The following is a 253,551-nucleotide window of genomic DNA, read 5'->3' as shown; positions in this document are numbered from 1 at the left end:
CGTTCCACCATACCATCCGTTTGCGGGTGGTAGGGGGACGTCCGTATCTTTTTAGTTCCAAGAGCCGCACACACCTCCCCCAACAATTTGGACGAAAAGTTACGTCCTTGATCCGTAAGGAGCCTCTCCGGCGCCCCTTTGTCCATTACATACCCAAATAGAAAGGCGTCAGTGATAGACGCCGCTGACTGGTCAGGCAAAGGCCAGGCCATCGGCCAGCGAGAGAGGTACTCAACCCCCACCAGTAAATACTTATTTCCCTTAGCGGATGGCGGAAAGGGTCCCAAAATATCTAACGCCACCAGCTCATTAACCCGAGATACTTTAATCGATTGTATCGGCAGAACATATGGATGTTTAGGTGGTTTACGGCGGGCGCAATCGGGACACGCGCGAACGTGACCGACGACATCCGTCGTCATGCCGTGCCAATAATAGTCTCGTTGCAGCGTCAATAGGGTTTTCTGCACCCCCAGGTGTAAAAGTGTGTCACAGTGCAAAGATCTAATCAACTCATACCGCAATGACGCTGGCACAACGAGACGCCAGTGTTCCTGTATCCCTTCCCTCCACATCAGTAACCCATCTCGGAGAGCAGTTTCCGAAATACCACCCGCACCGACTTCCTTACCCGCCTTCTCCGTTCGTTTTCGCAACGACACCAAAGATTCGTCCAACATTTGCTCCCGAATCCACACAGACCTTGGAAGACGCAAAATCCCGTCAGCCGGTCCCCCATCAACCGGTCCCGGTGTAAGCGGAGTTTCGAGAACATCCACTGCCAGCGCGACAGGCTGAGGGGGGGGCTGAGTCGGTCCACACCTATGCGTCCCCGACGCACACGCACAAGGGGATCGTTGCGGCAACCTGGACAGTGCGTCCGCGTTAGCGTGACGCACACCCTTCCGATGGTGAATTTGGAAGGAGAATTCTTGCAACGTGTCCAGCCATCTCGCCAATTGTCCGGATGGCTGGTCCATTTTAAGAGCGTACTGCAAGGCCGCATGGTCCGTGCGGACAATAAACGACCGACCGTACAGATACGGTCGAAATTGTCGGAGAAAAAACACAATAGCCAAAAGTTCCCTGCGAGTGACGCAGTAACGGGTTTCCGCGGGAGATAAAACCCGACTCCCATACGCCACCACACGCTCAACACCACCTTTTGACTGGGACAACACCGCCCCAATACCAGTGTCACTCGCATCAGTATCCAGAATGAAGGGATGTTCAAAATCCGGATAATCCAACGTCGGCGCAGTAGCCAGTAAATCGCGCAGGCTCCGAAACGCCGCCTCCTCCGGCGGTCCCCACACAAATTTATGCCCCTTCCCAGTAAGGAGATGCAAAGGCCTGGCGATAGTAGCGAAATTCGGAACAAACCTCCGATAATATGAGGCGAACCCCAAAAACCGACGCACATCACCCACCGTGGCCGGGGTTGCCCAATCCCGGACACAAGCAGTTTTCTCAGGATCCGTGGCCACCCCGTCCGCACTAACAATATGTCCCAAGTATCGAACGGAGCGTTGCAGTAAATGACATTTCTTAGGCTTGAATTTCAAATTAGCAGAACGCATTCTGGCGAATACAGCCTCCAACCGCAGTAAATGCTCATCAAATGTGCGGCTGAAGACAATAATATCATCTAAATAAATGAGACATGTCTCCCACTGCAACCCCGTCAATACCAACTCCATCAACCTCTGAAAAGTGGCAGGGGCAGCATTCAACCCCATCGGAAGACAGTTAAATTGGAATAACCCCTGCGGCGTACGGAAAGCTGTCTTTTCTCGCGAGGGCTCGTCAAGGGGGAGCTGCCAGAAGCCCGAAGAGAGATCTAGCGTTGAAAAAAACTTAGCCCCTGACAAGGCGTCGAGAGAATCGTCCATACGCGGCAGGGGATACGCATCTGCCACCGACACTTTATTCAACTTCCGAAAATCCACACAAAATCGCAATTTACCATCCTTCTTTTTAACCAACACAACAGGCGCGCCCCATGGGCTATTAGACGGAGATATAATATCCGCTTTCAACATGTCTTCCACTGCCCCTCGAACATGCTCACGCTCAGCCGGACTCATCCGACGCGAGTTCAAACGGATAGGGGCAGCGTCCCCCGTCTCGATATGATGAGAGAGAAGCGAGGTGCGTCCCAAGTCCAAATCGTCCGAGCTAAACACATCGGAATAGCTCGATAATAATTTATGAATCGCACAACGCTGCTCGGTGGAAAGGGCCGAATTTTCCCCACATAATTCGGCGATCCAACGATCATCAACCCCTCCATCGTGTGAAACACCACCCACAAGCCCCCCGTCCGGCAGGTCACTCTGAGCCGTAAACGCCGTAGTGGCATGTGCCACAACGGTACCAGCCGGCACACACACGCTTTCAGCACTCGCATTTAACACCTGCAAAAACGGGCGCTGATCTGGACGGACAATAGTTTGCGCCCCTACCAGCGCTAAGCCGCCCGTAACCGCGGCGGACGGCGACAGCAAAATCCCAAAAGCACCCTGCCGACCCGGAACCGGCTTCCGGTATCGTAAGGGAATGAGCATCTGAGAGCCAGGTGGAATATCAACCGAAACTTCCGATAGCGCCTGCACCTGGGCGACAGGAGCCGGTCGCCCCCAGGCGGACTGTAAAAATTCCAATTTCCGGCCCCCCGGTAGTTCTATGCAATTTTCATTGATTCTAATTAGAATGGGCATCTTAGCCAAAAAATCCGTACCCAACAGGCAAGGAACCGCCAGGGACCTCGAAATCAATACAACGCCCGAGGCCGAGACACCCCCAATAGAAATGTTAGCGTCCACCTGTCCCACGATGCCCATACTACCTCCGTTCGCAGCGATGCAGGAAGCGTAAGCCGGCCTCACGGCCCCCGGTGGGATGTTCAAAAGATGGAATATCACATCCGAAATAATGGTCGCGGACGCACCGGAATCCACCAAAATACGTACGTCCACCCCTTGGATGGACCCAGGTACAGTGGACGAACCGGTAGCGGCCGCGACAACCCGCCGAGCCAGCTTACGCCACTGCGTTATCGAGCGACAAGGCTCAGATACTGGCCTCCCGTATTTTACAACATCCGCGTCGCATAACAACGGCGATGAGTGAGGTGTCAGGCCTTGCCGGGTGTCTGGTGCGCACCGACTTGCCTGTGCCGGAGGGTCTTTCTTTGGGGCGTCCGCTGTCGAGGCCTCCTGCTGGGGCGGCCCCGGAACCCGGGCCCAGCAGTCCCTGGCATAGTGGCCCCGACGGCCGCAGCGGAAGCAGTCGACGTCGGGGCGGCGCGCAGCGGGCACCCCGTCCCGACGCGGCCGCGCCGGCGGCGGAGCCCGCGGCCCTGGCCCGCTTCGAGCCGGCCACGGAGTGGAGGCGGCCGACAACTCCTTTGGGCCGGTCGCATCCGGCACGTACACGGCCTTCGTAGGGTCCCACCCTACGGCCCCCCCATCGACGACAGGACCGCCCGTCCACGCCGTCACCTGTTTCCAGCGGCGGAGATTGAACTGGGCGTCCAAACACTTGGCCGCGGTCCGGGACGTGAGTTTTTCGTGACCGCACGCCGGCATAGGAATGCCGAGATCTCGGGACAACTCCAACATCTTCCCCAAGATGAGTGGTTCCAGCAGGTCAGGCTCCGTCTCCGGGTAAGCGGCCATAGCGAGTTCCAACACGGCGCCCCTGTACGCTACAGGTGACTCCTCAGGTGCGCGTTGCCGCTGCACGAATCGGCGATGGGCGTCATCCGGTGGCTCGTACGCGTCCGCCATTTCCTCGAACACCCCTCGCAGAGTTTTCTTCTTCGCAGCTTTTATAGAGCGAAAAAAACGAACGGACTCATCATCAAGAAGAGTCGGGAGCACCTCCAGTGCCTCAGCGTCCGTCCACCTTGCCGTACGTACCGCCGCCAAAAATCTGCAGGCGAACGCACTCCAATCGCCCCCGATGGAGAACTCTTTGACGGTTGTAAGGTGACGACTGCGACTCCTTGGCTTGCTTCCGTCCGTCGCTGACTCTTCCGGCGGTAAGTTCAGCAAGGCGTCGCAACGCTGTGTCGCCAAAATGGCGGACGATCCTCGCGGCGGCCCCAAAATGGCGGCTTCCCGCCTTCCGTGGTGCGCCACGCCCAAGATGGCGTCTTCACGCCGCGTGGCCGATGGCGGCGCCATCGAAGACGACCCGGGCTCCTGCCGATCACCACCATCACCTTCCAACGCCGCCCTTGGCGTGACAAGGTCACACAACTCTGTGATGACGGTTTTTAGGGTTGCCAGTTGCTCCGCCATCCGGGTCCATCTTAAATCTTCGTCCTTCAACGCAGATGGGTCGGACGAAGGGGCCACCTCCTCGACGCCCGGGCCCCCACGGATCTCTCCCTCCGCCGAAGTGAAGCCGACCGCAGGAGGAAGATCGTCGTCGTCCGAAGATGAAGCCGACGCCGGGGATGGAATATTCTTTTTCCTCAGTTGTTTCGCCATGCCGTTTCACTTCTGACTCCAGTGTAATAAAAGGACTCGGACACTTCCTTCTGTCTTCGTGTCTTTTATTGGGTTCTCGTCTTCACCCACACGGCACTCTGTTATAACTCTGTATTTGTAGCCCCCGGCTATTCACTGCTATTATAGCTTCTTCTTCCCTCTGACTCTCTGCTTCATCTACTGTAACCTCCTCCCTGCAGACTCGCTGCTACCTCTATGCAGACTCCCGCTGCTACCCCTATGTGCAGACCCTCTGGCTGCTACCGTATGCAGACCCGCTGCTGACTCTGTATGCAGCCCCGCTGCTGACTCTCTGTGCAGCCCCGCTGCTGACTGCAGCCTCCTCGCTGCTTCGGGTCGGTCACCGCTGGCCAACGGTGCCGATCCTCGCTCCCCCGTGTTCGTGGCGATCTCGCCACCCTCCGCTTCGCCCTTCGTGGCCTCTCTCTGTTCCTGGTTCCCCGTCACTCCCGTCCTCTTCCGGTTCCCCTCCTTCTATAGCCTAACCCCTCACCCCCCCACGTGACCTAACTCCTCCCCTCCTGACGTCACCTCCGGAGGGCCGTTTACGCCCGCATTACACCTGCATTGTTTTCATTCCAGAACCAATTTAACTCTGAACTGTAAAAAAAATTCCGATTCTAATTTTATTTCATTAATATTTAATGTATGGTGATATTCTTGCTGTAACAGGATCTGTAACATTCAGTCAGATGTTGCCAAACGTGACAGATTCATTTAGCCACGCAGCTGTGGGTTTCAGAGGTATTGCACAACGCACGGTTACTGCTCGGGACTGTTCAGCTGCTCCGTGTTCTTTGTGTTGTTTACAGGGCACGCCTCCTGGGTCCTCCTGCTCATTCTAATTTCCCACATCTCGACCAATTACACAAACATTTCAGTACAATAATAACAAAATCGTATATATTACACGCTGTGACTTTTTGAGTTGTTAAGCGCTTGCTTAAAGTATTTTTTTAATTCCACATCTATCCTTTTGTATTATTTATACATTTGGATAAATGTATTAAATGTCGATTAATGGTCAATCCACGTCCTAGCGAGAGCTGAACGCAGACGTGCTTTCACGTGGGTTCTGAGTTAAGTCAAGAATAGATATGTTTAGAGTTAACAGTTAAGTATGAAGATGTGTTATTCATTTTAATATTCCGACTTATATTGTTAGGAATTCTGCTTCATATTCGTGTATCTATTCATTGAACTTGTTCAGCCCATCTGGGTCTCACTCTAAGTTGCGTCTGGAGTCATTCGTTCGATCGACAGCAAACTCGCAGGTTTCTGTTTGAGCCCAGCCTCCTAACTTTGTGCAAACACGTTTTGAGTAAAACGTGCGAATTTGCCCAACGTGGTATCTCAAGATTGCCTTGAAGAATCTGGTGGAGCCTTTCCAGATGAAGGTACACGTGGTTTTCACACGCAGCGGGAGCAGTATGGCTGTCACGCCCAATGTTATCCATAATAGAAGTTTTTTGGGTTTGATCGCGTAAATATAAATGTGTCGTTAAACCCGCCACCACCCGACGCAGCCAATTAGTAAGGTTTGTCACGTAAACACATCTACAATTCAAATACAAATGTTGTGGGTTGTATTCTCCAACACACCTGTGTGCTGAACTAGTAAATAATTGCCATGTTTAGTTTATGTGGCGGGTTTAACGACATTTATATTTACGCGATCAATCCCAAAAACCTCTATTACGGACACGCGATAAAAGCACGTTTCAATGTAAACAAGGTAATGACTGGCACGATATTTGCATTTTCACTTCGTAAATGAACATTGTGAGCATTTAGTACAAATAACTCAAAATAGTTGTGTGCGATGTTGTGTAATGCATGCATCACCGGTGGGAATCTGCTGTACAATCAATCTGCGAGATGTTAACTTCCTCGCCAGGTATTCAGGAGGTCGTGGGTTCGATCCCGATCCCGACCCTGACGCCTGTTGTATATTTGGAGTTTTGCGTGTCTCTCTCTCCGTGGTCGTGTGGATTTTCTCCGGGTCCTCCGGTTTTCCCGTTCACATTTTAGCAACGCGCGTTTAAGATTATTTGCCTGCAATAGATTTCCACGTGATAAGCCACTTCGTTGAGCTGCCACTTGTGGTCAGGTCGCTTCTGAAAAAGAGCTCTCCAGGTCAGTGAGCCTTACCTAGTAAAATAAAATAAAATAGTTTTAGTTTACATGCTCACCAGTTTCACTTGCCCCTAGAGAACAGCGGCTACTGCTCAGCACATCTCCATTTGAGTGTCTAATCTGTGCCGCCTCGAGTGGGTGCGGCTGCTGCTGCTGGTGGATTAAGAGCGCTGCCCATTGACAGACTTCACTCGGCGGGCAATTGAAGTCCCTCGCGGTGGCGTCAAAGCTGTAATTACCGTGGCCCACCTGGGGGACGTGGGGAGCGGAAGAGGGCAGCGTTGGGTGATCGGGAGTGGGGGAGGGCACCTCTGGTGGGAACAGCGACCCACGAAGTGGCTCCAGAGTTTGCCCGGGAGGCTCGCGGCGAAGTCCCGGCTTTCATGGCTCGCCGGTAATGACGGCAGCCGACGCAGCCGACGACCCCCCTGGCAGAGCTTGCCTACATCTTGTGCTGTTTGAGACTCAACGCGCTGACAGTCGCAATGCATCTGTAAGAAGCGCAACTAAGCTCATGTACAACAGTGCCACTCGGTATCGTCATCGGCGGCGGCGGTGGTAGCAGTATTTTGTACAACAGTTTGGGCGTTGCTGTGGTCAGAGCACTTGCATGGCAATTGGAAAGTTATGAGTTTAGCGGATCGTGCCTTTCGACGATGAGTGAACACGTGTTTTGTCAATGCGACGCAGGACGAAAGCCGCACACACCACGCCAGATTGATTGACAATACTTCAGTTCGCCACGTCGGTTCTTTTGGCGAATGCAATGTTTACCGCTTGTAGGACGTCAACATTGATCGTCTTATGGAAAACCCTGCTCCTGTCATAGGAATGTGGATATTCCCACCACTTTATCGAAACCGGCTATGAGTGCCTCCCACATTACTCAGGGACACTTTGATGATACTTTTGGAAAACGCAGCAAAATTTGACATCAGAATCAGAAATACTGGAGGAATCCGATGAGCTGTGAAGCTCTTTCCAGAGATGACACGAAGCTGGCTCCAACACGTGACGCTCGCATCACTTTACCCCACGGTGGTCTGAATGGCCACGTGGGGGGTGGGGGTGCATTTTTGTCTTTATAAAACACACGCACGCGCTGGTGAGTGAGGGTTGCCGAGGCCTCAACTCTGTTGGGCACCACTCCACCACCCACGTCCGTGTGGTGCTCACACACGCCCAGCACGGGCGGCAGTCGGGGTGACCACTGCCGCAGCGCCAGTGATCAAGACTGCGAGATGTGTGTGGTGGCCACGAGCGATCATCCACACAACGCATTCCTCCCTGGCCGCGTTCTACATTCAGACATCGCTCCCACTCGCTACATCAAACCGGATACACGATTCTACACACAACAACAACAACGACGACGATACTTTACCTGGAATAAATATTGTTCTTATAGCGTCCCCCTGGACAGAGCAGTGGTGCAGTGGTTCACGCTGCTCTCGTGCGAGTACGAACACCCGAGTTTGATTCCTGGTCGCGGCTGACATCAGTTGCGCGGCGTGGAGAGGTATGGACAACCTCCGTGCCCCCCCCCCCCCAGCGAGTGTGGGAGGCTTCGTCCAGGTGTGACGTGCCACGTGCATGGCAAGACCGTGGAGCTCTCTGTGTCGCAGGGCACTCAAGTGCCAAGTGACTCACAGATATGCAGTGTGTGTGTGTGTGCCAAGGACGGGAGGACATGGACCTTCCTGGCGGCTGAACCAGGACTCTCAAATACCTCTTGCGGGCAACCTCGCCACGCCTCTGTGCTGGGCGTGTGTGGCCACACGTACGGCGATGGACTGGTGCCCAACATAGTTGATGTCTCACCAACCAACACTTGGCAGTGGCAGTGAGGGATCAGTCAGTGTGTGTGTACGCGTGTGTGTGTCTGTGCGTGTGTGTGTACGTGTGTGTGTGTAACAGTGTGTGTACGCGTGTGTGTGTAACAGTGTGTGTGTGTCTGTGCGTGGGGGGCGATGACTGGTACCAGCGGTGTCAAGATCGGCCTCAGTGGAGGAGGCTCGTGAAGGACGCTACTGGGCAGTTGGAGGCAGTCGCCCTCCAACAACAACAGAGGGCGGAGGATTGACGCTCACAACAACGAGCGGAGCGCCGGGTGGCTAAAGCACAGCAAGTTGGCACAGTAGGGGGCACGGGTGGTGCATCAGCCAGTCATCTCGGTCATCTCAGTCAGTCGACCTGTGGCACCTGGGTCTGCCCCGTGACCTGCCAGCGGGCGATCGACACTTCACGTGGCCTCAAGGTGCACATGGCCTGGCACAAGCGTCGTGGTGACGTCACCGCCACTTAGTGGCGAATGGCGATTGTTGTGGGGAGCGGCAGTGTAGCGGTTCGCGCTACACTGCGCTATGAACTTGGCGTCCCGAGTTCGATTCCCGCTCACGGCCAACACCACTGACGATTATCTGAACCGGTCCTGGGCCTCCCCTAGGTCGACTCGGCCTCACATTAGTACCTAGTGCGGTGTGTAAACATCATCGCATCTAGGGAGACAAAGGCGGCCGGGCGTGCTGTTGGCCACCCACCCCCTCGTGTGCCGTGCCGGCCTTCATAGGTGCTCGTTAACAGCACTTGCCCCAACAGTTTGTTACAGCCTATACGGGGGATCTTTGTCTTGTGTTTGCATGCCTCTCATCTACCTCCTCATTGTGCCGGGACATGTGCTGGCAATGATTCTAATCATGTTGAATGTTGAATAATAATTCATGAACATCGCCTCGCCAGACACGCTGGGGAGAGGCTTCAGGTCGGGGCCGTCCTGTACGGACGCCATTTCCTCTGTCCGTAAGCTGCAGCAAAGATGTCGAGACTTTACGCAGCGCCTACATCTCTGCTTTATTGACGTGGTCGAGGCTTATGATGCCAGCAATAGGCTCGGGCTCCGGGTTATTCTTCAATCATCAAGCACCTTCAATGGTGTGCAGGCCCGGGTCAGAGTCTATTTCTGTTCACCTTTGGGTGCTCCAGGGATATCCTCTGGCCCCTACACTATATCACGTCTACTTGCCCATGCAGTTCGATAATGTTGTCATGGATGTACCGGTGGAATTCCTAGCTGGTATAAATACAATGGGGAGGTTGATCGATGCCTGGTTGCAGTGAAGGGATGGCTCCCCTATTGGTCAACCAAATTGTGTATGCGGATGATCTAGTAATTACTGCCCACTCTGATAAGGAGTTGGAGACGCTACTGCTGAAACTGGAGCATGCTACTAAGAGATGGGGCCTTACCATCAGCCTCACAAAAAACAAAGCACCTGCGTGGGTATTGTATGTCTCAAATGCTCCCCTCCCTTAACTCCCAATGAGTGATGGAGCAGTTGTGGAGAGAGTGGAGAAGAGTCCATAACTTGGGCAGTTTGGCAGCCGAGGTCTCACTCCGAATCAGTCGAGTAGCATTATCTTTTCATCAGCTGCATAACGCTGTGTGGAAGCTACCTGGCCTGTCGCTCTATACAAAGCTTCGGGTTTTCTCGGCCACAGTAATGCCCTCCATTCTCTGTGCTTGTAAAAGTGGAGCCCTCTATAGAAACATCTGCGCGGATATGAAACATTCAGGCTGGCTTGCCTACGATCCATCTCGGGTTTAACCTCACTGGATTGGAGGAGGAGACACGAGGCGACGCCAGGGTGACTGGCTTTGTTCTCGGTGTAAACGTCACCCATCACGTGACAGTGGGCCACGTGGCGGTTTGCGAACGTGACCGCTTCACGGCTCTCAACCTTGCCACACGCAGTGTCAAGGCGAGCGACATTTAAAAGTTAGAAAATGTATCCTCTACAGGTTTTACTTTGCTCCACTTGTTATTGGTCCCAGGCATCTGTTTTGTGTCACGGTTTAGCCATGGGGGGGGGGGTGCGCTTTTTTTATTTTATTCAGGAAGGGCATGGAGTGCAGCAGGAAACGTGTGGAGCGCTTGGTGATAGATCGAGGACTGCGATTAAAAGTGAAATAGGCCCTTTGGGTTTTCATTCGTCTGTTTCCCCCTTAACGTTCCCTTATCACGTTCAGTCACCTTTTACACGTTTATTTCTTCCCATCGTTCACGTTATTTGTACAGTATTTCTGTTTAAATTAACGGAGTGATTACTCTTCAAATACTTGACGTTGTGATGATATGCCTCTAATTGTCATCATGACTTATGACTTAAACAACATCCACTGCTGGATAAAGGCCTGCCCATGCCAACCCGCTCGTGAATGTTGATGAACCAACGTTCACCACAGTGGTCAGTGCGGCTTGTTGAAGGGGGCTTCTCAGGTGGTGGAGGCTCTGAGATGGGGGCAGCGTCACGTGCGCCGTGAGTCCACAGCCACCGCGCCCCTCTCCCGACTCACCCAGTTGTCTCTTCGCGAGCAATTTGACTGAACACGGAAATAACGTGGACATCCGGGAGGAGGGCAGAGCCTTCCCTTAAAGGGGATTTAGATGTTGTGAAGTTGCCGGTGCAGGATAACCACAGCGCCGTGACGGGACACAGCCCGGTGACGTTCTGGACGCTACGTGTGTAAACACAATCTCTGTATCTGTGTTATCTACCGATTCCTTATCCTAACTGCCGCTATTTGTTGCCCTGCCATGGAAATATATAACGAGATAAAGGCGCAGTTCCGTAAATTCCTCGCGCACGCCACTGCTGGCAGAAGAGCCTCCACTGCAGGGAGCTTCAGAGAGCCCCTCTCGAGGGTGTGGTACATGTTGTTTATGTCGTTTATTGTGAAATTTCGGTCAAAGTTCCTATGATCACTGTTACATTGCTTATGGCTTTATTTTGGTGATTTCGAAAAGTTTTTTGGGTTTGGCCATGTTTGTTTGTTGTAGTACGGAGTTAGAATGATGGCTTTAATCTAAGTTGTCTTGTGGTTGTTGTTGTTTGACTTGCATCCCACTGGGATTTTTGCACACAGCGTTGGTGTACGGTGCTTTTTTCTGTAAGACTTTGCAGTTTTTTCCTGGATTTTTCTGTTTGCGCATAGTCACTTTAAGATGTTTTCTTGTTCATGTTTTTGTTTTTTTTTTGTTGCGGTTGCACCCGATTCAAGAGCCGAATGGCTCACAGAACTATACCAAATAAATGAAACTGAAAACTCTTCCACAGGGGCCGTACCCGTACTTTACCCCACCACACGTGGATTCACCAAAGTGAGTCCACTGACAGTCGTGGTGAATCCCCTTACACTACTTGCACGGCTGGGTGGACAGAGGCGGCGGGGAGATTCAGGATGAAGGATAAAAGAGTCGCCCAGTTGTTCCAACTTCCACGCCGGGAGATGGAATCGAATCGGCGACATCCGGGTTCCAGGCCCAGTGCACCACGGCAGCCCCTTGAAACTACTGTACAGGGTGGTCCAGATGTCTCGTGACCTCCAATGAGTTGACCCCGTACATTTGTTACGTGCTTATTCATGAGAGAATGAAATGGGGGGGGGGGGGGTCACAAGACATCTGGACAATCCTGCACAGCATCTAAACTTGCCTTGACGTTTCTGTGGCTGTGTGAAAGCAAAGCCCGTCCTGCAGCAGCACGATGTTACTGTAACATCTCCCGTGTGTCAGCGCTGTGCCTGCCCCGCACCCATCACCCATCGCCATCATCATCTCCCTTCTGCCCCCTGGCTTGATTGCATCCCGTGCCAACCTTTGTTGAATGTCGAGGCTGGTTTCTCGGTGGCTTGTGAAGAGTGTGGGGGATGCCTGCGGACTGCCAACTCGGAGACGTTCGCCTTCAACACGGAGGCTCTCACGGAAACCCCGCGCGGGCTTTCGCCGTTTTGTGCCGCACGTCTCTCCGATGTTTCTCTGCGTTGCAGAAGCTCCCAGCACGCGCAGCGAAACGTAGGGCATCGTGCTGAACAAAAGCGCGGCGCAGCCTGCAAACTGAATTCGGTTCCTGAAGAAACTCCCAGCACAGAGTTGCCCGGGTTTGGCCTGGACGGATTGGGATTTGGCATCTGTGTTCAGGTGGCAGGAATTGATGCGTGCTGAGATCTGGCTTCTGTGATGTGTTGAACTTTATTACAGTTCACAGCACGGTTCTGATGATAGCTCTAGAGGCTGAGAAATGTCTCCGGCTCTGGTCTTTGGGAAAGGTGGCGACCCTGACCAGCACGTGGAGCGAGACGTGTCACGTCACGTCGAACGACACGAACCGAAGGGACTCCAGAGAGAGGCTCTCACTGCCTCCACAGTGGCCAGTTTGTGGTTGGGTACAAACCTGGAGAGAGACATGTGAGGGCCCACGGGAGTGAACAACATCACTGGTCGGGTTTGCCAATAGCCCTCAGCCGGTGTGAGCAGTCAAGGGGGTGTTTGTTTATTTCCCTCTCATCAATTACCTTATTACCAGTCACAGAACTAATATCCTCTGGCCTGTGAAAAATCACATTCGTAGCAATCCCTATTCCAATCATATATAATTATTACCTTTCACTACGGATAATTGGAGTAACATTTCGGATAATCCCGGATAACAGGATCCACGATATTGGTCCCCCCCACCCCCATTACCTCGGTAGGAGGAGTCCTGTTCAGTGGAACAACAGCCACCTACCGACGCCTTCAAATGTTGTCATGAGACACTTTACTTCACAGCACGCGACTGGCTCGTTCCGCGGGCAGCTCCGTGATTAGATCTGCAGCTGTGAACCCTGGACCCAGAAGAGAATGCGCTGACCACAGGCCACCTTTTAGCCACTGTAAAAAAAACCCATACACTTCTGCAATTGAGAACATCGGGTTCTTAAACTCCAGTACTAGGGGACTGCGTGCCATTGCTGGAAGCGCTGTGGAGAGACCACTGCAGTGGCAGCATGATGTCCGTCTCAGTGAAGACTTCTATTCAACCGGTCCGGCACCGCCACTCGTGTTGCCGATTGGACTTTGGAGAAGTGAATACTGTACTGCGTTTACAAAAAAAACATCACCTCGTTTAGTACATGCACTGTACAGCTCGCCCTTGTGTCAATCCACTGCTGGATGAAGATCTTCCGATATTGTGTGGGTTGTTGTTACGTACTATACTGTACGGAACTTTGTGAAATGCACTGCTCGATGAAGACTATCATGCCTGTTTGTCACGGGTTAACTCTACTTCACTACGCTGGTGTGGGTTGGTTCAGTGGGGGCCTAGAGCCGATTCATTTGTCACTCGTCACTGACGTAAGCCAAAGTTGAGGAATCGAACTCAGGTGGCTGAGTTCAGAGGTCAGCATGCTCACCAATGTTCAATCGCCACTCCCCGATGTGACCACAAGTGTGTATATGAGGAGGCCTATGTTTGACACATTCATAACATTGTTTAAAACAACTTGTAATTCGTAAAATTATATTTTATTTCAGTATGTGTATTCATGGCTGTAGACAAAATGCATGCCGAGAGCATGTATATCTACAGGCAGCACTCGAGTATGATTTTACTGTAAATGCATGCCCTGTGTACACATCGTTTGAATGGTCTGCAACTGGGGTTGTAATGGCATTCAAAACAACAATGGCTTGTGTTGTGAAAGTTGTGTTTTACAGAAAAACAAGCTTTTTATATATATAAAAATAACTGCATTTAACATTTTCTCAGGTCGTGAAATGTCATGTTTGCTGCTGGTAATTTTTTTTTTGCTACAACACTTTCCAAAATACGCCTTAGCCCAGTGCAAGTCACAGTGACTGCCATTGATCCAGAGGGCCCTAAACTCCGCGGTGCTTCACGGTCAAGGGTCAGCACCGGAGATGTTGACTCGCATGCCTCGGAAAACCTCGTCTGAGTCACCACCAGCCTCTTGTTCTGTGGCCACTGCCAGCATTGTTCAGGGCACGGGGGGAATGTGCTATCCCAAGCGACTTGCGTGGCTGGCCGATATCTTGCCACGACCACAAAACACTGGGAATAGTTATACGCTCATTTTTTGTTATCCAGGAAAAGCTGAGTCTCAAGAATAATTTTTGTTAGAGTTTTCAGGACTTTTATGCCAATTTTGTTCATGGCCAGAGGTACCCAAGAAATCCCACGCATCTATTTTATATATTGCTGTTTGCTGAGCACAGGTCGAAAGGCCAGCAACAAACAGAACTATGTGTTATATATGAGTTACCACATTTCTTGATTTGAGCAATGTTTTTAGAACCTGGGAAAAGGATCGATGGAATTCCAAAGTAGAGCAGTGCGAGGGAAAAAGCAGAATGAGCAGTGTTGTGGTGTGCAGTGTGGAGTGTGAATGATCGACTGTGCTCGTGAGTGGCTGCGTTGTTGTGGTGTGCAGTGTGGTGGTCGAGCAGTGTGTATGAGACAAAACAGGCAGTCTTGGTAGGTAGGGTCCTCAACATGGGTGTAAAAATCAACAAGTGAAGTTTCAAGGGAACAATAATCATGGTCGTAGCCATAGCAGTGATGCTGGAGTAAGTCGGCGAGTGTTGATATCAACAATAAACCTGACGGCTTTACGTTGAATTGCAGAAAAGAAAATGCTCAAAAATCGCAATGTCAGAAATTTTCTTCCTCCTGATGCAATTCTCCGGTTGCCCGAAATGTTGGCATCTCACACATTCTTCATCTCGACATTAGAGGCCGACCGAAACTGCATTTCTCGTTTCGGTCGAATACAATCCAGACCGAAAGTAAAAAAATTACTTTCGGCCGAAACCGAAAGTAAAACTAAAGTTAAAAATTTACCGAAAGTTAACTTTTTGGCTTCGGTCGAAACAGAAACGATGGCGAAAGAGGCCATTTGCCAACTTTCGGCGTCGAAACCGAAACCGAATTTCGGTCGGCCTCTAATTGTCAGACTTCGAATCTCGGTATCAACACGCGTGTAGACTGAAGCGAACGCAACACATAAGCCAAGGCGGGCAGGCGGCTGGGAACAGACAACAGAGGCACTTTGTTGTCGTACTGCCAAAGAGGCTCCACCCACGGATGGAGATGCAGGCTGCCGTCTGTTGACCGGTCGTATATACATTAGCAGACCATGGTTGCGACTGTAACCTCGCTCCCAAGCTGCTGCTGCTGACATGTGTGTGTGTGTTTGCAGCCTATCGCATAGGATTGCCTAGCCACCGACTGACCGGCCGATAGGCAGAGTGATAGACGTAGCACTAGCGTTATATTCTAAAAATAAATAATCGGTTGACGAATGACGGCCGAAAGTCAATATCAGTTTCGGCCGAAACCAAAACACGACCGAAAGTAAAAAAATGATTTTCGGCCGAAACCGAAAGTTAAAAATTTACTTTTGTCCGTAACCGAAAGTATGCCGAACGAGGCCATTTGCCAACTTTGGGCACCGAAACCGAATTTCTGTCGGCCTCTACTCTCCATGACCCACCAACCCCACGTGTTACTTGCTGAATCTACAGCTGTGCATTGCCAACATACCCAGCTCATCAACCCGTCATCAACCGTTAATGACCTCAAATATCTCAAAATAATGTCCTGTCTTCAACCAAACCACATGGCTCTTGTTAGGAGACACAACGTGCCATTGCAGTGGCTCTGTCGACTCGAATGCGTGACGAATTCAGGGTCGCGCGCTCGCCGCTTGGTGCAGAGAGAGGTTCACGGTCTGAATTTAGCGGCCGCCCTGATTATTACTGCGGGTGTAATAATCATGGCGACACCACCACGTGTCTGCTTGGACAGTGTGGATAGGGCTATAGAGTGGATAGGGCTATAGTGGATATGCTAGAGTGGATAGGGCTAGAGTGGATATGCTAGAGTGTATACGCTAGAGTGGGTAGGCTAGAGTGGATTTGCTAGAGTGGGTAGCAGGGGCGGTTTCTTCATTAGGGCGATTGGGCGACGCACCACCAATGTCATTCAACCACAGAGTCACGCGAGCCGTCACTGTGCCTCTGGATATAGTCCAATCAGCGTCATGCTACGTTCTGTGGAGTACCGCCTCTTTTTGGGCAATTTCCCTCCAGCTGAGAATCGCCCCGAGTGGCCCCATAGACTTACATTCAAAGATGTTTTTTTTCGAACGGGGGCGCTGCAATGCATTCTCTATGGCTTCCGGGAGGGCTCGCCCTAACGTGCTTACGTCATCATACGTGCTTACGTCATCATACGTAAGCACGTTTCATCCAACAATATAATTTGTTGCCACCTAGTGGAATCTTTAATAAAATAAACTTGAGTGGTTTGTTTTAATAGTGAGTATAGAAACAAACAAGATGTATTGTAAGAGTCACTTTATTTTTCATTAATATTAAAGAAGTGAAGTTGCGTTTACATGCTTAAGCTGTTAATTTATCCATTGCATGGGTGGACCTTATCCTTATCAATCATCCAGACATTTGCCCCCCCTGAGAGATTTTGCAGGAGCCGCCACTGGTGGGTAGGCTACAGTGGATATGCTAGAGTGGATAGGCTACAGTGGATAGGCTAGAGTGGATTTGCTAGAGTGGATAGGCTACAGTGGATATGCTAGAGTGGATAGGCTAGAGTGGATATTCTAGAGTGGATAGGCTAGAGTGGATATGCTAGAGTGGATATGCTAGAGTGGATAGGCTACAGTGGATATGCTAGATTGGATAGGCTACAGTGGATAGGCTAGAGTGGATTTGCTAGAGTAGATAGGCTACAGTGGATATGCTAGAGTGGATAGGCTAGAGTGGATATGCTACAGTGGATTTGCTAGAGTGGATAGGCGAGAGTGGATAGGCTCGAGTCTCCTCCCCACGGCAACGTCGTCTCTTCAGTGTTTACCTTTCAGGCCGGTTTAACCAGCCAATTAAAAACACCACCCACAGCTCAGGTCGCCCTGGTTTGGACCGATTGATATCGTCTGCGTGAAGGCACGCAGTTAATGCTGCGGTAAACCTATACGTAAAACAGTTAATCAAATACAACTCTTTGACTGCACCTTATTGATTACATCCTGTAAACACAGAGGTAACATCTGGAGGTAAAACAAAACCCTCTGGTCTGGCAATCCGGCCGCGTGGGATCGCACCGTCATCGCCTCGAGCACATTGCCTTATATGGGCATGGTGTTGTGACGTCACTCAAAACGCCGGAGGCGATGGTCTATGGGCGGGGCGTAGAATGGGCGGGGCTGAACGGGGCGGGGCTAAGGTGCAAAGGGGAGGGGCACTCTTGGAGGCGGGGCTCACGTCCGAGTGAGTGGGGGGGTTGGGCTGTGGCTGTAGCTAGAGGGTGTTGTAGCTAGGGGGTGCTGTAGCTAGGGGTGCTGTTGCTAGGGGTGCTGTAGCTAGGGGTGCTGTAGCTAGGGTTGCTGTTGCTAGGGGTGCTGTTGCTAGGGGTGCTGTAGCTAGGGTTGCTGTAGCTAGGGGGTGCTGTAGCTAGGGGTGCTGTTGCTAGGGGTGTTGTTGCTAGGGGTGCTGTAGCTAGGGCTGCTGTTGCTAGGGGTGCTGTAGCTAGGGGTGCTGTTGCTAGGGGTGTTGTAGCTAGGGGTGCTGTAGCTAGGGCTGCTGTAGCTAGGGTTGCTGTAGCTAGGGGGTGCTGTTGCTAGGGGTGCTGTAGCTAGGGGTGCTGTTGCTAGGGGTGTTGTTGCTAGGGGTGCTGTAGCTAGGGCTGCTGTTGCTAGGGGGCTGCTGTAGCTAGGGGTGCTGTTGCTAGGGGTGCTGTTGCTAGGGCTGCTGTTGCTAGGGGTGCTGTTGCTAGGGGTGCTGTAGCTAGCGTTGCTGTTGCTAGGGGTGCTGTAGATAGGGGTGCTGTAGCTAGGGCTGCTGTAGCTAGGGTTGCTGTTGCTAGGGGTGCTGTTGCTAGGGGTGCTGTTGCTAGGGGTGCTGTAGCTAGGGCTGCTGTTGCTAGGGGGCTGCTGTAGCTAGGGTTGCTGTTGCTAGGGGGTGCTGTTGCTAGGGGTGCTGTTGCTAGGGGTGCTGTAGCTAGCGTTGCTGTTGCTAGGGGTGCTGTAGATAGGGGTGTTGTAGCTAGGGGTGCTGCCGTTGGGGGGTGCTGTTTGCAGCTCTAGAGTGAAGCTATGCGACATTATGGGACCTTTGAGCATGCAGTGTGAGTCAAAGTATGAAAAACAAGAATAGATTGTACCATTTCAGGCAATAAAACGGGAGGTGTTAAGATGTTTAAACAGCAAATGGAAACCTTTTGCAAGGAATCTGGTTCCTGCATTAGCCACACACGGTACCGGTGGTGAACACGTTCACAAACCTGCTCTGAGCATATCTGCATCGTCTTCGAGACTGACTGCCCTACGCCAGATACAACAACCTCATTCGTGGCCTCGTCTCGCCAGCGGCAGAGCAGAGAACGACGACAAAAGTTGAACCCGACACAGACAATGGCACACGTGTGAGAGCGTGTGTACCTCGGGGTGAGGCAGCTATATCACGGGATCGTTTTGGCAGTATCAAAGTGTGAAACATAAGAATAGGTTTAAAGCTGTCGTGACTGCAGGGATTCATCTTCTTGGTTCTTTCGGTAAAGTCACGTAGAAGGGAAGTAATAAAATAATAAAAATAAAACATAATAAAATAATTATCACGACGTTTCGGCCACAACGCAAGCAGCCGTCCTCAGGTGAAGAACAGGTCTATCGGGGAGACAGCGTCTGAATGAAACACCACCACGCTTGGAGCGTATATTTAAGCTGGGTTGGAAGGGGGGAAGGGCGCATTGACAAAATAATTTGCATATCAAGAGGAATTTAGCATATTTATGGGAAATGAAGGTATGTGATTAGTACTACTTTTGAAATGCGTAGGAGGTGGGCGGGGGGTTTCAAAGTCATATTATGCCCGTGCATTATGCAGGATTAGCAGCATCAAAGGGAGGGGATAGGGGTAGCATTAATAAAGGGAAGGAATGTTAATAGGCAGCATATAGTACGGGATAGACCCGTGTGATGTAAGGGAAAAAAGTTTAGCTGGAAGCATATTATATTTTTTGCGACATAGAATTGTAATGTATTACTTACTGTTAGTACCTCAGCTTATTGGAGAGTATATTTAGTATACTGATGATACTATGTAGTTTTTACTTTAATTCTTTACGTGGTTGTTTAGTTACTGCAGCTCCTTACTATTAACATTCCTTACCTTTATTAATGCTACTCCTATCCCCTCCCTTTGATGCTGCTAATCCTGCATAATGCACGGGCATAATAGGACTTTGAAACCCCCCGGCCACCTACGCATTTCACAAGTAGTACTAATCACATACCTGCATTTCCCATAAATATGCTAAATTCCTATTGATATGCAAATTATTTTGTCAAGGTGTTGACGATGGTGCTGGTGGTGGTGAGGATGATGGTGGTGATGGTGTTGATGATGGGGAGGATGGTGCTGGTGGTGGTGAGGGTGCTGGTGGTGGTGAGGATGGTGGTGGTATTCTTTGGTTCTTTCGGTTAAGTCACGTCTAAAGATAAAATAATAAATTAAATAATAGCATATTACGACGTTTCGATTGCAACACAAGCAATCATCATCAGGCATAAAAGAAATAGCAACAAAAATCTAACTAGAAAACTATAGACAGACATACAAGCAGACAGACATCACAAGGACACGCACAGAGAGAACACATATATCTATAGTTTTCTAGTTAGATTGTTGTTGCTATTTCTTTTATGCCTGATGATGATTGCTTGTGTTGCAATCGAAACGTCGTAATATGCTATTATTTAATTTATTATTTTATCTTTAGACGTGACTTAACCGAAAGAACCAAAGAATAATTCTTGCAGTCACGAAAGCTCCAAAATTAAGATTGATGGTGGTGGTGTTGATGTTGGTGATGATGGTGCTGGTGATAGTGTTGATAAGCTCGGTCCACCCCACCACTCGACCACTTTCAACCTCTCGGCGTCCTCCAACCTCCCCGCGTGTTGAAGGCGGCTCCACTTTGGGCGCAGGCAGCGACCCCCCCCGGGGTCTCTCCCCGTGCCGTGCGCCACGTGGGGCCCACGAGGGAGGCGCGGCCGTGGGGGAGGAGCCAGAGTCGGGGGAGGAGTCGGAGTCGGGGGAGGGGGCGGTGACCACTCGCGGCCCCTCCCCCCCCCCCGCGCTTCTCCCCCCCCACGCGTCTCGCAGCGAGTCCCACTCGCAGGGAGCGCAGACGGCTCCCGGGGAGCGCGCGGACACGACGCACGCGCAGAGGAGCCGCCGCGTGCCACGGGACGGGGAGCCGGGATGGCTTCGGCCTCCCGAAGTGGAGGAGGAGACGGAGGAGGCTCCCGCCTCGAGGCGGACACACGCGGGCACGGTTCGGGACAGGGAGCTGGACACGGGCCGCTGGGACAAGCAGGAGGAGGAGGAGGGGGAGCGCACGGGGGAGCCGGGACACGGGGAGCCGCGCACGGCAGACCCTGCGTGGTTGGGGGAGCAGGAGGAGGCGTCCCCCCCGGGGCGGGCAGCCCGGGCGCGAGTCGCCCTCTCGACGTGATCCGTCGGCAGCTCCGCAAAGTCCACAGCGTGGACCTCGACTCGTCCGTGAGCAAGGTGGAGCCGGGGGAGCGAGGTGGAGCAACGGGCGGACGATGGGACAGCAACAGCGCCAGCAGCAGTAGCAGCATCCTCATCAACAACAACAACAGCAGCAGCATCCTCAACAACAGCAGCAGCAGCAGCGCCGTGACGGGCAACTCCAACAGCAGCATCCTCAACAACAGCAGGACTTCTACGGAGCCGGCTTCCAGGTCACTTGACAGCCACATGGATGAGTGTTGGGCCGCTGGTGGCGAGGGTGGTGTTGGTGGTGGTTTGATCACGGTGGTGGTGGTGTTACTGATAGTGCCGTTTGTGATTGTGATGGTAGTGAGATGTCGTGTTAGTGCCGGTGCTCGTAGTAGCGACACTGGTGATGGTTGTTCTGGTGTTGACGACTCTTGTGTCAGTGTTGACAACTCTCGTGTTAGTGTTGATAACTATTGTGTAGTGTTGAGAGTTGTCTTGAGAGTTCGTGGCAGGGTACGATGTTGGTGAGGATGGTGTTGGGTGGCACTGGTGCTGATATTTCTGCTTGTAACAATGGTCCTCGTGAGTGTAGTGATGATTTTGGTGCAGATAGTGATGGTTGGTGGTGGTGGTATTGGTGCTGGTGATATTTGTACTGGTTGATGCCAGTAGCTTGTGGTGTTGATGGTGGTGGTATTGGTGCTGGTGATATTTGTACGGGTGATGCCAGTAGCTTGCGGTGTTGATGGTGGTGGTATTGGTGCTGGTGATATTTGTACGGGTGATGCCAGTAGCTTGTGGTGTTGATGGTGTGGTATTGGTGCTGGTGATATTTGTACGGGTGATGCCAGTAGCTTGTGGTGTGGTGGGGATGGTATTGGTGCTGGTGATATTTGTACTGGTTGATGCCAGTAGCTTGTGGTGTTGATGGTGGTGGTATTGGTGCTGGTGATATTTGTACGGGTGATGCCAGTAACTTGTGGTGTTGATGGTGGTGGTATTGGTGCTGGTGATATTTGTACTGGTGATGCCAGTAACTTGCGGTGTTGATGGTGGTGGTATTGGTCGTGGTGATTTTTGTACGGGTGATGCCATTATCACTGGTGATGCTGACGTTTAGTGTGTGCCTTGGACGAGACGGCGAGCAGGACATTATTTGTCAATGTGGCGCAGCGAGGTTGAACTTTAGCCTGCAGGGGGAAGGGGCTTCTGGGATGGAGCCTCACACCTCTGTCGTTCTCCATTGCACACCGCTTGTGTACTGCATAAACAACGCCGTTTGTGCTCTGTGCGGAGCTACTGGTCTGCCCAGATAACAGGGTTCGAGAATGAGAGGAAAGCGGTTGAGTTTATTGTGCCGTGCTGGCCCTAGGTGGACAATTATTACTTTGCATGATCATGAGGATGTTCAGCTCATGGGGATCTTCATCAGCCAGCATTAGATCGACCATGGCTACTGATGATGATCAACATCACCATGACGATATTGTGTTCATGTGACCGTGGTTAGTTATTATGAAAATGTTTTATGAAGCACCACGTCTTGAAGTGCTACCCCAGTTATTGTCACGAAAAAATATTTTCATGTCCTAACCTTGTAAGTCTGTGTGTGTGCCCTCCAATTGTGTCCTTCATGTGTGCCCCTGTTCAGCTGTACGAGCTCGAGACATGTCTGGCCACTTAAAAATACTTTTAAAAGGCAATGGAGATTGACAACCGTTTTCAAAAGTCCTCCCCCATAGTGAAGAGGTCAAGACAGAGGTGCTGTGTTTTGGCGCCAGCTAATCCCTGTCAGTCAGGTATTGAGGGTTCGTTCATTCCTCCAGATGTGTTGACCAGATAGCGAAATACAGTCCATGTCTGTGTACAATGTATTGTGAATTTGAACAAAGGATTAGTGCCCTGAGAGAGAATAAAAACTTGGGAGCGGGTTGTTGTTGTGGACAGTACTTTCCTGGGTGCCTTTGCCCGATAACTTCCCACCCCACATCGCCAGATCTGGTGAGTGAGTTGACAAATTAGAAAACTGTAATTCAGATAGAATAATGCAGTTTGTAGGTAAATGTGTATCAGTGTACGTTGCGTTAATGCGCGGTAAATTGTATCGCAACATTGTTTATGTCGTCGTAAGGTCTTCCAGTATCATCTGTCGGCTTTTTGGTTGGGGTTCATTTGGCGACTTTCTGCTTGAAGAAGTTGCCAAAACTGGCTCTTCTGCGTGGATGACTACACAAGGGCACGCGGGGAGAATTGTCTCGGCGCCGGAGAGGCGAGTGGTGCCAGGCCTGATGCCATCGTTTTTCTTGTAATTCACATTTGGTAACGTGCACCGATTTCGTTCACACTCGGTATGTGTGTGTGTGAGAGAGAGGATGGTTCAGAGACGTGGGAAACAGCAGGCAAGCGAGAAGGTGGCCAGAACCGGTGCCCACACTTGCCCGAGCTCTGGGGTCCTAAGTTTGGATGTTTGACCAGCTCTGTTCCATGCTAAACGGGGCCTCAATGGGACAAACCATGGACGCAGTCATCACCGTTTGGCCTTGTGGACAATGAACTTATCAATCGGATGCAACGCAGCAATAGCTGTAAGTTGTAACGGCCGTGTCGTAAAGGACATGCTGGCAGTTGTGTCATGAAATGTGCACTCTGTGGTGTAAGCACAAACATTCTGTGAGTGTTCATGAAAAGTAAGACAATAATGCAAGCTCACTCACTTTTAAGTGTGCGCAATTACCCATAAATCTCCACAGACATCTGTGGTTAACTTACAGATTGTTCTGTATTAAGGTGGGCACAACATATGGGAGAGTGGTGTGGTTCGGAACACAATCAGCCATCACTGTCTCCACAATGCTGATGGGTACTAGTTAATACATCACATCACGTGCTCAAGCTCGAGTTGACCTGACGGGGGCCCAGTTCAGGCTCAGGCACACATGGCCTCTGGTAAACTTGGTAAAATCCCGCCGTCTCTACTCCCAGCAGTATAAGTACGGGTACTCCCACTTTCTTCAAGACGCCTGCATAGTGTGGGATAGTCGGCTCAATGATCTGCTAGAGGGGCTCTCTATAGAGCCCTCCCAAGTGGGAGGCCCTTTCACCAGCAGGGGAGTGAGCCAGTCATTGCAGGTCTGCACCTTTACGTGTTACGCTGGGTCAAGAAGTAAACATGGGCCTCTAAAATCATAGCACAGTTTTATAACCACTATGCCACCCCTCCCATTTGCAAATGTAAACTCATTCATGCACCAATGCACACACACACAGTGTCTGCACGTAGACTATCCTGGTTTGAGTGACAAGGTGGATGATGCGGGATTTGCTGAGTGTACGAGCGTTGCCAAACTGCCATCATATAAAACACCACCCATCGATTTGGGGAAAAAAATGAAATGAATCGATGACGCTACACTGTGAGTGTCAACTTGCGCAGTTGGCAGGTTGAGACTCGACTGCAGCGCCGCCTCCCACCATGCGAGTGTTTTGCTGGCGTGCGTTTCTTCACCCTGGGCACTGTTTTCCCAACATTCGTCTCTCCGCCCGCCTGGCCACCTGGATCGCCCAGGGAGCTGTAGTGGCGCCTGCCCCGCCGAGGCTCTGTTATGGTGCTGGTGGGATCCAGCGGGACCTTGCCTCGACGGGGAACCATCCGTTCGCGCTGTGCATGCGCTCGCATCAAGTGGCCCAACCTCACGTGCTCCCACCACCCTGACGCTTTTCACGCCTGCCACTCGGCGTTATCGAACCTGAGCCTGAGTGGCGACGCTTGTAAATTCAGCCGTGGGGTAGTGGATCGTTGGTGCGGGGCAGGTCGACGATTGTGCAAAAGTGGGGGGACTGCGGGGGCACAGGCACTTGAGCTAAAAACAACCTCGCATTAGCAGACTGGGCGGGGTGGACAGCAGCAGGGAGCGATGGGACCTGGCCATTGTGGACACGCCAGCAGTCTGCCCGGACTTGTCACAGCGCACCTTTGTGAGCCGGTACATCTATTGCGCAGGGCAGTGCTTTGCCTTTCGCTGCAGAATATCCAGTGCTGTTCAGAGACACCGTGCTGAGGTTGAGTGGTTTGCATAAATACGGAACCTCGTGCCAAAGACGTCTACAGTATGCGCATTCTTTTGTCATTAATTGGAGCTCTCTAAATAGTCATATATGGTAGTCTTCTTCGTCACGGTGGGCCTTGTACAAGTTTTGGCTGCGCGTTCAAGAAAATAATACGCTGACACTGGATATCCCGGTTTGTAAAGGCAAAAGTCCCCGTGGAGAAATGCACCCGTTCCCGGACTCCAGTCACACGCCCTCTCCCCATTCAGCGCTTCGTGTAGCAAATCGACAGATGCATTTCATGTACAGTCCATTGTTCAGTTTGCACACGAGTGGGGAAGAGTGGCTCGTGGAAACGTGGACTGGAGTCTGAAGCCCAGGCGTGGATTTTGACAAACAGAACTTGTTCCCACAGCCACGAAGTTTCCCAGTGTTTCAATTTCATTGCACGATATGCTGTAGTCCCCTTTACAGCAGTGTGGTGCCACTCATTCAGGATTGACATTGCCTCGTGTTTGCGCTGCGATCACGTCCGTACTGAGTGGTGTTCCCTGGTTGTCATCCCAGACTCTCCTTCTAACATTTGCCTCGAGATGCACTGCATGGAAGGTGCGGTATAAATAATTAATACGATGATGACCCGACATTTGTTAATGTTTCTAAGCACCACTTTCGTATACAAGCAGAACCCTTGTTGTCACAAGATCGTGGTATTGCAGTTGCATCCCCTCAAGGAAGAGAGAGCAACTGTGTTCACCATGGCAGGCGTCAGACACTACTGTATACGCATATTTGGCTGCTCGACATTTCCACGTGGTGATGAGCCACTTCGTTGAGCTATCATTTGTGGCCAGGTCACTTCTGAAAAAAATAACTAATAGCCCAGTGGGCTTTACCTGGTAAAATGAAAAGATATATAGTTTAGTTGTTTTTATAGTGATTTGCTTACCTTTCCTATAATTTGCAATCCTATAATTTGCTAACTGGACATCTGCGAAAAAGAGTTTCCTAGCTCATCGGATTTTTTTCCAGGATAAATAAACATTCTGATTCTGATATTCAAAGCAATGCTTCTCCACGGCATGTGTGGGTCTGTGACTTGGGCTGAGGCACCAAGGTGCAGTGTGGCGTGCACTGCTTCATTACGCCACGGGATCTCCACACTTCCGCTTTGTCGCAACAGGCGGAACAGACTTAGCGAGTGCTGAAGTTCACAAGGGCGGCAGTGATGGCCTGCTAAGGCGCTGTCTGTTCAGGAAGCAAATGAGACATTTCTTGTATCATTAACAATGCAGATTTGCTATGATTTTTTTCTCCAACAAACAAATCAATGATTCTTTTCCATAATATGATGCCAAATGTACACATTTCAAATGTCTTTGCGAACTAAGCAGACATCTTTTAAGCGTTAAATATAATTTCGTTAAAAAGTTTGGGACGAATATTTACCGTGAAATTACAACGGTGGGGTTTTGTTTTGCAAAAAGGTTTTAAATACGCTTGAATTTATTCATTTGGCCTTGAATGATAGTAATTTCGTTTTTATACTTTAAATAAGTGGACATTCAGTCCAATTGACCACGAACAATGCTGCTCAGGTAGCTCAACAATTTGCATACAAGCCGCTTCAAACTCCACATGTCTAGACACACGGTGCACTCTGGATGGGGCCTCCTGATATTGCGTACGGGGGCAGACACCGAGATGGACAAAGGACTCATGTTCCATATCCACACATCATGACAATATCTTCATCCAAGAAAACCACACCACTGATTCTCCAGGCTTTTTATGAGGATCCTGCATTGGGATCATTGGCCAGTTCCACAAATTAGGGATTGGCCTCCCTACAGCCCCGATTAGCACGGTTTGCAACGTACGGTGTGAAATAATACATATATATATTGGACTCTACTACCGTGTCTACTGTATGCCAGTTCTGTAAATTATATACGAGTGTTATTTTAATTGCAAGAATAAGGCAGTTAGGCTAAGTGAGAGAAGGGCGAAGCACTTCATGGCTAGTATTTTATACAGAGGTCAACATTGGCGATTCAAAATTGCTCAGTGTAAGCAGTAAGTGGCTAAGCTCGGCATTGTGGTCGATGTGGAATTCTCTGCAATCCAGTCAGCAGCGGCAATGCCTCTCTCCCTCTGTGCGAATGCTATCATGTGAATTGCTCGTGTGGCTGTGTGCGTTGAGGTTACCACTCCAGGATTTCACAAGTGTGGTTTTGTATGTGGCGCGTCAAATTGTGCATCAAAAGGCTTTGGGAATGTTACGAAAGTATGTGTATCGGTCCAACGTTGGGTTTTATTTTAAATTTAACTACATGGGAACATTCGGTGAGCAAAAGTAAAAATAGCTCGGAGACCGTTGGACCCAATGCTGCGAACAAGACGGTTCATGTTTAGAAAATGTAATTGTAAGCCGCCTAGTTGCTCTGCTGCATTTATTTTCTTTTCAGGGCACATGCTCATGTGAGCCCTCATTTTAAAGCAAGCTTCATGAGTGGTTCTAATTCAGTATCGACAAAACGGCGAACAGAGACACACGGGCAGCCACTGCGAGCTCCCTGAGGACAGAGGGCCGTGGCAAGTCTGTGCATCGTCTTGAACGGAGTTGCTCCGCTTGGAATGAAACGGTTCCTGCGTTGTAAGGCAACATCCACAGCATACCACGGGAGCAGCAGATGTCCATCGAGGTGCACGCAGGTTTAAGCAGCTTCTTGTTGAAACCCTCCATCGGTTTGTGCCAATTGCATGCTACAATGTGCATTGTTAAGCTTTAGGCCTACCGTGTAAAGAAAACAAAACTGCGGATACAATACATGTTGTAACCAGCCGTAAGGTCGGGGTGCGCACGTCGTCGTCGTTATATCGGAGCGGCGTTGCACGTTGCTGCACCCCGGTGTGCGGACAAATCGACGCACATGAAAGAGAGCGGCGGCGACTCGACGCTTAGGACACAGAATCTGGTTGTGCCCGAGCCATTGATTGTGCACGGCGGTTTGTGATGGATTTGGATGTTGCTGTTCGTCCGTGCAAGAAGAGCTCCTTTTGTGAGCGCCAAAATAATTGCTCCGTTTAGAAGGGGAGAGAGTTGCGCCCCTTGCAGCAATGGGCGGGGGGAGAGGGGAGAGGGCCCCCAGGCATTGTGGAAGGTGTGGGGGTTGGGCAGGAGGCGGATGGGAACAAGGCCTAGGTAGAAGACCACCAGGGAAGTGCTCAGGGTTTTTTTCTTTCACCCATCAAACACACCATCCCCTCTGTGGTCCCGCGGGGACGGTTGCCACCTGTCCCGGTTTGACGCAGGCGGTTCTGGGATTGGCACGGATCTGCCTTCGGGTGCCAGGGATGGATTCGTGCCGAGATTTGTTTCACGGACTTGTGTTGAACTTTATTGATTTGTACAGCACAGTTTGGATGGACTGAGAACTATGCCTGGGTTTGGTCTGCAGTGGAGAAGGTGGAAACCACAGCGTGGGGGACCTGCTACACTAACTATGGTGATGGATTGAGACTACGCACTATCTTGCTACCCACGTCTGCATTCGCAGAAAATAATATCTATATGTTTTTACGTGGTCTTAAAAATAAATGCTATCCTCGGCTGCATTTTCTCGCTTAAAGCTAAACTTCACATTCCCAGACTCGACTGGCAGGCGAGCAGCCTCGTAATTGGTTGACATCATCCTGGTGCGTGGCTTAAGACAACAAAACCAATCTGCATTGTGTACAAACTCATTAAGTGCTATTGTGGAGCCATATGGGTAATAAACAAATACACATACAGTACGTCCATTCATCCCTCTGCATATTTGTTTGCATTGCACAAGTCCCGGGACGTCACTGAGAGCGGCTCTTGCTAATTGTGTCTTGTTCCCGAGCAGTATTTGCTTAACAAGAACTTGTTCTGCTGATGAGACCCACAATGGTTGAAACTGGTCCAGCGCATGCCTGTTTAAACAAATGCTGCTTCATAGCAAATGCAGAAGGCCACTAGGCAAAAAAAAATATCTCGTTTTTAGGGAGAGTCGAACGGAAGTATATTTATGTAAACCAATAAACGGTTTTAGGGATTGCATTTCAACAGGATCTACAGATTAGAGTTACTGCTCCTTGCTGTGATTGCAGCCCGATGCCTTTCCTCTTGCAGCCGTGTATTGAACATCGCAACACAAATGCGTGTCTGTCTCGTACCAGGGAAACAAGCTTCCGGCTGCAAATGCGGACTTTATTGTGTCCACGGTTTTCGAGGCCTTAAGCAGCAGGCGTAGGCCCCAAGTCGCCGTGCCTCCCCGACCTTCGTTACCTTCCCAAAATCCCACCCATTTAGATCCGAGGCTTATCCGAAATGACAAGCTTTGGATGACCAACAAATTGCTCTACTCTTTTGACAGCACGCCACGGATGAATGCCTTTCACCGTTGGCCAACTTTATTCAGTGTAATTGCTTCAGGAAATGTCTGATTGGATGTGATTTAAAATACCGTGCGTATGGCACTTGAATTTTTTTTAAACGGACTTTGCAGTCTGAATTTGTAGTTTCGCGCTGGTTGGAGGTTTCGAGTGGACCAGACGACGGGGGCTGTCTTTCTCCTCGCTGCTTCCACTCTCACGAGTCCTTTCCCACAGTTGCTTGTTCCTAAAGTTCCACAACAGGCTGCAGAGGTTTTATGGCCAAGGCTTTGATCTTATCATCAGCTTACAGAGGAGGCAAGGTCATAATCATGCCAGCTCAATAGAGCTTTGGGTTTTATTTTAATGTACAGTATAGCCTTGAAGTGCGTGTATAAACGAGACAGAACAGCGTTGTCCAGAAGCGGACTTAAGCCTGCTGACAGAACAGGTACTAAATAATGGGTGCTGTTTTCAAGCGAGGCGTGTCCATGTAAACAGTTTCACTGCCACGTATAGTTCACACGAAGGGACGAACAGGTTTATTATTAGCGTGGTGCTCTTCCAAGGCGGTGGCAGAGTCGACCAGTTGACGCCAGTGGCGTGAGGAAGCGATTGCGGGCCTGCACTTTGAACTCCGTTCGCTCATTGCGGCAATCCCCGCCGTGACGGCAGCAAGTCGACAACAGCGACAATGTCAATGTGTATAGCATCGACATGCAATGGCATCCCCGACATTCGGGTAGAAGAGGGGTCAGGAGAGAGAGAGAGAGAGCAAGCAGGCCGGAACCCAGCACCAACTAAACTAAACGAGTTTTTACATGTTTACCAGGTAAGGCCCACTGAGCTGTATCGCTCTTCTTCAGACGCGACCTGGCCACAAATGATAGCCCACTGAAGTGTCTTATCGCGTGGACATTTATGGCAGCCAACAACTCTAAATGTAGAGGGAAAAACGGGAGGACGCGGAGAAAAATCCATGCCACCATGGGGATAGAGAGACATGCAAACTCCAAATATACAGCAGGCGTTAGGGTCGGGATCGAATCCACGAGCTCCTGAATACCAAGCGAGGTAGTTAACATCTCGCCACCGTAGCGTCCAACAACAGGGCAGCACCAATGAATCCTGAGGTATCTAAGGGGTGGACATTAAGAGGCGAAGATCCTCCATGTAGCCATGCAGAATGTTGCGTGCAAGTGTTGTTAGCGAGCACCTGCTGAGGCCTATACTGGCGCACGAGAGGATACTGAGGCCAGAACTACGCCCAGCCACCTTTGTCTTCCCATTGCTGATGTATATACACCATACCGGATACTCAATTAAGGCTGAGTTGACATAGGGAAGGCCTAGGAGAGGTTCTGATTCGACTGACCACCGACATTAGTATTGAGCGGGAATCAAACTCAGGTGCCCAAACCCCTGCCCTGCCGCTTTTCCCTCCGTGTAGAAGCACTGCCTGTCCACACGCCCACGTGCCCGCGTGCACACCTGTCCAGCCGCACGCCTGTGCGCGCGTGCGCGGTGCCTCTCGTGCACCCACGCACACGTGCGCACACGTGCGCACATTCTGCAGGCACAGGTGTGCGCGTGGCCGAAGACAAAGGTTTACTCTTTTGTAAACATTCACGGCGTGCGGCTCTGGCTGCTTTTGTGTCGTACGAGACTCATTCCTTCGGCTCGCGCGCTGCGTGGAACGCGCGACGCCCTACGAAAGGGCGCTAACAAGTGCCATCAATTCACGCGTAGCTGAAAACGTACACAATACGAGCACGCAGCGGTGGGGAGCGCTGTTAGAATGGTTAGTGTGCTGCGTTGCGAACCCGCAGGCCAAATTTTATGTCTCGGCCACGGCTAATATCGGTGGTGAGCGATATTGAAATCGGTTCTCCTCTCTCCATCCCTTGCCAAGATTCAATTCTTGGTTACTTTCATAACAATTTATTGAATCGCCACAATAACAAAAATGGGTAAACCCGTCGTAAGAGTCCTTTTAAACTGTTAAGCATTCCACATTTATAGATATCACCGGTTTGATTTTCCCCTTACAGATACATTTTTAGATATTCTTCGATTTTGTTGGAATAGAATTTTCAAATTAGGTTTCTTATGACCCGAATGTTTTCATTTTATATGATCGAGAACCCTCGATTGCGGCATCTGCTACGAAAACACGCCGGTGTGCCTCAAGCATTACATGTATTACCTTGCAGAGCGAGTCTCTCTCTCTCTGGGTAAAATCATTCTCCTGTGCTGAGCAAACCTGTTGCTGCTGACACGTCTCTACTGTCGCGTTAGATGCCGCTGGGATTGGATTAGCCCACATGGGTGGGGACCGCGATTCGAGTGCTCGGCTCCCAAGGGGAAGACTGCAGAGTTAAAATCCCGGCCGTCAAATTGTCTCCTGATTGAAGTTTCTTCTCGAGTGGCCAAAAGTTGAGAAGTATCTGCTCCTGTGGGAAGTCAACAGCGGTCAGTCAAATGGAGACAATGACCTCGTCCATGGGAATGTGGAGTTTCCACCACCGATTTGGAGCCACCAACTGACAGGGGCACCACCCTCGTGTTTGTTTGAGTCACTTCGACTGACATTTTATTTCACATTTCAGTAGAACTGAGGGGGTCCACGATCCCCTTTTCTGTAACTATTATTATCCGCAGGACCTAGAATTGTCTGCGAAAATTAAAAAGTTCCGCTCTCCGATCCTTCCCATCATCCGCAATGATCAGCAATTTTTCGCAGTCGAGTGAATTAACAGATTACTTTGCGAATAGTAGGATTCCTCAATGTGCGTCGCCCACATCACCACCGATTAGGGATGTTTTGTACCGTAATTAACTCTAAATTTAATCACAATTGTTAATTTGATGAAATTCAAAACGATGCCACATCCTGCTGTATGTACAGTGTACACTGGGCAGTACGCTAATGAGAGTGCCTGTGGGCCAACCCAAAGAAAACCTGTTTACTCCGATTCATATTTATATCAGAAATCCACTCCTCCTGGCCGCAGGCCACCCTCGTCTTCGCGTCGTGAGTTATGCCTGTCATCTGGCCCCACACCTGCCCGAAGACTTTTCACATGCCATTAAGAGGACACACACACAGATTAATGAAACTCGTAACAAGTTGCTACATGGCCCACAGTGAAATCTGCACGAGCCACGGGGGCTGTGCACAATTGAGCACCGACAGCCACGGAAAAAAACACCACACCGGGTTTTTTCCCCCTCCCCAACATTGCGCCAGAGCACCGCAGACGTGTTTACCTTTTACAGTGCGACACACACGCGGGCGTGTTTGTTGTGCGGTGCGACACGCGCGCACAGACCACATATTTGTGCGTGCCCCTTCTGAGAATTGAGCAGTCCCCACGGCGTCTCATGTTGGTCGGTCTTGAGCCACTCGTGGGACGTTCCGTGCGATGGAAACGGTCTCTCCGCAGGACCGCCCCTGTTGACTTTCCACCAAGCGGCGCCCAATTACTCCCGGAGCCGGAGGGGATGGTGGTGGGGTTGGACGTTCCTCGACGCCTGCGTGCCGAGCTGCTGCTGTTGTAGGGACGATGCCTCCTGCCAGTCCAGGGTGTGCGAGAGACGCCCGGCTCAGGGGGGAAAAACGTCATCCGTTGTGAGCGCCTCTGTGGATCCGTGCGTTACTGCTCAAAGGAGATCGTACTCCTGTACAGAAGGCTTTGCGCGATTGTTTACGTGAATAAAGTTACACGTGCAGTGCAAACCAACAAGCTCAGCAGGCGTTGGGACGGTTGGCCCCCTCGCGGTGTGATGAATTGTCACGATTCGGTGGCCGCGTTTTGATAGAAGATTGTCGTCGTAGAAATCAGCGACGCGTACAAAACAAACACGATGAATGTTCATCGCGAGCTTTGGGATCGATATTAATCGACGACTTGGTGCATCGCCACATGCCCACAGATTGGTGATGCTCTTCTCAAGTTAATGTCAAGCAGCGGTGACGAACCGTGATGGATTAATCTGATCACACAAATGTATAACTTCTCTGATGATGATGATGAACACGAGTCTCATTAAAATGGCTGCCGCAGACATCCGCTGTGCCACTGCAGCAGCTGACAGCACAAGTTGAAAATCTTCCCCAAAAGTTGTTTACCACCACCACCATCATGATTCACCATACGGAAGGAGCTCGAAAAATAACATGAAGGATATCACAATAGTGAAATATAATCCTACGTTTATTTTCTTAAACTCTTTAGAAACCGTTTTCTGCTACACCCAGCTGCAACTTTGTTTATTGTATTTATTCTTCTTCCTTTCTCTCTTTGTAACAATTTTTCCCTTCTTCTGCTATCTACAGTCTCCTTTTCATATCGTGCAGGGCTGTAGGGAGGCCGCCTGTCTCTTTTACAAGAGTCTTTGTTTGGCGAAGCGGAGTCGTGGCCGCTCTCCCGGCTGCGGAGGAAGCCTGTTGCCCCTCGGGGAGCAGATTAGAGTCACGTTTTCATGACGCGGGGGAAGTGGCGAGTTCCTGCTCTGGGCTCCGGCGGGGCCCGGTCCATCCATCCCCTCGTTTTCGTCGGCGGCGCTGGCACGCGTGGACATTCACGGAGGCGTCACCTACAGTTTGACAGCACTCGGCTTATTATTTCAGCCACCACCTGCCGCGTTTGCCAGATTTATTTGGTAAACATTCTCCCGCGGGAGTATTATTGTATTTATATTATTGTACGAGTGACCCATGGCAAACTTTGTGCCACGCTCTCCGTGAGCTTTAGCGTCACGCTTCACGGGATATTAATTACCTCGTCCGGTGATGATGATCGTATGTTTTTTTATGTTCAGGGCAAGATGTAAGCATTTTGAGACTTTACGATGACCCTGCCCCTGTAGGTGAAGCCAGTCGACCTATGAATCTGTCGGTGGAGATTTTTTTAGTTTTTGGGATTTTTGTTTTAAAAACACTCAATTAAATCTCGACCAAAGTTCAGCTTTTTGGCTTTTCTGGAACTTCATTCGAATTTACACGAATCGTTCGGTCACAATCGCCTGGACTTTTAGACGACTGCGGTATACGTAGGAGTGCGGTGGATGTGAGGAGCCGATAGTTGAATGTTCTTGAACTGGCTGCTTCAAGGGCATTGGACCGACGTCTTGTGATTGAAGTTGCCTGTGGCTCAGTGCCCTCTAGTTGGCTCCTCATAAAACTTCATGAACAGCGGCTAGAACACACACAAGGCAGGGCATCTGGTACATGGGTGGAATCAAGCAACATGTTCACTAGCTAAGCAACTGAATAGAGGGAAATTCGTTTTTTTTTACTATTTATGGACAGTTTTTAAAACTTTATATTTGAGTTTGCCAGTATTGTCCCACAATTGCCTTATCTTGTAAATAAGACTGACAGAGATTGTAACGTGTGATTTTTAGAATACTGGGCACCCTTTGGTAAACAGTTTATTCCATGTATACCACTCCAGTTTAGCCCAACTGACTTTTGGCTTTTTGGCCATCCAAGACATGATATGAACTGCTCCATATACCAGGGCATCTAAAGCCAAAGGGGCTATCCATGAAAACAGATGAAAGGATATCACAGGGCAATATAGGATTCAAACATAAGTGGAGGAGGGAATTTAGAAACGGGTATGAAATGGATGTTAAACGCATCCACCGTATGTTGTTTTCAACAATATTTAACTCATGAATGTGCTCTTGAAAGCTCTGTCCTCCTACTTCGTCTTCTCAGATGTTCAATAGTCGTGGAGTAGAGAGTCCACCGAGTTCACGTGGCCCCTTGGTTTGCAGAGGAAGGCTTCGGTTTGGTGAGCGATGGCTGTGCGAGGGACGTGGACTAGTGGCTGCTGCCTGGCAGTGGAGCCGGGCGTTCTGCTGCTGTGCCGCTGCTGGCAGCAGACGCGACACCAGCGGGCCTTTAATCTGTGGGTGGGGGTGGCGACCCAAGAATAACCTTCGCATTTGGGAAAGACTTTAATTAAGTAAATTGCAGCTTTTGCCGCTTTCAGGGGATGCACACGATGTGTCAAAACAACGGCTGTCAGCGTGAATGTGTTTAGGCCGTCCTGTATTACAGGACGCTGCTGGGTGGGTGTTTTTCTTAAATTAAGTTATAAGGAGGGAGGGTGAAGATGTTTGTGCTGTGTTCGCTCGGCCCATTACTGCGCGTTTGAGCGCAGCCTGCGTGCAACGCCACCGTTGCCGCGTCTGGTACCAGCAACAGCCACAAGCCAGTGACCAGTAGCCACGAGCCAGCAAGCAGCCACAAAGCCCGCGTCCCCCGGCACAGCCACCGCTCACTAAGCCACATCAGAACGCCTTCCTCTGCAACCAAGGGGCCACGTGAACTCGGTCTCCCAGACGAGGTTGTTCATCCACACTGTGGCCCACCACCACCATTCCTATCGTCTCTCACCCCCCCCCCCCAAAATTTTTTTTTTAACTGCCTATCTCGATTCAAGAACGGGTTTAAATCTCATCTAATACAACTCTGTTCGTGTTGTTTCTTGCTGACCACTCGACGATATGGACCTTTGGGCCCTGTGCTTTGTGACCGTGATTTAAAAAAAGACAGTGGCACCAACAAGTCACAAGCCACTTGGCAGTGTGTGCCAGTATCCAGTTATTCATTTCTATGTTTTGCCCGTGAGCAGATGAGGCCTCTTTTGAAACACAATGAGGGGTTTATTTCGCAAGAATGACCTGGTTATAGTATGCATCGGAATTTTTTTTTGGGCCAAGTAATCATCTACAGGTTGTAAAAGTGGATAAAAAGTTCACGATGTAACACGACTCCTTTGACATTTCACTGATTAGGGGACATTATTCGTTTCACACATTGCACCGCGCTATTATACGCTTTCCCAGATCAAGTTCATGGAACGTGTACCCAGGGAAACTAAATGTTTGCCGTGCAATGCGACGCGTGTATTTGTATCTACGCGTTATGCATGCAAATTATACGGTTGTCTTACATTTCCGCCAATGGAGGGAACAAAAGTCGACAATTGAGTTGGCAAAAATGATAAACAACACAAACAAGATGGTGAAAACGAGGGAAATATGTATTCCTGATTAGCATTGGGTGTGATGTGGTGAAGGTGAGGTGTGAAGTCCTGACAGAAGGTCTGCACTGGAACCCTGATGCGTCGAGGCATCACGTCGCTTCTACTCTATAATACTGTAATGGCCGGCGTAATGCCCTAATGGCTCGTTGTCTGTAATAGCCGGCGCGGTGCACTGAGTACGACGAGAGCCACATCATTGCTGTTGTGCTCATCGCAGGCTGCACAGACAGACCCCGGGGTGGGAGAGGAATGTGGTGGATGCAGGGAATGTTTATATCCCTGAGCATGGCTCGTGTTGAACCCAGGTCGGTGGCATCGTAGCAAAGTGCTGCACTTATTTATTCTAGATTTGAAGCTTTCGTGACTGCAAGGATTCATACTCTTAGTTTTTTCGGTGAAGTCACGTAGGTAAAAAAATTAAATTAAAATTTATAAAAATAAAATAATAAAAATCACGACGTTTCGGTGGCAACACAGCAAATCTGGCTGTGACGGTCCCACCTGATGACGGAGACTTGTGTTGCCTCCGAAACGTCGTGATTTTTATGATTTTATTTGTATTAATTTTTATTTAAATTTTTTCCTACGTGACTTTACCGAAAAAACTAAGAGTATGCTGCACGTATCACCGCCACCACCGCCCCACCGCTCCCACACAGCACAGTTGGCCCCTTTAACCTGCCTCTGAGTACTTTGCTCAGCCTATTGTCATGTCTTGTGTATTTGCTGTATCAAGACGAGACAATAGGAGACAGACTTGTTTTACTAATAGGGCTAAAGGTTATGTGTAACTCACCTTGGTAAAGTCACTGCAAATAATTAAAGAACGGAGAGGTAAAATATAAGTGGGGACCTTTTGCAAACTGCTTGTTTGGAGCCAAACGAAACTCCTACAAAGGCGATTTAATATGACGCGTGACCTCGTAAACAAGCGGCCTGCATCTAAATGGGGCCGGCCTCTACGAAGAGATACGATTACCGTCACGGCCTCCGTGTAAACCTCCTGTTGTCTACCCGGCGAGCATGTATTGTTCAACAAGCTCAGAGGCAGCCATAAAAATCTCGGTTAAACATTACCGTCAATAAACCGGGGATATCGTTTTAGGCCAAAGTTAGGCCTGCGACAAATGTTGTCGAATCTCAAAAGTCAAGCGGGCTTGAGTCTGGTGAGAACTTGAGTCGTCTGGTGGGAACTTGCAATGGGGGATTATAATCTGGGAGTACAAGGAGGTGGCCTCAAGAATGCTCGCACAGCGATGGATTATTGGATACGTCTGTGTGGAGATTTGAGTGTTATTCCCAGCTTTGTGTGGGTTTTCTACACGGGGTACTCTGATTTCCTCCCACGTGCCAAAACGTATAAATGGAATTGTCCAAACATCCCGGTGCTCCGTGAGGCTTTCCTGACTAAATAAAGGGCATCGTTATATTTTAAGATTGTGTGCATGGTCACCTCGTGAAACATTTACAAGTTGTTATTTCTCCCAATAATCGTCGTTATCAGACGCTCTCAGTCCGCCATTGGAATGCAGTGTTCCTATTGTGGATTTGTTGGGTCACGGTGATCATCATCATCACCATCAGCCATGATCAATCCACTGCTGGGTGAAGGGCTCCCTAAGCCGTCACCATCTCTCGTGGTTCTGCGATGTAGCAATCCGCGTGGCACCTGCACGCGAGCCGGTGTGCGACGGCGTGCAACGGCGTGAACCTGCGAAGTCGTTCGTGCAAAACGAGACGAGCCTCGTCTCGCGAGCTTCCGCCTGGTCAAACAAAAAAACAAAACAAACGTGAAACCGGACGTGGAGAGAGACGCATCGTTCCCGCACACCTGGGCGTTTCGTTCGTGGCACCGCGAAACCTTCACCTTGCCCGTGACACCGTGCGCCACACGGATGTGTGTGTAGCTGTGATGGACAACGGGAAGAAATCATGGAATGGCTGGGCCCTCGGGCTTACAGGATTTTCAGATTAGATGGCTGAGGATAAGGGGACTTCCAGTGGATTTCTTTTTCTTCTGCTGTTGTTGTTGTTCCCAGACCAGCTGTGGTGTGCATGGCCTCTCTGTACAGCCATGTCGAACTTTTGTAAACACGTGCAGACTCTGAATGCGGGAGATGTTCCTATAAATTGTTATTTGTGTCCGGTGTGGGTGTTAGCGGTCGTGCCGCACGCTGTTTGGCACGATGACCCTGGCGTTTCTCTCCACTTGCTGGGTGGGAGCTTCTCTTTTCCCGCATAAGCTCCTCGGCACGTGGAACGAAACGTCTGACAGCGCAGAACAACACGCTGTCCAACCCAAACGCACGTCATCGGATAGCAATCGTTGATGTGTTCGTCAGCCACAGAAGGAATGCTTCAATGTCAACCCTCCCGCATGTTGGCATTTTTCTTCTGCAGGCTGCATTTTTCACGGTTCCTATCTTTCGACGCGATGCAGGATTCCTCTCGTGTGATGGGCAACCGCTCTTATTATTGGCTGCTCGTGGTCACAGACTGTTGGTGGAATCCGGTCGTCTGTTGCTGTAAGGAGCCGCTTCCTGTTGTGCTTGTGGCCTCTCTCTCTCGTCCGCTACGCAAATGTGTTTTGCATCTCGCTCCATGTGCTGCCCGGCCATGCGGAAGGCAGCTCGCCCATCCTTCTTGCTGTCAGTGCCCTTGGACGGAGCACGGAATACCTTGACGCAGTAGAACTCTTCTTGTCAGCGGTGAAGAGGATGTATGCATGTTGAACTTCTTTCGCACCGTACGTAGCCAAGCGTGCTCATCGTAGGTACGATTGATGGGTGGGGGCGGGGAAAATATTACGTCGCCTATAATCCAAGATTTTATCTGCGATAGTACTCCACTTACCAATGATCACATTTGCAGATAATTGAGGACGATAGGAACAATAGAGACGTATATAATAATAATAGTTGTCTTGGGTCCTTTATCTCCCACAGTTAAGAGGAGTCGCGGTTAAGAGGAGTTATGACGTATTCAACTATTTTTTTTACTGCGGTTCACGTGCATTTCATGCGTTTATTTCCAATGTTGTCTTTTTGTTTAATGTCCGTCGTAATTGTAATAGTTTTGAACACTCTCGTCAGTTGCCGCGTCTCTTCAATAACGACAGATCGCCGCCTCGCGCGGCACGCGGGCGACGAGCCCGGCGTAACAGCGGCACGCGTTCATTGGCTGGGAGGCCACGTGACCCCCCGCCCCGCAAGCCTGTAGGGCTTGGGGTCACAATCGGCTCCACGTGTGAACTCGGCGTGACGGCGGCGGCGCGTATCTGCGAAGGAGCCAGCAAGCGGCAAGTGCGACGCGGCCGTGAAGCCGTGCTCGTCGCAGCAGCAAGCCGGACACGGACGGGCCGACAAAGTCCGAGTTGCCCAATCCAGTGCCACGAGTCCCCTTCAGGATGAGAAGAGCTGTTGATGGCCACGTGTGCACGATTAACGACTTCAACATTCTGCAGCCTGGTATCAGTCCACTTTAGCAGATCTGTGCGAGGTTGATTTGCCTAAGAGCAGCATCACGGGATGTGCCTGGCTTTGTCAGATACATTTCTGAGATTTATTTATATCCGTCCGGCTTCCAATCAACGGGTAGATCTGAGGTTAGATGAAAATATTGCTGCTATTTTGGCCCCGGAGATAAAAAAAAAAACACTCTTGGCTCTTCAAACATTGTGTTCTGTTGCTACGTTCTGATCGATATGGGCCATGTGACAGCCGAATGTAAATCTCTCTGTTTGTTTTTGCCCAGGGTAGGGCCATAAGTCTCAACTGCCATTCTTGGGCAATGGTGTGAAACAGGTTTTAAATTCATTTTTTTAGTCAACACAGTTGCTGTGTCTCTGCCGACTGTGTTCATGTATTTCTAAATGCACGTTCCTAAGTCAGTAAAAAAATAATATGTTACTAAGGTACAGGATATATGTAAAAAAGGCGGTGGTTTCTTCTAACACCGACTCATAAACACCCACTCGTAAACACTGGATTCACGCTCCCACGCCTTCAGTGGCCGAGCAGTTGAGGAATCGATAAAGCCGCTCGTTTGAGATGCTTGGGTAGGATGCTGCGACCGAGCAGTGTGCTGAGGATGCATTCGAAGTTGCATCTTCCTTGGCCTACACCGGAGTCACTGTTTTGTCCAGCAGCGGCTGTGACTTGCTTATAGATTTATTTAAAACAAGAAAAATGGCCACATAATAAAGAACAAAATCTGGAACAAACCAAGGGCTGGAGCACACTACTGGGTCGGTGTTTGCGATTGCGCTGTGTAGCTCCCTGTACCCGCATGTGGAATGAAACGTCGGACGTAGTGTCAAACGACGTGCTTTACACCACGAAAAAGACATCGGAGAGCTTTAAAAGATCAGAATCAGAATATGTATTTACCCTGCAGGAGGAATCCGATGAGCTATAAAGCTCTTTTTCACAGGTGTCCAGTCGGGGCGGGTGACAATGTTACCACAACAAACAGTACAACAACAGAATATGAGTGCAAAGTACTAGAAAGGTAAACACACAAACAAAAACAACACTAAACCATCTCCATCCTACCAGACAAAACCCCACTGAGGTTGCATCGCTTGTGCTCAACAGAGCCGGGAGGGTGATCCTAACAGCACTGCCACATCAAACCTCCAACCGCCCCAAGCTGCCCCGTATTTAATGGAGCTATAAAACATCTGCGTGGGCTGGCTTCGGGCTGTTTATTTGCACGTTGTCCACCAGACATCTGGGCTATAATATAAACCCATTCTGGCACAAACACGAGGTCAAGGCCAGGTCAAAAGATAACCTCTCTATCGTGAGAAACTACACACAGCCGGCAATATTTCCCAAAGTGCATTAAATTCGGATAGTCAAATATTTGCATATACATGCGGCAGGACGGAAAAAAGCACAGCACGAAGATAACCCTTTGTGATCTCCAAAATGAACCGGTGTTGTGAAAGGAATGCCACAACGCATTTTCATCGGCTCGATTTCTTTTTAGACGCCAATGGGTAACGTTCCCACGGGAAGCTGGGAGCTCATGGCCAGCCTGAACAGGCCCACGCACGCACCCACGGACGTCGCACACCTCGCTAGTCGCTCGTGTTTTTTTAATTGCTGAGATTTCTAAGCTCTGAAAAAACGCACACACACCGTGCTCTTCGGATTATGGTGCACTTTTTTCAACCGTGATTTAAAGCAAACGTTTGGGGTGCGTCCTTGAAACCGGTACGTGTGTGTGGCCAGAGTTATATGATTGTATTTACACTGGGTACACGTTTTGGGGTGTATCTGATAATATAAAGAATTTGGTATTTCATCCAATTGAATCACGAGCATTGCACACTGTCCAGCATGATGGAACATTATTGTCTCAAAGAGAAATTAATAAGGGCACTGAAACGTTCTGGTTTCATGATGTCAGGCATACATTTCAGACAGATTAAAGATGTGGATAATCATTAGTATAATCATGAAGTGGCTTTTTTACTCGGGCATAGCATGTCAAACAGAGATATATTTCACACATTTCTTGTTAAGTGCTGATAAAAAACCACGGCGAGGGGTGGATTCGGGCGAACGGACTTTCTCATCTGGGATTGTGATCGTGGATTCATAGTCCCGAACAGGACACGGTACTGCCTAAGTTAGAAAAACTTTTGTCTTACCGATGTGTATATATACTACCGAATAATACTAATAGATATTGCCAATAAGAGTTAAGTATTTGATAACTCCCTCATTTCGAACGGTTATCACGTAACGTCGCGTTACTGTCCACGTAGAGAAACGGGAACCACGAAGGTGATGCCACCTTTGGTGGTTCCGACGAGTGAGACGTCTGCTTTGGGCTCATGGACTCGGTTTCACGTACCTGTCAAACGGTTGAACTTTTTCCACGAATAAGCCATACTTCCAAACACTCATTAACCCCAACAGTGAGGCCCCACGTGTAATTGTATTGCAATGATTATTAAGTTTTGCCTACGAGGTTGCTCAATCCGTGGAATTGACCAACTGCAACATGGAATAATACTGTGGTTGGCGCTTGACTCAATGATGGTTTTCACTGTTACGACAAACGAAAGCATCTATTTGCAACGAACCGCGTGTGATGCTGCGCCAAACGTCACCGTCATCACTGACAGTATCCGTACAATGATACGAATCTCCACTTTGTCTGCAGCCTCCTCACTTGTGTGTGTGTGTGTGGTGTTGGCCACCCACCCCCTCGTGTGCCGTGCCGGCCTTCATTGGTTCTCGCTAACAGCACTTGCCCCAACAGCCTGTTAAGGCTATACGGGGGATCTTTGTCTTTGTTTGTCAGAAGGCAGTGTAGAATGTTACGACAATGAGAGAGAATGCTGCTTGGCAAACGTTGTCCCAGGCGCTGAGTGCGAGCGTCCGTCGCTTCTCCCCAAACACGACGCTCTCCTGTCTGCTTCGCTCTCCCGTCTGCTCCGCTCTCCCGTCTGCTCCGCTCTCCCGTCTGCTCCGCTCTCCCGTCTGCTCCGCTCTCCCGTCTGCTCCGCTCTCCCGTCTGCTCCGCTCTCCCGTCTGCTCCGCTCTCCCGTCTGCTCCGCTCTCCCGTCTGCTCCGCTCTCCCGTCTGCTCCGCTCTCCCAGGAGCGTCGTGGCGATATTCAGCGCGACTCGACGTTGAGGGGCGAGAGCTCGGGGCTCTCCCATCGGTTACGCAAACGATGACTCCACCGATTGTCGGTGCCACGACTCGATCGATGGCGTAACACGAATGTAGTCGGGGGGGGGGGGGGCGGGAAAAGTTTCACCTCTGTTCCCAAATGTGTCGCTGGACGGGAGGTGATGGTGGTATCACCCGCATCATCATCAGCTCTTGTAACGCTGGGCGTGGCTTGTAGGGGGTTTCCTGCATTTGGAATGGGATCGTTTTTAAAGGGGCCCTAGTAATCGATCGCAAGGAGGTAGTCGATTCCGATCTGTAATGGATCACAACCTGTAGTGGGATTATAGACCTCGATTGACGAACGGTCCCTGTTCTCTCGTCTGGTCTGTGTGCAAGGATGGTTGTGTGGAGATAGGGACTATAGAGTGGGCGAAACTCTCCTTGTTACCCAAAGTGTCTGCAGGGGTAGCTCTGGATGAATTAAGTGTTGAATGCTTTGTCCATCTAGAATGGGACATTTGTGTCTCATCCTGGCCCGTAGGCATGCTATAGATTTAAAGTAGATTATTATGCTGAATTATATACATCAAATAGTGCTCATAAGTAGAGATTTTACATTCGGTGAATGGGACAAAACTAAAATAGTACCAATTACAACTGCAAGTGAGAAAGGGTTAAAATGGGATGGTATAAACAAGAAGACTGAATCGTGCATGTGAATTGTGACAATTCCGGAGATGGGTGAAACATTCCATGGCCGCCAGCACCTTCAGCACGGAGACTCCGTCTCAGTGACTCCTTGGTGCGGAGTGTGAACGGCAGCGCTGCCAGCGGAGAGACGACCGTGAGTCCGGCCACACCGTCCCTCCGTGCGTTGCACTGAACTTGGTTCGTGAGCAGCGCAGGCTCCAACAGGCCTGGTGCGGCTCAAGGTAAAGGTGTAGCCCTGCTATCGCTGCCGGCGGAATCGTCTCCATAGAGCTCCCTCTAGAGAGTGTTTGGCCTACTCTTCCACAGTGCAACAGTGTGAACAGGATATGTAATGGATATAAACATTGGTTACATTTGACATCCTGTACGTTGTGAATCAAACTTTTTAACTCATAGTTATCCATTGTTGGATATAGGTCTACGGGCGACGGTATTATATGCGAAGTTAATTTAAGAAAACGATGAAAACGTTGCTTTCGTGAGGAAAGCCACGTTTGTGAGAGTGAACTGGCCGTGAGGGCGCTTTGTTGTAGCGTTTGGGCTGCCTCCAAAGTGGCGCGGACCCACGGTGGTGGAGAGGCACCTCTGGGAATCGACTCCAGCTTGTGCTAAAGAGGAAGCAATTAACTCCGCTCCGTCCCAGTGGGGTTTTTCCCAGAACTCTAGGAAACGAATAGAAATACAAAAAAACTGCCCATGAAAAGAACATGAACTTGTTGGAGATAAATCACCTCACGAAAATGTTCTACTCGGTCAGATATTAGCCGGCGGAGTTAATATTTAAATGAAACCCAATGCTGTACAAACAAGGGATACGGTAATAAAAACATTTTGGCAGCCCGTGACTTTTAATGGATTTTCCTCGCAGCACAGCGCTGTGGAGAGAGAGAGAGCTCTGCATGGCCGCATCGGACACTAATCAAAGCGCGGCAATCCTCGTTCCTTCTCTCAAGACGCCGCGTTTGTGAGCGTGCCCGCGTGTGCCTGGGGCCCGCGTGTGCCCACGAGGTCCGCGGCCACTTCTGCCTCCTCTGCCTCGAGTCTGTGCCCGCGAAATTACTCGCCCCCTACAGCCAAACACTTGGCAGGACTCTCCTGAGAAAGGGTCACGGTACTCGGCGAGGCTTTCCTCGCTAAATAAGTGAAATCATGGTTTCCCAGACGAGCTCGGCCTCTGCCACGATTGACGCCGATGAGCGGGCCCCCCCCCCCCCCTGCACGCCCGGGCCCCGCGCGCAAGGGGGGCCCAGGGAGGCCGGGCCGTGAGATCGCGAGGCCGGCGGTGGCTCGCGCCGACCCGCGAGGAATGTGGAAGTGCGGCACAGTGGCGGCAGCCCGGCCTCAGCTGTGGTGGGACGCGCCCCGCGGTGCTCCGCTGGGTGCGCGTGTCGCTCGCGATCAGCCCGGGCCCGGCTTGACGAGTTTAATAATAGCGCTCCCTCGCTCCATCGCTCGCTCGCTCGCTCGCTCGCTCGCTCCATCGCTCGCGCGCTCGAGGCGTAGCGCGTGCGGAATATCCGCTGCCCGCACTCCCAGGCGCAGTGCAACCAAGAAAAACAAAAAACCCCTCAAGCGCTGGGTATTTTCCACCCATAATTCTGTCGAGTGAGATTGTGAGATGTTTTTAATGGCTTGGCACATTAGAAGACTTTTTACAAGTAATTTTTCTCTGTCAGGACAGCCCCTCTCTGGGTTTCTTGAGACTTCTTCAGTGCTGCCTCGGAGTGTTTGCTCAATCCCTTTGCTTGTTTGTTATCCCGAGGAAACACACACATTTGAGGAATAACACTTCTCCTCCAGGTCAGTGACCTACTTGCTGTACTGCTTATTTATAGGCACCTTGTTTGCACATTCCCTCAATTACTCCTTCATATTGGAGAATTCTATGAATACAGGATTATTGGCTCAGGTTTTGAACGACAGTCAACCCACTTTAAATTTGAGAAAGTCCCAGTAATCTCAGAGATTGCTTTAAGTCCAGAGGACTCATTATAGTGACGAACAGGGTGAATTTACCATCGTTTGGGGTGTCTCTAGTTCTACACTCAACCAGCACGGCCCCTTAGAGGTCAGCAGACGAGGGCTGCGAGTCTAAACATTGAAGCAGTCTGTGTCTGTGGGTGCTTATCGTTCAAGTGAAAAGTGTAGGGCGTGACCCCACCGATTATCCCTTGATTCTATTTTCAATGTCTGCGATAATATTCCGTATTCTTCAGATTATAAGACGCTCCAGAAAGATAGAAGCAACCCCCCAGACATGTTGTGTCCGGTGTCAATATTTATATTTAAAATACGAGAGCGTAAAAAATTACTTCTCAAATAATTGTAACCATTCTTCACTGGACCCTTATTGGGCTTTTTTCATATAATACATTGATAACAAAGTGCATTAAGATGGATTAAAAGATTACAATGTATTAAACGACATCCGCCGGAGCTGATTTTAGGCAATATTTCACAAAACTTTCCCGGTCTGCCGCAGAATTCAACAACCCCGCCGTGGCAGCCCAGCTTGAGGGCAAGTGCCTCTCACAAGTGGCTCCAGTCAGCCACGAGCTGTAAACATTCACGCGTGCAGCCTCGTTGTGCAGCGCGGAGATCCAGTCGTCCACAAAGTCCATTATTTCTGCAGTCCGTCACGCAGTCATCTATGCAACCCGTGGCTCGAGACTTTCCGGTGCGCCTAGCGATAATGTAGATGTCTCCGAGTCACTCATCAAGGTGCCATTGGAAGGGTGGCCACATTGGCTGCAGAAATGAGTATTCGGGTGACGCACGTTCAATCTGAACGTGTTCATCTCAGCTGCTAAATGGCACCGAGGTTACGGTTTATGATCGTGCGTTGAGTTGACATTTTGTTGTTTTGTGCGGTCTCGTCTTGTGGTTTATCTTAAGGTTTGAATTTCTCAGTGCCAAAGTCCGTTCCGCTGTTGGCGCGTCGGTGCGTGTGGCAGCGCTGGGGTTGTGCAATATCAGTTTGCATCGGGTGACGCATTCATCGTCTTTTACCGGAAAATATGTCCAAGCCAAGTGTTGTTTTACACACTTCCTCTATATTCTCCTCCTTTAAAGGAGTTTTACAATCAGGCGTGATTGTTGTCCATCTGTTTGCTTGAGATCCGTATGATTTTTCAAACTTTATTAATTATGCTTGAGAGTGCTCAACTAAAACCATATTTTGCATTCTCCACTGCAACACATCAATACAATTTAGGTTTTTTTAGCATCCAACTACAAACTGCATCTCCAGACACTGTGCAAGACATTGTGGTGTACACACTGTGTGGATGGTAACGTAAGCAGAGTGAGTGTGTAAGCAGAGTGAGTGAGTAAGCAGAGTGAGTGTGTAAGCAGAGTGAGTGAGTGTGTAAGCAGAGTGAGTGTGTAAGTCGAGTGAGTGTAAGCAGAGTGAGTGTGTAAGTCGAGTGTGTGTGTATAAGATCTCGGGTAGCTCCGCGAGTGGTGTAACGGATCGCAAATTAGACAATCCATAGGCCGCCAGTTCGATTCCAGCTTCCACCGTGGGAGTTGAAATGACAGCGCGGGTTCCTTAAACCCCCCCCCCCCTCCATGCACCACCGCGGTACAGATAGGTTCACCGCAGCTGATCGATCCACATGTGGTGGTGGCGGCGGTGGCATGGGAGAGACGTTGGGTTTCTCGGAGAGATGGTCAGTCGGAGCGGGAGAGGGATGGTCAGTCGGAGCGGGAGAGAGATGGTCAGTCGGAGTGGGAGAGGGATGGTCAGTCGGAGCGGGAGAGAGATGGTCAGTCGGAGTGGGAGAGGTATGGTCAGTCGGAGCGGGAGAGAGATGGTCAGTCGGAGCAGGAGAGGGATGGTCAGTCGGAGCGGGAGAGGGATGGTCAGTCGGAGCGGGAGAGAGATGGTCAGTCGGAGCGGGAGAGGGATGGTCAGTCAGAGCGGGAGAGAGATGGTCAGTCGGAGCGGGAGAGAGATGGTCAGTCGGAGCGGGAGAGAGATGGTCAGTCGGAGCGGGAGAGGGATGGTCAGTCAGAGCGGGAGAGAGATGGTCAGTCAGAGCGGGAGAGAGATGGTCAGTCAGAGCGGGAGAGGGATGGTCAGTCGGAGCGGGAGAGAGATGGTCAGTCAGAGCGGGAGAGAGATGGTCAGTCGGAGCGGGAGAGGGATGGTCAGTCAGAGCGGGAGAGAGATGGTCAGTCGGAGCGGGAGAGAGATGGTCAGTCGGAGCGGGAGAGAGATGGTCAGTCGGAGCGGGAGAGAGATGGTCAGTCGGAGCGGGAGAGAGATGGTCAGTCGGAGCGGGAGAGAGATGGTCAGTCAGAGCGGGAGAGAGATGGTCAGTCGGAGCGGGAGAGAGATGGTCAGTCGGAGCGGGAGAGAGATGGTCAGTCGGAGCGGGAGGGGAAAGCATTGAGCTTTTACTCCAACAGGGGCAGGGAGTCGCCAGTACGGACGACTCCCGGGGGGAGGCGGTTCCGGTTTGTGGGGGCGGCAGAGGGGAATTAGCGACCTCTCACCTCTCCCATTGCTCATGGGGGAGCAGGTTGTGATAAAATGTCACCGCACTGTGCATAACACGGTGACTCGCGTATTATGGCGGTGGACCTTGAACCTGCGGCAAAACACTTAAGCCGGCGTGGGCTTGCGGCTGGGTGCAGATGATGCGTGCAAGACTCTCTGGTGCAGCTGACTGATAAGATGACAAAACACAGCAGCGTTGCAGGCTCCGCATGCCTGCGTGTTCCTGCGAGTGTGTCCGGTGCTCCTGCACACGTACGTGTGTGCGCGTGCCCGCGCGTGCGCGCCTCTCTGCGTGTGACGGTGAGGCGAGCCCTGTAGGTGTACACACCTTCTCGTGCGCACGAGCGAGCTTGCCTGCGGGGCGTCAGTGCCCTTGTAGCTGCGGATGGGTGCCTCTCGTCACAGTGGGGAGCACAGTTGGTGCATCTGCCAGCCATCTCAGTCATTCAACACGTGACACCTTAGACACTTCACGTGGCCTCAAATTGCACCTAGCATGGCACAAACGCCGTGACGACGTCACCGCCACTTTGTGGGGAACAGCAGTCGTTGTTGTTTTATATTTATGTGTGTGAAATGTGAATCCCCTAGGTCAACTCAGCCTCAAATTAGTACTTGGTGCGGTGTGTAAACATTGCCACTCCGGAGACAAAGGCGGCCGGGCGTTGTGTTGGCCACCCACCCCTTTGTGTGCCGTGCCGGCCTTCATAGGTGCTGCTCGCAAACAGCACTTGCCCCAACCGTCTGTTAAGGCTATACGGGGGACCTTTGTCTTTGTGTGCGTGCCTCTGAACGCCCACTGTCTGGTTTCCCAGACTCGTCTGGCTGGGCTGTCCTCACAGCTCCGTGGCTGTGTAAGCGCCACTGAGCCACTTTACCCGGTCTGCCCCGCACTAAACTCCGGATGTCGAAGAAGAAAAAAAAAGCGTCAAAGAAAAGGAAGACAGAAAAAACATGGGAGTTTTACAAAGCCCGACGTGTGTTATTTGAGAAAACGTTAAATTAGTGTAACTGCCACACACGTCCAAACGCTGATTTGATGTGCGTGGATTTTGTGAACCGAAATGTTTATTCAAATTTTTTTTACTCCACTCTTTATGAGGAATTGAGTTTCACTGTCCTTAACAGGGCCCTACACGTGCTAATTCTGGGCCGAGTGGATGCGGAATTTCAGTCATTCACGGCAGACTGGTTACTGGTTGCTGACTGCTGAGTGAGATGCGTGTTGGGGGGATGGAGATGACAGTAGCTGCTCTCTCGAGGACCTGGCGTGCAATGTGGCGTCCACTGCTGTTTTTTCTTAATCTTGCCAGAAAGAAACCGGTGGGTTTCCACATCACCTACCCAAAGCCAGCGCGGGGCCAGGGGAAAAGGGACACGAGAGCCATACACGTACCGCCGACCCGCTAACTAACTCGCCTGGTATGCAGGAGGTCGTGAGTTAAATCCCGACCCTGACGCCTTTATTTTTGGAGTTTGTCTGTTCTCCTCGTGGTTGTGCAGATTTCTTTCAGAGTCCTCCGGTTTATCACTCCTTGTTTAGAAACGTGCGTTTAGAGTATTTGGCCGCCATCAATATCCACATGGTGACAAGCCACTTGGTTGAGCTTTCATTCGTGGCCAGTTCGCTTCTGAAAAAAGAGCTAAATAGCTTAGTGGGCCTTATCCGGTAAAATATATTTTGTTGTTGTTTAAAACCGCCGTAATGCGCCCGTGCCAAAAGACCAAGTTCTCAAAGTGGCTGCGACTCACCACAGAGCCCGCTTGACAAAGTGGAAATTGTCTTTGTCATTCCAGTTATTTTTTTGGTTGCCCTAGACCTGTAACTCGTAGAAAGAGCCGAGTGGCCCGCGCGATGTCGCCTGCGTGAACACAGTGAAGACAGCTGCACACAGACACAGCAGTGGCCCCTTGAGCCCTGGTCACACTGGCGGGGGCTGTCTCCATCGGCTTGGACACGTGGCCACACTCGGGCGCCCCACAAAAATTCATCATAAATTATAAAAGCCCGATAAGGCACGATAAACCTCAAAAACAATGCGTTATCGGTTGTAGGTCCTTAAAAAATTGATAAAAAAACCAACAAAGTGCAGATTAAACGTGTTTTTAATATGAGCCCTTATCGGAGCTGTTGGGCCCGCGTTAGTCACTGCGGGTTGCGATAGTGTCTGTCTGTGGCGGTCCACGTGCACTCACAGCCACGGCCATGCCTCTCTTCTGATCAAAACAAAACAAAAAGCAAAATTAACTTGGCAAGCTCACAACAACAACATTAATACACCACTTAATATATTATAAAAAAAACTACTAAACTAGGCCTTCGCGTAGTACATTGTCCATTAAGCGAGGGTACAATTTGCTTGTTTTGATGCTATAATCGGTGAAACTAAATCTTTCTGCATTGTGTAATTGTTAAATGCGCATTTTTGTCGTAAAGGGTTTTCTCAATTTTATACTCCTGCAAAGTGGGATAAATGTCCGAATCTTTGTTTCTTGCAAAACTGACCAGCAGCAAACATGATGTGGGATATTCTTTTCTTCCAGGTGAGCTTAACTTAGTATTGTTTAAATGACCTTGTTTTTTTTTTTCTCATAATGTGACATAAATTGACGTCTGCAGGAGAGAGGAGTGAGTGCAGATGAATAGGAACGGGAAGAAAAATTGAGAGGCGCAGTAGAGATGGACGAGGTGCAGGATGAATAGACTCGTACATGGGAGAGATGTTGAATAGAGAGAGCAAAATAAAGTGATTGATGATGGTCCCTTGTGTCGTTGTTTCCGGCCCCCTTAATAACTAAAGTTTTGAATCCCAGCAGGTTTAAATTTTTAGTGAAACCTGGCAGGGAAGTTCTGACAGTCATGTGCAACCACATTGGTAAATATCGTGTCACGTGACTTGTCTCTAACTCTGCACAGCAAGGACCATGAGATGTGCAAAAATCGAATTCTGTTCATCAAGTAAAATTCAACAAAAAAACCATGCGCAGAAACTGGAATAGAAAATGAGTTATTGGGGTTTCGTAGAAGGAAATGAACGAATTGCTTTCATATCTCGCCACTGCACACGCTCTGGCGTTGTGACGACGTCCTACCAACGTTGGAGCCGTGCGCCCTACGCACACGGCTCAGGGAGGAGACGACATTTCCATGGCCCGCGCGATCCAGTGGATGCTCTTTTGGTAACGGGTATCAGTGGCCCTGGTCGCAGCATTGTACCGCGCAAGAGAAATTCAAACTAATTTGGGCATACGCAAGTAATTGGTGTCACCTTACGGCAGTAAACACACACACACACTCCGTTTTAAACACAAATCCTCATCAACCAATTCCATCCCACACTTGCTGTAATGTATGAGAATATTCCTCCGTGCGAATGATTCCTAATGAAGAAATTCGTAAACATTTGTCTCTTTGCACCGCTGCTGTCTACCGTGAAATGGTCCAAAATGTGATGACTTTCTGAGTTGGTGGCCTAAAACCAGGCTGTAGGTGATGGCATGTGACATGTCAGGCACAATGGAAGAACCAATTCTTCGGTCACAATCCCACCATTGCTGTCCAGAAAACAGTTCACATGTTCGTGGCAAAATTAAATCGATAATGGCGACGTAAATATTGAGAATATTAGGCATAAGCCGAATGGGAATTGTGTCCGCCGGTGTGCGTGTCCTGGTTTACATTGGGAAACCCTTCATGGCTTCCGCAGCGCTGTGAGCCACCAGCGAATTATCTCGTGTGAAATGTCTCCAGAGTGTAACCACCGTCCCTAGCTCATTCTCTGAGGCGCAGTGCCTACGCAACGCGTCTGCCGAAGGGGCCAACGGAGCAGAGGCTCGCAAGAAGATTGGTTTCGCCAGCTTGCTTCCTCGAGGTCTTGAGTTGTTGCAGTGGACGGGTGAAGTGTGGCGTGAGAGCGGCTTGCGCTGCCGTTGAAGTGCGTTTTGTTTTATTGTCGTACACACTGTTGAACTTTGAACCCCCGGAGGCTTTCCTGAGATAGAGTTCATGTCTTCCTGACAAACGGCAGTCGGGTGTCTTTTTTCGTGCTCGCGTTCCAACGGAAGTGACTCGGGACCACGTGGGGATCTTGGCTCTCCGAGCACAAAAGTGACAAGTTGTTGATGACAACCAAGTCATTAAACGCGTTTTCTTTGTTGCTGCCTTCGTCGAGGCGTTCGCGACGTGATCTTCGCGATTCCGCGGTGAGACGGAGGGGACTTGCTTATGGACCGCGATGCCACTCCAACAAATCGGCGCAGGTTTTAGAGTTTTTTTCCAACAGACTCCAGGGTTGCTCCCAAATCGCGTGTTGTTGGAGTGCGGGTTTTTGCAGTTTTGCGCAAACGATATTTAAATGTTAGATGTACGCTAACAGGGTGAACAAAGCTGTTGAACAAGACAACAAACTGACGAGCAATACAAACATGCCGGTAAAAACCAGATTTGTAAAATATAACAAACCATTGAATAAAATCCCTCCCCCCAAATCGTGGCGAATTATCGGATTTCTGAGGGTATCGATCTTCATGTGTCTTGGGAGACTCTCACGAGTAGAGTTAGAGCGTCTATCGCGTCCACAAGTTGGTGAATTCTTCACCACAGAGGCTGAAGTGGGCCACTCACCTGGGCCACTCACCTGGGCCACTCACCTGGGCCACTCACCTGGGCCACTCACCTGGGCCACTCACCTGGGCCACTCACTCTGGGCCACTCACCTGGGCCACTCACCTGGGCCACTCACCTGGGCCACTCACTCTGGGCCACTCACTCTGGGCCACTCACCTGGGCCACTCACCTGGGCCACTCACCTGGGCCACTCACTCTGGGCCACTCTGGGCCACTCACCTGGGCCACTCTGGGCCACTCTGGGCCACTCTGGGCCACTCACCTGGGCCACTCACCTGGGCCACTCACCTGGGCCACTCACCTGGGCCACTCACCTGGGCCACTCTGGGCCACTCTGGGCCACTCACCTGGGCCACTCACTCTGGGCCACTCACTCTGGGCCACTCACTCTGGGCCACTCACCTGGGCCACTCACCTGGGCCACTCACCTGGGCCACTCTGGGCCACTCACCTGGGCCACTCACCTGGGCCACTCACTCTGGCCGTGAGGGACGCACCTGCTGGACCGTGACCGCACCCAGCTGCCGATTTTCCTGCTCACGTTGAAACAGAGATGCCGCATCCGCTTCGTGTCGATGCCGCCGTATTTGCGCGTGTCTGGGGTGGCAGTAGCTGCGGCTGAGTAGCGCTCGTTTAGTGGCTCCCCTGAGAGAGTGGCGGGCCCGCAGGCACGAGGGCAAGGGTTCACATCCAGGTCAGCAATTTGGGAGGGGTATCCGTCGGGTTGAAAATGTGTGGCGCCTGCACATTGGTTAAACTTGGCTTCGGGAATAATGGTGAGAGTTGATGAGTGGCAGGTTCCGGTTTCACAGATAATTGTTGGGATTTTTGTGACCGTTGAGTTTGTTGCTTGAGTGCGGCTTTGTTTTTCACTTTTACATTTTATCATCATTTTTTCTTCGTCCCCCCAAGGCAATTATTGTCCAGTGCTCAGGAATGACGTGGACACTGTTTGCGTTTGCCCTTTGAGAGTTTGATGTTATTTGTGATTTAATTTAAAATAAAACATAAATCCGAGGCAGCATGTCCAACATCCCTCCCCGGCAAGGGTGGTCACAGCCCGGGTCGGAGTCGGCACAAGTTCTCTTAAGGGGAGGCCGGGCCCCACCATGGTCATGTGGAATGTACACCAGCAGCCCGGGACAGCCAGTCGAGTTCAACCATACCAACGCTGGATAGGTCATGGAAAGGCTTTAATTTTGAGTGACAATCAAAGTGTAATTGAAGCCTCCTCGCCGCATAGACACTCGGGGTCCAACTGAAAGCAAAGCCTTCATGAATAGCCCGGCTGACTTGCCAGATAATGTTTCCTGCCCACCCCCACCAGCAGGGTCACTCAGAGGGCAGCACTATGACAGTTGCCCTTTGACCCCGCGTGGCCTATAGGAGCCAGACAAATGCTGCCGTAGGACCACCAGTAGATGATTAAGTAACCCAAAGAGCTGGAGTGGTAATGTACAAATACAACTCAGAGTTGTTCGTGAAGTGATAACACCACTGCGATGGGGGGGGGGGAAGGGGGGATCCTTGAAGAGATTTTGACCCCAGTTAAGTTTCAGATCTGTGCAGGCCTCTCCTCCAGATTCCACACCGCAACACTGTGGCCTTGTGAGCCATCCGAGTTCCTCAACAGGGGTCGTGAGTGTCTTGTGCAACGTGACGACGGGTGCCCTCGCGTTTCCCGTTTGCGCCCAGCTGTTTTACTCTTCGGTCCCTGTGTTTATTTTAACTTCCTTTTTCGTGATACACCACGTATTGCGCTTACATTTTTCTTGGGGCCACATCGTCATAAGGACATTTGCCTAATGCTCGTTTGGGAGATCAGTTCCCATCGCGCGTGCGGTGGAAAAGCATTTAGCAAGTCGCCACAGACCCCCACAGGCCAAGCTGTTGTGAAGAGATATTTGGTACCAATACAGTAAATATTTTTTTTTATAATTCAACCGCACGTGAATTTGCGTAGCCTCAACCCCACACTCACATCGCTGACAGCACCATCCGTCCTCCCTCGTATCCGTCGCCTCTCAGCCTTCGCCTCCACCACCTGCCCTGTAAATCGCTTCGATTGACGCTGTTTCAATATTTGCCGTCACACTTTTCAGAAACGCATCCCCGATGCACGTCAGATTTCGCAAGCCAAGCAAGCCTGAGCCCGGTTAGCGCTGTGATGGGCGACCAACTTGGAGAAGATGCTAATTGTTTGGAAGTGGCCAGTCAATGCGTAACACAAGCATGTTGATGTCTTCCCACAAAGAGTTACACATTGTGAGACATGTCACTGACCCTGGAGGGTCACTGGGCCGTGGCTGACCCCGTGACCTTTTATTGAACTCGCAAACTTCTGACTTTGAACTCGCTCTAACCAACTCACCGGGAGAGAAAGCTGAAGCTTTCTTCACAATTTCTTTTTTACAGTTGGTGGTGTCCGTGGCAAAATCGCACGTATCAAACATACCCACGTCTTTATTTTTTCTTGGGCAGACTGCTATACACGTTACACAGGTTGCGTAGATATCCACCCGTGCTTTGTGGGTGGCCTGCAGTTGCTGCGAATATGACCTCGTTAGTCGGCAGCTACTCCGCGAAGTCTGCCCCACACACACACAGCCCCAGAGTGGGAGGCCAACTGGACGAGGGAGGGCATTCTACACAAGCCCCATAAAAGCCGGAACCGCCGTTTGTGCCGGAGCCCAAAAAACACTCGGCGGTGGTCCCCCGCCCGCGGTCGAGTTGCCTTCGTAAAACGAGCACCATTGACTCCACACCCTGCGTTGCGCTCAAAGGCAGAGGCGGGACAATAGATGTGGGATTTTTACCAGCGCTGCAAACTTAGAGAGAGCTGCCGCCGCAGCAGCAGCAGAACACGGCCAGATTACTGAAGTGGAAACAAAGAGGGGGTGGGAGGGGGGGAACGAACACGAAAAACTGGAGCGATAACAAAAGGTGACATGTGCGCCAACTGAAAAAACACAGAGAGGCTACAGCAGGGCTCCATCCAGAAAGTACTCCCATTGCTGGGCATCAAGGGAAGCGTGGGGAGCGGAGGGGGAGAGCAGGGGAGAGGGAGCGTGCGAGGAGGAGGAGGAGGCGGTGGGGCCGTGGGATCACAGGGCAGCTGTAGAAACAGGTCGCGTGTTGTTGTGGCCGCGTGTGGGGCGCGTGCTGGTTACACAGAGGCCTGGCGGACCGCCGGTGCCGCGGTGCGGTGCGGGGACAGGCCGTCGTGCGGCGCGAGACGCCCCGATTACACCAACGTGGGACGCCTTTCAGAGATCCCCTTTCGCGTGCTCTCGGACGCCGTGTTTGCCGTACCGCGTTGGCACGTGTATGGTGCTCGTGACGGACGGTCCAAGCGTTCTGAGGATGGTATTGTAAAAGATAGCCGCGCCGACTTATTTTGAGGTTCGTGTAAAGTATATTTTCACGGAATATACTTTCATCGAATGAATTCTTCGGCATCGTTTCAGACATTGATGTGCGGCTAAAAGTAGTCGCATTTGCTGCAGGTTTCTTCGTCAAGAACACTCAGCCCCTGGGGGACTTGGCTCACAACTTGAACGCCGCTTGCGACGGTGTGGCCGAGACGACGTTTTTACTCTCCTGCTCTCACCTCATCTGCACAGCCTCAAGTGCACGCCAAGAGGGCCACGAATTAGGTTGTTTGGCTGCCCCAGGTTGTGTTATACTAGGCCTGCATCAATTAACCTTTATTATACAATGTTCTTGGACACACCGTTCGACGCATCTATCGCACGTGTGAGAATTTAGTTTGTTCGATAAATGGGTGCATAGTCGAAGCGCCAAGGTGTACTTGCGTATGCCGTACACGCACCGGCGAGCATGTTCGATGCGGCCTGGGCACAATAGCGTAGGTGCACAGTGTCTCTTGAAATTCGATTTGTGTCCAAGCTTTCAGATTCACCACCGACATTCTAAATAAAACTACAAAGAGCGCCTCGTAGACGCTAAATATTAGTTTTCTATGAAGATATCTGAAACGCGTAATGTGGATTGTTTTCTTTACTCCTGCTGTAGCGATTAATCAAAATTCCAGCGGTGCAGTGACGTTCCATTTGCTGGTAAACACATTGCACACGAACAGGGGGGCCGTCTATTTTGGTGACAATTTAGAGGTCGTGACAGCTGGCAATGTGAGCACTATATTATCGCTATAAACACATGGCTGGTAACAGAGCTACTGACAAGCCAAGTCACCTCAAAGCTGCTCTGCGGTGGGCAGACTGAAAGCCAAAAGACCAAACCGAAGACAGCGGCTGAGCGAAGACAGCAGGTGACGCAGGCTGCCCTCTCACTTCTGCTCGAGCCGCTGCTCTCGTTCGCTTCCTGTGCGGGTCACAGACGGAGCGGCGCTCGGCATATTTCCGGACGGTGTCCGTGAGTGACAGTCAAGACTGCCGGACTCCGAGCCCCCCGCTTGCTCCAGGGCAACGCGCTGAGAGTCGCGAGGGGCCATCGGGCCCGCGCCAAGTCTGGACGCCCACAAAGCAGTGTGGACGCACTGTGGTCGTGGCCTGAAATAGCCCCACCATACCTTTGCCAATTATCATTCCTCGGCAGCGTGACTGCCTGGCTGCCGGGCGCCCTGCGCGCTCGCCTGCCGGATTCGACGGCGGGGTGTGCGTGCTGCGATTAAAGCGGAGCGAACAAAACACGATGCTGGCTCCAGCGAAGTTTTTTTTGGTTTTTCTATCAAGCTGCACTCTTGAACCGCCCGGGAGCTGCGTGTGGCTCGCGAGCGGCCGGTTTTGCCACCCCTGGTCTACGCCGCCATGCTTAATGAAACAAACGTCTTCCTTGAGTAAGAGGCTGCTGCTCTCAGTGGGCTTTACCTGGTTTTAAAGGTCATCTAGATATCTGTTCGTCTGTCTGCAGTTGAGGAATAGCGTTAGTCCCATGCCCAACTGGTTATTTAACCCTTGATGGAGCACTTCTCCTGTTGCTGCGCTGAAATGTTGAATGTCTGGTTTGTTCGTCGTTACTTGTCCCATCGGTGTGTTTGTGTTTGAGCTGCACTTCCTGAAACACACACGGGTTGTGCTGAGCTTGCAGTCTCGAACTATGTAGAGGCACCGATGTGTATTGCATAATTCCAACACTGCTCAAACATTCGGCTGCATCTTTCTTTTACCCTTCGGTCACCGGCGGTTGGCCCACATGACTGCTACGGCCGCAGCGATGCGTCCTACTGCACTTGGGAAGTGAGTGGGAAAGCCGGCAAGTGCGCCACTTTGTCCCTTTCAGTAGCATTTTACTCCCACGGGGAAACACTCGTCGGCCGGCTTGCAGCGAGATGCATGTTGAGCGGCCCACACGTCGTTGCTTTGTACTGCATCTGTTATGGGCTGCATGCGCTTGCCCGCTGGACGTCTGACCGATAAAATCTCGGACCATAAAATTCATGCCACGATCTTCTTGTAATGACCAAAATCTCAGTATTGTTTTGAAAATGTGTCTGATCTTTAAAAAAAATATCTAGACTTTTTAATTACATATTCGTGACACTACAGTAGAGTTCTGGCAGCCCCAAGGAATCATGCATTCGGCTGTGCTCATGGATAGTTGACGTGTGCGTGCCGCCACCCATGCACACGTAACAGACTCGCGAGGCAGGAGCTGGGGTGTTCTGTTTGTTTGTATCCTTTATTCAACCTAGAGAGGAACTAAACCTCTTTTGCAAGGGTGGCCTGGGCTAACTGAGGTCCCCGCAGCGTTGGAGCGTAATTATCGTAATGGAGATGACTTGAGCCTAATATGAGCTATCGGTGATGGTCACTGGCTCGAATAAGGTCGTGAGTTACAATGCTCATGGGGGATTGGCTTAGCCCATCATGCCACCGGGGTTGCTAAAACGAGTACCCCTTTGTGAGAAATTCAACAGCTGTTGTCCTAAGGAGTCTCAACCACCGATTCAGGAGACGATTGAGTCGGAAATCACGAAGTCTTTTTTGACTCTGCACGTACGTTACTCTGGGTCTTATGCTGTTGAGTTTCAGTGAAAGCATCAAAGCTTCTAAAATTCGAGGAAATACCTCCCCTGCCACTGAGAATGGCAGCCTTGTTTTTGTCAGTTGTAATCGTTCTCTTTTCTGAGGCATGGCCTCCGTGTGATTGTGCTCGCGCGAGCGTGGCGCAGCGGTTCGGTTTCCGCTCTGGGCCACCTCCGATTAGCACGGTTGGCTCTGTACGGTGCGAAAGGAGTTCAACCTACGTATGTGCGTAGCAGGGAAAGTGGGAAGCTGCACTTCTGAGCGTGTGCATAGGAACAATCGCTCGAAGGAATCTCAGATGCAGTTCTATGACATCTCCTTCTGCGGACCATTCTCAACCACTTTGTGATGTGAGAGTTATTTTTCCATACTTGATTCCGACACCACAATCACAGTAAAATTGCAAAATAGAAAGTAAACAAAAATACCATGGACGCCCTTGGAAGCAAGATGTTCCATCGCAAGAGATTATCCAAGTTAAATATTTTGCTAAATGAATAATTATGAAAATGACAATCTCAAAAAAAAGCATCACAAAAACATACCGACACAAATGCACCATTGTCTTCGTTTATTTCCTTCTACATGAAGGGGTCTCACAAACCAAGGCAGAGAAGTGCAGCCAGAGTCAGAGTGCCGATCCCTTGCTGGCCGGGAGCTCTCAAGATGGAAGTGGGCAGCGTGGAGACTGCGGGCAGACGTGGCTGGCCGGGGTCGTCACGGCACGCACCGCGTGGTCACCCTGCACCGGGGGCGAGCGAGGCGCGTGTCCGCTCTGGAGAAATGTAATCTCGCGTTAAATAACCCAGCGGCCAAAATAAGAGCGCTTTTTTTTCTTTTCTTACGGAGCTATTTTCCTCATTGTGCACTACAGTACAGTGCATTGATTTCAGATGCTTTCCAATGTGGCTCCGGCTGGTGAAACCCGCATCTCTGTGCCCGTGCGATCGTTGTGCATGTGCCCACGTTTAGCGTGCGTGTTGAGAGAGCGGTCGCGTAGCTGCGCTACAAACCCAGCGACCTGAGTTCGATTTTCGCTCACGACCACCAACACCAGTGACGGTTATCTGAACTGGTCCTGGGCCTCCCCTTGGTCGACTCAGCCTCAAATTAGTATCTGGTGTGTTAACACCGCCACTGGAGAGACAAAGGCGGCCAGGAGCAGTGCTGGACACCCACCCCCACGTGTTCTTTGCCGGCCTACATAGGTGCTGGCTAACAGCACCTGCCCTAAAAGTCTGTTCAGGCTACACGGGGGGTCTTTGTTTTTGTTGAGAGACGTGGCAGAAGGTGTTTGAATAACACAGCAGAACTCATCTCCATGAGCAGCCCTAATCCAACGGTGGAGACTCCACATCCCCGGTGCAGGGACCAGTCTACCTATAACTGATAACTTCGCACAAATTGGCCCTCATTTTATATTGAGAAGGAGGAGTGATGGGAAGAGTCCACGTTCAACGGGCATTTGAACGCTTGGCACCGATTGCGAGTTGATTGCTCTGCTGGCATTGCCACATTTGACCAGATTCGTCAGTGCCTAAATGTAACTGCTTATGAGTTTAGCGCTGTAGAAATGCAAGGAAGAAATAACCGTGTTGCTGTCGTGTTGTTGTGCCGCTTTGCTAAGGCTCTGCGGCCTTGATTGGTGGTTTTGATGGGGTCGTTGTCGGGGCTGTATCTGGCTCCAGAAATTTAATCTGGTGCCGCTACCGTAGCGTGTCACACCACGTGGCATAAACAGAAATTAATCGCTCATCTGAGACTTTCACTTTCTTTCAATGAAGCGTTCTATTGCATTAATTTGTAAGTTTTGTGTTTGTATCTTTTTCAAATTAGTTGAACAGAATAGTTTATTTTCTGCATATGTTTTAATTGTGTCAGTGAAGTAAAACAGCACGTTATGTTCCCAAAGCAACTTCACTTACTGCGTGGGGCATTGGACACTCCATGTTCCCCAAGAAGTGGTCCCATAAAAGGGAAGACACAACAGCCTCGGCTTTAAAATTAGCACGCACACACAGGATATTTTCTGACACCGCGGCTAAAGAGTATAAATGTCCATCTCAGGGGCGTGTTGGGGGCTGCGAGGTCGCGCTCAGAGTTAGTGACTCTGGGCCAAGGTGGCCCATCAATAACGTCCCTTTAAAGCGTGGGAAGCGCCGCGATGGTCGCGTTGACTCGGCCGCAGCAGCAGCAGCAGCAGTGTCTGCAGCTGCCGCTGCTGCTGCTGCGCTCCGTGCGAGGAGGCGCGAGCCCCAGAGCGAGCCGGTCCTCGGGGCCGGGCTGGGGGATTTGTGCCGCCCGCGGAGGAGACACGTGGAAGTCGCGTTTGTCACGCGCACCGCTGACATCCTGGTTCAAATCTGGGCAGCCGCATTATTGTCATTCAAACCGGGCTCTTGAGTTGAGCGATTTGATGGCTTGAGCCTGCTCTTCAGTAAATGGTTTTCACTTTGTTCAGCGTGCTGGCTTTTTAAGAAAAAAACACAGTTGCCGTCCGCTAGCCCACAGCCCAAAGTGTCATAATAAGACGTGGCCACAATAGAGAGCGCGAAGTGAATTGTCCGTGAAATACATGCGTGATAAAATCCTTATTTTTTCACGAGCCATTTAAAGAAACGTATTAAATAATTGTAATTTTTAATAGTGTGATGGGCTTATTTAACATGGGAAAAACTAGCTTAAGTAACAAAATACAGACTTTGCCCTTCAATCCACATCTTGCACGTTGCATATTTCACGTCTAACTCGGGCCTGCGTGGGAGCACCATGTTGACTGTACGACAATAAACGTTGCTCCCAACGTGAGGTCTGCTCAAAGAATTCACCGAGTGAAAGGTCTTTTTAAGGCCTTTAAGGGAGAACTGCGGCGCCCATAAAATCAAAACGGAGATGGAGAAATGTCTCCACAGGAAAGGGGGCCTGCCCTGAGCGGAGCAGCTGTGTATGGGCCCGAGAGCTGCGGCTTAATTGGGCCCTCTGATCAGGGCTCGTAAAAATCTGCGGAAGCACCAACTTCCTTTGTGAAGTTCATTTTAATTTCAAGAGCAAGAAGCATTTCTCCTTCTGCAAATTCATGCACGTGTTTTTGAACGTTTTTCTTGTTATGGTTTTTTTGTTGTTGCACAAACTTACCTCAACCAAGATGGGAAATTAATGACATTCGCTTGCACAAAAGGTCAGCCTGGATGATTCTGAAGGCCCGGTACAAAGCAGCGATCCCATCTTGGGCTGCTCCCTGACCCCAGCTGACCCTGGCTCTCAACGCAAGCCTCTTGTCTGCTTTATAGTGGCTGCTAAGGCCCTGTAAAAAAAACCTGGGTTGGAATCTCGCTTCACCGCGCACTCAGACTGCCCATTGGCACGCATCGATCGTTTCAAAACACTGCCCACGTGTCCCGCATGACTTACAATGATCGTGTGACTCCACGATGCAAACATTAGCAATTGCAACATTGCATTACATAACACGAGCGCAGGAAGTTGGACACTTGGTGCTCTGTGTACCAGAAAACACATTTTGGGGGTGAACAGCACAGCACTCGGCTCGGGTGTCAGAGGGCTTATCCAGCGCCGCGGACGTCCTGGGTTCCACTCTGGGTGGCCACGAGTGTCGCCACCTGCCCTGGATTTCCCAGGACGTCCTCTTTTCGAGGTAGCTGTCCCAGGAAATCTGTCAGTCGTCTTCCCCGGGACGCCGATTGGCATCGGCCGCCACGAGAGCCGGGCTTGGTGCGAGCACTACAGCCCTGCGCTTTCTTTTTGTTGTCGATTGAGTAATTTCACAGCACTCAAGAAGATGACGCGTTCGCATGAAGTTCTCCCCCGCTTGCTGCTACCGCGAGATATGTCCTGGTTGCTTTGTCACCTCGGGGATGGTAACCCTGAGTAGTCAACCGTGTTTGAGCCGCATTCTCACGTGGAGCGAGTTGGTGGTCTGGGCCTGTTCACGCTTGGGCGTGTTCGCCTGAGCTGCTTTGCCTCGAGCACAACGTTTGAGTGTCTACACTGCGTATGCTGTGTGCACGCCACTTGTTGTGGTCGTGTTTACGCACGCAACGCGTGGTCTAAATGTTTTGCGGAGGGATTATAAAAAGAAGCGTGTGCAGATTTAGATATATAAAATGTTCAGTAATTAGTATTCATTTATACATTGTGCTTTTCATGTTTTATTTAGCCTCTCTAAACATTTCCAGTTGCGGTGTACTTAAACTAGTTCTTCCCATGATGCATAACTGCAGGCACTGAACTGTGTGTGGTAGCAGCGGTGTTTTCAATCCATATTCCTTTTGTGCCCGTTAGGCATGGAACGATGCATCGGGTCATCGGTTCAAACCGATTATTTACCTCTCACGATACACGCATTGAATCATGCGTGCATGACAATTGATAATTGACAATTTATGCAAAGGACAGACTCACGATTTTGGCTGATGGAACGAACAATGATGTCCGAACAGGACAAAAATATGAAAAAAATGGGATAAAAGGACAAATGAGACGACATTAAAACATTTATTCTCAGATCACGACTCGCGACCCAAAATCACCTTGCTTCGTCAATCGCCAGGCAAGCGAATCGATCGATCCCCAGGCCTAGTCCCCCGTGCCAGCGCACCCGGGGTTCGCGAGGCCTTGCCGCAACGCCGTCCCTCGTTTCGTTCCCACAGGGCTGCGGCGGAGGGCGGAGGGGAGGGGCCTCGTGCGGGGGGCGAGGGGGGCCGCGACACCCCCCGCACACTGCCCAAGATGGAGGACCGGCCGGAGGAGCGCCTCATCCGCGAGAAGCTGAAGGCCACGTGCATGCCGGCCTGGAAGCACGAGTGGCTGGAGCGACAGAACCGCAAGGGTCCCATGGTGAGGCTTCGCTCGGCACGCGGCTCGGCCTGGGACCCTCCCCGCGCTTACAACCCGAGACCGCCTCGCACCGGGCAGGGCGGCACTCGTGACTCACGGCAAGAAGCGTCTGGCTTCGATTCACGACTCGGGTGCCTTTCTGTCTGGAATTTGTACGGTCTCCCCCTTTTCTGCATGGGTGTCCTCCTGCCTACTCCCATAGTTAATATACACGTCAAGTGTAACTGTTATTGGTCAAACGTCCCAACGCTCAAAATGTTCCTGGAAATCACTCAATTGAGATTCCTCGCGGCAGCAGCAGCAGCAACAACCTCGCAGCCACTACTGGGAACACTCGGCAGAAGCGTCCTGAAAAAGAGTTTTGAGACTGAGTGAGGCTCTCCTGGGTAAACTCGCGTCGTGTTCACAGTCGTAGCGATAAACACACGTGGCCCGAGCCATGAGCGTACCCGACGATGCGCGTGCGTGCGTGTGCGCGTCGTCGCAGGTTGTGAAGCCGCTGCCCCTCAAGCTGGACGTGGGCGAGGACGAGCGGGCCCTGTCGGAGGCGGTGGGCGAGACGGCGCGCACGTCGCCCCGCGCGGCCGCGCGGAGGCCCCGCAGCCCCTCCCAGCTGGGGGGCGGCGCGGGGGCCCCCGGGGACATGTCGCCACCGGGGACCCTGCCCAGGATCTCGGCGCAGAAGCCCGGCTCCCCGGGCGAGCGGAGACGCAGGGCCTCCCCCACGCTGGTACGACCCGCGCCCACGGGAGGAGCCGTGGTCACGTTCGTTTCTACGATTTGTACAGTTTTGGGTGCTGAAGCATCCGTGAGACTTGGAATCGAGTTCCCGAGTCAAGCAGTGTGACAAGTTAAGGCCACTACCGATTTGAGACAAATTCTAGGAACCACCAAAAGTTCAGCAGTCACCGATCTGAAAGTGTGACTAGGAGAATAATGTGTCGGCTTGAGTGCTCTTTGAATTGAGCAGTCTCAGTGATTTGTACAGCCACGTGAAACGTCCCAGCACGCGTGATGGGCGTCGTAGACCCTGACCTTTTGAACTCCTCCGTCACCGGCTGCGCGGGCTCACAGAGGCTTCTCTCCGCAACGGCTTTGCGGCCCGGAACGGCTACACCTCTGTAATCCCGCTGTCCTATAATTTGACACCTTTTCCCTAAGAGACTTTTCATTTGTACTCGCCATGGCGAAATAGCACCACCTACGTCCAGCGCTCTATAATCTGACGCATATTTGGCAGGAGCGATACGGTCAGACAGTACCGCCGCGCATTCCTTTCTCACGGCAAAAAAATAAATGAAAATAAATTGCCTCTCGGCATTTTATTTGAAAACTGGCACGCAAATTCTTAATGTAATTGAGCAGTAAAAGGCTCAAGAGCCTACGATGTGGACGCCTCGGTATGCAGACGCTTTTAGGAAACACTAGGAAGTCAGCTCAGCCGAGCGTTTAAGCAGCTTTAATCTCTCAACTTTGTGCCAGTGGCTTAATGTACATTTTTTCAGGGCAGGCCTTGCTCAATCTGATCCAGGAGTCTCCTGTGCTGAGATTCCTGGATTGAATGAGAGGCTGCGTGCCCCGCGGTTAATGGCCGTGTCTGGGCGCACTTCTGTTGGGTTTGATAGACTTGGCCTGCTTGCCATTGGCTGTGGAACAAACCATTAAAAAGTGATGAAAATTAGATAACCCACAAGAGGTCATTGTCCAGAAAGTAGGATTTTGTTGAGAGCGTGTGGGTTAAGTGTCGAAACGATACAATGAATGTTTCATTGTTGATGGCTCAAAAAGAATATCAGAAGCATTCCGCTCTGGAAATGGGAAGAGCCTCCCCGCTCCGCGCACTTCACCGCCGCCCGGAGAGAGCGGCGGGAGACGAGCGAGCCTCGGGCCTCCCGCGTCCGGCGTTAACCCCTCGCGTGCGGCGCGGCCGCCCCCTCGCACCCCCCCCTCCCCCCGCAGGGCGGCCGCGTGACCCCGCCGCGCCGCGCGCCGTCGCCCGACGGCTGCTCGCCCTACAGCCCCGAGGAGACGCAGCGGCGCGTGAGCAAGGTGATGCGCGCCCGCCTCTACCTGCTGCAGCAGATCGGGCCCAACTCGTTCCTCATCGGGGGAGACTCGCCCGACAACAAGTTCCGCGTCTTCATCGGACCCCAGGTGCGTCGCCCCGCGGGGGGGCTGGGGTTGGGGGGGTTGTGGTGGAGGGGGGGGCTGTGGAGTGGTGGGGAGTCTTTAGAGTGAACTGAGGGATATGGGACAAGGAATAGAATCAATGGTAGGCCATATTAATTGTCTCCACAGGTATATGTGTAATGTGTTTTGCGTGTGCGCACGTGTGTGCGCACGTGTGTGCGTGTGTGTGTGTGTGCATGCGCGTGTGTGTGCGCGTGTGTGTGCGTTATCCTCCGTACGCTGCCCTCCCCTACAGACGTGCAGCTGTGGGCGCGGCACGTTCTGCATCCACGTCATGTTCGTCATGCTGCGCGTCTTCCAGAACGAGCCCAGCGACCCCATGCTGTGGAGGAAAACCCTCAAGAACTTCGAGGTGCCTCCCCGCTGCTAACGTGGTCCAACGCAAACAACTTCGCCGCAGGGTGGAAGAGAGAATATTTATTTATATATCTGGATTAAAGTTCTCACTATTTTATACGTTAAACAGAGTTGCGCATTCTTCCCCTGACCCTTCGCTTAGAGGATTTGGCTGCTGTAAATTTTCACGTGATGAGAAGACACTTGGTGATTTGTGGCCAGGTGGCTTCTGGAAAAGAGCTGCGTAGCTCAGTGGGGCCTTACCTGGTAAAATTTAAAAAAGTTTTAAACAGTTTAAACTTTGCAGAGAAACAACCGGACTTTCCAGGCACTTGATTAGAGCACGCTGGTCACCTAATGCCTCCCCTGCGGACGATTGTTGTTGTGCGTCGTTTTCACTTAAATTTGTGGTCTTTAAAAATATCGCTGCCAAGATGAACGACCGTCTGCTCAGCATCCTGAGCCGGCGTCGTTCGGGACGTTTGCCGCACGTGGTTCTTGTTACCCGCGCCGTGCTGAGCGAACTCTGAGGGTCGCGTCGTACCACTCGATAGCCGCGGGCAGCCAGACGGCGACAGAGCTCACGGCGTGAACCCATCCTCCCCGCCTCGTCCCCCCCGCCTCGTCCCCCCCCACGGGGCAGTGAGCGCCGAGCTTGACGCACGAGCGCAGCGGCCGTGTCAGGTGAGGCAGCGCGCGAGCGCTCGCGGCATCGACGCTGCGGGACAGCTGCCGCCGAGCCTGCCGTAACTGGGCTTGCGGACGGCATGGGCCAGTTTGTGCGAGTGTGCGAGTGTGTGAGTGTGCGTGCGCGTACGTGGCCTCAAATCGCACCTGGCATGGCACAGGCGCCGTGGTTTGTGGTTAGTGCACTGGGCTATGTTCCCGGTGGCCTGGATTAAATTTCCAAGCCATGGAAAACATCAGTGGCAAGCGGTATCTGAGCCTGTCTGTGGCCTCCTGTTGGTTGCCTCAGCCTTAAATCAATACCTGATGTGGAGTGTAAATATCAGCACTGGGAACTGGGAAGGCAGAAATGATCAAGCATCGTACTACCCAACACCCACACCCCTTTAGAGGGCTCCATGTCCGCCTTGATAGGTGCTCGCCGCTCAGCGCTGCGTGGCTGAACGAGGGATCTGTGCGCGTGTGGTCTCCAGGTGGAGAGTCTCTTCCAAAAGTACCACACAAAGAGGAGCTCGCGCATCAAGGCTCCGTCACGCAGCACCATCACCAAGTTCGTGTCGCGCCTCTCCAACTCGCACCTCCCGGCCGCACAGAGCACCGCTTCCAGCCACCCCGAGCAAAGGTAGCGCCCGCGACGCACCGCTCACACCACACCGCACACTCACGCTGCACCACCCCGCTCACACCACACCGCTCACACCACACCGCTCACACCACACCGCTCACACCACACCACACACTCACGCTGCACCACCCCGCTCACACCGCACCGCTCACACCGCACCACTCACGCCACACCACACACTCACGCCGCACCACACCGCTCACACCATACCACTCACATCGCACCACTCACGCTGCACCACACCGCTCACACCACACCGCTCACACCACACCGCACACTCACGCCGCACCACACCGCTCACGCCGCACCACACCGCTCACACCACACCGCTCACGCCACACCGCACACTCACGCTGCACCACACCGCTCACACCACACCGCTCACGCCACACCGCACACTCACGCTGCACCACACCGCTCACGCCGCCCCGCTGACGCTGCACCACATGCTTGTGCCGTGCCGCACGCTCATGCCAGACCGCTCTACACACTTGCACCGCCATTATTTTCCCGCGGGTGTCTGCACCGTGCAATGCGGAATGCTGCCGCTCCGAAGAGTCGTGCCACTGCCAATCGGTGGCCCGAGCCCTGCATCCCGTCGCCACATTCTTTCCCCACGTGGTTACGTCACGTGACCAAGTTACGTCACGTGACCACGTTACGTCACGCAAATTACGCTCCCATTACCGCATACCGTGAGACCAAAAAACAGTTCTGAGTTTCTGTGTGCAAGCACCACAGCGGTAGACACGGTGTGAGTAGGCGCCGCTGGCGCTGCGTCGACGCTGATGGTGCCGTGTGCGGCGGTGCCGTGTGCAGTGGCAAGGATGAGGAGGAGCAGGTGTGCCCCATCTGCCTGCTCGGCATGCTGGACGAGGAGAGCCTCACCGTGTGCGAGGACGGCTGCCGCAACAAGCTGCACCACCACTGCATGTCCATCTGTGAGTCCACCGTCTCCGCGTGCCCGTCTCTCTCTCTCTCTCTCTCCCGGTCGGTCCGGGCACGGCCGCACAAAGCCACGGAACCCGTCCTCTCTCGGCGTGTGTCTGGGGTGCAGTGCGAGGTCGATCCGGCCGTCCCAGTCACTCGGGATCTCCGTGCTTTTGTTCGATGAAGATGATGAGTTCTCAATTGAATAAAAGTGTCACTACAATTCGAGGGTCGTAGGGCGAGCGTAGGAATCTCGTGCTGGGCCGATTGTGGTGAGCTTCGTGGTGCTGATTGTGGTGAGCTTCGTGGCGCTGATTGTGGTGAGTCTCGTGGTGAGTCTCGTGGTGCTGATTGTGGTGAGTCTCGTGGTGCTGATTGTGGTGAGTCTCGTGGTGCTGATTGTGGTGCGCTTCGTGGTGCTGATTGTGGTGAGCTTCGTGGTGCTGATTGTGGTGAGTCTCGTGGCGCTGATTGTGGTGAGTCTTGTGGCGCTGATTGTGGTGAGCTTCGTGGTGCTGATTGTGGTGAGTCTCGTGGCGCTGATTGTGGTGCGCTTCGTGGTGCTGCTTGTGGTGAGCTTCGTGGTGCTGCTTGTGGTGAGCTTCGTGGTGCTGATTGTGGTGAGCTTCGTGGTGCTGATTGTGGTGAGCTTCGTGGTGCTGATTGTGGTGAGCTTCGTGGTGCTGATTGTGGTGCGCTTCGTGGTGCTGATTGTGGTGCGCTTCGTGGTGCTGATTGTGGTGCGTCTCGTGGTGCTGATTGTGGTGAGTCTCGTGGTGCTGATTGTGGTGAGCTTCGTGGTGCTGATTGTGGTGTGTCTCGTGGTGCTGATTGTGGTGTGTCTCGTGGTGCTGATTGTGGTGAGCTTCGTGGTGCTGATTGTGGTGTGTCTCGTGGTGCTGATTGTGGTGAGTCTCGTGGTGCTGATTGTGGTGAGCTTCGTGGTGCTGGTTGTGGTGAGCTTCGTGGTACTGATTGTGGTGAGTCTCGTGGCACCGTCTGTGTCTCTCGCAGGGGCCGAGGAGTGCCGCAGGAACCGCGAGGCGCTCATCTGCCCGCTGTGCCGAGCCAAGTGGAAGAGCAACGAGTTTCCCTGGTGGGTTACCAGCATCGTCGTCATCGCCGTAGTAACTCGTCGTCGTGGTAACTCGTCGCCTTAGTGGTGGCGAGGCGGGGACCGGGGAAGAATCCTCCCTGCCCCACACGGTGACGATGCCTCACTTCCGCTCTTGCGTGCAACTCCAAAGAGGGCCGGCAGCGGAGCTGCATGTGTGTGTGTCAGGTCTTCAGCTTGCGTGTTTGTTAAATTTCACTCAACTCTGACCGAGATTCCGCACAGCATTTACCCCCCCACCCCCACCGCCGACCCCGAGCGATATCGCGTTGACATCGCAGGCGCACGTCCCCTGCGCACGCAGAGAATGACGACGACGACGCCGCGTTCACGCCTTCGCTGCTCGTCACGTTTCATTCAACAATCCTCCATCGCTCCCTCGCCCACCCCCGCTTCGCTCGGATGACCAGTTACAAACACACAAGGTCCCATCGCCGGCTCTTCAGCACGAGCGCTTCGGTCCACGCTCGCTAACGATCCGCTGCAATCGAGCATTGAAGCACTCCAGGCAGACATCGTTGGTATTTGCGAGTGCCGGTTGAGCTTATGTAAAAAAAAAACACTCTTGAGGTATAAATAGAATTTACCAGAACTGTCAGACAGGAATGCATACACTTAGCAAACAAGTGTGAGGGTTGTCACCTGCTGACAAAGGTCATTGATTGATTGACCGGCGACACACAAGAGAGGTCGCGTGTGTTCGAGGCTTTGCCTGAAACGTGGTGCTCATGAGGGTCAAGCAGGAGGCGGCCAGGTGCCAGGTTCGCTCCCCCTTAGACTTACAGATCGGGATGTATCACGGAAAGAAGAATATCTCACAATACCGCAAGGGAGGAGAACTACGTGGACGTGCATCATCTTGAGTGGGACATTATTCCACAATTGACCAAAAACTCGGACTGGTAATGTCCTGGGAATATTTACCGACTCGCTTATTTCCCGGAAACGTAGCAGAAAAAACGAACGGGTGGCTACCCCTACCAGCGCCGCACCCCTCCAGCATCCTCTTGCGTTGACGCACCGCGCGAAGGTGCTCGTTTTGGGGTTGAGTCAACCTAGGAGAGGCACGCATTTTTCCACGTGCTCACTCGGCCGCTCCACCCTCGACCACAAACGCAGAAGAAGCATGCCCCCTGCGAGCGGGGTCCGAAGTGGCGCCGCCCGAGCCGGAGGACGCGGAGGCCTCTCCCCAGACGCGTTCCCACGGCGGGGCCGCGCGGGCGGGCGGGCGGGCGGGTGGGCGGGTGCTCGCGGCTAAGTGGAGTTGCAGGACGGGGAGGGGCAGAAGGGGGGGGAGGTGCGGGGGAGGGAGGGGAGGCAGCAATCGGCGTCGCAGTGGAGACGCAGGTTCGCAGTCAAGCCCACACAGGCCTCCTCCTCGTCGCTGCGCGCGCTCAGGAATGCCGTTTGCGGGCGTTGACCTGCCCCTGGTTCTCACACTCGTTTATTTAAAACTGAAGGTGCCTAAAAAGCTGCCGCCCTTTGTCAGCGGAACGCTCCGTTCTTTGTCAGCGGGACGCTCCGTTTGGCTGAACGAGCAGAGAAGCGTTTTCAAGCACTGTGCTGCACCTTCTTTGTTACTTTTCTTTACTTCAGAACTACAGGGGTAATTCAATAATTATTTTTGTGCTTGTGTTTTGCTCTTTAGGCAGGCGGTACACCAGCTGCACAATTCGTCACTGAGCAAAGAAACACCGCACAACTATTTTCCCCCTCTAAACTCGTCTCCGACGATCCCACCATGTGCTCGTTTTCACGGGGTGGTTAGACCTGGCACTCTCCGGGAGAGGAGCGGAGTGAACCGGGCCGCTGTGGCCTCGCGCCAGCGTGCGTGCGTGCGTGCGTGCCACCGCTGTTTGCGCGTGCGAGCGCCGTGTGTGCGCGCACACGTTTGCAGTTTTGTCGCGTTGGGGCACGCGTGCGTGGCCCTACGTGCGCGCACGTTCGCAGGAAACAGCCGGGGCGAGGGCGGCTCGCTAAGCGAAGCGTCCGCCGCAATGGCTGGCGCGCGATCGCGTGCCAGCCATCGCGGTCGCGCTTGGGGCGTGCTTTCGGGTTGTGCCTTGCGGTTTGACACGATGCGCCTGAGTCCGCACCCTCGGTCTCTTCTTTCCTGAGCCGCTCAGCACCGTGCCCCGCCCGTGCCGGGACGCTACGGCAAACGTGGTGCGAAACATTTCACCAAAAAATGAAGCAAATATGACCAGAGCATCTCCGGTGAGAATTGGTAGCTCCTTGCCAAGATATCTGTTGTGTTTTTGTCATTCGAGCCATTTGCATATTTACGTCACAATTATGAACGCTGATTAGAAGTTATTCCCCCAGTGTGGGGGATGGGGTGTGTGGTATAAGTATGTTGGTCATCATTGATTTTTTTCTTCTCCCATTTACATTAAAAATTTGCGCGTAGTTTTATGTAACGAGAGTGAGATGCTTGCAGTGGCCAGCGCGCCCAGCTTTTGTCAGAGAACAGCCCCCACCCCGGAAGATGACGTCACGGAAATGTTCCGAAGTCACTTCAATGGATCCTTTCATCCACCCTGTAGACTCACCTTTTAGAAGCGCTGCCAACGGGTGTTGTGTCACATCTCGATTAAACCAACATTCTTCATTCTCAGAGCAGGAATTAAAACCAACATTTTTTTTATTTGTTCAGGCATTGGTCACTGATGGGCTCCACTCCCTAGGCCCCACCCGGTCCACCTGTCCGGTGACCTCCTCCGCTCACACGCGGCATGAAGTGCCGCCCGCTGCGGGCGCTGGGTCGTGGCATGTGGGGCCCGGCACTATCTGATGATGCAGCCTCGGACAAAGTAAAATTAAATGTCTTTCAAGTCAGTCGTCCACAATTATTTTTAATTGCACTCCCCAATGCAAGAGAGACTCTAGCTTGAGTTTTGGCCACGCGTGGAATTTCTGTAAACACGTCTGTCAATACTACTACCCCTACTACTACCCACGTAGGCTTTTCCGCTCAGATGTCGCACCAAACGACACGTGGCACGACCCTAAAACACATCAGCGTTGCCGATATTCGACGCCGCTGCTGCAGATGCAGACTGCCGCGACGAAGATCGGTCCGTGGCTTCATGTCTTTTTGTCTTCTCGTCCCTCCCGCGCGCGGTGCTCAGTTTCGAGGCCCCGCAGGCGGCGACGGCGCTGGCGGCGGTGGAGGCGGCCGCCCCCAACTCCTCCTCCTCGCCGGCGCCCGTGGCGCAGGCCGAGACGTCCAGGCGGCCGCTGCTCGATGGCGACGCGACGCAGCTCAACTTCCGCGTGCAGCCCATCCCCGTCGCGTACCGCGAGCTCGCGCAGCCCTGGATCCAGGTGCCGCTGCCTAGAGCCCACATCTCTCGCACCGCGTGGCGCCATCCCGTAGCTCGTTGTGACATTCTGGGCGAGGTCGCACAGTGATCTGGCCAAATGTACGTCGGCTCAGATCGTTACGTGGCCTCACCCAAGCACCTATTATGAATAACAATAATAAGGACTGTGAAAACCTACGTGTTTTAAGTTACCTGTTCTATGTATTTTCCATTTTTTAAGTCTGGCTGTATCTTTCTCACACCTTTCCTCTCCATGTATTCCATCCTGTCCTCACACTTCCCCTTAACTCCCAACTCACACCCTTGTGATTCGAAGCATTGTCACGATTCGGTGATTCGATTCACGAGAATATTAAATTAATAATGTATCCGCTGTGGCAGCCATGCCTCGAATGGTTGCCGAAATCACGCAACAAATTGAAAGTCCGATTTTCCCACGCACGAATCGATGTTGACGAATCGACGCATCATTGCACGGTCCTGGGCCTCCCGTAGGTCGATTCAACCTCAAACGAGTACCTGGCGCGGTGTGTAAACATCCCCGCTTGGGAGACAAAGGCGGCCGGGCGTGGTGTTGGCCACCCACCCCCTCGTGTGCCGTGCCGACCTTCGTAGGCGCCACTCGCTAACGGCGCTTGCCCCGACAGTCTGTTAATGGCTACGCGGGGGATCTTTGTCTTTGTGCGTGCGGGCCAGGTGTTTGGCATGGAGCTGGTGAGCTGCCTGTTCTCGCGCAACTGGAACGTGCGCGAGATGGCGCTGCGGCGGCTGTGGCACGACGTGAGCGGCGCGCTGCTCCTGGCCAACGGGGAGGTGCGCACGGGCGGCGCCGCCGCGGCATCGCCTGCGGGGGGGGCGGCCGTGGCCGCGGGGGGCCACGCCGACCGGCCCGGGGCCCGGGGGCCGGCGCCGGCGGCGACCGCGACGGCCGGCCCGGCGGGCGGCGGAGCCGGCGGGGAGATGTGCGGAGAGACGGTGGTGCGGTGCTGCTGCAGCGTCCTGGCGCTGGTGTGCGCCGACCCCGTGTACAAGGTGTACGTCGCCGCGCTGGTGAGTGCCGCGTGCGGATACAGGGGAGTCGCTCGCCCGCTCGGCGTGGTCGCGGACCGCTCGTGGGGGAATTGCGCGGCGCTTTGCGCGCGAAGACTCCGTGTGGCACGCCGTCGACTGTGGGAGCCGCGCCGTGCCAGGTGTCAACGCGTTGCGGGCGCGGAGCGGCGCGTGCGTTAAGCAGAGGGCACGTCCGGAAGGGTAACTTGACAGCGGCCCACGTCGAGACCGAGGGAAGGAGAGAGCCGTTCCCAGGCTCGTGCGGCGCAGCTGCCCAGGGCCCAGTTTGGGTTCGGAGCGTCATGGGGGGTGGGGGGGGGATGGAGGGGTGGGTACGAATGTCCACCTTGCTTGCAAGCGCCGAGCGGCGTAAAGGTTATTTTTGTTCCCACGCTTGCCGTGTTGCAGGAGGGTGAGCGAGGAGGCAATTATTGCCCTGTGTTGAGAGAGGCTTCAGGTGCCTTATTGTTACACCAATAAACTTGTCAACCCTTCTAATGCGGTAAAAACAAATTTTACAGCAGTGCCCTTTAATGTCCTTGCCAAGGGTGCAAGTTGCGTGGGTTGCGGTGCAGCTCGCGAGTGCTCGGGTCCCCGGACACGGTCGCTGTCATCGGATGGCTTCTGCATCGTTCCAACGCCTCGCCTATCGCCGTCGCGAAATCAAAATGATGCGGTTCTCGTCTACCAACCCAAATACGGGGTAGATGATGTCAAGGATGACATCGAGGCAAACCGAGCGACCAGGATAAAGATCGGGGGCTCCGTACGGTGGAGAACTACGTTTCTGGTGCTTTAATCTGCGATCGGAATCTCAGTTGCGCTGCTTCGAGCTGGGACGTCGTTCTCGTAGCCGTCTTGGCGGCCACCCGGCCACTTCTGTTCCTCGGCGTCTTCAAAAGCTGCGACGCTACCGTCGTGGGGCTCTCACGGTGGTGAGCAGTCACCGTAGGAATACTCGGAAACTGTTCCCCTTCACGTAACAAAAATGTGAAAGTAACTTTTACAGAACCCATCGGCCGCACGCGGCCTTCTGCGAGTGAATAACTTCAGCAGTCTTAGCTCAACACGAGAGAACTGTGGAACGGTTTTGACATTCGGTATCTGACCAGTAGAGTCATGTGACTGCCTGAACCAATGCATGTGAACTGCCAGACGTTGATGTGGAAGGACCCTCTCTGTTAGATAAAATCTCCGTAACACGTGACACAAATCATAATCATTAGCGTCGCTGCGGAAGTAACAAATACACAAGCGTATGCTTAGCGCAGGTAAAGACCCAGTCGGTGCACAATGACGAACTCGTGGATTTATCATTCCACGCATTGTTCGTCTTATCAGTGTCCGTAAAGGACAAATCTTAAAATAATCTTCCTTTGTTAAAGACCGGTTCCTGCTTGAGATTTGGCCAACGGAGCTCATGAAACCGTCTGTTGGTGTTTTTGATTCAGGGTGTAGATAAAGAGATCCCGCTGTTATTCTGCGTGAGATAATAATTAAATATAAACGATGACCTTTGCCAGGTTGGAATGGACACCATCGATGGTGCACATCATCTTAAAATAGAATTTTGCAGCGATGATCGCTGTTGCGTAAGATAATTTGTGTATGCACGATGCATTCCCCTTGCTGATACGTTTTTGGAAGCCTCCACAGTGCTGCCCCCATCTCAGTTTGCCGTGGGGAAATCGTTCGCCGACAGAATCACGCGATATAATGAGGGATTGGCTACAACGCGAAATTATAACTTGTCATCATAATTCGTCATCATCATCAACGCAAAACAGTGACGTTGAAGTAGTTGCTTTCTCATGTCTGCGAACATACCGCGGTTCTATAGCCCCTGCAGGAGTGATGGACACCCATGACACGCAACGTACATCACATTTTAAAACAAGAATTCTTTCACGGGGCTGTGCAGTGCTTGCGCGTGTCTCTTCAATGCGTGCACCACGAGCTTCAGAACCATTGTTGAGCGATGATGAGTCGAGCCCCGCTTGTTCACCGACTCGGTACTGATATCATTGTGCGACCGCCCAATTAGAACCCTCACTCCGATACAAACACACTCTGCGCTGATACTGCACTCGCAGCGGTGTGCAAGCAGTTAACGAGAATGACGCATTCGTCAATAACGCTTCTTCCTGAAAAGAACGCTTTATATAATTAGATGCCTTGTGTTGTCAAGCAATGGCTCTTATTTAAGGTCAGGTGGTGAATTTTTATTTCCTACATGACCGGTAACGACGCCAAATAATGGTACAAACCAGTTTACCGCACTTAGAAGAGTCTACAGCGTTAAACGTAACGTGCTTGAACTTCATCACTAAGAAACGTTACCAATATTCCACTGGAGTTGTTTACCGGTTCCTGACTTTTAGGAACCGGTCATGGATTCTGAACACAGTTAGCGCTCCTCCTTTAACGCCCCGAGTTTAAGGTGGTGCCAGCTCACTTGCCTCGCCTTGCAAGGGAACATGAATTATCTCTTCTCACTTGAGGTTTTTGTGATGTTTAAACACCAGGGATGTCTTGAAATGCCGCCCATCAATCAACGGCAGTTGTAAAAGAGTGCGGCAAAGATAACGCTCGGCGCTTGGCTGTGCGTGGGCGCAGCAACGTGGAGTCTGCCTCCCGGCGCTGCGAGGCGTGCGTGTCAAAGTGTGGGGACGCGGGGGCCGTCTGCGTTGCGTCTGCGCTGCTCACAGCCACGAGACGACGTCCAGGGAGGGAGGGTCTCGCAGAGTTCCCCGAGCGGTCCGCGAGGGCGCGATGTGGGAGGGCGCCGGGGGTGTGCGGTCCCCCCACTCACCCCCCCACTCACCTTCTTCACTCACCCCCCCAATCACCCCCCCAATCACCCCCCCACTCACCCCGGGCTGTCGGCTGTCTCGACACCGCGGGTTTTGCGTGGCTAAAACGGTGCCACGTGAGGAAGGCCCAAAGTGTTTGCAATGCGGCGTTACGTTTAGAAGGGCGAGGGGGGAGCCGCACGACGCGTGGACGGGGACGCGTGGGAGCGGTGTCGAGGCGGAATGGATCCTGACGCGTGCTGATGACAAGTCTGTCCAGAAGGAAAGTGGCGCATGCAGAGGCATAGCACGAGAGGCCCGGCTGATGCAGCTATGGACATGATTGTGCGGCGAGGAAATTGTTGGGGAAGGAGACGGGAGTCAGTGGATCCTCGTGGGCCGCGGGCAGGAGGAGGTGGACTTCCCAGGAGAGGCGCCGATGATCACAAGCGGCTTAGGGCGCCCGCCGTGGCCGCCGGCCCTCTCGGCCTCTGCGGTGGTGGAGCGCCGAGGCCCGGAGTCTCTCCCGCCATCGAGCCCCCCCCCCCTGTCAGTGGCAGCTCGTGGCTCCGGTGCAAATTGCCCCTTGGGTTTTCCGGTTGCAGGTGAATGCGTGCAGGTTGGTGATTGGCTGGAATGCGAAACTAGCACGCGGCTTCTCCGTTCGCGATGGAGTCCATCAATCCTCACCCCATGTTTCCACGACTTCTCTGAGAACCGTGGATAATGAGAAGATTTGTGGGTTCTTTGGCTGCAGTGCAGGGTGGAATTCCTGGGTGAAGAGCGATATTCTCCTTTTCTGCATAGCACATCGACTTTCATATTGTTTCAGTCGGGGCATGCTTTTAATCGCGATCATTATATAATCGGTGATTACTAGTCGCAAGCGATACAAATAGTACAAAACGTTCACAGACGAACAATAATAGTTCCTTCTGTGGAACTCGAGGTCGAGAAGACGACTGCAGACAAATGTACTTTGGCACGACGCGTCGCTTGGAGGAATTAAACAATTCACAGAATGGCGGGCACGAGTGTGAGCGTCTGGTAGTGGCTGACCGAGGAGACAGCACCAGAACTCGAGTGGTGTCCACGAACCTTGACTCCCATCCACGAACTGTCCCCCTGCGCCTTGCGCGAGCAAACTCGCCACGGACAACTTTCCGCGACGTCACACACTCGGCGCTCTCGACGTTGTATTATTTGTTGTTGAATTTCGCAGCCGACGCGAATCAATGAAAGTCTTGCAGATGTTCTCGGCTGTCGCCCGCACCGCCGCTGTTGCTGCTACTGCCGTGGGACTGGCAGTGGCAGCTGTGCACACACGCCGACCCCCCGCCCCTCTTAAACCCAGGGTGCAAACAGCTCCGCGGACAAATACTGCCACGCATGAAACTGAGGATACGTACGGGGCCGCTGGGACCGCCCAGAGTTTGAGCAAACAGAACGCGCCCCGAGGAGGTGCGGCGAGATGGTGGGACGCGTTGTATCGGTGCGTCCACGTGTGCGCCTGTGCGCCTGTGCGCGTGTGTGTGCGTGTGTGCGGGGAGCGGTGGTGCAGCGGTTAGCGCTACGCTGCGCTACGAACCTGACCACCCGGGTCACCCGGGTTCGATTCCCGCTCACGGCCAACACCAGTGACGATTATCTGAACCGGTCTTGGGCCTTCCCTAGGTCGACTCAGCCTCAAATGAGTCCCTGGTGGGTGTGTAAACATTGCCACGAGGGAGACAAAGGCGGCCGGGCATGGTGTTGGCCACCCACCCAACAGTCTCGTTACAGGCTACACGGGGGATCTTTGTCATTTGTGCGCATATGTGCCCGTGTGCGCCTGTGCGCCTGTGCGTGCGTGTGTGCACGGCTGACTTTGTGAGCTCCTTCCCACGATTGGCCTCCTTCCCACGGTGGGCTACGTATGGTGCAAAAGAAGTTCAACATACATACGCGCAATCCTGGCCTCCCTCTCCCTCTTGCGCTATGCTGGCCTTCAAAGGATCTCACCAAGAGAAGCGCTTGTCCTAACATCTGTTAAGGCTATACGAGGTGTGGGGGGGGGGGGGGGGGGTCTTTGGTGTAGTGTTAAGTCCACAGGGTTCAGGTCGTACAAGTGTCTGAACCTGTCCTGGAACCTCCGACGGGGTGAATCGCCACACCATGCTCTGACGCCGCTGTTGCGGCCGTAACAGGTGCTCACTAACAGGTGCTCACGAACAGCACAGGTATGTGTAGCTAGGTATGTGTAGCTAGGTATGTGTAGCTAGGTGTGTGTAGCTGGTGCAGCTATTGAAGCGGACTGGAATAACAACGGTGAACTACTACGGCGGACGAGAGTAGGGTGGAGCACTTTTGGGCGCTTGAACCCGATATTGAAAAGTACCGCAGCAGCGTGGCCGACAGAACATCGTGTTCAATCGGTGCACCGCGACCTGCTGTGACACGCTGCAGAAACACGGTCGATTTAATCAAGAATACGGCATAAACACTGAAGAGTGCACAAGCAAGCGTGGAGAGATGCCGAGAGACGTGGAGAGGACCGCGTGGGTTGGCGAACACACGGAGGTCAATGACCTCAAACTGTTAAGAAACACGAACGGCCCGGGGAGAGACGCGGCGTGGCGAGAGGGGCGATGACCGAGGGGCGATGACCGATGGTCAAGGATAGTGGCGCATTGGCAGCCAAGGAATGGAACGCGTCCGAGAGGGCGTCCCCCGAGGAGATGGAGCGCTGATATCAGCTCCTCGCGTGCAGGAGCTGGGCGGAGGATTACATCGCAGCATCGGGACGGCTTAGGTAGCCCTTCATCCAGCAGGGGATCGAGCTCTCCCCAAGTGTCCCGTGAGGCTTCACAGGGGCAGTCTTTGTGAGTGTCGTGAGTCAGCGTGGAGCTGGGGGAGTGAGTGGTCGGGCTCTGGGAAGGAGTGCGGTGTGAAGTGTGTGTGTGTGGTGTGTGTGTGAAGTGTGTGTGTGTGAAGTGTGTGTGTGGTGTGTGTGTGTGTGGTGTGTGTGTGGTGTGTGTGTGAAGTGCGTGTGTGTGGTGTGCGTGTGTGTGAAGTGTGTGTGTGTGGTGTGTGTGTGGTGTGTGTGTGTGTGAAGTGTGTGTGTATAACGTGTGTGTGTGTGGTGTGTGTGAAGTGTGTGTGTGACGTGTGTGTGATGGCGCACGGCGTGTGGCCAAAACAAACCCCACCACCAGAGTCGTGGTAACTCTCTCACCCCCCCCCTTATCGGGCCCTGAGAATGCATGAGAATTCTCAGTGAAATTTGAAATATTTGAAAACCTGTGGTAAACACAAGCGCCGTGTGTTTCCCCGCATCAAGGCAATCCAAATTAATAGAGACCGCAAAGTAATCATTTGCGTCTTTGAGGAGAATATAAGTAGAAATATTCGTTGGGTTCTTCACAACGACACAGATTAATGTTTTTTATTGTATGTAAGTTTGTGTTGAATTAGCATCCATATCTTACCCATACCCATAAGAGAGTGTCCTTGCCAATTAAATCTGGCAGTTCATCAGCATTGATTCAAGCAAGGCTCACTGCCGATGAGACACAGTTTGTCAAAACCGGTCCAGAGTTTACTTGTATTGGGACAGTGCTCTGAAACTACGCTCTCGTAGAAGGCTGTGGGAATCATATGGATTGTATAGAAACATGCTGAGATATGTTTTTTATGACGCAGCGACGGACATATGAAAGGGGCCATATTGTCTGCTCGTCTCTCCACTTGGGTAGCACGGCTACTCTCGTCTCTACACTTGGGTAGCACGGCTACTCTCCCGGCTGGTGTTACCCGGCTCAGCCGCACGGGTCGCAGTGGGCAGCAGGGGTCTGCACCTGTTTCGTGTTCTCTAAATGTTTCCCTCTTCTCAATTTCAAATTGAAGCTAAGAGTGCGGTGTTTGTCGAGTGACGACATTATCATTGCACCACAACTGCCATGGACTGTGGTGGTCAGTGGCGCACTGGGCCTGCAACCCCGACGTCGCCAGTTCAGTGTCCTAGTGCGGCAGTGGACACAACAACGGTGCAAGCTTCTTGAATGCCCTCCGCTGCTGTCCACCCGGCAGTATTCATGAGCTTACCACGGTAGCTCGGTCGGCAGGTCGCACGTGGCGGAGAAAAGTGTGGGCACTCCGACTTCGTCCAAGTCGTTTGGCCAGCGTGGAAGAGAAGGCCAATATCTCTCTCCTGGAGGGGACTTTGACGGCCTTCTGTCGGCAGTGGCGAGACCAAGCACTTGCAGGGAGGCACCTCTGGCATGCGTCACCTTTTGTTATCGCACGCCTCCCAAGTTAGAAGTCGCCCGTGGCTCACTGCACGAGTGCACTTCGGGTGGTGCTCAACACGGTTGGTGAACCTGAGCCAGCGGTGGAAATTCCACATTCCTATCAAGAGGAATAGTCTATTCTTAGTACAACCACTGTTTACTGGTGCGCAAAACTTTTTTTGGCGTTCGAAGAATGCGAGGTTATTTTTGCATTGATTTTAGTCCACAGCGAAGATTATTAAACAGCAATGCAGTATAACATTAACTAGGCCTGTAACAAGTAACTGATTAAGAAGTTGAAATCAATTCTTCTGCTCTTGATGCACATCGATTGGTGTGTGTGCATTTTAATAATCCAGTTCCATCGGTCCAACACGTTTTAATCATCTAGTTCCATAGGTTCAACACGGCAGGGTAACCGAGTGAGAACTTATGAGGCAATACAAGGCAAAGGTGGTGAGGGTGCAGGGAATGGACGTGGGAGCATACACGCTCAGCACAGCGATGGGTTTAGCGGCGCTGCCTTGTGCTAGCTACTCTCCGCTTGGCCCCACAGTGGCCTACCACAGCCGGGTTTAGCAATAAGCGGGGTAGATTAAAGCACATTGCAATTAAGTTAATTATTTACTCAAATAACTATTTTGGTAATTATTATTCGAAAACATGCCATTAAGCAAATATCCCGCATATTTCTCAGCAGCAATCTCTGTCTGTGCCCATTCCCTCATCGCCGTGGCGGCGCTGTGACCAGCACCCCGGGGTCGTGACCCCCGCCGCGCTGTTTGTTTGTGGGGTGCCGCCACAACCATCGGGCGGCATAACTCGGTGTGGCATTACCTCGCGTTGTGGGACAGTGGCGGCAACGTCGCATGGCACTGCGCTCTGTTCATCACAAAGAGCCCTCGTGACGTGCTTTGTATAGGAGCTGTGCAGTCACCGATGTCACAATCGGCAGATACAATAACACGTTGGCCTCTAGCCTTGTATTGCACTCTCTACGCGTGCATTGCATGCGTGTGGCAAGGGGGAAGATCGCGGAGATTTTTAAAACAACCGCGATGAGTGATTGTCGGTCACCATCCCCATGATAATTGCTATCAAGTTCCGTGCCCCCAATATAGAGGGTGCCTCAAAAAAATGTTGACACTTATATGGGACTATCGTTTTTCATGGAAAAAGAACGGATATTATACTGTAACACGATAACAAATGTCTCCACTTGTTCACCATTGCCTGAAATCTTCTCCAGGTAGTCTCCAGAGCCCGGAGGCACATTTATTGTGGTGGTGTTGCAAATTCTTGGAAGTGTTCACATTTTTTTTAAGCACTCTGTATGTCCTGATTGGTAGATTCTTTTTTTGACGTTCAACATATTCATATTCATGGTCAGGTGCATGCAACTGCACCGCTCCAGTCAACACAATGGCCATTGTCGTCACCACTCTCGATATTTCACACCTCCGACGAGCACGGCTGGCGACGTACGGTCGCGCAGACCTACATGGCCACCGTCGACTTAGTGACGGCGCTCAGTCGCAATAATCCATCGCAGTCACGCAAATGGGTTTTATCTGACGATCGTCGTGGATGCCCCGCCCCCCCGCCCCTGTGTAGAAGACGCTGCGGGCCATGCTGGTGTACACGCCGTGCCACAGCGAGGGGGAGCGCGCACTGCTGCAGCAGCTGCTGCGGCCCGTCGTGGAGACCATCCTCGTCAAGTGTGCCGACGCGCACAGGTGACGCGCGCGGAAATACGTACACGCGCACGCTGACACACGCACGCTGACACGCACACTGACACGCGCACGCTGACACACGCACTCTGACACGCACGCTGACACGCGCACGCTGACACACACACTGACACGCGCACGCTGACACGCGCACGCTGACACACGCACGCTGACACGCGCACGCTGACACGCGCACGCTGACACGCACATGCTGACACGCACGCTGACACACACACGCTGACACGCACACGACGGGGTGGGCGGTCAGCGCCTTGTTTCTCACACTAGGAGGTACTTATTTGAAGCTGAGTTGACCTAGGGAAGGGCCATGTGCGTCACATGAGGTGCTTGCCACTAGGGGGGGGGGGTCATGGGGGGGTCCCTTGGTCATAAAGAATCGGCGCATTGGAATAATTGAGACGAGACGAGAGGCGGCATAATTCACTTTGATTTGCCGTGGCATGTCAGTGTGCTGTCAATGCGAATCCCTGTCCTTGATTTCTTGTCGCCGACAGCCGCATGAGCCAGCTGTCCGTGTCGACGCTGCTGGAGCTGTGCAAGGGGCAGAGCGGCGAGCTGGCCGTGGGGAGAGAGATCCTCAACTCCGGTACGCGTGGCCCCCTCGCGCCCTCTGATGATTGGCGCTGAACCTATTCTAACGCTGTCTGTAAATGTCGAGAAAACTCTTTGGCACTTCGGCCTTCGCCGCCACTCGGGGATCTTCAGCCGAAGATTCTCGCGGTCGCACGTGGCGACAGCTTGAGAGAAGCAACATGAATGAGAAACTTGTCGCACACAGGAGAGCGTGTGGTGGCTGATGGGAGGACTGAGCCAATGGTCACCGTGACGCCTCTCGGTTGCATACAAATCACCTTCTCCGTAAATTTTTTATTATCTATCCAATGGATTATGTCTGCAGCGAGCGCTACACTTTTCCTGGTGGTGCAGTGCATTGTGGGCGTCTGTGCCCGGGCCACTTGTTGTGGCGTACGCGTGCATTTTCATCACTGCCCGACCATCGTCACCGATTTACCGGCTGGCAGGGCGAGACGCTGAACCTGCCCACGGCTGGTTCTCCAGGAAGTCGTGGGTTCTCCCCTTATCTCAGAAACGTCTGCCGGTGGTTGCCAAAGCACTCTGTGCTCTGCAGAGTAGATGTTTATTCGCCTCTTGTGTTGTTATCCTCTGCACTAGCTCAAAGTACAATTCAAAACATATATTTCTTGCAAATATTTTTCAAAAATGGTTATTAATATAACTAAATATAGAAAAATTCTGGTCATAAAATAGTTGAGTAAATAGAAATCTGACGAGTGAATCACCATCATAATAGCTTTTGTTTTTCTGAGTTTGTGGTTATACTTTTTTTGGTATTTCTGATTTGCATTGGGCTTGTGGTTAGAATTCCACCTCCACAGAGCCGGGTGACGATGTGTGGCATTGGCAGTGCTCTGTCTGCTGCAAATTGGGTATTAAACACTTGTTGCAAAGTTATTGTCCACATTTTGAAAGTTTGATAATCACCGACTATAAAATATAAATGCAAAATGGCACACTCTGGTTTCCATTGGTCGCTCAATGAGCCTCTCATTGAACTGGAGGCGATCCTCTATTGGCCCGACGTTTACAAGGCAGTGATATATTTTCAGCGAATAATGAATAGTGTGTTAATTTGTCACATAGGGTTTGTTTAAACAGGCTGACAGTTTTAGAGTTTATTGGGGGGACGGTTTTAGATCGATGTCGTGATAAAGTGTGTGTAGGGGTTGCCCCGACGCTCGGAATGAAATCTGTAAATTGTGGGAGAAGCTCGTCATGGCAGGAATTGCAGCGCAGGCCGTAAACCCTCGAACAACGCGCAGTGATGATGATGGCCGTGGCAGGTGACACACGAAGGTGTGAGACCTTGAGGCAGCAGCACATTCCAGGGTGTGAGGCCTTGAGGCAGCGCCGCACTGCGGGAGGCGCTCATCTCCCAGCGGCCCCCAACCTCCCGCCCCCACACGGTGCCCTTCCGAAGTAGCCGAGCGACCACCGCACACTCATTCTCATTTAAAATGCGGAAATGTGTGGCATTTCCAACGTTGTGTGTCCATGGCAACAGAGAGAATAACGTGCCGTGGCTTATGGAGGATTATGAACTGGGGGTGGGCGGTGGTGGCTCAGGAGGCCAGACAATAACTCGGCCTCGCCGCTCCCAGGAGGCACCTGGGGAGGGCATGGCAGAAACAGGAGCAGCAGTGTTCCTTGCGAACACTCCCAGGCGCAGCAGTAGGCATTGTTGTAGTAGGTGTTGTAGACGTTGTTGTAGATGTTATTGTAGACACTGGTAGACGTTGTTGTATAGGCGTTGTTGTAGATGTTGTTGTACAGGCGTTGTTGTAGACGTTCCTGTAGATGTTGTTGTACAGGCGTTGTAGACGTTGTTGTACAGGCATTGTTGTTGACGTTTTTGTGCAGACGTTGTTGTAGACACTGTTGTACACGTTGTTGTAGATGTTGTTGTACACGTTGTACACGTTGTTGTACAGGCGTTGTTGTAGACGTTCTTGTAGATGTTGTACAGACGTTGTTGCTGCCCTCGTGAGTTGGATCCCTGCAGATTCTCAACCATTTTGTGTCCGTTTTTATTTTACACATTTGCTGAGCACCAGCCTCAAAGGTTTCAAACAGCCAGCAACAGACAGAGCTATCAGAGTTGTTGTAGATAGGAATGAATACGGTTTGTTTTGTTTAATAGAACAATGTTATAATAATAATTTAGGGGAAAGAGGCGATAATGGGCACAGGGAATTACAAAGTGGAGCAGTGCGAGGGAGGAAGCGGAGAGAGAAGTGAGTTGACCTGCGGTGCGATGTTGGTGGTGGATGAGACGAAGCAGTGTGCATCTGTTGAAAATGTTTGGGATTGGATATTTACTGGAATGACAATGCTTCAGCTTGTTTATGGCTATGTGCAATATACACTGATTGCAGTGCTGACTTGGCATTACCCAGTTAAACATGTAAATACGTTTCTATTAAGTTCTCTTATTTTATTTGTTACTTTTTTTACAATCTCAGCGGAATACGTTTTGTCGCCATTTGTTCCTGAAGTGCCGTACAGTTTGTATGTTAAGTGGCGTCGACAGCGACACCCACGAACTGCTCCCCAAGAGGCCCTTGCCCGGTCACGGCCCAGATCTTCAAAACGTTCCAAAAGTCACGCTGCATCTGAAGGGCACTGCCGCCCGGCTCCACACAAAGACCAGTGCTTACGACTCTCCCAGGTCATCCTCTCAACAGCCTTTTACCTCCTCAATAAAGGAAACAGTTGCCCGGTCTCCCTGGTTGCTCGTGCGAAGAATGAATGGAATCTGCATTAATGAAGCGGGAACTGCCACTGGGTATTTCCATTCCTGGAGCCTGTCGTGCGATTACAGCCGTGCCGCCCCAGAGTGGCGCAATGCTTTCCCGGGGTTTATTGGCTGAGTGGGTGGACTTCACTTTGTTCCCGGTGACTCACGGCGCCCACAGGGCCTCCAGGCTGCCTGACTCCCGTGCGAGGCCACTCCGTGTTTGTTCACCTCCCCCGTACATACATCTCCTCCCTCTGCTGATGAGGCTCAGAAGGACAAAATTGGTCCAGAGTTTGCTTACTTAAACAAATGTTGCAGGGTTATATTGCTGTTTAGAGGCAGTAGGGTGTTGAATTTTTTGATAGAGATATGGAGACAAAACAGAGTTCTATTTATATGTGCTGTTCCCATAATGCTCCACATTAACACATAATGAGTTTGTGGTTTTGGGTTCAGGCTGACCGCAGACACACAAACATCACGAGGCAGACGCTGTGCTTCCTCCACACATCTGACCTGAGCGTGTGGACAAACCCATCAGCCACACGTACACACGCAACCATCTCTCTGGCAGAGCAGAGCGATTGTTCGTAAGTGATGATTGGCCGGCGAGTGCCAGCGTGCAAGCTGACCCACGTTCACATCGTGACATTGACGAGGTTGCACGGCCTAATTTATTTTGAACTTTTGTTGTTCGTCGCCTGCGCCGGCAGAGTGGAAGATTGATGGCGATAGGTGTCCTCTCGTGCTAACGCGAGGCGTATTTTTTACATTCCCGCCCATTCTTTGTGTGACGAAGCACGGGAAAGAATACCGTGCTCTCAACGTAGGCAAGTAACAATTCACAAATTTAAATCCTTCCTCCCGCACACGGTACATGTATCGAAGTGTGTGTGTGTGAGAATCAATTAGATTCATATGAGTTGTATGGAAATAGTTCGTGGAACACCTGCATCCTTGCTAGGCTTTACATTCACCACAATGCCAGAATAATATTTGGTTCTAAACTCGAACCGCAACGCCTAAATTACGCCAAGCATCAATCCGCGAAGAGTCGGCGGTCACAGAGGCCCATTGCACGCGGAAGTGCAGTGCTGTAATCCCAGCCTGACAAGTGGAGGTCTTGACAAGTCTGAGCCCTTTGATAAAGATCGACCCGTGTGACCAGTAGCTGTGGATGTTGACTTTTCCATTATGTGTGCAGGCAGGCGCTCTCGCCGCTGCCAGCGTGCGCAGTGGAGGAAATAGATGGTGGGCTTGTCATTGTGGCTGCAGCGCTCGCTCCTGTGTGCTGATCACTCGGCCGTACGCCACATTGTGCTGCTGGTCGATTTCAGTCTTGTGGAGTTTGAGCTGGCTTAAGTCCAACGCCGGCTTGGCGGGAAAATGCCCCAGTGGTCCGATGGCCTGGTTCAACCCCCGGTGCGGCATCCAATATTACACCCAGGCCTGTGGCAACTGATGACTGATTTCAGGAGCACAGATGCAGAGATTTTCACATATTTCATTTTATTCTTCGTATGGTTGATGCAGAGAAACCAACAGCTGTTACTTTATATTGAGGTGGTTCAGCCGGATAATCACGTCAAGAGTAGCAGGGTGTATCGCTATTGTGATGCCTGCTTCGTGTTTGTGAATTGGGAATGTAATTGCATAATCAATAAATAGAAATAAGCTGCCTTAGGGCCTTAATGACATTCGTCCACAGATAATGCTAATTTTCGCTGGTTTTGTACATTGTTGATTTAAAGATTATAGCTGGCTTAAACACTGAGATGTAGTTCATCTCAATGGATACGATCAATGATACTGAGAGTGCTATTTGTGCAAATCAAGTGGCATTTATGCCCCTGCTTGAATTTATGCCCCTGCTTGAATGCATCCAATTTTTGTCTTTTTCAATGCAAAATCAGGGTTGAATATGTAAAATCACTAACAACCACTTTCCAACAGACATCATTTATGACCTAAACACATCGGCAGAGAGCTATTTTAAACGTACATTTGCACGGTGACTCTTTTCTCTCTCTATTGGGAAAATCTAGTTGTTGTAGATTCTTTTTACGTCTAAACCAAATGGATTCTTGCTGCCCGCAAATTATGACCCACTTTTGTGAGGAGTAACTTCACGGTCAAGTTTAGAGCGCGAACGTGGCAGACCCGAGTTCAGAGGTCGTCACTCCGTCATCGCCGTCTTTGTCATCTCCTACTCTCGCGTCGCACATTGGCCCCGTCTGAAGCCATGCACACATCAAGTCCACAGGCAGACATCATTTGGCAGGGGACACGCACAAACATCCCCTTGCTCTCATGAAATTTTCGCATTTCGTTTTTAATTTGCAGGCACTTTAGAAACTTGTCCGTGATTGTCAGCACAAGTTGGTCTAATGGGGCATTGCCCGTAAGGCAAAGTGATCTCCAATGTTTGGCGTATTTAATCATTGCCAGATGTGGCACCTTCGAAATGGCCCGCGAAAATCCACAGAGGGCCTGGACTTTAAATCACCAAACGCTTGGTGACCTCTGGGCATTTCGGCCGTCCACTGCACGTCGCATGGCCTTGAGCTCACGTAGCGCAGCACGCTGCGTTAAGAAAACCCAGATGAGCTGTGATGAACAACCTCTGACTTTGTCGGCAAATACCGGAGGGCTGGGTTGCACCACGCCCTGCACAGTGTGTTTTAAAGTGAGCGTTGGAGTTCCTTACAATCAGTGTCCAAATTGGACACATCATAAATGACAATATTCTGACTTCTTTCTTTATTACACTTGTTATATATTCCCTCCCCCCCCCCCACTGACATTTTGCAGCAGAATAAAAGCTTCAGTGTGTTTTTGTGGTTTGGGAAATATTCGAGCGATCTCTCTCTCTCTCTCTTTTTCTTCTCCTGCCATTTTGGCAGATGTTCAGTTGGGCTTTATCTCCCCACCAAAGTTTATTAAATTTAGAAATGGCTGCCTCCCGGCGCCCCCCCCCCCGCTCGCGAGTGTTGTTCCGCGTCGCTATGGCACCGCCGTTCGATTCGAGGCTGCTTTCATGTGCTGGAGCACATTGCACGGTCTTGTTTTGGCCTCTGGCAAGTTTCTAATTAAATTCTCTGCAGCGTGGTCTGTGACCTTTGCTGCATAATGTTAATCTTTTGGAAGCTGTCAGCAGAAACAAGAATGCATTTGAAAAGTCTCATTTTTAATGCGTCTGAATTATCGCAAAGCAAAGTTCAGTTCAAGGTCGAAAGGTCATCGCCACCATTGCCATCGTTGGCCATATTGCGTTATCGCTGTCTGCACCTTCTGCATTGATTCTTAAACATGCCATTTGATGCCTGTATTGTGAGCCTATGAATTGATATGGATGCAATGTTCTATTCCACGTGATTACAACATTGCAACAGATATCATTTGCCACAGCTTAATCGGACCTTTCACTGCTGACCGCTAACAGCTTACCTTAACTCTTCCAACTTGAGTTGATATCAAATATAATACAAGGAACGTTTGAGAATTCCACCGTTATCAACAACCAACTGCTTTTGTTTCGGTTGTGCAAAGAGAGCGCTCATAGCGCATCGCGTGGTGCGCAGTGCGGAGACCACCGCTCAAACCCCGTCGTGTGTCTCTTGGCCCCCCGCCCTGCAGGCTCCCTGGGCATCGGCGGCGTGGACTACGCGCTCAGCTGCATCCTGGACTCCCCGCCCGACGCCTCCAACTGGCAGGGCACGCTGGGCCGCCTGTGCCTCATCGAGCGCATGCTGCTCGAGTTCCCCGCCGAGTTCTTCCCGCACATCCTGCTGGAGCGTGCCGCGCCCAGCAGCCCCGCCGCCGCCACTGCCGGGGGTTCGTCCGGGACGAGCGGCAACGTCGACGGCATCCAGGGGGACAGGTGAGGCCTGGCGCACGGGCGCCCGACGGTGCCACGCAGCTGGTTAGTTTGGCCGAAGTTGGATATCTGGGGCGAGGCACCCAGCTCTTGGCTTGCCGTACTTTCGAAGGTTACACGGAAAGCGGTCGGGTCGAGTGATGATCCGGCGCTCACCGAGTCGCTCCCTCGCCGGCGGTCAATCGCCCCCCTTGCCACTCTTACCATTAAGATCATGATGATGATGGCAGGGGCTGCAGGCGAAGGAGGCTTCTCTTAGCAACCTCTTGACGCCGGTTCAATTACGGACCGTCGTGACGCTTGCTCCCCTCGTCCCGTGTCCCCCCTGCCCCAGGTATGAGAAGCTGTTCTCCCTGCTGGCATTCGCGCTGCGCTCGGCGCCGCACTCGCACGCCGTCGTGGGGAAGCTGTCGCGCCGCGTCTTCCTGAGCGCCGCGCGCATGGTGGCGCCCGCGGGCCATGTCTTCCTGCGCATGGCGGCCATGCTGGAGGGCCCCGGCGCGGCCCACCACGCGCGCCTGCGTCGCCGGCTGCTGGCAGTCGCCGTCGAGATGGAAGTGCGCGAGGCGCTGGAGGCGCTGGGGGGCCCCGACTTCCCGGGGCCTGGGGGGGTGGCCGCGGCTCCCGCCGCGGCGTCAGGCGGGGGAGATGTCTCGCACCCAAGGATGAGCGGCGAAGAGTTCGGCAGACTCGCTTTGGCACAGCCAAGCACCATCTTGAGGCAAACGTCGCTCCCAGAACAGACGCAGCTCCAGCAGCAGCAGCAGCAGCAGCAGCAAAAGGAGTCCCCCAAGACCCGCTCACGCCCACTCGCGCAGTATTTCCCGGTATCGCCGCTCGCAAAGGCACAGCTGGTTTCCCCGTCACACACGGCCAACGCATTTGTCCCGTCCAGCACCGCGGGGACCTCGGCCGCCGCTCAGCCCACGCCGGGGCCTCCCGCCGTGCCGATCCTGGGGCCCGGCCTGCCTCCCGTCACGAGGCCCTCGACGCTGGCGCTGTCGTCGGCCGACATCGCCGCGCCATCCGCGTCGTCGCCCGCCGCGCAGACCCCGGGCTCGGGGGTCGGCGAGCGGCCCGGGACCAAGGCCCCCGCGCAAGCGGCGACCCCGCAGGCCGCGCCCGGGCCGCAGGCGTGCCGCGACACGCGGGACCTCGGCTTGGTCCCCGAGGACGGCAAGGAGCGAGAGCCGGAACCGGAACGGGAGCCGCCCCTGTTCACGCAGACGCGCCTGGCCTCCAACAACCAGGTGCACCGGCCCAAAGCGTCGCGGCCCGGGCAGCCCGCGAGCTCGCCGCTCGGCAGCCCGGCCCGCGGGCCCGGGGACGTCGCCGAGGCGGCGCACGTGCGGCCGGGCCAGCCGGAGAGGAAGTCGGCCGACTTCGAGCGCGTGCACGTGAAGCTGGACCTGCCGCAGCGCAAATCCACCGACCTGGACCTGAGGCAGGGCAGGCTGGAGCCGCCGTCGCACAGAGAAGCGGAGGCCCCCTTCGCCTCCCTCGCCGCCGCGGCCCCCGCCCCCGACGGGGCCGCGGGGGCCTCGAGCCAGGGCTTCGCCGAGCTGCTGGGGAAGTTGGAGAGACGACCTCGGGAGTCGGGCGCTGCCGCCGGCGGCGCCCCCAAGCCGAGCTCCTCCGACTTCTTGGAGAGGAAGCGCGGCTTGAAGTCGCCGAACAACGGAGCCCCCTGCGGAGTCGGGGAAGGGACGGCGGTGGGAGGACAGAGCCGGCCCCCGTTGCCGGGCCCGGAGGCGGAGGGCGAGCGTGGGGACGAGGCCGCGGGGCGGCGCCGCGGGGAGGGGGCCCCCGACCCCCCGAGGGAGGAGACGGCGCTCGAGTCGCGCGGCAGGGCAGGACGACGCGAGGACGGGCGGCGCCGGCGTGGCGCTGGCACCGGGGGATTCCGCTCGACCCGGCGCCAACGCTGGAGGCCGGGAGGCCGCGGCGGGCCCAGTCCGCCCTCCCATGAGCCTGGACCTCAAGCCGTGCGAGCGTCCGGCGCGCGGTGAGTGCCGGGCTGTGCGTGAGGGCGTGCGCTGCCAACTCTTCTGGATTGTCCCGTCTTAAGTTCAGTGTCCAGGGAAATGATGTGAGGCTTGCATTCAAATTCCTGGTTGATGTCATTTGTACCATAATGGCACCGCTCAAGACAACGCATTGACATGTAGGGCGTTCCTCTTTCGAAATTGTGAGATATTCTTGTTCCCATAATGTTTCCCAAATTTGAATTTTTACTTCAGAGGTGGCAACCCTGCCAAATTTCTATTGATATTTACCAGAGAAATTACACTGAATGTTATTCTATGCATGTAGGGCCCTATTTAAAGAGCTTGACATTTTGCGATCATCGCCCCGCCCCCGCCCTCTATTTGGAAGAAGTTTCTACTCGCTCGCCGCCGTTTGGTGTTACGAGGCGCTCCGGTTCTGGCGTGGCATCGCGTGCATCCCATCCGGCGACTGTTGTCGGTGACCGCGACTGGCCGCCGTTTCTCTTTGCCGCTCGCAGACGGTGCCGCGGCCGCGGCGGCGGCGCAGGACGAGGGGGCGGCCACGCCCATGGAGGACCGCTACCGGCGCCTCGAGGCCTCGGCCGACCTCAACTCGAGCACCGAGGACCTGCTGGAGACGCCGAGCGCGGCGGGGCCCGCGGGAGGCCGCCCCGGGGATCCCGCGGTCACCTTCGTCTCCGAGGTGGCCGTGAAGACGCCCGAGAGGCCCGGCGGCGGGGGCGGAGGAGGAGGAGGGGGGGGAGGAGGCGGGGGAGGAGGCGGCGGCGGCGGCGGGCTGGACCCGTCATACCGCGAGGACGTGCAGCGCAACCTGCACTGCAAGGAGAAGATGGAGGCGGAGGAGGAGGAGGCACTGCTGCTCGCCATGGCCGTGTCGGCCTCGCAGGACGCGTTGCCCACCATCCCGCAGCTCGCCCTGCAGCCGGAGGACGACGTCATCCTGTTGCAGTCCAACGTGCGTGCACGCATGTGTGCGCGCGTGTGCCTGTGTGCGCGCGTGTGCCTGTGTGCGCGCGTGTGCGAGCGTGTGCCTGTGTGGGCGCTTGTGTACCTGTGCACGTGCGCGACTCGTGAATACGTTGCGAACTTAAAAGGGATATCAATGGATGCGTCGTTGCCTCCAAAGTAGCCACACGCATGCACCTGCACACACACCTGCACACACACCTGCACACACACCTGCGCCGGGCTGACTGACCGAAGCCGCCCTCGTCGTTGCAGACGTCCGACGTGGGCCTGGAGCACACGCGTGCGCACCAGCCGTACCAGGAGGGGGCCGAGTGGCTGAGGGGCCAGCAAATTGGGCTCGGCGCTTTCTCCTCCTGCTTCCAGGCGCAGGACATCGGCACCGGCACGCTCATGGCCGTCAAGCAGGTGGGAGCGCCGGGCGCGTGATCGGAAAGACGTCGTCGGCTGTCGTCGTCGCCGTCATTACAATTGTACGGCGCATCTCGCCGAAGAGTGTCTTGAAAGTACAATAAACTTGTTTTGTCATCGCATGGCACTGAGCTATTAGTCATTCGGCGTTTGGCCGATAACCACACATCCGCCCCTCGTGACCCACCGCTCGTTTGTAAAAATTCTTTAGGAAAGAGCCACGTTTTGAGCCCCGATTTCAAACCATACAAAGTTGGCCATGACTGAAGTTCTCACTGAAGATGGTTTTGTGTTTTTGGAGCTCATTCTGCAAAATCTCTGTTACCGTTACGGGTAACTGGTGTGGTGTGTGAACACCACAGCTTTTTTTAAGTGCTCTCTAACAGCACTGCCCCAACAGTCTCTTAAAGTCTATCGGGGGATCTTTCTCTCTGTGTATACGTACACATCTCACTCAGCCAAGGGATAACACCTGGGTCTGTCCCGTGACCGCCTGCCAGCAAAGAGCCTTCCACACTTCACGAGATGAGCTCAAAGTGCACCCAGCCTGGCGTAAGCGCCGTGGCGACGGCTGCTCTCCCCCTCCTCCTCGTCGTCGTGTGTGCGTGTGTGCGTGTTGTGTGCGTGTGTGCGTGTTAACGTGTGCGTGTGTGCGTCCGTGCGTGTCAACGTGTGCCCGTGGCCCACGTGTCCACTCCAGGTGACGTACGTGCGGAACACGGCATCGGAGCAGGACGAGGTGGTGCAGACGCTGCGCGAGGAAATCCGCATGATGAGTCGCCTCGACCACCCCAACATCATCCGCATGCTGGGCGCCACCTGCGAGAAGAGCAACTACAACCTCTTCATCGAGTGGATGGCCGGTACGGCCCCAGCGTTCCGGCCTCGGTCTGTGTGCGAACTGTCCAGCCTGCGATATTAATTGTATGACTATTTTCCATTTATTTGTGGCTTTATGTTTGTTTTTTAAATCAACATTTGGGCGACGTCTGCCGAGCGAGCTCTGCGGGAGGTCGTTTACAGGAAGGGGGTGGAGTCAGAGTTTGATGTAAACAGAGTTTCCTGTGTAGTCCCTGGGACACCTACCCATCCCAAAATAAAGTTCCGTTCTGTTTTAAATATCTTTAACCAGTATGGCTCTCGGTCAAAAGTTAAAGGCTCTCCCTGCTCACATGCAACTGTGCTCATCTCCTGAGCCAGTTGTGGAAATTCCACATTCCTATGGCAGGGGATAGTTTCCCCATAAGATGCCACAATTGGCTTCCCACAAAGCAGTACCTATATTATTGGCCCCAGAACGATGGTGGATATGAACTCCCAAGCAAAGTGTGCCGATGCACGCCGAGGACATCCAAATAATCGTCAGAGTTTTGGATCGTGTTTTATTTACAAAATCCAATCTTTTTTGTTAATCTCATTTGTACTTTCTCTATTTTGTATTTCTTCTGGATTGTTCATTCGATGGCATTTAACTTACGTTAAAAGCATTCGGTCTGCATTTAATCCGTAGAACTCGATATTTGACGGCAAGTTGCGAGCGTAAGAATCAATAATATAGGTTTTCTGGGTTAGATCGCGTAAATATATAAATGTGTCGTTAAACCTGCCACCGCCCGACTCGATTTTAACCACCGGATCGTGACGCACCTCCTGCTCGTCGTCGCTCCTCCCGTCGTGGAGTCCGCCGAGCGTCGGGAATCCTGCGGCAGTTCCGGCCGCGCCTCCTGACGACGCTCTTTGCCGCGTGCGTCCTTTCCGCAGGAGGCTCCGTCGCAAACCTCCTCAACAAGTACGGGCCCTTCCACGAGCGCGTGGTCATCAGCTACGTGGAGCAGCTCCTGCGGGGCCTCGCCTACCTGCACTCCAACCAGCTGATCCACCGCGACATCAAGGGTCGGTCGCACACGCCGCACTCGCCGCACACGCCGCACTCGCCGCCCACGCAAACGGGAAGATGTCTGTTCAATCCCATAACATGACAGAGCAGATGCCACAATTTTAATTCCAAATACTTTGCCACTGACAGGGAAAAGCGTTTCTGTGTTCTCCAGATTATAAGACTCTTACCAAAAACTTTGAGTTCTATTCACTTGCATTAACGATCAGTTTTGATGATGTAGTTTACTGTAAATTCCAATTTCTGTCTCCCCATGGTAAGTCCAGTGGAATTCCACTGATCTGGTTATTAATGCAAGGAATTTCAGTTCCCCCCAAAGAAAGTTTAGCATCTCGTATGTGGCGGTGCCAGAAGGAGGTCGCGTTTTGCCCTCTGACCCCTGGCAGCTCGCACAATGGAGGCCTGTGCGGGACCCAGCGATGCGTGGCTGCCTCAGGTGCAGCGCGTTACCGATTAACCCGAGGAATAACCGCACGCCTCTCCGTAACGAGTACGCGTTGGCGCGCCGGCAAAATTACAGGCAGCTTCCAGACGTTTAAAAAAATTGCACTCGTTGCTCAGATGCGTTCCCACAAACCCCGGCGCTCCCCGTGAGGGCGGCGCTCGCGAGCGGAATGTGCGTAGGCAATCGCATTCCTCGTCCCAGGATGCGCACCGCCACCCAATGTCCATTCACGTCCTTGACGACCCACGCTGTGGTGGCGGCGGCGGCGCAGGGGAGCCTCGCCGCTGCGCCCGCTCACGTGTGACGAGGGCTGTGACGATTAGCACCCCGCACCTCCGATTAGCACGGTTACGTACGGTGCGAAAGAAGTTCGACATACACTTGTATTAACGAGGACTGTGACGAGTTAAAGGCAAAGGCGCATCACTGAAGCTTCTCGCTTGCGCCCCTGCTGGGGAAGGACCTCCACGAGAGTGAGCCCCTGAGAGAGCCTCTCCAGAGGGTGTTTTTGGCCTCCTCTTCAACTCTGGCCAGACGTCTTGGCAGAGGTTGGAGAACCCACACTTTACCCCACCGCACACAGCTGCTGGGTGGACACAGTCAGCCGTGGGGGAATTAAGAAACTTTGCCGTGCCAGGAGGTGGGCCCGGGGCCCTCTCGACGGCACGTCCGGTCTTCTAACCGCTACACCGCAGTGGCAGCGTTATGAAGGAGAGTAACGCGATTTTTTTTTTAAGTTTGCCAAAATACCAGATAAAAAAATAATTAAAAGGAAGCCATGAAAACATGTTTAAGGGCAGTTTTCATGGAAATGTCGTGTGCGGTGAGACTGTGGCCAAAGGATGTTGCAGATCCAGTGGCGATGTTTCGGGAAAAAGAGCGCTCCTGCTGTTGGACAAGGAGATGGAAAACCTCGGCATTTCATTTCACAAACGCAGTCAGCCGCTGCCTGCGTTTGTTAAATGAAATGCCGAGGTTTGTTGTTGTTCTAGTTTATATGTATACAGTATATCGTTTCTGGGGACAACAGTACGGAATGTAATTTATACAGCATACCATTTCTGGGTGTATTTGTCGATAATTAAGCAGAGTGCTCTGCACTTCCCCCACTGAAACGATTTTATCGTGGAAATCACGGCCTTAATTTCTCTATAATTTTTTCACATCACCGTGAAAATTGCAGACCTTGGTCCATCCACTGCTGGATGAAGGTCCTCCCACACAGTATCGAAGCTGGCCAGGCCAGGTTGGTTATGACGAGGGAGGAGGGGGTGGCCGGGAGTCCAATCCGAGGTCGCCGGCTTCACAGAGCGTGACGCCAACCCCTGCGCCACCGCTCCCCCCACCCCGCTATCGCTGTTTACTACGTGATAATCGTACGCCTCGAGTGGGGCTGTTTGCGGTCACAGGGTATTATTAAAGAGGGAAGGTTGTTGATGGCCACTGTCCTTGATCTGAGTTAAAATCAGAGACAGGAAGAGTGCAGCCGCAGACAGATATGCAGTCATCCCCACTGAGAAGAATGGGCGGGAGAGAGCCATAATGCACAGGATACCACACGCGACACACTGGGGCGCCTGATACCATTGTGAGTGTGTGGCCTTTTGGATATCTGTGGCAGACAATTGTAGAAAATGTTAAAGCAGCCATTTAACAATGGCTTGTTTCTAAATGTGTATTGGACGTATGCATTCTGTCTAGTTGAGTATTGACCGAGGTTTGGGCGTTCAGCCAATTACAATCCGGTGTTCTTGATGACACGGGCATACAAATGAAACCGGCACGTGTTTACGGTGCCCGCCGCCGGTTTGCGCTTGCGGCGCAGTCCGCCTTGCGTCGTGCACCACGTCGCAGTCGCCCCCCTCGCGGAATCAAAGCCTCTTGTTAGAGGGGGCAAGCCTTCGGGTGTTTATTTTTTGACTTGTTATCGGAGGGCTTGTTTATTTTTGCGTGACTTTAAAACGTCACCCGGGGACAGCGAGCGACGAGAATAGTCTCCCCGGTGGGCCCCTCGTGACGCGTCCTGTCATCGGCAGCGCCGAGACGTCTTCACCGCCCCCCGCCAGGGCTCGCAAGGCCACTCGGGGACGTGCGCCACGTTTGTGTTCGTCTCTTTAGCTCTCCTGGAAAATTAAACATGCTGCCTGGTTTCTGCCACCACTCGGGTGGTCGCTGCAATGATGAAATTCAAAGTCGGCCACCCAAAACGGAATGTGTGCTCATCGCGTTAAGCAGCTCATGATCCAATCGGCTGCACGCAGAAGAATAGAATGTGTGGAAGACACATGGTGATGGTTGTGACCGTACCGTCCATGAAGATGGTAATGGTAATTGCGATGTTAACGATGTTAACGGTAGAGAAGATGATGACTTGGCAGTACAGGGCAATAACAGTTTTGCTGATAACGTTGATGGTAGTCGAGTTCAATACCCTTTACTCTTTTGTAAAACCAATCATACCAACGGCCTTAATCACGCATTGGCAGAAAGGTAGTTTCCACCAGTATTTGGTGGAAACCTTTTCCAATTGTTTGTCATTCCACCCAGGATGAAGTGAATATGTTAATCGGCGTAAAGCAAAAGATGCCTGAGCACAGGAAGGATTGTTGCTGTTCATATTTTTGTGATTTACTTTGGTGCACTTTGATATTTTTAGTTTGAAGTTCTGCTTGACGGTGTGGGGATGATCGTCGTGACGAATGTAAATTGTGACAGGAGCAGACGTGGCACAAAGCGGCGATGGACCACTCTTGGAAGTGAGATACGGAATTGTTGCATGCGACAAGTGCAGCCTCTAGAGGCGCTGCATTCACCACAACTTGAAACAAGTATCCATTCTCGAGTCACCACCACCGAGAATTGTCACAATTTAAATCACCACGGGACAAATGTTGCCCACGAGACAATGCGGGCCAAGGGTGTGAATTGTGAACACGGTGACGCCGCGGGTCGCCGCTGTGATGGTTTTGGCACCGCAGCTCCTGCGTTGGCACCAAGTCTGAATGAATCCGCGCCACCCAAGTGTCACCAACAAGAGAAACGAAGTCGTCTAGCGCCACCTAGCCGTGCCGACGCCGCTTTGTGGACGGGATCTCGCTGGCGGCCCCAGATCGAGTGTGTTCCCTGTGTGCCGGAGCTTATCCCGTGTGTGTGTTCTCTGCGTGCAGGAGCTTATCCCGTGTGTGTGTTCTCTGCGTGCGTTCACTCTGTGCAGGAGCCAACTTGCTCGTGGACAGCATGGGCCAGAGGCTGCGGATCGCCGACTTTGGGGCGGCCGCTCGCCTCGCATCCAAGGGCACGGGCGCCGGCGAATTCCAGGGGCAGCTGCTGGGCACCATCGCCTTCATGGCCCCCGAGGTGAGCAGGGGGCGCAGCACCCCCCGCGTCGCGCTCCAGCCGTGAAACTGGCGCGACGATCGGGGGCCCGGGACTCGGCGGCGCGGGGGCGGCCGCTCGCCCGGTCCCTCGTGAAGCGACGGCAACCCGGCCCTGGCAGAGCCACGCGCGACGAGAAAGCGGAACGGAAACGGCGAGGCGCGCGAGGGAAGTCGGCAGTGCCGCTCGGACTCCGCCGTGCACACGGGGAGACGGCCGACATCTTTATCTGGTCCTCCCACATGATTTCTGAGCCGGAAAAAAATCATCGTTTGATGTGGTTTAGATGTGGTCCTGGTCCCACCTCCCATTTGTATCGTGTCAGTCTTAAAAATATAAACAAGAGGGAGTGGTCGTGTCGCGGTTTGCGCGCTACGCTACGAATCCGGTGACCCGAGTTTGATTCCCGGCTCACAGCCAACACCAGTGACGATTATCTGAACCGGTCATGGACCTCCCTTAAGTCGACTCAGCCTTAAATGAGTACTTGGTGCAATGTGTGAATGTCACCACTGGGGAGTCAAAGGCGGCTGGGTGTGGTGCTGGCCACCCACCCCCTCGAGTGCCGTGCCGGTCTTCATCGGTGCTCGCGAACAGCACTTGCCCCTACAGTATGTTAAGGCTACACGGGGGCTATTTGTTTTTGGTGCGTGTGTTTGTTCGTACGCCATCTCCTTGCTGATGGTGTCCATATCTAAACATCAAGTTTTGTTTTTGTGATTAAATTGGTTTTCGGCGTAGCCGGCAGTCGTGGAGTAACGATGCACCGATTCTTAATGTATAGCCATTCTTACGCTCACGATACACGCATCGAATCGTGCAGGTATGTAATCAGTTCACGTGACACCAGCAGACACTAAAGATGATCAGCGGTAGAGCGAGCAGCCCACAGTCGGAAGGTTGCGAGTTGACTCAACCCATCATCGCTCTGGGGACAATAAAATGCATACCACTTTGTGGAGAAATCAATAATGGTTCTCCCATGGAAGGCCTCTCCCCTGCCATAGGAATATGGAACTTCCACCACTGGCTCAAGGCTATAAACAGGTAGAGAACACCACCTCAGTGATCATTGAACAGTGAATCGCTTTGACCTTTAAACCCCCCGCCCCTCACCCACCCCTGTGGTGGGACCATCCATCAAGCTGAGTTGGTATTTGCCCATTAGGCCGCGAGAGCTTTGCGTGGTGCTTGTGTGTGGGTGGGCGTGTTTGCTCTGGGAGCTGCAGAATAACATTTGGTTCTGCCACAGTTATGCTGGACTTCAGTGGGTGTGGTATACTTGATATGTGGTCTGTACTTGGCTTGTTTAACTTTGACTCTGGACCTGAATAGACAGGGGAAGGTGGTGATATTTGTAGAGATATGTGTCCGTGTGTGTGCCCATTAACACTTCAGCTATGGAGTGCCCCATGCAGTGGTGCGCACCGTGACACGTTAGAGACTGTGATACCTGCATTCGCGAACTGAGCGTGGATACAAACGAGTCATCGTAATTATGATTGGTACAGTGCTGTATATTCACCCAATTTAAACGACAGCAATTATTCTTTCGTACCCTGCGTTGCACAGATAAAGCAACTTGTATTTTGGAGCTGTGACGAATGTTCTGGCCGACGTCTGGGTTCCTTAGCCACTTGATGGAACTGACGATGATCTTATCAGTTCCTCTGGTTCTGCCGCCGCCACTGCCGTTCAGCGGTCGGCCGTACGCTCCGTGGCCCACCAGGCAGGGTGGGACCGTCTCTGTAGCTTCCGCTCGGCCGGGCGATGTCCGTACGCGACGATTCACCACGGTGCAGTGTTTATCGGCCACCAAACCCCCGAGAGCAACGGGCACAAATCTACTGGGGCTTGCCACCACTCAGGTAGCCATGACCGTGCATCGCTCGCGTTTGCAATCGTGCTCCGATGGAGACAATGCACGTGTCGAGCTCCCGCCCCGCGCCAGACGAGACGCCGTCCACGAGGTTGACTTTGAAGGGTGGCGAGTTGTGAACTACCTCGCCTGGTATGAAGGAGGTCGTGGGTTCGATTCTCACCCTGACACCTGCTTTATATTTGGAGTTTGCATCTTCTCCCCGTGGTAGTGTGGATTTCGCTCTGGGTCCTCCGTTTTTTTCCTCCATATTTAGAAACGTGCATTTAGAGTATTTGGCTGCTATAAATTTCCATGTGATAAGTCTCTTTATTGAGCTATAGTTTGTGGCCCGGTCGCTTCTGAAAAAGAGCTATATAGCTCAGTGGACCTTACCTGGTAAAATAAAAATTGTTCAGTAATAGTTTAGAATCGGCAAAGTGTGGCCCGACATTTTCATTGAGTGCTCCGTGCTTTTCTCGGCCCGCTGTGCAGGTGCTCCGAGGCCTGCAGTACGGACGGAGCTGCGACATCTGGAGCGTCGGGTGCGTCATAATCGAGATGTCGTGCGCCAAGCCGCCGTGGAATGCAGAAAAACACTCCAACCACCTCGCCCTCATCTTTAAGGTGAGGGGTCGAGGCGCACCTCTGCAAACGGAGTACGCCCAGTCCTTCCACAGAAGCGAGGAGGTCGCCGCGGCCTCTGTGGGCCGTGTAAACACTTGCACTGTTTGCGTTCTCCTTCCTTTAGAAGCCCAGATTAACCGAGGGAGGGGTGCCCGGGGACTCTGTTTGGGCGGTTTAGTGGTGAGCGACCCACGCAATGAACCCGGCAGCCCAAGTTTAATTTACGGCCACAGCCACGGCGACCATTTTCGCTGATTATTATTCAAACCGATCTTGGGCCTTCCCTTGGTCGATTTGGCCTAAAAAGAGTAGCTGGCAAAGTATGGGAACATCAGCACTGCGGAGACAAAGGCAACCGGGCGGCGTTTACTCACCAGTTCCTGTGCCAGACGGCTCAGCGATAGAGAAACCCGCTATCAAAGGCTTGCGAGTTCAAATTCTGGTTGGGGGTTGGTTGACTCCGCCTATCATCCCTCTGGGATCGATGAAACGAGTACCACTTTCTGGGGAAGTCAACAATGGTCTTCCTATGGATGAACTGGCCCCTGCCATAGGAATGTTGAATTTCCACCACCGACTCGGGGCTGTGAATGGGAGGAGATGAGCTCTGAATTCTCGTGCGGTTCTGCCCGTCGTGTTGTCGTGAGGATTTCGCGGCGCGTTATTTGATGCCAGCGTGCCGCGAGCTCAAGGATCGTTTCCGCTGCCGCAGATTGCGAGCACCACGACGGCCCCGACCGTGCCGCCCACGCTGTGCCCGGGCCTGCGGGACGTGGCGCTGCGCTGCCTGGAGCTGCAGCCCTCCGACCGGCCGGTGGCGCGCGACCTCCTCAAGCACCCCGTGTTCCGCGCCTGGTAGCGGAGCGGGAAGGGGGCCGGGAGGCCAACAGCCGATCGCAACAACAGGTGGCATGCGGATTCAGTGGCACGACCGCACAGAGCTACGATCACTCCACGGTACAGCCACTCGGTGGGACGGCTACCCGCTTGTGCAGCCACCCACTGGTGCAGCTAACCAGTTGATGAGCCGCCCTGTGGTTCAATTGTCTGGCAGTTTAGCTACACAGTTGTGAGGTTTCTCAGTGGTACCGTGAGCCAGCTTGGCATGCAGCGCACGCATTAACTAGGCGGGTGACTATCAAATAACCCCATGGACTGACTCATTGAGCAGTCGGTAGAGTAGGTGAGACGACCAGAGAACCAAAGAGCAAGCCGAGCAAGCAGCTGTCGTATCATCTCACCAGCCCGTCAGCCACCAAACAGCAAAGCCACTTGGCAAGCTCGAGGAATCACCAAGCCAACGAGCCACCAGCACGACGACCAAACAGCACTGCAGTCAACGAGGAGAAAAGCGGCGGCGTAAACACGGCGGGCGGTCAGTCGCACCCCACGCGGTGCGCGCTCGCCCACGCCGCTTTGTCGCGCTCGGCGCGCCGTGCGCGGATTCCTCGGGCCTCTTGATCCTGGCCGAAGTGTAATTGTGCAGAGCTGGCGGTGGTGGTCTCTCCGCACTGCGAACGGGGTGCACTGCTCGTCTTCGCTGCTGCACGGTCGCCTGCGCGCGGTGCGGTGAGAGGGGGGGGCGCTCTGTGTTCACCCGGCCCAGCGCGTGGCGGTGGCCACCGTCTGTAGATCACAGTGCTGTCCAATGAAAAGAGCTTCCACAATGAGGTGGGCTGGGGTGGTATTTAAGCAATACTCACGTTGGTTACTTTATTTAGGCAGTGTCTGCCTCTCTCCGTAGGCAGAAAGCGCCACATTGAATGCCACCGTTTAGACCAGCGGTAGGCAGCGACGTCTCGTCTTGTCTCTATGCACGTGCTGTCGCCAGCGCCTGTACGGTTGGGTTGGGGGCGGTGTCGGGAAGCTGCGGCGAGCGGGCCGGTCGGGCTGGTGCTCTGTCCGGATTGTGTGTTCCCCTCCGGGCGACTGGGCTCGCTTGGTCCCAGACGTCCGCTGGTACATCCCCGTGCACGCTGGCAACATGGCCTCCCCGCGACGACATTACGGACGGTCCACAACTTGCAGTTGCCAGGTTCAGTTTTTTTTTATTTGAGACTCCTTGTAAGTCTTTCCTGTGACTGTAAATAGAAAATAAAGACCCCTTGGCAGCTGTTAACATTTTTAATTTAAACTGATGGGTTTTTTTATGTAAGTATTTTACTTATTATTTACTCGGTTCAGGATATGCACGTCCGTAGCTATTTTGAGTCTAGAACTTGCGAAGAGGTAATAACTACTGTGTGACAAATCAGGGGATCTTGCGGTGTTTGTGGCTCATTCTGCAGTCAGGGACAGTCCCTTGGTCGATCTTCTCCAACTCTTCTGACGCTTTGCTCCTTGGCTCCTTCCTGTCACAAATCCGTTTTCTTTCTCTTAGTCTGACCAGGTTGTTTTAAAACAAAAAAGGGATGTAAATGTAATTTATTTTCTTGGTTTTCATTACTTGAATAGTGGGTACATTTTCATGGGGGTTTTTGTTGTTTAGGGTACAGCATATTCTGTACTGAGCGTTGTAGATACTCCGTGCCTGCGCTGTGTGCCGCCTCCTCCGCACGCACCCTTTAGTATATGTTGACGTTTTTTGTGTTGTTGGGGATTAATTGGAAGTTATTGTGCGGAGGAGTTTCCGGGCAGCTGCCCAGCCGCCCGTCCGCCCGCCCGCCCGCCCGCCCGCCCGCCCGCCCGCACGGCGATGCTAAACAAGCAGAGCTCTCGCTGTGGATGAGAAACCGCAAACCGGCAAAAAGGGCCCCACTATCTCAGGACGGCTGCTCCGTGGCAAGCCGCCCAAATGTTTTAGCATTTCAACAACAACAACAACAACTTTATATTTAGTTTGAGCACACTTTTGAAAGGGCTCTCCGGTGACTAGATCAGTTGACTGGACATGTAAATGTGGAACGTTGCTATGCGGCCCACTTTTAAAATGAAACTCAATCCGTTGATTCCATCGCCATCGTCGTGATGTCTGCCGTTGTTACAACTGTCTCAAGTCCTTCTCTGCATAACGTCTTGCCCAGCAGAGGATACCTCCAAGCCGAATACAGAGGCATTTGGTTTCTGAATGCAATCAGGGAAAGAGGTGGTAAACTGGTAGCTGAAGGACATTGAATTAGCTGCAGTGGTTTGTAATAATGCGCCAAACTTTGGCTTCAGCCGTGTGGCACGGGCATTCATAATAATGATTCCTTGTTACCCTTGATACGGAGTAGCACCTGGAGTAGTTGAGCTGATATCGGTTCCCCCGGTGATACCTCTCGCCCTTGAGATTCGTTTCAAAAGGAATCCATGCCAGTGACCACGATGCTAACTTAATTATATTTCAAATTTGTTGTTATATTTTGGAAATCAGTTTCTATTTGTTTTATTTTAGTTCATGTTTGATGTAAACAAAATTCGTTCATAACGCAAAACTAAGCATGTATAAAGCTCAGTTTCATTGTAAGATTCATAAAACATTTCTTGCCGGGTTCTTGTAACTTTTCATTTATTGAAATTGTTCATCGAGTCAATTCACGTCATTTTCAATCAACACTGCCAAGATGCGCCCAGCTGACCTTGAGCGCTGCAACAAATCTCCCTCCTCCATTGCCAGCGCTGCATTGCTGCTATGCTCGCTGGAGCAGCGGTGCTGGTGCTTCGCGTGCGCTCCTGCCCTAGGGCACGGCGCCTTTCGCCAGCGCTCGCAGGCGCTGGCACGGTAACCGCCCTGCCGCACGCTCCGAACCTGCCGCTACCGATGCCGTCCTGCGTCTGTGCTCGTTGCAGGGTGGCCCTGACTCGATGTGCCCGCGCTTTGTGCGTGATGCATCGATGAAGATCCGACGCCCAGCGAGGCTGCAGGATGGTGTTTCACGCTAAAAGTTTGAGAAGGCCCCTTTGCTCTTTGTGATATTTTCTAGGAATGGAATACGAGCCTAAGACTTTCAGCCTAATGTTGTAGCAGATGCGTCAGTTTCCTTATGGAGTTGGACAGAGGACGTAAGTCTGCATTGCTTGTTGATAAACGATGTTGTTGCGTGGCTGTGGGTGCCGGTGTATGCCGTGGGCCCCTCTCCATCATGGTCTCGGTCCGTGACTCCATTACCTTCTCAGGGTCTGGTTCGCTAATTCATCTCCGTGCCCCATACTACCCCAGGTTAAGGTCTTACCATTTCCTCCTGGCAGCAGTGCAGAGGTTTTGCACCGGTTTACAACCAACAGCTGTGGGTGTTAAGTTCAGCTGCCAGATTTACAAAGTAAAAAAAGATGTGAATAACACATTTAAGAAAATGACCCTTTGTAAGCGTTAACTCTCTCCTCTGCTAAAGCACCACTACTCGTGTCTGATATATTCACTGTCCTTAGTCTCTCTGACGCGTGCTCTCGCTGTGCCGCGTGTTGTTGGGCGCGATGAGTTCCGCGTCTGAGAGCTTTACAGCACAACCGCGAAAACCAATGTCGTCAACTTAACCAGAGGAGAACCCAGCGAGGTTATCTGTAGCCAGGGGGAACCTGATTAGCAATAGCTGAGAAGTGACACTGTGATTAATGTTGGGATTTCGATGAAGACACCAGTCTACGATGAGACCCACGTTGTCTAACGATGCCACGGGCTCGTCGATGTCCAACGGTACCGCCCATCGTGCGCTCGAGTAACCTCCCGCAGGCGTCGCCGGGCACCGCACGGAGTCGGTCCGTAGGCCCCGTAGGCCCCGTACACGTGGACTGTCTGGCGAGGGTGATAACCGCCGGGCCTCCGTTGCCACGCGGGCTCCTGTTGGTCAGCAGTGCCACACGGGAGGAGAGCCGTGCGAGAGAGGAGAGCCGTGCGAGAGAGGCGAGCACTTAAACCTCGCAGTTGCTACCGTGTCTTGCACAATCTATCTGGCCCCACTATTCCAACATGGGTATAGCATTAAGATGTACTTTTTTAAGGATTTCAACATTTTTTATTTGATGTTATTGTTATTGGTTAACTTTCTGCACTTAAAAATCGTAATAATTTAACGCACATGTATTTTGAGGTGTAAACCCACCAATGTTGTACCCATACTTTCTGAATGGACATTTTTGGATGCTGGTTGACTTAACTTCACTATTAACAAACAGCTATTCTCTAACAAACATTGTCATTTGAATGAATAATTTGTATAATGTTGAATTGTTTTAATGTTAGGCATGACCATTTCAGACGTTTTACATAAATTATGTTTAACCTTTACAAGGAATGGTCATTTCAGAGATTGGAAATTCACGCCTGTGTACCAAAGATGAATCGATGTACATTCAGCTTCTCATTTACATGGCAGAGTTTGTCGGTGCGCTAATTGAAGCGAGCTCATAGTCAATGAACATATCTTTCCACAATAGAGGTTTTTTGGGTTAGATTGCGTAAATATGAATGTGTCGTTAAACCCGCCACCACCCGACACAGACAATTAGTAAGGTTTGTCACGTAAACAGAACGTGCCAATTCGTTACTAGTGCAGCACACCGCTGTGTTTACATGATAAACCTTACTAATTGTCGTCTGGTGGCGGGTTTAACGACACGTTTATATTTACACGAGCCTACCCCAAAAAAAACCTATTTTGGACATTGGTTGCGAAAACCTACGTGTTAAACGAACATATCTTTGTCAGAAATATTTCCGTAAGATCTGACAAGTATATTTACCAGCATGTATTAGGTTTCACCTTACACACATTGCATTTTATTAGAAAATGTAAATGTATTCAGCTTAAAAAGAAATTTCAGGGACTTAAAAAATTATTTCGCAACATTGGTGTTAATACCGTTTCAATATTTGCTAACTTGCTTTTATCATTTTCAACTGGTTATTTTCATTTTATTTCATCGTAAGGGAAAATACTACTGTTTTGCTTATTAAGACAATTGTTACCTTTTTAACGAAGCTTAATGTTTTAAGCTTAAGCTTTCGACTTGTTAATGTTGGACGTTGGATAATTTATAAAGCGTGTGCTACTATGCAGTTGGAGACACTGGAATCACACGTCGTCGTCGTCGTTGTTGTTCGGCAAACCACTATTGGAACTTCTCGGTGCTCCTCCAGACCACGGTGGGCACACCGCCCACATCACTGCCCGCAGCCGACACTGAGCCATTCGAAAAAGCGACAAACACGCGGCAGCCACGCACCGCGCCGTGCGCTGCCGTGATCACGATGGGTTTTGTTTGTTTCTCACCCCCCCCCCCCCCCCATCGGTGTTTTGAATCCTCGTCTGTAAATGGAACTTGACTGCCCTGTGGGGCCGTGCTTGTGGGCAACGGAGAGCGCGGCGCGAGGCGCAGCTCCCGGTGGCCTGCGCTGAGACACTGCGGGGTCCCCTGTGCTGAGACACCGCGGGGTCCCCTACGCTGATACACCGTGGGGTCCCCTGTGCTGAGACACCACGGGGTCCCCTGTGCTGAGACACCACGGGGTCCCCTGTGCTGAGACACCACGGGGTCCCCTGTGCTGAGACACCACGGGGTCTCCTGCGCTGAGACACCACGGGGTCCCCTGCGCTGAGACACCACGGGGTCTCCTGTGCTGAGACACCACGGGGTCTCCTGTGCTGAGACACCACGGGGTCTCCTGTGCTGAGACACCACGGGGTCCCCTGTGCTGAGACACCACGGGGTCCCCTGTGCTGAGACACCACGGGGTCCCCTGTGCTGAGACACCACGGGGTCCCCTGTGCTGAGACACCACGGGGTCTCCTGTGCTGAGACACCGCGGGGTCTCCTGTGCTGAGACACCACGGGGTCTCCTGTGCTGAGACACCGCGGGGTCTCCTGTGCTGAGACACCGCGGGGTCTCCTGTGCTGAGACACCGCGGGGTCTCCTGTGCTGAGACACCACGGGGTCTCCTGTGCTGAGACACCACGGGGTCTCCTGCGCTGAGACACCACGGGGTCTCCTGCGCTGAGACACCACGGGGTCTCCTGTGCTGAGACACCACGGGGTCTCCTGTGCTGAGACACCACGGGGTCTCCTGCGCTGAGACACCACGGGGTCTCCTGCGCTGAGACACCACGGGGTCTCCTGTGCTGAGACACCACGGGGTCCCCTGTGCTGAGACACCACGGGGTCCCCTGTGCTGAGACACCACGGGGTCCCCTGTGCTGAGACACCACGGGGTCTCCTGCGCTGAGACACCACGGGGTCCCCTGTGCTGAGACACCACGGGGTCTCCTGTGCTGAGACACCACGGGGTCTCCTGTGCTGAGACACCACGGGGTCTCCTGTGCTGAGACACCACGGGGTCTCCTGCGCTGAGACACCACGGGGTCTCCTGCGCTGAGACACCACGGGGTCCCCTGTGCTGAGACACCACGGGGTCTCCTGCGCTGAGACACCACGGGGTCCCCTGTGCTGAGACACCACGGGGTCTCCTGTGCTGAGACACCGCGGGGTCTCCTGCGCTGAGACACCACGGGGTCTCCTGTGCTGAGACACCACGGGGTCTCCTGTGCTGAGACACCACGGGGTCCCCTGTGCTGAGACGTCTTTAAAGGGAGCTGCGATTCACTCGAGAGCCGGAACCCCGTGCTCTTCTCTTGCTCGATATTTGCCTGAACAATCAAGATTATTGCGTGAAACTAAACAAGAAAAGAAAACGATCTAGAGACAAAATGCTGAACGAATACATTCAGCATAGCTGTTATTTCTTTCTTTGTAAAAAAAAAAAGTCACGAGAAATAAAAACGTGAGTCGCAAATTGCCGTTTGCGTTGAACGATGTCGGAGGCGCGATTGATGTATTTGACTTTTTGTGTTTTTTGTTCATGGAGTTTAGACGCAGTGCAGGCGAGAGCTGAACAACGGTGTCCGTTCAGCGTTGCATGTCGTAAATAAGAAGGCTTTAATTCACATTCGCTTTAAAACACGTTTTTTATTTAACTCGAGGGAACCTTTCAAAAGAAATTGAAGAGCAAATTTCCAAGCTTTTCAACTCCACGATCAGAGATACGAGGACACGCGCAGCGTTGCACTTTAAGAGCGTATGGCCGTGATGTCACTGTACATAACACAGCTATTATTCTAGGGCTATATTGTGACATATTCGGTTGTCCACTTTGGAGATAGAGGTTATTGTCAGTTTTGTTAGACTTTTCTTAGTTTTTTGTACAAATTACGTTGGTAAATAATTGTATATATTTCGTACGTGATAAAAAAAAATAAACAGCAGTGTTCTCAATGCACCATCGCATTTGCCAAACCAAATTAAGTTCACAACCGATAATGGACGATTATTTCTCTGATAGCTTATTACGAATGCTTTAAACGGAATGGATTTTTTGGGAAACAATTTTCCGTTAACGTATATATATTTTTGAGATTTGTTATTTCAAACACTGGAGTTGTGAGTTTTGGAGATTTGCTCATCATTGGTGGGAATGGTTTGTTGATGTTTTTAAGGAACGCCATTTAGACTTTTGTATGACAAGAAAGTTGTTCCCTGTGGGAAAGAAGAGGGCCTGGTCTCCTCAGTCGCTGAAACATTTCATTGGGAAAACAAAGATTGATGGGAATACGTGCGAGCACTTTGATCAGCAATTTGTTTTGTATTAATGTATAATCCATACGCGGATTATGGGGAGAATAATGACCCAGATTTTTGTAATTGCGTTCACACTTAATTCATCCTCAGTCTGCATCAATGCAACACATCGCTACTCGTTGTGCAACACGTGGCGATGTTGAATAAAAAAAACCCATTATATTTGAATTGCAGTGAATGTATATTCTTGGGTCTTTCGGTAAAGTCACGTAGATGGTTCAAAGAAAATAACAAAAAACTACGACGTTTCGATCACGACACAAGCGATCGCCATCGCTTGTGTTGTGATCGAAAGACGCAAGAATATGAATGCCTGCAGTCACGAAAGCTTTAAGTGAACATTTATAGTGAATGTGTAGAATTTTCCCCGTGCCATACAGGCGTTCTAACGCCCTGCGTGTCACCAGTCCGAGCTGGGGCACCTGGAATGGTAAAACCACAACCCCGCTTGCTTCTCCACTGACCTAATCACCAATGGGGCGAGCAATTGGGGTGTGCTTTATGAAAGTATTCAGAATGCAGAGTTTTCTCTTTGTTAAGTGTAAACATAGTTCAATACTGTAAATGCTGTTACATTGTGAGGTTGTTATGATGTCGCCCGCGGCTCGTCTGTTCGCGTCGATGTACAGTAGTCGTGAGGAGTCTGTCGGCTGTGATGAACTCCTTTCGTCCTCCTCCTCTTCCTCGTCGCCGCTTCTGCTCCCAGTTGGAATCCGACTACCTCAGTGCCTTCTCTGCTCCCGTCTCTGCCAAAGTTGCCCCCTTTTGATGTCGACGCTTGCAACGTTTATTTCCTTGACTTCCTCGTCACGTTTCCGAGAGAGACTTTAATTTTATTGCTTTTGGGGTTTCTAAGGGCTAACTTCTCTTAGCACCTTGTATTGAATACACCGCGGACACACACGTAAGTAAAATCAAACCATTCGTTTTGAACATGTTGATTGTATACTCTTAAATTGAGTGTTTCTGAACTGTTTTAAAATAAAGTTTGTTGCAAATGAACACAAAGGATGAATGTTTTACTTGCCGAGTGACTGAAATGCACGACGCGTGGTGAGGTCCGTCTGTGTGTGGCCAAGATGTGACGCAACGTTATTTGCTCTCACTGCCACGGACGTGATGAAAGTGGCTTTGAATCCAGAATTACCGCCGTTGTTTTAAGACCGCATTTGATTTCGCCTTAGGTAAAGGTGCGAGTTCCAATTCCAGTCGGGGTTCATCGCTCTCATTGTTTTCTGAATCATTTAAATAAACACGATGCTTCGTGCAAAGTCAACGGCTAGCACGTCTCGTGGAGAGACCTGAAACGGCCATATGAATGTAGAATTTCCACCACAGATGCGGGATGGCGAACGAGTCTATCCACGGCGCCCATTGAGTGTGGAGATGGCTCTGTCCGTGAAGGGAGCGACATTCCTGTTCTGCAGGAAATGTCGCTGGCGGTCTCGTGCCACAGCAAGCAGAGCCACCACATTCATCAGCGCGGGTTGGTGCCAATTTGGGGAATTTGACCAATTAGCATTCTCATTACAAAACACATCTATTAAATTACCGACAAACCTCTCTCGCTGGGCCTCAAGATTTCCGTGAGGGTTGTGTTGGTGGTAAGGGATGCCAACAGACTCTGGTGCGCGTGCAGGAGAAGAAGGGGGTTTTGCGAAAGTGTTTGGGCAACCCGAGAGCGGCTTCCGATACTGCAGTCCGCGCGATCCAACACCACCACCACCTCCACCACCACCGCCACCACCACCGCGCTCAGTCTTTCCGCGTTCACCAATGTACTCCTCCACAATCACATTAACTCGTGCCACGCTGCACGCGCCCCATGATTGTTCAACACGTGAGGCGCTCGGCAATTAACGCTGTCTGCACCAACACGTGAACACATGTGGGGGTCGCTAGCCCCCGAAATCCCTCCCTCGATAATGCTAACGGCCGGGCTAGCATCATCAATCGCCCCCCCGCTGCTAAGCGAACCGCTGCTAAGTTCCTCACCCATGGTGTGGGAGCCGTCGCCCGAGGGTTCCACTCCACCGCGGGTCCGCGTAGCAGGCATGGTTAATTACGTACGCGCACACCCACACACACAGCTCTGTACGGCACTCACTCTTGCGCTTCTCTGCGCCGCGCTGGCCGCTCACGTTACAATCGCGCACCTGGGGTACGCCGATTACGCACGCCGCGAGCTTACGCACACACAGTACCACACGCGTCCCCACACGCAACCCGCGCGCTCAGCTCCGCGCAGCGCTCACTCACGTGGCGAACCACTGTGCACACAGCGCCCCCACACGCTCACACTGCACGACAAGATCACGCGAGACCACGCTTCGCTATTAATGATTTATTATATGCCACCTGCGAATTGATGTTGAATCAGTGAGTCGACGAGGCTGGCCTATTCCACTAAACCTGTACCTATTCCCTATTTATCGGCTATGATTCTAATTCCCCTTCTTACTCACTGTTAAGTGTCCACGGCGGTCCGCTGATCCTTGTGTTAACCGCGTGCCTCGGTGCGTCGCACGGACGTTCGGGTCGCTGGCTCGAGCTGCGTCTGGTCGCCTGGCGCTGGAGTAAGAGAGCGATTTCCCCTCTGCGCTCCTCTATTTATCCTCCCTACCTCCAAAGGGGATGCTGCGCTGAACAATGGGCTCGTGCACCCCAAGCCCGCGCACGGCAGTCCCCAGGCGCTGTTGATATGCTAATCAGTGTGCTGCGTGCAAGGCGTAAATCCTAATTACTCCCTTACCCTTCCTAACAATGGGGCTTGCGCGCTCAAGCGCAATTATCCCAACCCTCCATGACTATGCGCAACAGCCCCTGTGACCCCGCTATTCATGCTGTCCCGTGCCTCCCCTGCTTGCCCCGTCGACTCGTGGGGGTGTGTGTGGGGGGAAATGCGCCTCAACCGCGGTGGCCGAATGCCCCACACCGCGACCATACCATATTAAGGCCGGCAGCAGCGCCGCGGTACCACGTAGCACGGGGGAGGTCATCCAATTCCCTGATCGCCGGAAACCGTGAGAATTAATCCCGATAAGGGTCTCTCGGATAAAAACCGGTCGATCGGGTAACCTTCCCTTCCAGCTCTATGGGGGGGGGGGGGGGGGGGGATGCGTGCGGGTGTGTGCTTATGTGGGGCGGGTGATTGGGGGCAGTGCGGTGGGGGAAGCCGGGCGGCTCCCTGGCTCGGCAGAGCGGCCCCGTCGCTGTGGCACCACATAGCCCCCCGGGGTGCCAGTCCCCGTCCCGGGTTGACTTGAGCACCTCGCCTGGGTTGCCCCCACGAGGTATCGCCGCGGGGTCCGCGGGATTCGCCCGGCCCTTGTGGTTGGCCTCGGGGGTGGCGGCTCCGTCTCCTGGGGCTCCGGCGGTGGTCTCCTCCTCCATTCCAACGGCTCCCCTCGGCCCCTGGCACCTGCGGGCTGGGGAACAAACTCAGAGGCGGTGGGGTTTAAGGGTCGCCGTCCTCGTCGCCCCCGGCCCCGCCCGGGGCCCCTCGGAGCCCGGGGCTCCGTGGGGCCCATGTACTGCGCGAGGCCCCCGGGCACGGGGGGTGGGGGGACCCCGGGGTTTCGGGGTACTTGGACGGCGGGGCTCCCCCCCTCGGGGGCTGCTCGCCACGGCTTCAGTCGGCGGATGTTGACCACCATCTCCCGGCCCCTCTCTCCTCCCTGAATCAGCACCGTCCATGGTGAGATCTGCCGTCTCACAATCCAGGGTCCTCGCCAGTAGGTGGTCAGCTTCCCCACCTGTCCGGCACCGACGCGGGGAGTGTACAGCCACACCTCGGAGCCCGCAGTGTAGAAGGGGGGCTCCATACGGGGTCGGGCGCCCTGCTCTTGCCGCTGGTGCGCGGCCTCTCCGTGCGGGCAGGCTCGGCCCCTGGCCCCTCGCAGGGTCTCCAGCAAGTACTCCACGGGGTGGCTCCCTTCCTCCCGTTGCGGCGGAGGAACACCGAACAGCAGATCTGCGGGCAGGCGAGACTCGCGACCAAACATCATTAGGAACGGGGTCTGTCCTGTAGAGGTGTGAACGGCGGTGGTGTAGGCGAACAGGGCATAGGGAAGGTGTTCGTCCCAGTCCTGTTGATTCGCGGCCGCCATGCGTTTAAGCTTCCCGGCCAGAGTCTGGTTCATCCTCTCTACCATCCCGTTCGCCTGGGGGTGATACGCCGTGGTTCGGTCCTTCTGGATCCCGAACTCTCGGCACAGCGCCTGAAATAGTTCGGCCTCGAATTCACTACCCTGGTCGGTAATGACTCGTTCGGGGATCCCGCACTTAAGTACGTAGTTTTCCACGAAGGCCCGGGCCACTACAAGGGCTGTTTTATCCGGGATAGCCACCGCCACGGGGTAGCGGGTGAAGTATTCCACCGCTACGAGAATATACCGGTTGCCCCGGTGGGATCGTGGAAAGGGCCCCTGCAGGTCGATTCCGACCAACTGATTCGTCCGACTGACTCGGAACGGCCTCAGGGGTACCTGGTACCTCGCCGGCTTTTGCCCACACTGCTGACAGGCCCGGCAGCCCTGCACCCAGGCGGCCACATCTTGTGCCAATTTGGGCCAGAGATACTGGCGACGCAGGGTCTCTCGAGTGCGTCGTTCCCCATCGTGGCCCCCGAGTGGGTGGTCATGCACCAGCCGTAGCAGCTGGGGTCGCACCTGGGCAGGAACACAGATGCACCCCGGCTGGCCGGCCTCGGTTAACTCCCGTACCACTCCGTTCCGCACACACAACCGGGCATACAAACCGCTCCAGGGTCCTGGTAGGGCGCTCTTTTCCTCCCGCAGTGCCACCTCCACTGCCGCCAGATCCGGATCTCGCTGCTGGGTCTGTCTCAGCTGCTCGTCGTTTAGGCCCGGGAAGGCGCAGCCGACGTCCTCCTGGATCCGTCCAATCGGGTCCCGAGCCGCGGGTCCCGCGCTTGCCGGGCGGTCGACGGGATCCTCAGTGCCACCTGTGAGGGTTTCCGTGGCGCACACTGCCCTCTCTCTCGCTGGGGGGGGGTCAGTGGCCGCGGCCTCTCGGGGGTCCGTTGCCTGCCGGCAGCGTCCCCCCGTGAAACACGGGCAGGCCTCCTCCGCCCTCGTCTCGGCGTACACCGTGGGTCGCCTCGACAAGGCGTCCGCGTTTGCATGCGTCCGGCCAGCCCGATACTCGATTTGCAGGTTGTACTCCTGCAACTGCGCCAACCACCGGGCCATCTGCCCCCGCGGCTCCTTGAATGTAAGAAGAAACTGCAGAGCATAATGGTCAGTGCGTACGCGACATCTCCTGCCGTACAAATACGGCCGGAACTGTTTGCATGCGAAAATCACGGCGTACAACTCTTGGCGGGTCACGCAATAGTTCAGTTCGGCCCCACTCAAGGTCCGGCTGGCGTACGCGATGACTCGTTCCGTCCCATCCTGTACCTGTGACAACACCGCGCCCAGCCCGCTGCTGCAGGCGTCGGTGTCCAAAATAAAATCGGTGGTAAAATCGGGGAAAGCGAGGGTGGGGGCGTGGGTGAGGTGGTCTTTGAGAGTGGTGAAGGCCGTCTGGCAGGCCCCCGTCCACTGATAGGGGTGCTTAGGGGAGGTGAGTTGGGTGAGGGGGCGTGCAATCTCGCTGAATCCCTTTACAAATCGACGATAATAGGTGGCGAGCCCCAAAAATGATCTGATCTCCGTCAGATTCCTTGGCCGTGGCCACTCCACTACGGCGCGTACCTTCTCCGGATCGGTGCGCACGCCTGCCTCGCTGACGCGATGCCCGAGGTACCCCACCTCGCGTTGTGCGATGTAACACTTACGTGGCTTGAGCTTGAGATGAGCCGCTCGCAGTCGCTGGAACACCTCTCGAAGCCTGGACCAATGCTCAGACAAAGATCTACTGAACACTATCACATCGTCCAAGTAAATCAGGCACTGTTCCCACTGCAAGCCCCGCATCACCAACTCCATCAACCGCTGGAACGTCGCGGGCGCGTTAGTGAGTCCGAACGGCAACACTCGAAACTCAAACAGGCCCATCGGGGTGGTGAATGCTGTTTTTGGCCGATCCTCCTCCGTCATCTCCACCTGCCAGTAACCGGACGCCAGATCGAGGGTGGAAAAATACCGCGCTCCTGCGAGACTGTCGAAGGTGTCGTCGATGCGAGGTATGGGGAAGGCATCGCCGAGCGTGACTGCGTTTAGTTTACGGTAATCGACGCAGAACCGGGTTGACCCATCCTTTTTCGTTACTAGTACCACCGGGGCTGACCAGGGGCTCGCCGAGGGCTGAATTATGTTATCGCGAAGCATGTCCCCAACTGCCTCTTTGATTTGGGCGCGTTCGGGTGCGCCCACTCGGTACGCAGGGAGTTTGATGGGTCGGGCTGCACCGGTGTCAATTTGATGCTTAACAAGGTCGGTCCGACCCACGTCCGAGTCGTGTTCGCTGAACACGTCGGCATACTCCCGCAGTAACTCGCGCAGCCGATCGGCCTCTCCCTTAGGTAAGTCCGCCCATGGTACATGTAACGCGTCGAGCAGGGGAACGACCTCGGCTCGGGGAGTCGGGCCGACTCGCCAGGCCAGGTCCTGCTCACCCTCAGGACGACCGGGGTCCTCAGCCCAGAGTGCGAACACCGAGTCGTTAGAGTGGCGTGCGTGCAGGGGGTGTACTGTGGCTATCGGGGTGCGCCGTCGCAGTATCGCGGGGGTATTGTGGGGGTTAAACATCCGCATAAACAATCGGTCCCCATCTGCGTTTACCAACGTGGCGGATCCCACAACCCCATACCGTTTTGCCAACTCCGGGTGAGGAGTTAGCATTACCTCCCCTGATGGTCGGAGCGCGGGGTCGGTGGGGGATGTTGCCACCGGCACCAGCATCTCGGTGAGCGGGCCGATGGTGACTGCCGTCGCCAGGATAGCGGCCACAGGTGCAAAGCGGCGGCGCGTTGGTTCTCGTCCCAGGAACGGTATCCGCTCGCCGTTGCTCTCCATGGTGGCGCATCGCTGGCGGGGTTGCACGTTGAGTCCCAACCGTTCTAGGAGGTCGGTGCCTGCGATACACTCGTGACACAACGCACTCGACACGTAGAACTCCTGCGTGCACACCTGGCTGCCTATGCGGACCTCTAGGGTGGCTTTCCCCAGCAGCCCCATTCCGGCTCCGCTCGCCGTGTGCAGCGCGCGGTCCGGTGCCTGCAGGTGACGCACGTCGACCCCGATCGCGCTGCAGTGCGCTGCGCTCACGAGCGAGGCCACCGCCCCCGTGTCCAGTAGGATGCGGGTACGCACTCCGTTTACCTCCCCTTCCACCAGTGACGTGGCCCCCGTGATCCCCGCCACCAGCTCCCGCAGCCAGTCGCCAGGAGTCGCCGTTTCCGTGGGCGTTGTTGCTGGAACCTGTGTGGAGATCACTCGCTCGCCATTATTCTCATTATCGTCTATCTGTATCGGGACCGCGTCGATTGCACCCCTAGTTGGTCCGCTCTCTAGGGGGCGTTGGAGTTTAACCCCCGTGTCTGTCTAGCTCGGGTGATTTCCGGACAATCCCTCACTAGATGCCCTCGGCGATCGCACATATAACATGCCCGGGGAGGGGGGGCGGCTCCGTAGCGGGTCCCCTGTCCGCTCCCTCTCCCAGTACGCAGTTGTCCCAAATCGGCCTCTAATTGGGACACCCTCCCGGCTAGTCCCCCTACTGTCGAGCGTAGTTCACCCATCTCAGACTGGAGGGTCTTCATATTTTTATTTGCGTCCTCGCGTACCTGGTTTACCTGGCCGGAGACATCCTTTATACCCGTTTGTATACCGGCAACCCATCCCGGGGTTGTCTCGCGGGACACTGGAGGCTCTCTTTCCCGGCCCCTTACCTTCCTCGCGAGCTCCTGTTCCTCCTCCTCGTCTTCCGAGAGCAGGCTCGCAATGGCGCGCTCTCGTCCCAGCCCCCGGAGCTGCGCGCGTTCGCTGTGAATTCTTTCACACTTACGTGCGCGCTCGACAAGGGTGTTAAAGGGAAGACGTGGGCAGCTCATGTCTGGCTGCCACCACGCCGTGCGAGACAGGTACCGCTGGATTTTCTCGGCGGCCAGTTCCTCAATAACATCAGTTGCGTACCCCGGGCGTGCGATCTTTATTAACTCGCGCACATCCTCGGCGTAATCACGTAGATCTTCGCCAGGTTGGCGCCGGCGCGCCTCTAAGGCCGATTTTGCTTCCTCCTCGTCACGCGTGCCAAAGCGCTGATCGAGTCGGTGCATCAGCTCCTCTAGCTGTGTCTGTGCGCTCGCGGGTAACGCTTCTACAAAATCGGCTGCCCGCCCATCAAGATTCATATTAAGTTGACGTACTGCCTGCGCGTCCGTCCATCCATTAATTTCCTTGGCCCCTAAGAGATTGCGGGCGAATGCCTTCCACGAAGGGGCCCCCCGGCCGGTAAATATTAGTCTTATTTTAGCGTGAGGTAACGCGGGGGTCCGTACCGCTTCCGACACCAATTTGTGGGGGTCGCTAGCCCCCGAAATCCCTCCCTCGATAATGCTAACGGCCGGGCTAGCATCATCAATCGCCCCCCCGCTGCTAAGCGAACCGCTGCTAAGTTCCTCACCCATGGTGTGGGAGCCGTCGCCCGAGGGTTCCACTCCACCGCGGGTCCGCGTAGCAGGCATGGTTAATTACGTACGCGCACACCCACACACACAGCTCTGTACGGCACTCACTCTTGCGCTTCTCTGCGCCGCGCTGGCCGCTCACGTTACAATCGCGCACCTGGGGTACGCCGATTACGCACGCCGCGAGCTTACGCACACACAGTACCACACGCGTCCCCACACGCAACCCGCGCGCTCAGCTCCGCGCAGCGCTCACTCACGTGGCGAACCACTGTGCACACAGCGCCCCCACACGCTCACACTGCACGACAAGATCACGCGAGACCACGCTTCGCTATTAATGATTTATTATATGCCACCTGCGAATTGATGTTGAATCAGTGAGTCGACGAGGCTGGCCTATTCCACTAAACCTGTACCTATTCCCTATTTATCGGCTATGATTCTAATTCCCCTTCTTACTCACTGTTAAGTGTCCACGGCGGTCCGCTGATCCTTGTGTTAACCGCGTGCCTCGGTGCGTCGCACGGACGTTCGGGTCGCTGGCTCGAGCTGCGTCTGGTCGCCTGGCGCTGGAGTAAGAGAGCGATTTCCCCTCTGCGCTCCTCTATTTATCCTCCCTACCTCCAAAGGGGATGCTGCGCTGAACAATGGGCTCGTGCACCCCAAGCCCGCGCACGGCAGTCCCCAGGCGCTGTTGATATGCTAATCAGTGTGCTGCGTGCAAGGCGTAAATCCTAATTACTCCCTTACCCTTCCTAACAATGGGGCTTGCGCGCTCAAGCGCAATTATCCCAACCCTCCATGACTATGCGCAACAGCCCCTGTGACCCCGCTATTCATGCTGTCCCGTGCCTCCCCTGCTTGCCCCGTCGACTCGTGGGGGTGTGTGTGGGGGGGAAATGCGCCTCAACCGCGGTGGCCGAATGCCCCACGCCGCGACCATACCATATTAAGGCCGGCAGCAGCGCCGCGGTACCACGTAGCACGGGGGAGGTCATCCAATTCCCTGATCGCCGGAAACCGTGAGAATTAATCCCGATAAGGGTCTCTCGGATAAAAACCGGTCGATCGGGTAACCTTCCCTTCCAGCTCTATGGGGGGGGGGGGGGGGGGGATGCGTGCGGGTGTGTGCTTATGTGGGGCGGGTGATTGGGGGCAGTGCGGTGGGGGAAGCCGGGCGGCTCCCTGGCTCGGCAGAGCGGCCCCGTCGCTGTGGCACCACACACACACGGAGAGCTCTTCATTTCAATGGGCTCTATGAAACGATCGTCACGTGGGACTTGTTTAACAATCATGGGGCGCGTGCAGCGTGGCACGAGTTGATTTGAATGGGGAGGAGAACTTGGTGGACGCGGAAAGACGTGGGGTGGTGGTGGTGGGTTGCGAGGACTGGAGTTTTGGGAGTCTGCAAGACACTTCAGTAGCTTTGGGAAATGCTGTGCCGCTGCGAAGGAGTCGAGGCTGATGGAGCACGCAAGTTCTGCCCAATGAAGGTAGCGTCTCGAGCAGTGTGTGGGTGGGGGGGGGGGCGTGGGGCACGTGAGACCAACTGGCTCCCTCCTTCCAAGCGAGTGAACCGCTTCGTGTGTGCTCGTTTGTTGTCCTTCCCCCGCACCTCCGACGCGCACGGTTCGCTACGTACGGTGCGAAAGAAGTTCGACACACGAGGGAATGGTCAATATTTTTCCCTGTCTTAACTTTAGTTCTAACTGGCATATATAATTACAGTTAGGCGCAACAATGTCGCTGTACTATCTACTGCCTACCACGCAGCCTACGCAGACGTGCGTTGTGCTTGGGGTGATCGCTCATCCAAGCGCTATCCAGGCTCCAGCCTGCTGAGCTGCCGAGATCGGGCGCCTCCGCTGTAGTTGTTTGCCAGGGTGGCCATCTGCCGGTCGGCTGCCAAACCGCGCCAGCAGCGCTCCACGCACGGAGCGGACTGCCCAGGGCGCCGCGAGCTGCCGCCTCCTCCTCCTCCTCCCCCTGGGGGTCCCCTCCACATTCAGAATCGACTTTGCCCGTTCCGAGTGTTTGGCTGCTATTCATGTTCCACACAATCCACTTAGTTGGGCTGTCATTTGTGGCTGGGTCGCTTCTGACAAAAAAGCAATTTTGCTCAGTGGGCCTTACCTGGTAAACTAAAAATACTCTTAGGTTTTTCGGTAAAGTCACGTAGGTAAAAAATAAATAATAAAAACAAATAATAAAATATTTTTTTTCTATAATTGTATTATTATTTATTATTATTTACTTTATTAGTTATTTTTCACCTACGTGACTTTACCGAAAAAACCTAAGTGTGAATTATTGCAGTCACGAAAGCTTAAAATCTAAAATTAAAATAGATGGAGTTTAGTTTGACATGCTTTGCACCTGCATGACCTGGCTTGTCAGTCCACTGCTGGACGAGGGTTTCCCCACACCTCGCTGGCCGTGAGGGGCATCCGACCATACTTCCCCACGCTGGTCGGTGCGGGTTGGTGATGGCGGGGCATTGCAAGACGATGGGTTCGCTGTGCTGCCCTCTGCTGCCCACACCGCGGACTCCGCCTCCCCGTCTCCACCACACCGAGCAGCTCCACCACACCAAGCAGCTCCACCACACCGAGCAGCTCCACCACACCGAGCACCGCTCACCACGACTCGGTGACGCTCGCCCGTTCGTGCCGCGGGTGGACGGATGCGGAGGGGATTTAAACAACCACGTGCCCCACTGTTGCACATGCCGCGCCGGGAGATCGAACCCGTCGCCCCCCCCCCGCTCCCCCGCTCTGCTAAGTGCAGCGCGCTCGCCGTGAGGCCACGGCGGCTTCCCAGGACCGGTGCAGACCATCGCTGTAGCTGGGGGGGGGGGGGGGGGTGGACTCCGTGGTGGACTTTGAGGTCGTGAGTGAGGGCTGCATCGGCCCGGGGCGTCGATTGTCCACCTGCAGACGTCATTGACGCTGCTGCTGTGTCGGGCGTTCTTTGCGGCGTTGTTGTTGTTTAGGGGAAAACGCCTCGCTTAAGACTGGAGACGATGTTTCATTTCGGACGGATCCTTGCGATGTTGTCGCTGTTGTCGTCCCAATTTGAGCAAGTGGCAAACACAATTGGCGTTGGGATGCCTGGGTCAGTACCAGCTGCATTGCTGCTGCTTGTTCTTGTGCCTGTGGGGAGAAAAGCGGAGATACGGGAAGAGCCTCATGCCAGGGCAATGGGAGGACGCACACTCTGCCACACCCCCCCCCCCCAACACACCATCACACACACACACACACCCCGCCACACGCACACACACACACACCCCCCCACACACACCATCACACACACACAGCACACACCCACACACACCCCGCCACACACACAGCCACACCCCACACACACACCCCACACACACACAGCAGGTGTCCCGCGTCTGTAATCCAACTCGGGCGCGTCTTGCTGCGCTGCGCGAGTGTGATGACGCCTTGGACGCACTTGTCTTGAGATAGTTTCTTTTACTCAGGCACCACGTGCTCGCCGAGACCCGGCGGAGACCCCCCCCCACCGCAACAGCCCCGAGTCTCCCGCGCATCTCCCTTTTATAGACGGTTCGTGGCCACGCCCCCATCCCCGAACCTTCTCGCTGGTTCTCGGCGCTCGCTCGACCAGCTGACTCCTCTTCCGTCACCTGGCCACCCTCCTATTCTCGATCATCCCCGGAGCCACCCGTCCATTCGTACTGCAGGCTGACTCCCCTGTCATTACCCCCCGAAGCCACTAGTCCCCTCACACCGTCGGTTGACTCTTACTGTCATTACACGAGCACCGAGCTACCCTGCCCGCCCTCGTAGCGAAACGCAGACCTGCGATGTTGTACATTCGTTGCGTTAAGCTCCGACTTGTCCATCGAACACAACCGAGGTCGTTGTTGAGGCCTATTGCGTCCCATCTTTGTCGCGCCAGCGGACACGCAGCGTTGAGCAGCGTCGTTTGTTTCGCTTTGGGGAGCCCCAGTGTGGCGTTTCCGTCTTGTCTTCGTTATTAGCCAACTGATGGATTCCGTGTGAAAACTTGGCGTAGCTGGAGACTCCTGCAACCTACATTGTCCCCAGCCACGGCCTCCGCGTGGCAGTGCCCTCGTCTCTGCCTCACGAGTGTGGCGAACCCCGCCACACACTGTCTAGACGCGCTCCATTTGGCTGTTTCAATTATCCATGAGAAATACCGTGCGTGGATAAAATAGGACAACATTTATGCGCATGCTTTTTCATTTACAAAGACACGTTCCAATTAAATTTATGTCTAAACATTGATTTTTGCATTAGGTAACTACATTTCCAGTGGTGAACATTCCACATGTTTCATTGGGGGGGGGGGGGGCGCAAGTCTCTCCATAACACAACCGCTGTTGACTTCCTCGATAAAGTGGTACTGCTTATCGACCTCCGGAAAGAGGGATGATGGGCCGAGTACCCCCCCCCCCCCCGCCGAGTCGCCGTGGAGGTGATGCACTGCGCCACTGGGCCCTGTGGACACCATTGTCGGGATTTTGCAAGTGTTGTACTGCAACATATTTTCATGAATATATTGGTGCGCGCGTGTATAACTTGTAGAATCTATTGCATTCGCCGCACGTATTTAGATGCGTTTATAGGATAAACGCCTCCAATGCCCATATCGCAAGGCAGATGATGATTAATGCTACACGTGTTTTTCATTTATTTTAAGTTTAAAGTGACGAGAGCGTTTTGGATGGTGTAACAGAGTTGCAGGGAATGAACCACTGGACGCAGCTGAGTAAGCAGACTTGCACCCCCTGCCTGCCCCACCAGAAATGAAGATGAAATGAATTGAAAAATTGATGACTTTGAGAGAGGACTTGGAGATGTTGGCAGGAGTTTTATGGCATCTCTTCCAGGGTCGTCCCCTTGAAAGGCCGAGGCGTTTTGTAACGTGAGCCTCTGTTTCCTGCAGTGATCACGTTCCCACTTTGTGATGAATACCCCAAACGTGTAAACGATGATGTGGGCTGCTGCCGAGTCCCATGGGCCTCTGTGGAAGTGAAATGCGGTGCTGCTACCAACCCTGCTCCACACACCACCGACCCGTGCCGGATTGAGCCACACACAAACACACAGCTCAAGCATGTAACACAATTTTAATGAAAAGGAAAAAAAATCACTTTTCAAAAACAGGCGACCGGTATGCAATTATAACTCCTGAAGAAAAAACCGTGATGGAATATTTGACTATTCACAACATTTGACAAACTATCTGCGAATGGGCTCTGTCTGCCGTCTAGTGGAGCAGTGATGTTGAATCACAACCCTGACCACATTTCTGACCCCAACCCTAACTCCGAATGGAGTAAGAATGCCATCCTATAGTTGCCTTACTCCAGGCAGTATAGTCGTCAATTGTTAGTTCCCATGAACACCGCAATAAGTAATTAAATGGATTGGCTAAGGGACGAGTGATACACGGCGTGTAAAATGTAAGTGCTTAATTAGAATACGTGTAATATTAATATAGCGCCTTACAAACACATTGTTACAGCATAAAACATTCGCCGTGTGACTGTAGCATCGCCTACAGACAGTCCTCGGGGCGGGCGAGTATTCGTGTCAACACGGCTTAGCCTCGGGCCACTGGACTCCACACAACTCGCGTATCAAAGCCCTCGCGTGCGTCCGCGCACCTCATTTGTTCACTCCGATTGTGCCCACAGCCATCACTGCACCGCTGAAGTGGCACAGGTGTTGTGTGTAGGCTTTTCTCGTGCTTGAAATCGTGCCAAACGTGTCGGCATTTTGAGTTTCCATCGCATCAACATCGGCCCTGGTCGAGCCGCTGCTGGATGAAGGCTTCGCCAAACCGTTACAAGTTCCCACGCTCCTGCGGTGGAACACTCCGTGGAGTAATCCATCGCAGGCCCGTGGGAAAGAGTCATGGCAGGTGATAGACAATGATTGACAACTTTAATCGGAATAGCATTTTGAGTTTAGATTACATTACACACCCTAACGCCAACCACCAGGGGAAGGTGCAGTGACCCTGTGTGTCCAGCTAGCTTTGCCCAATACCCGCGTGCGAGTTCTATTGCCATGGGACTTAATCGTCCGGCCCTTGGTAGCCACGCAGGGTAGAGCCTGGGGCAGTGGTCCTCATCGCAAGGCCCGCGGGGCCAACGGTGACCTTCAGTGCGGCCCCTCGCTCGTGTGCGGCCCCCGACAACACACAAAGTGAAACGCTCCATCGTGCCGTCAAACCCCAATGGTTTCAAATGTGCGGTGGCCATCGCACACCGATGTCTTATCGGCGAATATGCCCCCCCTCCTCCCTCTGGGAATTGGTGAAGAACAGTGGCCGGGAGGGCCCTTCCACGGATGCCCTCCACCACCATCAGACCCGCGCACGCGCGTGGGCAGCAGGGGGCAGCACAGAAAACCCCGATGCAATGTTCCCCGCACCAGCTCGGGCTGACCACAGTGGTGAAGTGTGGTCAATTGGCGCTCTCTGCACGGTGCGAGAAGGCCCTCGTCCAGCAGTGGACTGAACAAATGGCCTGCACCCGTGCATGTGGTGAATCTCCAACACGGGAACGTGGACTGCGTTGGGCCCCTGGGCCTGAAGTTGCTCGTGTGGTGGGTGGAGTTGCCGCCCGCCGTAGTTTTCCCAGAAGTCTTTACTTATTTGAAGTAACGGCCCTGAAAACATCCGTCTACGACGTCTTGCCAGGACCTACAACAATTCCCAGTTTGTTGCCTGTGCAACATTTCACCACTCCTCAAGGCAAGGCATTTGCATGCGGTCCTCTCTTCTGGACTGGCGAGATGACGTTTCTCGGCACGACGCGTCCCGGATTTGTTTGTTTCTCGGAGGTGGCAACCCGAGTGCAGCGGCGTTACGAGGGCTCCTCTGCACCTCTCCCCGTCTCCCGCGCAGCGCACACACGGGGCCACTCTCCTTGGATTATTGCCAACACTTTGTGCCGATTGGCAAGCCCGAAACGATTCCCGGCACTCGCTATTTCAGCGTTTTCAATTCTCCGGTCGCCAAAATCCATTCTTCTCAAAACACTGTGGTGGTTTTAGCGCCTCTGGTGGCTTCAAGGGTTTTGTCGACTCATTACGGAGTCCATCGATTCTCCCACGTACACCTCGATACGCAGTAACCAGTCTAAGATGTAGCTTTACCACAACACTGGGGGACTCATTTTCGTGACCCTAAGGGGATGATGGCTTGAGCCACAACCCCCAGCCAGGAGTTGAACTCGGAACCTCTCCCCATTTGTGAGCCGCTTGCTCTACCACTGTGCTACTCGTGGGCTCGCTCTGCCCGTGTTTGATCATCTCGTCAGTTCTGCAAGTATTTTGAGACCGCATACAACTTACACACTAAATAGAGCAGGAATGACTTTTTTTTTTACATACAGACGAGGGTCTATTATTGCGTCACCAAATAATGTATTTAATACATTTGTCAAGTAAACAATTCTAGTAATTCTCAAAGCTATGTCAGTGCGATATTGTGTAACCATTGTGTAGTGGCTGGGGAATGACCCTGTTCTTCACGTGCACTAACGTTGTCCCAGTCTTTGCGGCGAGATTGCATTCTCATCACGGGATCGAAGACTTAGGCACCCTTGCGCAACTGCACATGAGCAGCGGATGACTTGTTTTATTTTGCCATCTGACTTGCTCGGTCAATCCCATTCACAGCAGCGTCTCGTGTGGAATGAATGTGACTGTAGAGATTGCACTTGCTTAAGAGACTCGCACAGATGATGGGTTCACAACCCACTTGCGATCCTGTTATCTCCTAGGTTGGGAGTCTCACAATTCGACGTGACTTATTGGTTATTCTATGTGATGCATAAATCGGTGGCATCACACCCGGCAAGACTTTTCCATGTCTCCTGGACGCGAGTGAAGATTTGTCGATGTGAAATTGCTCGACCGTTGTGGAGCCACAAGTAACCTGAGTTGACGACTACTGAACTCGACCTTAGGCCCAGCCGTGGGGACGTGCAGCCGGCGTCGCGAGGAGGGCTGGCGATTTGACGCGGGAGCAAAGACCACGGCAAACACGCGTGCCGGCTGGGGGTGCCGTGTGGGGGGCGGGTGGGCGGGCGGGCGGAGGGGTGAGACGCCCTTGCGGCCCCGTCTCCGCCAACGGTCACTTTCCCCGCGAGGTTTGGCGGCGCGAGGAGAGCGACCAAGCGAGGAAGGGAGCGGCTCGTAAATCACAACCGTCCCCGAGGTGGCAGCCGCATCTGCTCCACCGCCGGTGGTCTCCACACGGCGTGGCGAGGCTGCGCCGGCAGCACTTTCAGCCACGGCCGGAGCGAGGGAGCCGCGAGAGGCGGTGCCTGGTTCCTGGTCCCTCGGATCGAGCGACGACTCCTACCCGGTGCCTCGGAGCCTCTCAACGCTGGAACGAATAGGGTTGCCACCCATCCCTGGGTTTTTCCCAGGACGGCTACCTCGATCCCAGGATTGTCTTCTTTTTGAGGTAGCCAACCTGGGAAATACGCGAGTCTTCGCTCGGACGAAAAAAGTTCCAGTTTTTGCCAGTTGTGGAATAACGCACCAGTCGTCAAGACGCCGCACTCACACGGAGTTCTCCCCTCCTCCGGCACTGTGACATCTCCTTCCCATTGATATGCCCTGGTGGTTTTTGTCGTGTACCTCGCGGGTGTCAACCCGAGTGACAGGCCCAACGTTAACGCGGGGGAAGGGCCCACAGGAAACGAGCACCAGAGGAAGGTTGACGGAGTGCGCCGCCTCGCCCACGCGTTGAGCTACCCGGTGTCGGGCCGTCACCGCCGCCGCCCCCTCCCCCAGGGCCGTGCAGGGACCCCGCGAGGTCACGGCTGCCCCGTGGCCTCCAGGCGCTTGGCGAGGGGGCTCGCGTACTCCCAGTGCTCCCCGTGCTTCTGGAAGAGCTGCCAGGGAGACGGGACGGAACAAGTCCCACGCGTGACATCGAACACGACGTGACCTCGACAAAACGTGTCCGTAACTATACTGTTGAGTGTGCATCATCAAATCGATGTCGCCACCTTAAACAATTAAATAGCCAGCATATACAATTTAAAGGTGCAGCCCTGCAATTGCTTGCTCGGGTCACTGTTAGCGGAAGCACCTCCACTTGTGCACTCTGGTACGAGTGTTCCATAAGAAGCCTTCTACAGATGAATTAAGTCCTAGAGATGTGACGAAGGCCTCGTAACATTTGGATACAAACCATTGCGCTTGCAGACAAACATTTTTGCAACAGACACTTGCAGCAAGCAATACAGAAGCCTTCGGCCCCTCTGCACGCCACCATGAGATGAGAGGCCGGCAAGAGATACGCTGTTCTGAGATACGATCACCATTTGTATTTTGACAGCACACTTAAGCAGGGATTGTAAATGCAGCAAAACGTTGCGAGTCGCAGCAGCTGACCCTGAAAAAATGAATATTGCTTTCCAACAACGGATGAATGGATTTATCGGTTAATGTATCACTCATGTTATATTTATAACGCAGATGTGTGCCTGTTTTCTACTCCCATCATAGACCAGGGGTTCAATTCGTGCAGCTATTACGGATTTTTTTGTTTAGTTTTATTATTCCAATTTGTTGGAATCGCTGCTTTTGTAGAAAAATCCTGAGTTTCCCATTTTTGGAAATTGTAGTTCATGCGTGGCTGATTTATCATTGTTTAGGGAGGCAAATTGACCAATTTGACTATCAGTTTATTTGTCCCATCACCAACCCTACTGAAAATCAAACTAGGTATCTAGTGATATTCCTGAAATATAAGAATTAAAGTAAAGTAACGTTTTCATCCCATGAATTTCAGAATTGCTGTGGCATCTCGCGGCTGTTTGTAAAACGTGGCAAGGAATCTACCCAGCCAAGTCCACTCCACAAGCAGCTCTGGGTCACGGTGGTGCTTGGCCTGGCTCCAGTAGAGCTAGAATGTGGGGGGCAGACCTACCAGTGGCAGTGACACGCGCCACTACGGGGAGAACTCGGGTGGGCCAAAGGGCCACTCGATGCTTGCAGGGCCCACCGCAGGACCCTCCTCGCGCTCGCTCTGGGCGAGTTCGTCATCGGTGCGACGGGAATGTGGCCCCTCTGATTAAGAAGGTCTGTGCTGGCCTCACACACTCGGGTTGGCCTGAATACAATTCATCCTGCGGTTATCTGGATTGGTTTTGCATGAGAAGCGCCAAGAAAATAGAACCGGAAGAATCTCAGTGGCGTTTTTTTTCGGCAGGCAAAGTTGCATTGGTCATGTCACGTGTGTGTGTGTGCATGCTTCATCGTGTGCGCGTTAATTTGCGTGTAAATGTACACGCGTGCTTGCCGTTCTTTGCGGGTGTTCATAGGTACGTGTAGCACGCGTTTTTTATTTTTGTGTACGTGAATGTATCTACGTGTGTAAGCGCATATGTTACCATGTCTATGTACGTGCGTTGACCTGTGGCCACTTTTGCGTGTGTATCTAGGCGAGCCTGTGGAAGTGGTGCCCTGTTTTCTACATTGTGCTACGAACCCAATGACCAGAGTTCAATTCTCAGCCACTGCTAACATCAGGTGGCAAATATCTGAACGGATAATGCCATAGGTCAACTAGCTCTTAAATTAATACCTGATGCGGTGTGAACACCTCAATGATGGGAAGACAAAGGCAGCCAGGCGTGGCACTGACCATGCGATATTGCTGGCTTTAGGTGCTCGATAAACGTACCTGTCCCAACATTCTATGCGGACTCAACAGGTGATCTTTGTGTGGTTTTTGTTTTACGAGCATGGGGAGCAGTAGCACAACGGTTGGTGCATTGGGCTACGGACCAAGTCATCGGATTCCAACAGCACTTGCGCCAACAGTCGATGTATGCTACATGGGCGATCTTTGTCTTTGTTCCATCGGCATTTAGCGCAGGAAGTTGGTGCGCGGGGCTACGAACCAGGCCATCTCGGTTCGATTCCAGGCTACGGGCTAACATTGGGTGCTCGTGAAAAGCAACTTGCCCCAACAGCATGCACAGACTACGTGGGAGAAGGGGATCTTTGTCCTCATGCCATGCGTGCGTGATAGGGCGAGGGGGGCCGGTGAGGTGGGGGCTGGTGGCCGGTGGGGTGGGGGCTGGTGGGGTGGTTTGCCGTACCCGCGTCTCCCAGGGGGCGCCGCTCGCCGCTCGCTCGCGCGCCTCTGCTCGCTGCCGCTCCTCCACGCGGTGCTTGGCCTGCGTGGCCGCCTCCAGGTCGCGCGCCCGCAGGCTCCGCGTCACCTCCCTCCACAGCCTGGCCACGAGCCGGCACGGGGGGGGGGGGGGGGACCCGTGGGGAGGTGGGTGTGCAAGGCGGAAGAGAGGAACAGCTGGTTGATGATGATAATGATCATGCTGACCATTTGTTATTTATGGGACGCCCTTCACACCGGGGCGACCGACCGCTGTACGCGCGATTTAAGTGAAGCGCATCTCACCGCAAATGTTTTGAAGGTCAACCCGAGTGGCAACTTGTCCCTGTGGCACAAGGTGACTCGGCACATGGCCTGCGAGTGGGCATGACTCTACCAGCAGGAGGCAACGGTTACTACTGCTGTGTGTAAGCTGGGTAATTTGAATTTGGGAAATTTGGCCCATTTGGCTTACAGTGGCCTGCTCTGGCAGGCGACGTCTGGGGATCTTCAAGCATTGTGCTAACGTCTTGTACTGGTAATACACTGCGCAGTATTAACCGGGGTGGCCTGTCGGATTTCAACCGCAATCGACTAAAGCAATCTGCGAATGCGCTACCGCCGCACTACGTGTCCCACCCCTTTGTTTGACGTGAAACGAGCTGTTTATTTTTTTCCCGCATCTCTAAATTTGATTATATTTGAATAGTTTTATAAACTTTGGTTATTTTTTGTATCCGTCATGTTTTTTTAAACACATGCGCTGTACAACCATAATGTTATCTCATAACAGTTTTTCGCTCGTTAAATGTCAGTCTCCTTCCATTCTGTGCAGTATTCAATGATGATTCACTTGATACCTTTTTGCTTGAAATCTTACAGGAAGAAAATGTTCCTTCCAGCAAATGTTAGCCTTTAGCTATTGACTTTGCAGAGGCTCGCAACTTGCTGCAGGCAGCTTGTTAACACACTTAATACATGATAAATAATAACGTAGGTCCCTCTCGCTGATGTTTGTTTATGAAGCCGTGTTGAGAAACGAGGCATTGCCAAAAAGTCTCTGCGTGCGTTGGTAGGCGGCACCACGAACGCCACGAGGACTCCATCGCACGTCAGCTGGGACCTGCCGTGGTGCCACGCGCACGCAGTGGCGCCCTCCCACTGCTCCACTCCCACGTGGCAGCCGTGCCAGCACGTGGCGGCTGCCCCCAGCACGTGGCGGCTGCCCCCAGCACGTGGCGGCTGCCCCCAGCACGTGGCGGCTGCCCCCAGCACGTGGCGGCTGCCCCCAGCACGTGGCGGCTGCCCCCAGCACGCGCACTCGCAGTGCAGCTCGGTGGAGACACGAGACGGTTGTGGGCGCTATCACCCGGGGTGGCAAATGCTCCCAGTGGCCACGGCGGGCAGTGTCCACCATGGGTAGAAAGCTTGGCGCCATATTTACCATCCGTTTTATAGACGACACACTCCTTTAGAAACAGCCACGGAATATTAAAATATTCACATTTGTTATGGGGGGTTTTTCCCACCCAAAATGGTTTTCTGTAATACTCTGGTTATCCTTCTTTAAAAAAAACACGTCTCATTAATTAAAGGCTACCAGAGGAGTGACCTTGCTTTCACACATTTGTGACCTAGAGATAAAATGGTTCTATCGTTATTATTAGCTTTCGCTACCCTGGGTGGTCAGTAGGGTTGCCACCTCCCTAATGTAGAAATAATTGGGACGTATCATTGGAAGAATCTCAATCCCGGCAAAGGGTTAGAACTACTACATGTAAAACGCATCACCTGCGTGGTTCGTTCTTATGCAGCTGTGATACAAACCAGGACTTTTAATGTCCTCAGAAACTGTTTCTCTGGATGGGCCATCTCGACAAGAGGACAATGCTGGGAAAACCAGGACCGTTGGCAACCGCAAGTCTGAGTGGCATCAAAGGGCATAAGTCACAGGGCCCCTCTATCCAACGGTGTGAGCCTCTACGGCAGCAAATTGTGAGACAAGCGCAGGCCTCTAATAGCGCCGGATATACGAGGACCTGGAGGCCACCACACAGCTGATGCAAGAGGAGGAAGGGCCGTGGCTTCCGATCTCCGATAGGCATCATACCAGCGCCGCAAAAAAACCTCAGATTGCTTTAAAAAGATTAACAATAATAATTAAATTACTCCTTTAATAGCGGCGTTAATTCTCAGCGGATGATGCAGTTCTGGCTACCGTCATCTGGCTGTGAAAATTCGGGGGGGGGGGGGGGGGGGGGGCGGCAAAGGAAGCTGGTGGCGAGGCTGAAAGTGTGGGAGTGGGCGACTGGGAGGGGCTCACGGGGCACGTGCACAGGCAGACCTATACGAGGTGTGACCTACGGGGTGTGACCTCCACAGAGATCCATCCGTGACCGCCGTGCCAGATGTTACGTGGTGGCAAATGGAGCCTCCAAACCTCCAAATGCCAACAGGGATACCAGAGAATCGCGTTAATTGTTATTTCATTTTTTGGTTTCTAAAAAATTTTCCATTGAAGTCAATTAAAAATGAATTATTTAACAACGTCCTCAGATTGTATTGATTCACACCCCCCCCCCCCCCCAACGATTACATGCATTTTACACGATCCAGGGCTGAGATTCATTTAAATTATTAATTATTGTTTCCGTTTTAACCTTCCAGTTCGTGTTATTTCAAATTGCAAGTTGCGTTTTGCTCCAGCCGCGATGCTCGAGTATTCTCGCTTGTAGAACACTACCCTGAGAACCAAGGCAAGGATCGCTCTGAACCCATGCACGTGTGCTGCCGCCGTCTATTCTGCCGAATCCCAGTGGCAGAACCATCGAGTACGTCGGCGGTGCAACTGCACTGGGAGGGGGGGGGATATTGGACAGTGATGACCCCATTTCACTCGTTGCACCGGGGCCTCTGCCACGCGCGCTTTACCGCTGGTGTACCGAGTTCAGTGCAACCGTCTTGTTCACAGCCCGTATCGCTGCAATGCCACCTGCTCGTGCACGCCGAGACTTCTGGCAATGCTGCGTCTCGACCCAGGCTCATTTTAAACGAGAGAGAAAATAAAATGGGTATAGTTACGGTGAAATGTGAGAGGTATCCAAATTTTAATTTTTTGTGAGCCTCTGCAAAATCGGTGACTAAACACCGACATTTCCCGGGAGGCTAATCAAGGCCAATAATAATTATTCAGCCGAAACCGCTAAAAAGCCTCAACGTCATTGCACGGGGGGGGGGGGGGGGGGCATGCTAGCCGCGACGCCACAGCCGCGGCGGCGTCCGCCCCTTGCACGGCGTTACCGTCGCGATTCGTTCCCCTGCTGCTCCTCCACCCGGCGCACTTTCTTCTTCGTCGTCGGGAGGCTCCGCGTGTCCATGAAGAGCGCGCCGCCGCCGTGGGGCTGGGCGGGCCCAGGGGACAATTAACGAGAGCACTTGTTTTAGATTTACATCGCCGCCGAGGCCTTAAACGACCCCGGCCACCGCTCCGCGTCGCGGGGCGCGCTGCCCGGCAAGGATGCCGCTTGTTCGCCCAGTTTGTGACGGACGTTCTCAAACCATACCCCACATTTGCATGATTGTAAATGCTGTATTTGGGAGGCGCAGAGGCGCAGTGGTTAGCGTACACTGCACTACGAACCCGATCACCCGAGTTTAATTTTCTGGCCGTGGCTAACACCAGTACCGTGTGATACATGAACCTGCTGGATCGTCCCAATTCACCAACTCTCACTGACCAGCGTGGTGAAGTATGATCAAACAACCCCTGTAATCGGAAGGCATGGAGGGCCGCCTTCCAGCAGTCGATGAATCAAGGGCTGTATTTTTCTTTAGTCTCCTCAAAACGATGGTAATGCTCGAAATCGGTGCATGTAAATATGAGGCACCGCATGCCTCCGATGTATCTGTGGTCAACATCAACTCGTGAGACGCACTTTCTCCTCCTCCAAATAATTAAACATCATGGATGGGCCTCGAATTCCATCTCGGGAGACACGAGTTGGGGAAAGGCTGCGGCTGACGGAGTTGCGTCCATCACAATGTAACATCCACATGACCGACGCTATATATAACTTGACATCATTATCACCTTCGAACAGGACTGCACCTAGCATCAGCATCTGGACAGCGCCTGGGGGAAGAGACTTGTTACGGCGTGGCGGGGAGTCGCTGCCTGTGTGTCGCGTCAACGCAAACCACAGTGGCGTCAGGATTCGTGTATCAAGCGGGAAGGAACGTCATTTTAAAATAATTTGTTTTCAAATTAAGTCGGTCTCTCTTCTAGAGTGAGCAAATGCTGTGCGCGTTACACGGAGTTATTTTTAAGTAACCGTGCATAATTTAAACCGTTGTGGTGAAAATATAATTATTGGTGCTTGCACAAATCAATAACATTGCATAAATAGTTTCACAGGCACCGTGTCAAATATGAATAACTGTTGCCATAATTTAGAGCCTTGGTCAATCCACTGCCGGATGACAGCCTCTCCACGCTGTGCAGGTTGTATGGGTTTGTTTGACCATACTTCACCATGCTGGTCGGTGCAGGCTTAGTGATGGAGGAGCCAATTAACGCTTCAGAAGTCACTCGCCACTGATGTTAGCCACAGGCAGGAGTCGAACTCATTTGCAGGTTCACAGTGCGGTGCGCTAACCACTGCGCCACTGACCCGCCACACCAATATGAAATGCAGCAATAACGAAAATGACTCCAGCGATAACAGTAAGAAAACATCCACCTTGCTGCGATGCTTTTGTACGGCATCGATGTTAAAGCAGCTGCCATTTATTTATTATTCCAAAGTATTTCTATCGTGAACGTGGGACGTCGGAAGGGGAAAACGCTCATTTTAAACTGGATGTAAAATTGCCAGCTCATGGCATTGGAGCCCCTCAAAATGTCTCATGGATCGATGCGGTTTTCTTACACACGTATTCATCACGCTCCTCCCAATGTATTGGCACGCCGCCATCTGGCCACAAGCAGGAGCCTCCTCGGTCAGCATGAAGGCTTCTCTAAGTGCAAACACTTGTCACAACCGAGCCAATTGTCGTGAAAACGAGTCTTGAGACTTGGCGAGACTCTCTTCGATAAGCAATGGATGTACTTACACGCGGTAGTTTCATGCAATATTGGGCGTGACATAGCTCTCCCTGCTGACGGTTGCAAATAAACATCACATTATACGTGTAGGCCACGTGTAATAATAAAAGCTTAGATGTAAAATACTTTTGTATGCTTATCGATAAAAACAAAGGCCGAGTGCCAAGGCATGCATTAATGATGTATTATGGTGTCCGATGGCGACAGTTACATGCTCGTTCACGTGACAGTGGGATGTACACAGGTGAACCGCGTGAACGTACCACGTTTGTCTCTTTCGTGAACAGCACCCCGTTCCACTCCCCTTCTATCGAGCAGAAGGGCTTCTTCTCCTTGGGTTCACTGCACACAACAACAACAGCAGTAGCAGCAGCGGCGGCGGCGTCTCAAACCAAGTACGTGACACGGCACAGGACTTAAATGTTTCTAAAACCAAACTGTTTTATTTTACCAGGTAAGTTCCACGGAGCTGTATACCTCTGTTTCAGAAGTGACCTGGCCACAAATGATAGCTCAACGAAGTGGCTTATTGCGGGGAAATTTATAGCGGCCGAATTCTCTAAACGCGTGATGTTGATTCTAAATGTGGAAGAGAAACTCCGGAGGACCTGGAGAAAAATCCACGCAACCACGAGGAGACCATGCAAACTCCAAATATACTGGCGTCAGCGTCCGGATTAAATCCACAACCGCCTGTATACCAGGTGAGGTAGTTAACATCTCACCACCACGATACCCTAACTTGGCGTCACGACCTGGGTAGAGTCTCAGAGGCTGTTTTGTAGCTTTCATCATGACCACCGCAGCCAAAGCAGGCCTTGGGTCACTCGTGTAAGCCCGCCCAGTCGGCATGGAACTATTCATTCATTGATTAATATTGATTCTTGAGCCGACACTCCTGCACCTCCACTCCCTGCACAATAATCACATGCATACTAACCCCAAATGGACTTGGAAATACAATCACACCGATATGCTCACAGGCGATTTTGATTTCAGGGGGTTTTTGCAATATGTAAAACGATTTTAAAAAAGTGACTGCCGGTCTGGATTACCATCTCACCCGTGTCTTTGCGAGGTCACGCCTAGAAAAGACCAAATTAATCATCGAAGCGCTTCTGCATTCTCATGCGCTCACGTTGGAGGGCCGCTTGTGCTGGGCGTGGGACACAGAGGGAGCCGCGAGCGTTGCGAGCGAGCTTGGTGTAAATTCTCATTCGATATTTTCCAGAACTGTGCCAGGCTGGCTTGGAGTGGGGATTATCAGGTAAGAGGCACTGCGACCGGAGTAACAATGTATTGTCTCTCCGTAATAATCCCTGTGATCCTAGGGACAGGAACAGCACATGAAGGCGAGATGGACGTGGCCTGCACAAACAGTAATTGCCGGAATGTGCTAGCTGATATTAAATCCGCGGTGTAAGAGCGACGTGCCCTGTGAAAGTCGTCCCAAGACGCGGCGTCAACATCGACGCGGCACTTGCACTGCTGCGTCTACACGCGGCGGTCCGTGCACACAGCACGAGGCCACGACACGGCTACAGGAGCATTCGTCTTCACTGAACTGTACACGGCATGGGGGGGGGGGGGTACCCCCTGCCCGTACAACAGCCCCATAGCAACGCTCCGTGTAACCCGAGCGCTGCGATTATGAACAAATCCAGATAACGGAGCAGAAACATAATTTGAACAGTGTTTTTTAAAGCTACCAATAAGTTCCACATTTTCCAACATGGCCTGGACAAAGAGTATTAAATGTGAAACATAATACTAAGTGTTCTGACCATTAACATCATTAAAATAACTAGAATGTAATGTACGAGGGTAGTAAAGCGTAGAAATGCATTTAACCCACATAGGACGAGGCATTATCGAGGACTAATTATGCAGAGGAGAACAGACAATAACTTACCCTAATTCATCATGTCATTAGGAAGCTGCATAGAGGGGCTTTTTTGATGAATGTGAACCGCGCCAAAGGTGGCTTCTATGCACTACGTCCAGAGGGATTGATGCCCGTGTGGGAGAATTTAAATTTGAACCAATTTTTGGTGAACATGTTTTGATGTCTTCATCATCAACGAGGGGGGGGGGGGCGTTTTGGGTATTTAATGAGACGAGCGTTGCCGTCACCGCTCCGTGTGGACCACGCGTCGCTGCCTGCACTAAGTGACGGTTCGCTTAGATTTCCAGTTTACGCTTAAGCGAACCCATTACAATGTAATCTGCTCTTCGTTCAAGATGTGTACATTCAGCCTTAATCATATATACAGTGCCATGCAATGTTAGATCCCATTTATTGCTTTACGTTGCTTTCAGAATTCTGTGTGCATCACGTCGTGAGATGAGAGGCCTGATCTCTGTAGCTATTTCGTGGAACATTCTCCCACTTTTTTGAAGAATAAAGGGGCCTTTTCACATAAAACCAGACTTGTTCCACAATTTTCTATTAATGTGCGGCCGATTCCACACAGAAACGGACCCAGTCCGCACTCTACTCACGCCGCAATTTTCTGAATGGCCCAAATACAGTGGGGGGGGGGGGGGGGGGGGGTTACAGTGACCTAAATTGGATTCCGGGCCGTGGCTACCATAATACTACATCTGAAGCTGTCCTGGACCCCTCCTCTCTCTCGCTCTCCCCATCACCGATCCGAATTCCAAGTGCGGTGCAGTATGGTGAAACAACCCCAATGGATAATAGCTGACACGGTGCATCACTAAGATAAACTATACATTGTTAAAGTACCTCTTTTTCCATTTAAAAAAAAGCTAGCGCGGTGCCTTTGCTCGCATAAACATTTGTAATCTGTGTAATTATTTTATTTCTAATGTCTTTAGGAGATTTTGCCACCCTGGGTGCCACTAAAAAGCAATTTTTGGGCCAAGGGCTTAAGGGCGACACGGCCACTTTTCCTGCCACGTGAACCCTTCCGCACGCAGACGCGAGGCCACGTGCCACTCACTAGATGTCGGCGGTCACGCGGTGACGCCGGCCCCCGTAGAAGGGCTTCGTGTGGAAGGTGACGCTGGCCTGGAAGCCCGAGCGCGCACAGCGCACGGAGCACTCGCCCCCCAGCTCCACCCACGGCACCGTCAGGATGGACCTGGGAACGCGCACCCACACACCCAACACGGTTGAGCCTCCCAGAAATCGGCCGCCACTTAAGTAACGCAACCAAGAATCCTGCTTTGGCCGGAACAGCCTCGCCTTGACAACGTCCTGTTCTCAGGAGAAGTCCCAAAGCATCGGCTAGAATTTGGGATTCTAGATTTGAAGCTTTCGTGACTGCAAGGATTTATACTCTTAGATTTTTTCGGTAAAGTCACGTAGGTAAAAAAAATAATGAATAAAAATAACTAAATTCAATCACGACGTTTTGGAAGCAACACAAGCCTCCGTCATCAGGTGTAACTGCTCCAGTAAAATCACTGTAGCTATTTTTTTTTTTACCTACGTGACTCCCAGAAATGTGGTCGCTTTACTAGCACGTGATAGAGATACCCGAGTGGTCCAGAGGTTGTGAATGGTCCACCGACATAGGGTTGTGTGCCTGCATGAACAAGGACATGTTTTGTGATGCTACGCATGAACACATGCGGTAAACAAGACAATCTCAGATTTGCTGATAGTAATTACAACAATCAATGCTCTAGGAAATTCCAGAAGGTCGCAAAGCTGGGCTCAAGAAAAATACAAGCAAAGTAAACCACAAGCCATGTACCACAGGTTTTATTACGATGACGACTGATGGGCTTTCACACGGACATTACAACTTGTGCCACGTGGGGCCTCAACATCCACGTCACGCCCCAGGGTGGCCACGTGGTACCCGTGAGCATCGACGTCACAACGTACCGACCGTATCCGCTGGGGAAGGTGAGGATGTAGTCCTCCTCCTGGCGGAGCAGAGACACGCAGCCTGCGACACGACAGCAGCTCTCAGCGCGTGGCCACGGCTCGTTCTTGGCCCACTCTTCTTGACCGTAGCCTCCGGATTATAAGACGCACTTTTTTTTTACCTTGTAACTTAAAGCACACGTTGGGGGATTGTGTGACGAGATTTGTATCGCTTCATCGACACTGGGCACAGGTTTGAGGTGTCTTCCTATCTGAAGCATCTTATCCAAAGAACGATGAATATTTAATTCCAGAAAATAAAATGAATATTACAAAAGCAGTATGGTAATTTTAAGCCGATTTTTTTTTTTTTGCAGTTCGACTCAGAGGGTGCGGAGATGATACACGCCATCGCTAAAAAATTTTCATCGAGCACAAATGGATGCCCATGAATGTTCTATGAAAACAAAACCGAACTTGAAGAATCCTAATTGCATTTGCCATACATACGCGACCTCAATCGATAGATGCGTGAGCTGACGTTTTGGGGCAATCGCCATTCAAATCAGGCAGCAGAAAAAAATATTTTAAACATTGAGGACTACCGATTGTCTTACAAATATACCTGGGTCATTACCAGTTATATTTAAAACCCCAATACAATAAACAGCCGCCACAATTAAATTACCTAAAAGTTGGTGTTGCGAGGGCAAAATAAATGCCACGTTCTCTGCAAGCACCTTTAGCAATCGTGGAAGCGGACGCGCATCGAGAGAGGTCAGCTGCGTGGCTACTGGGCTACATGGGGAGGTGCAGCACGTCACGGGAAGTGCCCTTGGGAACATGAAGATGACGTCTCAGCCAGTGCGCCCACATGCTTTTAAAGAAACTACAATTGAACACATGCATGACCTAGTTTGTATAAAGAGTTGACCTACTTTCACTTGTTTGCAACTTTCAATAAAGCATCGTTGCCTTGCCATGTACACGAACCACACATGTATGGTGCTGTTGCATGAGCGACCATGCACAGATCACAGCACGTTTAAATTATTTGAAAAAGAGGCTATATATTTTCGCACGGATTTAAGCAATCACATTGTACACCTTTACAAAAAAAAAAAATCACATTTCATTATTTAATATTCACTTAAACTAAAATGCAATGTTATGAACTGGTATTCCAAATGCCAAGGTAGTAGGTATGTAAACAATGTAATCTGCACATATATGCAGTTCTCACAAATATTGTGCAGCTAAAAAATTGACATGAATTTCAATTAATGCTGACATTTGACCACAGATTTTCAGCAGGAACTGCCCGTAAATCAATCAACACACAAATCGTGCTGCCGATCATCAAACGTGCCGTAGGATCTTTGAGATAAGCACGCGGCCTGCAACAATGCAACCATTCGTCGAGTAAAATAAATTATCACGCTCATGATACGCGCGTAACATTCTGGGCGGGAGAATCTTTTATTTATTTTTAGATCGTGTGTGTAACAATGGGATCATGTGACCCCAATAGAGCCACTAGAGGCTGCTGGGTGCTCCACATCTCGACGGAATCGTGACAGGTGATTGAATCGCCAAGGGAGGAGGGAAAAATCGCCATGTGCGCCGACATTTGAATCTCGTGGACGAGAAGGCATCAATGACGGACCTTCAAAAAGGAAGGCGGTTTGTGAGACTGCACCAACCCACCCCCCTTCTGGGGCTGCGCCTGAAATCAGGTCAACATCCATAGCCACATGCGGCCTCTTTACCTAGCTATGCCGAGACGCCACCACCAACGACCGTGTCTCCCTCTCGCTCTTCCAAATGAACAAGCAAGCTCCGAAACCCAAGCATGGCCAGGAGACTGAAGATGGCAAAGACTATAATTTTGACGGCGAGATGCCGGCCACGTGATGACGTATATCTGTTGTCATCCTGTCGGGGCTATCCCATGCTGCAAATATTTTGTTTCGGATGCTTTGGCTTCATTAACATTGCAGCGTCAGATCCTGTGCTCGGTGCCCGTCTCGGCCTGCGACGCTCCTGCGTGCATTATTGATTTTGCCGAGTGGGGTGGGGGGAGAAACCTTTCCATAGCCGTCTGTCCGCACCACCTGGCGTTCATTATTGATTTTGTGGAAAAAAAACAAAGGGCCCAGACGGCCCAACTTCTGAAAGTCAATCTCCCCTCCGCTGCAGCGTGCCGGTGAGCTGCACGTGGCCAACTGAGCAGGAGAGAAGCCTCCCTCTTATTCACTGCGGTTGTCACACTGCCCCGAGTAATATCTGAACCAGTCATTGGCACCCTCATTACCAATCGTTGTTGGCTACGCATGCCTGTAATCCCAGCACTGTGGAGGCGAGGGTTGATGGATCAAATGTTTCTAAAATCCCTTTCTGTGGGCGAAGGCGGCACAGCAAACGGCGGACTGATATAATCTGTCCCTTCTTTTTGGGATTGAGTGTTGCTCCCTCGCATGCGTGGGTTTTCTCTCCGGATGCTCCGGTTTCCTCCCACATGTCTACTCATTCATAGAATGGAAACATCTTAATATATAGATGGCACTAGAGCTTGGACACTTTTTGGTAGTACCGTCTCACCGCGCGGCCGCTGCCTTCCAGCTTGTCAACGGTTCCTCTACGATTGTCAGCTGCAATTTGTACGAACGACGCCGGGTTAAACAAAAACCAAAATGACACCCGCACTGGGACGCACGGTGAAGTATAGCCAAGCAACCCCCAAGACCAACGCGGCGCGGGGAGCACGACGTCCAACGGCGGATTGTGCCCCTCGTGGCGAGTGTCCTGCAGAGGGCCAGGGCAGGTGCCGGAGTTGTGATCGAGGCGGATGCTGGGTGGGAGAAGGCCAAGTGCTTGGGATGGGTGTGTGTACGTGTTTGTGTGTACGTTTGTGTGTACGTACGTGTGTGTACGTGTGTATGTGCGTGGTAGGGGAGTGGTAGTGTAGCGGTTAGCGTGCTGCACCATGAACACCGCGATTCTCGCTCACGGCCAACACCAGTGCCGATTATCTGAACCGGTCCAGGGCCTCACCTAGGTCGACTCAGCCACAAATGAGTACCTAGTGCGGTGTGTAAACATCGCCACTAGGGAGACAAAGGCGGCCGGGCGTGGTGTTGGCCACCCACCCCCTCGTGTGCCGTGCCGGCCTTCAAAAGGTGCTCGCTAACGGCACTTGCCCCAACAGTCTGTTAAAGGCTATACGGGGGATCTTTGTTTTTTTGCGTGGGGGGAGGGGGGCAAGCATCTGCGGTGATGGTGCGGGGGGGGGGGCTCCCACCTCGGCCAATGTTCTGCACTCCCACGGACACCCCCAGAAACTTGGACTTGGTCCAGATGTGAGCCATGAACTGAATCCTCCGGCTGTAGCACTCGGCGTAGAAGGCGGAGACTGCAAGGGGGCAGCGAGAGACACACAGCGGGTTCCTCTCCACGCGCACACTCCACGGCCAGGCCCGGGTGCAGCGAAATCTGGTCTCCCAATCTGGAGACCAGATTTTGATCGACCTGGCCATGTCTGACATCAGCGGCGAGTGACGTCTGAACCTGAACCGCCGACCCGAGCCGCAGCCGCGGCACGTCTCGTGTGGGATGCGAGTGGAAAGGCGGAGATGGGAAGCGAGGCGATGGTCAGGTGATCCCAAGCGAGGAGAAGGGAGAGGAAGTGTCGTCGTGAGAAGTGAATACGAGCAGGAGGGTCCCCGGTGGACGAGGCGCGGGGCGAGGTGGGAGCTGGAGCCGGGAGGCGCGGGGCGAGGTGGGAGCGAGGTGGGAGCTGGAGCCGGGAGGCGCGGGGCGAGGTGGGAGCGAGGTGGGAGCTGGAGCCGGGAGGCGAGGTGGGAGCGAGGTGGGAGCTGGAGCCGGGAGGCGAGGTGAGGAGCGAGGCGGGAGCTGGAGCCGGAAGGCGTGGGGCGAGGTGGGAGCGAGGTGGGAGCTGGAGCCGGGAGGCGAGGGGCACGTACTTGGCGGGTGGTGCGACACCTGCTCTGCGACGTACGCCACCTGGTCACGTGTGGCCCAGGGGACGGGGCCGTCCGGAACGACGACGGGCTGTGCACCAAACAAAGACAAAGGTTCCCCGTGAAGCGTTAGACTGGTGGGGCAAGTGCTGTTAGCGAGTAGCACCTGTGAAGGCTGGCACGGCATATGAGGGGTGGGTGGTCAGCATCACGCACGGGCGCCTTTGTCTCCCCAGTGGCGATGTTTACACACTACAGCACTCATTTGAGGCCGAGTAGACTTAGGGGAGGCCCAGTACCGGTTCAGATTTTCACCACTTGTTGTTGTTGGCCGTGAGCGGGAATCAAACCCGGGTAGCCAGGTTCGTAGCGCAGTGTGCTGACCGCTACACTACCACACACACACACAGAGATACACACACACACAGACACACACACACACAGAGACACACACACACAGGAGGCGACACGAGCGGAGGGTTCCATTCACTTCACAGCGCCCCCACAACTTCGCAGCCAAACGACGACTCTCCGGCTTCACGCTGCTGTCGCCAACACCTTGCACCGACTCGCAGAGTAAATATTTACTGCCGAGTTCTGCCACCTGGAATGATGATTTTTACGTGAATGGAGAAACACTTAAAATTAGCTGGAAGCGTCATCACGGATTAGCTTAAGTGGTTGGGACTTGAGCCCGCGTCGCAGACAGAGACGCTGAGTGACGAGCGAGAGCCCCCCTCTCTCTCTCTGCCGAGTAACCCAATAGCACTGGGCGAGAGAGATGGCTCCCCCCCCTTCCAGACGAATAAACGGTGCACGTGTGAACCCCTAATCCTAGCCCCAATCATGATGATAGATGATACGTCATAACTATACATATATAACGTCACGGGGTCGATAAGGTCTGCTGTGAGGCAGACGGCGTGTAATAATTAAGGTTCGTACCCCCGCGGTATTAACCAGGGCGGCCACAAGGGTCGAAGCGTGAACCCCGTGGCTGGTTGCAGGGTCAATGACGCAACGCTCCACTGCAGTCGTTTTCTGGATAAGCAAATTTAATGAAATCAAACATCTTGGCTTGGAATCCACACAAAGATCGAGGCCCCTAATTTCCGGTTGCCTCCTGCTGCGCCCTGGGTAATTCCAGTTGTTACACGAATTCGTATAATTATGTATTACAGTGTATATTGTTTAACAAAAATAAGCAGGAAATTGTAACAATTTGCATGCCTATGTTATCAGAAGATTAAGCCTATTGCAGTCCGTCTCTGCGAGACTCCATTTCTCTTTTATTTAACCTAATGTGGCAAGCTTGTCGAGCTTGCATCTGTTAGATCTCAGGTTCAAGCGCCAGGTCATTACTCAAGGCAACATCATGTTTACGTGAAACGACTGCCAGTTTTAACCAGGTCATTCAACAATGCACTGAGCGCAATGCATCGTGATGTTACCAGGAGTATACCGCGGGGAAGCGGCTCCTAATACCGATGACAATACAGAATCTTAAACAAGGGAAAGCGTCAACTCAGTATCTCGACTCTTTCAGAAGTGTCCTGCGTTGCGATATTCCCCAGTTCCATTAACGAGGAGTGCTTGGCTTGTGGCAGACCTTCACACGAGCGCGTGTCATCGTTCCAAGTATCACATGGAGATTTATAAATATATATAATTAATTTATTGTTATTTTTCAAAGGTTATATGGGGGCAGCGTGGGCTCTTTGTAAAGACCGTGCATTATTCTACCGATGAAAACGGTGAAATTATATTCAGAATACTCCATCGGGGAGGCCAGGCGTAGGAGAGACATTCACACACGCAAAGATACAAAATATCATAGTACTCGTCAAGAGGTATCGGCCAAACATGACAGTGCAGGATCCTCCTGGAGGGGAGTGTTGAGACTCATTGGAGACATTCTGAATGAATGACATTCACATTGATATTTGGCACGCTAGTTATTGCAGCAACAAAGCCACCCATTAATGATGTTTCAGCGCCTGCGAGAGGCACAGACACTCACACGGTTGGCTTTGATGAGCTCTGACAGATGCACGGCTATCTGGTGCAGATGCTCTCAGGGTAGCTCTCGCACATGTTGGCCATCTCAACCGCAATGCAAACGTCTGTTGCTTTGATCAGCGAGAAAGTTTATCGTGAGCAAAATAAAAAGAACTGCATCAGTGTCCCTACATGCAACCTCCTCACATCTCCCTATTATGCTTGGTCGGTGGCAGTACAGAAAGTAGTTTGAAGAGCAGCTGTGCAGAGTGGCACTTTAGGAAGGGGGGGGGGAGAAGCGTCAGGAAAGTGTGTCTTGATAGCAACCTGGCGTGACGACACATTTGTTGAATCAAAACAAATTTTCCCGAACCATCAAGCGACGTCATCTAAGCTGTCGACTCAAATGTTCCACAGAAAATCAGGAAGACAGCGCGACCGCCATGCGTGACGGGGTGGGTGCTCGAGCTCACGCTGCTGCTGCTGCCAGCGGGCGAGCGCGGCAGCTCCCAGCAGCAGCGGAACGTCTCGCCCAGCACCGGGTTGTACGGCTTCTTGGCGATGGAGCCGCAGCGGCCCGCGTGGAACGCCGACAGGAACCAGCGGACCACGGCCACCATGCGCCCCCGCGCCTCCGGCTCCTCCGCTATCCTGCAATGGCACAGTCGGGGGGGGGCGGAGGGTGTTGAGGAGTTTCACCAACGGGTTGACGAGCGCGGTTTTGACGAAAACTGGCAAGCAGCCAGCAAGTTGGCAACACACGGCTGAAGGTGCGAGCGGATAAGCGTAGTAACACTTCTTCATTTGAGCACGATTGTGGAAAAGATGGTCAGTGGCGTAGTAACGACATTATCAGCTCAGAGGGTTGAAAACAAATCTCGTGGTGGTTGTCAAGGTGCCCCCGACTCGTAGCTTTGGCCACCGGGGGGGGGGGGGGGTCATGGCACCCCCTGGCCCCACGCGCGTTACACCGCTGCAGGACATGGGGACAGAGACGATGGGGAGGTAATTGCAGAGTGGAGCGGTGCGAGGGATGGGGGAGAACGAGACGCGGGATGGGGCAGAACGAGACGCGGGATGGGGCAGAACGAGACGCGAGATGTGACCTGCAGCGGTGTGGTTGTCCGTGGTGTGGATGAGATCAAAGTCGGTCTGGCTCATTGTCAGTTTCAATGTTCATATTTCAGTTTTAGAAATAAGCATTTAACTATTGTACGACGTCAGGCGTCATCGTGCCTCCTCAAGAAAGTATTTTTGCATTCTCTTGCACAAACCTTGCAAACGATCCCAGCAGTCGCATCGGTCTCGGGGCTCGCGACCTCGTGCATTACAGCCACAGCCAGAAGCATCTACACCGAGCACTGCTGAAGCTCGTCTTGCACCCCCCCCCCCCCTCCCAGCACAGATCAGATTGAGAGTTCAATACCAGCTTCAGGAACAGCACGCGCTGTTCACCAAGACACCTTGAAACCATCCGGTCCCTTGGTGCATCCCCAAGTGTGCACAGGAGGAGAGACCGCAGCGACGCATTTTGCATCTTCTTGAAGGCGAATCGGCGGTGGTGCGAGGCGCAAGCCAGCCAGGCAATGGCACAGGGCTCCACAAGCAGCTCAATGGACCCCGGATTAAGGAAAACTATCGGGATGCGTCAAAAATGAGCTTGAAAAATAAGAATAGGTTTTACCCTTTCTGGTTATAAAACAGGAGGTGTTAAGATGGTCAAACACCAAATAGAAACCTTTTATAAAGGAATCAAGTCTGCATTAACCACACGTACACGTGACAAAAAATTTAAACAAACTTGCTCTGATAATATTGCCAGACAGGGTCGAACCTATTCTTATTTTTCATATTTTGATACTTGCAAAAAGGTCCCATAGAAATAGGAGCTTGAACTCAAATGCTAATTCTGTAAACATAAGCCAGTTAATTTATATTGTCTCTATCTTGTATGTATACCTCTCATTTGCCTACACATCTCTCTCGCCTGTTGCTCTCTTCACTCACCCAATTAGATATCTCACCATCTCTCGCAACAAAAATATGTCACTAAAAGCTTTTTCAATCTGCCTTTCGAGGGATGCACTGGTCCACTTAAAAACGTAATTCCGAGTAGCAGAGAAAGGCGTGAGAGGAAAGACCAATGGAGTGCACAAGAGGCACAACAGATGGGGACAGCAGAGATGACGGAGAATACTTCCATGCGGGACAAAGAGAGATGGGATTTAAAATAATAATGTAGAAGTGCTACGTAATTATGTTTAGCTTTGTAATCCTCTTTCATGCAGATCCACACTCGTGCGTTCATAGGTTTTGAAAATAACGCGAGTCGCCCCCACCCCCCAACTCAACACTGACCTCACGAAGAGGTCGGGGTGAGCGAAGAAGTCTGCGTACATCTCGAGCAGCGAGCGCCGCTCCAGGATGAATGTAGGCAGCGCCACCTGCAGCGCCACAGCAGTGCATTGTGGGCCTCGCTCGGAGCCACGGCTCGACTCCGCCTCGAGCGAGCCGGCTCGTATGTAGGGTGTGTAGGAATATGCGCCTTCAAAATACATTGCTGTTGGATCGACTCTTCTTTTTACCCCCACATTTGGGAGGTCCACTCTCTAGATTTTGATTCAGGCCTTCTGAAAGGTTCTTGTAATTTAGTTGGCGGGCAAAATCAGACAAGCGAAACGCCGAACTCACAACCACCCCATTACACAATCACAAGCACCACGATGAAAACCAACAACGAAACTTAGAGCGGAGCTGCGTCGCACAAAGCAAATTGCCTTTTGCGAAGATTCACGGGCATTGAAGGAACACGTCCCAGAGCAGTGCCTTTGTGGAACCACGGGGTGAACGTGAGGTTCATTGATTTAATGTGAAGAGCCTCCGGGCCAAGCTAAGCACTCGATTATGCCAAGTCGGAGTCTGGGGCTCTCAACGGGGCTCCAAGTTGCAGGGCTCCGGCGAGCGTGGGCGGCGCGCCACGTGGCCACCCGCCCGGCACGCCACTGCCTTGCCGCGATTGTCATCTTTGTGCATCTTACTTTGTTAATATGTTTATTTCCCTTATTTATGCAATATCAATATTTAAACGTTCTAGATATTCAGTTTAACACGTAGGCTTTCGTGACCAATATTATTCATAATAAACGTTTTTGGGTTGTATCGCGTTATTTATAAATGTGTCGTAACCCTCCACCACCCGACACGGCCAAACAGTAAAAAATATGTCACGTTTACAAAAGACAAATAGTTCACTACTTTAGCCCACTGGTGTGTTGAAGAGTGATTCAACATCGTTTACAATTTTTGAGTACGACGTTTCGCTGGTAATTACATCCAGCATCATCGGGAAATTTGCCAGAATGGTGAAGCCCTCCGCTTGCTCCCGGTCTTAAATAGAGCAGCAGCAGGGTGACGTCATCATTTAACCCAATCTGGTGCAGTGATTTGATATTGCGGGTAGGATGAATAAACATTGTGTCCTGAAAGCAAGAATTCATAATAATAATGATGATGACTCTCAGCCCTTTGTCAAGGCTCTGCTGGATGAAGGCTTCTCCATGCGGTCACTCATGGGGGCTAAGTGACCATACTTCACCATGCTGGTCAGTGCAGGTTTGGTTAAGGAAAGGAGACGGTCCAAGGGCCAGTTGGAATATCGCTCGTCGCCAATGTTAGCCGCGGTCCGCCGCTGGGTTCATAGCCACAACACGTTCAGTCGCGGGAATCTACGTCTGGGATCTGCCCTCGTTTGCTGCAGATGAACAACCAATAACCACCGAGCTGCTGCTGCAGCAGCAAGCAGATCTCATCTCCCTGGTGGACGGCTGCTCAGACTCATTATATACCTTCGGGTGCCAGGTTTCATTCCTGGCCACGGCAATTACACCTCGGTCCCTGTAATTGCAAGCACTATGACTGCTCTCCACACACACACACAAAGGCACTCCCGGAGACTCATCAGAGAGCCAAGCAGCAGCACATCCAGGAATAGTAAATTCAAATCATAACCAGGATGGATCGGCGGCTCTGCCACCATTAGCGCCACAAACAACATACCCACATACAGTAGACACATGCCCACAAGGCATGTACACATTTATTGAATTGTCACAATTCAGTCCAGAAATTGATTTCAACAAATTCCGTGCGATATTTTTTATCATGTCAGTACTTTGTTATGTTGTCTCATTTGTACAGTTGTGTTCACCCCATCCGGTTCAATATACCATAAACACATTATATGCGTATAAATTGTTTAAATCGTGAAAAGAAATCCGTATTCAGGGGATTTTGATGCACGTATCTTTCGCAAAAAATCGATCAACCTGAGATTCGTTTCGTGCCTAATGTCCGAGAACACACACTAAGTATTGTACGGTATAATAGCTTTACCAACTTCTCATGCGGCGTCAAGATTCGCACACGGTTCAATTCCAACTCCCCGCGTGGCTGTCGACAATTAGATCCCTCGACTACCTCCGTGCACCCACAAGGGCTCACCGCAGCTGTCCGGCAGACCACGCAGGTACTGTGGTCAATGTCTCATCCAAGATGTTTGGTCAACGTGGAAGAGTAGGCCAAATAACCTCTCGAGGAGCCCTCTAGCAGTGGTAGATCTGCACCTTTACCTGTGTATTGCTAAAGCAAGAAGCGATGTCCTTGTACCTTGGTGAGGTCCATGCCCAGCTTGACTTGGGAGAGCAGGTGCATGATCACGCTCTTGCGTTCCTCCATCGACTCCTCTGCATCCACCACCTCCTCGTCGTCGTCGTCGTCATCGTCGTCATCGTTGTTGTAAAGATCTGCGAACATGATCGCATGCGCGGGTCAATGCCTTTGACCAAAACGACGAGTCGAAGACGCTGCGAGTTCGACACCTCATCCACATTCATCGCGGGCACCTATCCCGCCGAGAGGGCCCCGTCACTGCGCACGGTGACAGCGAGCAACACGGGTCCAACAACGGTGGGTCATCGCGACATATGGGAACATACAGAATTTGGTTCAAAAAGTTAAAGGTGCAGCCCTGCAACAACTTGCTCATGCCCCTGCAGATGGAAAGGCCTCCATGAAGGCACGCTCTAGAGGAGCTCCTCTCGAGGATTTTTGGCAACTGTTCTTCGTTGGTCAGACGTCTCTGAACAGGCACGAGTACCCACACGTGACCTCGCCACACACGTGACCTCACCCCACACGTGACCTCACCCCGCACGTCCTGCCATCTGACTGACTGCCGTGTGACCCCATTGCTACAAAAGCTCGGGGATTTAAGGAAGGCGCCCCATCGTTTCAACTGCCGCGCCGGGAGATCGGACCGCTAACCGCCGGACAGCAAGTCCGTTGCAGCTTCCCCTGTGGACTTAATCACCACAATCAAAGTTACGTTTAGAAACTGCAGTCGTACTGATTATGTCAATTACATCAGCAACGCGAGGAATGAGCGTAGAGCATTTCATGGACAATTAGTTTCAAGTAGTGATCTCTAACATTCGTACACTGTACGGTCTTTTGTCAACGCACTGCTGGTTGACGGCCTCCATAAACCCTTGATGGTCACTGGTTGTTATTTTTTTAAACCATACTTCACCACGCTGGTCAGCGCGGGTCTGTAAAAGAGGGAAGGGCAACCCCAGTTGTGCTATAGCCTCCCACGGATGCGAGCCGTGGCCTGGAATCGAACTCGACTCATCGGGGTCACAGTGCAACATCACCAATCACTCGCCCCACCGATTCACAACGATTTGTATTTCTTTAATATTAATTACCTAGCCTTGCTCAAAGCTACATAATTAGTCCGGCGTGTAGAACAAGCGAGCGAATGTTGGGAGCTCCATTTGCTGTATTTCCTCTCTCCCCTGGGGCTCTGGTCTCTGGTTGCCATTAAAGGATTTCACGGCCTATAAACTTTAATTCGCAGCCTCAGTCCGTGCACGTGCTTTGCTAATGGCAGCTCCACTCGGTGCACTTGACACGGAGAGGATTCACTTCTGCAACAGAAATGTTGCATTGCGACGTTCACAGTAAAATGCTCTCTCCGTGGTTAGGCGTGCAGGTAGAATGTAGGTTTGATTAGGATGAAGGGAGCTTGGTGGCTAGTTAGCCATGTGGATTGAGCATCACTTTGTACAGCGGCTAGATAGCAGAATAAAGGCGGTAGAGAAAAAACGTGAAAAGAGACCGGACCGGATAACGGGGAGAGTAAAGAGCAGCTTGGGGTGTTTTGGAGAACTGAATTTGATCATGAAAAGAGGCCGAACAATTAGTTTAAAAGAGGAGAGTTCTCAATCATATTAGCTGACACTGTATGGGAATACGGATCAGAGACGCAGACATTGACAAAGAAAATGGAACGGAGGTGCAACACAGAAGCATGGAGAGATGCATGCTGGGAATTGCATCGAGAGGGTTGGACACGTCGCTCGGCGGGAGGGCAGCCGATGGGTGACATCGTGGACAGAATGGCGGCCGATGGGTGACATCGTGGATAGAATGGCTGCCGATGGGTGACATCGTGGACAGAATGGTGGCCGATGGGTGACATCGTGGACAGAATGGCGGCCGATGGGTGACATCGTGGACAGAATGGCGGCCGATGGGTGACATCGGGGACAGAATGGCGGCCGATGGGTGACATCGTGGATAGAATGGCGGCCGATGGGTGACATCGTGGATAGAATGGCTGCCGATGGGTGACATCGTGGACAGAATGGTGGCCGATGGGTGACATCGTGGACAGAATGGCGGCCGATGGGTGACATCGTGGACAGAATGGCGGCCGATGGGTGACATCGTGGACAGAATGGCGGCCGATGGGTGACATCGTGGACAGAATGGCGGCCGATAGGTGACATCGTGGACAGAATGGCGGCCGATGGGTGACATCGTGGACAGAATGGCGGCCGATGGGTGACATCGTGGACAGAATGGCGGCCGATGGGTGACATCGTGGACAGAATGGCGGCCGAGCTCACGGTGTCCACGCCCCGGAGAAGACGGCCACCGGAGAGGCGGCGCTCAGAGACGAGCGATGAGAGGAGCTCAAGTGTGGCAGCGAGAGCGATTGTGGTGTCGCGACACCACGGGAGCGTGCAAAGCAGAGAGGCCTTCATCCAACAGTTTATAGAGCATGGCTGACGATGTTGATACATTTCAAGTTATTATTGCTACCAAATAGTAATTCTGCCACAAACGCCGGAATGTTAAGAGCCCATTAATGAGAGTTCAGCTTCCTGGCGTCATCAATCAAATATTGACTCAATGAATGGTGGGGGACGAAGCTGGCAAATGGAGAACCCACAACCCACTATCGCACATCGCATGGGATTCCCAGGCAGGGCGTCTGGTGTTGCAAGCCACATGAAATGCAGGGGCTGATCACCAAATAAAGTAATGGCTGGGCAAGCAAGAGCGAGAAAGTCAACCGCAAGAACGAGGCGTCCACAACACCGCTGACAAGGGGGCAGCAGCAGCAGCAGCACAATCCTCTTCTCTGGGACGGTGGGAGGGAAGAGCCATGGCCACTCTGTTAGCAGCCCGGGGAAGTCAGCCCGCGTGCGAGCAAAGGGCCCGAGACGGCAACGCTCACAACGAGCAGAGTGGCGACAAGAAACGGGGTCCTCCACGTCTTCACGAGCGATTAACTCACGAATCAAGCGGATTGTCTCGGGGACGGCGCGGTGGTGCAGTGGTTAGCGTGCTGCGACATCGGTTCAATTCCCGATCACATCTAACATCGGTGGCGAGTGATACCGGAACCCGTCCTGGGCTTCTCCCACATCACCAACGCACACACGGACCAGCACGGTGACGCGAGGTCAAACAACCCGCACGACCGACACGGCGTGGGGGAGACCTTCACCTAGCAGCAGATTGAGAACAGCGCCGTCCTTTATTATTATTTAAAGCTGACAAAAATTAACCCGTAAAAACAAAGTTTTTCACTCTAAATCCTTTACATGCGTGGTGGCTAGAGTCCTCTCGTTCTCTGGCTTTTGATGGCTGCCACCTATGGGTCAGATGATTGTCTGCCAGCATTAAGCAATTGGTAATTAAATATTTTTTAAAAAATTCCCTAAACAGTGTAACATTTTGTAAAAAAAAATTCACGAAAATTAATTGTCACGCACAACGAGTCTGTGTGGAAAATGTCAGCTCGATTGGATCACGGGAAGTGGGTTAAAAAACGACCGAAAGATTTGCACGGTCGTAAGCAAGCAAGCAAGCACGCAAGCGAACTTAATATAAAGGATTAAAAAAAGGAAAGGAATTGGAAGCTGTACCCAGCTTAACAGACTCTGCATTGCTGACGGAGTTAATTGAGAGCGCGCCCGTTCTCCGGCGCTCATCATTGCCGATCTCCAATCCCGGCAGTGGCGCTCGTGCCATCTGTGCCCAAAGCTGCTGGTCGCTGTCGTCTGCAGCGGGTGGCTACCGCGTGGCGTTGGGAGCCACAGCCTGGTGCACGTCAGGGTGCTGGCCACCGGGGCCCCCAGACAGCTGGCGATCCAGGGCTCGCATCCTCATCACCAGCGCCGTGCGCGCGCCACTTGTGAGCGGACTGCGCAAATCTCGTTAATCTGGGCAGCGTCTGGGCGGTCATAGAAGACGTAAGTTTCCGCTCGCATTGCGACTTCACAGCGGTTGTGACGGCAGCACACTCGATCGTGCGATCTGCCACTCCTCGCGAGGGCTCGACCTCACGGCGGCTCTACTCGAGCCACCGCGCCGTGGGTCGCCGTGGGTCGCCGTGGGTCGCCGTGCGTCTCGGAGACTCCGAGTGTCCCGAGCCGCCCTCGGCACGCCGCTTCTTTCGTCACTCCTGCGAGTAATTATAGAAGCAAATGGAATCCCGTTTTTTTAAATTAATTATTCCTCGGGTCTCGTTGCTCCGGGGCCTCTACGCGTATTGATTTTGTTTGCGGACAAACAGCGAAGCATTTACTTAGCGGAGTTATAATCAACCACAGCAAGTGCACTTGCAGGCCACGGAGACCGACTGATAGCCGTTACAGCACACGGCATAATATAATATATACATCAAATACCGGCTGGCATCCATTCACACCTGTCAAGGCGAGTAAATGTTTGGCGGCGCAGACGGGGGCGAGTTGATTTAAACTTATAACCTCTAAAAATGAAATGCGTCGTCGACATAACGAATGTGCAACGTGGCCACGTCCAACCGAGGCCCTTCGCGAGTGGGCTGGTGGAGACGTCACCCCCACAAGACGTCACCCCACAAGACGTCACCCCACAAGACGTCACCCCCAAATTGACGCTGCTGCTGCTGCTAAATGGGAGCGACAGCGTGAACGCCAGCGGCACCCGAGTGTGCATTAGCGCCAAGTAAAACCTGGACCGGACACTTCTGACACGGAATGGAGTCACCGCTAAAAAAAAAAGACGGCAACGGAGCACTGGTGGTGAGCTGAAGGACAGAGAGCCCTCGTGTACCCCCCCCCCCGCCACGCTCTGTGGAGCATATTTAGAGGACGCTCCAATCCGTGATCTGGGGGGAGCGCGGTCCAGGTGTTTGTGCAGCTCACAGGGGTCGCAGAGGGACGTCGATGGCAGGTCAACTCTCTCCACCTCCAGTTGTCGAGCTGGCATCATCAACACCTCAAACTATGGGCTTCATTGCCAGCAGAGGGGCTATGCAGAAAATCCAGTATTGCACTGCACTTCTATGCTCCCCGCCTTCGCCAACCGGCATTGGCCAGCGTGGTGAAGTACGGATAAACAGCTCCCACGCAGCAGCACATTGAGCAAGGGGCTGCACACGTGCACGCTGCCCCGCGTACCACAAAGCCACCGTCGCCGTTCCTCGGCGGCAGCGACGACGAACGGGAAGGGACGACGCGAGGAGGAGGAGGAGGAGGCGACGTCCTACCCGCGCCGTGCCTGGCACCGCGGCGACCTTACCGGATCGCGGAGACCCGCGGCCCAGAGTGCCACCGAGCGACTGCGGAGCGCGGCTCCTCTTCGCGACGCCAGCCGAGGTCCGCCCCCGGGTGCCGTTCCCCGGCACCGGCTCGCACCTGTCGCCGGGAGACACGCGGCGCGCGGGACGGCTAAGAGTTGTCTCCTGGCATTATGCATTTAGGTGTTCATCTTCTTGGTTCTTTCGGTAAAGTCGCGTAGAAGGGAAATAATTAAATAATAAACATTAAACATTATACAAATGTCACGATGTTTCGGCCACAACACCAACAGCAGCAGTCCTCGCGTGAGCGGCGCTCCGGACCGGGCAGAGGGTTTCCTTCACGAGCTGCCTCCACGTCACCAGCACACGCACGCACGTGTTCTCGTTTGATCATTAGAGTTATTTGCTAATTGGCTGTGATTAGCAGGTTAGATTAGTGTAATCAGGTTTGGTGAAAAAATGCTATCCTTAGTGAAGTTAGAATGCGGCAAGTTCGTTATCATGCTGGAGTGGGTGCTGTGATTGAGTGATTCTAATTGGTCCAATGCAGTTAATTCAATTAGCATCATGCGAAATTAGTGATACGGGCTGATTGAAGAGATTGCTGGCGTTACATTGTTTTAATATATGATAATTTGACTTCATATAAAGGCTAGAGTTGTTTCCTGGCATTATGAATTTAGATGTATAATTTAACAAGATTAATTGAAAATGAACATTATACCTCCAAGATATAACCCAAGAGAAACGAATTATAAATCAGGGCTGAGCTATTAGAATGCTAATAGATTACAAGTGTTGGCATGGGTGTTAAACCCAGGCAAGGCCGTACATCAACCAATGCCATCGAGTGAACATTTCCATGAGGCGCGTGCCTCCAGCAGTACAGTGATGTGGTAACACGTGTCAGCCACGGTGGGGAGGGTCTGAGCAGAAACTATTTGGATTGACACTTCTCGCGTGAGGCGACAGACGGTAAAGTGAGATCCTGCTCCACGTGAGGCCATTCAATCTGCCACGATTCGCTGCCCTCATCTCCTGGCTACAACCTCAAGGCCAATCGATAATGTCTACAGCCACTGGGGGAGAGAGCGGCAGATTCCTGTAGACGCTGAGGGTTCACGTGGGAGAGAGTTCAGTAGACACTGAGGGTTCACGTGGGAGATAGTTGAGTGTTCACGTGAGAGAGAGTCTAGTAGACACTGAGGGTTCACGTGGGAGATAGTTGAGTGTTCACGTGGGAGAGAGTCCAGTAGACACTGAGGGTTCACGTGGGAGAGAGTTGAGTGTTCACGTGGGAGAGAGTCCTGTAGACGCTGAGGGTTCACGTGGGAGAGAGTTGAGTGTTCACGTGGGAGAGAGTCCTGTAGACACTGGGTGTTCACGTGGGAGAGAGTTGAGTGTTCACGTGGGAGAAAGTCCTGTAGACGCTGAGGGTTCACGTGGGAGAGAGTTGAGTGTTCACGTGGGAGAGAGTCCTGTAGACACTGAGGGTTCACGTGGGAGAGAGTTGAGTGTTCACGTGGGAGAGAGTCCTGTAGACGCTGAGGGTTCACGTGGGAGAGAGTTGAGTGTTCACGTGGGAGAGAGTCCTGTAGACACTGGGTGTTCACGTGGGAGAGAGTTGAGTGTTCACGTGGGAGAGAGTCCTGTAGACACTGGGTGTTCACGTGGGAGAGAGTTGAGTGTTCACGTGGGAGAGAGTCCTGTAGACACTGGGTGTTCACGTGGGAGAGAGTTGAGTGTTCACGTGGGAGAGAGTCCTGTAGACGCTGAGTGTTTACGTGGGAGAGGATCCTAGACACTGAGTGTTCACGTGGGAGAGGGTCCTGTCGACGCTGAGTGTTCACGTGGGAGAGGGTCCTAGACGCTGAGTGTTCACGTGGGAGAGAGTCCTGCAGACACTGAGTGTTCACGTGGGCGCCACAACTGCATTGCTCGCTCGCTCACGCCACTGCTGGCGGAAGAGCCTCAACTCCAGTGAATTCGTGAACGTATTTGGCCTACTCTTCCACGTCAGCCAAACGTTGGGAACGGTGTGCGCACCCACACTGTGGTTGTGACCCCACTGACCCTGCCGGGTGGACGAGGCAGTTTTTTGGTGGGGGGCGGGGGGTGAGAAACGCGCCGAATGTTTCGACTCCGGCTCGGGGAGAGGGAATCACGGCGCCGCAGCACGAAACGAGATTCCGAGATGGCATCTCGGCAGCATGAAACGCAATTTGCAGGGTAACTCCCTGCGATGTCACCCACCTACCGCGATTTCTGCGAGTTCATATTTTCAGTGCGGCTCAAGTCTCCGCGTGTCGGTTCCTCGCTGCAGTCGAGACACGCGTGGTGCCCCGTGTGGGGAGAGTTGCGCAGACTACGCAACCCAAGTTGCCCTGATTATGCAACCCGAGTTGCTCCGAGTACTGCCGCGGTTGTTGTTGCTGTTGTTGACGACCCAAGTGGAATTCCGCCGCGTGTGTCTGTGCGCACGGCGAGTCGCTGCCTGCAAGTCGACCGCCCTTCGGCAGCACTCGGAATCTCGGGATTAGTTGTTCACCCCCCCAGCGCGCTCGCAAGAGCATTAGCGAAACGCCTGCAGTGGTTGTGCAACTGCGGAACTTGCCGTTTATCCCTTGTTTAAAAATCAGATCACACAGAGGCGGAGGCATGTTGACAGCCAGACCCATCGCGCAGCACGGCAGCTGCTTGTTCAGTGTCTTGTTCTCCCCGAGACCTGGCATGCTTTGGGGTTATATTGCTGCCCTGCGGGTCTACCCACGGGACGCTGCAGTGGGCTACTGCTGCTGCTGCTACTGCTGCTGCTGCTACTGCTGCTGCTACTGCTGCTGCTGCTACTGCTGCTGCTGCTGCCGCTGCTGCTGCTGCTTAGATTGACAATCGTTCGGTCGTTTCCGTAGAACATTGTGCGTGGCACCCGTGTACACCGTTGGGCAAACGCGTGCACAATGGCGCAGTTTTGATGGCACACATGCAGCGCCTGAGATGCCACAGCGCTCGTCAAATCCATTTCTAGCTCACTTCTCTTTCTTGGAGCTGCAAATGCGTGAAACAAACTACAATGGTTTTCTCTTATCGAGTGCTGGGGGTGGTGTTCGTTTGTGTGTGCAGTGTTTGTAAAGCACGAGTGCTGGCCGGTGTTTGAATGGCAAGTGCTGCGATCCTGGGATGGCGTGTGAGGAGCTCTCTGTGCGGGTGCGTTTGCCTGCAAGGACGAAACCTTTCAAACAAAAGTGACCACTACGTACGTTGGCTTTCATACTCGTCACTTGATAATTGAACTCCAAGACCTTATCCCGCTTTACGATGAGCCAGCGGATCAGTCAAGTCCAAGCGTTTCTAAGGGCCTGCCAATAACGACGGGTTATGATGATGGATGACGGTCAGCGGTGGTGCTCGCCCATCGGGGGACCTACGCAGATGTTGTTTTTGGGGGCCGCCTCTTTCAATGCACGACCTGCGAGTGAGATGGAAAAGAGAGGGTTCTTCCTGGAGCATACAAAGTGCAGATCTTTGGTTAATCCATTGCTGGATGAGTGCCTTCCCACGCCGCGTGAGTCGATGGGATTGCTTGCCCAATGGAGAATCAGCCAAACGCTGGCAATGCCGAACCCTCCCCCGGGAATGACTCATCGCAGCCGAGCAAGATGAGCAATAAAACACGCGAACAACAAGAGGGCAATGCGACGATGACTCGTATCGAATGCTCTGCAAGGAATCGCGATCGCGTGGGCAGAGCGCGCTGCCGGACCTGGGCACGGGCTCCGGCGCTCCGCGGCTCCCCGCGTCCCCGTCGCCGCGCTCCGGTGCCGCCAGCCCCGGCTGCTCGGGGGCCTCCTCCTCCACCTCCTCCACCACCTCCTCCTCCTCCTCGCCGGTTCCGCACGAGAATCCGGGCACAGAGTCGGAGAGCAGCGACGAGCTGCCGCTGCCTGCGCCGCCGCGGCCGCGGCCACGCAGAGAGGGGCACGCGCGCGTCACCTCCGTGTCGTCAGATTTGAGCAATGAAATGTTTTTTTTAAAGTGCTCAGAAAACATTAGTACATTCTGTACGTGTATAATGAATGTACATTGATTGAAGCGTGTTCATTGCGATAAAAAGCACAGTTTTGCTTTTGCAGTGATTCATCAAGTTCAAGGCGATGGAGCCATTCCTTGGGTTAACATGTTGAGAATTCCATCTTCAGGTCTGACGTTACTTTAATGGGAAATAATTAGATTTAATAAATGTACGACTCTGTTTTTTTTTACACATTAAACCGATGACCCAGTCTTGTCTAATTTCCATAATTAGTCCACAAGTGGCTGTAGGATCGTTGTATAACCAATTGTTTTATTCCACTCTCAGTGCCACGAGGCGTGCGCAACTAATTTCACGGCGAGCCCATTTTGCCGTCATACGCAGCTGCAACTGCAGTATAATTATCACAATTTTCGCACGATTTTAACGACTACGCGCGTTCACTCGTCAACTGCAACGCTGATTGCTTTATTGGCCGCACATCCATGACTGTAAGAGCCAACCCCGAGGACTGGCTGAGCGCTTCCCCAGTAATAAATAGGTGTGTAACAATACAGCGATTCGCCAATTAATATTGATTCTTACGCTCACAACACACGCTTAAAATCATGTGCGCAAGAATCTACCCTTTCCTATCAAAAACGATGCCAAAGCTGATAATATGCGTACGCTGTTTTTCAGCCTGAATTTGTCGGCTTGGCTCAGACTTGGCTCTGGCTCAAGTATGTTGGCTCAAAGACATGGCGCTGAACTTAAGCCGGCTCTGACCCACGGTCTTTGCCGTGCTCATACAGAATTCCTGAGCCTGAACCGAGCCACGGCTGAGCCGCTTCTGTATCTCTGGGAGCAACTGAGTGGCCCAAGCCTGAGGTGGGTCTCGGAGGGAGACGCCGAGAGGCAAGCAGCGACTCAGAATACGGTCCTTAGGCGAATGAAATAGAGCCGTAAATATGAACCAGTTGCATGGCCCATGTAATAAAGTGAAACAATACAACCGAGACGTGAAAATTAGACAACCCCACCCTTAATCGTGGCCCTGAATCGCATCAGTTCATTGCACCGTTGGGAGTGGAGTGGATTGCTGCATATTGATACTATTTTAAATGTATCCTTGTTTTTCAACTCAGATTTTAAGTTCAGCTGGAGCTGTCTGGGTTGAGTTCCAGAATGTATTTCTCTGCTCAGCGAGTTGGGGGTTGGGGTTCGGTGAGCTTCCGAATATATGTAATTAGACATCCACCTCTAGGTTCCAACCATCATTGCCATTACAACATACAAGCTAACGAGTCCTGCCATATCCAGCCACAGTGGATGTAAGTCTCCGCACCCCATGTCGGTCAGTGGCGGTTGTCGAAGGATCTGAGGACGCGGGCGTTTGTGACGCCGCTCGCCACCGCCGTGAGCCAGGGCCGGGAATCGAACGGCGCGCTCACCATTCATTCCCACGTGGTTCAAATTCTTAGGGGGCGTCATCTAAGTCCGAGGCTACGGTCTGCAGCCCCTGAAGCCCTGAAGAAGCCCTGGCTGGCATCGATGCCGAGGAGACGTCCGCGCGGTGCGCCGCGGGCAGCCTCTCACCAGTGCCAGATTATCCTCCTCGTAGCAAAAGTAGCTACACAAGTAGCAACTACACAAGTAGCTACTACACAAGTACCCACACCGCCTCTCACCCACCCCGCCTCTCACCCACCCCGCCTCTCACCCACACTACCCTCACCCACCCCGCCTCTCACCCACACTGCGCTGGCCGTCCAGCGCGCCCCCGGGTCCCTCCGGGGCGTTGGAGGAGCGCGGCGGCGTCTCGGGCCTCTGCTCGGCGCGCTCCGGGCGCGGCAGCTCCGCTGCGAGCAGCGCGGGAGGGGGGCGGAAGGGGGAGAATTGGCAGGGAGTTGGGGTTGTTGTGGGGTCATTGGGGAACATCTGAGTCGTGCGTGTGGGGTGCGCGGGGTGTAGACGTTGGATGATTTGGGGGATGATTCAAGAGATGGGCCTACAGACGTTGACATTGCACACACGCAGGAGAAAGCCACATGGTTGGAGGTGCCCTTAAACTACCGAACTGTATTACTTATACCTCATGTAAAACACATCTTACTGTACTCTTGCGTTTTACTGAAATGTTAAATAATTAATGTTCTCATTAATAAGGCTTTGCGCAATGAGTGTAAGTTGTAACGCGCTGCGCAGTCTTCGCTCCCCGCTGTCGTAGCGACAGAGAATGAGCCCGCGGCGCGAGGAGGAAGCACGCGTGCGACGGGAGACACTCGATCCCACAGAGAGAGAATTGTCTCCGTAACGCCGTCGCCTGGCCCCTCGACGCCCACGGCGAAGTAGTCTGTCACCCTCTGTGCGGTGATCCAACAACCCTCGCTGCTACCTGCACGGCCCTGGCTTCGAGCCCAGGCGCAGAGTCACCACCGCCCGGCTCACGCCGTCATTTACCTCGGTGACCTCTCTCGCCTTCATTCAAAGTTATTTCATAATTGAAATGTTGAAACCAAACTCCCCTATAAATCCTCCCATAAATTCCCAAAAAAACACATTCGCCAATAAAAATGCCATAACAGATTAAAACAGAACAGGTGACGTGTTTGGGCAATGCCCTTTCTCAGTGCTCAGTTATTCACTGAATCCACGGCTTTTACACTTGTGATGTTTTCCTCTTTGGGCGGTCTCCTTGACTCACGTCCGCATCGAGGTTCTATAATTGTCCTTCTGGACGGACCACTGGCAGGGCGAGCATCACGACGTTGTGCCTGTCGATAGAAGCGGCCGCATCGGCCCTCACCGCTCGCTGCAATGCAGGAGAGGCGTCGCCGAGACGTGGACTCCGCGGGGAGATGGATGCGGCGCCACGCTAATTGGGATTGTGAGGGCGGTCACGTGGTGTGACAAATCCCCCCGAGTAGCGCGCGTTGAAAGTTCGGCGTGCTCCGGGTTTATCCGGCGCCTCTAATTGGTGCGATAACTTTGAACGCCGACGGCTGGACGCGCATCCAATGACGCCCGGTCCCTGTGTGCCTCGGTGAGAGCCACGGCCGGCTCCTGCTCGGGCGGCTGTACGAAGCCGAGACGACACGCGACACCCCCCCCCCCACCCCCTCGTGCCGTGAAGACGAGCTACTCCGCTGCAGCAGCTGACTCATCGTGCAAAACACATTTCCGTGGAACAAAGCGGCATCAACTTTACTCAACTTATGAAATGCATTTGGACTCAATGTTAAAATAGATATAGCAATATAGACATTGTCTCGTTTAACTTCTGATGTCATTCCGAAATATATTTTAACCGCATCAGTTCTCTCCCGAATGCCAAATCGATGGATGTGTAGCAGTGCACGTGGGGTGCTCCAACGCACAGGGTCCACGTGGCCACCACCCGCTCCCCCTTTGCACCACAGCGCGCTTGATTGCAAGTCCACGTAGCTACTCTACTCACTGTACTACAATAATGGCACCGATTACAATCAATATGTATTCTTCCTTTTTAGTTTTAGCTGTTCACGTGCACCCCGCTGGATGTTTCGATGTTTGAAGAGGTTCCAATCTGGTATCCCGAGGTCGCCGGTTCGATGCCATCAACAGCAATGGTTCAAGTTTCTTAAATCCCACCCCTCCAACTCTGTCCACCCACACAACAGCGAGGTTGATCAGTAGGTCGTGTGCAGTGGGGTCAACTGTGGGGACGCCCGTCTCTTCCATAATATCCAGCCAGCATGGAAAAGTAGGCCAAATACAGTGCAACTGAAATTGAGGGACACATTTTAAAAGCAGCGTAGAAAGAACGAAGCGAATGTTGAAGAGGCACCGACAGGGATTTAAATGCCACACACAAGAGAGAGAGAGGGAGGGAGAGCGAGAGAGGATTAGACACAACTATGCCAAACAATTAGGACAAACCATAAGAGATTAAATCAGCGACACCAACCCAAACGTGATTGAAGACGTCACGTCAATGCAGTTAGGAGGGGCGCGTTGTACCCAAGTCCCACAAGCGGAGGGAGTTGCTATTTCGCCGTCGCTTGAACGGAACCATCTGCGGTGTAGATGCTAAAAGACACGTGTGTGAGGATTCGTACCACCGTGTGGAGTTAGACGTCATTAAGTATATTTATTACACATGCCCTTCGTTTTCTCGTTTCTAAGTGTGCCTTTATTTTTGGCTGCCTAAGCCCTTGGGCGGCTCCACGGCGAGCCGCTAACCTTTCGCTTTCCCATATAAATCATATAAATGATACATTACAGTGACGACTGCTCCGTCTGTCAACGCCCTTTCCAGCAGCAGCAGCAGCGACGGCGGAGATGAAAATCGCGACGGCTCTGTGGGATGTCTCTGAGCTCCACACAAAGTCAGCTCCAGCTGCCCTCGGCGCTCTTCGAATGCGGTGCAGGATCTATTCAATCTCTCTGTGTCGAGACCGATCGATAGTAAACGGTGACGATAATACTCATCGTCATAAAAATAAGGTCACGTAATTATACAGGGACGCCTCGCTTGATCGAAGACTTTCAAGAAGGGCCCCGATTTGGAATGTTTGGTCAAATTATGTCAAGTTATTCGTGATCTGTGCGTGTGCGGAAACCATATCTACAAGGGTGAGTCGCCAGCTGGTTTGCTGTCCACCCCACAGTCCAACGCGTTTGGGAGTCTCACGGCCCAATATCGCGTCTAAGAGCAGCCACGTCAAGAGGCTCCACACAAGCTCAGGGACACAGACACACTCGAGGCCGATCGGAGTGAGAGGCGGAGTTGAGCTGTGATATCGAGAGAGAGAGAGAGAAGCAGCGGCTGTCAAAGGCGGAGGAGAAAGTCTTGAGCCTGGGCTGAAGAGCGGCTGGGAGTTGGCGGTGCAGGTGACTGGGGCAGGGAGTTCCTGGCGGCACAGGAGAAGGTTCGACCACCGTTCGGGCAGCAGTAGGACCGGGCCACAGTGGTGCGAGCCCACAAGCAGGGCACGATGAGAGGGGGAAAACCCCCAGCAGGAACGACACAAGGCATGATTTAAAAAGTACTGACGACAGTGTCGTAATCGATGCGAGATGGAGCTGGGAGCCATTGGCGGGTCGATGGAGCGAGTTGGTGTCGCTGACGAGTGAGAGGTCCGACGGCTATTTACACATTTTCCTGAATTTGTAAAATTCCATTCGATTTTAGAAGCTAAGCAGTGTTGTGCTTGGATGACGGACTGCCTGGGATTGCCAGGTGTTGTCGGCTTGAGTTGCGAGGAGACCAGGCGGTAGCAGTGCGATGATGGTTTCTTAATTCGATCTGTGTGGAGCTCTGAGTGTTGTCTCCTCATATGCATGTTCTTATCCAGTAACTCTGGCGTTCTTCCGCATTATACTCAGCTTTGAATTGGTCGAAACATCCCAATGCAGGACCATCGTGACAAAGAGTATTGATGTCCATCGAGGCTTAAACTAATGCTTTTTAGAAAAAAACACTCCCAGAAGGCCGTGTGGCTCATGGAATGTGATAAAAGGTACTTTCACTTGTTACGCGTAGCGCCAAATATGGGAAGTAGGCGAATTGTTTCAGCCAATAACAGAACCTCTATTTCGCCGATTAATAACCAAAGCGAATTCAGACGTCCATGAGCATATCCGCTAGCCTACTCGTGATTATACCTTTATTAGGGAAGGAAAATAAGTGTGGGCAGGGGAGGACGCGTAAGAGGGAGAAGGGGCTGGAGAGAGGGGGAGAGGGCATTGAGGGTGGAGGAGGAATGCAGGGAATGCGCGCGATCTGGCTGACGGCAGGGCGCCGCGAGACGAGATCGCGTGGGGGGAGCCCTTGAGGAGCGAGTTGGGGGGCTGCGACTCCACAGAGCCCTCGCCGCCTCCACCCCGTCCCATAACGCGACGGCGGAGCTTGGGACTAATATAGTCTGCAGCGCGCGACCCGCTGCACATCACAAGTTCCTCAAGCCAGAAGCCCGACACGCACGCCACGATCAAGGGGGAGGCGCCATCAGTCGCGGTGGCTCTTGTTGGCATGACGTTGGCTCGTTCTGCCAGTGAGCGCAACCCGTGGATTGCGTGGCCCGTGTCACCGTGCTAAATTAGTCACGCTCGTTGACGAACCTTCGCACGTGTAGCTAAAAGCTAGGGAGTAACTTGCGCTCAACCGCCGCTTGGGAATTCATCTCAAAATTGTGTTGAGGTTAAAATGGACGTCGTGCTTCATTAGATCCAAATGTGAACGCAACAGACGTCGCCATGGACCACCTCGTGCATGCGTCGCAGGAATAACCGCGGCACGTTGATATTTGAGTCTTGGTCTTGGAGGCTCTTTGGCCATACTTCACCACGCTGGTCACTGTAGTCAGTACGGGTCGGTGAAAGGGAGGTGGTGTCACTCGGCACTTGATGGTAGCGTAGTGCGCTAACCACTGCGCCACAGCTCTCCCAACATTCTTTACCTCATTGCAAATAGCCATTGCCATATGAATTCAACTCTAACCACTTAAGCGTGTTTTCTATTTTAAAAAAAAACACACTGCAGTGTCCTTGAGTTGAAAGGTGAAAACAAATCTACCGATGCTTTAAAACCCCTAAGTAGACAGTGAGCGCGTTGACTGGTGAGGACTCGGGAGTGACACGGGACATGTGACGACCCCCTCACATCACCCGATGCGCTCGCGCGCTCCGGGAGTCGAAATGCACCGCCTCTTGTAATCTGCGAAAGTGCAACACTGACGAACTAATGCTTTATATTTACATGAGACAACAGACGTGTTGATTAGAAATACCAACACGATCACTCTTTTAAAACATGTCAATTGAACGCTGCTAACACAGCCCTGCGATGTGGAGTGTGTTAGCACGTCTCTCTGCGTTGGTACGTGGCACATCACAGCGCTGTGTTAGCACATGGCACCGTCGTATGGTTTGGTATTCGCCATGCCACTCGCTACGCGCGCTGGGAGCTTCTCCGGGACATGGTGCGAAACGTCTGACATGCGCTGTTATACTCTCCGATGTGTTTTCTAGTTATAGCTCGTATTGTCCGACGTTTCGCTCCACGCGTTCTGAAGATTTCTCCAGCACGTAAGGCTTCACAGCGACACGTGGAGCGAAACGTCGGACATCGCGCCGAACAGCATGCGGCACGACCCCAGACATCTATCAGCACAGCTGCGAAGCTGCACATAGTAACACAGTCACACAGTAACGCAGTAACACAGTAACACAGCACTCTCACTGAATGCGCCGCTGGCTGTGGTGGCCGGACCACAGCGGAGGGCGTGGAACAGCGCGTGTCTCCTCGTCCGAGGGCAGGTGTCGTGGACTGTGGAGCTCTCTGGAGCTCCCTCCTCGTCCGCCTGCCCGCTGCGAGCTCAGGCACAGCAAGCTCGCCGCTTTGCCGTCGCGACGCGCCCCGTACCTCTCCACTTCCTCCGCCTCATGCTGCCGTCGCGGGCATTGCAGGGCACGGCCGGGCGCTGTCCACTGCCCGCGGGGTGCTGAATCCACAAAGCTGCCACTCCACGATCCTCACTCCGTACGGCGCACGAATGTTGTAAGAGTGAGTGTGTGTGCAAGTGTGCGCTGTGCAAGGCGCTGGTGGGGCTTAGGCACAGGCGTGGTTTAACTGTATCAATATGTGAGCGAGATACCCCGCCCGCCCGCACGCCCGCCCGCACGCCCGCGCGCTCTCTCGCTCGGCAAAGGGCGAGGAGCAGATGAATGAAAAGACTGCGAGGGCGGGCGGGCGGGCGGGCGAGAGGGAGGGAGGGAGAGAGGAGGGAGCAGGAGGGGGGACGGGGAGAGACGGGATTTCTGCTCTCGTGACGTCAACACGCCGAGCTGTTATAAAACAGCAGCAGCAGCAGTCACCCGGGCGACAGTCGGCGCCCAACAGCAGCCTCGCAGATTGTTGTAGCAACGCGGCGGCCCGTGCGCGCAGAGCGACGATGCGGGCGTGTGGAGGAGGCCCGCGTGTCTCTCGCGAGTCCGGCTGCGCGCTCTTGGTGGCACGTGTGGCGCACCACCAGCACCAGCACTACCAGCACCACCAGCACCAGCACCACCAGCAGCAGCAGCGGCATTGTGTGTCTGCTGCGTTCTTGCGTGTTACCTAAATCACAGCGATGCTGTTGCCAATGTGAACAAGTGTCGTCAATGAATGGAGGTGATTTGCCATCATTAAATTTGCATCATGAATAAAATTAGTAATTATAATAAAGCCAAAATCAAACCGAGGTCGTGTGGAATGTAAAAGTCCCCACAAGGATTACAGCACGCAAATATGGTCGATCCAGAATTGCTATGGGGTGAGCGGTGGCGCAGTGGTTGGCACGATGCACAACGAACTGGCTACTCGAGTTTGATTCGCGGCCACGGATAACATCAGTGGCGAGTGAATAATCCTGGCGCTCCGCACCCTGTCTACACTAACCCAGATTGACCAGGTTGGTGAAGTATGATCATCAAACAACTCCCATGACTTGGTATGCGCGGGGAAGCCTTCATCCAGCAGTGGAGTGACGACGGGTTGCACGCAAGCAAAGCTCACGCCATTAAGCACAATCATCATATTGTTAACGTATTATTTCAACATGTGTTTCAGTAAAATATATCCCATTAAGAGAATAATTCAGCGTTAGATATAGTTATAACGCCATTGTAACATTCACAATGCATTGCTGTGATCGAACTGCCCCTCACTGACGCACGTGTTGATGAATTATTATTATGATTCTTCATCTTCATCGGCAGGTGAGCGAGTGCTCGGTGGGATCGCGTCACACGCTCGCTTGCAGCGCTGCAATCAATTGTGTTGACCCTCCTCCTCCTCTCCGCCTCACCGCCTCACTCCGCCACCGCGCACGGCTCTTCCCCAACTCTCCATTCTCTCCTCCTCCTTCTCGCCCTGCCTGGCGCCGGCACCAGCCGCTCGGATCGAGCGCCCACGCGCGAACTCTCCGTGCCCCCCGAGTGCTCTCCCCCACCACCCGCCATCATTCTCGGCTCTCTAATTGGGTGGGCGTCGTTGTGAGAGCCGATGGCCTTTGGCCATCGGCTCTCTCTCTCCCCCCCTCTACCCTTCGTCATTCTTCACTCGACTCCTCGCTACCGCCCTCGTTATGTCTCCCCCACCCACGGAGTTAATATCCCCACCAAGTGTCTGAGGCTGACCGCTGCCCTCATTTGCCCCGCCGGCTCCCCACGACTACCCGGCAGGAACATGTTGTAACTGTGTAAACATCGACGTCTCTTGGCCAAAAGGCAGTGTTGCGTGTTGCAATCCCTGAGCCAGAGATGGAAGTTCCACATGCATGCGATGCCGCTCAATGTCTCTCCGCTGTGTAGACGAGTCTACACCATCGGTCCCTGGTGAACTTTCCACAATCCGTGACGGTGAACCAAGTTAACCCCTTCCCGACCCTGAAGTCAAACCATTCCCACTGGCAGCCAAATGTTCAAAGCGCATCGCGCCTTCGGGCACCACCACGCCGACCTTCTTCCATAAATGGGCAGATATCTGATTGGTGATTTCGTCCCGTGTCAGATATTATTGTTGTTGTACTGCATTGCAGCGCCACCCGGCTTAGCTTATGAGATCTGCCGAGGTGGGAGCCGCGCGTGGAGGAACGACGGCGAGAGAGCGGAGCGCGGCGCTCGCGAGCGAACTCCCTCGAGTCTCGGCTGTTCGTGTTCTACTCAAGCAGTGGTCGCAGTCGTGAGTGGCGCGGGGTTGGCGGCGAGTGCGGTGCGAAGGGCAGAGTGAGCACACGCGCCGAGTGGCACTCTAAAGTAAAAGACTCGTGGCACATTAAACATTGTGTTTTGAAGATTACGCAACACGCGCGGACACGACACCGCTATCAACAGCGCACCTCTCAATTGACTGATTTGTCACAAATCTGGACCACAGGTAGATTCAGAGGATTTGATATTTAGTCGTGTTTAACGGCCTCCTTAAGCTCGCCAGCCATCATATAACTCTGACACGTCGCGTGCGTAGGTCACACGTGCCCTCTGATTCTCACGTGCTCGACGCCGTGCACGCATCTTCTCGACTAGATTATTAATCGATCCGAGCCTATAGGTGTATCGGCAGCGTGCGAGCTGCATTCAAATACAATGTATTTGCAGTACTGTAGTTTACGAACCTATGTTGTTCATTCGCTTTAAGATGAGCTGCATACACCGTAGGGTATTGTTTACGTGGTGGCATGTTTGGTGTACCGCATTGGTGAAATGAAATGATCGTTTTAGGGTGCAGAGTGAGCGCTAGAGGGCAGTGCAGCATCGTCCATTCTGCTGCACTTCAACAACCCACTGAACGAGCATGGTGAAATATGGTCAAACAACCCCCTTTATCTGCACAGGGTGGGGAGGCCCTCATCCGGAAGTATATTGATAAAGGGGTGCACACGTTTAGGAGCTTAAATTTGCAGACTTCATAATACCCTTTAGAGTGCAATACAATATATATTAGTAAAATGATACTCATTCAAGGCTGTATTATAGTTTGAATGTGATTTGAATTGTAGCAGATCTCTCTCCCGATGCCCTCTCGTGACCAGCAGACGTCGACAGCGGCGCCGAGCTGCTGAGCGCATCGCCATGCGCGCGCCAGGCGGACTCGTGTCCGGGCTGGTGTCTGCCGAGCGTCCCCCTAAGTCCACAAGGACCCTCGCCCACTGCCACTCGTGACCCCTTCCGTCCCTCCTCACCTCGCTTGAATGACCCGCAGTGCGACACACACACATGTGCAGTGACGTAAATGGAGTCGCTATGGCGTTTAGCGCCAGCTACTGAGAGAAGAGTGCAACTGTGCGTGTTAGAGACTCTGGCACCAGAGTGCGTATGGCATGGAAGGGGGCCCAGGGGGCATGGCTCTGGTGACAGTCAGAGAGAGGGCAGTTGAGGACGTGACAGTCTGGGCGAACCCCAGAGGGCACGTGACCAGGACAGGATAATGAGGGGGGCCTAAAGGTGTCGAGAGGGACACGTGGTGTATGGCCCAGAACCTTCTAGGAGGATCTAGAAGGAGGCGTGGCCGAGGGCGGAGCCAGGCCACGCTCAGGGGCATAAAAGGGAGGTCCCAAGAGCCGATCGAGGCTGTCTGTTGGAATGGAACCCGTCGGCGCTACGTCTATTCGATCATCGGTCTTCGGTCTTTACGCTCCGCATCGTGGGTCAGGCAGTGTGTTCCTGACTGACCCGGTTATGTAGTTACCCCGTTGTGGTCGAGTTGTACGTTATGTGGTTACCCTGTTGGGGTGTGAGAATAAACGTATTGCCTCCAAGTTCAAGTGTGTGCCTCCGTGGAACCCACTACGCATGTACCGGGCTAGTGAAGTATGCTGGTGGCAATTTGCATAGACGCCAATCCCGTAGAGAAGTGGGATTTGCAGATAGCCATACCACCAAGCACTGCACTTCTGTGTTTGGCAGCCATGCATGATCTCAAAATGTCGCTTTTTCAGTGACTGAGCATTACACAATGCTACTGATCCTTCCCTAATTATCAAGTATTTACTGATTAATTACCTTACCCTGTTTTTTACAAAATAGCCAAGCAGATGCATTTTTCACATATCCATCTCTCCACGGATTTCTTACACAACTCATCAGCCACATTACATTCTCGGAATTTATCAATTCTGCGGCATTTTTTCTCGACAGCAAACTGATCGATTTCGACATCCGCTGTCTCATCAGCAGTCAGGCTCGCTGGAATCAATGCTCGTGAACTGTGGCTCTTAGAGACAAGGACCCCTTACGCTGCGGGGTCCTAGGTCCGAGTAAGACGCTAAATTATATTGCAGCACATGGCTCTAAACAACCACAAGCATCACTGTGGAAAATATTAATCAGAATTTTTTTCGCACACAATGTCTCGTGCACATATCTGTATTTCCATATATAAAAACAATCTTACAAACTCATATTAAGGATGCCCAGCCACCTCGGTTCAAAATTGGCCATCACTACACCTTACGAATTCGTCGTGGGGCAGTGCTATTGAGGAGTTTGAGTTGTTGGCTTCGAAGCGTCTGAGTGCTGCATGGTGATGGCGTGCGCGTAGTTCTTGCTGGAGGTTTGAGGAACTAAGTCCTCTTCTCTGCAGCCCCCTGAGGACCGAGGCGGGCGGAAGTCTGCTGACTTGGGCAGCGTGGGAAGGATAAAGGCAGCGAGCCCGTGTCACTTCAGACACGAGAGACAGGAGACGAGAGACTTGTGAGACGAGAGAGGAGAGAACGCCGTACAAGATGTTACCCACACATTCCCTTTGGCTGTTGCTTCTTATTTTCAGTCAGCGCGATGTGTGTAAGTAGATATTTTTCTATATTTTTTCATGACATTCAGCATCTAAGTTATCTTTACTCTATTGCATTTAACACTTGCTGCACCATCGATTCAATACAGGAGTGATTTTTTTACACATTTATTCGTTTGAAACGCTGTTTACTAAATTGTATACACGATACCAATAACAATTATTGGGTAGTAAGTATTATTTTCTAATTGCTTATGCCTCACAAGTACAGAAAATGGCTATTATTCCCCACAAACTTTGCTTTTGTGACCAGGACAGTGACATTTTGAAATGTAGCTATTTTCAATGAGAAAACGGGCGAATTTGTGTCTTTTCGTTCACATAAAGTCATAAAAAAACTACATATTAATCAAAACGAACATGTATCTATACTAAAGTAACACAAGAATGACTACAAAAGATTCAGACACCAAGGCGCACTACCACAGGCGGGACTGGCCACAGCGGGCCGAGTTCTTTGTGGGGAGGAACAATCTAGACAAACTACTCACTTCTAAATATTTTGGAGTCCGCATGTTCGCTGTCTCTCTGGTGCTCGTATGAATGCTTCTCCAGGTTTTCCCCTCCACATGTAGCCACAACATCCGTTAAGATTATACGACTGTTACGATAAATTCCCACACTTGATGATGATATCAGCCACTTCGAAGAGCATTCATCACGCGTGGCCAGGTCGCCTCTGACAAAGATCTAATAGCTTAGAAGGTTTTACCTTGTAAATAAAGTAATATTACATAAATACACCTTTTTCCTGCAAATATTTCGCATTATGGGGCCATGCCACTGTGTGTAATCTCAATCGAATAATTTGCGGTGTAATTGTTTTACATTCGGATGTTACGGCCAACACCAGCTACATTGTATAGCACGTTAATTTCCCCCAATGCATTGAACAAACCCAGAGACCCCGGAGAAAACCCATGCAGAACAGGGGGAGAACATACCTAAGTTTTGCCGAGGCACGATTTCCCACTGGGCCGCCACCGTCGAATGAAATGATTCCTGTGCAACTTCCATGTCCTTTTAGGTCCGTGCTGTGCATCCAACGCGGCCGCAGCAGGAGAGGGCCAGGAGGTGCACTGCTCTGGTTACGAGGCGGCCCTCAGCCCGAGCGTCAACCTCAGGAGGGTCGTGTGGCACTACAAGCCAGCCAGCGGACCCGTTCCTTTTTACACTTACATTATCGACTACAACTACGATACCAAATTGACAGACACGCTGCCAGGAACGCATCTCTCCGACAGGATCAAGATCTTAACCGAGGGCAATTCAAAGAATTCTCTCTTCATCAAGTCTTTTAATGCGAGTGACGGTGGCACCTACACGTGCAAGATCTATGGGGATGGGTTTAAGTTGTTATACACGACATCAGTGACTCTACCCATGGGTAAGTCGACATCGACTTTTACTGCGCGTGGCGTTCACAACATTCTGACAGCGCAGGCCACCATCACGAAGGCACCGATGTGGTTCACAGACGGGTATCGTCACGGTAGGTGGCGATGCTGCAAAGTGGCTTTACCTACTTAAGGACATTTGCGAGTAATTTTAAAATGTGGCCCAACTTGCCCGTGACACTGGCACACATGGCATTTAGGGTGAACACCCCCGCAGGTGAACACACCGTGCGTGGTGTCGCCACGCGCGGTGATCATCATCGTCGGCACGGCTGTGCGCAGAGTCCTGCGGGACGCTTGCTCGTTACGAGCAAACAGCAGCGGTGGCTGAGTGGCTCTTGACGTGCCACCAAGAGGTGGGACACCCCGAGTTGCCCTTACAACCAGCAGCAGGAGGAGGCAGCGTTGTTTTCATGGGGCTCAAGTAAAGCTGGAAAACCCCATCATGATTGAACGTTGATTTATCTTCCAGCTAAACGTGTAGGCTCTTACTCGCTAATATTTCGTTTCCGATTGAGAAACATGTATAATCCGATACAGCATGTCCACGTGAAATTGCCCACACGCTGCACACTCCATCCTCCCTGTGGCGCTCACCTGTCTTCCTTCCCCTTGACTCGCTTCTTCGTCTGCAGCACGACCCTGACATAACGTTGCCCAACGTTGTCCCGACAGCTCCTTCGCTATGACAACACCTGACTGACGAACCGCGGATTTCTTGACCCCTGAACTGGTGCCGGTGACATTGCGGCTCGTGCGTCAGGCTGTTGTCACCGACGGTTGTTTATTCTTTGTTTGTATCCCCTCTGGTTCTTCCATGGCACCGGCGATGGGCACCACGGGAACAAAACGCATCTCTCAGCAAAGGGCAGCGTCTTCCCACTAATCTTGGGCGCCGCCGCCGCCGCTGCGCTTTTCGTGGTTGTCACGTCCATCATCATCATCTGCTGCTGCGTACGCAAACGTCACAAAGGTAACGGTACCTCGCCCTCATCTCCCCCCCCCCCCCGCGGGCGTGAGGGGGGAGAGCATCGCCTGCAGCCGTGGCAGTCGGTACAAGCGGCTCCTCCTCACGAGCCGGCAACTCGCAAGAGGGGCGGTGAGAGCAGGCACTCGCAGAGGGGGGAGCGACTCGGAGAAGGGGACGACGCGGAGCAACGTCCCCAGGAGTTTCGGGCGCAGTCCCGAATTCCCGAACTTTCCCCGCTTGGACTCGCCACGCCGGCGGCCTGGGAGGAGGCCGCGGTGGTTCTGTTGCCCTTGGCACCTTTCACCACACACACTACACACACACTACACACTACACTACACACACTACACACACACTACACACACACACCACACACACACTACACACTACACTACACACACTACACACACACACTACACACACACACCACACACACACCACACACACACTACACACTACACTACACACACTACACACACACTACACACACACACCACACACCACACACACACTACACTACACACACTACACACACACTACACACACACACCACACACACACCACACTACATACCACACCACACACACCACACACACTACACACACACTACACACACTACACACACACCACACACACTACACACACACACAACACACACACCACACACACCACACACACTACACACACACACACACACTACACACACTACACACACACCATACACTACACACACACCACACACAACACACACACTACACACCACACACACACTACACACACTACACACACACCACACACAACACACACAACACACACACCACACACACCACACACAACACACACCACACACACTGCACACACACACACTACACACACACCACACACAACACACACACAACACACACACCACACACACACACAAACAAGACCCCTCGTGACGAGCTCCTACCGCTATATCCATAGAGGTTCTAAGATGTTCATTTTTGTTGTTTCTGTATTTTGTTGTTGTTAACGGCTGTGTTTGTTGCAGTCGCTCGCAAGGGAACAGAGGAAAATACCTACACACATCTGAGAGGGCACGACCCGAATAAAGCAGGTGCTTATCGCTCGTGTCTTTATTGAGATTATGCTCGATTTTACGATGCAACCTCAAACATGATTCGTATCAACGGTTCCTAAACCACGAAGCAAGCTCAGGGTGTTGCTGCCGTGCTGACTGGGTACAGACATCGCATTTAGAGTCGGGGCTGGGAAGGGGTTTGGTGCCGCAGGAGTGGAGACACGTGGAGCCGCGTGGGGCCACGTGGAGCCACGAGGAGCCACGTGGAGCCGCGTGGAACCTCCCCGCGGGGCTCCCGTCAGCACTGACGGACGGGGGCGTTGGGGCGCCTCTGCGCGGCGTTGACCTTGAGCCAAGTTACTGCGGCCTCGCAACCCCTTTGGTTCTCAATCGCTAAAGTAAATACATTGTGTAATGCTAATGAATACATCGGTTTAATGGAACAAAGTAGTTATATCCATAATACATGTTTTTGGGGTTGCAAGGTGAATGTTGGTGTAGTGCGTTGCGAGATGAACGTTCATCTCCATTGCCCTCCCCCGCCCCCTGCTGAACAGGAACGGAGGAATCCCACTACGAAATGATCGACGTGCACGGTGAGAAGCACGGGGCTCTGTATCTGGGTGAATTTCAAAACAATTCTGAGTGCACGAGTGGATAAAGGCCCCCCCCCCCCTGGATGTGAGGCGGTTGTTCGGGCCGTGCTCCACCACAGGATCCGAGCCATGCCGCCGACGTCACACGCAATGAACGCGTCATTAGCCCCCACCCTGGCTGCTAGGCCAGCATGTCAAGTTTGGCGCGGATCGACGCAATCAATAGACGCGTGTTGAACCCACCCGGACCGCAGCAGCCTCGCGCTGACTTGGGTCAGATCTGAGGGGCCAGACCTCGATAGCAGGCGGAGCGTGGCACGCGCATCGTGGGACACACACGTGGGCAGACGCGCTGCCAACACAGCCACTCCCTGAGCTGCTCGCCCTGCTCCAACAAAGTGGTACCTATTTTATCAACCCCAAAGAGATTATAGGCTGATGGTCTAAGTCAGGCGTCGGCAACCAAAATAACAAGAAGAGCCATTTCTTTCCAATTCGGTACAAAATTCAGTATTTCAAGAGCCGCAATGCATCTGAGTACATACTGTACATACGTACATATCGTCAAGAAGCAGCCCGTAAAGAGCCGCATGCGGCTCCGGAGCCGTAGGTTGCCGACCCCTGGGCTAAGTGGTTCAGTGACAGCCTATGAGTGTTCAGAGAGGCCTCAATGTACGAACAACCGCATAGCGAACATCCGCACTTATAAACCAGCTTCCATGAAAGATTTGTCGCAATTTTTGTTACATTGACTTTAAACAAGAACTCTCACTTGCAAATAAAACTGCGGCACTATTTTGTTCAGCTGAGCAATCCTCCGCGATATGCAATGAGTCAGCTTCGTGCTGGGAGTGAGTGTTTATGTGTTTGTGGGCTTTTAAATATACTAGATTGCTGTTCCGACTTACGAACTGTACGACTTACGAACTAGGGTTGAGCGATTTGGGGAAAATGTCTAATTGCGATTTTTCTGACATATTGCGATTGGATTTGCGATAAAAAATTTAAGTCAAGCTTCAGTTCAATATTCACTGTGTAATATATTTAAAACATGTGATGGAGCATTACCGCATGATACCATCAAAATATGAACTGCTCTGTATATTCTAATGCAAGGATGACAACTAAAATATATGAATTGCTTCCCACATGTATTTCTTTAAAAAAATATATCAAAATAGAACACTCAAACAGAACAATTGTTAAGTTAAATAAAGTTATAATAAATATATAATGAGAAAGAAATAGGACTTTTTAAATCGCTAAAGATCGCAGTCTTTGCGATTTGCTAATCGCATTGTTTCAAATTGCGATTTCGATTTGCAATCGATTAATCGTTCAGCCCTATTACGAACAGGTCTCAGGAACTAATTGTGTTTGTAAGTCAATGACTGTTCGTATGTCGATCAATCGAACAATAGGGCCCACTGATAAATGATCTTACACAGCAGCATATCATGTGGTTGTGTGCTGTTTATCCTGCCTCTGAGACAGGATATGAATGTTTCCAACATGAATTGCTTCAAATCCACATGCTTTTACTTTGCAGGTGAACGTGATACCACTCAGGGCGCTGAACAGGGTAACTCATTTCTGTAAACTTTCTGTCGATAAATCAGGAAACAAACCCTCCTTTTTAAGTTGATCAAAGATATCCAGACGTGTAAGAGCTTATCAGCCCCAAGTGCACGATACTGACTGATTATGCGTGCTGTGTTTATTCTTTTCAAAAAAAGTATATTTCCTTAGGAAGTTGTGGTTTAAACGATACAAATGACTTTCCACTAAGTCACATTAAGCCCACTAACGACTTTGCATGCTGCAAAGCATTTCTCTGCATTGCTGCATACATGGCTTTTAAAACCTACATTATAAGAAGCAACATTTGTACATGTCTCAGGGAGGCTCACATAGTTCTGTACAGCCTTGAGTGAGAGTTCATTCTGACTGCAAGGATCCAGGAACCTGCGGTACGGTAGATTATGAGCTACATATCACCTGTCACCTTTGAGCTAGGTAAACAGTGATCAAATATATTCTCTGCTATTCTTTTAGAGGTTTAAGAAATACATATCTCGACTCTATTCCCGTTACTCAAGTTTGTTGGTTGACAGTTGCAATTCGTTTTGGAAAATTAAGATTTCAACTGTGACGTTTATATGAGTTTCTCTAGTTTTATCTTAATGTTTTTGCTTTGCTTCGACCAGGATCTGAGCATGGCCATGACACACCCTACGAATCTTTGAAGCAACATGTGGTCAATGAAGGTAAACCTGTCTGGGTGGAAATTGGAGTCGCACCTCTGTCCTCACAGAACATGCTCCACCAGTGGGCCCTTGTTAAACGGAGATGTTCTTTACATGTACACATTACAGTATCTGCAATCAAAGTGCCTCCATGCTCATTCGTGTACTCATCTCAACAACACTAGTCGTACCCATCTCCAACCGTGAAAATTCCTAATTCTCATCGCAGGGACTAATTAGTACAAATGATGACTGCACCTCCGATTAGCACGCTTGGCTACGTATAGTGCGAAAGAAGTTCAGCATACATACATAGATTCACACAAAGTGGCACTCATTTATCAACCCAGGAGGGATGATGGGCCGAGTGGCTAAGTCAAGGCCTGTGAGCGTCAGTGGAGCACTCTCACATGGACTACGCTGCACTATTGTGCTGCTGGGTGCTCACTCTTCATAAGCACTGTACGCTGTGTTCATGATGTTCATGTGGATTGCTTCTAATCCGTATGCTTTGTTTTATCCACGTGTTGTCCGCAGGTGCTTATGAAACCCTTGCACCAACTGCAAAAGGTAAAATTAATTTGTGTTCACTCACCGTGAATTAGCGGGCGTGTGCTTCACATCCAGTTTGATCCAAATAGATGATTCTCCTTTAAAAGTTGCTCAGAGACACCCAGACACGTATGACAGCTACTTGGCCCCGAGACGGCACTTATGGAATATGTGTGCTGTGCTTATTCGTTTAAAAGTAAATCTATTTCCCGAAGTACTTGCTGTTCAGATTATGCAAATAACATTTATCTGAGTGAAATTCAGCCAATAGGCTTGAAATTCCACGCAGCACACGATTGCATTACTGCACACATTGCATTTGCAGAATACATGAAAGAAACACAATTAAACAACATTTTAAGCAGGCTGATATAGTGCTGTACAGACTTGAGTTAATTCTGACTGTAAGAATCCAGGGACCCGTGGTACTATAGATAATGAGCTATATATCACCGGTGACGTTTTTATTCCGATAGAATTGACAGTAAATGTGTACTGTGTTCATATTTGGGGTTTTATACTTTTCTAACTTGTCTTCCCATTGCTATAATTGTCTTAAGTTGATATTTGTGAAATTAAGACTTAAACTGTGACACATACTAGCTCTCTCGTTTTAACTTAATGCCTTCCAATCTTTTTTATTTTAATATGTTACACATTACAAGATTCAATGTCCTGCGGTGTTTTGTCTCACACATTTTTACACGAACAAATGATTTGCTTTATTGCAGACCCAGCAGCCCACAGAAGCCCCGACAGCCCCAGCAGCTCGTAAATTAATTTATAAAACATGCAAAAGTACAAGTCATCATGTTCCTGCACGATAGAAGCTTTAAAATAGAGAGCCGCCCTGTGTATCTTGACAAATCCGTCCTAGCACCCTTCCCCAGGCCAGCGGATTGTTGTTGACCTCCAGTGGACTTCTTCCCACCCAGCCACGATCCCTCCTCTCCCTTCGCCGATCCGCCAGTGCGGAATGGACGCGCTGTCTGCGCCACGAGTGTCAGTTTGTTCGTACAAACCGTGCACAAATGTAAACGAACCAACATCATTAATAGCCCTTTGGCAAGCCACTGGTGGCTGAAGGCCTCCCTGTGCCTTGCCAGGCATAAGTGTTGCTTGACCAGACTTCACCACGATGGTCGGTTAGTGAAGGGGGGTCTCAGAACCAGCAGGGATGTCACTCGCCACCGAGACTTGCCGTGGCCAGCGATCAAACCTCGTTCACGGCGGCAGTGCGCTCACCATCTTGCCACCGCATCGCTCACTAACTGTTTGACCGCCGTTGACTATAGATTCATAACGCCACAATACACGCTCCAAATTGACACCACGGGAGTTACTGCACTGCGCTAAGAACCCCGCATCCCAAGATTGAATCCCGGCCACGGCTAACAACAGTGGCAAGTGACATCGGAACAAATCATGGACCCTTTTCCTTTCACAAACCCACACTGACCAGTGTGGTGAAGTATGGTCAATACCCCCCAAGGCTCGCATGGCAAGGGGAGGCCCAGACCCAGCAGTTGATTGACAAATGGCTGTACACGTGTCAAATGTGATGAGTTAAGATCACCCGTGCAGACACGAGAGGAATTCCCATTCACGGGAATATTCAAGTAGAATTGAATCTTGAACAATAACCCTGGATATCGTCCCACCTCTACCGAGGAACAATGATTATATTTGACAGTGTGGCACGGAAATCTCTTTACAACTATTATTTCAGTTCAGAGGACTTCTTCACTCCCGGTTTGAACTTGATTTGTCTCGCTGTGTTCAATACGGAAGTTCATGAAGTATCATTACCGTTACTGTAAATCAGCAGCATTTATCATTTGTGTAAACGAAACGTTGCAACTCCAGATCACCACATTGGTGACATCAGATGACCGCACGTTGTTTCCACTTTCATGTACAGTGCAAGCAGCACTTTTAAGTTCGTCAAATGCCATTCGGAGTAAGGCCATGAACACTCTTTAAAAGGAGGCACCAGCAATCGGTAATCAAACAAAACAATTCGGCCTGCAATCTGTAATGATATCCCCTGCCCCCCTCCCTCGCAATGCAATACATTCTTACGATTCCAGGTCACGGTGATAATCCAAGAACTAATTATATAATCAGTTGTCATACCATTCAATGCAGGCATCGTGAGCCTGAGACTCAAATGTAATCGACAAATTCACGTATCTTTACACCCTAAACAACAACCCTTACTATGTGTACTACTTAAGAGTACACACTCCACACCACCCAGCCTCTCCCCTGTGCAAGCCCGGCACCTTCACTGGTACTGCAAGTCGGATGCAGGAACATTCGATCTATCGGAGGTCGTGCTCAGCTGCATCCGCTCCTCAACCCCATCCAACCCCCCGCCACCGCGTCCCTCTTTGTCTTCCTCGCGCCCTTCTATCTTTGACCTTGCCGAGGAGGAGGAGGAGGTGGCGTGGCAGTCCGCAGTGCACGCCACCTTCCTCCATCCGACTCCACGTCCGGCCTACTTGGAGTATTTGTGACACTTCCCTGTTCATCATTATTCTTCTCTATCCTCTTGTCAATATCTTACCAACGTAAAAATGTAAACGCTTCGTCCACATACAGTCTAAAGGCAAAGGGATTTCCTGCTCAGAGCATCAAAGCTGTGCTCACCTGCTGTTTACAGGCCGGAGCTGATGGTGGCAATTCCACATTCTTAAGAAGGAGGCATGTCTATCCATAGGACAACAACTGTTGACCTCCCCACAAAGTAGTATTCTTTTATCAACCCTAGAGGGATGATGGGCTGAGTCAACCCCAGCCTGGGAGTGAATTCATCGCCTTACGATGGCACGCCGCCCACTCGAGCGCTGAGCCTGGAACAGGACACGATCCTGTGACTGTGAAACCTCTGACACGAATGTCAACACCAGCCTGCAACACCCAGTGGGAGCGTGTGTACTGAGATATCGATAAATACCATGGAAAAAACCCCGGCAAGAAACCTTGCGCAAGGCAGTTGTACACGGGACTGTCAATTGTGTATTCTTAAATGTTGGCTCACTGTTGCCTTCACTAACGCGTCCAGTAATATGTGATGTGTAATATAGTTTATATTCATTAACAAACACGAATTATAACTATTCCCAGTTGCGGCCTGTCAATAGGGGCCTCACTCGTGATAATGAAGGAAAAATAAACCTCCCGAGCAAGAGCCAAGCTATTCAGCATTACCATTAATGCATGCATACAGGATCACACAAATACATTTTGATTGCTAATTTTATTCAAATTGGTGGAATCTATACTATAACAAACCGCCACACTGCAGGTCGAAACTCTCCTCTCTCGGCTTCTTTCATCGCACTGCTCCATTTGGGAATTCCATCCCGTCGCCTCTTTTGGCAAGTTCCTGCGATGACCTTTCTCGAGTAAATCAGCGCGTGCCACGCTCGTCTCTTTAACCTTCCACAATCGTGCTGCTTGTTGCTGGCCACTTGGCATGTTGCGCCTTTCAGCCTTTGCTTAGCAACCGTGATGCAAATACATTATTGGGAATAAATGTTCGTCATACATTTGATGCAAATTTGTTTAACCGAAAGTTTATAATTAGTTTTAGAATTCTGCTTTTCTTGAAGTTTTTTTTCTTATATTTGTGTATTAAATGAAATAAGGCTTAACGATGTTTCTACAGTCGTTGAGCCGGGATGTATCACGTGTATCACAGGACTCTCGTCGCGTGTGTCCTGGTCGTCGTTTTGTTCCACGTGCCGCGACCAACAGGAAACAGAGAGCCATCAGCACAACAGCGACAACCTACTCAGTGGCATTACAGAGAGGTCAAAACCTGTGTATTTCATTGGAAATTAGTCAATTTTGCACGACTGTATCTTGTTTTGTTGCCACACGAATATTTGCGTTGAAGCCATTTGACTTACAGACAAGTCAAGCTCCATGTATTAGTAAGTTAGCAAATGCTGATTTAACGATGCCTTATGTACCCAAAGCTATAATCACGTATATAAATGTAATACCACGGTTACGCGGGTATCGTGGAAATAATGCACTGCGACTCGCAGGGCACCAGCTCGGTTCAGCCTCCTGGCGCGGTGGTTGAAACGGCTGGTGGGGGGTTTAAATTAGATTTTTAAAATCCCCGAACCCACGTAGGTTCGGGGATTTAAAAAGAAAAAAAAACTCCACTCCGCCCTTTCAACCGCCGTCATGTGTGGTGGGGCAAAGTGTTGGTGATTCCCACATGGAAGAGTAGGCCAAAAACACCCTCTAGAGGGGGCTCACCAGAGCTCGCTGTAGTAGAGGCCCTTCTGCCAGCAGTGGTGTGAGCCAGAAATTTCAGGGCTACGCTCTTTACACAGTTTATACAAATTCTTAGGTTTTTTTTTCGGTAAAGTCACGTAGGTAAAAAAATTTAAATGAATAAAAGTAAAATAAAAATAAAATAAAAATCACGACGTTTCGGAAGCAACACAAGCCTCCGTCTTCAAGTGGAACAGTCACAGCACGATTGCTGTATCAAGATACGTGACTTTACCGAAAAAAACTAAGAATATGAATCCTTGCAGTCACGAAAGCTTCAAATCTAGAATTAATACAGTTTATACAATTTTACATTGTGTTACATTTTTTAAAAATATATTTTTGTTACTATTATTGTAATATGTGTGTAATATGTGTTACTAATACAGTTAATCTTTTTGTGATAGTAAACAAAAACAAGCTCTGCTTTTCTTAAAACGTAAGCATCTTTATTTTAAACAAAAATCCTCGCTGTAGTTTAAAACGGTACGATATTACATTTTTAGGAAGCTCTTTTCTTCAATAAACTTGTGGTTAATAAAAAATGTTGTTACTGTATTCTGCAAGGCATTGTCATTCTGAAACGAAACAACTTCACTTATTGCATTGTAGTATGAGGAAAAGACTTCACGTGATGCTGTGTGAGTGTGAGTGTGGTTGGGTTAGGCGTTACGCTGACGTTCCCCGTGCACATTCAAGATACCTCCTGCACGGTATCCATGCTGCAGCAGGCTGCAGCAGGCTGCAGCAGGCTGCAGCAGGCTGCAGCAGGCTGCAGCAGGCTGCAGCAGGCTGCAGCAGGCTGCAGCAGGCTGCAGCAGGCTGCAGCAGGCTGCAGCAGGCTGCAGCAGGCTGCAGCAGGCTGCAGCAGGCTGCAACCCCTTCTGAAAGGCGTTTCCCTAGCCCTCGTGGGTGCGATCCACTAGACCAAGTACCGGTATCAAACTTGCTGTCCTCTGGGCCACTTCGGCTGCTTCAGCCACGGTGACGAGATGTTAACTACCTCGCCTGGTGTACAGGAGGTCGTGGGTTCGATACCGTATCGAACCCACGACCTTGCGTGTTCTCGCCGTGGTCGTTTTGATTTTTCTCCGGTGCCTCCGGTTTTCCCCTCCACATTTAGAAACATGCGTTTAGAGTATTTGATTGCTGATATAAATGTCCACGTGATAAGACACTTCGATGGGCTGTCATTTGTGGCCAGGTCGCTTCTGAAAAAGAGCTCCACAGCTCAGTGGGCCTTAACCTGGTGAAATAAAAAAAAACTGTTTCATCGTTTTTTAGCCACAACCGTTAGCTTGCGAAGGTCCCACTTTCAAATAGCGATGACATTCCTCTAAATGTATGCTTACGTAAAATAGCTATCGATGACAATGCACAGTGCATATTGTAGAGCACACTATCCACGTATATAGCGGCTTGTGGGCTGCTAATTCTAACTTGATTTTAAACGCCATTTGAAACAATGGCGCAAGTTGAATACATCCCCCCCCCCTGACTCCGTCCACCCAACGGTATGAATCGATGTACCGCAGTCCATCGGCAGGTCATGCTTGGCGGGGCAAAGTGTGGGTATCCACACCTCCAAGAAGCCGTGGCGACATGCAAGAGTGGAGGTTAACCCCCGGAGAGAAGCTCTCGGGAGCCCGCTGTAGTGGAGGCCCTTCCGCCAGCAGTGCAGTGAGCAAGCAATTGCAGGGCTGTGCCTTTGTCACCTTTTATAAATGGCATTAACGCAACATTTGAACGTTAACGTTATTCATCATCAAGCTGCGGCAAACCCACGAGCTAATTCCATCGCTCCATCTCCTCTGTGAACGTCCTCTCAGATATTCCATTCCTCGGCTGATATGTTGTCATTATTCTTGACCATCAGCCGTCACCCCTTCTAATAACGTGTCCTGCTAAAGCTAGCCGACTCTGCTTAAACGTTAGAATGATGCCTTTAACCTGCATCTATGATCGACAACATGCTCCCGAGGAGAAACGTATTCCGGGAAGTGTTGCAGGAAGCATGCACATGCATACATGCCTTCCCTTTCTGTGTGGCTTGCGTCTATCTGGTACATTCGTGATACCAAGTTGACCACTGGTGTGCCTGGAGCAATGTGGAATCAAAGTGTGCCCTCAGCACCGCTTCCCACAATAAAAAAGACGAAGTATATACGCCACGCTGGACTTGTGCGGTTGTATCCGGTGCATGACTCAACGCTGCTCTTAATTTCCTGCATTGCACATTGCCCTGCTTGCTCGCATTTTAATCCGATGGGGAAACTAATTAAATGCTCCCACTTCATCGACAGACGATGAATGGGTGAACACGACTCGAGTTGAGAAGTCACCGGTGCAGCCGAGCGCACCACTCACGCGGCCCGTGACGGCATTTGCTACGCGAATTTAGAGGCACGAATCACTTCCTGGGAGTGAACCAGACCGAGGCTTTAATTCTCTCTCGATATTTTCCAGAACGCTGCTGCTTGGCCGGATTCAAGTCTGGATTATTATCGGCATAAGGCACTACCACTAGAGCACAAGCTACGCCCGTGCATAAAGATCCTTTAATACCGTTACCTATGTTTTTCCTTTCGTCCCGTGAACAGGTTTATAGAATGATAACGGTGGTGACTGCAGGCTGTAGAGAGTCAACAGTGGCCCTCCAATGAATACATTGGTTCCCACCATATAAATATGGAATTTGCACCATTGGCTGAGGACAGTCAATGATGTTGAGTGCCAAGAATTTAAGTTGGGTGGCACGCGGATAGAACGGCGATGTAGGTCACAGAGAGCTGTGAATTATCAGCGAATGTTTATGGAAGTGGCTATGATTTTATAGCTACGTAAACAAACGGCCTGGCGTGGTCATAATTTCTCAAGCTAAAGCCAAGTTTCTGATTTCGCATTAAATTATTCACCGTCGATAAGTACAAATAAAGTGGCACTCAAATATTCACCAAGCCCTTGGTTATGTCAGCCATCAACCAAACTCAAAGTGTGTTTCAGCACAGCGATTCAAGACACTCGCGATTCTTAAAACGGTGCTAGTTGAGTAGTGAATGGGGGCATGACCCTGGTACTTATTCTGTATCGATTGTTTCGTCTCTTTTCTTCAATCATTACACCCACGATGCTCGCCGACGTCACGAGCCCAAGACGTCAATTGGAGGTCTCGCAGGGCAGCGCGAGGCCCCTCCGCATTGAGGCTAAAGGTCACCAAGGGGCGTCAAGGCTGCCAACTGCGTCAGCGTGGCCTGGGTCTACAGGTTCACGCCGAGTGGGACCGCGGCGTGTACCGGTCGTCAGAGGTAAGCGCGTTGAAACCGCGCATTGAATAATTATCGATGGCCATTTGAACTTTCGACACAGCGTGTGCCTGTTGGGAGCCGGAAATGTTCAGGGAAAATCGTGACGCAGAAGATTGTTTGGTCTGATCAACCACATGCCGACTCGAAGCCCTTGAATGCTTTCCCTAATTCAGCCATTTCTCCGATTCGTAAATGTTCACACACGTTATAGCTTGATTCTTCAGTTAACGTCCCTTGACTTTACTCCCTCCATGGACATAAAACCGAATAACATCTCACCGCTCTTCTGATCTGCGGTCGTGGAATGGCGACAGCATTATTGATAATGTGATGCATCTGCCATGTAAATGCTAAATCTGGAAATACAATATTGCACACCATTCAGAATTCAATGCTACATATGTCTCTTACACATATATATTAAAACATTATGAATGTTTTTGTTGGGTCAATTGATGACACAAACAAGCAATTTCAGGGCAACACCTTTATTTTGCCAAGGAAGTTCTAGTCCCTTCTACTGAGACCGCACACGGGCACGTGATAGCAATATTAAAATTGAAATATATATGTTTTAAGTAAAGACGTGAGTGATTTAAAATGTTAGGTCTAAATAATATGATTTAACTAATGCAGTATAATTTTATTATTTAATTTCAGCATCAACAGTTTATTCTCATTCCATGAAACTGGCTTACAATCTTGCATCGTTCAAAATGTATAAAACTAGAAGATGAGCAATGACAATTTACAAGAGGCAACAACAAATAGTGATACATCATCAATTACAACTTTGAGGCTCTGCGCAACATACACATAACAAAGTACAATCACTAATTATACCAGACACGTCGTAAGAACAGCGGAAGAAGGGACCCCCTAGGGTACAAGTGGACAGCGAATCTAAGAAGGATGCGGTACCACGTGGCGGGCCAGGAGATGTGAAGGGCTGTGCAGTGGATGTGGAGATGCTGGCGCAGCACGGGGGCACACACGTGGTGGCATTGTCCCACCACACACTCGTGGTGGCATTGTCCCACCACGTGTGTGTGGTGGGACAATGCCCGAGAGAGGAACATCATTTTTCAGTTCGCACAGAAAACGAGTGACAAGAAATCGGACGTGAAAAGGACAAATGGGCTGTGTTTCAGTCTCCAATCTCAAACAACTTCATCGTGACGGTAGCAGGAAACTGGTCCCAACCAACGATAAGGCAAAACATTCACCTTACTCATGCGCCGGGGGGGGGGGGGCATGAGCCGGGGGGGGGGGGCTGCACCCCGTCGGAACCGCGCCGAGCTCGGTGGCACGAGGCGGGCAAGGCGACTGCTGCTGGAGGGTGGCGGTGGCGCTTCCCCCTCGGGGCGTGTGTATGGAGCGGTGTGCGTGTGTGCGTGTGGAGCGGTGTGTGCGTGTGGAGCGGTGTGTGTGTGGAGCGGTGTGTGCGTGTGTGCGTGTGGAGCGGTTTGCATGTGGAGCGGTGTGTGCGTGTGTGCGTGTGGAGCGGTGTGTGCGTGTGGAGCGGTGTGCGTGTGGAGCAGTGTGTGTGTGTGGAGCGGTGTGTGCGTGTGTGCGTGTGGAGCGGTGTGTGTGCGTGTGGAGCGGTGTGTGTGTGTGTGTAGCGGTGTGCGTGTGGAGCGGTGTGTGTGTGTGTGTGAAGCGGTGTGTATGTGTGTGCGTGTGGAGCGGTGTGTGTGTGCGTGTGGAGCGGTGTGCGTGTGGAGCAGTGTGTGTGTGTGTGGAGCGGTGTGTGCGTGTGGAGCGGTGTGTGTGCGTGTGGAGCGGTGTGTGTGTGTGTAGCGGTGTGCGTGTGGAGCGGTGTGTGTGTGTGAAGCGGTGTGTATGTGTGTGCGTGTGGAGCGGTGTGTGTGTGCGTGTGGAGCGGTGTGCGTGTGGAGCAGTGTGTGCGTGTGTGGAGCGGTGTGCGTGTGGAGCGGTGTGTGTGTGTGAAGCGGTGTGTGCGTGTGGAGCATTGGTGCAACGATTTGCGCGCTGCGCTACGAACCCAGCGACCCGAGTTCAATTTCCGCTCACGGCTAACACCAGTGACCATTATCTGATCCGGTCCTGGGCCTCCCCTAGGTCGACTCAGCCTCAAATGAGACCCTGGTACTGTGTGTAAATATCGCCACTGGGGAGACAAAGGCGGCCGGGCGTGGTGCTGGTCACCTACCCCCTTGTGTGCCGTGCTGGCTCTAAAAGGTGTTCGCTAACAGCACTTGCCCCAACAGTCTGTTGAGGCTATACGGGGGATCTTTGTCTTTGTTTTTGTTGCAGACCAGACAGGGCAGCTTGTAGTCTCAGGACTGCTGCACAGCTGCCTGTAACTGGGATCAAGAACAGCGGTGTTCGTCTGTGCCATGGACGTGAAGGCTGCACTTCAGCGTCCTGTCGATTAATACCGCTACGTCTTGATTTGAAGCTTTCGTGACTGCAGGAATCCATACCCTTTGATTATTTCGGTAAAGTCACGTAGGTAGAAAAAATAATAATAATAGTAGAACACGACGTTTCGGTCGCAACACAAGCGTCCGTCATCACCGTTTCTATCTACGTGACTTCACCGAAAGAACCAGAGAGAACAAGCAACATCTTTTCAGCACGTGTTTTCGGTGAAGCTATCAAAACACAATACGGTAAAAATATCAGCGAACATAATCACGCTCAGTTTGCGGTGACAATATCTGATTAAATAAATGAACTCTTGCGAGAGCAGTGACACATTGTTCGGAGCACTGCGCTTTGAACCTGGCTGCCTGAGTTTGATTCTAACACGAGTGGCGAGCGATATCTGAACGGGCTCTGGACAACCCTGTTTGTCCCCAGCCCACTCGTGCACGGTTGGTCAGGCAGCCTCTGTGACCTAAAGGCATGGGGAGGCCTGCATCTAGCAGGGGATTGACAAGGGCTGAAGATTATTACTATTGTTGTTATAATTATTAAATGAAGTGAGGGATTTCTCCGGCTGAATTAATCTGACTCACTTCTGTCCCAGTTCCCCAAAGGGTGAGGCAGTTTGAGAAGCCGGATCACGAATTCAGCTCAGGGCACTAATGAATAGACGTCACGTTCTGTAACTAAGACTGACCTTAAAACAATGATTTCCTATTGTTATTTTCACGACTTCCTTGTTCATAATTTCTGGGTCGCTGGTAGACTATAGTGGACAGCACGTGACGAGCAGCCACAGTCACATCAAGATGTTTACTGGATGTGGTGTGCCGGGTCACTGGTAGGCCGGATTAGGCACGTGACGGGCAACCCGAACCACCACAGCGAGGGCTGTGGTGGTTCGGGTTGCTACACGTGGAAGTCGTCGGACCCCTGCTTCTCCTTCTCAGTCTTGTAGAAGAGGCGGCGCACGTGGTGGGACAGGCTGCGGAACGGCGTCTCCACCTCCTCGAAGTCCTCGGCGAGGAGGAAGCCGCGGTCCAGCACCTCGGCGGCCTCGCGCCAGCTCGCGAAGGCGGCTTCGCCCAGACGCCGGATCTCCTCCGCGCCAGTGCGAGTCACCTCCTCGCCGCTGGGCTGCAGCACCACCACGGACGGCAGCGCCCGCACCTCGAAGCGGCGCGCGAGCTCCCTGAGAGGGCGACACGGCGCTCCGTCAACGGGGAAAGGGGGGGGGGGCACCAGCAGCGGTGTGATGAGCGTAGGGGTGGCCTTGCACCCCACCGTTATCGTGATCATTACAAAATATCTCGGGCAACGCGGCGCTCCGCCGGTTTAAAACTCCGCGGATTACAGGAGTCGCCGGAGCATTCGAGCGCGCGGTTCAATCGGCGTTCCCGCCGCCGGCGATCTCCGCGAGAGAGTCCGAGGCGGGCTCACGAGGCGAGCGGGTCTCCGTGGTGCAGGCTGAGCCACTCGCTGGGCATGCTGTGCCGCATGTAGGCGCGCTGGCAGTCGGCGCTGGGGTCGTGCGAGACGTAGACGAGCGCGAGCGGCGCGGCGCGCTCCACGTGCGCCGGGTCCGTGAGCCGCGTCCAGAACCTGCGCAGCAGGCGCGTGAAGGCGCGGCAGTCGTCGCAGCTGCCCGAGCCGAAGTAGAGCAGCAGCAGCTTGTTGCGCAGACGCAGGCCCAGCTGGTGCTCGGTGTCCAACTCGTCCCAGTCGCGGTTGTTGAGGATGAGCGTGCAGGTCAGGAACAGCTCCGACATGCAGCTCTCGGAGATTTGGCTCGCAGCGTGGCGGCAGTCGAGACGGGCATCACCCTGGGTTGTTATATGAATAATATAGTCAAGAGTTGCTGCTGCTGCTGCTGGGGCATCATACGCACATTCTTGAGCTCATAGGCCCAGACCAGATATCTCACTTGTCGGTACCAGCAGAGGTATGTTGAACCTCTGTCGCACCCTACGTAGCCAAACGTGCTCATCGGAGGTGCTGGTGAAGGACAACGAACGACACGCTGCAATGGTGCCAATAGCTCCACGTGGTCTACACCGGTGATAGCCACGTGGAGTGGTAATGTACAAACTTTTGCTCAAATTCGCCGGATAATTCACAGGGGTATCGCAAAAGTTGTGCTGTTGGAGGTGGTACCATTTTCTGCATTGGCCTAGAGACTTTAAATCGGAATGAAATTTAGGCTGAAATTATATTTCAACGTAATACATCCCAGTGAGATGACAGGAAAATATCTAGACAAGAGATCGGCGGATGTAATTGAGACAAAAATCAAATGACGTGAGATAACAGAAGAAAGCTGCTGACAAAATAGAGATGACCGAGATGAATTATCTGTTTACGTGAATATAACTTATGTCTACTAGTATTAGATTTGAGCTGATACATGAGGACACAAGGTTTTACAGAATAAATTTTTGCATCGACTTTCCAAGCGATAAGCAAGGAACACGATCTCTTCGTGTTGCCACCTTCCACAGACCAACAGCCAGACACATTCCTCGGTCAGCCGAGGCCGATCATGAAAACTGTGTGCTCCGCTGCAACACAGCTCACCACAACACAGCGCAACACAACACAGCACAACACAACACAGCACAACACAGCTCACACAACACAGCTCACACAACACAACACAGCACAACACAGCACAACACAACACAACACGAGACCGTTCGCGGGTTTCAGTATCAATCAGTTTCTGCCACGCGAACACAAATCGTGCCAATTCCCGGTCTGCCTAGGTCACATTCGGACAGGTGGCACCCCTTACCATGCCCCCTCCGCTCTGCCACGTGCGGTGAGGTGCGGTGTGTCCGTCCAGTGAGGGGAACGGCCGCTCGTGGATAAAGAACAGCGCGAAGAGACGGAGCGGTGGACGAGTTGGCGTGGAACCATCCACGTGGATCACGTGGGTCACAGCCCTGGAGTGGATTGTGTCTTTCTGAAGAGGCTTGCTGCGTTCGCATCACCAAGTCCGCCTCGGCTTCACGAGGCCTTTATACCTTCGCGTTGCCTGCAATACAACATTGAAGGCGGTGGATCTGCAATTCACCAACTCTGAGACAAAGCCACTGAATGGCTAAATCACTTGCAGCTGAAGGGCTAATGGTTGCTATTCATAAGCCATATGACAGAAGCAGTAGGCCTTGTTTAGAAAGTGGTGTAATAGGAACTTTGCGAGATACATACAAAATATATATTAAATGCAACATTCTTTTTTTAGTGCATTGGGTAAATTTCTATTTTGCAACCGACCAGCTGGTAAACTGTCACTGGCAGCTGAAACACAAATGGCTTATCTGGCAATGCCGCTCAGTCGACGATTACAAATAGAAGTGTCTGGTTTCATTTCCAGTGCCTCTCGCTGGTATGGAATACAACTTGAACGGCGTTTCCGTGCCGTTGAAGTGCAAAAGGAAACATGCTGTCGCAACGTGTCAGAGTGGTGATCTTATATAAATATTCGTTTGTTTTCCTTCCCCCGCCCCTCCGATTAGCACGGTTGGCTACGTACGGTTTGCGAAATAATTTCTACATACATACAGTACATGCATCATGTCTGTGATTATAAATAAATATAGATAGCTAGGGCCAGTGCCCATTGGCATACAACTTGAACTGATCGTTTTCTTTTTTCTTTTAACCCGATTTCTATTACCTCGTCTATATTTTAACCAAAGCACAATTAGCACCACGCGACGTGTCGTGGCGAGCTCGGTACAAGGGCGCCGAACGAGCGAGCGAGCACACAAACACGTTCGCCTTTCGTCCATCGCAGCCACGACGAGGCGACGGCGCCACTGAGCGAGGTGCGGGATCGAAGCGTCGGACGTGCAGCGCCAAGGGCTGCTGGAGGAACGGGCCGCCGTCGCCCAACGTTCACTTCGTTTGTAGGAAAACTCGCAAAAAGAGTTGTTCAGGAACTTGCAAAGAACGGCGATACGGGCGCAGGGCCCATATGGGATATACATGAGGTGGAGGGGTTGTTACAACATCTCTGAAGATGGAATTGTTTTACAAAGTTACATGAGAAACAAAAAAAACTAAATGCTGAAATAGTTGTACTCGACCATTGTTAAATGTGTTGAAATTATTAATAAACTTAGGAGGGTTTTTTTTTTTACTTCCACAAAAAGCTCAATTGTGTCGCGTGTGACTCCCGTGCTGCCTGGCTGAGCTCTGGTAAAGCCGACTGAGTAGCTGCTGGCTCGCTGCATGCAACCTGTTGCCGGATGATTCGTGGAGCTATTGTATCCCTCATTGTGCCACTGCTCGGTGGGCCGATGGCCATGCTTGCAGAAAATCAGACCAATTCCACATTTTTTTTATTCATGTGCGGCCGATTCCGTACAAAACAGAACTCGCGGCTCGATGTAGTATGTGGTTAGGGTGCAGGTGGCACAGTCACCAACCTCTTCCACTGCAAATGAAGAACAAAAAGATGTCTCAGTCAACCCAAATCTATTATCGACAATGTGTAGTCTACTGCAATAAAGTCCAACACAATGCCACCAGATCTCCGTACAAATCAATTCCTTGACTTGGGGAGTTAGCCCAGATGTAACCCACACTTAGCGGCAACCTAGCATCGATTTCTCATCACGACAAAAATCAGTCCCACCTGTTTTGATCCTCTCCTAGGGAAACTCGGCCTTAAATGAATGTCCGGTGTGTTATGGTTGATGGATCATAGGTAGCTACAGCAGCAGCGCAATCATTAATCACCAATCATGACCAGCATCATCATTAGAACCGCTATCATTGTCATCACTATCAGCTATCTTCATTAGAAAAAATATCATAATAATAATCATCATCATCATCATCGCTCCAACCGTCTTCAAGATTGCCATCTTCGTCGTGGTCACGGTCGTCACCCTTGTTTTGAATGAGCGTGAAGCGATAATTAATGATCTGTGGCTAAGCCGTCTTTGGCTCAGCGCGACAATTCTACCTCGACGTAGGGGAGGGAGGGAGCGGCAGTGGCGTGTTCGCTTTGAACTCCGTGACTCGAGCTCAATTCCTGCTCACCGTCTTGGACCTCCCCTAGATCGAATCAGCCTCCAACGAATGCCTGTCGAGGTGTGTAAAAACATCGGCATGGAGGAGACAAAGGCGGTCGGGCATGGCGCTGGCCACCGACTCCCTCGTGTGCCGCGCCTCCGATTAGCGCGGTTAGCTCCGTGCGGTGCGAAAGGAGTTGCACGTCCGCACGTGCCGGGAGCTTCCTAACAGCACCACCCCGACGGACTTCTGCGAGAGGCTCGCGGCTCGCAGGACTTGAGGTGGCTGCTGCTGCTGGGCGCATCTACACCGAAACGCGAAGAACCTCACCTCAAAGCTCAACTCAAGCCAATTGTCGTTTGCATATGCAGGGCGTTTCAAACGGAATGTTAACACTTATACGGGACTGTCGTTTTGAATGGAAAAAGAACGGATAATACACCGTAGCACGATAACAAATGTGATGTTCATAGCTTCCAAAAGTCAAGAGTCTCCACGTGCTCGCCATCGTTGTCAACGCGCGTCTGGAATCTTCCCCACGTGGTCTCCAGTGTCTCGTGGCACTGCAGCAGATTCTCAGAAGCGTTGACATTTGTGTTGGAGCCCCCTGTATTCATATTGTGTCTGGTGTTATAACGTCGTCTTAGTACGGCTAAACAGAGTTCATCGTTGTTGACTGCAGTAGCTATGTGTCGGCAGGGTGTCACAGTGGCAACACTCGCGCCTCGCAGCCGGAAGCGCTCGGGTTTGATTCCTGACGAGGGCGCCTCTCAGCACATCCCCCCCCCCCCTGTCCCCCCCCCCGTGCCTCCCTCTGGGGTCTCCAGACTTCTCCCACTGCTAAACTATAAACGCGCTATTGGTGTTGGCCAAACATACTTCGTGTGTTTTCCCTGGCTAAGTAAACAGATTAGTCGTAGAGTGATGCACACTAGTTGCTGCATGTGTGTTGCCACGGCAAGCGCAGTGAAGCCGAGGCCCTCTCAACTGCAGCTAAGCATCCACGGGGCCTCCACTCTCACGGCCGCGCATCTGTGGAAAAGAGCTTCAGAGCTCATCGGATTCATCCTGCCGTCTAAATAAAGAATCTGACGAAGGTCATCAAGATGTATGCCTTCGCCTACCGCTGAGGAAACGGTCATGCATGGAGAAATACGTTAAAGTTGCTCTGTTATTGTTATGTAATGCGAGCGAAGGGAAGTTAGCCCACTCACTCTGGTATGACCCGTCTGTCATCCACGGGAACTGAAACATAAATGGCAATAAAATTTAAGAAGCTGCCTCTCCACCCAAACTTGCGACACATAGCTACTTGATACAGCAAGCGCGCTGTGACGGTTCCACCTGAAGACGGAAGCTTGTGTTGCCTCCGAAACGTCGTGATTTTTATTTTACTTTTATTAATTTTAATTTAATTTTTTTACCTACGCGACTTTACCGAAAAAACCTAAGAATATGAATACTTGCAGTCACGAAAGCTTCAAATGTTTGCGATGTCTTTAGGCTTATTGGAACTGCACCATTGGAACTGCTCTCAAACTACTTAGCCTTGATGTAAAAACATACCTAATTGGTTAAACTTTGCTCAATACTCATGTGTACAACTGGTTTCTTTAATACCCAAGACATTTTTCTGAGACTGAAATAATCGTTCGTTATAGTGAAGTCAAAGTCTGTAAGTCTCGTCACCATCATTGAGTGTGTTTGCAGAGGGCTCACAACGCCGGCAAGGGCTGTTCGGCACGGAGGCATCAATTCACGTGTTTCGTAGATTCAGGCCACGAGTAACGGGAGTGAGAAATAATAGGAACACCGATAATAGGAATGTCACTCTAAAACACAGTTTAGGAGCATATCGTAAAGCAGACTACTTCCCGGAAACAGCAAATAAATAATGTTAACCGTTCGGATAGCTACCGCCTTAGGGCTGCGTGGAAGCCAACAATAAAATAATACATTTTTTAAATGCATGCCGATAAAGGGCAGCTTACTTCAATAGGGATTAACGTTGGTACGGCTATTTTAATAATAAACACAATCGACAGGAAGGACAAGTTCAAAGGGCTCGCATAATGCACATTCATCATGTGCGTTGCCTCAGTAATCCCCCCCCCCCCCCACTTTGCACAAGAGCACAGAAGCGTGGTCACCACGTCTACGTCTCGATATAAGGAACGAAACAGTCAGACTTCTCCACAACTCCGACTGTCGCCTGATGAAGCTGGTTGTAATTACTGGCGAAACGTCGTACTCAGATTGTAAATGTTGTGGCTTGGCTCTCCAACACACCGGTGTGGTTCTGTACTAGTATACTACACTATACACTACACTATACACTACACTATACACTATATACTACACTATACACTACACTATACATAACACTACTATACACTATACACTACACGACTATACACAACACTATACACTACACTACTATACACAACACTACTATACACTACACTATACACTACACTACTACACTACACACTAGTGCTGTACTAGTGACGAATTGGCCACGTTCTGTTCACGTGACAACTCTTACTAGTTGGCTGTGTCGGGTGGTGGCGGGTTTAAACGACACATTTATATATTTACGCGATCTAACGCAAAACACCTCTATTATAAACCATCCCTGTCTGCTCTGCCCTCATCACTCACTGCCTTTGCACACAAAACTTCACATCTTAAAACAGAGATCATAAAGTAAATATGGAACTCAAAATGTAAACCACCTAAAGAGGAATTGAAAACTTTAGACAGCAACATGTTCTACTTTGCCTGCACATTGAGGCAATGTTGCCACATCAGCCTTGTGAATGAGTACATCTAAGATTGCTTTACATTACGTATGGCGTATAGACGTGTTAATAATATCATACATTTTGGTTTTGAAGCTTTCGTGACTGCAATGATTCATACTCATAGGTTTTTTCGGTAAAGTCACGTAAGTAAAAAAATATCGTCACAGCCAAATTTGGCTGTGACGGTCCCACCTGAAGACGGAGACTTGTGTTGCCTCCGAAACGTCGTGATTTAATTTAGTTATTTTCATTTTTATTTTATGATTTTTTTACCTACGTGACTTTACCGATTCCGGTATTATCTTCGCAGAATCTCTAACGACCTTAGAAGAAGAGACCGTTCGCTTACCTCGGGTGCCCAGCTGAGATGTGAAGGGTCCGTGTGCAGCCAACATCTGCTGCTGCTGCTGCTTCACGTCAATGCCCTGTAAATCTGGGATCATCCCGAGGCACCGACTTAGCGCTCATCTGGATCGAAGAGAATTATCTCTGCGTGTGTGCGTTTGCTGACAGCTGCCGTGTCCGTGAAACCTTCCCAATGAAATTGTCACAATTAAAGGTGGCCTCTCCTCCATTACCCTGCATTTAGCAGCACACAGCCACGAGCACAACTGTCGCCAGAGAGCCTGGTGTTGTGACGGAGTAAAATACATTTTCAGGGCAGACAAATTCAACACTTTGGAGTCATGAGTGATGCTGATGAATACAATCGTTCGTGCCAACTCACGGGGCGTGCACGGACGAGACTTACATTGTAACCGCAAATGTTTCTCTCAACGTATTGCACAAAACCTTGCTCCAACTGCACAACACCTGAGAAAGTTTCCCAATGAGAATCGTTAAAAGACATCTCATTGTGTCAAAAAGGGCCGTCCATAAATGACGTCACGCGATTTTTGGACGATTTTTTACTCCCTCCCCCCCTTCGTCACGCAGCGTCACAAAAAGTCAGACCGCCCCTCAAATATGACGTCACAAAGCTCTTCCCCCCCCCCCCCCCAAAAAAAAAAATGCTTCAAATCGCTTTAAACTATTGTCATTGTAGTGCGTATTTAATGTGGCGCTGCACTCTGATGTTGTAGGAGAAAACATTCAGTGGAATGATGGTCTCAGGGCAGGCACCTGGCAATGAATCCATAACAAGGTACACATTCTGTGACTAAACATCAGAGCAGAGAATCCCTGGCAATTCTTAATATTCCTGTCAATAACAACAATCCACATTAATACAAAAACACGGAATTATGTTGTTACGTTTATTAAGTCTTAACATTCTAGGCAATACAGTGACTATTTCAAATGAGCTTGAGTAAAATTATGTTTAAACAATAAATGTGAAATGAAATGGTGACCACTTTGCATTCACTTATATAAATGAAAAAGCACTGAACGTCTACAGAATTAAACTCACAACAGCTGGCGTTAAACACCCCCTCAGGTGAACACTTCACAAAGTACATCACCTCAGTGAACACTTCACGAAGTACATCACCTCAGTGAACACTTCACGAAGTACATCACCTCAGTGAACACTTCACAAAGTACATCACCTCAGTGAACACTTCACAAAGTACATCACCTCAGTGAACACTTCACAAAGTACATCACCTCAGTGAACACTTCACAAAGTACATCACCTCAGTGAACACTTCACAAAGTACATCACCTCAGTGAACACTTCACAAAGTACATCACCTCAGTGAACACTTCACAAAGTACATCACCTCAGTGAACACTTCACAAAGTACATCACCTCAGTGAACACTTCACAAAGTACATCACCTCAGTGAACACTTCACAAAGTACATCACCTCAGTGAACACTTCACAAAGTACATCACCTCAGTGAACACTTCACAAAGTACATCACCTCAGTGAACACTTCACAAAGTACATCACCTCAGTGAACACTTCACAAAGTACATCACCTCAGTGAACACTTCACAAAGTACATCACCTCAGTGAACACTTCACGAAGTACATCACCTCAGTGAACACTTCACAAAGTACATCACCTCAGTGAACACTTCACAAAGTACATCACCTCAGTGAACACTTCACAAAGTACATCACCTCAGTGAACACTTCACAAAGTACATCACCTCAGTGAACACTTCACGAAGTACATCACCTCAGTGAACACTTCACAAAGTACATCACCTCAGTGAACACTTCACAAAATACATCACCTCAGTGAACACTTCACAAAGTACATCACCTCAGTAACACTTCACAAAGTACATCACCTCAGTGAACACTTCACAAAGTACATCGCCTCAGGTGAACACTTCACAAAGTACATCACCTCAGTGAACACTTCACAAAGTACATCACCTCAGTGAACACTTCACAAAGTACATCACCTCAGTGAACACTTCACAAAGTACATCACCTCAGTGAACACTTCACAAAGTACATCACCTCAGTGAACACTTCACAAAGTACATCACCTCAGTGAACACTTCACAAAGTACATCACCTCAGTGAACACTTCACGAAGTACATCACCTCAGTGAACACTTCACAAAGTACATCACCTCAGTGAACACTTCACAAAGTACATCACCTCAGTGAACACTTCACAAAGTACATCACCTCAGTGAACACTTCACAAAGTACATCACCTCAGTGAACACTTCACGAAGTACATCACCTCAGTGAACACTTCACAAAGTACATCACCTCAGTGAACACTTCACAAAATACATCACCTCAGTGAACACTTCACAAAGTACATCACCTCAGTAAACACTTCACAAAGTACATCACCTCAGTGAACACTTCACAAAGTACATCGCCTCAGGTGAACACTTCACAAAGTACATCACCTCAGTGAACACTTCACAAAGTACATCACCTCAGTGAACACTTCACAAAGTACATCACCTCAGTGAACACTTCATACAGCGAGCAGCAAGCTTGGCAGTCACCACACCTGTTAAAATGCATCAACCTGGTTACGTTCGGTAGCAATAAGTTAAATACAAATTAAATAGAAACTAAATACAACGTGTTGATGTAGATTCGTTAAAAGCAGCTTTGTTTCATGCAATGCAACAGCCCAGAAGTAGCAGTCGACTAATAAGTTATTTCAGGCCAACAGATATCCTAAGAGCAGTATCTTCCCTTTGTTGAGGTAATTGTTGAAATCAATTTGCAAATACTACTACACGTGAATATATTAGAATGAGATATGGTTATCTGCTGTCTTCAACGAGTAGACAATTTCCATGCAGGTGGAGATGTCTATTGGGTGCGGCCAAGCGGCCTTTGTCAACCTCACACGCATGATGGCACTGCAGTATATCGTTTTTATTCGAGATAATAACTATTAATATCTATCACTATAGTGTTGCGTATAACCAGCGTCATCCAAATATTGGCGGCGACCGGAGGTCAGGTCATTGGCAAGCTTTCAAGGTGAGTGAACCCTTCAGTCAGGCTGCAGAGCTGGAACATTTGGTCATTTTCCCCACCTAACCCAACACCACAATGTGACTGATCAAAATAAATTTAGAAACGTGCTTTAAGTCTTTGTTTTACTTTTAAATAGTCATCTAAACAGTTTGATTTGATTTATAATAAATACTTTGATTAAAAAATATGAGGCAAGGCACTAACCACAGCTTATTCCGTGACCTCTCCGTGATTAGTTCTTTATTCCCGTACCTCCGCCGTGAGATTCACTGAGAATTCCCGTGACAACAATCATCGTATCCATCGCTCGGTTCAACCTCCACCCAGCTGGTAGAGTGGGGTTTCATTTGGCCCACGGCAACACGAGGTCTTTCCAAGAAACCTCACAAAAACAAAGCTCCCCTCAAACGATTTTGTGTACAAAGCCATTCTTTGTTTTAACCTCTAAAAGACAACTCTAAATGCTTCGACAGAAAAAACATTAAAAACATGATCCTAAAATTACTCACCATTAAAAATGGTTCGATATATCGAGGAAGGAAGGTTTGATCAAACTGCAGAGTTAATTTGTTCACCATTTTGTAAACAGCATTGTTGTCCATCTCGGGTTGCCACCTGTTCTGGTTTTCCGAGGACTGTCCTCTTGTTGAGGCAGCTGCAGTCCTGGGAAATCAGAGACTTCCTGGGACGTTACAAAGTCCCGGTTGTAGTCCGTTGCACACTAATCCTAACACCCCCCACTCACCCAAGCCAATGCATTATAACCTGTCGTTCCCCCTCTTCTGGTCGTGAGTCTTCCACCCATGCAGGGCCGGATCAAGGCACGGGGTTGTATGGGGTTGCAGCCCAGGGGCCTCCACCAGCTGGAGAGGGCCTCCAGAGATGAAGTGAAAAGTTGTTTCAGTTGTGAATGCTGAATTTTATTTGTTGTTAGCCTTGTAAAAATAAATTATATTATTCTTCAACTTTGTTTTCCTTTGGAAAATATTACTGTGGGCCTCACAGTGGCTGTAGCCCAGGGGCCTACACAATCTGAATCCGGCCCTGCACCCAAGGCAAGTTCTGGTGTCATGGAGCTCGCAGGTGGCAACCCGTCCCAAGTCACTCAGTTCCAGGCCTTTGCAGCAAGGAGGCCTGTCTTGTCACTTCCTGTACGTTAACATCTGTACACTTCTTCATCAAGGGACAATATACAGTCACCGTTCTCTATTTGAAATCATAACTAAAGGCAATAATAGGTAGAATACATGCCTGCAGGACATTAATGCAAAATGAAAGGGCAGCATACGTAGCTATACTCTTCTCTGCAATGGTATTTTGGCGACTGAATGTTTAACAGAGTTTCGTATTCTTGACTACGTGAGGGTTTGGAACGCTCCAGGACCGTGAGCTTTGGGTGATGCGAGCCCCAAGAGTGGAGCCCCAAGCCCTCCCGAGTCTGCGCGGCGCTCAGCTTGTTCGGCTCACGCGTTGCCAGCCACCCGGCCACGCACCTTGCGCGCTCTCTCCCCTCGGCGGTCCTCAACAGGGCGGCGGCTCACGCACACGCAGCAGAGGACACGGAACGCCACACCGCAAAGTGTCACCCTGCGGTGCAGCCGCTTCGCTCGGCCTGATGAATAAATACGTTCTAAATAGGTTCCTTTGGTAAAAATATAAATAAAACGACTCCCACTCTCCCCCCAGCCATCCACGCTCTTAGCTCCCTGGCCCTGTTCAATTCCAGGCTTCTGCTCTGCCGATGAATGTCCCTTCTCTCAAACAAAGTGTATCTACACCTCCTCTTCCCCCACCCCCCAGATGCACAGCGCTGGCTTGTACAGGGTTGAGGTGCCGCTGCACTTAGATGCTAGAAAGATGCGAACGATATCATGGAAAATATCAGTGCACTGAGAGTGACGAGCTGCTTTGTCAGATGAAGATACCTGCACCTTGGTGAGAAATGTAATTATATGAACTGCACATATTAAACAAAAATATCGCATGTAACTGTAGTGTATCACAGCACTCTCGTGCGAGTTGGGTCTAGAAACTTTTTCCCACTTAAAATATACTCAATGGACAATCCATTACATAAAACACAGAGCACAACACTGTAATATCTGGGCAAGGTAGTGGTGTATTGTTGATATTACCTAACCTCTGCATTCAGAGATGCCAAATGGATGCATTCAACCTCAACGAAGCACAGTGTGGCCTCGTCATCATCATCATCAGCCATGATCAATTCACTGCTGGATGAAGGCCTCCCCAAGCCACCGTCGGCAGTGGTCTATCCGACTTGAATGGGAGACTACAGCCGGGGGGGAGGGCTCGCGGTGAGAGGCTTTGCGACGTGTGTGTGTGTGTGCACGCAACTACCACACGCAATTGCAACCGTTTCCCCAGTTCTTCTTCTCGCACATTGGGCAAGCATTGCTAGTGAGCTCCTATTGAAAGCTCGCACAGCGCATGATGGGGTAGAGTGGCCGGCACCACGCCCAGTCACCTTTGTCGAACCAGCGCTCGTGTCATTGCACACCGCACCAAGCGCTCATTTAAGACCGAGTTGACCAGGTAGGGGTGGCCAGGACAGCTTCATGTCCCATATTCCTCCATTATCCATGGAATTACATTCTAGCTGCTTGGATAGTAGTGCAGTGTGCTGACCACAATGGCACCACACTCAACAAAAGCACACCCACACACAAGCGCGCACATTGAAAACAACAGCGTTACACAATAAGATTAAACATTTGCAGATGGGCAAAACCCCGTAACCTTGGTTATGGGGGCTAGGGACCTTCAGCGGTTGGCTCCCTCTACCCCCACGCGTGGCTCCCTCTACCCCCACGCGTGAATGGCCGCCCTCCCACAGCCGTGTCCATGACTCGGGCCCTCTCGGTGTTTCTAAATCAGGACCGAGGACTCACGCCTATTGCATCGTTCTTGTAGCTCTCGACCAATGACTAGGTGTGATCTGTATTCCATAATTCTATTGTCCTGTAAAGCATTAAAAATTGCCTCGATATATTTTGTTTTGGATTGAGTGTTGAAATGTTGACACGTACAGTGCTTTGTGATCTCGCGATTAAAGGCGCTGTGTAAATAAATGATAATTTGTATAACTATAACATGCTATTCGATTGAGTTTTAATTTCTTTGCTATTTTGTTATTCTCAGTGCAATCCACGCGACAGCACCAGACGGGGCTCTGTGCGGTGCAGCTTGAGGGGCGGCGGTGGTGGCGGACGCGAAGGCAGAGCGAGGGCCTCCACTGGGCGCGACGGGGCCGGCCTCGGCGCTTCACGTGGCGCTGGGTGAACCCTGGCGGAGGGACACGGCGAGTCATTAGCCACACGGCACGAGCGTGTCGCGTGCTCGCTGCACACACGTTACGTGCACGCTGCAAATCAGACTTATTGTTGTTGTTGTGAATGTTCGAGGCGGTTGCACACATTTCCCTGCTGCTTCAATGTATTGCGGGTTCGGGCGCAGCCCTGCTACTGCCTGCTCATGCCACTGCTGATGGAAGGGCCTCCACCACAGGGAGCTGTAGAGAGCCCCTCTACAGGGGATGTGGCCGACTCTTTCACACTGGCCACTTTTTCCTGGTTGCAATCCATTCCTGCGAAAGGACAGCTGGACAAGGCTAGAGATAATTGTAGAGAGCTGGAGACAGCTGGAGAAAAATTGCGACAGCCGGGGATAGCTGGAGAGAGCTTGAGAGAGCTGGGGAGAGCTGGGGAGAGCTTGAGAGAGCTGGGGAGAGCTGGGGAGAGCTGGGGAGAGCTTGAGAGAGCTGGGGAGAGCTGGGGAGAGCTTGAGAGAGCTGGGGAGAGCTGGGGAGAGCTTGAGAGAGCTGGGGAGAGCTGGGGTGAGCTGGAGAGAGCTTGAGAGAGCTGGGGAGAGCTGGGGAGAGCTGGAGAGAGCTGGGGAGAGCTGGAGAGAGCTGGGGAGAGCTGGAGAGAGCTGGGGTGAGCTGGAGAGAGCTTGAGAGAGCTGGAGAGAGCTTGAGAGAGCTGGGGAGAGCTGGGGAGAGCTGGGGTGAGCTGGAGAGAGCTTGAGAGAGCTGGGGAGAGCTGGGGAGAGCTGGGGTGAGCTGGAGAGAGCTTGAGAGAGCTGGGGAGAGCTGGGGAGAGCTGGGGAGAGCTGGGGTGAGCTGGAGAGAGCTTGAGAGAGCTGGGGAGAGCTGGAGAGAGCTGGGGAGAGCTGGGGAGAGCTGGAGAGAGCTTGAGAGAGCTGGGGAGAGCTGGGGAGAGCTGGGGAGAGCTGGAGAGAGCTTGAGAGAGCTGGGGAGAGCTGGGGAGAGCTGGGGAGAGCTGGAGAGAGCTGGAGAGAGCTGGGGAGAGCTGGGGAGAGCTGGGGTGAGCTGGAGAGAGCTTGAGAGAGCTGGGGAGAGCTGGGGAGAGCTGGGGAGGGCTGGGGAGAGCTGGGGAGAGCTGGAGATACCTGGAGAGAGCTGGGGAGAGCTGGGAGAGCTGGGGAGAGCTGGGGTGAGCTGGAGAGAGCTTGAGAGAGCTGGGAGAGCTGGGGTGAGCTGGGGAGAGCTGGGGAGAGCTTGAGAGAGCTGGGGAGAGCTGGGGAGAGCTGGAGAGAGCTTGAGAGAGCTGGGAGAGCTGGGAAGAGCTGGAGATACCTGGAGAGAGCTGGGGAGAGCTGGGTAGAGCTGGGGAGAGCTGGGGAGAGCTGGGTAGAGCTGGGGAGAGCTGGAGATAGCTTGAGAGAGCTGGGGAGAGCTGGGGAGAGCTGGGGAGAGCTGGGAAGAGCTGGGAGAGCTTGAGAGAGCTGGGGAGAGCTGGGGAGAGCTGGGTAGAGCTGGGGAGAGCTGGGTAGAGCTGGGGAGAGCTGGGGAGAGCTTGAGAGAGCTGGGGAGAGCTGGGGAGAGCTGGGGAGAGCTGGGTAGAGCTGGGTAGAGCTGGGGAGAGCTGGGGAGAGCTGGGTAGAGCTGGGGAGAGCTGGGGAGAGCACTCATCACTCACCAGCGACCTCAATTCCTGTTCCTCTACAGCCTGATCCCTCGCATCATTGCTGTCTTTTCTCCGTCGATCCAACTCTGCCAGCTTCTTGATGCTTCTGCTCACACATTTCTGAGTCCCATCACACATCAACAGAGAAGAGCACAATCAAGTCTACGAGAAGGTTTATACATATATATAAAAAAGCGACTGCATGTGCATAGGAAGTCATGTAAGTAGACATGCGGGCAGCTTGGTTTGCATGAAGGCAGCGGACAGGCAGGTGAATGTCCGTGAAGACTAAAAGTCGTTTATGATACAGACAAACAATTCATTGTTTTACTGGCTAACACACTGGGGCACCGGCTCAGTCTCCAGGCACGGCGGTTGAGACAATGCATCGATTCGCCCCAAGCGTCCGGGAGGGTCGGAATCGGCCCGTAGCCGAGAGGAGGGCACCTCCATTCAAAGCCAGCCGCTTCACACACCTGGATCTCGCCGTCGGCGTCGTGACCCCGGCCAGCACCACCGTCGCTGCTGCCGCGACAGTCGCGGAGGAAGCAAACGAGGAGGGCGTCGGACACGCTGCTCAGCAGCGAGAGCAGGCAGCCCGCGACCAGGAAGGCGAGCAGGCACACGAGGCCCAGTGGCACCACCCACAGGTGGTAGTTGGGCTGGAAGTTGAGCACCAGGATGCTGAAGAAGGCCGTCACGGCCACCACCAGCATCTGTGCACGGCCCGCAAGTGGCACGGAATTAGCCACTGCAGAAAAGGGATTTTGTAAATTGTTAAATTATTGTTGTTGTTGTTGTTACGCTTGTTTACCCGGGAGGAGTCTCAAGAATATTTTTCAGGAGGGTCCTGTCAAGTTTTTTTAAGTTGGGGGGCCATTTTTGCTGTGTGCAATCTCAACTGAGTAATTTGCAGATTATTTTTAAACATTAGGATATTTGCTCAATACCAGTTGCATTGCGTTATCTACTATACAGGAAGTACCCGGCTTTGCCCGGGGAAAAAATATATATATTTCAAAACTTGTTTTCTCTTAAAAAACACAACATTCGTCTAAATGTACACGAGCTTGTCATTCACTTTCATCGGAAATTGTCGATGAGTGAACAGATGATTTGATGCGTGTATCGGTTTCCTCCCATAGACAATAACAAGCACATTTCTCGTTGAAAAGCTTTTCATATCGTGATGAAAAAAACGGTCGGAATGTGAACCGTGACCTCCACAAGAGTGCTTCTGCCAAATAAGTTCGTGCTGCTCAAATAAGCATTGAGGCGGTGCTCATTTCGTATTTACAGCCCTAAGCCAGTGGTGGCATTTCCACATTCCTATGACGGGGGTGAGTCTATCCCGAGGACAACCACTGTTGACTTGCCCATGGATTTGTATCTATTTTATCGACCCTGGAGGGATGATGGGCGGAGTCAACACCCAACCAGGATCTCGCAAACTACCGGTAGCGAGCACGATGACTGTATGGGGGCTAGTGACTGGATGACTGTAGGGGAGCCAACACGTGTTGACGACTGTAGGGGACCCAACGCCTGCTGATGCAGAACTGTCGATGCAAATCGCTCTCTGCTTATGCAGCCAAGCGATTTTCTATGAAATTTAAATATGTGTTTCGTAATTTCCTCAATTAAAGTTTTTGATAAGATGCAGTTCTACTAAAGATTACGTGCTGTTCTGGGGATGGACAATGGACGTTTCTGGTGGCAAAATTGTGACCGAAACACAGGATGGTCTTTCAGAGAAAATAACAGTAGGGGAGCTCTACAAGCAGTGTTGTAACATGTGTTCTACCAGGGTGACTGCTCCATCAGTTAGCCCGATAAGTCCCAAGCAGAGCCCGGTGAAACCAGAAATTGTGCAGGAACATTCTATGAACGGTCCAGCAAGGCTCTACTCTGTCCTCCCCACTTGGCCCTCTGCTTACAAGATGTCAAGCTGGACATTGTTTTTATTTTATTTTATTTCTACCTACGTGACTTTACAGAAAGAACCAAAGAGTATGGATTCATACAGTCACGAAAGATTTAAATCAAGCTTGGACATTGTTGTTGCTTCAACTGATTAGCCAGGCTTTCTTGAACCAATGTGGGTGGACTGCCAAATATTTACAAGGCAAGCTTTGTACGTATATGTATGATGAACTTATTTTCGCATCGTACGTAGCCAACCGTACTAATCGGAGGTACGGGGGAAGGACAACAAACTAAACACAAAAAAAATCCTTAAAAAATAGTTTTCAATGCAAAAAAATAGTTTTCAATTTAGGTGAGCTTGAAGGGAGGAACGGAAGGAGGTTAAGGAGGGGGACTGCTCAATGTTCAGGGGAATTCCAGTGGAGGGGTGCAAGGACGGACAATGACCAGAAACGGGATTGGGCTCAGGGAGAAGGGGGGATAGAGAGAGATTGGGAATGACGGCTGGGCCCTGATTTCTAGTTAGCATGGCCACGTGCTGCGTGCGTGTTGCCCCTGCCTTGGCCAAGAAGACGAGGAGGTTGCCTTGGGCCACCAGCGGCATGATCCTCAGGGGCCTTGAGGACAGCAGCTCAAACACCTCCAGCGCCGACGCACAGAAATCCGTTCCGCTGTGAGCGGTGGCGATGTACGCCGTCTGAAAGGTGACAGACAGGCACGGAGGGTAGATGAACGGCTGCTGCGATCCATATCTACCGCTCCAAGATCTCTCACATTTATAGTACATCGTGCAGGGGAATACCATGGTAAAAGGTAAATGCCCAGCGCTGCAATGCTTGCACAAGGGCATTTACCAGAGGGAGTTATAGACAGCATCTTCTGGACGGCAATTGGCCCATTCTACCGCGCTAGCCAGACAAACTTTTTTTTTTAACCCAACACACCTGACCCATTTATACTCTTGGGTGGACGAGAGTTGAGTAACCGCGGGTGCATTAACCGTCAAATACAGCATGTGCCGTCGGCATGTTTAAAAGACCGCGAGACATCACGTGAAATTCTGCTGAATGAGCCGCCGATTGCCCAGTGGGGATGGCGGGCACGGCATCGCCGCCCCCGTGTGTGAGGCGGCTGGGGGGACTGCGTTCGTGAAACACGGCGGCAACGCACTCCACTTGCGGTGGTCGCCTCGCGCTGTGAGAACCATCGCGCCAATGCCAAGTGTACTCCGTCATTATATTATGAGGACAAACCGCGAGCTTCCCCTTCATGAGCAGGTACTGATTATTGAAAAAAATGCACATTGCTTATAATTAGTGCCTGCAATAATTATTGCAAAAATTGCACACACACACAGAATGCCATCATGGTCGGAGGTAGTAGTGGACACAATTCTTATCTCGCAAGGCATTTGCAAAGCAGCGGACCGGGTTTATAGTGCGTATTGAGTTTGTAAAGCCATTCGCTGGCATCCGGAGTCGTCAGATGAAGTCTATTTGTACCTACTGCAGAGTCGTGATCTGGGCAATGATCGGTGATGAGAGATTCCACTCCACCACGGTCCCCTATAGACTCACACAGTCCCCTATAGACTCACACAGACTCACACAGAATCCCCTATAGACGCACACAGACTCCCCTCTAGGCTCACAGAGTGAACCACAGACTTGCACAGCTACCCCATAGACTCACATAGAGACCCAAAGACTGACCTGGAGATCCACAGACTCAAAAATAAACCCTTTGTTTCCCGAGGATATGAAAAAAAAACCATTCAGACTTGTGAAACATTGCCTCCATTGTAACGGCGCCCTCCCAAAGTGCGGGGTTGGGGGCAGCATCGTCACGCCACTCGGTGGCCTCACCTCGTGCAAATGGCGCAGGTGCTTCTCCAGGCCCTCCAGACAGCAGCAGCTCTTCAGCAAACACCGGGCACAGGCACTGCTCTGCACACAACACCAGCAGCAGGAGCATCAGCATCATCAGCACAACGCAGCCACCGCCGATACAACTGTACGAAAATAACAGCAGCCTCAACAAGACACCGCCGCCATCACGCTCTCAACAGAGCTGGCAGAAAGTCCCGGCGTGTTATCAGACAGCCGTGCGTCTTGTTCGCCGTGCTCCCCAACATTCGCTCCGCGTGCCGGGAGCTTCGTCACGAATTTTCAACTCGTGAAGAGGTGCGCAGCACGACTGTGAACAACCCACACGGGAGTCAAGCGGAAGCACGATATTCTATTCATTAGATGCAGGGGCTGTTTTGACTTAAAACTTATTCCCTGGGGCTTCAACGCGTGCACTCGACAAACTTTGAAGGAAGCACGCGTAAATTTTTCCTGTCGGCTCACGGGTGCTGTTTTCGGCAGGATGTATTGATTGTCCGGATCATGTGGACGGGGCGTTGGCACTCGAGGGTGCGTGCTCCCACCTCTTCCTCGACTCGCGTAAACACAGCGTGCGAACGGGGGAATCGAAACCCTGACCTTGTCCTGAAGGCAGCAGAGCAAGTGCATCACCAGGCACCGCGGCAGCGCCAGCAGGGGCAGCAGCAGCGAGCCCTTGGCCACCGTGCCCAGGTGGCAGCGGAAGAGCTGCCAGACGGAGGAGAGGATTGGGTATGGCGGCAACCGCTGCTTGTCTCTGAGCGGCGAGAGGAGGAGGAACGGAGCGGTTACCATGGAGTTTCACACGAGCGGCGCGCACCCCCCACCCTCCCACCCCTTACAGGAAGAGTGATGCTTAAGTGTCTCAGGTGTGACTTTGTGTAACCAGGGGAGAAGTCAAGAGACCGCGATGGAGTCTCATTGCAAGGGTGACCTGGGTGACCGAAATGACAAAGAAAATGCGAAGTGAAGTAAAGGACACAAAAAATATGTCAGCTTAAAAACACCAAATTAAGTTATCGTGCAGTACACTATCACCATCTGCTCTCTCTGCCATAAAATATTTCATTTCACGGTGACCACAACTGAGCATAAAAACATAACCCAGACGTCGCAATGGCTCGTGAGAGAGCTAAGTAAACGAGCGTGCAGTGAAGAATCAATGGGCTGCTACACAACCACAGAGCGCTGCCGGTGGCCAAGGGGATTCACCGGGCAAAGTAGTAGCTGATCAGTGGCTCCCGACACCGCCATGCGCTGGCAGTGCAGCACAAAGCTCGTCACCCAGACGAAGCCCAGCACGTGGTACCACCACATGTAGCGGATGGGCCCAATCAGCCGGAACTCCACAAAGCCCTGGGCCGTCCGCACCGGGTCGCCTTCACAGATGCACGCACGCACAGGCGGGACGCGGGAAACACCACAACGACGTCCCGTTTGGCGCCACGGACGTTTGGGGCAATAACGGCCGCCACGGCGCACGAGGGGGCGGTGTGGTCAGCACCGCAGCCAGCCGCCTTTTGACTCCCAAGCTGCCGATGTTTAAATACCGTTCAAGGTATTAATTTAAAGCTGAGTTGACCTAGGGGAGGCCCAGGACCGGTTCAGATACCAATCGCCACTGAGGTTATCCATGACCGAGAATCAAACCCAGGTTGCCAGGTAGAGCCCGCTAACAGCCACTGCATCACCGTCAACCGCAAGCACACACGAACACCGACACGTCTCGGGGGCTGCCTCTCTCTGTGTAGCGAATATGCCCACTGTCCGCGCGCAGCATCTTGATTGCCTTGAGACAACTCACGAACGCAGATTGCATCGTTCCACGTGGGCTGCACCTGACGTCCGGCGCTGTCAGGGCCCCAGGCTGTCCAAGTCTCATCATCTGTCACTGCCGCGCTACTGCGGGCATCTTCCGCCATGTAAGTGAGAAACCTCTCTCGCCCGCTCTGCACCGTTAGAGGAGCGCGTGGCCTTGCCGGACACCCGCGCTGTCTCTCCCCCCCACCCCCCCCCCCCAGGGACGCTCACCTGCCGTGCCAAGGAGGAGCAGCACGACGACCCAGCAGAGCCAGAAGCTGGCGAGGATCACGAAGGTCCACACGGGCTGCAGGATGAGCAGCGGGAGGTGAGAGAACACCCCGCCCAGCATGCCGAAGAGCCCCACCGCGAGGTGCAGGCGCCTCCACGCCAGCAGCACCAGCAGTAGCAGCAACACCTGGCTCACACGCGCACGAGACAAAGATCCCCCGTGTAGCCTTCAAAGGACCGTTGGTGCAAGTGCTGTTAGCGACCACCTATGAAGGCCGGCACGGTATACAAAGGGGTGGGTGGCCAGCACCACGCCCGGCCGCCTTTTATCTCCCTAGTGGCGATGTTCACACACCGCACCAGGTACTCGATTGAGGCCAAGTAAACCTAGGGGAGGCCCAGCACTGGTTCAGTTAATCGTCACCGGTGTTGGCCATTAGTGGGAATTGAACTCAGGTCACCGTGTTCGTAACCGATTGCGCTAACCGCTACACTACACGCACACAAGCACACACACGTCAGCATCGTCAGCACCACCTACTGCTGGATCAAGCCTTTGTCATCTCTCACGGTTCTGTGATTTATAACAATCCACTTGGCACCTGCATACTCGTGGATTTTATCACTCCATCTCCTCCGTGGACGTAATCTGTTTGTCGTCACTCCGTCACTATTTCTTGACTTTCGGCCCCCGTCCTGTGCGAAGTGTCCTGTCCCAGTAATAATAATGACAGATTTGTAGTTGTACAGCCCTCTATGTCAATCAAGCCATGGGGTTATTTGACCATACTTCACCACGCCGGTTGGTGAGGGTTGGGTGAAGCGGGGAACCCAGGATGGGTTGCTGCCGCTGGCGAGGGTGGAACTCAGCTCGTCGGGGTCACCGTGCGGTGCACCAACCATCGCACCGCGCCGGTTCGTGTCTCAGGGCGGCTGGGCGTGTGGCCCCACCCCTGATGACCAGCCTAAGGAGTGGGCAATGTCCCAGTTTCCACTAAACCTGGTCGGGTTTTTATCTGCGTCATTCCCCGTGCTGTGTTTAGCATTGGAGACGCAATGGTGATCACACTGGTGAATGCTCGTGTTTGGATAGCTCATGTGTGCCCACCAGAGGAGCAGTGAGGCATTGCGCTACGAACTTGGTGACCTGCGTTCGATTCCTGAGGACGATTAACATCGGTGGAGAGTGAAATCTGAACCAGTCTGTGTGCCAAACAAAACCTTACTCTGCATAATGACTGTAACTGATCTTATCCACTGTTCAACGGAGCCACGCCAGGGCCACGCTGGGCCAGTGTGGCGTGCCTCGGGAGGTGCCAGGTCGAGACGCATGTAGATAACGTGTCGACCGACGTCCTCGCAGCGTAGCGACTGACTGCGCACGCAACCAACGTGTCACTGAGCCCCCATCTCTGGCTTCGCTTGGCCCCAAGCCAGATTCGGAGGTCTCGTTTAGCCACTGTTAGGTCCCAGCTCGGCTCGGCAAATAGCCAGTGGAAAACTACCGGTGCTGTGAGGGCTACGCGCCGGCTCGGCTCAAATGGAAAAGGGACACCGCTCGCACCGGAAGACGAGTCCTTACGCAAGCACGGCGGGCGACTTACGGTGGCGATGGAGGACAGCGTGGCGCCCACCAGCAGCGCCAGCGTGTTGTCCTCGAGGATGCCCAGCTGGGGCACGGAGCTGTTGGCGGGCGTCGCGGCGAGGGCGAACGGCACCGGGGAGGCGCCGTCCTCGTCTCGCTGGCCGCCGACGTCCGGGCTCAGCGCGGGGCCCGGCTGGGCGGCTGTGCGCGCCAGCAGGTCGGCGTGGTCCGAGTACATCCACCACGTGAGCCCCGTCACCACTGCGCGCCGCACGCGGCACCGCACGTCACGCGAACGCTGTCTCGCTGCCCCGTGGATGTAAAGAGTCTCGGGAGCGCGGTGGGGGGTGCGGTCGTGTGTGCCCACCACCCCGTGCGGCGGGACACTCACTTAGCAGCGAGAAGACGAGCAGCGCCGCCAGGATGCGCAACAGCAGAGCCGAGAGGTGGCGCAGGCCCAGCAGCATGGCCAGGGACAGCCCTGCCCGGGCACGCATGCGCACCACGCACAGAAAGACAAAGACCCCCACAGGAGCCTTAACAGATTGTTGGGGCGAGTGCTGTTAGCGAGCATCTATGAAGGCATCTATGAAGGCCTTTCTGTGATCACGTAAACATCTATTGTTTAGAAAAACACGATTGTAAAAGCGTCCCTCCGTGCAGCAGCTATCTATGGATGCGGCAGTGAACACGCTCGTGGGGACACTTTTCTTCTCAACGGGAAAACCTCGTTTCGAATGGCGCGCGATGAGAAGCCGACGTGCTATTTGAGGGTGTAAACGTTTTCTTTGAGCGACTCCTCCACTACTGCTGCCATCACGATCGGGGTCACGCCGGGTGACGGGGTCACGCCGGGTGACGGGGTCACGCCGGGTGACGGGGTCACGCCGGGTGACGGGGTCACGCAGTGTGATGGGGGTCATGGCGCTACCGAGGGAGAGGAAGGAGAGCGCCAGGACGGCGCGGTAGTTGGCCGTGATGGCCTCGATGGCCCTCTGGAAGGCGTCCATCTGGTTGTAGAAGACGACCAGCGTACGCAGGAAGTGAGCGTAGCAGCTGGAGGAGCTGGGCGCACAGCGGTGGAAGAACGGCAGCCAACTGGGGGGCATGAAAGGTGGGGGGGGGGTGGCACACGTCGTCAGCACGCACGGCAAATCAAGCGGCGTGATGTCACAGACCGTCGTGACTACGCGACTCGATCCGAGACGATTGATGAACTCAAGATCATAATCGACACTCGAGTGACGTGTGCGGGGACCGAGGTGAGACTTTGTACATCTCCTTTATCTTTCCCTCCCATCTCACTAAGAGGTATCTCCTCCCTTGTGGGTGGGCGGTGTGTCTCGGCGTGGCACACGCGATGGACTCCTGTCACATTACCGGCAGTTGAAGTCAAGACGCTGCACACGACACCGTCAAGGTTGTTCGAGACAAACAATTCCCCATTGGAAAACATCATTGTTACTTTACTAAACAAGGAGGTCTTCTCTACCAATGCTGTGATTCTTCATTGATTTTCGGCTAGGCCACGTAATGATCGGCCCCAAAGTCAGAATAACCGTGTCACCTGACCCGGCTTATGACACAGGTGTCACGACCTCACAGGAACAACCAATCGGATTGAAGCGGGACATTAACCATTTAGACATTGTAATAGGGACAGGCAATGTTGATTAGAACGTGCCGAGCGACTTCTCCGACATCTCAGAGGGAACCCAGGGGTCGTGGGTCGGCGGCGGCATCACCTGGCGGGGACGGGCAGGCGCGGGCACTTGTCGTGGGCGACAGGGCTCGTGGTGTACTCCGCGGGGGCCAGGTCGTACGTGCACAGCGCCGAGCCTGCGTCAAACACAAAAACGAAAGTCGGGACGGCCGGCGCGGTCCGCCGGTGCCTGCAGGCTGAGCTAGGCCTGCAGGCTAAGCTAGGCCTGGGCAGATCCTGGGCGGCCAAGTGAGGTTGACGCGAGTGCTCACGAGGAGAGGTCATTTCGCTCTCACCTTTAATTCTGTTCTTTCGTTGAGATCTTTACATAGCAGCGCAGCGTACGACGAGCAAGTTAACTCACTGTGTTCACGGGCTGCTGCTGTGTTCACGGGCTGCTACAGCAAGCGTATATTAAACGTTGTTGGAATGTTTGAACCCGGATGTTTGAGAATGCTGGCTGTGAGCGGTGTGCATTACACAAGCGGCTGTTTGTGGGTTGATAGAAAAATGTTGTTTTAATTGCGTAGTGTTCCCATTACTGTATTTACAAGGTACTCTACTGTACCTCTTGCAGTTACCCAACATAATCCACTCAAGTACACGATCAGAATTAACACCGCAATTCACAAAATACAGCAATAAAGAAACACGTAGATCATTCAGAATGATTCGAGGCATAATACAGAAAGGTCATGAGTTCGGTGGTCAGGTGCTCAGATAAGCATCTCTGATTAGCATGGTTGGCTTCGTACAGTGCGAAACAAGTTCAACGTACGTACATACACAGATGCCGGACATTAGCGCTGAGGCCATTCACTGCCATCACCTGGGGATTTGGTTAATTGTAACGATTCAGAGCTCTGATTTGATTTAAGAATATATGTTTTTGCCTCCTGTTTACCATCTCATTTTTACTGTTTCCCCTTTGCTCTGTGAATGACGACAAAACCCATCACGACAATGTATTGATAGTGGACTTAAAGAAAATGACCACAATGCAGTTCTTCTGAACTGGTGGACTCGCCAAATGCGCAAGGTTGAGAAATGTATCTGTAATGCACACCGCTGCGTGTTGTAAAAAAAATACCCAAATAAATCCTCAAATATAATGTCGACCCTGAATCAGGCAATCCATCAAGTCTCGAAGGTGGGGAGAGAACGTACGGTCTGTGGGCTCATTCGTGAGCACGACGCAGCACTGATGACTGATCCACGGGGTTATTTGTGAGCACGACGCAGCACTGATGACTGATCCGTGGGGTTATTCGCGGGCGCAATGCTGGCGCGCACCATTCTCGTGTGCGAAGAGGCGCAGGGCGGAGAGCGTGGGCAGCTCCTCCTGGGGGCACTGGGAGACGCACAGCGCCGGCGACACCACCCTGGCGCGCTCCACGTCGATGTTACACGCGTCCAGGAAGAACACGTACCTACAATGGACAGCGCCTGTTAGACAGGTACCTGCAACCGACACGGCGCCGCCTGTTAAACAACATTTGGCGGTGAGCGTCCGTAATTTGTGGCGAAGCCGCTAGACAACATCGACAAGTCCGCGACGAGAGTACCGCGGATAGCCGAAAATTTTAGGAGGCATCAGACACGTGACTTCATTGAGCCGCACATTTTATGCGGATTATAGGAGGAGCTTCGGCATGTGATTAATGACTCTGATGACGCACGACAACAACCACGGATCATAATGGAGTTCTAGTGTACACACATTCGTAAGCAGGCAAAGGTGATGCAGCCCCTGACAAAATCACGTGGATAGCAGCTGATCTCGTAAGATCTCACGAGATCACGAGATCTCGTGAGATCTTGTAAGATCTCGTGAGATCTCGTGAGATCTCGGACGCCGAGCAGGGTCGAGCTTGTATCCTGCGAGCGAGGGGGCAATATCCACGTGGTGGTCAGAAGAAAGCGGCAAACTCCGTTGTCGTACCGTACACTCCGCGCCGCCGCGCCTGTGCCCAGCGAGGCGTGGGCGAGGTACGTACGTGCGGCTGCGCATGTCCTGCCCCGAGAGGGCCACCCCGGGGATGGCGTGGTTCAGCTGCCCACACGTGTTCCCAAAGCTGTCGTAGCCGAAGACGAGGCGCTCCGCCGCCCCCGTCGCGATGGAGAAGGCGGCGATGAAGATCTGGACGAGACGAGGCAACGGCAAGAACGATCATTAATAAAGAAAAATGTCTGGAATGCGTGTGAAGGCCCAGATCCCGAGCTAGATTGACAAAGGTTGTAAATTATTGTTGGTGATGGTGGACAGCTTAGATACAATTTCAAATGTGAAGTACAGCATATATACAAATTCTTATTATTTTGTTAAAATGTATATGTGCATCTCAGACCCTATGTTACATTTAACAATCTGGGACCAAGTACAGGACTGTGGTTGGGATTCACAAATTTGTTATGCAATGGGGACAAGACTCCAATTTAAAGATAAAATATTTGCCTAAATATTTTCTATATTAAATAAATAAAAGCGTAAACATCTGGTATATCTTAATCTCAAAAGAAAGTACGAAAATTGGCACACACAAAACAAATGGAAAAAGCCGCACGTGGGTGAGATTTGTTTGGTGGGGAGGTTGGCACACACACCTGTGATACACACACACACCTGTGACACACACACACCTGTGACACACACACACACCTGTGACACACACACACCTGTGACAGGGTGTGGATGATACACACACACCCTGTGACACACACACACCTGTGACACACACACACCTGTGACACACACACACCTGTGACACACACACACCTGTGACACACACACACCTGTGACAGGGTATGGATGATACACACACACACCTGTGACACACACACACCTGTGACACACACACACCTGTGACAGGGTGTGGATGATACACACACACCTGTGACACACACACACCTGTGACAGGGTGTGGATGATACACACACACACACACAGCTGTGACAGGGTGTGGATGATACACACACACCCTGTGACACACACACACCTGTGACAGGGTGTGGGTGGTACACGCACACACACCTGTGACACACACACACACCTGTGACACACACACACCTGTGGCAGGATGTGGGAAATTACACAGTTTTATAACATCATATTCTTGGGTCTTTCTGTAAAGCCACGTAGATAGGTTCAAAGAAAAAAACAAAAACTACGACGACGTTTCGATCGCAACACAAGCGGTCGTCTTCTTGTGTTGTGATCGAAGCGTCGCAGTTTTTTGTTTTTTCTTTGAACCTATCTACGTGACTTTACCGAAAGACCCAAGAATACGAATTCCTGCAGTCACGAAAGCTTTAAGTCAAGTTTTTATAACATCGTTATAATCTTCGCAGTCCATTGAATAATATCTAGTATAACCGACAGCATGTGTGCTGTTCGCGTTGTCAATTACAATGGTGAAATGACGAGAAGACTCATGGCAGGGCAATGTTGCGTGAACTGCAGTTGAATAACTGAATCGATATTTATTTGCACTGCAAGTCCAACAAGGACAATAAAAATCTGACGTACAATTACAAAGTTACGTGAAACTAATATCGCTATAGTTATCTTATCGCGAAGGGTTATATCGTATACTCTCTTGGAAAATTATATTGCGGAAATCCAACTTTGAAAGAATGATGAAACATCTGGAAAGTATTCTCAAAGGCATATTGATCAAAAGCACAAATAAAATAAGCCAAAGCCTCACTTGCGGTCGCTTGAGTTTATTTTAGTTAGGATACTACTTTTGGGCAATGTTTGAAATTATATTTTCCATTCAAATTTAGCGCATTTAATGACGAATCTAAATAATTCATCCGCCAACCCAAACCCAGTTTGGGGTGGCACTAAATTTACTCAGCTGACACAAATCCCATGAGAGGCGTCTGAATCAAAGAGGCACTGCTCCCAACCCGACCAACGATCGGAGCAGGCCCACGATACGGTGAGCTTGCGCGGGCCAGCGGACGGCTCAAGGTTATTCTGGGGCAGCCAAGTGCTTCTGGCATAAACACGATGAAGTTATATAAAACTCAGTGTCACAGCAGACCGGGCTGACACACTGCGATGCACCTCTGAGCACGAGTAGCTGCCGGGGCTCCCACGAGATCCCATTACTTGCCTGCCTCACACAAGGCCCCATAAAAAGCCACCCCCAAGTGAGGCATCTCACGGTGTACACTCAAACTGAAGAAACACGACATTTATCGGGGGGTATTTTTTTTTACGTATTATTTCCTACAGCGGGTCTCCTTTAGACGGCACGTTAACACGTGAATTAACGATTGCACACAAATGACGGCGTAGAATTGATGGCCCCAATTAATGGCAGAGACTCCGGCGGCGGGCGGCAGGGCTCCGGTTCGCCGCGGAGCTCCTGTAACGAATCCCAGGGCCCCACGAATAACTGTGGCAACGCTCATTCTCCGCGTGCAAAAAAAAGTCAAATAATCAGAAACAGTTGGTGGATGTCTTTTTTTAACATACCGCTTCTGTGCAGAGATGAACAATGTCGACAAAAAAACAACACGACCCCACAACATGGGCACACGCGCGCCGCAATCGAACCCACGTGACAAACGCAAGCGGCCTATCCCCTACGTGAGTATCTGTTGCAGGCTTTCGTGACTTTGCAGAGTATTTTTCCATCGGTATGACAGGCAAAGGCAACGTTAAGTCGAAAACACTCCTGCTCCCAGAGACAACATGTACTGTACACACCCTTGACTACCTCGAGGAGTTGAGCAAACGGAGTTCAAGGCGCTTCATCTGAAGGGGAGCAGACCCAGGAGTCTCAACGTAGAAGCACCAGCCGTGCCCATGACACGCTGCAGATGTTGCAGCATTCATGATGGTCACAACAGATTGTGTTGGCAGCGGTCCATAAGCACAAGAACTCAACACATCCGTCCATAGCACTGCCCTAGACAACATATACTGCTTACCAATCTACGCTGTTTAAAAATACAGAACAGGTGACGTTACGGGAAATGGTCCTTCGTCAGAGCAAAGATCCCGGATCGGCCTCATCAGCCATCTTCAGACGACCCACAGAAAAGACAACGGTGGACGACAATCTCCCTCGATGGCACGGGACTGCCAAATAAGAAGATTCAAAGCACAAGCCACTCCCTGCTATGAAGAGGGTCATGGCTTAAAACATTACTTACTATACGTGATTGATCAATGTGTTGAGTATCAGGCATGTATTGATTAATTAATTAATCAAAAAAGATTTGACGTTCATGATACGTACACCGAACGTCACGTGTAGGAATAAATTCTTTAACATTTAGGAATTGGTTCTTGGATCAAATTGTGACCCTAGGGGGGGGGGGGAGGGTTAATCATTTCACGCTTAGCTGAGACTCACAGCCAGCGCACAAACACAGAAGTCAACCAAGCGGTGGTGTGGCGGTTCCACAAGGCGATGGTTCCACAAGGAGATGGTTCCACAGGGAGATGGTTCCACAAGGAGATGGTTCCACAAGGAGATGGTTCCACAGGGAGATGGTTCCACAGGGAGATGGTTCCACAAGGAGATGGTTCCACAGGGAGATGGTTCCACAGAGAGATGGTTCCACAAGGAGATGGTTCCACAAGGAGATGGTTCCACAAGGAGATGGTTCCACAAGGCGATGGTTCCACAAGGAGATGGTTCCACAAGGAGATGGTTCCACAGGGAGATGGTTCCACAGGGAGATGGTTCCACAGGGAGATGGTTCCTCAGGGCGATGGTTCCACAGGGAGATGGTTCCACAAAGAGATGGTTCCACAGGGAGATGGTTCCACAGTGAGATGGTTCCACAAAGAGATGGTTCCACAGGGAGATGGTTCCACAGGGAGATGGTTCCACAGGGCGATGGTTCCACAGGGAGATGGTTCCACAAGGAGATGGTTCCACAGGGAGATCGTTCCACAGGGCGATGGTTCCACAGGGAGATGGTTCCACAGGGAGATGGTTCCACAAAGAGATGGTTCCACAGGGAGATGGTTCCACAGGGAGATGGTTCCACAGGGAGATGGTTCCACAGGGAGATGGTTCCACAGGGAGATGGTTCCACAGGGCGATGGTTCCACAGGGAGATGGTTCCACAGGGAGATGGTTCCACAGGGAGATGGTTCCACAGGGAGATGGTTCCACAGGGAGATGGTTCCACAGGGAGATGGTTCCACAGGGAGATGGTTCCACAGGGAGATGGTTCCACAGGGCGATGGTTCCACAGGGAGATGGTTCCACAGGGAGATGGTTCCACAGGGCCCAACCAACCAGAGATTGCCCTCCAGCACAAGGGGCGCTCTCCACACAGGACGCCCTCTGTCCTGCCATGGCAACCCAACGCGGCCGACTGGCATGACCGCACTTACACAACCCAGGCATGCACTGAGGCATGGCTGTGACTCTCAAAGGGCTCATTAAAGCTGGGATACGGTGGTGGTGGTGGTAGTATTTTTGGCATCCCGTAAATAATTAATTGATTAATTACGAAACAGTTCATCACTGTTAACTGAACACCATTAACTACACGAAGAGGACGAGCGGTGGTGGTACAGTGGTGAGTGCGGTGCACTATGAGCCTGGCGAACCTAGTTCGACCCCTGGAAATGAGATCTCAGGGATATTCCAGGTAAAATATTTCCCAGCCATGGCTCACATCAGTGGCGGGTGATTTCAGAACTGGTCCTGCCCTGATCCACCCATCACCAACCTGCATTGACCAGTGTGGAGAAGTATGGTCAGAAATGGGCATGGCTGGAATTGATTAGTTTGTTAAGTATTGTTAAGATGCTTACAATTCATGTATTGTTAGACAACTGACAAAAACGATAACTTTTAACGTCCTGTGAAGACTCGCAGACTTCCCAGGACGGCTACCTCAAAAATGTCCTGGAAAATCCAGAGCAGGTGGCAACCCGAGTGGGGTTTGGTTGAAGGAGCCGATGGCACGGAGGACTCACGGAGGACTCACGGAGCACTCACGGAGGACTCACGGAGGACTCACCAAACCGGCCCAGAAGAGCATGAAGGCGACGAGCCAAGGCACGTCGGTGCAGCCGCGGCCAGGCCTCGGCCTTCCCTCCGGCCTTGGCTGCTGCTCTTCCTCCTAGGGTCACGCCAACACGGACACACAGCAGGCCATCACGTTCGGCTCACCACCCTTGGCTCACCTCGCCCGGCTCACCGCCCGCGGCTCATAATTAAACATGGTGAAGGTTGCAGCCCTGCAATGGCCTGCTCACACCACTGTAAGGAGCTCTAGACAGCCACTCTAGCGGGGATACTTGGCCTACTCTTTCACGCTGGCCAGACGTCTTGCAAGAAATGGGGGCACCCACACTTTACCCAACCAACGCAATGTGTCCATCGACTGTGGTGCACCCACACTTACTGTTGCGGGGACAGGGGAGGGTGGCTAAGGAACTTGCACTGTTGTTTCAACTCTTGATATCTCGTGGCCATCTTGCAGGGCCAAGCGTAAAACACTCGCTATTGCCTGGCATCCAATTACTAACCAGGCTCAACTCCACTTAATTTCAGGGATCTGACAGTATCGGGTCCATTAAGGATGACTTTAGTTGTTGCCAGCCTTGCGCCTAGTTGACGTGTACATGTTGCATGTAACACTCAAGCACGATGCATACTTCGGATTCACGACATCCCCCCAAACCACCGCTGAAAAAACTATTCTCGAATCACCCACTGCGGATCATTTTTAAAACCTCAAAATTCTGGAACATTGCAGCAACACGCGAGCCAAACAATGACCCTGTTCTCACGAATTGAATTAGAATGCCGCCATACTCATGGCATAAATAGCACTAGCAATCCACCACCAATTGGGCTATTGCCATGTAGGGCATACTTTTATAATTCGTCTAACATTTGCAAGGTAGACATCTGACCCAATTTAGTAACGGATTTGGGAGGGTGGGGCCGGGGTTGCGATTGCAAAATGTCAAACCTTTTAAATAGGGCCCTACATTCACACACACGATAAAAACCATTCCATGTATTTCTCTGGTAAATATCAATACATGTCACAGTTCCTGGGGTCTCAAGAGGGTGGCAATGGGGGGGGGGGGCGATGCCCCCACCCTCACGGGCCCCTCCCCCCTCAATGAACCCCTGGAGGCTGCTGCCCTCCCCCCCAGTGCAGAACAAAGCCTGCGGGTGCCGAGCAGCACACCCTGATTACACCCACACCCTGAGTTACACCCTGAGTTACACCCACTCCCTGAGTTACACCCACACCCTGAGTTACACCCACACCCTGAGTTACACCCACACCCTGAGTTACACCCTCACCCTGAGTTACACCCTGAGTTACACCCTGAGTTACACCCACTCCCTGAGTTACACACTGAGTTACACCCACACCCTGAGTTACACCCACACCCTGAGTTACACCCACACCCTGAGTTACACCCTGGGTTACACCCTGAGTTACACCCACACCCTTAATTACACCCACACCCTGAGTTACACCCTGAGTTACACCCACACCCTGAGTTACACCCTGAGTTACACCCACACCCTGAGTTACACCCTGGGTTACACCCTGAGTTACACCCACACCCTGAATTACACCCTCACCCTGAGTTACACCCTGAGTTACACCCACACCCTGAGTTACACCCTGAGTTACACCCACACCCTGAGTTACACCCTGAGTTACACCCACACCCTGAGTTACACCCACACCCTGAGTTACACCCTGAGTTACACCCAGGGTGATTACACCCCCACCCTGACTACCACCCAGCGTGATTACACACACACACCACCCAGGGTGACTACACACACACACACCACTCATGGTGACTACACACACAACACCCACACACCACCCACAACCACACACCACCCACACACACACGCTCCCCACCCACACACACACACCACCCACACACACACCACCCACACACACACACACCCCACCCACACACACAGGCCACCCACACACACACGCCACCCACCCACACACACACCCCACCCACACACACCACCCACACACACACACCACCCAGGGTGACTACACACACACACACCACTCAGGATGATTACACCCACACACAAACAGTCACGCCCGCACAAGAGCAGAGGGACAGCTCAAGTCTGCACTTGAACAGGAACCTGTCATTTCCAGCAGCTACATTCACGTATTCTGTAGATGCCCTAAAACATAATCTATTCCAGCTCAACTTGACTCTACAAAACACTTTTAAGCACATATAATTCACGGCAATGCGTGATGAGAATTTTCTGCACCGGGTTCAGAAACATTGTACACCAACGTGTGGTGAAATCTGCGGCGAGGCATGCGGTCGAGCGAGTCAGAACATAATCTTTGTCGCACAATGGACATTTTGTGGCTTTAGACAAAGTCATGGCGATAGGGGGGGGGGGGTCACAGCGGCCCCGCTGCCCGCAAGCACAGCGAATACCTGCGGTGGATCACAGTGCATCGACTCGGTGCCCGGTACCCAGCCGGTGGGTGCTCGATCCATCTTGGGTCTGCCCGCGTGGCAGGACCCCCCCACTCTGCCTGCACCTGCGCCGCCGTGACAAGCCGGCTTCACCCCTTGCCCCGCGCTGGGCGTCCACGGGACCTCCCGACTGGCACGGCTCTCACTCGCTGCACGCACGCACTGCACAAGTGTGCGCTGATGCCTCCGTTGGTTAACAAAACAATAAGAGGGTCGTTGAAAGAAAAATGAAGCAGATATATCAGAGTTCTCACGAAGCAATGCCCTTATAAATAAACAAAATATAATGTTGGGAAATTAAAACCAAATAAAAACTGCTACGTTGAGATTATGTGGCGAGCGCAAAACACCACACAAATGAGGAGTCGGGTGTCGAGGGCTGCTCCCAGCAAGATTGAAAACTTAATTTCTTTAGAACTGCTTCTTGTTGTTGTTGTGTTTAGATTGTTATCCTTCCCCCACGCCTCCGATTAGCACGGTTGGCTACGAACGGTGCCAAAGATACCATAATCATGTTCTCAGTTGAGTGCTGTACACTCGGCTCCGTTTATACCCTCGACATCCGGAGGGCTATTTATTTGAACCCAGGATCCCACTCGTGGTTTTGACCATACTTCACCACGTTGGTTCATGCAGACCGATGAAGGTAGATAATCGGGGACCGTTTCAGATTAAATTTTCCACCCAAGTTAAGATGAAAAAGCAAGCTAAGAAACACGGTACTATCTGAGGGAGATTCTACATGTTTACAAATGCATATAATGACAAGAATGTTATGAGCATTTAATGAGATACAGACATTTCACTCAGGCTGAACAGCGTGGAATTCCAAACGTATGAGTCGCTGTACTAAAGGTTTATTTCCATACAGTATGAAACCACATTGCAAAGAAATGCATTTCCTAACGAAATAAATCAAAGTGAATGTATTACATTAAATAATTATAGTAAATGAACCAGAATGAAACCATTAAACATGTAATTAAAATAAGTAGTTGTGTTTTTTTCTACTACGCTAATGATTACGTTTGCTTAAGTGTAATTAATTAACGGTTGGACTGGCGAATAAGAGAGTGGATCTGGCATGGAGCGGGTGGATCTGGCATGGAGGGAGTGGATCTGTCATGGAGCTGGTGGACCATGCCAGATGGAGGGGGTGATTGGCCTCACCTGGGGCCGAGCGAGCCCCAGGTGAGGTGCCACGTTTCTCGTTTCTGCACCGAGTGGCTCATCTCGACACCACGGTGGTGCCGGGCTCGCGTGAACCCATGACACACACAAAAACAAAGATCCCCCGTGTAGCATTTAACAGACTTTAGGGGCAAGTGCACTTAGCGAACGGCACCTATGAAGGCCAGAACGGCACACGAGGGAGTGGATCGCCAGCACCACACCCGACCGCCTTTGTCTCCCCAGTGGTGATGTTTCCACATTGCACCAGGTACTCATTTAACGCTGAGTCGACTCAGGGGAGGCCCATTACCGGCTCAGATAATCGTCACCAGTGATGGCCGTGAGCGGGAATCGAACTCCTTGGGTGGCCGGGTTCATAGCACGGCGCGCTAACCGCTACACCACCGCTCCCCATTACACACACAACACACACACACGTGCTAACTACGACACGACCACTCCCCATTACACACGAAACACAGGCACACGCGTGTGCCAGCACGCGTAGACTATCAAGCATGCCATTGTAAATAAGAACGCCCAGCAGCAACCGTGACAAGATGATGGGTCTAATTAACAAAATAATCCACGCACACGATACAACACACAGTGTATACTCGGGCAGTACATACTGCTACAACAGCTTGCAGGGGTATTGTGCAAGACTTGCAATTACATTGCAACAGGTAACCATCATTCGCCACGAAACAATCGTGTTGTTATGTAATTTTCCATTGAACTAGGAGGCATATCTTCAGGAGGGAGTCCTTGCCTATAACATCTGGCAGTTGACCAACATTGGTTCAAGCAAGCCGGACTCAGCTGATGAGACACTGAATGGTGAAACTGATTGTACTGAGCTAATTCTGCTGATATTATAAACTTCCAGACGGCCATGTGGTTGATGGAAAGTGCAAAAGTTACTTTATCTTTCTTGTGGAGAGACCGATTTACGACAAAGACATTGTCTGTTTGTCTATTTCATCATTCTTCTGCATTTTTACTCTTTTAAAACAAGTACATTAATAAGTTATATTTTCACTTTCATATAAGTATGGTGCCAACACAGACTTGGTGTTCCGGGGAGGCCCTCTCTGCCTCAGCCAATACTTTTCCATAACAATATTGAGGGATAGGAAAAATTTAATCATGGTCTCGAAACCAAACTCTGCTTTGTATTCACAAAGAAATGCAGACTGGTGGAACAACGTGTCCCGCTGTAACGACATACAGGACATTGTCGCGGTGCTGTGACGGTGGTCAGCGCACTGCTGGGCTTGAGGCACACAGGTCACCGGTTCGATTCCATCCCTGGGCGTGGCAGCCGAAGCTCCGGTGCAGGTTTCTCAACCTGTCCACTCGGCGAGGTAAAACTGGTACCCCCACAGTTGAGCCGATCGACGTACCGTGCGTGGCGGGGTAAAGTGTGGGTACTCGCTGCATGTATGTTCAACTTCTTTCGCACCATACGTAGCCAACCGTGCTAATTGGAGGTGCGGGGGGAGGACAACGAACTAAACAGCAAAAAGCGGCTGTAAAGAAATGAGTTTTAATTTAGACTCCCGCCTCTTCCATGACGTCTTGCCAGCATGGCAGAGTAGAGGGGCTCTCTAGAGCCCCCCCCCCTCCTAGTGGACGCCCTTCCACCCGCAGCGGCGTGAGCAGGGCTGCGCCTCTATCTTGGCCGGGCGAGATGCGGCGCGGAGAGAGGCGGCCGGGCGGCACCCTCTCTGTGAACCGGGCGCCAGCGGCCTCCTTCCTCCTGCCGGACTTAAAACAACACCCACTACTATGGCAACGGGATTTTTTTTTTCTAATGTAAAACAAATATTTTTAGTGCGACAGAAAAAAAAAATACTTTACGGTACAATGATGTATTTCAATTACACGATGAACAAAAATGTAGGGAGGGCACAACGATATATATTTTTTAAGAAAACAAGTTTAAAAATATACCAGCCCAACATAAAGTAAGCCTTGTTTTGAGGGTGCACAGTACCAGAGTGTACAAATGACATTACTTTACGTGCTTATCGTAGCAGCTTTCAAGATCTAAGTTTTGCGAGGGATGGTCAAATTGATTCACATTGCCGTGCAACGCTTCTGTTCACGGCAAAGGTGCAGCCCTGCAATTGCTTGGCTCACGCCATCGCCGGCGGATGGGGCTCCACCACTGGATGGGGCGCGAGACAATCCCTCGAGGGGGTATTTGGCCTACTCTTCCACGCTGGACAGACGTCTTGGAAAAGGTGGGAATACCCACATTTTATGCCACCACACACAATCTGCCTATTGACGAACCGTGGGGTGCACATTTGTACGGCTTGGTAGTTCCTCAATGTATTCACATTTACCAAAAACAGAATACCGGGCAATTTAGATTCTCATAGGGCGAGTTATTCCTCCAACTCCTCAACAGAACCCCGGTGAGTGAAGACCGCTGGAAGCAATTCACCCTCTCCCATGTAGATCGCTCCTTTACCAAGTCACGTGGTGGAACGGTCACCGATGATTGTGTGCCGTGCCATTTGCATTCCTCCCCGCTCCATTTGCATCGCGGAGCTCCTTGGATTGTCTTCGTCCTCGAGGGGAGCGAGCGTCCTCGAGCGGAGCGAGCGTCATCCGCTGGCATTTCCTCCTCCTCCTCCTGCCGGCATTAATCACGCACCCCGGCTTCGCTGCCAGGCCCCATTTGATTTCAGGAATTCTGACCATTATAAAGTCGAAGAACATCTCGGATGTCTAAGACATTACCAAGTCCGCCCGTGCCTGATGGCGTCTCCATACGTGCAAAGGACTTCGAAGGAGGTAAGTATCCCTCAACTTCATGGTTTATTCGCAAACACATAGAGGCCATGCTTATAGGGGCTCCACTCCAGAATGCGCCTTTAGCTCTCTCTCTGGGGCCCTTTATAAATCCTGTACCCCCCCCCCCTTTCTAGAAGGTTCTCCTCTTTCTTCCAATCCCCTTTCTTATTTTTCAACGGTTATCAACCATCCCTTATCCTTTATTTTAATCTTCCCGCCACGTCTCTTTACACCAATCTGATGTGAATGCTCCGATGCCTTCCAATCAGATTGGTGTGGTGGCATCACCGACCAAGTCGGGTGTCGGTGGCTCTGCTACTTTTAAACTTGGTCTGACCGTCAAGTCGTTAAGGCTTCTGGCAGGCGACCCCACACACAGGCATCGGGTTGGACTCCAGGCCTAACCCCGACACATGGATGGAGGCGTCTCCAATCCCTCGCACTGCTGAACCAGTTGGACGGCCTTGAGGCCAACTGTTTACTCAATATGGCCTCTGCTCACGTTTAACAAATACTCCTCTTTCAATTCGCGATGGGTGCCACGGAATCGCTCGTGCAATTACCGATGACTTACGCCTCGTGCAAGTCACGTGCTCATCTTACGCGTAGGCTCGTTGAGCGAACAACACGGTACACGGTAGATAGGAAAAACAATGAGAAACAATGCAAACGAGACGGAATAAACAACGCAAAAATGCGTCCACTGTTGAATCCAATATTGAACTTTGAATCATGAAAATGCACTCCGCCACCGGGAGGGCAATTCAGGTCCAAGCTCATCTCGCTCTGGCAGTAGCAGCTTTGACCTATTGTCAGTAATGCCCAAGACTAAACACCCGGATACGTCCGATCTCATCCAGCCTGGACGATACTGGATGGGTGATCACCACGCACAAACAAATCGGGGGGCTGCGTGGTGACGTAACGAGCAGAGGTCGATGCAGAAATATCCATCGTTGTACTCTGCTTCTACGCTGCCACATCCACACGCTGACCAGCGCGGTGAAGTAAGGTCGAGTAATCCCCTATGACCCGGAGAGTGTGGGGAGGAGGCCCTCGTCCTAGCAGTGATTGACGCAAGGGTCGTGCATGAACATTGTCAATAATGCGACCTCTTAGCAGGGGCCAGGCTTTATTGCAGATTGCATCATTCACGTAAAACAGGCCACAAGTTAAAGAGAAAACATTTGACCACAGAGAAACCACCGCCGTGAGAGTTTCATCACTACGCATCTCGCTTACACGAGGCGAGTGAAATATTCGCGGCCATAATAGTTGTCCCGAATGTCGGGGTCCATAATAAAGGGATAAATATTCAATCTTATGACATGATGGTGCTAACCAGGGTGGTTAATTCAGCTTGAGTGCATTATGATAATTTCCATCATAGCCGTTTAACCAAGACGGACATAACTGCAGCAAATTCAGGTAATGGCCTTTTGTGATCGTCCGCGCCGATAGGAAGTTGTATATTTCCGTACAACTAACCGAGGTCTCACCGCAACTTGTGGACACTCTGTTCTCGCAGTGACCACATCACGACGACCAGCAAGGTTACCCGCCTCCACGGAAACCAGGTCATTCCGCAAGAGAGGTGATCGCAGAACCAGAATAAGTAGACATTTAAAGATGCGTATTCGGGTTACAACAGCAGTGCATTCTGCTGTTAAATGTGAACTGCTTTAGAATAAACCCTGACACCAGAAGCAAAGGAAGATGCAACTTAACAGTGGTGATGATGATTCAGCGTTTCTACCAAAAATAACTTTAGCCGGACAGCTTGTGAACGTGTGCACACAGCGGGCACACGCGACATGCCACGCACGGCGCGCCCCACGGCGTGTCGCTCGGGGCTGTGCGTCGCCGAGTTGCCTCCCTACTTGAGATCTTCTCAGGTTTGTTTTGTTACCCACCGGTTTAACAATTGGCGGCATTTCAGTGAAAGACCCTCCGTGGAACTTTCTCAACGGGGTTCGTGGGGTGTCTCGAGTGGAAGAACACGGTGCTGGTCACCGTGTTCTCAGTTCCATTTCTGGCCACGGCTCACATCGGTGGCGAAGTGAAACCTGAGCCGGTTCCGGCCCTCAACAATTCACCAACCACCCCGCACTGACCGGCGTAACGAAGTACGTCCCTACTAATGGTTCTTTCGGTAAAGTCACGTAGGTATAAGATAAAATAAATCACGACGTTTCGGGCGCAACACAAGCATCCTTCATCAGGTGATTTCCCACCTGATGACGGATGCTTGTGTTGTGCCCGAAACGTCGTGCAGTCACGAAAGCTTCAAATCAAGATTGAAGTACGTCCCGATAACCCCCAACACGAGCGGGGGGCTGTGGGGGAGGCCCTCATCCAGCAGTGGATTGACCAAAGCGCTGGACGAGTACGTACACCGTGAGGTCGATGTTTTCACCCCTTAGAGCCGCTGGATGTGTCTTTGTTCAGCGCGCGTCTGACTGTGAATGCGCTTGTTGCTCCGTCAGTCCGGGTGCGGTGGACCGCACTGTACAACGGAACGCGCTGTTAAAAGGCACCTGAAGCCATCCCCTGTTCCCAAGCCCACCGCCACCTACACTAGACAGTGGCCACTCGCAGAACTTCCACAGCGCGGAAGTTTCCACCAACGGAAAGTTTTACAGATGGCACGACGCGAAGGATTACGCACGCACGGGCGCTTGCCGGAGGGTACGCCCTGAACAGGCACGAGCCATTCGCAGGCACCGCTCACGCTCGTGTGTACATTGCGCGTGTGTGTGTGTGATGCAGATATGTACATGTATATAGAAAGCTCTAGATTTTTAAATTGGCGCAATGTTTTTCCCCTGGCCAGGATTCCTGGCAGAACCTTTCTTTCCAATATAAACGTTTCCTGCCAGGAGAGTCATAATCGTATTTAAATGCCATCTAAATTAAGCAATTGCAATTCGTCAAGTACACATGAGACCGCACGCTTTGTTCTGCTGCAATATTTCACTGTGGCGCTGAATAATAGGCGGGTGGGCGGGTTTGAAGTCTGCGCTTATTCACCGGCGATTCGACCCCACAGCCAACAAACTATTCAAGATCTGTCTCTCCAGTCGATGGGAAAGGCCCATTAAGTGTTACATTCCTTGCAAGCCGAGACAAGAGAGTGAATCCTCATATGCCTGCTCAGTGGGCAACACGCTTCACTAGATGGACCCGGCGACCCGAGTTGGATTCCTGGCTCTGGCTTACTACATCAGTGGTGAGTGATATCTGCACCACCCATACTGCTTTTCATTCCCCCTTCACCAAGCCACACTGACCAGAATAGTGAAGTATGGTCACACAACCCCATGACCGGAATGGCATGGGGAGGCTGAATTTTAAGGGCAAAGGTCACATGGTGCATTGTGGGATTCTCTCTATCAGTCTCTTGACATCCAGACGTTATTGTATCTAATTGTGTACTCACGTCAAAGGAAGACATGGCCAAATACATGGTGGTGTTTAAATTGGATGAAGTCAATTCCAGTAAATTCAAGTTTAAGCACAGAGCTTGAGGCTAGAATGAAGTGTGCTGCCGTGGCACGAATGAAGATGAACCAGGACCAACCGCGCATCGTACGGTCCGGTGGAGCCGGGGAGCTCTGCTCTGTGCTGGGTTACACAGCTCAGCTGTGTGTGTCTTTACTAAACAACAACAGCAACACACAGCCGCTTCTTCACATTTAAATGTTCCATTGATTTACGAGTCGATCGGCAAGTGACGTGTGGTGGGGCAAAGTGTGGGTACTGCCGTCACTTCCAGGATTACCTCCAATTAGCGCGGTTGACTACTGAAGCAATCCGATTAGCAATAAAGCTCTTTTCACAGATGTCGAATTGAACATTAGTACAAACAAGGTGTGTGGCCAGCGTGGAAGGAGAGGCCAAATACTCTCTCGACGGACTCTGCAGAGCTCCCTCTAGGAGAGGCCCTTCCGCCAGCGGTGACGCGCGCGAGATGTTGCAGGGCTGCGGGCCTTGCCAGGCGTGAGCCAAGTGTGCCGTGCCCGAGGAGTCGTGAACACTTCTAGCTCACACGAGCGGCGGTGCATCGTGAGCGGCCGACACAGCCCAAATCCCAAACACGACGTAGCCACGCATTCCAACACAAACATAAATACACCGTTGCGACTCCAAAAAAAGGTTGCCGAGGTCTCTGCTTGGCAAGACGAGCTTTGATCATCTGACCGAAGTGGAGGGACAGCGACTCGCGCACCGCCCGCACGTGTGGCGAGGGAGACCCGTGGTGTCTGACTGCCCTCCTTCACCAAACCCGCCGTGCGGGAGGGCCTCCTTCCACCGGCAGCGGATTGACCAAGGCCAGAGAGCCAAACACAATGTCAATTACGCAAATTTGCGGCGCATTATCGTCACTTAAAAGGGGTATGGAACAAGTTGTGACAAAAAACAACATAAACGCGTGATGCCAGATGCCAGAATGGAAAGCAGAGGAAGCTCGGCCATGGTGGGAGTCAGCGTGTTGACGAGACGGATAAGGGAACCGACCAATGGGTGATGAGGGCTCTAACCTGTTGAGCGGCAGAGACGGCGTAAGACAAAATAACCATTAGCGTCCTTGTGGAGGGCAGAAATAACAAAATGCATTCGCATGCCACCTTCGCATAACTGTCCCTCGACGTGAAAATATAATAATGTTTTACACATCCCATCAGCTGCACAGCCTTCTGGCAGTGCATAACTTCAGCAGGAGTGGTTCAACTCAAGCTGAGCAGAATAAACACAGCTTCACAACTGAATGCATGTCACATCCTTCAGCTTATCAGCAGTGGCACAGAACCACAGTCGGGGTATGGCCTGAACTGTTCAGTTCTCCTTGGTGCGGCCGATACACTTGAGATGTAACGATGCATCGATTCACCGGTTAATGTCGGTTCCTAAGCTCATGATGCGTGCATCACACAACACGTGTCAGAATATTTTTCGATTTGAAATCATGATTGGCCGTGATCGATCCACCGCTGGATCAAGGTCTCCCACAGCTGCCGGCATCGATCTCAATTCTGCGGTGCAAAAATCCATCCAGCTGCTGCATACGATCCGCTTTCACCACTCCATCTCCACGGTGAATGACGCCCTCTCGGACGTGATCCCCAACCTCTGGTTGCCACTCGTGTCGTGACATCTCTATAACTTGCATCGAGTTACGCAAATATTAGTATGATAGCTATATAACCTGTGTGAAGCCATATAACCTGCGTTAGCCATGCAATCCTAATAGTTTGATTCGTATATGTTGTAAGTAATTGGTTCACGTGATGCCTTGTGGCCATCAGTGACCTCCACATTCACCACCAGTGACCTCCACATTCACCACGTGACCTCCACATTCACCACCAGTGACCTCCACATTCACCACCAGTGACATTCACCATCAATGACCGCTACATTCACCATCAATGACATTCACCACCAGTGACCTCCACATTCACCACCAGTGACCTCCACATTCACCACCAGTGACCTCCACATTCACCACGTGACCTCCACATTCACCACCAGTGACCTCTACATTCACCATCAGTGACATTCACCATCAATGACCGCTACATTCACCATCAGTGACATTCACCATCAATGACCGCTACATTCACCATCAATGACCGCTACATTCACCATCAGTGACATTCACCATCAATGACCGCTACATTCACCATCAATGACCGCTACATTCACCATCAGTGACATTCACCATCAATGAGCGCTACATTCACCATCAGTGACATTCACCATCAATGACCGCTACATTCACCATCAGTGACATTCACCATCAATGACCGCTACATTCACCATCAGTGACATTCACCATCAATGACCGCTACATTCACCACCAGTGACATTCACCATAAATGACCGCTCCATTCACCATCAATGACCGCTACATTCACCACCAGTGACCTCTACATTCACCACCAGTGACCTCTACATTCACTATCAGTGACATTCACCATCAATGACCGCTACATTCACCATCAATGACCGCTACATTCACCATCAGTGACCTATACATTCACCACCAGTGACATTCACCATCAATGACCGCTACATTCACCATCAATGACCTCTACATTCATCAATACATCTGCTGGCGTGCAGGTGCTGAGCGGATTCTCAACATCACTGAGCCGTGACAGGTGGCGACAGCTTAGGGGAGGCCTTCATCCAGCAGTGGAGTGGTCGTGGCTCCTGATGATGATATTGGCCAATATCTACGAGCGGTTCGCGCCTTGTGGTTTGAGCTTGTTATGCCACAGTCTGATTTGAAGCAACCGATGCTGAAAATGTCTCATGTGTTTGTGGTATGCGGTTGCTGCATGCGGCGAATCAAATCCAAACCGTAATGATGAACACGTGCTGCACAGCCGGTATTCGCTTGAACCCAGAGTTACATAACCTCAGCACCATCATCACCTCAGCACCATCATCACCTCAGCACCATCATCACCTCAGCACCATCATCACCTCAGCACCATCATCACCTCAGCACCATCATCACCAACCGTGGCGCATCGACGCTGCCGTAAGCAAGGAGACGAGGTCAAGTGACGTGGGTTTGAGCAATGAACCCAATTAAACACAATTACTTGAATTGATTAGCGACTCAAGGAGGCAATTAGACAACTTTCAGTCACTTGATGGCATTAGTGAACGTCCCAGATCTCCAAGCCATTCTCCTGCAGTAGCCAATGCCGAGCTTGGCGACTCGTCATCACCGGCCATCATCAATCCACTGCTGGATGAAGGCCTCCCCAAGCCCTTGCCACCTGTCACTGATTTGTTGGTCAATGTAGCGGTCACTCAAGGCTGCAAGGCATCACGTGAACCCATTACTTAGAACATATACGAATCAAACTCTTCGATTGGTAGAACATACGCAATTTAGAGATACAGCACCAGGTTTTTAGGATGTAAACAGGTCGATTCAAATATTCAACAATAACAACAACAACAAGGGCATGGCGCTACATTGTCACTGGCTCCCAGTCGCATGCCCGCATCAACTAGCAAGGTCGGATCCCGGTAAACGAGGAACGTTGCGTGTTGACTGGCATCAGCTGTCAGATGAGACAGGTTGAGAGTAAGGCGAGAGGATGTGGAGTCGTTGCAAGGTGACGTGAACTTATACAACAACAAGTCAACAAGTCGCCACGAGACGTGGAGAAGGGAGAGAGAGGAGCGAGGCGTGCGTGGATGAGAGGCGCTGGCAGCAGCAGCAGCACCGGCAGCAGGGGGCCAGCCCAGCCCCGGGGCCAGCCCGGGGCCAGCCCGGTGCCAGCCCGGGTGTCAGTCAGTCCCGTGCCAGCCCGGTGCCAGCCCGGTGCCAGCCCCGTGCCAGCCCGGGTGTCAGTCAGTCCCGTGCCAGCCCCGTGCCAGCCCGGGTGTCAGTCAGTCCCGTGCCAGCCCGGGGCCAGCCCCGTGGCAGCCCGGGTGTCAGTCAGTCCCGTGCCAGCCCCGTGCCAGCCCCGTGCCAGCCCGGGTGTCAGTCAGTCCCGTGCCAGCCCGGGGCCAGCCCGGTGCCAACCCGGGTGTCAGTCAGTCCCGTGCCAGCCCGGTGCCAGCCCCGTGCCAGCCCGGGTGTCAGTCAGTCCCGTGCCAGCCCCGTGCCAGCCCCGTGCCAGCCCGGGGCCAGCCAGGGGCCAGCCCGGGGCCAGCCCGGGGCCAGCCCGGTGCCAGCCCCGTGCCAGCCCGGGTGTCAGTCAGTCCCGTGCCAGCCCCGTGCCAGCCCCGTGCCAGCCCGGGTGTCAGTCAGTCCCGTGCCAGCCCCGTGCCAGCCCCGTGCCAGCCCCGTGCCAGCCCCGTGCCAGGCCGGCCCGGTGCCGGCCCGGGTGTGAGTCTCCTCACCTCCACGGCGCCGTGGGGAGCGCCCCGCGCGCAGCACGACATGGCCAGGCGGCAACGGCGCGGGGCCCGCGGGCAGAGCGGGGGAGATGTGTGGGGAGAGGGAGTGTGAGAGTGAGTAGAGTGTGAGAGTGAGTAGAGTGTGAGAGTGAGTAGAGTGTGAGAGTGAGTAGAGTGTGAGAGTGAGTGTGAGAGTGAGTAGAGTGTGAGAGTGAGTAGAGTGTGAGAGTGAGTAGAGTGTGAGAGTGAGTAGAGTGTGAGAGTGAGTAGAGTGTGAGAGTGAGTAGAGTGTGAGAGTGAGTAGAGTGTGAGAGTGAGTAGAGTGTGAGAGTGAGTAGAGTGTGAGAGTGAGTAGAGTGTGAGAGTGAGTAGAGTGTGAGAGTGAGTAGAGTGTGAGAGTGAGTAGAGTGTGAGAGTGAGTAGAGTGTGAGAGTGAGTAGAGTGTGAGAGTGAGTAGAGTGTGAGAGTGAGTAGAGTGTGAGAGTGAGTAGAGTGTGAGAGTGAGTAGAGTGTGAGAGTGAGTAGAGTGTGAGAGTGAGTAGAGTGTGAGAGTGAGTAGAGTGTGAGAGTGAGTAGAGTGTGAGAGTGAGTAGAGTGTGAGAGTGAGTAGAGTGTGAGAGTGAGTAGAGTGTGAGAGTGAGTAGAGTGTGAGAGTGAGTAGAGTGTGAGAGTGAGTAGAGTGTGAGAGTGAGTAGAGTGTGAGAGTGAGTAGAGTGTGAGAGTGAGTAGAGTGTGAGAGTGAGTAGAGTGTGAGAGTGAGTAGAGTGTGAGAGTGAGTAGAGTGTGAGAGTGAGTAGAGTGTGAGAGTGAGTAGAGTGTGAGAGTGAGTAGAGTGTGAGAGTGAGTAGAGTGTGAGAGTGAGTAGAGTGTGAGAGTGAGTAGAGTGTGAGAGTGAGTAGAGTGTGAGAGTGAGTAGAGTGTGAGAGTGAGTAGAGTGTGAGAGTGAGTAGAGTGTGAGAGTGAGTAGAGTGTGAGAGTGAGTAGAGTGTGAGAGTGAGTAGAGTGTGAGAGTGAGTAGAGTGTGAGAGTGAGTAGAGTGTGAGAGTGAGTAGAGTGTGAGAGTGAGTAGAGTGTGAGAGTGAGTAGAGTGTGAGAGTGAGTAGAGTGTGAGAGTGAGTAGAGTGTGAGAGTGAGTAGAGTGTGAGAGTGAGTAGAGTGTGAGAGTGAGTAGAGTGTGAGAGTGAGTAGAGTGTGAGAGTGAGTAGAGTGTGAGAGTGAGTAGAGTGTGAGAGTGAGTAGAGTGTGAGAGTGAGTAGAGTGTGAGAGTGAGTAGAGTGTGAGAGTGAGTAGAGTGTGAGAGTGAGTAGAGTGTGAGAGTGAGTAGAGTGTGAGAGTGAGTAGAGTGTGAGAGTGAGTAGAGTGTGAGAGTGAGTAGAGTGTGAGAGTGAGTAGAGTGTGAGAGTGAGTAGAGTGTGAGAGTGAGTAGAGTGTGAGAGTGAGTAGAGTGTGAGAGTGAGTAGAGTGTGAGAGTGAGTAGAGTGTGAGAGTGAGTAGAGTGTGAGAGTGAGTAGAGTGTGAGAGTGAGTAGAGTGTGAGAGTGAGTAGAGTGTGAGAGTGAGTAGAGTGTGAGAGTGAGTAGAGTGTGAGAGTGAGTAGAGTGAGTGTATGAGTAGAGTGAGTGTATGAGTAGTGAGTGAGAGACAGAGTGTGTGAGGAGTGAGTAGTATGAGGAGTGTGTAGTGAGAGTGAGTAGAGAGACACAGAGTGAGTGTATGAGGAGTGAGGAGAGAGTGTGAGAGACTGAGTGAGTAGAGTGTATGAGGAGTGAGGAGAGAGTGAGAGAGTGAGAGTAGAGAGTGAGTGAGTGAGAGACTGAGTGAGAGTAGAGAGTGAGTGAGTGTATGAGGAGTGAGTACGAGTGAGTGAGTGAGAGACTGGGTAGAGTGAGTGTATGAGGAGTGAGGAGAGAGAGACTGAGTGAGTGAGAGTAGAGAGTGAGTGAGTGAGAGACTGAGTGAGTGAGTGTCTGAGTGAGTGAGTGAGAGACTGAGTAGAGTGAGTGAGTAGAGTGAGAGACTGAGTGACTGAGTGAGAGTAGAGACTGAGTGAGTGAGAGTAGAGAGTGAGTGAGTGAGTGTATGAGGAGTGAGAGACTGAGTGAGCGAGTAGAGTGAGTGAGAGACTGAGTGAGTGAGTGTATGAGGAGTGAGTGAGTAGAGACTGAGTGAGTAGAGTGAGAGACACAGTAGTGAGTAGAGTGAGTGTATGAGGAGTGAGTAGGAGTGAGTGAGAGACTGAGTGAGTGAGTAGAGAGTGAGTGAGAGACTGAGTGAGTGAGTGTATGAGTGAGAGTAGAGAGTGAGTGAGTGAGAGTGAGTGAGAGACTGAGTGAGTAGTGAGACACAGAGTGAGAGACTGAGTGAGTGAGTAGTGAGAGTGAGGGAGTGTATGAGGAGTGAGTGAGTGAGTGAGAGACTGAGTGAGTGAGTAGAGTGAGCGAGTGAGAGACTGAGTGAGTGAGAGTAGAGACTGAGTGAGTGAGAGTAGAGAGTGAGTGAGTGTATGAGGAGTGAGTGAGTGAGAGACTGAGTGAGCGAGTAGAGTGAGTGAGTGAGGGGGTAGCGGACGACGCCGCCCGCCCCCACCTGACGCTGCCAGGAGACTCCGCGCGCCGCCGGGGACAGCGGTCAACTGCGCGGCACTCGGAGGCAGCGCCACGACGCGAAGAGACCGCGGTCATTTGCGGCTGCCTCCAGGGCTGTCGCTGCTGCTGATGATGCTGGAGAGGCGATGGGGGGGGTGCTCTGGGGGGTGAGATTGGGGGTGCATGCCCCCCGAACGAATAGCCGTGCCCCCCACACAGCCAGGCAGGCGTATCTTCCCAGTTTCTTGTCCTTCCCCGGACACCTCCGATAAGCACGATCGGCTGCGTACGGTGCGAAAGAAGTCCGCGGCACACGCAGGGCAGGAGACTGACTCGAAGCCAGGACCCGCACGCGATGCCTCGCTGAGTATCGCGGCTCTTCCTCAGCAGGGTCCTGCCGCGTTTGCCGGCGGGGAGTTTGCCAGCGGGCACATTCGAAGCGCCATGCCGGCCACGCAGTGGCACACTCTGACGTCCACGGTGTATAGACCATTATCTTACGGCTAATATACACCCGCCGTATTTGCCGGGGCGGCCAGCGGCGTCGGAGCCGTGGACCTCTGCACCACACCCACGTGGGCGCCGCGAACAGAGGGCTCCATTTGCCCGAGCCTCTGCCTAAACCGCAACCGCACTGGTTTCCGTGTGGTGGGAAGTCAAATATCACCGCGGCCTGCACACTCCGGGTCTTTATTCCGTTTGTGTTTTCCCAGCAAACTTAGCAGAGCACTAAGAAAACATGTTGGGACATTAAGCGGTTCAAATCCACACATTACCATAATTAAAATATTTACGCAGTGCATTTGATACGTAACATCCTCCTCCACATGATGTACACAAGCGAGAAATGCATTCTGTTCATGTCCACGAATGTTACACTAGTGACCAGCATAAAACTTGGTAAAGATATGTACTTATATCAGACAAACAGGCTTACGATGTCTAAATCGCGACCCAGAAAGTGTTTCCCCACTCGGCACACCACATCCAGTATGCACCTCCCTCTGGCTGCGAGCACCTTGCCGAGACCACGTCCTGTGAGAAGTTACGCCTCACCAGGTCGCTGATCATGCACTACACCCGCAGCTGTCAACCCACGCGGTTTATTCCGCTGTGTTCTTGTACAGGAATTTAATTTTCAGGTCCATACGGCGAACATCCGTTTTTGTTTGTGTTTCTCCCTTGTGATGATGGGACTTTGTAGGATGAACGTTGAGATGTATAAGGGGCACGGGGTGACCAATAAGGTCTGAATTTGTAATAAGGTAGGGCACTGATAAGGGGTTGACAGGTTTGCTACATCTGATGTTAATAGCCATTGGGGTTGCCACCTGTCTTGGATTTCCCAGGACGTCCTCTTCGTTGTGGTCACCGTCTAGGGAAATCTGCAAGTCCGGGTTCTGTCAGTTTGTACTAATGCACCCCTCAAGGTGACGCATGTACATGTGTAGTGACACGGCGCCGACTGCTGTCCAGCAGCGGCAACTGCAGGTGGACACTTAGCGCACACGCCGTGAGCATGATGTACACGGTGTGTGTGTGTGTGTGCCGGCAGGGCGGAGGAACTGGGGCAAGGGCCACGGTGTGGACCTCGTGGGGAGGCCTCTGAAACCCTCTGAGGGGAATAAAAGCAGCGGAGAGCGAGGGCTCCGGGCTGCCGGTGCTGGGAGTGGAGTCGTCTCGTCGTCGTCTTCGCTGTCGTCTTTGCCCGATCATTGCACGGCCGGACAGCGGATCGCTGTCTCGGTCGACGCCGTCGGTGCAACGCGGACGGGGTCGTGTCTGGGCCGGGTCGTACGGCAGCGTGGTCGTGAGAGAGAGGGGGCCGGAGTCGTTGGTGTGAACGTGAGAGATTACCTCGTCTCCGACGAGTGTGTGTGCGCCACACGCCACCCGCACCCGCACACACAAGCCTCGAGAAGGAAGAAGAGACCTACGACACTACACTTGCACTGTAGTCAGTGCTTCAATTCAGCCGGAGCGGTCTGCAACACCGATCCAGGAATAATTTTATCATCCAGTCACACCCTTCTCGCATGTATTGTTCTCGTTGTACCTTGTATTTGGAGAAAACATGTTCATAAGATGTCGGAAAATAGGGAAGAACAATATTTGTCTTGTTATTATGGACAGGCGACGCTCTACTCTGGTGGTAGTGCCTTACGTCGACAATCCCTACTCCAAGTAAAACCTGGCAGCTTTCCGGAAAATATTGAAGTTAATAATGTAACTTGTGCACGTCGTGTGCCTCTCTTGGGGTATTGAGGTATCCGCTCCTTTCCACGTTGAGTGCCGTTTGCTCTTGTACCCTAGAGGTGGCAACCCTCGTGACCATGTCTATGGCAAAGTCGTAACGCTACAGTGGCAGGGGGTGGCAGTGCCGGACTAAGCTAGTGCGGGGCCTGTAGCATATGATGTTATGAATTTTTTTTGAACTTTTACAGTAAAGTAATTGTATTTTTTTATTTTCTATACAGCCAGATAATATGACAAATCGCTAACCTTAAACACCCAGTCGCTCATAAAAGTTGAAGGCGGTATAGTACTATAGTAATAGAGCAAGTGCAGAATCACTGAACCGGAATTGAGAGCTTGAAAGCATTTAGCGCGGGGCCCTTGAAAGTGCGGGGCCCGTAGCATCATATGTAGCTGCTTTTGCTCCGAGGATCATCCGGCACTGGGGGGTGGCTGGGGGTGTGGGGAGAGAGGCGCCCCAGCAGGGATGAAAGTATCGGCGGCTTGGGAAGTGGGGAAGGGCGTTGACTCCCTCCCTCCCTCACTCGCGCCGCCGCCCTCGCCCCGCTGCAGGAACAGGGTCCTCCCTGTTGGCCAGCTCCCCGGGGGCCTGCGAGCGGCGCTGAAGCGACCCCGCACACCCAGGGCAGCAGCCGGCGCCCGCTGTGCCCCGACCCCGCAGACCCCGCAGACCTCCACCCCCCACGGGCGTCACGGCCGCGGCCCCGCCACGCGTGCTCCTCGCCCGCCCGCCCGCCCGCCCGCCCGCTCCGGGTGTACATTTGTGTTGTTGTAGTTGACTGCAGGGATTCATCTTCTTGGTTCTTTCGGTAAAGTCACGTAGAAGAGAAATAATAAAATAATAAAAATAAAACAATAAAATAAGAAGAACAGGTCTGTCGGAAAGACAGCGTCTCATTCAGACGCTATCTTTCCGGCAGACCTGTTCTTCACCTGAGGACGGCTGCTTGCGTTGTGGCCGAAACGTCGTGAGAATTATTTTATTATGTTTTATTATTTTATTATTTCCCTTCTACGTGACTTTACCGAAAGAACCAATAAGTTGTTGTTGTTGGTATTACCACGCGAATATATCATAGACGCGAGCGAGGGGCACAAAGCAGCGGGTTGTGATTTGTTCCGAACGCGATCAAACGCCGAACGCGTGCTCGGGGAGACCGTCGACAGCGTTTCCTCCACTCGTGGAACGTGCGGACAGGGAATGCCGTCGTGACCCCCCTCCCCTCCACACCGCCCAACGTCTACGGGACGCGCGGGGTGCGGTGGTTCACAGCCACCCGCGCCGTGACATTTGATGATTCGTAGGGCCAGGCTCGCAGTTGAAACTCTGGGGCCAAGGATGCGTCTCGGCTGCGTCCAACCACCACCCCGCAATCACACGGCATGTCGATTTCTGATTCTCCACTCGCGCTGCCCGACCTTGTGATTCCCTGCCATCGTTCAATTTCCCAAGCTCGTATGACCTTGATTAATTCCACGTGTCAACTCTTATACATTACACTCTATAAGTGCTGTTTGTTGCTGGACCGGTGATAACAGATGGATCTAAAACATCTATTCTTAAACATCATTGCCACTTTAGTTTATTGTACTTGATTCAATATGTACACGGCTCTTTCAAATTGTGAATCCTTACATGGAAAATGAACGTTGAATACTCTACCGCATACTGCCACTGTATACCAGCATACATCAACAATTAATTGCTCTGAATATTCATTCCCTGAAGAAGCTCGCGACACGTGCAGCGAAACATTGGACATCGTGCGGAACAAATACGCGGTCCGACCGAGATTCACACAGCCGTTACAGCCACCCATCATGATCAATCATCCAAACAACACCCAGACGTGAATACCTCGATCTCAATAATCGCCTGAGGTCGTCAGATGAGCCAAGATGATTTCCACTACATTTACAATTCCGAAGTTGTCTTTGTGTGAATACTGTGGAGCTGCCATCACAACCTGTGGTCTCCTCTAGATATCACTTCAAATGCGCTTGTGAAGATTAAAGATTCTGGGCCAGTTCTACGTAAATTATCATCATCATCATCGTCATCTGCCATGGTCCATCTCTCTCCTGGCTGAAGTCCTCTCCAAGGCACCGACATTTCTTGTGAATCTGTGATGTTAATGTCCACCTAGCACTCGTAGATGGACAGACATTTGTCCATCCACGGCAAGAGGAGGGCAACGGATTCTGCCCAAGACCAAATCGGCTGGAATCAGATTTCGGATGCTAAGCTGGGCCGACCGTGGATTGAGCTCTGGTGGGTCACGTGAAACCAAATTGACCATCGCTGAAGCTGCCTGCCCGTGTCATATACTAAGCTCACTGTTCACCTGACTCAATTGCCTCTAATTTTACGCAGTTAAAAAATGAGCGGTTGCAACACATTTAGAAGCCCGCGTCCTGAAAGGCTTCCTCTCATTTACCCTTCGACGTTCCCCCATTTCACATTTTTACGAAAGAGGCGTTCTGTATATCGCATTTGTTTACGATGTTGATACTGTATGTCATCATAACCCGTGTAGTGAACACGGGCGCGAATTGTGCTCTCTGTAAATTGTACCCTGTGTTTAAATATCAGGTTTTGCAGAATTTCTTCAACTTTGGCTGGGTTTTTTTTCTCTCTCCACTCAATGCAGTTTTGGCTGTCTACTTATTAACAGACACATACACTGGAGACCTCCTCTTATCCGCGGCGATGTGGTGGGGTACGAACATTGCGGATCCCTATATCCGCGTCGTTTCTCCACTTATCCGCAGACAAATACAACGCATGGGCAATCGCAGATAATAGGATGAATCTGTGCATTGCAGGGTAGGAAAGCCCACGGAAAATAGGGCGCATAGGGGTGCGGATAATAGCCACTATAAATAGTACAAAAATACACAACTCATGAATAGTACAAAAATACACAACTCATGAAAGACTTGAGACTCCGAGTCGTGACGGTTCATCGAAGAGGGGAGGGAGGGAGGGGGTGAGTCATCATTGCCTCGTGTGCTCCGTCTTTAAGGCAGAAGAAACGCAATCGCCGTGTAAGAAATGAGGTTAATTTGTTTTTAAATGTGATTTCATACTCTTTGGTTCTTTCGGTAAAGTCACGTAGGTATAAAATAAAACAGATTTCATGTTTGCCCAACGCTCATCTCGATGTAGCGAATGCCAGTGGGAGTGAGTAGGATGGGTTTTTTAATCGAGCAGTGAAATGGAGATGATCTTATGTTCTGCTATACCCTCAACAACATATAGAGTAATCACCACGAGATTATAGAATGTACGTCAAGATGAGAGGGTTTATCTCAATAGCCATGGATTTAACTCAGGATCAGAGGATTGTCTTACAGATCACGCGATTTTTGTCAATATGCGATACATGTCAACATCAGAAGCTTTATCTCAAGAGCAGATTATAATATTCATTTCACTATGAATTATAAAAGACACTCACACAGACGCCCAGAAACACATGCCGACATACACACGTGCGGACAGATACGTGCTTACAAATACAGAGATAGGGAGAGACAGGGAGTGTGTCGCTGTTTCGGGCAATGGCCTTCAGGATTAATAAGGCAGAGAGATTGGCCTGTGGAGTAGTTGGAGATCACGTTTGGAGACAGCGAGAAACTGTTTACGATGTTTTACCAGGTAAGGCTCACTGAGATATGTAGTTCTTTTTCAAAAGCGACCTGACCACAAATTATAGCTCAACGAAGTGGCTTATCATGTTGAAATATATAGCAGCCAAATACTCTAAACGCATGCTGATTACACTGTAACACATTTTTTTGGTTGCTGGGTAGTAAGTGTTATTTCCTAATGGCTTATGCCTCAAAAGTACAGAAAATGGCTATTATTCCCCACAAACTTTGCTTGTATGACCAGGACAGTGATATTTAGAAATTCACCTATTTTCCAGAATATTCCAGATAGATTCAGTGCTGAGTAAACTTGGAGTAACTTCTAGAAAATTCTAGAACTTTCCAGTAATATAAATAGTAGTATAAAGCACAGTTTGTGGCGAATAATATCCATTTTCTATACTTTTTAGGCATAAGCAATTAGGAAATAACACTTATTACCCAGGATCAGAAATTGTGTTACATAGTGCAATCAGTCAATCAAGAGCACCCTGCATCTATCCTCCTGGTTCCTCTCTTCCCCTATGCCTATCTTCTTCCAGTAAATGACTTCTAGCGCAGCAGTTGACGTGTGCACGAGGGAGCGGCTCAGCGCGTATTTATTGTGGAAGTTCTTCAATCCCACCGACAGCACGGAGCTGCGTCATGAACGCCTGTGGCTGGGCCGGCGCTAGGGGGCGCTGGGGTGGGTCCTGCACCACCCGATGGCTCTGTGGCTCCACCCAAGTTCACTTCCCTTAGCGGTGACTCACTGTTGACAACATCAATACTAGTGGTAGTGGTTTTCAAGCGTATTTCACCCGTAGATCCCAATGCGCCGTGCACGGAAAGCCTGAAATAAAACATCACCAGGGCAAACGGTCAGAACAAGGGGGCAAATACCAAGTTAAGGAGGTGGGTTTTCAAGACATTTAAATAGCTCTGGTGACTGATTGCTCGATTACTAAAGACAAAGCGTCCCACAGTCTGGGAGCTCCGCTGGCAGAAGCCCCATCACCCCAGGAGCAGAACCTCGACCTCGCAGCACTTTTTGGAGCTGGAGCCGGGACTGGCTCGTACACCACGTGACACTTGCATTTGCTTGCCCATGTCGGGTGGTGGAGGGTTACGCGACAAAAAAATGACCGGATCACTCTGCGGCCGAGTCGACAAATCAACGGTGAACGGTTGTCTGCGAACACGTCTCGCATAGGCACTGTCGTCCCGACACTTGAAGCCAAGGGCCAAACTACCGATGTCAAAACAAAACTTGGCGCGCAAATACCCCTTGGGATGGGCTAAACAGATCAACGGCATTGTTGACGTGCGTACCGCGCTCCTGCCCTGCACAGAAGTCACTCCTCCCACATGGATGGGGCGATCCGCCGTGTCCGTGTGTTCACGGTGCTGGCACTCTGCGATGACGCCACACGGTGGCAGGGTGCCCCTGCAAATACCAAGACGTGACCATTCGCTGGCATCGTCCGTGGCGCACATCTCCCACGACCCACGTGGTCTGCTGGTTGGTTCGCCCCAACGTGTGCTCTTATTGTCGTGCAAGAACTGTCCACACGCGCGATGAAATCGCAAACGTGCATGTTGTTATTCTTCAAGTCGGTGTGTTGCCGCAATGTTTCAATGGAGGAATTATGGAATGAAGCATTCAATGGGAGAATGAATCATTGCACATTTAGGATACGTGATTCGTTTCTGTGAAAACTTAGTTAATGTGTCTGCATTTTATATACAAGGTGCTTCAAAATAATATTAAGACGTATATGGGACTATCGTTTTTAATGGGAAAAGAACGGATAATACATTGTAACATGATAACAAATGTGATGTTCATAGCTTCAAAAAGTCAAAGAATTTCCACTTGTTCACCATCGTTGTCAACACGTGCCCGGAATTATTTCGAGGTGGTCTCCAGAGCCCGGAGGCACATTTATTGTGGTACTTTAGCAAATTCTGTATATCTGTCATGATGTCTACGGTCATTCTATCTGGTTCAGAAGCTTTCAATTTTTTCCCCAACTGTTGTTCACTTCTCCACGCGTCACATCTGGATCGTCCTCCTTTCCATCTGAAGGGCGGTTTCATTCCTGGGATGAATTCACGTTTTCCTTTCCCGTCGACCACATAGCTGCCGTCAGTGAGAGCGAGAGGAGAATGTGGAACTCAAGCAGCATCGTGGCCGGTGGTTGTCGACACCCTTGCAAACGAGAGTCTCATCCTGTTTAACACGTAGTAGGAGGCTTCGCGACCAGTATCATCCATAATAGAGGGGGTTTTCGGGTGAGATCGCGTCAATATAAATGTGTCGTTAAACCCGCCACCACCCGAGACAGCCAAATATGGCTGTCGCCTGATGAAGCTGGTTGTAATTACTGGCGAAACGTCGTATTCAGATTGTAAATGTTGTGGCTTGGCTCTCCAACACACCAGCATGCTGTACTAGTACACTACACTATACACTACACTATACATACACTATACACTACTACACTATACACTACTACACTATACACTACACTATACACTACACTACACACGAGTGCTGGACTAGTAACGAATTGGCCACGTTCTGTTCACGTGACAACCCTTACTAGTTGGCTGTGTCGGGTGGCGGCGGGTTTTAACGACACATTTACATATTTACACGATCTAACCCAAAAAAACTCAACTATGGAGACTCACCCTGGTCCCGTGCGTCCTCACCTCGTTAAACACGATCAAACGTGTTATCTGGAAAAATATGAACGGGCATTTGACTCGGTGGAAATTAACACAGCCACTTAGCTTCTAAAAAAGAAACACATATACAGTATGTAGGAGGAGCACTGAGCAAGCTGTGACGTCACAATGCCCCTCGTGACGCAGCGTATTTAGAGCTGCACCACGTGGGATGCTCGCTCCTTGAGCAGCAACGAGAAGACCGAGGCCTCGTACTTTGTTTTCATGATTTACATTTCATGAGATAAAACAAAACCTTCATATGAACGATGTGAGGGTGAAACAAGCCCTCCGCAGGCAGTTGTATATTTCTTGAGGAACAATTTGCATCTGAACGAGGCACATGCACTGCCCATTCCGTTGCTTGGCTTGCACGTGCTGCCCGAACGACGCAGCCACCTGAGGCTTGGCTATGAGACTAACATTGTGATTAGTCATCGTTCTTGTTTCGCTCGTTCACCTCAGGACAACCCCAATGAGGCTCAAGACTATTTTTCGGGAAGGTCCTTCCTCTGCCAAGTTGTGACAGAAGAGGGCGATGTTGTCGTCCCAATCAAGTCATTTCCAGGTCATTTTTCAGGATTGGGATGTTTGGCCAATGGCAGTCACATTCTACGTGAGGAAATCGGAGTGCCCGGAGACAACTCCATGCAGAACCGGGGGGAAGCCGCACAATGTCCACGCTTAAAGGTGCCCGCTGCGAGGCACAAGTGCCGCCACTGCGCCACGGCCCTGCCGCCTGGCTGCAGGCGCGAGATGCCACCTTCCGTGATGTCCCAGAGCACTCACGCGTTGCCAGATCGCTCGCAGTTCGCCACGTGACATTATTGTGAAAATTCCGTCACAGTTCCTATGATCACTGTTTCATTGCTTTCATGCCTTTATTTTGGTGATTTTGAAAAGTGTATTGGTTTGGCCATGTTTGTTTGTTGTAGTACGGAGTAAGACTGATGGCCTTAATCTAAGTTGTCTTGTGGTTGTTGTTGTTGTTGTTTGACTTGCATCCCACTGGGATTTTTGCACACAGCGTTGGTGTACGGTGCTTTTTCTGCAATATTTTGCTGTCTTTTCTTGGATTTTCTGTTTGCACTTAGTCACATATTCACTTTAAGATGTTTTTTTGTTCATATTTTTGTTTTTTGTATGTTGCGGTTGCACCCGATTCAAGAGCCGAATGGCTCACAGGGCTATACCTAATAAATGAACTTGAACTTGAGACTGTAGACTCGTGCAAAAGAACGCTGTCACCTGGCAAATCGTCTGAGGACCATATACATGTAGAACATTTAAGTGTGCAATTAAGCAAAACAACTTTATTATGACGTAGCTGAAAGAGCGTGATCAATATTTATAAACTAACGTTTACGTAACATGCCATTTGACCTTAGTAAGCTAATGCACATAGAATATTGAATGCCTTTCCGACTGGCAAGGACACCGCGCGTTCTGTCTGCAGCACCGCTCCGTAAGTGCCCCCTGCCTCGGCCGTGCACTGATCCCGGCTAAATATTTAACTCGAATGCATAAACCACGAGAGCGCTCGCCCAGCAGCGTGCCGCCCTCTTCCCTCTCGTTCCCTTCCGTCTCCTTGCTGAGACGACGAGACCGACTAAGGCCCTTCCGCCTGCCCCCGTCTTGCGCCGGCCTCGCCTCCCCTCCTCCTCCTCCTCCTCGGCATCTTTCTACGCCGCGTCAGTGCACCCCGCATCTTTGCTCTGCGCGTCTCGCCCCGTGTGATCACGCGCCCGGCGCCGCGTCTGATTTGCTCTCTGGGTCCATCCCAGGCACGCGTCCAAACCCACAAGATCCTGCCCTCTCGGCGCCACCACTTGGCCCATTCATTCTCTGATGGCTCCCGCTCTCGTGCCACCTCTCGTCTAGACACACTCGGTATTCATTCTGCGGTTGCTATTGTTTGCTCCTGGGATTTTAGCCTTCTCCAGGATTCGGAGCCACGCGAGAGAATCGGCACAACCCTCGTCTCATGCACCTTGATTTTTCGTGCAAAATCTCCGATTGACCACACAGCAACACTGATAATTTATGACCACATAAAGTTGTAGGAGAGCCTTGTGATTACCATTGTTACTAATACAGCATGCTGGTATGTTGTGTGCGAGTCTTAGAGTTCGTTCTGTCTCGTGTCATTAATAGTTCCAGGTGAAGTCCCAACGATCGATTGCCTTTCGTGCGTCTGGCGGTCAGGGTGATGGTTACGTAAGACGACTTGTTTACCTCTGAATAATTCATCTCTGAGTAAGGTAGACCGACTCACGGCGGATGACCGTTGTGAGAGTCACAAGGCCATTTGCCGTCACCGCACTCGTTAGCCGTGAGCTGCAGTCCAGATCCGACACGCGCAGTTTCACATTCTACTCCTGCAGCTCCCAAATCACGCTGAGGGTCACTGCCCAGGCGCAGTGCTCTGAAGTGGAATTCAGCATTGCATAATATCATCATTCACTCGAGCAGTGAATTAAACATTGCGTAGCATCATTCAATCATTCACTCGTGCAGTGAATTAGACATTGCGTAGCATCATTCACTCGGGCAGTGAATTCAGCATTGCGTATCATTCACTCGGGTAGTGAATTAAACATTGAGTATCATTCACTCGGGTAGTGAATTAAACATTGCGTATCATCATTCACTCGGGCAGTGAATTCAGCATTGTGTATCATCACTCACTCGAGCAGTGAATCCCAATCGGTGGTCCTCTGACCAGTGGTGGTCTGCAAGGCCACGGGGAAGTGACCCGATTAACTCTTACAGATACATTGATTTGTCAAAACCATATATGTTTCACCACATGGTGGTCCACGGAATACATTTGAGTATTAACAGCGGTTCGACAGGTTCAGAATGGTTGGGAACCACTCTGCAATGCATCATAAGTTTGTAAGCAGAATGTCTGTTTACGTGAAGCAGGACCCCTTTGTTGAGGCAGAGTCGTCTTGCCAATAACATCGGGCAACCCAGCAGCATCGATCTAACAAAACCTGACTCTGCTGATGAGAACACAGAATGTCAAAACCGGGCTGAGTCAACCCCCAATGAGGATTTGAAGTCGCGGCCACAGCCGAGTGCACTTCTCAGTTGTTGTGCAACCATCGCGGTGCCTCTTCCAATTCCTCCAAGCGCTTGCACGAAGCGGCCCTTTGTCCAGAATTGGGCCGTGGCAATGTAATGCGTATTCTTAGGTTTTTTCGGTAAAGTCACGTAATGCGTGTCAGCTCCCAAGTAAAACCTTGCAGACGATTACCCGGTCACAAACATTCGCTTTTGACCGAATGTCTTACACTTTCCTTGAACACGGATTTGCAGATTCACTTTACTTAAATGCATTGCCCCTGACCGAATTCACCTGGGTGATGCTTTTACAGAACCGTCTTGCTTGTCATGGCAGCATTCGAATTTTCCCCTATACCCTTCAATTTGCCATTTAACACAAAGTAATGGACTGGACCGGAGTATGAAAGTCGTAAATTATGATCTGCTTTAAAGCGAAGTTTTTAATCTTAAAAGAGGCCATTTCATCTCCCCGCAGGGCTAAACCTCTCCAATTTCTAAACCGCTGCGAGTGTGGCGAGATCGAGGGGTTTTTCTTGCTTCTGTAATTTAGACTGAGAAATCACTTCCCTGCGGGGGTTGGTTTGCAGAAAATTGGAAACTTAGCGGCTACTTATTGCTTCGACTAGACTTGATTAACGATATCTCGATACAGTTTAACACGCGCGGCGGAGGGCGTGGGAGCCATGCAAAGCCCGGCTAATGTCCCTCCTGTTCCGCGAGTCGCGTCCACTCACGCCGCCCACTGACAGAGACCCCGTGGCCCTGTAATCATCACCCGCGGCTCTCCAATCCACCCCGCGCGCCCATCCTCCTCTATGCTGCGGCTCTGCATGCGCTCGAACGGACGTGTGAGATGAACATTAGCACTGGTTCGCGCGAGTGACGCCTGCTATGCACGCGAATTTAGATTTGTTTGGACACGGGGAGTTGCTCTGCCACTGGACTGTGAGGGGCTACAGTCGCTGGACTTGGGTATAAGAGCTCAAGGCGCAGCCCTGCAATTGCCTGCTCACACCACTGTTGCCACAAGAGCCCCCCCCCCCCACCACATGGAGCTCTAGACAGCCGCTACTAGAGGGAATTCGGCCTACATTTCCACTCTGGCCATACGTCTTGGGAAAATCCGGAGCACCCACACTTTACCCCACCACACGTGAGCTGCCCATCGACTCACTGGGGTGCGCCCACGTAGAGCGCTGGGCGGACAGAGGCCGAGGGATTCAATAAACTTGCACCCTAGTTGCAACTGCCACACCGGGAGATCGAACCCGCGCTGTCTGGACTGCGCTTGCAGGATGCGAACCGCTGCACCGTGGGGCTTGGTGCAGGACGCGCGCTGCTGGGGAGTTGCTTCGACCGTGAATAGCTGGCTGCGTGTGAACGGATATAACTTCACCGTAGCAATGTACACTGTTGTTATTGCCATATAGGAAAGCACGTGTAGCAGTTTGCAATTTCCTTGACAACATATACCCACGTTACTGTCGACGTAAGCATGTATTGCGGCGTTAGAGTAGTTCCTTACTGCGGTGGACTGCGTGCTAAGCGTTGTTGTGAATCACGCTTCCTCGTGGCTGGGTTGTTGCTCCCTTCGCACATCCATCAGCTCTCCGCCTGACAACCTTCATGGGCTCCGGCCTCACGCGGGGATCGATTTTACCGCTCCACCTTCTCGGTGGTGGACGACCTCTCGGTACGCGTCCCCTCCATTGGCTGCCACTCCACTTGCCTGACCTTACACGCAAGGTGCTTGTCCGACAGACAGTGGCCCAGCAAATGTAGCCGCTCGCAAACCTCCAATTAGCCCGGTTGGCTACGTACGGTGCGAAAGAAGCCCAAATTGAGCGCTTTGCCAGAGTGACTTTGTGCAAGTATTGGGACACGAGATCATTAGTTTATTTATTTCTTATTGACCAGATATTTCACCTGGCTAATCACTTCAGATGGAACATCTCATTTTTGCCAAGAGTGGCCAGGGTCTCGATTGACACACACACACGTGTACCTTTAAGACGTCTTCACCATTCACGTGTTTGCTGCACGATGCATTTAAGAGAGTGTTGGGGCTGTTAGCGAGTAGCACCTATGAAGGCCGACACGACATACGCGGGGGTGGGGGGCCAGCACCACGCCCGGCCGCCTTTGTCTCCCCAGTGGCGATGTTTACACACCGCACCAACTACTCATTTGAGGTTGAGTCCGGATTGGACAGGTTTATGACACAAACTGAAACGAACCAATTCGTTCAGGCGGTTTATTATATTGTTGTAAAACAAGGTTACAGTTTGTATCGGGACTTCAGCATTAGCAAGATTAATTAGAATCCATTACCAATATCAAGTACAATCCGTTACCAAGATTAATTGTAATCCGTCACCAATATTATTTGTAATCCGTTAACCAAGATCAATTGTAATCCGTTACCAAGATTAATTGTAATCCGTTACCTCCTAGCTGGCAACATTTCACGAAGAGCGACGTTCGCTACTCGAGGAGAATTCTATGAGCAGGGGAAAGGCGATATCCATAAACCGTATGCCACATATATACAAGATCACGCTCAGCTTCGGCAATTAACTTCACGAATATAATCTATATTTTTCTAATATGACTCATTTGCAATCAATTAGTATGATCAATTATTGATCTATAACGCACTCAAACAATCCATATCATGTCGAGCACCTGACGGTGCACACAGCCTCACACTGCCCGACAGAGGGACGCGATACAACAGGTGACGTTTTAGAGAAGTGTCCATCACCTCGCCGATTATACACCGTTACTGTGTTGAATTCGGACAACGCTATTGACACATGTGTTGGGTTTGTGTTATTTGTGCCTGTGTACCACTGCCAATGCAATATCACAAAAACGATGGAGTCTGTTCATGCTCACAGGCCGATGTCGTAAGCAAGCAGACTGCTCACCAGAAGAGGGAAGCGCATTATCTTAGCCGCCCAGTCCACACTCAGTGTGTGGCACATCGCTGGGTGTCCATTAGCACAGTTGGCTACGTACGGTGCGAAAGAAGCTCAATGTACCGACGTACAGACAGACATACGTCTCCAGCAGACGCGTGCTCTCTTCAGAGGTGGCCACGTTACCAAGCCGCTCTTCACGCAGCACCGTCCGCCTGAATCGTGTCCATCACAAAGCCACCACCACCACCACCACCACGACCACCACCACCACGACCACCACCACCACCACGACCACCACCACCACCACGACCACCACCACGACCACCACCACCACCACGACCACCACCACGACCACGCGCGCACTCACGCACGCGGCAAACGTCGCGGACCCATCGGAGCGGAAATCCTGCCTGCCAAGTCACGATTCTATTCACGACAAGCAGGCGGTTGTAAATGTACGCATGAAACCCAAATCTAATTCTAGATTTAAAGTTTTCGTGACTGCAAGGATCCATACTCTTTGGTTTGTTTCGGTAAAGTCACGTAGGTGAAAACAAAATAAAATAAAAATATATCAACTAAATTAAATCACGACGTTTCGGAAGCAACACAAGCGTACGCGACAGTAAGTTTGTGGCTGGAGCAGTCACACCTGATGACGAAGGCTTGTGTAGCCTCCGAAACGTCGTGATTTAATTGAGTTGTTTTATTTCACCTACGTGACTTTACCGAAAAACCAAGAGTACCAAATGTAACCCCACAAACCTACAGACATCACAAGCCCCTCCTGGCCTCCACGTACACCAGCGGCGTCATTTTCAAACACAAACCATTGTCATCAGTCCCGCAAGGAATGTGTGATTTCCCCCAACTGGGTCAAGACCGTGAACGGGAGGTGATCACTGCCCTGCAGTCAACGAAGCAGGAAACCCGTGGACTCGAGCCGACAAAACGTGTGCGTACGCATTCTGCACGGGCACGTCGATTGTGCCCACTCCCAGAGGCGCACTTCACATAAACACAAAGACAAAGATCCCCCGTGTGGCCTTAACAGACTGTTCGCGCAAGTGCTGTTAGCGAGCACCTATGAAGGCCGGCACGGCACACGAGGGGGTGGTTGGCCAACACCACGCCCGGCCGCCTTTGTCTCCCTAGTTGCGATGTTTACACACCGCATCAGGTACTCATTTGAGGCTGAATCGGCCTAGGGGAGGCCCAGGACCGGTTCAGATAATCGTCACCGGTGTTGGCCGTGAGCGGGATCGAACTCGGGTCGCCAGGTTCGTAGTGCAGCGTAGCACTAACCGCTACACCACCGCTACATTAACACACACCTGTACCTCGCATGCAAACCTCACGCTGAAATAACCTAAGAGTATAGTCTCGACTCCTTATATGGGCAAGCACACGCCCCAGATATAATTTGTTGGTAATGACACATCGTCCAATAATCACACATCTTTGCAGATATCTCGTGTTATTGCTTTGCTTTACAGCGGCCAATCAATGCGTCATCGGGCGGCTGTGGTGGTGGTGCTCGTTCGGCAGAGCCAGGGAGAGTGGTGGCACACTCAATAGGTGTCACTTGCTTGGGCACAAAGGCACATTTTTCACATTCTATTATTGCGCGAATAAATGTGGTCAGGTGCTAAATGCC

The 253,551-nt window shown here is 51.8% G+C and overlaps 5 protein-coding genes across 7 annotated transcripts; 2 read left to right on the top strand and 3 right to left on the bottom strand.

The window, feature by feature from the left end:
* The first annotated feature begins 20,605 nt into the window (after positions 1 to 20,605).
* Positions 20,606 to 108,583, top strand: LOC133351879 (mitogen-activated protein kinase kinase kinase 1-like). The gene is made up of 21 exons (XM_061567457.1): positions 20,606 to 21,285; positions 63,711 to 63,897; positions 64,385 to 64,627; positions 65,857 to 66,051; positions 66,323 to 66,439; positions 67,584 to 67,732; positions 68,555 to 68,676; positions 69,680 to 69,761; positions 72,911 to 73,106; positions 73,802 to 74,155; positions 82,830 to 82,951; positions 83,464 to 83,555; positions 89,922 to 90,165; positions 90,497 to 92,160; positions 92,669 to 93,126; positions 93,393 to 93,545; positions 94,249 to 94,411; positions 95,310 to 95,441; positions 99,105 to 99,247; positions 101,619 to 101,750; positions 102,463 to 108,583. Exons 1-21 carry the CDS (start codon positions 20,780 to 20,782, stop codon positions 102,607 to 102,609), a joined length of 5,601 nt encoding a protein of 1,866 aa, XP_061423441.1. The 5' UTR covers positions 20,606 to 20,779; the 3' UTR covers positions 102,610 to 108,583.
* Positions 108,584 to 124,024: 15,441 nt separating this feature from the next.
* Positions 124,025 to 166,603, bottom strand: LOC133351962 (oxysterol-binding protein-related protein 9-like). Of its 2 annotated transcripts, none has more exons than XM_061567606.1 (15): positions 166,311 to 166,603; positions 160,657 to 160,764; positions 158,654 to 158,834; positions 154,893 to 155,008; positions 149,637 to 149,773; positions 147,330 to 147,415; positions 145,445 to 145,622; positions 142,977 to 143,064; positions 142,295 to 142,405; positions 139,012 to 139,144; positions 138,119 to 138,259; positions 135,416 to 135,494; positions 133,349 to 133,449; positions 130,035 to 130,170; positions 124,025 to 127,814 (listed from the first exon to the last, which is right to left on the bottom strand). In XM_061567606.1, the coding sequence occupies exons 1-15, from the start codon at positions 166,330 to 166,332 to the stop codon at positions 127,737 to 127,739; spliced, it is 1,695 nt and encodes a 564-aa protein (XP_061423590.1). In that variant the 5' UTR covers positions 166,333 to 166,603; the 3' UTR covers positions 124,025 to 127,736. The 2 variants fall into 2 exon arrangements, with proteins under 2 accessions (XP_061423590.1, XP_061423591.1); XM_061567607.1 differs by having other exon boundaries at positions 139,012 to 139,075.
* Positions 166,604 to 171,103: 4,500 nt separating this feature from the next.
* Positions 171,104 to 182,893, top strand: LOC133351998 (uncharacterized). Its single transcript, XM_061567672.1, has 9 exons — positions 171,104 to 171,208; positions 172,246 to 172,605; positions 173,478 to 173,588; positions 174,616 to 174,681; positions 175,203 to 175,241; positions 176,791 to 176,823; positions 177,449 to 177,508; positions 178,025 to 178,057; positions 178,771 to 182,893. The coding sequence occupies exons 1-9, from the start codon at positions 171,151 to 171,153 to the stop codon at positions 178,812 to 178,814; spliced, it is 804 nt and encodes a 267-aa protein (XP_061423656.1). The 5' UTR covers positions 171,104 to 171,150; the 3' UTR covers positions 178,815 to 182,893.
* Positions 182,894 to 187,424: 4,531 nt separating this feature from the next.
* NXNL1 (nucleoredoxin like 1) lies at positions 187,425 to 196,234 on the bottom strand. 2 transcript variants are annotated; one of them, XM_061567549.1, is made up of 4 exons: positions 196,210 to 196,234; positions 190,823 to 191,065; positions 189,472 to 189,854; positions 187,425 to 189,223 (listed from the first exon to the last, which is right to left on the bottom strand). In XM_061567549.1, the coding sequence occupies exons 2-4, from the start codon at positions 190,823 to 190,825 to the stop codon at positions 188,941 to 188,943; spliced, it is 669 nt and encodes a 222-aa protein (XP_061423533.1). In that variant the 5' UTR covers positions 190,826 to 191,065; positions 196,210 to 196,234; the 3' UTR covers positions 187,425 to 188,940. The 2 variants fall into 2 exon arrangements, with proteins under 2 accessions (XP_061423533.1, XP_061423531.1); XM_061567547.1 differs by lacking the exon at positions 196,210 to 196,234 and having other exon boundaries at positions 190,823 to 191,118.
* Positions 196,235 to 199,440: 3,206 nt separating this feature from the next.
* On the bottom strand, positions 199,441 to 233,300 carry LOC133351940 (choline transporter-like protein 1). Its single transcript, XM_061567560.1, is given in 17 exon segments — positions 199,441 to 202,582; positions 204,238 to 204,345; positions 204,702 to 204,941; positions 206,711 to 206,848; positions 208,017 to 208,097; positions 208,638 to 208,794; positions 209,250 to 209,269; positions 209,271 to 209,416; positions 210,069 to 210,255; positions 211,673 to 211,914; positions 212,045 to 212,134; positions 212,585 to 212,751; positions 213,399 to 213,492; positions 214,649 to 214,785; positions 215,353 to 215,495; positions 220,358 to 220,459; positions 233,190 to 233,300. Coding segments are annotated over 17 exon segments (2,145 nt in total). The 5' UTR covers positions 233,262 to 233,300; the 3' UTR covers positions 199,441 to 202,561.
* Between the last annotated feature and the right edge of the window lie 20,251 nt (positions 233,301 to 253,551).

The sequence above is a fragment of the Lethenteron reissneri genome, chromosome 39 (genome assembly GCF_015708825.2).
Source record: "Lethenteron reissneri isolate LAM-NWPU_2019-01 chromosome 39, ASM1570882v1, whole genome shotgun sequence".
NCBI classification, from domain to species: Eukaryota; Metazoa; Chordata; class Hyperoartia; order Petromyzontiformes; family Petromyzontidae; genus Lethenteron; species Lethenteron reissneri.
Note: the sequence above shows the minus strand (reverse complement) of the source record. Positions and strands in the feature narration are given on the sequence as shown.

Coding starts and splice junctions, on each gene's coding strand:
- LOC133351879 (XM_061567457.1), top strand. CDS start 20,780: ATGGCTTCGGCCTCCCGAAGTGGAGGAGGAGACGGAGGAGGCTCCCGC. Junction 68,677..69,679: donor CCACCACTGCATGTCCATCT/GTGAGTCCACCG, acceptor TGTCTCTCGCAG/GGGCCGAGGAGTGCCGCAGG. Junction 90,166..90,496: donor GACGGCATCCAGGGGGACAG/GTGAGGCCTGGC, acceptor CCCCTGCCCCAG/GTATGAGAAGCTGTTCTCCC.
- LOC133351962 (XM_061567606.1), bottom strand. CDS start 166,332: ATGAGGCGGAGGAAGTGGAGAG. Junction 145,623..147,329: donor CACCCCGACCTCTTCGTGAG/GTCAGTGTTGAG, acceptor GTGCCATTGCAG/GATAGCGGAGGAGCCGGAGG. Junction 133,450..135,415: donor TCACGAAAGAGACAAACGTG/GTACGTTCACGC, acceptor GGGCCCGCCCAG/CCCCACGGCGGCGGCGCGCT.
- LOC133351998 (XM_061567672.1), top strand. CDS start 171,151: ATGTTACCCACACATTCCCTTTGGCTGTTGCTTCTTATTTTCAGTCAG. Junction 172,606..173,477: donor ATCAGTGACTCTACCCATGG/GTAAGTCGACAT, acceptor CGCATCTCTCAG/CAAAGGGCAGCGTCTTCCCA. Junction 178,058..178,770: donor CCTTGCACCAACTGCAAAAG/GTAAAATTAATT, acceptor GCTTTATTGCAG/ACCCAGCAGCCCACAGAAGC.
- NXNL1 (XM_061567549.1), bottom strand. Junction 189,224..189,471: donor CACGGAGACCCGCTCGCCTC/GTGAGCCCGCCT, acceptor TCGCCCTCTCAG/GGAGCTCGCGCGCCGCTTCG.